Raw genomic sequence first — 283,716 nt, 5'->3', positions numbered from 1 at the left:
GTACAGTGAGATTGGGAAAATATCTTGATGAAATTGGTGCAGCCACTCTGGAAAACAATATGGAGGTTCCTTAAAAGTTAAAAATAGACCCAGCCTATGACCCAGCAATTGCACTACTAAGTATTTACCCAAAGAACATAAAAGTACTGATTCGAAGGGATACACGCACCCTGATACTTACAGCAGAATTATCAACAAAAACATATATATCAATATATATCATATCTTCTTTATCCGTTCATCAGTCGATGGACACTTGGGCTCTTTCCATAGTTTGGCTATTGTTGATATTTCAGAGTCATGAGATAAAGCCCCCAGTGGGGGCTCCCTGCACAGTGCAGAGTCAGTTTGAGACTCTCTCTCCCTGCCCCTCTGCCCGTCCCCACCACGCACTCTCCACTCTCCCTCTCTCTCTCTCTCTCAAATAAATAAATAAATAAATCTTTTTTTAAAAAAAGAAATTTGAAATGTAGTTTCATTATATATATATATAATGGAATATTACTCAGCCATAAAAAAGAATGAAATCTTGCTATTTGCAATGACATGGATGGAGCTAGGAACTAGAGAGTATTATACTAAGCAAAATAAGTCAGCCAGAGAAAGATAAATACCATACGATTTCATTCATATGTGGAATTTAAGAAATAAAACAAATGAGCCAAGGGGAAAAGAGAGAGAGAAACAAACCAGGAAACAGACTCTTACTATAGAGATCACACTGATGGTTACCAGGGGGGAGGTGGGAGGGGGGATGGGTGAAATAGGTGGTGGGGTTTAAGGAGTGCACTTGCTGAGATGAGCAAAAATACTGTGTAGGTTATACAGTGACGTGGCAAGATGGCAGAATAGGAAGCTCCAGACCTTGTTCCCCTATGAAGACTCTGACGTAAGGGCACCTGGGTGGCTCAGTCAGTTAAGGTTTGATTCAGGTCATGATCCTAGAGTCCCGGAGTCTGCTTCTCCCTCTCCTTCTGCCCCTTCCCCTGCTTGTGCTCTTTCTTTCTCTCTCTCTCTCCAATAAATAAATAAAATCTTAAAAAGAGAGGGAGAGAGAGAGAGAGAGAGAGAGAGACACTGACTTAACCACAACATGGTCAAAAGTTCTTTATAAGAACTCCAAAAATCAGTTTGGAAGTCATGGTACCCAAGGCAAGTTCAAAGCCAAGAACAGACACATTGAAATGAGCAAGGAAAGCTGTTTCATTTGAACCAAATCAGCAGGTGTAGTGATGATGAACTCACTCAACTTTTGTTTATCTGGGGAACTTCCTTGTACATGATGAGTTGCTTTCTCAAGAAGACAAAACGTCCTACAAAAATGACAGGAGGGGTACAGTCGGTTGAGCATCCGACTCTTGGTTTTGGCTCAGGTCGTGATCTCATGGGTCATGGAATCAAGCCTTTGTCAGGCTCTGTGCTCAGCGGGGAGTCTGCTTGAAGATTCTCCCCCTCTGACCCTCCCCCAGCTCGTGCTCTCTCTCTCTCAAGTAAATACATAAATCTTTTTTTAAAAAATGAAGGGGAGGGGCACCTGAGTGGCTCAGTTGGTTAAGCATCCAACTCTTGATTTCAGCTCAGGTCATGATCTCAGGGTCGTGAGATGGAACCCTTCGATGGGCTCTGTGCTGGGCATGGAGCCTGCTTAGAATTCTCTCTCTCCCTCTGCCCCTCTTCCCCATCCCCCCCAAAATGAAGGGGATATAAAGACTTTCCCAGAGAAACAAAAGCTGAAGGGATTCATCATCACTAGACTAGCTCTTGCAAGAATTGCTAAAAGGAGCCCTTCAAGTTGAAACAAAAGGAAGCTAGACAACAACACAAATGCGTAGGAAAATATAAAGCTATAAATCTCTCTGGTAAAGGTGAGTACACGGACAAAGAATATTATAATACCTTAATGGTGGGCCATAAATCACTTTTAATTCAGGGATGGAATTTAAAAGATAAAAGCATATAAATAACTATACCCATAAAACAATGTTAATTGATACAAATTATAAAAAGATGGTCAGTTTGCACTATCGTTGGTGATTCACTGTTCATTTGTCTTGTGTCGGAGATAAGGTGAGTTAATGCAGGTAAAGAACAGAGCAGCAGCAGCCAAGGCTCTATAAGGGACAAATGTTATGATGATGATAATTCTTTTGAAGGCTTCCCTGGGTGAAGTTCCCCTCTTCTTCCCTTTCATGACTCTGGTATAGGCTCTTTAGGAGGACTACCCATAATCTTGTGGTTGCATATGTCAAAGTCCCTAGTTTTTAGCCTACCCATGTCCCAAGATGCTCTGAATCATTCTGGTAACAAGAGAATAAGATATCTGAGCTATCTTTGCAGTTGGTCTGACCACTTGGCTATGGGAATAATTGACCTGGCAAATGCCATGGGTTACCTGGATGCTGACTGAGTTTTTACATGAAGCAATCAGTCTTTCTTAACCATGAAAATTTAGAATCAAAGACCTCATCAGGGCTAGGTTAGGAGATTTCTTCATCCCCTCAATCAGCAAATGTATATCAAGAACCAGCTAAATGCTGGCACGAGGATGACAGTCCCTACCCTCAGGGGCTGTCAGTCTCCTGAAGGAGACAGACTTCTCACATGTCCCTCCCAGCGGAGCACAAGGGCCCCCGCAGCTCATGCGCGGGAGTGAGGGACACAGGCAGGGGCTGGTCAGCGAGCCCCCACCCCTCCCAGGCTCAGCACTGGGCTCATATTTGTCCTTACATTCCCTCTCTAAGGTGATTCCCTTAAATAGGGAATAGACTTAAATAAATAAGATACAAATGAAGACCTCTCATGGGGATAAAAGAGTCCAGTTATGGAAGTGTCAGTAGGGGGACGGGGAGGAAGAGCCTAGACCTTGAAGTCAGAACTGTCTGGTGTACTGCTCACTTAATCTTTCCGTGCTCCAGTTCCCTCATCTGTAAAACGAGGCAGCACCAGGACAACTCTCACAGGCTTGTCAGGAGGTTACACGAGATACTATGAGAAAGCACCTCTAGCAAGCATTAACTGTTATTTTTATTATTGGGGTCTCTGCATGGTCCTTTATCGAAACTATAAATAATTTAAAATCGTAAGGCTCTGGGGGTGCCCGGGTGGTTCAGTCGGTTAAGCATCTGACTTCAGCTCAGGTCATGATCTTGGGGTCCTGGGATTGAGCCCTGACTTAGGCTCTACACTCAGCAGGGAGTCTGCTCTCCCTCTGCCCCTCCCCTCTGCTCGTGCTCTCTCTGTCTCTCTCTCAAATAAATAGATAAACGGGGTGGCTCAGTCGTTAAGCATCTGCCTTTGGCTCAGGATGTGATCCTGGAGTCCTGGGATTGAGCCTGATATTGGGCTCCCTGCTCCGCTGGGAGCCTGCTTCTTCCTCTCCCACTCTCCCTGCTTGTGTTCCCTCTCTCGCTGGCTGTCTCTATCTCTGTCAAATAAATAAACAAAATCTTAAAAAAAAAAAAAAAAAGCTTAAAAAAATAGTAAGGCTCTGGCTTCCCTTGGAGACATGTAGAGAATTTCTCATGCTAAAATGCAGAGCTGGCCAGTGCCTGTTTAAAGAGCCATGGCTCATTCCTTCCCCAGCGGCAGAACTGGGATCTTTTTATTTCTGATTCATGGGTGATTTGGGCCTAATTTTCTGGCCCTTATTATCCCCTGCAGTTGAAGACAAAGCTGCTCTCCCCACAGCCCCCAGAAGCTCAGCTCGGTGGCTTTATCCTTTCCTGGAGCAATGCTTATAAAAATAGCACCGCCACACCTTTCTGTTTCTGTCCAGATTTCCTTCCGGTACTGAAATTTTGCTTTATCAAATTGTGCTTGAAATAAGTAGGTATGCACTGGAACTTGGATATCCTGTAGCCATTTGATTGTTTTGGTAATGAAACCTGACCAACAAAGAACTTGTTAGACCACATTTAAAAATCAAGTCATACGAAGTGATGAGAAAACAATAAGATGACTGAAACAGACTATCTAGTATTTTATCTATCGTTGTTTTACAAAGGGTAACAGGAATAAATGGAAGATAGTAACTTTCAGAGAAAATCATACAGGTTAAAGAAAAATATAGGGCGAAAAGAAACGTTTAAGGATACATATTTCATATGTAAATATGAAATAATTATTAAAGTGTTTGATAAATACGTGAGGTAAAAGGAATTAAAACTGCATTGGAGAATTTAAGAATACTGGGGAAAAAAGAAAAATTTAAGAATATTGGAAAACTAGGTAAATAGATTTATAGAAATAAATTGTTTTATTAAAACAAAAACTTCCTATAAAAATAAATTGTTATTAAAGCAAAAACTTCCTACGTTAAATCCAATACCACCGAGGAATGACTTCTTTTCACAGAATTCCAGGAGGAAATAAATAACAAATATTTTTGAATTACAATTGCAGAAGATTATATTTCTATTTTGGATACAAGTATGATGTTTTCAAAATTAGGAAGATAGTCAAAGTTTGGATTACTCAGCTAAAAGACTGTGTAATATTTTTTAAATCTAAAATTAAGGGGGAGCATCTGGGTGGCTCAGTTGGTTAAGCATCTGCCTTCGGCTCAGGTCATGAACCCAGAGTCCTGGGATCGAGTCCTGCATCAGACTCCCTGCTCAACAGGGAGTCTGCTTCTTCCTTTCCCTCTTCCTCTGTGCACTCTCTCTTTCTCTCAAATAAATAAATCTTTAAAAAATAAAATAGAATAAAATCTAAATTAGGAATGAACTCTGAAAACAAGAAAAATGCATTAAAATAAATACTGGCTTAAGAAAAATCTCACTATGTTAAAATGGAACAATTAAAAAACAAAAAAAATATTTTAATAAAAATCAAGTAATAAATCTGAGAAGGCACTTAAAATTATATCAAGTCCATCACATTATCTAAATAGTGCTCTAACCTTTCAGAAATAATAGAACCAGAAAATTTGATAAATTGGACTTCATCAAAATTAAGAATTTCTGCTCTTTATAAGAACTGTTAAGAGAATGAAAAGACAAGATACAGACTGACAGGAAATATTTACATAGTAGATCTGATGGAAGACTTATATCCAGACTACATAAAGTACTTTTTTTTTTTTTAAGATTTTATTTTCAGTAATCTCTACACCCAACAAGGGGCTTGAACTCACAACCCTGAGATCAAGAGCCACATGTTCCACTGCCTGAGCCAGCCAAGCACCTTTTTAAAGTACTTTCAAAACAAAAATAAGAAAACAAACATCCTAATTTAAAAATGACAAAAGATTTAAACAGACATTTTACAAAAAGATATACAAATGGCAAACACAGGAAAAGATGCCCATCATCATGAGTCACCGGGAAAACGCAAACTATAACCACAATGTAATACTACTACGTATCTACCAGAATGTCCAAAATTAAAAAGACTGACCAGACCAACTATCGGTGAGGATGTGGAAGAACTGGAACCCTCATCTACTGCTGGTGGGAATGTAGAATATTGCAACCCCTCTGGAAAGGAGTCTGGCAGTTTCTTTAAAAGTGAAATGTACTCATACCATACGACCCAGCCATTTTATTCCTAGGTATTTACTCAAGATAAATTAAAGTATATACCCATATGCAGATATGTATGTAAATGTTCATAGTAGCTCTATTTGTTTTTTCAGAAGATTTTATTAGTTTATTTGAGAAAGAGAGAGAGCATGAGCAGGGGAAAGGGGCAGAGGGAGAAGCAGACCCCCCCCCCCCCGAAGCAGGGAGCCTGACTTGGGGCTCAATCCCAGGACTCTGGGACCATGACCCAAGCCAAAGGCAGACACAACCGACTGAGCCACTCAGGTGCCCCAGTAACTTTATTTATAATAATCTGAAACTGGAAACAACCAGATGTCTATCAACAGACAATGTGACCGATTGTGGTGTAGCCACAAATGGGATACTAGTCACCAATAAAAAGAATGAACTACTGATAAAACAACATGAATAATATGCTGAGAAAGAACTCAGATTTTAAAAAGAGCATATAATGTGTGATTCCACTTATGTAAAACTCTAGGAAGTCCGAAATAATCTTTAGTGACAGAAAGCAGATGAGGTCACCTGGGGGTGGGGAACAGGGCGTGTGGAAGGGCCAGTCATGGAAAGGGGGGCTTCCAGAGAGAAAGCTTTTTGCAGGTGATGACCCTGATTGTGGTGATGGATATGACAAAATTATCAAATTGCACACTGTAACCACGTGCAGTTTATGTCCCTTCTACCTCAATAAGGCTGGTCTCTAAAAAGAAAAATTATCAGAGGGTTTATACTATTTCTGTTGGAGAATGGGCTTCACTATGTTTTCCTTAATACTCAACATTTTTGCCTAATACATAATGTACTATGTACCCTAAGCGGAAATCAACCACTCCCCTTTTTCTCTTCTTGCTGTGCTGATATTGCCCTCGGTAGTTAGCAACCAGACTGGGAGAGATCCACTCCCACTCTCAGAATACATCTCAACAGCTGCCCGTGGGTGGAGACCACTTGAGCCCTTGAGCAACTGCTCAGACAGCTGAGGGAAGCTGGAGGCCGGGGGTGGTGCAGGAGTTAGGGAGCGTGGGGGCGAGGAGAGGGGCACACACCTGCCACAGGATCCTGGGCCAAAACTCAGCCCCCACTTGTGGTCAGTTAGGGATGACTTACGTAGCACACTAAGGAGCCCGAAACCCATCTTTGATAGCGTTTCAGCTTCTCTTTCGGGTCTGATTGACCTCTTGGACTTTATAACCTTTTGGGGGGAAGCCCGTTGTATTTATGTCTGCCCTTCTCTAAAACTTGCTCACAGACAAGGGCTGGTTAGCAAGCCTGTCCCTTTGTTCCTTCAAGTCAGGGAAAGAGGATCTTTGACCTCTGTTTCTTCGCACTGTAAACAAAGACCTTCTTGGCTGCCAGTAAGCTCAAAGTGCTCATTAAGCAAGAAGTTTTCTGGCCAGTGGTTGAAATGACATCATGCTTCCTCCTGGAATCCAACCAGAGATAAAAATCAGGTCATTCAATTTACAACGAGAAAATGCTCCCTTCTCCTGCCAGCATTCAGGGGTTGCTGACTTTTAAAGAGATCAAGGAAGAGAAGAGCCTATTTGAACTCAGGCTTTGAGAATGTCTCCTGAACTACCTGCGCTTAATTCCTGATAATATGCAAAAGTTTTCCACTCTAAATTGCCTGGTGTCAGAGAGCAGAGGGTGCTCTTCACTGATCTTTTCAGAGTTTTCAAATTGAGTGTTGAACCGGACTCCGCAGTGGGCAAGTGGGTTTCATTAGCTGATAATGGGACAATCCTTCAGGGCTCTCTAACAAAGTACAGTGGGAGGCAGAAATTCATTATTTTCATCTTTTTACATCATTGATCACAATTTCACATGGGGAAGAGGAATATATTGTGATCTTAAAGAAATCCAATCAGATTCCTTTAAGATTAATCCAAAAAAAGCAAAATTTTCAGAGGATGCTGATAGATGTCCTGTGATATTTCTTTAGTTTTTAGACCATTATGAAGATCTTATTGGCTTTATTCAACTTATGAATCAAATTGCACCCAATCTAGCAGATAGAAATTCAAAATGGTATATGCATCCCCATGTGTATTTTGGCATTACTTGCAACAGCAAAGATACGAAAGCAGCCCAAGTTTCCACTGATAGTTGAATGGATAAGGAAGATGTGGTATCCATATATAACATAATATTACTTAGCCATAAAAAAGAAGTTTGTTTGGGCAAAAACTGATTTGAATTGGGCAGCACCAAACCAGAAGTGGTTAGGAGTACTCCACAGATGGGAGCTTGGGGAAAGACTTTTATAGAGAAGAGGCAGAAGCCAAGAGAAGGAATTATTTGATTGGCTATAACTTAAGCAGTTGCATTATTTGGGAAAGCCTAGTTGGCTCTTTGTGATTGGTTGTCTTTAGTTTTGTATTCTTAGGCTTGAAGCATTGCAGGCTTAGGTTTTGGTTTGTTTACATGGGCCAATAAAGTGTTAGAACCTTGTCTAGGGGCACCTGGGTGGCTCGGTCGGTTAAGCGTCTGCCTTTGGCTCAGGTCATGATCCCAGGGTCCTGGCATGGAACCCCGCGTCAGGCTCCCTGCTGGAGGGGGTCTGCTTCTCCCTCTCCCTCTGCCCCTCATCCCTGTTTGTGTTCTCTCTAATAAATAAATAAAATCCAAAAAAAAAAAAAAAAGAAGAAGAAGAAGAAGACCCTCAGTCTAATGGCCTCCTTGTTTAACTAGAGTTAATCATTAACTCTACTACCATTGCAAGTGATGTTGGAGTTTAATTCCATAAGGAAACTGCAAGAAGCATTATAAAATACACATGTCAGAATTATACCACCCAAGGAGGGTCAAGCTTGGGTGTTTACACACCACTTCCTATCAGTCGTTTACTAAGGACTATTCCTGTGTAGTATTAATTCTCCAGGACGTCCGGCCTGCTAAATGGCAGTTTGCCTCAGTTCTGGAGAAAGTTCTCAGGCATGAAGAGACAGATACAGGCAGTTGGAAATCTCGGAGTTCACTGCCATGGTAGAATCCAAGGTCTTGGGCAGGGCACACAAGGACTTTTTCTTATTTTTTTGTAAAGCATTTCCACTTATCAAAAGAAATAATTTCATCCTCAAGGTAATAGAAAACAAGATAAATGCACCAACTTCCTCATAAAACAAAGGAGCTTTTATTCTATGGCAAAATATCCAGATTTGAATCTCTTCATCAAAGGAATTTTCCTCGAGATTAGTCAGATTCAAAGTATTCAGAGCACAATACAGTTGATTTTCTAAAAGAAACATCTATTCCCAAACCACTGAGGATTTTCATGTAGTGCATTTGCCATCAGAAGTAAATTCAACTACATAAGATGGTAGATGATCTTTTTGTACCATGAATGGAAATTTTCGATCAAATATTTCATTATCAGCTTTTACAGAGTATATTTAGAATTTCCCATAATTAAAAAAAAAGACCTTTAGAAAGTATTGTCCCAAATTACTTTTTAAAATTATTAATATAGTGTGGCTTTTTAAAAAATCTAATAAATATCATTCGTCTTAAAAAAGGGCGTCTGGATACTACTTCTACTTTTATAAAAAGAAACCTCCTATCTTCTGATTGGTAGAAAATGCCCTTCTGAGCCTGTGGGAACCGTACTGTGGTCCAGCTGAGCTGTGCTACTCTGAGGCTTTTGGAAAATCCACAATGAAGCCAACTGGCAACGTAACCTGTCCCATGGACCCAGAGAGTTAGCAAAACAAAACAACAACAACAAAAAAAACCACTCAAGTGACATGAAAACAATATAATAAATACTTAAATCCTTGCCCAGTATGTTTTTGTTTGTTTCCTTAACACCAGATTGTCTGGTTCAAACACCAGGCCTCCAGCCTATAGCGAGGAAATGAGATTTCTTTACAGTTCTGCCCAAATTACAAGGGCACACATGAACGGCCACCCCACCCCCACAGACGCACAGACATAGACACATAGACACACAGAAGCAGGAAGTCAGCCCTTCCCCTGAAGTCCCTCCCCTCTCTCCCAGGTATTCCTAAAAGGGGGTCCCACGTGGTCCATGAAACACTCTATCAGCTGTATCACCACAGCAGCCACCACAAGCGTTTCCTGCTTGAATCCCACACTATTTCCTGTGAACAGCTGTCCTCTGACCTCCACTCTCTTCCCAAGTCTCACAGAGACTTGCTGGAAAATACTTATTTCTATTTCTTTCAACCAAAGAGACCACTTGGGAAGGAGATCTCAACCGTCCATCCAGCTTTCTTCCTCCTTCACTTCCCCCTCTCCCTTCTTCCCCTCCTCATCCTCTTCTTCTCTTCTTATCCAATTGCCTGTTCACTGCTCTGTACCCTTCATCAAAGTTGTAGCCTCCTTAAAGGCTCATTGTTACCCTATTCCAGACAGAGCGTTTGATATGTCGTGGGTATTCAAAACCTGGTTTTTGAATCATGGTAATAGCTGTACTTACTGTATACTGTATACCCTAAGAGATGATTACTGTTTTATGCCCATTTTAGAGATCAGAAGATTAAGGTGCAGAAAAGTTACGTTACTAGCCCAAGATCACACAGGTAGTAACAGTCAACCCAGAAGTCAAGTCTGTACAATCTGGCTCCAGGGACCATGCTGTCCATCATTGGGTCCAAGGCCTTACCATGGTTACCAGAAATAAGGCAGGAAGGAGATGGAACACAGCCCCTGTTCTTCAGTAGCTTACAGAATTATTTTCAGTCTTCCCTGTGGTTTTTCATGTTTTAGGTGATACCCATTTGGTACTTTATCTTATACAGTCACATCTGATATCTCTTATATTCCTCTCCTATATTGTTCTATTTATCCTATAAATGTCTCATCTCCCCGATCATATTGGAAGCCCTTTGAGGGCAGGGACTGAGACTTATACTTCTTATCAGTATCCTTCCTTTGATCAAGACACTTTTATTTGCAAATAAGAAAAAAACCAACTAAAACTGGCTTACACCATCAAGGGATTTTGTTGATTCATAGCACTGAAGACCCACAGGTAGGTCTGACTTCAAGTAAGTCTTGATTCAAGACAACAATGTCACCAAGGTCCCTGTGTCTTTCCTTTCCTCATGTCAGCCTTTTTCTTAAAGATGAATTTTACAGTGGTCCCAAATATCTGCCAGTAGCAACTAGGACTTCTTGCTTCCTTAGTTAGTTGTAGCAGAGAAGAGAAAAGTATTTGTTTTAAACGCCCTAGAAAATTCTTGTCATTTAATGTACAGGGACATGCCCAGTAAAGACTGAATTAATCATAGGGGTATGTGTGTGTGTGTGTGTGTGTGTGTGTGAGAGAGAGAGAGAGAGAGAGAGAGATGAGCTAACTAGTGTAGCCCAGGTCTCCCACTGGCTCGCAAAGAATGCACTCCCAGAATCATACAGGGTGTCCAAACCACACGGGGGGGGGGGGGCTGTTGAGAAGAGAAAGGAAGGGCACGGAGCCATGGCACCTCTCTCCTTTGCTCTTTACTTGAAAGGGACTTTGAAAGTCGATCAATACGACCTCTCCTGTGATTGCTTCTACTTCCTTTTCTTTGACAAGTCGGCATTTAGAATGCGGATATCTGATTCTAGGTGATGGTGGCAGATCTACCCCCTGGTCCAAGTTCACTTGGAACAAACCTAATCTCTTTTCTTCAAAACAACACTTTCCATATTTGAAGACCACTGTTCTGCTTTCCTTCAGCTGTTCCACGTGGCAGAGTTTTATGTTCCTTCCACACCTGCTCGCTCTGCTCCTTAAGAAGCCCTTGTGCTGGGAACACTGGAGCCTCCATCGGAAAGAGCTTCGTCTGCCCTCCCCGCCCCCAGCTCTGGGCCCTGCTCCTGCTGGACGCAGGGAAAGTTCTTTCTCACTGCTGTGGCCCATGAGGTTCTCCCCGGGGTTGTTGCTATACCGACTAAAACATGTCAGGGCTGGCAAGTGTCAAGCTTTCAGAAGCCTATCTGTGGCTATTTTCCCTCTAACTCATTTTTTTGCTCTCTGGAGGAAAGGGAAAATGTGACCACAATTCTGTCTTTAGTTGGTGTCTGGAACGAACAGAAATGCCTAGCTGTTAGAGAGAGGCTCCGAGGAAAGAAACCCATTTGTGGCTTTAGGAGCCACCTGCAGAGGACATGAGGGTAAACACACACTCCTTAGGTTCATAAGCCAAGCCAGGTCCTCAGTTTTTCTCAAAACTGCTTCCCTCACACGAGCTTTCCCCTGGTTGCCGTCAGAGAGACAGGGGGCAAGTGAACATACAGATGTGAGCGAAGAGTAGTGCAGGGAAAGCAACAGGTCGCCTGGAGGGGGTGGACAGCTGTGTTTTGTGCCCGGGGCCACAGATTCTGCTGCTGGATGCTGAAATTCTTCTGGATTCCAAAGTGGGCAAGAAGGGAGAATGGGGCCTTTATGAGATGAAAGGAGATAGCCGAGGAGGTTTGTTTTATTTGAAGCATCCTCATTCCTTCCTTGCTTTTTAAAAACTGACATATAACTGTTGAAGACAAGAGCCAGGTTGTAGCTTCAAAACTGGGTGACAGCAGGCAGAATTCCTCCCATTTTTACAGCCTGGAAAGCAGTGGAATATATAGCCTTGCTACTTGGTCCAAACCTAATCTGCTTACACTGGCTTTTCGAAGGGGACACCAGAGAATAGTGTACCAGTCAGCCCGCCGCGTAGGACTCAGAGGACTCATAACCCAAATTGTTCCATCTTGAAGCAAATGATGACAGGCTCTGGATGGAGTCCTGCTGTCTGGGAAGGACTAGTGCCCAAACTTAGGCCCCTCTCTCACTGAAGAGTAGAAAACTGGATGGATTTCTGGATTTAGGGTTGATTCCTTCTCATCAGCTCCACCTTACTTTGTTAAGATCCCCCTCCTCCTTCACTCACCGTTCTAGAAACTCCTTTTTCTCTCTGCCTTTGATTCTATTTAGCATCTTGGCATTTGAACCATCTTTTCTAATGACTTCTCTTTACAAAACCTATAAACTCACTGACAGGAAGGGGCTAATAGTTATTGAGCACAGACCAGGCACAGGGCTTGGTACTGTTACCTCCATTGTCTGTCTTTAACAACACCTCTGTGAGATATGTCCTGTAATCCTGATTTCACAGAAGAGGAAATTTTAAGTTGTTCACAGGATTTTTACCCAGTCCTCAGGGCCTTTCTCTCCACTCTACCAGCAGAATGATCTCATATTCTTAATATTCTCTTCAGCATGTCTTAGGTATGGAGTAATACTCACGCATTGTTTATTAACTACACATTTACCATGCCCATTTGAAAATTCTGAGTTGTGGTTAAGAGTCTTTATACATGGAAGAGGGTAAGAAATAATCTTTGTAACATCTAAGCATGTCTTAGAACTCATTTCACGTTATTTACTTGCCTATGTAAGTTTTTGTTTGTACCCATGAGTTCTACCAACTTAGTCTATTTCCGATACCGTAGAGGAAGATAACAAACCTGGACGACTTCCATCCCTGATCCCCGCATTTTCTTATGCCTTTATTCTAGTTGTTCCTGGGAGTGATAGAAATGGCTCTCAACTATCCTACGCTAAAGATGAAGGAAGGACAGTAACTTCACCACGATGCCAACAAACTACAACAGACTCTGTGTGTGTGTGTGTGTGTGTGTGTGTGTGTGTGTGTGTGCATGCTTATGTAGCTACAATTCAGAAAGCAGTTACTATCGGCCATGCAGGGGTCTTCACCTTGCCCTTTACCTGTGAGGTAGGTCCTATTGCCCGATGTAACCGTCGTAGAACCTGATGCTCAGAAGATTTTCATTTATTTAAGGTCCCATAGCTAGGAAGAGGCCATGCTGACTCAGACCCAGGCCTGCCTGGCTTCAAAGGCATGTCTTAACTGCTGTTTATATGGCTACCTCATTTCCCACAAGTAGTGGTCATCCATCCCTTCAGATGAAAGACATTGAGAAGAGTCAAAGATAAAGCAAAATATAACAAATAGAAGAGGTTGACAGATAGCATATTTAAAACTAAGAGCGTAGGAAAACATTTCCCCTGTGTAAAAATATAAAATTACTTTCTGAATATTAAGCCTTATACAAATAGTTTTGTGAAACCAGTGACTGATAGAAAACACATTAACATGGAGAACAGGCAGCAGGTTGATAATCTGCATTTTAAAGAGGCACTTTTTTTGACAGATCAGACTGTTTTATAAATTTTTAAGAAATGTTAATAGGTGTCTGACACGAACGATTAAAGGGGAACTATTTAGGATTGCAAAATGAATTAAAGCTTTAAAATGTCTCTACACAATTATGAGTAGAAGCAAAACTGCTAAAATTGGAATAATGAATTGGGAAATTGCCACTTCAAAAAAGAAAAAGAAAGATCTGACAGCTCTCCCTCTGCAAATAAAACACTCTTAAGTGGGATGAGCCTGGAAGGTGTGGAGTTTTAACTTTAACACAAGGCATTGATAGAAAATGGAGCCCCAGCCTTCTAACAGGCACCATGGTTTGTGCAAAGGATCAGGGACAGCATCTTGACCTGCTACCATGGCCTCCTCTTTCCCCTTCTCTTTCTCTTCTCCTGGCTCCTCAGCCTTTCTCTTCCCTCTAGAAGTACACTTTCTGTTGAGAGCATTCACTGCTTTTCACAGGCACGATGACGCCATCATATACATAATACTGTTTTCCAAAATTGCCACCTCATAAATGAAGTGCTTTTGGAATCATAGTTCTCCACGGAAAAGTACTCGTGCTGGTACTTTATAACAACTTCATTCTTCAGAGAACATGAAGTGAGCTTGGGAAAATGGTTTTAACACTCGGTGTCTCTTCTCTTCATTTTCTTCATCTGTAGCTAATTGTACAAGGTAGAAACATCGCTGACACCAGGAATTTCATTCTGGAATCTAGAACAGGATAAAAAAAAAAAAAAAACCCAACCCCCAACACTCCGTGTTTCTTAGGAAAACATCTTAGAATCGTTCACTCTCTCCTTTGGAAGGAATACTGGAGTTCATCCACAACTCTGAACTCCTGAGGAGGAGCAAAAATGGCAGCTATTCACTAAATGTCACTATTTTTCTTTCCCTGAGTGGTTATTTTTCATGGAGATGAATTTAATAAAATAATTGATAGAAAAAGAAACTGAGGTACTCACAGGACCCATAGTCTTAAGGAGCCTTTGGGAACTGAAGAGTTTTGGATTTCGTTCTAGTAAAAGCAGCGTGGCAGTGACGGGGAGAGTGAAAACTCTCCCAACTGATGACTTCTTGTTGTCCTTTCCCAGACACGTCTCTGAAGATAGACCTTGTCTGATTTTGGGCGGAGAGTTTGACAAAGTGTGGCCCGTCTGTAGACTATGAAGTCATTAAACATGAAGATATGGAGCAATCGTTTTCACGTCTTTTTAAAGCAGCTCTGTGCACCCCACTCAAAATCTCACGTAGAACCCTAAATGCTAGCGGAAATTAAAGGGAACAGCTCTGGTGCAATCCAAGTGGGGGACCTGGGACACTGTCCATGCATTCTCTGGGGTGCTGTGAACTAGACACGTCCATATTCCCAAGAGCTCTCTCCGGCGATTTGACAAGCATATGATACATCATAGTGTTAACGGTTATCTATGGAAAGTGAGATGAAAGGTGATTTTATTTATTTCATTTTTTTCTCTATATCTTTTCTTTAAATTTTCACAAAATGTATTTTTATTTAAAAAATAACACTTAATTTTCAAAAACACATGTATAAGGAAACAGAAAAGTATAGAACTCAGGTTTTTGACTCTTCGTGGGGGACAAGGAAGTGACAAAATAAAGGTCTCATTTTTTTTTCAGTATTCTTTTTTTTTTTTTTTTAAGATTTTATTTATTTATTTGACAGAGATAGAGACAGCCAGCGAGAGAGGGAACACAAGCAGGGGGAGTGGGAGAGGAAGAAGCAGGCTCCCAGCGGAGGAGCCTGATGTGGGGCTCGATCCCACAACGCCGGGATCACGACCCGAGCCGAAGGCAGACGCTTAATGACTGCGCCACCCAGGCGCCCCTAAAGGTCTCGTTTTGATCACTTCTGAGCCACTTGAGAACGAGGAATGCTCGAGAGAGACGCTGGGTCTTCCCGTGTTCAAAGGCTCACGCGTTCTCCTCCTGCGCCTGCCGGTGCCAGGGGCAAACAGACGGCGTCACGCGGGCCCCTGGATGCCGCGCGACGGCCGGTCGCTGTCCTGCTCTTCAGCAGCCACGCGTCAGTCTGCCTTCACGCTGCCGACTCCGGAGCTTTTGTTCCCTAGCCTGACAGGCACCGACGCTGGCCACGCTGGGGACGGGGGTGTGAACCGCCTGCAGCGTTTCCCACCCGAACCTACCCTTTCTTTTGTGAAGACGCCACCTCTGACTGTGCCAAGCCCTTTGTTCAGTCAGCACTATCTCGTCTCGGCGCCGTTCCGGGGCAGTGTCGCCTCGGCCCGATTTCCAGCCGCCCGGCCGGACCACATTTATCGTGTGGTGCGGGTGAGCCCGACAGCAAGCCCCAAGAGTCGGTTGAATGATGGGGTCATCCCACCAGCAAATAACCCAGTGGTTCTGAAAGTACCAGCTCTGGAGTCAAGCAGTCAGACCCAAATCCCCGCTCTGCTGTTTCCCTGAGGCATGACTTCTGCCGGTACCGTGAGCTCTGTAAGATTCAGATTTCTCATTTTGAGATGAGGACAGTAAGTAATACCTGCCTCACAGTGTTGCTTCTCAGGCTTGCGGTAAGGATTAAATGAGCTCATTTCTGTAGAACACTTAGCATGATGTTTGGCATATAAGAAAAATTCGAATGATATTATTATTATATGTTTAATATTTAGATTCTAGGGGTGCCTCACTGGCTCAGTGGGTAGGACGCATGGCTCTTGAACTGGGGATTGTGGGTTCAAGCCCCATGTTGGGTATAGATTGCTGACAAATTCTTTAAAAAAAATAGATTCTAGATTCTAGAACAAGGGTGGTGATGACAGTGGGGGTGGAAAGGGCACTGGACTAGTCCAGGAGACCTGGGTTCTAGCTTCTGTGAGGTGAAGACACGGTACTGGAAGAAGATCTCATCACACAAGGTCCCAGCAAGAGAGATGGTGCCCTCAAAGGGTGACTTATAGAGAGTTTAATCAGGGAATTATTTATAGAAGTGTGGGCAAGGTGAACTGTACCAGCAAGAGACAAGAGGCATCCAGGGACTCCCAGCAGCAGGAAGCCGTTACCCCCCCCCCCCCCCCCCGCCGAGCCTGAAAGGGACAAGGATAGGGCATGATGTTACTAGAATCGGGTGAAAGCTGGAGCCCTGGAAGAGAGGCCAGCCCACAGGAAGTGTGGGATAGAGGAATTTAGGCGCTACCAGAATCCCAGCCCAACAGGACAGAGCCAAGGAACACGTTCCAGACTTCTCTCTCCTCCCAACCTCCAATCTCCTTTCAGTGCCTCATATTCATTAAATCCAACAGGAACCCACAAGGCGTGGAAGCCAATGGGACGCACAGAGCGGGACAGAGAAGGGTAAGAGTGCGTGTACAGGAGCAAACAGAACAAGCAGCCCAGCAGGTTTGTAATTCCACGAGTCTCAGAAGGTCGTCCGCTGCACTGGCAGGTCAACCAGGCCTGGAGGGCCGAGTTCAGTAGATGCAGCGGCCTGGGCAGAGATGCTGTCACCCCCCTCCCAGGAAAAGGGAAAGTCCAATTGCGGGTCTGTAGTCAGGAAATGAGGACCCCGCATCCTTGGATGTGAACTATGACTGACAATAATCTGAGAGGCAGGTCTGACAAGGCAAAACCCAGATTACAAACCAGGCAGATCATCCCACAACGACGTCAGCCTGAAGGAGAGCTGCACAGAGAGTCAGAACCCTGGGAAGAGAAACAAGAAGAGCCCTTCGGCAGCTGGATTGATGACCAAGTTTGAATGGAGGTATGCGCTGGGACTGGGGACTTTCTGAGATGCTGAAATGCAATCTTCAGGGCGCTTCTCAGGCTCCTGTAGTTCAGATATAGATGGCATGGGATTCATTTGCTCCCTCATCGATCCATTCCGTCCACAAGTGTGTATTGATGACCTTGCCTGTGCTAGGCAGAGTGCCAGGTGCTGGGGAGAGACGAGGAGTAAGTAAACCTGTCCCGGAGAGCTCAAGTCTAATGGGGTCAACAGCCGATCAAAACCCAGTCTGTACGATAAGTGGTCTTGAGGGATCGCAGGAGAGAGTTACCCACCTAGGCTGGGGGTGTGAGGAAGCTTCCCTGGGCGGGGACATCGAGGCTGACCCTAAAGACCGATTTAGCAGAAAGAGCAGGGTGAGAAGAGAGGTGGGAACAGCTAGAGGAAGCATCTATGTATTTAGGGGATCGCTACTAGTTCAGTGTGGACACGTGGGGAGTGACGAAAGATGAAGCTGGAGGGACAGCCAGAGGGCACTGCTAGTCAGGGTGGAGACACTGAAGACAAGGGGCAGCCAAGAGGAGTTGTGGGCAGGGAGTGGTACGATCAGAAAACAATTTCCACAACATCAGTCTGGTTTCGGTGTAAAGAGCAGATCAGAGGAGCGTGGGCCCAGCAAGGGCAGAGAGACCAGCAAAGAGGGTTTCAGCAATCTGAGAGAGACGGTGGTATTCAGGTAGAGCCAGTGGACAGGGGTAGACAGACCCCAACACATTTAGGGGACGGTCTGGCAGGACCCAATGACTATCTGAGGTCATTGGGTAGCGGCTAATGCTGGTGCCTGAGACTGGAGCCACAGTGAGACACAGCTGGGCATAGGGCAACGCAGGGAAATAACTCTGCTAAGATATGTCTCTCTTTTTGGTGACTCTGTATGCCTCATAAGACTAACAGTTCGATTATGCTTTATACACGCGTAATAGAGCTGCCGGGGTGGGGAGAAGCATCTCCATCCTGTAAGATTGGAAAACCATGAATTAAATAAAATGAAACCGGGGCACCTGGCTGACTCAGTCGGTAGAGCATATGACTCTCAGTCTCAGGGTTGTGAGTTCTAGCCCCAGGGTGGGCATGGAGCCTACTTTAAAAATAAATTAATTAATTTTAAAAAATGAAACAATGTTTGTTACCTCAGAACTTCTCAGAGTCCTTAATAGTCTAGGGCCCTTGATGTCCTAAACTAGAAGTCTAGTCTACCATATTTATCAAATCTATTTGATTCCGTCTCCCACATACAACATCTGTCTATAGTTCCCGTAATGGTGTTTCTGGAACATTGTTTTTCAAAGTGTGGCTCACAGACCAGCACTGGTTCCCAAGCTGTTAACAGTCCATAAGTACAGAAATCAAGACAATTTAGAAACTTAACAGCAATTTTTTGACTTGCAATCTAATAATTAAAATATCTGGGCTTATTATTTTATGTCTGCTTTTTAAATCTCATTTTCTAGTTATGTGGTTTTTGTTTTGTTTTGTTAAGTAGGTAGGCTCCATGCCCAGCATGGAATCCAACATGGGACTTGAAATCACAACCCCGAGACTGAGACTTCAGCTGAGACCAAGAGTTGGAGGTTTATCCGACTGAGCCACCCAGGTGCCCCTCTAGTGATGCATTTTTATAGTATTTTACAAAATCATCAGCAAAGAATGAAAAGTTCAAAACAAAACCAAACCACAAAACTGGTCTTCACCACAGACAGCTGAGAAGACCTGGGAAACACTAAAGCTCAGTGGGGTCAAACCCAGCTGCCCACTCTAATCTCCTGAGGAGCTTTCAAAAACACAGACCCCGGATCCCGTCCCCAGAGATCATGATGTAATTCACCTGGGGAGCGGCCTGGGCAATGGGATTTTAGAAAGATCCCTAGGTGATTCGGATGTGTGTCAAGATAGAGAACCACTGTGCTGAGGGAAAGTGTATGCTCCCTGGTGCTCCCTGGCGTTCCTGGTGTCATCCTCACACACCTGGACAAGGAGCAGTGGTGGGGATGGTGGGTCTCAGCCCTGGCCGCCCCAGGAACCTTTCGAACGGACTTGTGCTTGAACCCCACTTGAACCAATTAAATCAAAATCGTTGGTGGTGGTTCCTGGACCCTGGGATTTTAATAAAAATGATTCAGGCAGCCAGAGTTGAGAACCATTGGGTTGGGAAATCTGGTTGCAAATGAGACAGTTAAAAGTGGGGAGGTCAGTTCATTGTTTTCCCTGGAGCCTGGAGTCAGAAGTAGCCCTCAGGATTTCTAATCCTTTACCTTTCCTGGGTTTACATGGCCAGGCAGCCATGGCTGTAGCAGGGGACACTGGGGTGGGTAGGGGATTGGAGTGGGGTTCACCACAGAGACCAGCAAGAGGCTGAGGGGTCCTGACACCAGAGCACCCTGAGTTCTTGCACTCAGCCCCCCTCCCGCTCTCGCTGGGAGGCAGTGCCACTTCTGTTCCTTTTCCACTGAACCAGAGTGACCCGAGAGGCAGATTTTCTGAGAGAGGGAAGCAAGTAAGGCTCTTTGTGCCCAAAGTTGTAGCCCTTTGTGCTGAGCAGCCGTGTCCAGCCCTTGCAACAGCTGTGTTTCCGCCTGTTCCCTCACTTCCTGACATGGCCTCCGAGAGAGTCCAGCTGTTGCTTTCCATCAGTCACTGAAAAGGACGTCTGTTCTCTGGGAAAGCACAAGTGCATTAGGACTTCGTGGCTGAGAGGAAACACAGAGGGGAGGAGGGAGGTACTATAGAGTTAAGACTGTCCTTGACATTGGCTGGCAAAAGCTGGGGACAAATAATTACAGTTATTTTTTAAAATGCTTGAAGGAGAATGATGGGACAGGCCTGGCATAAAGGAATACGCCCCTTATGTTGGCACAATGCTAGCTACGATAGCAGTTATTTCTCACAACGAAATTCTGGAAGACTCCATTGTCTTGCCTATGCTGCCAACATCAATTCAACCAAATGCTGTAGGACAATGAATTTTGGAATTGTCTTATAATACAACTTTGCATTGAAATGCTTGTTTAAAAAATCTGTTTGAAATAACAGACTCCAAAACCAAAGAAATGTTTAATAACAATAAAGTCTCAGTAAATGAGATCTCTTTGCCCTGGGGCACTCAGCCTCAGAGAAAACTCTAAAAAGCAAATTTATTTAAGGTGTCAATAGTTTGGTTTCTAGTTGAAAAAGGTCACAGATGAGTTGGTCTATGTAGACACCGGTAAGTAACTGTTTAGATGGGAGACCCTTGGTTGTGTTATAAACTGTTCAATAGTTAAAATTGTGTTCCTATTGCTTTACATGATTTAATCATTTATTTTAAAATATGTTAAGGGCCTACTGTGTGCTAGGCAATGTGCTAGGCCTTGGGGGATTCAATCCACAGTAAGCAAGGCACCCATGGTCATTGTCTCCGTGGAGTTTAAATTTTAATAGACAAAATAATGTTTAAACAGTTAATTACAATGGTGGTAAAGAGGAGAAGTCCATTAAAAATGTACATGACTGTCTTTTCCTCTTTCCTTTCTCTTCCTTCCCTTAAAAAATAAATCCCTGCGGGCACCTTTCTTTTTTCCTTTCTCCCCCAAAAAGCAATTAAGGAGGAGCAAACAGGGTAGGCAGGCCAAGTGGAGGAGGCAGGCGTGAGCAGGGATGGTGGTCTGCACAAAATGGGGAGCGCACTATAGCGGGGTCAGGAGACAAACTACATACAGGAAGATCGAGCAAATAAACCACATAGATTGAGGGTGACTCTGAGTCTGCATTCTCACAAAGGCATCAGAAATATGCAAAAAAGAAAACCTAAAATGAATCCCGTGGTGGTAAATTAGAATTGTAGTCATCATTACGAACTCTCGGTTTTCACTACACACAGATAGAAATAGAGAAATGTAAATGTGTATTTCCTAGCTCTGCCGCCAGAAAGGAGCTGGAAGCAGTGCTAGCCCGGTAGCAATGAGCACACGTACTGCCCAGGTCTTGGTTTCTGAGCATCTCTCTCCACTAGAAGGAACCAGGGCTCCTTGGAGAAATGGCTGATTCCAGGGTTGGAGCAAGGAAATGACAAGATGAGCCTGGACTATCTTTTAACAGAAAGTAAGGAAGAGCTCAAAGAATGTTAAAAGGACATAAAATGCAACTTCAAAAGGCTCCCACTGGCCAAATCCGGGACAATTCCAGCAACAGAATAAATACCAACAATAATGGGTCCTAATCTATGAAACAAAATAAGGAACCTAAGAGGCCCACACTGATATAAGTAGGTGAATGAATGAATGAATAAATACATGGAGAGAAGAGAAAGCCTCCTCTTACAGTAGAAAGTCAACTAATAAATGTGGAAAGAATGATAGAATTAGAAAATTGCCATTTGATATCAGTAATAACTATAGTAATAATTAATCAGGCAAGAAACATCAGTGGATGCTTAAACTCAAGGGTGAAAGTGGGATATGTAACAGAAGTTTCCACAGTTTCAAAATATCTCTCCATGAAATACTTATTAATTACCATGGTAGGCAGCGTAACAGCCCCTCAAAGACATTCACATACTATCCCAGAACCTGTGAGCGTGGTGGAAGGTACTTAGCAGATGTGATTAAGTTAATGATCTTGACGTGGGGAGTTTATCCAGGTGGTCCCAGTGGAATCACAAGTGCCCTTATAAATGAAAAGGAGGCGGGAGCCTGCGAGAGAGGCGAGAGAGAGGCGAGGGAGGCGAGGGAGGCGAGAGAAGCGAGAAAAGGAGCAGGGGTTGGAGTCAGGAAGATTTGAAGATGGGAGGAAGGCCCGTGAGCCAAGGAATGCTATAGAAGTTGGAGAAAGCCAGGAAACAGATCTTCTCCTCAAGCCTCCATTGGTAATACAGCCCTGCTGACACTCAGATTTTAGATCCGGGACACCCATCAGATGTGTGACCTCCAGAACGGTAAGCTAACAGATTTGTGGTAATTTGTTACAGAAGCAATAGGAAACTAATGCAATTATAAAAAAGAGTAACTTCACAGTAGAGAAATCTGACAGATACTAATGAAAATGATCAAAACTAACACCATCAGAAACCGATGAATAGACAGTGTGTACCAGCAGATAGGATACATTGAAAAGACATAGCATGTGTCATATCTTAGTCGCAAATGCATAAACTGGGTTTTATCCTTAGACGATATCAGAGAAACGCCAAATTGAAGGACAGTCTACAAAAATGACTGGCATGTAATTTATTAAAAAATGCCAAGGTTATGGAAGTCATAATAGACCTTCAGGGAAAAAATGAAGAACATTCCAGATCGAATGATACTGGAAAAACATGACAAATGGAGCAACATGTGATTCTGGTTAACTCCTTTGCTAAAAAGGAGCTACTGAAACAATTGGGAAAACTTGAGTGGGGCCTCTAGGAGAAGGATATAGGGGACTTCTTTTACTACTCTGATAACCTTTCCAGTGGAATTGTTGACCAAAAAAAAAAAAAAAATTCATAGATGATTGTGTTGGTAATCGGAGTCTTGTGCAAGTCATTAGTGTGGATGAAAGAATGTCAGGGAGGTTGGTGGGGGATGGGGGGAGGGGGAGGGGTGACTTTAGTAACTGGCCCCAGACACGCCGGCACAGCTGTAGGATGGGAGGAAGATTTGTTGAGGGATAATGGTTTGAGAGGCCTCCTGCCTTCGCCTGTGAGGTGAAATGAAAATTCACCTCTGCGTTCCTGAAAGGGAATCAGCCGCCAGCCATGTTTGCCTGAGCTCTTTAGCTGGAGCTGAGGCCCGCTCGGTCTGGGGTCGCCCCGGGCTGGTCCGTCGGCTCACACTGCCTCTGGGGCGGCCCCTGAAGACGCCTCAGGAGGCAGCGCTGAGAAACAGCTGAAGCTTCCTTCGGAAACTCGGGGAACATCAACGTGTCATTCTAACTTAATTTGACCAGCAGATGGCAGCAGGCAATTCAGGGAAAAAAGACCGAGAGCCCTCTGGAACCCGGAGGTCCGCCGCGGCTGCTTCGAAGTCAGCCAGGAGAGGGCAAAGGCCTGGCTGGCTCGTTGAGCTGTTGGCGGTCTTTGAATTAAAGGGCTCCTGCCAGACAAAACCTCAGGCAGTCCAACCTCACTCTCTGGAAATAATGGGGGAAGGAGGAGGAGGACCAGAGAAAGTCTTCATTGTGTTTTAAAGAAAGAAGCTTTTATTTTTTCCTCATAATGCAAAAGAGAAAAAAAGAGAAGCCCTCATTGAACAGACCCTGAATTAGATGCCTCGAGGGTCCCAAACCTTAAAAAGAAAAGAAAGAGCTGGACTCACAAGTCTTGGGGCCTAAAGCAGCATCATGTATTTAGACAATAAAAATAGGGCTGCAATTCATTTGGGCTGTGAAATAGGGAAGGGGGAGGGTTGAGCATTAGGTGAACGAATATACAGAGAGTGTTTAGAACAGTGATAGATACATGGTAATAGAAATTAGCCGCAATAGAAATTAGCCGCAAATATTATTTACTGAGCACTTACTATGGGCCAGGCATTGAGCTAAGCGTCTTACATGTATTGTACCCTTCATTCCCTGTAATAGTCTTGTATATTATCTCAGGGGGGGTTTTGTTTTGTTTTGTTTTGTTAATTCAGGCTTAGAAAACTTAAGTCATTTGCTGGGGCGCCTGGGTGGCTTAGTTGGTTGAGCGTCGGACTCTTGATTTCGGCTCAGGTCATGATCTCAGGGGTCATGGGATAGAGCCCTGTGCAGGGAGTCGGCTTGAAGATTCTCTCCCTCTGCCCCTCCCCTCACTTGTGCACACACGTGTTCTCTCTCATAAATAGTTTTTTTAAAAAAAAAAAGCAAACTTAAGTAATTTTTTTTTAATAATTTTTTTATGTTAGTCACCATACAGTACACTCCCAGTTTTTGATGTAAAGTTCCATGATTCACTAAGTAATTTTCTTAAATTCATTCAAGCATTTACTAACTGCCTCCTAGGGCCATTGTAGGTTCAGCGGGGATGAGGACAGGCATGGTCCCTGCCATCCTGAAACTTACTGCATAGCTGGGGTCATGTAGCTGCTTTAGGTGCAGAGTCAGGATTTGAATCCGCTTCTGTCTGATTCAAAAGCCTTGCTTCTATGACCTTCCATAATAAAGAGCTAACATTTACTGAATGCCTGTTCTGTGTCAGGAACTTGCCATGTTAGTGTTCTCATACTGACACAACAAGGTGGGAATTATGGGCATCAACATTTCACGAATGAGGAAATATTACGTGACTCGCCCAAGGGCCGTACTGTTAAGGAGTAGTCAAGTGCCTTATGTATTTGAAGCCCATGTTTTTTTCCATGACAACGTACTCTAGATGTTTCCTAGGATCAGAAGACATCTGTACCAGCATCACCTCATTCTGTCCAAAGGTTACATTAGTTACAATACTAATAGATTATGAAACCAGAGTGGCATCTTTGTGGTTGAGAATAATTTGAGGTCTTCAGATTTAGCACTTTGTGCATGTTGGTGAGACAGCCTTGGTATTAGCATCATGGATTCAGAATGAAAGATCCAAGATGGAGGCTTTGCTCTCTTTCATGAGCTGCATAACTTTAAACAAGTCATTTAACCTTCCTGGCACTCCATTTCCTTGTTCATGAATTGTGAATAATATGTATTGCATGGGGTAACTAAAGATGCAATGAGATAATTTGTGTGAAAGTGCTTCGTACACCCTGAAGGAAAACCTAAGAATTATGTCAATCCTTGTAAAAATTCTTGCTATTGAATCTAGTCCAAAACCTGGTATTCAAAGTCTTTTGTACTCTGGTTTCAAACTCTCTTTCCAGTCTTATCACTCTCTTTTCTTCTACACATAGACCTAAAAATCCCAATTAAAACTGGCTTAGGAAATAAAGGGATTGTATTGATAAATATAATTGGTTGGTTAATGGAATACGCAAGGATTACTTCGGCTTCAGCAGTACCAGAGACCAGTTTCACTTGCTCGCTCACGCTCTCAAAGATGTCGTTCCTCTGTGCTGGCTTCATTCTTAGATAGTCCCCTCATTGTCACAAGCTGGCTGCAGTAGCTCCTGCCTCTACGTCCTCTTAACTTCAAACCCAGTGGAAAGAGGACTCTCAAAGTTGAACTCTCACTAGATCTCTGCCACATTCAAATAGAAGTCCAGCATCTGACTCTCATTGGTTCAGTGACAGGTATGTAAGCCAATTTAGACCAATCACTTTGGCCCATGAGCTAGACGTGCTGATTAACTGAGACCAAGCGAGGCCCACCCTTGAAACTGAAGGTTATCTGTCTCACACCCTGTCTCCCATCTAATCAGATAACACTAGGGAGGGTTATTCTTGAAGTACAGTATGTAGTATCATTCCATACTAGAAGAAGAACCACAACTCGATGAATAGTTGTGGCTGTTGAGTGGTAAAAATAATAGATGTCTCCCACATGGGCATTATAGTCGAATAGAGCTATTTATAGTGTCTGAAGCACATTCTGTAACCTCCTGCTAGTGAGTTTATGGTCCTGCTCTTCTCTTGATCTGGAACACTTCTCTCCCTCTTTCAAGCTCTATCAACCAATCCTCCCCGGCCCTACGATTCAAATATTATCTCCTTACTGTCCTTCTTTCTCTGAGCATAATGCTTCTCACAGTTCTCCTGTTTCATTATTTTTACATTATTTTAAATTCCTTATGTATTTTCGTCTTAATCTGACAAACCCTAAAATTTTATACTGAATTCCTCATTTAATGAAAAAGGCTCTGATAATCTGCAGAGGAAGGAATTACCATATTTAGAAATTCCAATCAGTTGTGAAGATGAATATGTTAATGAATTAAAATCTAAGTCAGTAGATTCCAAATGAATGAGAATTCATTTTAGAAACCTATTATATTTTAACAGTAAAATTTATTTTCAGAGTAACTAAAGTTAACCAGACACATTTTCATTGCAATCCTTCTTGAAAGATTGATTCTGAGCCGTCTTTGATGCTGCAGGTTATCTCTGCAAGTCTGAAAGTGAATCATGAATACGATGGGTGAATTTACTTGTCTTTTCCTCATGGGGTCTGTAAAATCCTTGACGTTTGTGCTGAGCCTACCTCCAGAGCCGATCCAAATGCCTGGAGTACAGCTACTCCGCAGTGTCTGTTCAAGGAAGGAGTAAAGAAATGAAATAAAAGCAATAACAATTGGGAAAAGTATGTGGTTACTCTTCTCGGTATTTGGAAAGAAATCCCCCAGATGTCAGTTTATTTTTCTATCTTTTGCCTGGTTTTGTTTTTTAAAAAAAATTTTGATAAAGGGTTTTGAGTCAAAGGCTGAAAGAATGGTAGAGCTAAAGAAACTATCCACTGTCAAGTGTACCTGGCATTTAGCAGACATGTAAGTGGTGTGGGAATGGACGTGGGGTAGGTGAACCTAAGTTTACTATGCATAGAATCATAGATTAGATTATACAGTCAAGGTTCTGATGGCCCATTCAAAATGGACAAGGGAGGAATATTTATAGAAGGGACCGTTTACAAACGTATGGACATAGACACCTCTTCATTGCGATAAGTTTCCCAAGGATGGTGATGTACCCCAGGACTAGCAACAGCAGTGAGCCGTCACCATCTCTAGACCAGATGGGGCCATAGAATGACACGCTCACTCAAACCAGAAGAGGACCAGCCGACAGGAGCTGTAGTCTTTGAACTTAGCCACTGAGAATTAATACCCCAACTTCTATTTCCTACCATTCTTTGTATTTCTGGTACTCTCTTTTATTGGCCAAACCCAGTAGGAAGCCAGAGGACAGGAAACTGTTGATGTAGTCTGTACAGGTGAGCCTCCCAGGACATAGCAGGGTGGAGAAAAACAAAGAGGGGTTTTGCAAGAATAAGCAGAGAATCATTGGCAGAGATCTTGGAGATCTACTGGTCTCATGGTTTGTTTTTTTGTTTGTGTTTTCAGTAGAAACCGTTATTCTTTGTATATTAAACTTAAGAACAAGCCTGATAGGAAGCAATGGAAATGATGTTATGGAAGGAGTATGGTGGGAGCAATTGTTGGCCTTCCCCTCACCCGCCATGGCAGACTTGGAGGCACCGCCGCACAAGCCCTTCTGCTCTGTAGACCTTCGTTCTGTGTAGTTTGGGTAGTTGAAGCTGTTCATGGCAGATGAGAAAACGGAGGTTCCGAAACCTCAGTAAGTAACTTATTAAGTCTCCGAGTGACTTAGTGGCAGAGCTGTTCACTAGAACGCAGGCCTCCCGGTCCCCAGTGCCGTACTCAAGTATTACTCGGGCACTGAGGGTGTGGTAGGGGTTTGGCAGAAATGTGCGGCTCTCCCAGGCTGGGGAGGGAAGTCAGCGCCACTCAAGTTCAGAGTCTGATAGATCTAGGTTCCAATTCTGCTACTGGGAATTTTAGGACACGTTGTGATTAAGCCTCTCCTCCTTAGTTGCTTCATTAGTAAAATGGAAATAAAAAGACCTAATTTTTAAAAGCTCTTGGGAAGATAAATAAGATAACGTTTATTAAGTGCTCGGAATAGTGTCTGGCTCTGGAACCTCATCAGTAACAACTGGTTGTTATTACCACTAATTCCTTAAGTGTCTATGAAATCACATAAAGGTCTCGTTGACAGGCCCTGAGAAATGTCCAGGATCAGAATGTGCCCGACCATGAATTGGAGGGAGAAGTTTTATAACAGGCATTTGTAGGTTTTGCCTTCCTAGCATCCTGCCCCTTGGAGAGCCTCTCCCTTGTTTTCAGTCCCTGTGGCTTGGACCTAGCTGACCCAACCTCGGCAGCAGGGCTGATGGTGTGACCTAGGCCTAAGCCAATCGGTGTAACTCCATCCTCTCAGCCAAGGGCATCAATCCAAGGGTGGGAAGCTCCCCAGGCTGCCAGCTGAGAGTAAATCCTAGGATTTTTGCAAAAGTTACTGGGGTTGTTGGGGACACATATGAAGCTCAAAAGTGAAACCATTCCAGACAACTGTCATAGCCAAGAGATAGAGAATCCTAATGACATGATTTGAGCCCCAAGGCCAGAGGCTGGCAAACTTTTCCTAGAAAGGGCTCCATAATAAATATTTTAGGTTTTGCAGGCTATCACGTCCTCAGTGCTGCTGTGGTAGCTTGAAAGCAGCCATAGAAAATATGTCTGAGAACAAGCATGGCTGTATGTCAGCAAAACTTATTTACAAAAGCAGACAATGGGCTGTAGTTTCCCAACTCCTGCCCTACAGCCAAGCTTAAAGTCAGACAACACTGGGGCTTCTCAGTTAGGTTTGCCACTGAATTCCCTTTTTGGCTTAGGCCAGTTTGAGTCAGATTTCTAGCAATCCAATGGAAAGAATCCTGATAAAAGCTTCCATTTGATCAAATATGACCTTAAGTAATCTTGTACGTCACAGATTGATTGCCTAATGATAGAGAAATTGGTCATTTCTGTCATTGAGTGGAAACTTCTGGGGGGAAAAATTCCCTAAGTCCATTCTGCAGTTGCTAGTGGTTTAAGGTCATGTGTCAGCTGCCTCCAAAGTTGGATTTTTAACTGGTGTTTGTCTCCTTGTCACGAAAGAGGAACAAGTACCCCTGTGGCTTTGCCTTAGAGCAAGCGTCCACAAGAGACCAAAATACTCCTCTGAAAGATCCCAGAGGGTGGCCCCCACAAATGCTAATACCCCCATTGAAGGGCTCTTAATCAGTTGCGTGAAAACCGAGCGAGGGGGTGTTGCGAGGCGGGGAAGAATTGGATCTTTAGAAAAGACCTGAATATTCCTGTCAAGGAAATTTCTCACACTTCCTAGGAAAGGACTCTCGTATAAGGAGGATCTTATGTTCTTTGGACCAGGACTGCCTGTTCTGTTCTTTCTGACCATTTCTTGCCGTTACTCAGACTTTGCTGGAATGAAGCTGACTTCCTTGACAGCTGAACTGCCGTCTTGTTCCTCTAACATGAGTGCAGCTCCTCCTGGCAAGTTGCAGGTATTATGACCATCCACTTAGCAAGTTCCAGTGTTCTCTGAGCAACCTGATGTGTGAGGAGCAGCAAAAAACTTAACAACAGGCCCCATCTTTACCTGCAAATTGAAGGGACATCCCCAGGGTGGGATTCATTCAAACACGGAGTTGTCCAGAGCAGACGGGGAACCCGTCCCCCTACAGAGACTGGGACGAGCTTAGGTCAGCCGGCTGCTATCACAAAGTACCGTAGACTGGGGGGCTTCATAAATAACAGACATATGGTTCTCACGGTTCTGGAGCCTCGGAAGGTCAAGATCAAGGTAGCAGCAGATTCGGGGTCTGGTGAGGGCTTGCCTCTTCATTCAGAGATCACCATCTTCTTGCTGTGTCCTCACAGAGTTGAAGGGGTAAGAGGGTGCTCGGGGCCCTTTTATAGGGGCGCTAATTTCACTCATGAGGGTTCCACTTCTATGACCTAACCGTCCCCCAGAGGCTTCACATCCTAATACCATTACATTGAGGGCTAGGATTTCAACATAGGAATATTTTTGGAGAGGAGAGGAGGACACAGACCTCCCATCTATGACAGAGAAGAATGTGGGCTTGAGAATTCAGAGATGAAGAGTGAAGACATTCCAGATAGAATTACCAGGACAAAGACCTGGAGCTACGAATGAACATTCCATTTGCTTTGACAGGTGTTTCAGAAGCCCCTCCTCTGTGCCTGATGCTGGACGCAGCCCTGTGAATGCAGCGCTAGTAAGAGGAACAGGTGCTGCTTAGACTCTAGCAGGGTGTGCAGGCAACACCAGCGTCAGGGAGAGAATTCGTATCCGTTGTTGGAGGCAAAGCTGGAGAGCAAGGGCAAGCAGGGGAGCCGGACAAGGATGGTCATGGAAGAACTGCTTCAAGAAAGGGTTGATGAAAAGGCATGGTATTTTAGTCTCTGGTGTGCAGAAGGGATTAATAGAGGACACAGGGCTGGTGGCCAGGCTAGCATGGGAGTGTGGGGGAAGCCTGAACTTCGCCCTTACGCTTCTTCCTCTTTTCTTGTCTCCTACCTTTTAACTTGGGTCTTTTATTTCAAATTAAGGTTCACTGGGACGCCTGGGTAGCTCTGGTGGTTAAGCGTCTGCTTCAGCTCAGGTCATGATCCCAGGGTCCTGGGATCGAGTCCCGCATCAGGCTCCCTGTTCAGCAGGAAGCCTGCTTCTCAGCTCTCCAGCTCTCCCTGCTTGTGTTCCCTCTCTTGCTATCTCTCTTTGGCAAATAGATAAATCTTTAAAAAAAACAAAACTAAGGTTCACTTGTTTGGAACCTTGAAAACTGAGGACCAGTGGTTCTTGGGCCAAACTGCACTGGCCCTGCCGAGCTGGTGACGACATCTCATGGAAAAGCTGCATATCTTTTTATTCTCTGGTCTCTAGAGTAATTCCTCTGGTGTGCATGCAGCAGTGGCAGCAAACATGAACAATATGTGAGGCTGCATCATTTCCAGAACTCTCAAAATATTCTGTTTTTTCAAATGTCTCGTTTGTATCAGAGAAAGCACCTTCAGAGGTAGGATTTTCATTCAGATTCTTCTTTGAAATAAATTTTCTCCTAGAACATCGAACTTCAGGGAGCAAAGATGTTAAACACGTATTTGTAACACCAAGCCCAGAGGAATAGAATCTTCCAACACTGCACAGGCAGAGCATAAAAATGTCCTATTTCTGGGGGCACCTGGCTGGCTCAGTCGTTAAGCGTCCACTTTCGGCTCAGGGCGTGATCCCGGCATTCTGGGATCGAGCCCCACATCAGGCTCCTCCGCTAGGAGCCTGCTCCTTCCTCTCCCACTCCCCCTGCTTGTGTTCCCTCTCTTGCTGGCTGTCTCTGTCAAATAAATAAATAAAATCTTAAAAAAAAAAGTCCTATTTCTGGTAGAGAAGGTGAATTTTTCCCTTGTTATGAACTATGATGTTCCCTCCCGAGTTCCGCCCAAGTGACACACATATGGTGTAAGTGAACTCTGGGTGGGTGACACAGATGACAGGACCTCAGGATACACGGAGGTGACACTTCCATGTTACAGAAATAGAAAGGGCCCTTTGGAAAACTTTTAAGACCTAAATGATGTCACTGCCACTTAGTAAAATGTTCTCGTGACATCAAACAAATACAAGTGAGTCTTTAGGGAAGTGGATTTTATAGACTAAAAGTAAATCCATTTGGGCAACTTACCCAAAGCCCCGAAACTCAAAGTCAGGAATGATTATTGTTTAATTTTGCAGGGGTTACGTGGTCTACAAAACACCCTATAAATGGGTCCTATGCTCAAAATCCTGGACAGGAACACTGGGGTCCTGAGGACAGCCCCTGCTAGAACAGCTGTATGATCTAATGCACTCCATGAAAGGGCTTTTGGCCAAGATGGTGTTTAAGAAACTTTCAGTTGTGGGTGCCCTTCTATGAAGTATGCATTTTGTCTTTACCAGAATTCTCATCACTCCCTATTCGTTATATCTGACCTGCGTGTTGCCTGCCTGGCCCGGCCCCTGCTGACATTTGAATTTCTGACACCTGCCAGAGGGTGGGCAATGGAAGGTTACCTGTGGGGTAGGCAGAGGAGAATAACCAAGGAAGGATAGAGGAGAACTTGGAAAAGTGTGGTGAAAGCAAAAGGTGTTCCAAGACAGAAGTGAAACTGGCATAGAAAGATCGAGTAGGATGAGAACAGAGATTAGCAGTTAGGAATTACTGTTAAAGGTGGGACCTAGACTAGGTTATAACCGGGTTAATCAAGGCAAGGAATTGAACTCTTTCTAATAGCTAGTGGAGCTTTGACTAAAACTAATAATGAATCAGACTTGGATTCCAACCTTCTCAACGATAGGCAGCAGTCAGCACCTGGCTTATACGTTTCTGGAACAAAATAAATTCTCATTGATGAATCTTAGCTACAATGTCATACTGACTCTGAGGCTGATGGGAGGACCTTAACTAAGGTCACTGGAGAATATAAAAGAGCTGCCAAGTAGAAAACAGGTTAATTTCTTAGCACAAGGAAGCATGAGGTCTTTTAGAAGCCACTAATGCATTTTACATGATTGCTTAATTTCAGGAAATCCTGACTCACTGCCCCTATAGAGTAAGTAGCAAAGGCTGGTCTCAATTTACAATGTTATAAACCAGCTTTGAGTAGAGCAGAGATTATTCTTGGCAGAAATATGTCTGTTCCATGCCTATTTTAATTTGAAAATGTTTTGGTATGTGTAGGTTTTATTTTCTTTGAGAAAAGGCAGGCTTTACTTGGGATGTTCTGGATATTGTTAAGACTCCATGGGCAGGGTAACCCCTCCAGGCTTAACTTCTGAATGGAAAATGGGAACACCATTATCAAATCTGTATAATCAGACAAGTGAGCGCCCGATAAATGGCCCAGGTGAAGCTTGAATAAAGAAAACGGAGACGTTAGAACTAGTTAGCAAACCAGGGTAGTACTAGTGCTGAATAATACAAGAAACAGAACGCTACTAATGTCACTGAAAATTAAACCATTTTCTTATTTAACCCTCACAGTAATGCAGTGTTCACAGTAGCTATCATTAACCCTATTTCACAGATGAGAATAACACGAAAAATAATTAGATAATGTAGCCAAACTCACATAGTAGGTTAGTGAAGATAGAGGGTTAGACTCCAAACAGAAAAATCAGTGCAACTCTAAATTGGTCTTCCATCTGCTATTTCTTCTACTTTCCTCAGCAACTATTCCAAACCCTTTGAACATACCCATTACATGTTTTGGTCTTCTTTCTCAAATCCTGATGAATGCCCTTGGCCTCCTATGTCACTGAGAAAGCAAAGGTCCCTAATCTTTCCATATTGTCTTCCTACCATGTTGTCTATGCTCTTGCTTGTTCTTCTCACTTGTTGTCTAAGCTTTCCCTTCTGGTCGAAGCCAAGCCTCTCCACACATTCTCTCATTTTCTCCTTCACAGACATCTTCCCCTCTGCTTATAAATATGCTCAGGTTTCTCTCACAGTAAAATAGAACAAAATAAATCCTCCTTTAAAGCTCCAATCCAATCTAGTTCTTTCCTGTCTCATTTCGAGTTTCTCCAAACTGTTCTTTCTACTTCCCACCTCCCAATTTCTCAACTCGCTTCTTTCCTTACCTCCCTTGGAAACAGGTTGCTGACAGTGTTATGGGCTGAATTGTGTTCTCCCTTCCTAATTTATACGTTGAAATCTTAATCCTCAGTACCTCAAAATGTCATGAGAGCATGGAAGAGACAAAGCTCTCATGCACCCAGCAATCGAGAAAAATCCATATGAGGCCAAATATTAAAAGAAAGGGCAAAGAGGGCACTTTCATAGATGACTCACACCAAGGAGTGTGGGACTGAAGCAGATTTGTAGTCGAGGCCAAGGGAGGTCACAGGGAGGGCAAACAAAAGTCAAATTCCAATGGAAAAATAAGGAGCAAGGGAATCTCCAGTTGTCTGTACTGTTCATTTTATTTAATTTATAAATGTAAATATAATAAATAAAAATATAAAAACACATACTTATAAAATTTTATTTATTTTTTATTTATTTATTTTTATTTTTTTTTAAAGATTTTATTTTTATTTATTCGACAGGATAGAGACAGCCAGCGAGAGAGGGAACACAAGCAGGGGGAGTGGGAGAGGAAGAAGCAGGCTCATAGTGGAGGAGCCTGATGTGGGACTCGATCCCGGAACGCCAGGATCACGCCCTGAACTGAAGGCAGACGCTTAACCGCTGTGCCACCCAGGCGCCCCTATTTTTTAAAAATTAAATTCAGTTTAGTTAACATAGACCGTATTATTAGTTTCAGGGGTAGAATTTAGTAATTCATCAGTTGCATAGAACACCCAGTGCTCATTATATCAAGTGCCCTCCTTAATTCCCATCACCCAGTTACCCCTTCCCGCGCCCATCTCCCCTCTAGCAACCCTCAGCTTGTTTTCTATGATTAAGATAGTTTCTCTCTCTGATTTCGTCTTGTTTTATTTTCCCCTCCCTTCCCCTATACTCCTCTGTTTTGTTTCTGAAATTCCACATATGAGTGAAATCATATGATAATTGTCTTTCTCTGACTGATTTATTTTGTTTAGTATAATACCCTCTAGTTCCATTCATGTCGGTGCAAATGGTAAAATTTCATTTTTTTGATGGCCGAGTACTATTCCATTGTGTGTATTTATACATACCACATCTTTATCCGTTCATCTGTCGATGGACATCCGGGCTCTTACCATAGTTTGGCTATTGCTGCTATAAACATTGGGGTTCAGGTGCCCCTTTGGGTCACTACATTTGTATCTTTGGGATAAATACCCAGTAGAGCAATTGCTGGGTCATAGGGCTATTTTTAACTTTTTGAGGAACCTCCGTATTTTCCAGAGTGGCTGTACCAGTTTGCATTCCCACCAACAGTGTAAGAGGGTTCCCATTTCTCCGCATCCTCGCCAACATCTGTCATTTCCTGACTTGTTCATTTTAGCCATTCTGACCGGTGTGAGGTGGTATCTCATTGTGGTTTTGATTTTTATTTCCTTGATGCCGAGTGATATTGAACATTTTTTCATGTGCTATTGGTCATTTGTATGTGTTCTTAGGAGAAACATCTGTTCATGTCTTCTGCCCATTTTTTGACTGGGTTGTTCTTGGGGTGTTGAGTTTGATAAGTTCTTTATAGATTTTGGATACTAGCCCTTTACCTGATAAGACATTTGCAAATATCTTCTCTCATTCTGTTGGTTGTCTTTTGGTTTTGTCAACTGTTTCCTTTGCTGTGCAAAAGCTTCTTATCTTGATGAAGTCCCAATAGTTCATTTTTGCTTTTGTTTCCCTTGCCTTTGGAGACATGTCTAGCAAGAGCTGCTGTGGCCGAGGTCACAGAAATTGCTGCCTGTGTTCTCCTTTAGGATTTTGGTGGATTCCTGTCTCATACTTAGGTCTTTCATCTATTTTGAGTCTATTTTTGTGTATGGTGTGAGAAACTGGTGCAATTTCATCCTTCTCCATGTGGCTGTCCAATTTTTCCCCACACCATTTGTTGAAGAGACTGTCTTTTTTCTATTGGATTTTCTTTCCTGCTTTGTTGAGGACTAGTTGACCACAGAGTTGAGGGTCCATTTCTGGGTTCTCTATTCTGTTCCATCGATCTATGTGTCTGTTTTTGTGCCAGTACCATTTTGTCTTGATTACAGCTTTGGTATAGAGCTTGAAGTCTGGAATCTTGACGCCTTCAGTTTTGGTTTTCTTTTTCAACATTACTTTGGCTATTTGGGGTCTTTTCTGGTTCCATACAAATTTTAGGATTGTTTGTTCCAGCTCTGTGAAAAATGCGGGAGGTGTTTTGCTAGGGACTGCACTGAATGTGTAGGCTGCCTTGAGTGGCATAGGAACTTGAACAATATTTGTTCCAGTCCATGAGCATGGAATGTTTTTCCCTTTCTTTGTGTTTTCCTCAATTTCTTTCAGAAGTGTTTTATAGTTTTCAGAGTACAAATCTTTTACCTCTTTGGTTAGATTTATTCCCAGGTATCGTATGGGTTTTGGTGCAGTTGTAAACTGGATGGATTCCTTGATTTCTCTTTATGCTGCTTCGTTGTTAGTGTACAGAAATGCCACAGATGTCTGTACACTGATTTTATATCCTGCGACTTTGCTGAATTATGTATTCCGTTCTAGCAATTCTTTGGTGGAGTCTTTTGGGTTTTCTACATAAAGTATGTCTGTGAAGAGTGAAAGTTTAACTTCTTTGCTGATTGGGATGCATTTTCTTTCTTTCTGTTGACTGATTGCTGAGGCTGGGACTTCTAGTACTATGTTGAACAGCAGTGGTGAGAGTGGACCTCCCTGCCATGTTCCTGACCTTAGGCGAAAAGCTCTCGGGTTTTCCCCTGTTGAGGATGATAATAACTATGGGGTTTTTGTACACGGCTTTTATGATGTTGAGGTATGCTCCCTCTATCCTTACACTGTGGAGGGTTTTTATCAAGAGAGGATGCCGTATTTTGTCAAATGCTGTTTCTGCATCTATTGAGAGGATCATCTGGTTCTTATCCTTTCTTTATTAATGTGTGTATCACGTTGATTGATTTGTGGACGTTGATCCAGCCCAGCAGCCCAGGAGTAAATCCCACTTGGTCATGGTTAGTAATCCTTTGAATGTTCTGTTGGATCCTGTTAGCTAGTATCTTGTTGAAAATTTTTGCAACTATGTTCATCAGGGATAGTGGTCTGTTATTCTACTTTTTGGTGGGGTCTTTGTCTGGTTTTGGGATCAAGGTAATGCTGGCCTCACAGATTGAGTTTGGAAGTTTTCCTTCCATTTCTATTTTTTGGAACAGTTTCAGGAGACTAGGTGTTAATTCTTCTTTAAATGTTTGGTAGAATTCCCCTGGGAAGCCATCCAGCTCCGGGATCTTGTTGGGAGATTTTTGATTACTGCTGCAATTTCTTTGCTAGTTATGTGTCTGTTCAGGTTTTCTATTTCTTCCTATTTCTCTTTTGGTAGTTTATATGTTTCTAGGAATTTATCCATTTCTTCCAGATTGCCTAATTAGTTGGCATATAATTGCTCATAATATTCTAATTGTTTGTATTTCTTTGGTGTTGGTTGTGATCTCTCCTTTTTAATTCATGGTTTTATTTATTTGGGTGCTTTTTCTTTTTGCTAAGTCTGGCTAGGGGTTTAATCAATCTTGTTAATTCTTTCAAAGAACTAGCTCCTAGTTTTGTTGATCTGTTCTGTTTTTCTGATTTCTGTATCATTGATTTCTGCTCTACTCTTTACTATTTCTCTTCTCCTGCTGGATTTAGACTTTACTTGCTGTTTTTTTCCCAGCTCCTTTAGGTGTAAGTTTAGGTTGGTATTTGAGACTTTTTTTGTGTCTTGAGGAAGGCCTGTATTGCTATATATTTCCCTCTTAAGACCGCCTTTGCTACATCCCAAAGGTTTTGAACTGTCATGTTTTTATTTTCATTTGCTTCCATGTATTTTTTGAACTCTTCTTTAATTTACTGGTTGACCCATTCATTTTTCAGTAGGATGTTCTTTAACCTCCATGTATTTGTAGTCCTTCCAAATTTTTTCCTGTGGTTGGCTTCAAGTTTTAAAGCATTGTGGTCTGAAAATATGCCTGGTATGACCTCAATCTTTTTTACCAGTTGAGTCCTGATTTGTGACCTGGTATGTGATCTATTCTGGAGAATGTTCCACGTGCACTCAAAGAATGTGTATTCACTGTGTTAGGATGAAATGCTCTGAATATATTGTAAGTTCATCTGTTCCAGTGTGTCATTTAAAGCCCTTGTTTCTCTGTTGATCTTCTGCTTAGATGATCTGTCCATTGCTGTGAGTGGCGTGTTAAAGTCCCCTACTATTATTGTGTAATCAATGAGTTTCTTTAATTTTGTTATTAATTGACTTATATATTTGGCTGCTCCCAAGTTAGGGGCATAAGTATTTACAATTGTTAGATTGTCTTGTTAGCTAGACCACTTTATTATGATATACTGTCCTTCTTCATCTCTTATTACAGTCCTTGGTTTAAAATCTAGTGTCTGATATAAGGATGGCAACTCCAGGTTTCTTTTGATGTCCATTAGCATGATAAATGGTTTCTGCCCCCTTTCAATCTGGAAGTATCTTTGGGTCTAAAACGAATCTCTTGTAAGCAGCATATCCACGGGTCTTATCTTTTTATCCATTATGATACCCTATGTCTTTTGATTGGAGCATTTAGTCCATTTACATTTAGGGTGATTATTGAAAGATATGAATATAGTGCCATTGTGTTACCTATAAAGTCACTGTTCCATTCTGGTCTTTGTTACTTTTGGCTTCTCTTTCCACTGAAAGGGTCCCCTTTAATGTTTCTTGCAGGACTGGTTTAATGTTCATAAATTCCTTTAGTTTTTGTTCATCTTGGAAACTTTTTTTTTAAAAGATTTTATTTATTTATTTGACGCAGACACAGTGAGAGAGGGAACACAAGCAGGGGGAGTGAGAGGGAGAAACAGCCTTCCTGCTGAGCAGGGAGCCCAACATGGGGCTTGCGCCCAGGACTCTGGGATCATGACCTGAGCCGAAGGCAAAAGCTTAATGACTGAGCTATCCAGGTGCCCCTGTCTTAGAAACTCTTTATCTCTCCTTTATTCTGAATGACAGCCTTGCTGGAAAAAGTATTCTTGCCTATATATTTTTCCCATTTAGCATGTTGAATATATCATGCCAGTCCTTTCTGGCCTGCCAGGTCTCTGGACAGGTCTGCTGCCAGCCTTATGTGTCTACTCTTGTAGATTAAGGAGCTCTTGTCCTGATCTGCTTTCAGGATTTTCTCTTTTTCTTTGTAGTTCATAAGTTTCACTATAACATATCCAAGTGTTGACCTATTTTTGTTGATTTTTTTTGAGGGGAGTTCTCTGTGCTTCTTGGACTTGAATGCCTGTTTCCATCCCCAGATTAAGGAAGTTCTCAGCAATAATTTGTTCAAATACACCTTCTGTCTCTTTTTCTCCCTTTCTTCTTTGCTTTATGGAATTGCTGAGTTCCCTAAGTCTACCTTTGTGATCTAATAGTTTTCTTTCCCTTTTCAGCTACATTATTTTCCATAATTTTATCTTCTGTATCACTTCTGCTCTTCTGCTTTGTTTATCCTCATTTTTATGGCCTTGGGACTGCATCTTGGTTATAGCATTTTTAGTTTTGGCTTAACTAGATTTTAGTTCTCTTATGTCTATGGTGAGAGATTCTCTAGTGTCTTCTACACTGTTTTTAAGCCCAGCTAGTGTCTTTATAGCCATTGTTTTAAATTCTTATTCAGACGTCTTACTTATATCTGTATTGATTAAATCCCTGGCTACGAGTACTACCTCCTGTTCTTTCTTTTGGGGTGAATTTCTCCATCTCCTTATTTTGTCCAGTAAAGAAAAGAAAAAGAAAAACAACAACAACAAAACAAAATCCCCTGGATTCTGGGTGTGTTAAAAGAAATTAGATTCCAAAATAAATAAATAAATAAATAAATATTACATATATACATTATATATTTATATATAAATTTATATATTCATATGTATGTATAAAATATACATGTATTAATATATAAAATATATTTATAATAAAATATGAAAGGAAACAAAAAATTTACAAAGTATATATAAAAAATTTTAAAAATAAAGAATTGAAAAAAATCACTGAAAACAATAACAATAAAGACTAAAGAATAGAAATACAAAGAGTGCTATATATGGTTTTCCCCAAGAGCTGAAGCTTTAAAGAACTCTGTGATCAGTAAACGTGGTGTGAGCGAGTTCTTTGTGCTGGTCTTCTGGGGGAGGGACCTGTTGCGTTGATTCTCAGGTGGAACTGCCCTAGTGGAAATGCAGTTCCAGTGCACACGGGAGGCAGGGCTTGGTGTAAGTGGCTCCAGACTCCACAAGGTGGCGCTGTTTTGCTCTCTGAAGTCTTCCAGCACTGATGGGTGGGGTATGGTGGCGGAGCACTCTAGCTCTGGAGCTGAAAATTTGTGCCCCCCCCCCCCCCCCTTGGTGAGCCCTTACAGAGGAGCAATCACTCCTGTCTCCCTGGTTTTGGTCAGAGCTCTGTTCACCCTGCCTGTGTCCCAGCGTTTTTATCCCAATTACATGACTGACTTTCAAAACTCTAGATTTTAGGGAGCCTCTGGGCTATGTGACTGCTTGACCCATGGGATATGGTGGAAGTGACATCATGTGCTATTTGGGCCCAGGCCTTAAGAAATGGGTAGTTTTCACTTCCTGCTTCTTAGAAGGATGCTTGTTTTTGAGCCCAGTCACGACACTGTGAGGAAGCTGAAGCCGCCTAATGGAAGAATAGACAGCCAGTGCCAGTTCGCCAGCTGTATGAGTGACCCATCTTGGAAGTGGGTCCTCTTGACCCAGCTGATGCCTGGTGGAGCAGGCATCAGCTGGCCTCACTGAGCCCTGCCCAAAGTATATATTTGCGAGCAAAATAGTTACGGTTTTAACCCATTAAGTTTTGGAAAGGTTTGTTATGCAGTAAAAGAAACTAGACTAGATGTTTGGCTGGGATCTGGGCTGGGCCCATGGGGTAAGATCTAGCTAAGACCAAGTGGATAGGCAAGGGGTAGAGATGGACAGAGATTTCATTCCATACAGAAACGGAGAGTTCTGTATTGTTGGACTAAGATGCCGAGAGAAAATATGTAGATGAGTTAGGAAAGACAGAAATCAGATCAGAAAGTCTGGGCTAGAGGTGCCTGGGTGGCTGTCGGTTAAGCATCTGACTCTTGGTTTTGGCTCAGGTTGTGATCCCAGGGTTGTGAGACTGAGCCCCATGTTGGGCTCCATGCTAGGCATGGAGCCTGCTTGAAGTTCTCCCTCTCTCTCTCTCTCCCTCTGCCCTTCTCCCTACTCAGGTGCGTATGTTTTCTCTCTAAAATTAATAAATCTTTAGCCAAAGATTTTTTTTTTTTTAATAGATGAGTATCCAGATGTTCAAGCCAGGGAAGAAGAATGGAAACACAATTCAGGTCCATAGAATTAATTTCAAAATCTTGAATGGCAAACAGAATAGTTTAGTTGCACATTCATGATGTGTAAGATTAGGCAACAGGAACCAGGGACTTAGGTCAAAAGTCTGAGTATAGGAGGAGATCAAACCAGTCCCACGAACTCTGGTACTAGTTACTATGGAGGTGGTGACAGAAAGGACTATCTTATATGTTGAGTCAAATGGTTTCAAGACTGGAGCTCCACAATCTTTCAAGGGAATTAGAATTGAGATTGACGCTTAAAGATGGCAAGGAAGAGTGCTTGAGTGTGGTGTCAACAGTCACTTCCTATTCACATAACCAGCCAACACTTAAAGAATCCACTTTGTATGTATACAAATGAATACTGGACTCAGAAAATTTAACATTTATGCTTACGCTTGTCTTTTTTGTCTTAAAAGCAAGTTGAAGAGTAGTTAAAAAAAAAAACACAAACTTTTTTTGGGGGGTGAGGGGCAGAGGGAGAGAGAGAATCTTAAGCAGGCTCCATGCCCTCACACAGGGCTTGATTTCACAATCCTGAGATCACAACCTGAGCCAAAATCAAGAGGCGGATGCTTAACTGACTGAGCCCCCAGGCACTGTGGAGGAATAGTTTTAAAAAGCACATTGGGGCGCCTGGGTGGCGCAGTCGTTAAGCGTCTGCCTTCGGCTCAGGGCGTGATCCTGGCGTTCTGGGATCGAGCCCCACATCAGGCTCCTCCGCTAAGAGCCTGCTTCTTCCTCTCCCTCTCCCCCTGCTTGTGTTCCCTCTCTCGCTGGCTGTCTCTCTCTGTAAAATAAATAAATAAAATCTTTAAAAAAAAAAAAAAAGCACATAATATGCTAGAGGTTCCTGAAGAGATTATTAGTCCTTAGTGAAAGCACAGATAGGGTATTTGTTTACATAGGCATAAATGAATATTTGATTTTCATGACCTTTAGAGTTGACCATACTGGATTTTGTCTTTCCCCTGCTCAAGGTTTTGTTCTGAAAGCAACTTAGAATACAGCTGAATTCTTAGGATGACATGTATTAGATCTTCCCAGCCTACCCTCACAACTTCATTTCCTACTACCCTTTTCCCTGGGTCACTAGTTTCCAGACACCCTGGCCTTCTTTCAGGTATGTGAAGTTTCCAGACTTTCTACTCAGTCAGGATCTTTGTACATGCTCTCCCTTCCCACTGGAAGGCATTTTAATTTACTCTATACCTGGATAGCTTCTGTTCATATTTTAGGCCTGTTTAAATATCATATTCTTTGGAGATCCCCAAGCTCATTAGTTTCCTTTATATTTCTCTTCTGGTAACTTGTTCATTACCTTTACCGTAATTGCTATATTTGTACTTTAATTGTTGATTTTCACTAGACTCTAGTAGACATGGGGACATCAGACATTAATTTTTTGAGAGAAAGAATGTGTGTGCGTGAGTGAGCAGGGGTGGGGTGGGGTGGGTGGGATAGAAGGAGAGGGAGAGAATCTGAAGCAGGCTCCAGGCTCAGTGCAGAGCCCGACTTGGGGCTCAATCTCATGACCTGAGCCAAAATCGAGAGTGGGACACTTAACGGACTGAGCCATTCAGGTGCCCTGGGGACATTAGCTTTTTTAAGAACTGAGGTTGGGGAAAAGAAAAATGAAATCCAGTTAAGTGACAGTAGGCAGAAGACAGAGGTAAAATTGAGAGACTAAAACATATCATATAAAGAACTAAATATTTACAGTCTGAGGACCAGTTAATAGAGGGCAAAGTATTTGACACATCTCAGTAGCCCCTGATGAACACTCTGAGAGATGAAGAATTTTAGGATATACAGAAACTGGAAGGTACTGGTGGGAATGTAAAATGGCGTAGCCACTTCAGAAGTTTGGGTGTGCCTCCAAGAGTTAAAATAGATAGTATGACTCAGCGGTTTCCTTCCGAGTAATAAATCTAAGAGAAATGAAAATATTTCTACAGACTTGTACATAAATATATATAGCTGCATTATTCGTAACAGCCCCAAAGTGGAAACAACCCGAATGACTACCAAATAATGGATAAAATGTGGTACAGTCATACAAAAGAAAATTAGCCATAAAAAGTAATGAAGTACATACTAAATGAAAGACCCCAGATAAATGGCCATGTATTGTACGATCCCATTTATATGAAATATCCAGAATACGCAAACCCGTTGGGACAGAAGGCAAAACCAGTGGTGGTCAGCGCTGGGGGTAGGTGGCTGTGGGAGTCCCTGCTAACGGTATAGACAGGATTTCTGTTTGAGGTGATGAGCGTGTTCTAAATTTAGATAGTGGTGATGGCTGCATGGCTCCGAAAATACTAAAATAAATAAATAAATAAAAAATTGCATACTTTAAGTGGGTTTTAAATGTGAATTGTATCTTGATAAAAAAAAAATGTAAAAAGTTATAGTCCATTCTCAGTACTCACGGTAGCTCTATGAAGTTGCTGCCAACACTGAACTTACAACAGACCGCTGCTCTCAGGGGACATACACGCTGGGTATTTTTAAAAGGCTAAATCACCAAAAACACAAAAAACTAATAGACTATGAAAGGATATTTGTTTACAGCACGAGAGCTGAAAAAGGTAGTGCCCCCTTGTTTGACTTCAGCTGGGAATGTCTGCACCAAGAGACTCCAATCTTTCTGTGCCCATTCGTCAATGACTTCAAAAGTACCCTGGGTATTATGATTGTGGGGTTACAGATAATTTTAATGAGTAGGTGTATTTGTAAATATGGAATTCACGAATAATAAGGATCAACTGTAGCTTAGCTTAGTTTGTCTACCGATTTTTTTTTTTTTTTTTAGGGCTAAACTTCAATCTTTTCATAATGCTGGATAAAATGGCTGTATTTGTAAAAGACGTTTAATGAGTGGCTGACAGGAAAGGACTAGTTATAGAGGCTGCACACAATTATTCTTATTTAGAAATGCAGAGGAAATAAAACTAACCATGTCTCATGTTACTGATTTCTGGCAAAGGGGCAGTTTGAAGGTAAGACCTGCAGTAAGTCTACTCTGAATTTTTGATCACAAATGCAGGCCTTTCCCAGGGCAAGTCCTCTGTCACCACAGAATGTAGTTAAAAGGCATTTTAATTTTCAAGTAAAAGAAATACTTACCTCGTTGTGCTCATATCTGGAATCTGTACTCCTCCTTCCCGTGTATTTGCTTTCACATATAAGGGAAGGCAAATTTTAATTTCCAAAGTTTTGCAGTATTTGCTTTCACAAGTTTTTTTTTTTTTTTTTTGCATTTTATCTTTAATTTTAGATTAGGTTTTAAGCCTCAAATCCTCTTAAAACAGGAAATGTCAGTTTTTGTTCATAGTTCCTTTTAGAAGAGGCTTTTGCCAAATTCAGGAATTTAGAGATAAATTAACTGTTTTAGGTTTATAAGTAACATTTTGGCAGGGGGAACAAATTTATAAATACCAAGCATTACATATCCATATTTGTGAACCAGAAGCAGCTTAATCAAGTTTCAGAACTGGGCTATAAAATGGCACTTTTTGGATCAGAAGTTCTCTCTCCTGGTAATCATTTGTCTTTTTTTTTTTAAAAAAAGAGCTTTTAGCTGTTCTTTGATTGGAATTGGTGAAAAATAGTTGGAACTAATTTGAACCTCCCAATTAAAATAGTAGAGCTTGGTGGGTACACGGTTATTCATCAGCTCAGGAACTTCAAGCTCTAAGATACTATGGGGTTCTTCAGCCTCTTTTGATCTCTTATAACAACTTGAATATAGTTTTTAAGCGTCTCTTCACTTTTCTTTTTAAACTGATGCCAGCACTCATTTAACTGGCTCTTCCTGCCCAGATAGCAGTCCAATTAGGTTCCCGTGCCAATCCCAGAAGTTTTGAAGTTTCATCCCTTCTGTCCTACTGTTCATCTGCGTGTGGTGGCACCATCTCATGCTACTTCTCCTACTGTCCTGACTGGCTGCACATCCCTCTTGTTCTGAAGTAATAACAGCCATGGGATTTGTGCCACACCGTCCAGGGTGTCGTACTATCAAAACCATGGCTCTCCCCACTACTCTAAATGATCAAAAATAAATAGAACTTAGTCTGTTTGCCAAGACTCTCATAGTATTTTATTTTGATTAACCAACTTGCCTAGGGTTTATTCTCTTCATGGCTTTACAAATATACTTAATTTAAAATATGACATAATACAAAATGCTAGTAATAATAACCAATCTCTTAAAAATATTCCATTAGCATTTCCTGGTAGCGTCTCTAAAGACTTCCAAATATCCTTCATTAACATGGTTTAATTCTTAATTTTTTATTTTTAAAGTTTCTAGAATATAAGAATTTACCCTGAGATTAAGCTGACACAAGATTAGACCAATTTGATAAGAGGTTTAAATGACCTAAATTCATTGGATGAATGTTGTTCTTAGTGAACCACCAGACAGAAGATCAAGCAAGAAAAATCATTTTTAATGGCTCATAAAAATTCTGCATTTTAGGAGCTATTCCTTAAAGGAGATATCAATAAAAAAATGTATTCACAGCTAAAAGCACTTTGAGAAACTGCTAGACAAGTATAAAGCAATGTTACCCACAACAACTTTGAAACACTGTAGCCATTTTAACATTTTGGATGAAATAGGGCTTCTATGAAAAAATAAAAATGCACTAAGAAATGTGATATTTTTAAACATGAGAGGACAAATCAGAAGGATTTCAAATTCTCGATTTTTTTTGAAACTTTATTTATATTTTGGTCTTAAACAAATGATCAGTTTTTGTTTTTCTGTAAGGGTGTGAAGCACAAAAATTTGCTAAATATCAGATCCACACAAATCCTCCTGAAGGTTTTCTGTGTAGTCTTCATTAATGCGAATCTCTGTGAATGTTTCACTCTTACTGTAGATCTTGAATCTGTTTTACAATAACGAAGCCATAAAGTTTTAATGCAACACATTCATTATGAACTATAACATTTCTAGTAAAAGGAAAGCTGGGAGAATGAGAAGCAGGCAATCTGTTGAGGCTCCGCGGCTCTTGTTTGCTTTGTAGTTCTGCTGTTGCTTTCAAAGAGCACACGGCACATGCATGAGGCGCAGTAGGCATCTCCGCTATTAACCTCCCTCATCTAAAAATCTGCTGTTCGTAAAACTGGACCAATTATTACACACTATCATTTGCATAATTAGCCAACTCTATTACAAAGCATTTTGGTAGTGGTATCAACAAATGTGGAAGGATGGAAATTTATGAAAACTGGGTTGTGTTAAGCTTGCCAACTCCTTAGATACCATGGGCTGTGCTGCCCCTTCAATTGTTAATGAGATGTTTAATGCCTCACAGAGAGTGATCAAAGGAAGGAAGCAAAACTAGAATATTCTCTAGGTACTGGAGTATTTCATTTGATAAAGTAACAAAAGGATAGGACAAAATTGAAGCAAGATTTATATGCGTTCCAACTTTTCACTCAGGAATTCTTCTACACTGTCTGTGTTCCATTTGAGGATGCTTAATTCTTCAGCAATGTTCCCGTTGTCATCCAAAAGCTTTAATACAGGATCTGAACCACGAACATACTACAAAAAGAAAAGCACATCATTTTTATCTGCTTAGAAGAGCCTTCTCAGCCTCAACCAAAACCCAAATAATTCAATCCAGCTTTATCCAATTTAATAGTAACAAAAAAGGCTTGTAGATAGAACATCATAATAGGTCCTACAGGATTTCAAAAAACTAAATAATTACGTTTACCTCTGAAAAGAAAAATACCTGTTGGTATCAAGATTGTCAATTAATATCCCCACCAATAGGCTAAATAAGAAAAATATTATATCAAGAGATGGAGAAAAAGCATGCCGCCCGCCACGTGCTTCAAGGTGGATGAACCCTGGCAACCTCATGCTAAGTGAAATAAGCCAGCCATGAAAGGACGAATACTGTAGGATTCAACTCCTATGAAGAATCTAAAATAATGAGTCACAGAAACAAAGCAGAAGGGTAGCTGGTCAAAGGGCTGCAAGGTGGGGAGAGGGGGAATTAGTGTTTAATAGGTATAGGGTTTCAGTTTTGGAAGATGAAGAAATTCCAGAGATCCACTGCCCAACAGTGAATATATTTAACAGCACTGAACTGTATGTTTAAAAAGATGGTAAATTTAATATTATGTATTTATCACAATTAAAAACTTAAAAAGTGGGCTAAAGAGCTGAACAGATACCCAAAAGAAGATCCACAGATGGCAAAGAGGCTTATGAAAAGATGCTCAATTAGGGAATTGCAAAATAAAACAATGAGATAATACCATGTACTTCTTCGAATGGCTAAAATGCCAGGCACGGACAGTACTTAGTGCTAGTGAAGATGGGGAACCACAGACACTCTCATAACTGGTGGGAATGCAACACAATACAGCCAATTTAGAAGCCCGATTGGGAATTTCTTACAAAGCTAAACAATCTTACTATATGATCTAGCAATTGTGCTTCTAGGTAATACGTTGAAAACTTATGCCTACACAAAAACGTGTACGGCAGCTTTACTCATAAATGCCCAGAACTGGAAACACTCAAGATGTCCTTCCAAAGGTGAATATAAAAACCATGGTACAACAGACTATTCATACTATTTAGTGTTAAGAAATGAGCTATCTAGGGGCGCCTGGGTGGCACAGCGGTTAGGCGTCTGCCTTCGACTCAGGGCGTGATCCTGGCATTATGGGATCGAGCCCCACATCAGGCTCCTCTGCTATGAGCCTGCTTCTTCCTCTCCCACTCCCTCTGCTTGTGTTCCCTCTCTCGCTGGCTGTCTCTATCTCTGTCAAATAAATAAATAAAATCTTAAAAAAAAAAAAAAAAAAGAAATGAGCTATCTAGCTATAAGGAAGATATGGGAAGAAACTTAATTGCATATCTCTCAGTCCAAGAAGCCATACATACTGTATGATTTCAACCATATGACCTTCTGCAAAAGGTAAACTACAGACAGTAAGATCTAGTGGTTGCCAGGGGTTTGGGGGAGGAAGAGGTATGAATAGGTAGCACAGGAGATTTTTAGGGCAAGTAAGATCCCGTAAGGGTGTATACACGGTATTATATACATTTGTCAAACCTAGACTACACAATACAAAAAAATCCTAAAGCAAACTAGGGAATTTAGTTAATGTATCAATATTGGTTCATCAATTGTACCACATAAATACAAGATGTTAATAAGGGAAACTGGGTGGGAGGATACGAAGAGGGAGGAGGTAGATATGGGAACAGTGTACTTCTGAATCAATTTTTCTGCATATCTAAAATGACTCTAAGGTATTAAAAAAACTTAAAATATTTTAATTAAAAAAATACTGGAAAAAGGAATTCCATTAAAATCCTCTTACCTTGATTTGTAGTCCTCTGAATAGTTTGGGTTTATCACTCCTGACAAAAGCTTAAGAAAAAAAAATTCCAATTATTCACTTCAAAACTCTAGCTACAAAGATTAATACAAAAAGTACAAATACACTCAATAAAACATTAGATCCTATAGAATAAAACTAAGGAAATTCAAACATAAATAAACGGAAAGGCATATCATACATACTATTCAATGAGAAGAATAAATATTTTAAGATGTTAATTGTTTCAAACGTAATCAAAATCCCAAATCCTAATGGCATTCTGAGGGCTTGGTAGTAAAGCTCTGTGATAAAAGTAAATGTGTAAGAAGTCTGGGTGTTTAGAAAAAGTGAAATATGGGAGGACAACTTGTTCCATTGTTAATAGATGATGTGATACCGATACCAGAATAGATAAAACAGATTAGGAAATCTTTATAGATTCAAATATCTCCATACATTGTTCAATATGGTAAAACTATCAAATCAGAGAGGGAAGGAGAATATGATTATGTGTGTGCGTCTGGGGGCTGTAGGTGTGAATTTTTTAACACGTTGGAGAAAACTTGTCAAACTATTTGGGGAAAAATAGGATATAGGTACCTGTTTTTCTATCTTGTATCAAAATGAATTCCTGATGGATTTAGATTTTCAATTCAATTCAACAAATACTTATTGCAGACCTATCCGTATGCCAGGCGACAGCGATAAAGCTACACAAAACATGATTCCTGCTCTTACGGAACTTACAGTCTGGTGAGGAAGAAAGATGCTAACCCAGTGATCACACTAATGATTTCAGCTGTGGTTAAGTATCACACGGAAGTTAACATACACAACTTCAATACAGAATACAAACTCCTCTTCCTAACTATGACCATAGAGGAAATGCTTTATTGATATGCCTATACAATAAATGAAAACTTCAGGACAGTTAAACACCACTAGAGACAAAATTAAAAGTAAAAATGATATACTGGGGAAAATCTCTAACAATGTATAAAAGTTCTCATAAATTATTAAATATATGCTAGGTGGACAAATGGACTAAGGACAGGAGCATATAATGTATAAATATACAAATGGTCAAAAAACATTTGAAATAAATGTTCATCCTCCCTAAAAATCAAATGTCAAAACAATGACGTACCCTCAGAGTGCCAAAAGCTAAAAGAATTTTTAAGGTTAGAGGGGGTGGAAAGAGGGATTTTCCTGGGGGTTACTTGAGGGAGAAATATAAATAGAGACGTATTTCCAGAGAGGTATTTAGCAAAATGAACCCAAAGTCTTAAAATGTACATGTTCTTTAAATCTGAAAGTCCCCTGCTGGGCCTTTCTTTATTCTGAGGAAATTATATAAGGTCCTGCTAACCACAGCTAGAAATTTGGAAAAAATTTAAATGTGTAAGAAGCATAAAACCAGTTAATGGGGTAAAAATCTATTTGTAGTCAAAATGCCTGGATGTTTTTATATATTTTCAGAAGCAGTTTTACTAAGTATAGTAGATTAATTATAGTTTGGAAAATATTCACTCTTCCATTCTCTATCCATTGACTTTCCCACTCCGTTGACCTTGGGCTTGGTCAAAAGTCTTCCATTGGCAGATTCAATATGGTAGAAGTGACAGCATGCCAGTTACAAGTACAAGTTAAGAGATGTCATGATTTCTGTTTTTCCCTTTGTGCTCCTACCATCTTCCATGTTCTATGTAATCATTGGCCATTTAGCCCAAATTCTAGAAGGAGAAGATATGTGAAGCACAACTGATCCCAGCCCTTAGCCTGGAGCCATGTCCAGCTAACTTAGCCAAATGTAATTGAACCAGAACTGACCTGTAGACCTGAGAGTAAAATATAAATGTTGATTATTAAAAGCCAAAATAAAAGAAGCTACAGGTTAAATAAATTAATGTGGACCACACCACAGAATGCATCCAATCATTAAAAATTAATCTATTTAGTGACATAGAAGCAAACTCACATATAAAAAGCAAGTTTGAGATCAGTTTGTTTCCTCTGGTTTTTACAAAAAAATACTTTAATATATTTATTCAAAATCTTAAAAAAATTGAGCTAGCAAATACAAAATGCCTGGCACAAATACACATAACCTTTAAAAAATGTTAACTATTATTTCAATAGGGGGTTATATCTGGAGCACAGGGTTTGGGGGAGTTTTATTTAAAAAAAATTTTTTTTTAAAAGATTTTATTTATTTGACAGAGAAAGAGTGAGAGAGAGAGCACAAGCAGGGGGAGCAGCAGAGGGAAAGGGAGAAGCAGGCTGTCCTCTGAGCAGGGAGCCCAATGGGGGCTTGATCCTAGGACTCTGGGATCATGACCTGAGCCGAAGGCAGACACTTTACCAACTGAGCCACCGAGGTACCCCTTGGGGAAGTTTTAAATCAATGTTTTTCCTTTTTTGGATTGTTGATCTAACATTTTACCAATTTTTTAGTAATGATAATATAAAACTGTTCAAGTTAAATTTAGAACACATTTTTCTAAAATACAAGTAGATATTTCATATATATACTTGATAGTTCTTAGATTTTATGGTGACATACATGCTTCTGAGAACTTATTTCTTAAACTTACAATTAACTAGCAATAGCATTATAGACATTTCATTACGAAGGTCTTTATTTAAAGATTAAGAACTTGTTGGAAGAGACGCAGATATCCTATCTACACTTCCCCTACAAAATTTAGTTCAAAATAAAGCTGATTGTTAGTCTATTAGAATTTCTTCTCTATTAACTCCTTCCTTTAGGATTTGATACTCTGCAGCCTCCTGAACCCCAAACAAGCTCATGATACCCTGTCGCATTTTATACCATCCTTTCTGCAAATGCTATATGTACACCTGTGCAAAACATGACCTACACTACGTGTGTTGTCTACTGTGTAAGAAACTTCTCTAGGGGAAAAGAACTGTTCTTATGTCTTTTTTGCATCCATTAATAGAGCCTAGCACATTTAATAACTTTCATTTATTCAAAAGATTTTTAATAGGCTGAAATGAATAAATTAAAAGGAGTCACTAATGACTATTTTCATCAGTTCTTTGCTCTGCTAAGCACAGATCTACAATACCTCCTAATGTTGAATGAGGGGAATATCCGTTAAACACCCTGTGGTAGCCACTCACATTTTACAAGCCGTGAATTAATCTTTTAATACTTGAGTGCTTTTATGTACACGTGGCACTAGGATAGGCTATATGAGAGTATAAAACTTGTAGAAAGACTCACAGGAACTTCTTTTCTAGTTTACTTTCTGCTATTTTAAAAATAGCTCAATAACATCAGTTTGAAGATTCCTAAAGAAATCCAGTCATTGTGATGCCTGGTGGCTGTTGGTTAAGCATCTGCTTTTGGCTCAGGTCATGATCCCTGGGTCCTGGGATGGAGTCCCACAATGGGCTCCTTGCTCAGCAGGGAGCCTGCTGCTCTCTCTGCTTGCTCTGACAAGTAAATAAATTAAATCTAAAAAAAAAAAAAAAAAAAAACAAAACAAAACAAAAAAAAAAAAACAAAACACCAAAAAAACCAAAACGGTTATTGCATTTCCAGAAAATGTTCTTATGCCAACTAATAAAGGCCGTTTTGTGAGTAGTACTTTAAAGTGATCAAATATACAGAAGTGATTAGAAAAACACATGAAATGTTTCAGCTTTTCATTCTGGATTCTTACCAGCAGGTCATTTGCACAGCTCCCCTGAAGAGGAGCTTAGTTTTGCTCTACGTATTACTGAGAAACTTGTAGAACTCTTCTAATTCAGACTCTTCAGAGGTAGCTATAAACAATATTAAAAAAAAAAAAAAAAAACAACAAAAAACTATCCTCCTCGTTCCAAAAAGAGGATAAAATTAGGGATGATGAGATAATTGGAAGGATATGTCTTGAGGTTAAAGAAAAATGTCTGAATTAATTTACTTTCAAAATAAGTGAAAATATAAATAAAAAAGATGAAATACTTGGCTAGATGTAATGATATACCTTTGATCACATTACAAGTAGTTAATACAATGCACTCTACTGGTTTTAAGATTTAATTTGATTTTAAGGGCTTATAGAAAGTATGGTTAAGACTTGTGAACTATCACATAAAATTATAAGGAATGACAGATGTTTTTCCGTTGAGAAAAATAACCAGTTGAATCAGAATATGTTCTAAAAAAAAATGTCAAATGAGAATGGCCAACAACAAACAATAGAAATGAATTCTCAACTATGCTCAAGGAAGCTTCTGGGTGCCTAAAAGAGTATCTCTAAAATAAGAAAATTTACTATTGTATACAAACCATCTGGAGTATAGAATTATGAGTCATTTGGGTCTTCCCAACAAGACAATTTAGAAGCACATGAAAACATTCACAGAAGAGCAACTTAAATAACTGAAAGAATCTGAGGAGACTGGAGGCACAACAACGAAGACAAGACAAACTAAAGATACGATTACTTAGTATGGAAAGATAGTCAGAAGAAGAATGTTTGAAGATTATAAATTCATCAGGGATATATTAACCAATGTAAACACAGGCTTTTCACCTAATTCCCATTTGTCGAAAGTGGGGGCACCCTTGAATTAGATAAATTTTGTAAATCCATTCATCCATTCAATAAATACTTGAATCCTTCTTAATGTGAGGAGCAGTGTTAGATAGATTCTGGGTATATTAATGACAAAAAAAAATAATAATGGGCTTTAAGAGTTCCTAATTTGGTAGAGGCAAAAGTCAAGTCAAATAAATACATTATAATATTACGTGGCAACTGTGGAATATAAAAGCTAAAGTGAAAAATTCTAAAGGCCACAAAAAATGTTTGGACTGAGTTTTGAATAGCAGTCTGCCACAAGAACTGAAAGGGGCATAAGTCAGGAGGAACATGCAGTGTATGCGAAGCCTTAGAGGTCAGCATTCAGAGAAATGCAGATAGTTGTGCATGTGAACTACAGGTGTGAACGACAGTCAAGAAAAGCATGTTGTGATGGGTCTTGAATTGTGAAGTTACTGAGTTTGACATTCTGTATGTGATGGGGAACTATAGAGGGCCACATAAATCAAATCTGTCTACTGGAAAAGGTCTTTTTGGTAGTTGTGTAGAGGACACAACTAAAGTAAGAAAAGGGAACAGAGATACCTAGACCAGATAACAAGTAAGTAATCCTTCTGGAGAAAGATGCCAAAGGCTTGATTAAAATCACAGAGAAGGCCAAAGGAGTAGGATTTGAAAGTTCTTAAGGAGGGGAAGAGATACCATTTGGTGACTAACTGGGTATAAAGTGTGAAATAAAGGTTAGTCACGATTCTTGTGTTTTATGCTTTTGCTTGGTGATATTGCCATTTGTGGAAACAGGAAAAGAAGATGGTATACTTTTATAAGAGAAGAGTATTAATTCAGTTTTTGGATATGTTGGGTTTAAGGCCTCTCTACCAAAAATGTGGGCCACAGCCTGGAGGATTACTAGAAATGCAGAATCTCAGGATCCAGCCCAAATTTACAGAATTTACTCTACATTGAACAAGATTTTCAGATGATTCATATGTACATAGGCTTAAGGTATCTATCAGATCATACAAACGAAAATGTCCGCTTGCAGTCAGAAATATGATTTCTAACAGGTGTGACCTAGAAATATAGATTAGGAGTCATCAGGTAAATACTATAATTGGAACTGAGGGAGTGGGACATTCAAGAGAGTAAGAAGAGAAGAAAATATAAAGATAGACCCTGACTACAACTAACATTTGAAAGGTGGGTGGCAGATGAGATGCGAGGAAAGGATAAGCGAAAGCTTGTTAGATGGAGGAAAAACTAGGAGGTATCAAATTCACAGAAGTGAAGGGAAGAGAGTTTCAAATGCTAGAGTCAAGTAAGATTTAACCACCAGGAGGTAAAATGGTAGAAACAGAAATCAGAATGTCATAGGCAGAAGAACAGCTGGCAGCAAATAAACGAACCCCTGCATATTATGAGAAGTCAGGCTGCAGCTATAACTGATATACTGATTTGAGCGGCTTTTATTTTTTTAAAGATGGCAAATAAAGGAGTAAAGAAATGCCTGATGGTTACTGATGGAAATTTATTACCTAAAAAGAGTATGTTACAAAAATAATACCCACCATTTAATATCCTCCGTACTGAAATAGTGCTTGACATACAGTAAAGCATTCAAGTATTCATAGAACTAGTGAATGGTCTACTCTGTATTTGTTGGTGCCACACACAAACTAAGTGATTTAGATGTGTTATTTAATCCTCAAAACAGTCTTATAAGGTGGGTTTTTACTAATTTCAAACCGCTACCTATTTTATAAATGAGAAAAACTGATGAAGTGAATACTAATGAATGATACTACCTCTAGTAAAACTTTAATGTAGCCTCATAATCCTAGGCATTACTGGCATGAGAAGTTGGTATGAGAAGTGCAATCATAGTTGGTTTGAGAAGTAAGAAGTAAAAACCTATTTGCTATCTAAGTTCTACACTATTTTAAAATTTGTCTACCTTCAAAGGTATATGATCCTAATAAGGAACTGGCAAACTATAGTCTGAGGTCCACAGTTTAGGCTGCTGCTTTAGTAAGTACAGTTTTACTGGCACGAAGCCACACTTATTTAAATATTGTTTATGGCTGCTTCTATACTACAAAAGTAGAGTTCAATAGTTGTAGCATAGACCTTTGCTACCTGTCAAGCTGAAAAATTTTATAATTAGGGAAACTTTTTTTTGAGACACACAAATATGCTTAACATTATAAGACTCATGCTTAAGAAGGAATTGTCATCATTACTTTTCATGCTACTACGAACGATAAAACATTAGGCCCACAGGGCCACTCAGAGTGACTCCTGCCCTGGGGAGGGGAAGAGATAACCCCTCACCCCAGCATGACTGCACTTCATGAAGCTGAGCCTCTTAGCTGGTTGAACAGGGAGGAAGCCCTGTGTGGCTGCAGCTGTGGCAGAGAGGCTAACTGTGGACAGCTAGGATGACTGCTGGCTCCACCTGCCAATGAGCCCCCATCAGCCACAGGTGGGCCTCTCAACAGCATGGGGAGCAAACCCTGCCCCCACAGGAGGCAGAGTGGGTGACTGCAATCAGCTAAGCTGAGGGCAATCACAGCTCAACCATAAAAGGAGGGCACACGCAGTCCACAGAGGGGATAACCCTGGAGCACTTGGTTCTGGTGAAAAGAATGGACTGTGATTCTAGAGCACCAAAGACCACTTCTTCACAAGGTAACTACTTTTTTTATTTTTAAAGATTTTATTTGTCAGAGCACGTGCACACAATTGGGGGGAAGGAGAAGCAGGCTCCCTTGCTGAGTAGGCAGCCTGATGCGGGACTCAATCCCAGGACCCTAGGATCATGACCTGAGGCAAAGGCAGCTGCTTAAATGAGCCACCCAGGCAGCCCACAAGGAAACTACTTTCAAGACCAAAAGGTATAGCTGACCTAACACACACACACACACACACACACACACACACACACAAAGACAAAATGAGGAGACAGAGGCATATGTCCCAAATGAAAGAATAGGACGAAAATCACAGTGAAAGAGCTAAATGAAACAGATAAGCAATATGCCTGAAGAAACTTTAATAATCATAAAGCTGCTCAGTGGACTTGAGAAGAGTAGACGAACAGTGACAACTTTAACAAAGAGACAAGATATAAAAAAGAACCAGGAAGAGTTGAAGAATTCAATAACTAAAATGAAAACTACACTAGAAGGAATCAACAGCACATGACCATGCAGAATGGATCAGCAATCTAGAAGACAAGGTAATGGAAAGTAACCAAGCCAAACATCAAAAAGAATAAAAAATGACAACAGGTTATGGGAAATATGCAATATCATCCAGTGTAACACATTCACATTATAGGGATACCAGAAAGAAAAGAGAAAAACAAGGGGTCAGAAAACTCATTTAAAAAATTATTAAAATATAAAATATTAAATAGTTGAAAACTTCCTTAATCTGGGAAAAGAAACCCTAACAAAATAAACCAAAGGAGGTCCACACCAAGACACATAATAATGAAAATATCAAAGATTAAAGACAAAGGGAGAATCTTAAAAGCAAAGCAAGAGAAAAGTTACTATCAGGGAAACCCCATTTTTCACTAGAAATTTTGACGCCAGAAGGGAACGGCATGATAAATTCAAAGTGCTGAAAGGAAAAAACCTTCAACCAAGAATACTCAGTGAGGTTATCATTAAGAACAGAAGGAGAAAAAAAAGTTTCCCAGAAAAACAAAAGTTAAAGTCATTCATCACCCCTTAACTAGCGTTACAAGAAATGATAAAGGGAATTCTTAAGTAGAAAGAAAAGGCCATAATGAGAAGAAAATTAGGAAAAAGAAAAATTCTCAAAGGTAAAAGCAAACATAGTAAAGGTGGTAGATTAAGCCAATGTGGAGATTAAAACAATAGTAAAATCAATTACATCTACAAAAATTAGTCAAGGGATACACAAAGAGGTAAAATATGAAATCACACATAAAATGTAAGAGGCCATCAATTTTATACAGACTGCTATACACACAGAATGTTATATATGAACCCAGCGATACCCAAAAATAAATCTGTGATACACACAAAAAACAAAAAGGGATCCAAGCACAATGTTAAAGCCATCAAACCAAAAGAGAACAAAAGACAGAGAACTACAAAAAACCCCACAAAAAACAAAAAGCCCCCAAACCACAAAGCAATTAACAAAAATGACAATAAGGACACACCCATGAATACTTAATTTAAATGTAAATGGAATATGGGGGCACCTAGCTCAGTGGGTTAAGTGTCTGACTCTTGATTTCAGGATCCTGAGATAGCGCCCTGCTTAAGATTCTCTCTCCCTCTGAGGCTGCCTGCCTGTGCGTGCGCCTGGTTCGCTCATTCTCTCTCTCAAAAAAAAGGTAAATGAACTATACGCTCCAATCAAAAGACACAGAGTGACTGGGTAAACAACAACAGAGAAGACCCATCTACTATAACTTGTTTACAAGAGATTTGCTTCAGACTTAAAGACACATACAGAGTGAAAAGTGAAGGTATGGATAAAGATATTCCATGCAAATGGAAGAGAGAGAAGAGTTCGTAGGAATACTTTTATCAAAGACTGTAGCAAGAGACAAAGGGCATTACAGAATGATAAAGTGATGACTTTGACAAGAGGATTTCACAATTATAAATATCTCTGCACCCAAAATAGTATCACCTAAATACATAAAGCAGTAATAAAAGTCATAAAGTAAGAAATTAGCAGTAATACAATAGTAGGTGACTTAAACACTCCACTTACAGTGGATACATATTGTGGACAGAAAATCAACAAGGAAAAAGTTGCTTTGAATGACACATTAGACCAGACAGAACAGATACACACAGAATATTCAATCCAAAAACTGAATACACATTCAAATGCACATGGTACATTCTCCAGGACAGATCCTATCTTAGGTCACAAGTCTAAATAATTGTAAAAGTCTGAAATCATATCATGTATCTTTTCTGACCATAAAGGTATGAAACACGAAGTAAATTACAAGAAAAAACTCAAGCAAAAACATATGAAGGTTAAAAAAACACACTACTAAACACCAATGGGTCAACAACAACAAAAAAATCAAAGAGGAAATAAAAAAATACATGGAGAGAAATAAAACGCACTGGTCCAAAATCTTTGGGACATAGCTAAAGCAGTTCTAAGAGGGAAATTTATTGAGATACAGGCCTACTCAAGAAATAAGAAAAACCTCAAAAAACCTAACCTTACACCTAAAGGAACTAGAAAAAGAACAAAGCCAGTGGAAAGGAGGGGAATAATAAAAGACTAGAGCAGAAATAAATGAAATAGCAACTAAAAAAAAAAACAAAAACACAATAGAAAAGTTCAATGAAACCAAGAGCTGGTTCTCTGAAAAGATAAATAAAATTGATAAGCCTTTAGCTAGACTCATCAAGAAAAAGAGGACTTGGGGTGCCTGGGTGGCTCAGTTGGTTGTCTGCCTTCGGCTTAGGTCATAGTCCTGAGACCGAGCCCCACATCGGCCTCCCTGTTCAGCGGGGAGCCTGTTTCTCCCTCTGCCTGCTGCTCCTCATACTTGCTCTCTCTCTCTTACTGTTGAATAAATAAAATCTTAAAGTCAAATAAAATCAGAAATAGAGAATAACTGACATTACAGAATAAAATGAATTGTAAGAAAATATTACGAAAAATGAGTAACTTCCCACAACAATCTTCCAAAACAGAATCAGAAAGAAACAGAATATCTGAACTGACCAATCATGTGTAATGAGATTGAATCAATAATTTAAAACCACCCAATGAACAAAATAAAGTCCAGGACCAGATGGATTCACGGGTGAATTCTATCAAACATGTAAGGAAGATGTAACTTATCAAACTATTCCAAAAAATAGAAGAGAAGAGAAAGGAAATCTTCCAAATACACTCTATGAGGCCAGCATACCCACACGTGAAACACGAAAACTACAGGCCCATATCCCTGATGAACACAGACACAAATATCCTCAACAAAATATTAACATGCAGCAAGACATTAAAAGGATCACTCACCATGATCAAGTGGGATTTGTTCCAAGGATGCAAGAGTGGTTCAATATTCGCAAATCAATGTGATACACATAAATAAGACGAAGGATACAAACCATATGATCATCTCAATGGATGCAGAAAAGGCATCTGACAAAATTCTACCTCTGCTTATGATACAAACTCAAAATGAGGTGGGTTAGGAGGGAATATACCTCAACATAACAAAGGCCATATATGAAAAAGCCACAGCTAACAACACGTTCAATGGTGAAAACTGAAAGCTTTTCCTCTGAGATCAGGAGCAAGACGGCTGCCCACACTTACCACTTCTACTCAACATAGTACTGGAAGTCCTAGCTGCAGCAGAGAAGAAAAAGAAAGGCAACCAAATTTGTAAAGAAGTAAAACTGTTAAATTTGCAGATGACAAGATACTTTATACAGAAAACACAACCCGTATCCATTGCAGCTTTCACTGTCCTCTCAGGGCACGCTGGGCACAGAGAGCTCCAGGACCACCTTGCCCATGCCCACTTTGGCTACAGATGTTCTACCAAAATGCCCCCTACAGAGAGTATCCTAGGATGCCCAGGCCCATGCCCCATCTTGAATCAAGCGACCCTATCACAGGGTGCCCTCCAGATGGAGAGCCCCAGGACACCCTAGCATGCACAAAACCATTCCTCCAAGTTTAGAAGTAGCTGTTCTGCCTAATTCATAGAAACAAGCACAGAAAGTAAAGTAGACTGGACAGACAGAAGAATATGCTACCAAAGAAAGAGTTAAGACAGAACTGCAGGAAAAGAACTAAATGAAACATAGATGAGCAATGGTCTGATAAAGAATTTAAAAGTAATGATTATAAAGATGCTCAGTGGACTGGAGATAAGAGTGGAATAACTAAGTGAGAACTTCAACAAAGAGAAAATACAAAAAAAGAACCAATCAGAGTTGAAGAATACAATAACTGAAATGCAAAATAAACCGGGGGAATCAATAGTAGGTTAGTGGATGCAGAACAATGGATCATCGATCTTGAAGACAGGCTATGGAATGCAACCAAGCTGAACAGCAAAATGAAAAAAAGCATTTTTACAAGTGAGTAGAGAGGTGCCGGGTGGGCTCAGTCTGGATCGTGTGACTTTTGATTTTGGGGTCATGAGTTCAAACCCCATGCTGGGTGTAGAGATTACTTAAATAAATAAAACTTGAAAAAAGAAAAAAAAAAAAAGATAAGTAGAGGGGCTCAGTTGCTGGAGCTTGCAACTCTTGATTTCAGGACCAGGAGTTTAAGCCCCATGTTGGACATGGAGCCTACTTAATTAAAAAAAAAATGAGTAGAGATTAAGGAATCTCTTTGACAATATCAACTGAGCAAGCATTTGCATTTAGGGGTCTCAGGCGGAGAGAAAAAGGGGCAGAAAACTTATCTGAAGAAACAAGAGCTGAAAACTTCCCTAACCTGGGGAAGGAAACAGACATCCAGGTTCAGAAAGCAGAGTTCAAAAGAAGATGAACCTAAGGAGAGCCACACCACTACATAAAATAATTAAAATGTCAAGGGTTTAAGATAAGGGAAAAATTTTAAAGCGGCAAGAAAAGCAAAAAGTTGTATACAAGGGAAACTCCATAAAGCTATCGGCTGAATTTTCAGCAAAAATGCTGCAGGCCAGAAAGCAGTGGCATGATATATTCAAAGTCCTGAAAAGGAAAATGAACCCCCCTGCAACCCTACAACCTACCACCAAGAGTACTCTAAGGTAAGATTATCATTCAGTATTGAAGCAGAGACAAAGAGCTTCCCAGATAAAATTAAAGGACTTCATCACCACTACACCAGCCTTATAAGACATGCTTCTAAACAACCAATGGGGTCAACAAAGAAATCAAAGAGGAAATAAAAATACATGAAGACGAATGAAAATGGAAACGCCAGTGGTTCAAAATCTATGGGCTGCAGCAAAAGCAATTCTAAGAGGGAAATTTATAGCAATACAGGCTGACCTGTAAATAAGGCAAGAAAAATCTCAAACAATCTTACACTTAAACTGAACAAGAATAACAAAACCCGCGGTTAGTCGAAGAAAAAAAAAAAAGTATTAGAGCAGGAATAAAGAGAGACTAAAAATACAGCACAAAAGATCCAACCAAGAGTTGGATCTCTGGAAAGATAATCAAAATTGAGAAAGCTTAGCCATACTCATCAAGAAAAAGAGAGGACTTCAAATCAGAATTGAGAGAAGTAACAACAGAAAGAAACAACAAAGAACAACAAAGAAACAGAAACAACAAAGAAAAACAAAAGATTTTAAGAGAAGACTATGAAAAATTATATGCCAACAAACAGAACAACCTAGAAGAAATGGATAATATTCTAGAAACATATATCTTTCAAAACTGAATCAGGAAAAAAAAACAGAAAACCTGAACAGACGAATTAACTCTTAAAGGAATTGAACTGGTCATCAAAAAACTTCCAACAAACAAGATTCAAGGAGCAGATGGCTTCACAGGTGAATTCTAAAACTATTCCAAAAAAATACAGGAAGAAGAAAACCTTCCAAATACATTCCACTAGGCCAGTATGACCCTGATACCGCAAAAAAGTAAATTATAGGCCAATATCTCTTATTAACATAGATGCAAAAATCCTCAACAAATTATTCAGTCAATCAACAATACATTAAAGGGATCATTCACCACAGTCAAGTGGGGTTTATTTTAGGGATGTAAGGAAGGTTCAATATTCACCTATCAGTCACTTTGATACACTACATTACTGCGAGAAAGGATAAAAACCAAATGATCATCTCAATGGATACAGAAAAAGCCTCTGACAAAATACAACATTATTCATGATAAAAGCTCTCAACAAAGTGGGTTTAGAGGGAACACACCTCAGCATAATAAAGGCCATATATAAAAAAAACCCCCAAACCAACATCATACACAATCGTAAAACAGTGAGAGCTTTTCCTCTAAGATCCAAAACAAGACAAGGATGTACACTGCTGTCTTGCCACTTTTATTCCACATACTACTGGAGGTCCTAGTTGTAGCAAGAACAAGAGATAAAAGACATAGAAATTGTTAAGAAGTAAAACTGCCACTATTTGCAGATGAGATATTATATATAGAAAAACCTAAAGACTCCACCAAAAAACTATTAGAATTGATAAGTGACGTCAGTAAAATTTCAGGATATACAATATACAGAAATTGATTATAGTTTTAAACATTAACAATGAAGTAGCAGAAAGAGAAATAAAGAAAACAATCCCATTTACCACTGCACCAAAAAGAATGAAATACTTAGGAATAAACTTAACCAAGGACACGAAAGACCTGTACTCTGGAAAGTATAAAACATTTGTAATAGAAATTGAAGATGACATTTAAAAAAATGGAAAGTCATACCATGCTAATGGACTGGGAGAACTGCTATTGTGAAATATCCATACTACCCAAAGCTATCTACAGAGTTGACAAAACCCTATCAAAACACCAATAGCATTTTCACTGAACTAGAACAAATCATCCTAAAATCTGTATGGAACCACAGAAGACCCTGAACAGCCAAAGCAATCTTGAGAACAAAGCTGGCTGTATCAAAATCCTAGATTTCAAAATATAAGCTATACTAACCAAGAGTATGGTGCTGGCATAAAAACAGACACATAGATCAATAGACCAGAAGAGAAAGTTAAGAAAAAAAACCCCATGCTTATATGGTCAATTAATCTATAACAAAGGAGGCAAAATATACAATGAAGACAGTCTCTTCAACAAATAGTACTGGGAAAACTAGACAGCTACACATAGAAGAATAAAACTAGGCCACTTTCTTACACCACATAGAAAAATAAACTCAAAATGACTCAAAACCTAAATGGGATACCCGAAACCATTAAAGTCCTAGAAGAACACACAGGAAGCAATCTGTTTGACATCAGTCTTAGCAAGGTGTCTTCTCAGGCAAGGGAAACAAAAGCAAAAATAAACTATTGGGACTATACCAAAACAAAAAGCTTATGTACAGCAAAGGAAACCATCAACAAAATGAGAAGGCAACCTACTGAATGGGAGAAGATATTTGCAAATGATATGTCTGATAAGGAGTTAATATCTAAAATATATAAAGAACTTATAAAGAACTCAATACCAAATAAACAATCCGATTATAAACTGGGTAGAGGGCCTAAAAAGACATTTTTACAAAACAACAAACAGACGGCAAACAGACATACGAAATGATGATGAACATCACAAATCATTAGGGAAATGGAAATCAAAATCACAATGATGAATCACCTTATCCTATCAGGATGGTTAGAATCAAAAGGAAATAAAAAGCGATGGTGAGGATGTAGATAAAAAGAAACTCTCATGCACTGCTGGTGAGAATGTAAATTGGTGCAGCCATTGTGAAAACAGCATGGAGGTTCCTCAAAAAATTAAAAACAAATACCATTTTTCCAATAATTTCACTATTGGGTATTTACCCAAAGAAAACAAAAACACTAATATATGTTTACTGCAGTATTATTTGCAATAGCCAAGATAGGGAAGCAACCCAAGTGTCCACTGATAAATGAATGGATAAAGAAGATGTGTATATACACACACACACACACACACACACACACACACACAATGAAATATTACTCAGCCATAAAAATGGATGAGACATTGCCATTGGCACAACATGAATGGACCTGAGGGTATTATGGTAAGTAAAATAAGTCAGAGAAAACAATCATATGATTTCACTTATAAGGGGAATCTAAAAAACAAAACAAATTAATAAATCCATGCAGAAACAGACAATAGAGAATTGATGGTTGCTAGAAGAGGTATGGTGGGGGGATGGGCAAAATGGATGAATGGGAATGGAAGATATGAGTTTCCAGTTACGGAAAGAGTAAGTCATGGGGAAGGTTAATCAATGGTATTGTAATAGCACTGTAATGACAACTCACCCACGGTGAGTATAGCAGAAGGTACAGACTTGTCAAATTACTATGTTGTATACCTGAAACTAACATAAAATTCTGTCAGCTATATTTTAATTAAAAAAAAAAGTGTGGGATACACAATGGAATATTATTCAGCTGTAGAAAAGAATGAGACCTTTCCATCTGTGACAACATGGATGGATCTAGAGGGATTAAGCTAAGTGAGATAAGCTAGACAGAGACAGACAAATACCATATCATTTCACATATATGTGGAATCTAAAAAAATAAGTGAAATGACTGAAAAACGAACAGATTCTTAAATACATAGAGCCGGTGGTTGCCACAGAGGAAGTGGATGGAGGGGTTGGGTGATTAAGGGGATTAACAGATACCAGCTTCCACTTATAAAATAAATATTAAGTCATAGAGACATTGTATGGCGTCACATGATGACTACACACTTAATATGGTTAGCACTGTTAACATAAATTATCGAATCAGCATACTGTACACGGGAAACACTGTATGTCAATTACACTTCAGTAATTAAAAATATTAAGGATTATAAGAAAGTATTCATACTTATACAACCAAAACATGGAAATTAGAAGAATCTTAGAAGCTGGACCTGGAACTGGTTTTGGAATATAATCTGGGACTTTTTTCCCCACAAACACTGAGTGGTTTAAGTTCAATAAAATGTTTCGAAATTTGGTTCTCTCTTCTGGAATTATTTAACATTAATTTCCTTTTCTGTTTTATGACATGGGTATTTTAAATTAAGTGAATTAAAAAAATTACAATTATTTTAAGATAATGTATAATGAAAGTTATGATAATCCCAGAGGCTACTGGATGTTGATGACAAAGACTGTAATGCAATGATGACATAAAAATTGGCTTGGTATTTGTAATCACTATAAAAATTGACAATTGTCCTTCATGCCCTATTCCAGAATATCTTTAAGATAGTGAGTCTGAAAGGAGGAACATAATAATGGTTATATTAAAATATACCAGCTTCTCATGGACTCAGAAAACATTGGCATTATATATAATTATATCGAATATGGTTATGCATTACAGAAATAATCACTTGCATTTAAAAAAAAACCCTGTGTATTAAATATTTATACACAAAATTAAAATCCATTGTTTTCAAAAAGAAAAGACAGTATGACTACATGTACTCAGAGTATGATAATTTAACTATAAGAAATATACAGAATTAAGTTCCACTACAAGGACTGATAAACTCCACTTAAATTTTTAAAGACTGAACTTCCAACTATAGAAATTATTACCAAAGACATAATAAAATCTGATATCACAAATAAGGCTAATTGTGGTATCAAAGCTACTCCTAACCTCATGAAAATCTAAATCACAAAAGATTATTTATAAAACAAGTCAGTAAATATGAGTAATATAATTAAAAAGCAATTTCTAGGAATAAGGGTGATCAAACTATCATTTAGAGAAGTGATATAAAAACCAAAACCAACTGTGGTACAATTCTGAGTGTGAAGGCAAAAAAAATCAGCATAAGGAATTTTTTCCCTAACAGAAGTAGATATATTCTGTGCTATATTAGAATGTGTTTATTCTGACAAAGAATGTATTTACTTAGATGTGTATCTGCTTTGGGCCTCATATAAACTGTCCCCAAGCCAAACTATTATTCTATTACATTTCTGTGCCAAAAAGAACAATATGTTATTATAAATAATTCTAGGTCAGCAATAAAGGGCATGTGTGAATACAGGTAATTTAAAAGATAGTTAAGTCCAAAAAATTCTCTTGCCATTAAGTAAACAAGGTGAGAAGGCATGAGACAGTCAGCAGAAATAAAAACAAGGTATATAAAACAAGCACTCATGTATTTCAGTTACAAAAAACAAAACAGAACAAAATAAAAAACCCCACTTCTTTACCTTTATACAGTTTCAGTTTTATAAAACTGATTTTCAAATGACATGCCAGGACAGAATAGAAAAGTGTTAGTTCAAGTCCTCTGGAGATACAAAGCTCCATTCTTATTTGATGTCAACCAAAAGAATACATTTTCACAATTATCCTTTCATGTATTTATCCTTAAAATTTCCTGTGAGGACGTACATGGATGACTGCCTCTCCTCCACACCTCAAGTCCTACGGTAATTAATTCTCTTAACGATCTGTCGCTTGCACAGATCTATGCTCACTTACTCCAACTGTTCCTTATAAGCATTTTATATAAATCAATTTACATTTAAGATATATTAGAAAGGTATGTTATTTAAAGGGATTACATTTGTATCTGGTAAAACAAAGGCTCTTGTATAATTTATACTTAAGGAAAGGAAAGGCTCTCCTAAGAAAATAACTACTTCATCATGTGCTGTATCATACATTATGCTTACTTAAAGTAACCTTGTATTCAACAATTACTATAAAACTCTATCTCCATGAAAACAAAATGTGGAAAAAAAATACACTGTTGAGAAAGTATAATTCTAAAAATTCTTATTCTTGGGAATATTTAATGAAAGTATTCTTGTAAAATGTTGATTTTAAATTAAAGTGAAAATTTACTAGAGATAATTTTACATACCTTGGACTTGAGGGAACCTCCCCAATTTTCATCCACAAACTTCAAGAATAGCACCTGCATAAAGCTGCAAAAAGAAAAACAAGAATTTAAAAAAACTGGTACAGTTTTTAAGATTTTATTTATTTTGGAAAGAGAGAAAGAGAGACAGCACGAGTGGGGGTGGGAGGGCAGAGAGGGAGGGTGAGAGTCTTTCAAGCAGACTCCGCACTGGGAGCCTCATGCGGGCTCAATCTCACGACTCCGCGATCATGACCTGAGCTGAAATCACGAGTTGGAAGCTTAACCAACTGAGCCACTCAGGCGCCCCCTGTTACAATTTTTAGAATGTAGCTATTTCAGTTAAAATAAATATGACAGTTAAACAGATAAAGAGAATCGAATGTTCAGAGCTGGGAGAGCTATGTAGTTCTGATGGTTCTATGGAGTCTGACAGAAGAGGAAATAGAGGCCCATGGACATTAACTGATTGAGGCATTTAAGCCCAACTTGGATAAAGATTGAAGGAGATGTGGAGAATTGACAATGAATTTGAATAGGTAAGATGTCCTCGTAAGTTCTTCACAAAATTCTAAAGATTTCCTAGTTTTTTAGAATGCTAAATTGAACATAGGTTTGTATTCATCTATCCAACATAGATAATTAAGGAGAATTCTTTTCGGTTGGTTACAATTAAGCAATCAATGTTTTAAATTAAAACAAAACCTCAACACCTTTAAAATTTAATTATAGTATATACTATGTAAAGATATTATTAGAAAACCAGTAAAATATCATTAGAAAGAATTTTTGTTAAAGATTTATTTATTTGAGAGAGAGCGATTGTGCACACATCTGTGGGGGGGGGGGCAGAGGGAGCCTGAGGTGGGTGGGGCTCTCTCTCACGAACCATGAGATCATGACATCACAACCTGAGCCAAGACCAAGAATGGACACTTAACTGACTGAGGCCCTCAGGAATCCCTCATTAGAAACAACTTAAATGCAAGTATTTTCCCTTAATGAAATTCACTTGAATTAAATGGTAAATACTGCTTTTCTAGCTATACAGAACCTGCACAATTTCTTTATAGTAAAAGCTTGTTATAAAAAAACTCTAATGCAAAAATTTTATTGCAATGAATTCAGCTGAAATGGATTCGATGGATTCACTTTTTTTTCAGCTGTAGAGCCTGCCCATTTTTTGTCGGGACATGGGGACGCTAGGGCTCTAGGAGAAGGCAGGCAATTGTAAAAACATACCATAGCCATTTTATTTCTTGTTAGCTTTTACACTTTACTGTAGGTCTAAGAACTAAAGATGGGTTTTACTTTTTAAGTTCTAAAATAGAACTTCTAGGCAGAAGTTAGAAGGAACCCAAATGACTACTGACAAATGAATGGATAAACAAAATGTGGTATATACATATAATGAAATATTATCTTAAAAAGAGAAAATTAAGACACATGCTATAATATGTATGAGTCTTGCAGATAGTAAGCTAAGTTAAAGCAATTACAAAAGGATAAACACTGTATGATTCCACTTTTATGAGGAACTTAGAGCAGTCAAGCTGAGAGACAGAAAGTAGAATAGTGATTGCCAGGGGCTGGGGGAGGGATGACTAGGAGCTACTGTATATTGAGAATGGAGTTCCAGTTTCGGAAGATGAGAGAGTTCTAGAGATACATGTACACTTAAAGACAGCTAAAATGGTGAAGTTTATTTTATCTATCTATCTCACCAGAATTAATAAAGTTAAAAAGTCGTTAAGGCCATATTAAAATTTGGTTATTAGATTTAGCTTTTATTTGTAAGTTTGTGATCCCTTGGAAACTCTAGTGGAGATTCCATTACCTTACATAATGGCATTTCTCTACACCACTGTTTCCCAACATCCTCCATATCATGACACGTGGAAAATGGTTAACAACTTCATGGAGCACTGGGGTAAGAGGAGGCTGCTTATAACTGGAGATAACTAGCTTGGTGGGCCCTGTGCACCCCAGTCCCCATTTGGCTGTTGCAAGGACTGAAGGATTCCGTATCCCAGCAGACTTGTAAGGCATTCATGGAAAGCACTTCTCTGTACCACAAAACAACTGGTTAAAAATACCAGAAACATGTTCTTTAATGTACAGGTAGTCAGATGTGACTTTGTCCAGGAAAACTTTTGTTGATCTCCTATCCTGCAGGCACTTTCGGCAGGTTTTTTTTTTTTTTTTTTTAAAGATTTTATTTGACAGAGAGAAAGCACACGCATGCACCCTCAAGCTGGGGGAGTGGCAGAGGGAGAGGGCTCTCCGCTAAGCAGGGAGCCCGATGTGGGGCTCGATCCCAGGACCCCAGGATCATGACCTTAGCCAAAGGCAGATGCTTAACTGACTGAGCCACCCAGGCACCACAGAATTCTGTTCTTATAATGTACTATCAATATTCTATAACTTAACTGTGGAAAGGAAATGTCTTATTTATCATAACTACCCCCAGAACTAGACACAAAGCTTCTCAATGTATGTGTGTTGAATGGAGAGAATTATTCATTTAACAGAATTAAATACCTTTATTTTCATTACATAACTAAAAATATTTAGGGTTCCTTTGACATACTTGTAGAGTACATTGTGCCTAGTTTCAGTTTAGGGCAAACAAAAAGAAAATTTATCTCAGAGTTGCCTAACACTATTAATATCAAATTCTAAAAGCATGAAATTAAAAAAAAATTATATCTGATAGAGCAAGAGCATGCGTGCACACACAAGCAGGGGAGCAGCAGGCAGAGGGAGAGGGAGAAGCAGGCTCCCCGCCAAGCAAGGAGCCCTGATGCGGGACTGGATCCCAGGACCCTGGGATCGTGACCTGAGCTGAAGGCAGATACTCAACAGACTGAGCCACCCAGCTTCCCCCAAAAGCAATGATTTGTCATGCTAGTTGGCATTTTACTTATGAATTTGTGGTATTCATAGAATAAGACTGGTTTTTCATGATGAATAAGTAATTTAAATCAACTACAAATTATGATAAAATTTTCAGTGACATAATCATCAACATCTTTGGCATCACACAAATTCACGTAAGAAAATGTGTGCTACTTATAAGAGGAATTGTCTAGGGCATAAAGTATGAAAGGATTTAGAAAGGTTAAACCTGTAATTCCTTTACTTTCCCCCTTAGCATCTGGACTTTTTAAAGTAACATCACTGGCATAGAAAAAATGCTGACCTTCAACATTTGTGGAAAACTACCCAATGAAGGGGAAATCAAAAAGTTATGTAACTTTTATACAGCAAACTTATTTTTTATGTACAAGTTGGTAGGCCTCTTTTTTGTATGCCTCAAGAAGCTCATTTGTATAGACAATCTCTCTCTAGACACTAGTAGTTCCTTATTCCATTATATGATACTAACCCAAATAATTAAATGGAAACACATGGACACCCTTAGAAAAATATAAAAATGATATGCAAAACTGCATTTTTTCCCTTGGGAGTCCACACCTATTTCCATACAAGTTATGATTAACAGGTTTTCCTAAACTTTCTAAACCATCCTCCTGATGGAAAGCAAAAATATCAAACTATTTCAGCTTCATAACTGATTTACCTTATTAGTAACATGACTTTTCAATCCCCTATTTCCACCTCATTTAAAAATAAGTGGTTTTTAAAACAAAAGTATAATTAACATAGTGTTGTATTAGTTTCAGGTGTTCAATTCTATACATTAGTGCTCATCAAGATAAGTGTACTGTTAATCCCCTTTATCTATTTCAGCCAACCCCCTACCCACCTCCATCCTCTGACAACCACCAGTCTGTTCTCTGTATTTGGGTCTGTTTTTTTTTTCTTTGTTCATTCATTTTCTTTCTTAAATTCCACATGAGTGAAATAATATGGTATTTGTGTTTCTCTAACTTATTTCACTTAGTATTATATCCTCTAGATCCATCCATGTTGCAGTGAGTGGCCAGATTTCATTTTTTATGGTTGAGTAATATTGCACTGTGTGTGCGTGTGCAAGTATGTGTGTGTATACATACACCACATCTTTATCCATTCACCTATCGACGGACACTTGGCTTCCATATCTGGGCTATTGTAGATAATGCTGCAATAAACACAGGGGTGCATATATCTCTTTGAGTTAGTGTTTTCATTTTCTTTGGGTAAATACCCAGTAGTGGAATTACTGGATCATATGGTGATTCTATTTTTAAAGTTTGGAGAAAACTTCATATTGTTTTCCGCAGTGGCTACACCAATTTGCATTCCTACAAACAGTGCATGAGGGTTCCTTTTTCTCCATATATTTGTCAACACTTGTTATTTCCAACAAGAGGATATAAAAATTGTAAATATCTATGCACCCAACATAGGAGCACCTAAGTCCATAAAGCAATTATTAACATAAAGGAAGAAATTTACAGTAATACAATAGTAAAGGACTTTAACCCTCCACTTACATCAATGTACAGATCATCCAGACAGAAAATCAATGAGGAATCAGTGGCTACAAATGATACATTAGACCACATGGGCCTAACAGATGTATTCAGAACATTCCATCCAAACAGAGAAATATGCTTTTTTTTTAGTTACAGATTTTATTTGAGCGAAAGCATGAGCAAGGGGGAGGGGCAGAGGGAGAAGGAGAGAATTCCAAGCAGATTCCGTGCTAAGTGCTGACCCCTATGTGGGGCTGATTACCATGAACTCAAGATCACTACCTGAGTCAAAATCAAGAGTCAGACGCTTAACCAACTGAGCCATCCAGGAGCCCCTACACATTCTTTTCATGTGCACATGGAGCATTCTCCAGAAAAGATCACGTTAGGCCACAAACAAGTCCAAATGAATTCGAAAAGACTGAAATCATATCACGCATCTTTTCTGACCACAACTGTATGAAAATCACTCAAGAAAAAATCTGGAAAGAACACAAATACATGGAGGCAAATAACATGCTACTAAAAACTAACGGGTCCACTAAGAATCAAAGAAGATATCGAAAGATACATGGAGACAAGTGAAAATGAAAACACAATGATTCAAAATTTTAGGGATATGGCAAAAATTGTTTTAAGAGGGAGGACTACAGCAATATAGGCCTACCTCAAGAAACAAGAAAAATCTCAAACAACCTAACCTTAAACCTAAAGGAGACAGGAAAAGAAGAAACAAAGCCCAAAGACAGTAGGAGGGAGGAAATAATACAGATTAGAGCAGAAATAAATACATGGAGACTAAAAACCCAATAGGACAGATCACTGAAACCAGGAGCTTGTTCTTTGAAAACATGAACAAAATTGATAAAACTTTAGCCAGACTCATTAAAAAAAAAAAAGAGAGAGAACTCAAAATCAGAAATGAAGGAGAAGTTAACACCATACACATACAAAGGATTATAGGAGATTATTATGAAAAATTATATGCCAACAAATTGGACAATCACGAAATGGCTAAGTTTCTAGAAACATACAACCTTTCAAAACTGATCAATAAGAAATAGAAAATTTGAACAGACCAATTGCTAGTAATGAACTTGAATCAGTATTCAAAAAACTCCCAACAAACAAGTCCAGGACCAGATGGCTTTACAGATGTATTCTACCAAACATTTAAAGAATTAATACCTATTCCTCTCAAACTATTCCAAAAAATAGAAGAGGAAGGAAACCTTCCAAATTTGTTCAACGAGACTAGCATTACCCTGATACCAAAAACCAGATAAAGACAAAAAAGGAAAACTACAGGCCAATATCTCTGATGACCATGGATGCAAAAATCCTCAAGATATTAGCAAACTGAATCCAACAGTACCTTAAAAAAATTATTCACCATGATCAAGAGGGATGTATTCCAGGAACGCAAAGGTGATTTGATATTCAAAAATCAATGTGATCCGCCACATTCACAAAATGAAGGATAAAAACCAAATTATTTTCTCAATATGCAAAAACAGCATTTGACAAAGTACAACATCCATTTGTGATAAAAACTCTAACAATCAGATTCAGAGGAAACATACCTTAGGCCATGTATAATAATTTTTTCTCCTCTCACACAAATCTGACCAACCTCTTGTTTTAAAATTTTAGGGCTAATAATGAGGTTTTTATATATAGTCAACAGCCAAAAATCTTAATATTGTGGTGTTAACTTTGCTGTAATTAAAGTAAAATCATGTGGCTACAAAATGGTTCCGATTAACAGGTAAGACAAAACAAAACAGGTCTATGCAGTTTCTTACCAGATAACCAGATTACAAAATAGGTTAATTTAGAACATTGAACAAAGGTGACACTTCTTTTTTTTTTTTAAAGATTTTATTTATTTATTTGACAGAGATAGAGACAGCCAGCGAGAGAGGGAACACAAGCAGGGGGAGTGGGAGAGGAAGAAGCAGGCTCACAGCGGAGGAGCCTGATGTGGGGCTCGATCCCATAACGCCGGGATCACGCCCTGAGCTGAAGGCAGACGCCCAACCGCTATGCCACCCAGGCGCCCCAAAGGTGACACTTCTGAGTTACATAAATTTTCTGAAATAAAAAAAAAAAAAAAAGGCATTGCATTTAACTTTTACTGCTTTCATACCACCACCACAAATCTGTAAACTTGCTCCATGTCAGACCAATTAAATTAGGATACTTGGGGATAAGATGCAGTATCAGTACTTTAATTACTATTACTACTTTTAAAGGTACCCAAGTGATTGTAATGAACAGGCAGGGGTGAGAATCACTGCCTTGGACTATACTCGAGTATTAATAAGGCAAAAATTGCAAAATGAACAAACAGTACATAGGCTTTTTGCTCAAGAGACTAACCAATTCTAAAAGATAAACCAAGTAAGCATTGACCAGAGCGAGACAAATGCTGTAATATTGTTTACTTCCCTTATGAAACACTGCTTACAAACCACACACTCTTATTTTTGAAATCCTCTTTTATTTAAAGGCAAAACTTGAGCATTAATAAACTGTACTACTATCAGAAAAAATTGAAAAAACTTTGAATATTAAGTAGCAATATGAGGATAATGCTCTAATGTTAGGTGAACAAAGGAAAAATTTTAACTGCTGAAGAGAATTCAGATATGGGGAGTAACTATTTTCTAGGTCTACTGACGGCTTGCCCTTAAATGCAGGGATTTTAAAAATAAGGAAGTACGGCTAGAACACGACAAAAGCAGAGTATTACAGTATTTAGAGCTCTTAAACAAAAACAATTATGCACTCAAATATATAAGTGAGCCATTCTTCCAACCATTAATTGCATCCAGTATACTTTCTTAAAACCCAATTTTATTCCCTTTTATAGTGAAAAAATAAATCACACGGAAGCTATTTTTAGCAAAATTTGGCCAGTTAATTCTTAGGGAAATGTTTTCAACCAAAACTATATGTTTGGTAATCTGCTGATGTCTTAAAATTTTAATTCATTATTAATCATCAAATCATTCCCATGTTTTTTGGGGCGGCTGGGTGGCTCAGTTGGTTAACCGTCTGCCTTCAGCTCAGGTCATGATCTTAGGGTTCTGGGATCTAGTCCTGCGTCAGGCTCCCTGATCAGGCGGTAACCTGGTTCTCCCTCTCCAGCTCCCCCCAACTTGTGTTCCTTCTCTCGCTGTCTCTGTCAAATAAATAAATAAAATCTTTAAAAAAATCATTCCCATATTTTAAGATATTTTTCAAAATGCACAGAGTGCTAGAAGCAGCAAGCCACAACTACACATGGACAATTAGTGCACTAAATTTTTTGAGATCTAGTAGTAAAGATTCTGTCAAGATTTCATTTCAAGTCACTGAAGTAGCAGATGTGTAAGACAGTTGGTTTATCTGTTGACACTTGCATACACTTTGACTAATGGCATTCTTACAAAGGAACAATGAATGAAATATGGAGGATTAGGGAAGTTTAGCTTTCCAATTTTAGCAAATGAAGTTGGTTAATACAATTCTCTAATATTATATCCTTGAGATTACACTATTTTTAGGTGCTTTCTAATGAACTCTGAAAAAACAAAGCAATGACTATGTCTAAGGAAGCTAAGTTTAAAGCTTATTGTACTACACTATTAAAGTGCTATTTATTTTTGTATCTTTAGTTTCTGCCTTGAGATTGAGAAAGGTTCGAAACAAGCAAGGTAACATCTACCTTAATTTAAGTTCTGAGAAAGTAAGAATACACTGGAGGAATCTTTCATTAAGATACGATCACGTTCCATTAAAAAGCTCATTGAAAATGTATTAAAGTACAATAAAAGGAAACAAAAACCAAGAAATAAAATGTTTCTTTGACATCACCACATTCTAAATTAGACCATTCCAACTATGAAATGTGAGGGAGAACAGAAGGTTTATTCCAATATTGTGATAACAGAATTTGTTCATGTACCTAAAACAAAGAGAATTTCATAACGAAGAGTTAGGACTGTAATGATTAGACTTTCACCTGAAAACAAATACACCCACAGATACACCCCCCTCCCCATCTAGAGTTACTGGTATGAATAATCCAGGGTCATTACCTGGGAACAATGCATACAATTCTAATATTTAGGAAATATCATAGAATGAAGGGAAATAACCTGACATACCACCACTGTACTTCCTGAGGTCAAAACATCCAAAGAACTGGTAAAAATGACCCCGAGCTTGAATATCTTTTTTTTTCCCCTGAAGATTTTATCTATTTCACGGAGTGAGAGTGAGAGGGAGAGAAAGAGAGAGAGAAATCACAAGTAGGCATAGTGGTAGGCAGAAGCTCCCCACTGAGCAAGGAGCGCGATGCTGGCTCGATCCCAGGACCCTGAGATCATGACCTGAGCCGAAGGGAGACGCTCAACTGACTGAGCCACCCAGGCATCCCGAGCTTGAGTATCTTAGTAAGTAGTTTAAAAATAAAACCAACTAGCCCCTTGGTAATAAGTAAAAATATTTTAGAAAATGGCAAAGTATTTAGTATACAGTACTCAATAAAAATTCAATGCTTTTTGCTCCTAAATGTTTGAAAAATACAACCCATTTTCCTCTTAATTTGAAAAACTGAGATCCAGACAAAATATGGGTCAACACCCAAATACTCAATAGCTTCAAAAACAGACCACAGGGGTGCTATCATATGGCAGCAAAAGCTGCTTTTCAAAAGAGAATTCAATTCTGTTAGTGTTATTACCATACCAATATTGAACATCATTATTTGTCACAAAATGGGCAATTGTGATCATCTTTAAGAAAGGCGCAAATATCTGAAACAAAGCAACTGGCACAAATTACATTATGGTTGCTCTCTATAAAACTAAAGAGGGGAATCACCTAATAAATACTAAGATGCAAAAATAAAGCTATAATAATCCAAAAGCTTAAATATTAAGAGTGTCAATATGAAAGTAGAACAAAAGACACTAGGCTGTTCCACACATTTTTATTTTTTGCCCACTTTTTGACAAGCACACTAATCAATTTTAGAATTCATTACCGTACCCAGATAAGCTTTTAACACTTATTTCTCCAACAAGAAGACTGAAAAGGCAGTTTGTACTTAAGGGGTATGCTTTTATGAAGAGTTATTCTCCTTACTGTCCCTTCTCCCATCCCCCACATTGCATTAAGGGGCTACCTTGTAACTAGTTGAAGTCTTCTGTAGCCTTCTTTTGTTGAGACTACCAGTTTCTCAAGTATCTTTACTCACCCCTTCCAATCCAGTAAATTGATAAATCCTGAAGGTTTCATTGCCCAAATCTGTTTCAGATCTGTCCCTTCTCCATTTTTACTACCAATATGTTGGCTTAAGCCCTTTTACCTTGCCTCTGGAAAACGGCAATATAAGTTTTTCTTCCGGCAACAGAAAAATACAATTAACCGTCCTATCACTATTCTTCACACAGACAACAAAATTCATTGAAATACAAATCTGATGCCAGTTCACTGTTTATATCTTTTAATTTTGTTCCCTGACTACAGGACAGAGTCCAAACTTCTTATCAAAACACAAAGGCCCTACCTTCCTAACCAGCATCATCTCTTATAACCAAGCTATCTTGATTTATCTAACACAGCCATCTTTTTCATGACTTTGCCTTTTCACTAACTTTTTCGTCTGAGAGGACTTTCTCCTAATTATTTTCCAAGTTAGCATATAACAGCAACTTCTGTATAAGCAAGTGGTACTATTTACCTCAACGGTCAAAAGGTTGTATGTCCCTCCTTCTGTGTGCTTTCATAGCACCTGAGTATATTTTGTTTACAGCATACTTCTCACTGAATTTTTAAAAGAAACCAATGCATCTGGAAATAATAAAGAAACTGTACAGAAGGGTATAAAAGAAGTAGTAAACAATTTTCCTCTTGCCTCCCACCTGCCAGTCAATAACTTTTGAACAGTTTTTAGTTCTTCTGTTGATCACTTCCATAGTGATTAACGTGGCTATAAATAGAGTTCTGAATATATCAACTTTACAAAATTTATTGATTCTATCCTCTTTCCAACTTTTATTTCTAATTCTTTTAGTGGTTACCTAACACTGGATATTATGTCTTAGCCTAAAAAAATATCCTGCCAACTGCATTCTATTTCCATGCCTATTTCTTCTACTTGACTCCTTGAGGACAGTGACTATTGTCTTACTTTCACATTCTCGAAGACTACACCAAGAAGAAATATTTAATGTATAAACAAAGTTTATTTTGACTCTGAGGTAGGTATGTCTAGGAAATGTAGTTGCAAGGCAGCCTGGACACAGATCATGAATTACTTTAAGGGTTTATTTCCTTTTTAAATATTGTAATCTGCAAATGTGATAAAATGTTTTAATATGCTTAGATAGAACCTTGATCCTAATCTGTAAATACCTAAAAAAACTGACATTTTTAAATTAAAGATAGATGAAATGTCACATTTAGAGAATACCAAAAATTAAATATTTTCAGTTCAGTTAAATTACACAAAATATTTTAAGATTTCTGTTACATAGATATGATACATATATTTATAACCATATACTAGCTGAATAACTTTAGGTAAGATCTCTATGCCTTAGGCTCAACTATGAAATGGGGATAATAATGGTACTTACCTCAGAGCTGTTGTGAAGATTATATAAATTAATTCAGATAAAGGACGTGGAACAGCACCCTCATATAATAACTTAACAAATGTTAGTGGCCATTATTAAGTAAGTATTTGTGTTGCTATGCAGGAGTCTTAGTGATTCTTTCAGTGAACTAGAACTGCTGCCAAACATTATTCACATCTTTAAAAAAAGCTTCTTAGTGAATAATGTTTTTATATTCTAATTAGAATAATCTGTTGAAGACTTCTATTTGTTTCCTTTGAAGAATCAGTTCATGTATTGATGCTACATACACACTACAAAAGTGAAGCTATTTTAAGCAACTGTGAAATTCCTTTAGTGACTACAATTTCACGCACAGTTAGCTTCACCTCCATTTCATCCTTCTATGTTTTACACACCAGTAGCATCTCTACCAGTAGTAGATAGGCTAAAGCTTAATACATGCCATTTTCTTGAATAATGCTGCTTAAGCTGCCTTCAAAATTACTCTGAAACTGGCTACAGATTTTCCATGTAAATTGAATAGAACTAAATGTTTTGATGTTCTTTTACCTGAATTATGAAATACTATGTGATTTATTTAAAATGTTTGTTTGGGCCTTAAATAAGCCAAACTTGTTAATATATCCTCGAAAAACACCGAGTAATGGGAGTCATTAAAGTCTATGGTATACTGAAAAATAAAGATTTAATAATTTTTTTTTTAAAAGATTTTATTTATTTATTTGACAGAGAGAGCGAGAGAGCACAAGCAGGGGGAAGAGCAGAGGGAGAGGGAGAAGCCGCCCCCCTGCTGAGCAGGGAGCCCTGATGCCTGGCTGGATTCCAGGACCCTGGGATCACGATCTGAGCCGAAGACCTGAGCCGAAGACAGACGCTTAAGCATCTGAGCCACACAGGTGCCCCAAGATTTATTAATTTAAAATAAAAACTAGTGATGGAATTGTGTTAACTATAAATTCAAAAGGGACCTTCAAGAAGTCAGTCTGCTGTTTTATATTTAACTCATTCATTTTCTTCCAGTAAGTCTGTGAAGCAGGTATTCACATTTTCAAGAAGAGAGACAAAATAGAATAGAGGTTTAAAAACTTGGGGCTCTAGGGTGCTTGGGTTGGCTCAGTTGGTTACGCATCTGCCTTTGGCTCAGCTCATGATCCCAGGGTCCTGGGATTGAGCCCTGCTTTTGGCTCCCTGCTCAGTGTGTGTGTGGGGGGGGAGCTGCTTCTCCTTCTCCCTCTGCCCATCCCACTTACTGTGCTCTCTCTCAAATAAATAAAATCTTTAAAAAAATAAAATAAAAATAAAAACTTGGGAATCTGGAGCCAAACAGACTTGAGATGAAGCCAGGTTATGGCACCTAATTGCTTGGGTAACTCTGGATAGATAACACCCTCGTTTCCTTTTCTGTAAATATGGATAGTAGTATTACATTATATACAGTTGTGAGAATTAAATAATGTAGGAAGACACTTTAGCATATAATCAAGGTACAAGAAATACTTAAAGGTGAGCCAGTGTAATTACTACAACAAAACTGAAGATTTCAGGGTAATGTGCTAACTCAAAGTCACAAAACTAGTAGCTAAGATAATAATTTAACTCTCGCACAAAATTTTACAAACACAGAAAAGAGGATAAACTTCTAATAAACTATACATATATTCATATTTCCTCTCTATGGTCTCTGACTTGCTGGGAGTGCATATAAATGTGAAGGAAGGGTATTATACACAGAAAATGGGCATGCTACTATATGTTATGTAAAGTGGGTCAATTAGCATTGGTAATGGAGTGAGAAGTAGAAGGGATCTAACTATATTCTTAAAATTATTTTATGCACTACTTACATCCATTTATTCAAATCTAGTATAATACAATCATTACCAAAGATCAATATTTTTAATTTTTTAATATTATCTTAGTATATTTTTAAGTGAAAATAAAAGCCCCTTATCAAATACCTCACCTGTTGAGCTATTTAACAGAACCAGTAATGGTGTAATTTGGTGATCTGTAGCCTAGGCTTCTACTTGCATTCTGTGAATGAGACCAAGATGTTTCAAAATTCAAATAAAAAAAATCTGTAGAGTTAAAAAAAAAATCACTTTTAAGCTTTTCTCTTTCAAAATTTTCTTAAACCTCTGAAATCTGTTATGTATTAGATTCAAAAGATAAGCAGCAGAGGAATGTTAGTAGGAAAAGAATTGTAATTAGTCTAACTTGCTTTTTTCACAAAGTGATCATTTTTATATTACAAACATATAGTTTAATTTACTTTGTTATTTCTGCTTTTAAAGAATATCATTGCTTCCAACTGATTTGTCATCCGAAAAAATCTGAAAACCAATTATACGTTTTATTCTAAATTGACATTTTATTCTAAATTGACCACCCAGTTACCCCCTAAACTGACTTTAAAAAAGGGTCTCATTCAATTTCTGGAATAGGTTTGTCCTAAGAAGCAGCTCCACTTTATCAATTTTTTTTTTGAGAGCCAGTGAGCATGTGGGAGGGGGGTGGGGGGGTGGTTGGGAGGGGGTAGAGGGAGAGAGAATTTTAAAGGCTCCATGCCCAGCACGAATCCAATGAGGGGCTCAATCTCACAACCCTAATATCAAGATCTGAGCCGAAATCAAGAGTTGGATGCTTAACTGACCGAGCCACCCAGGCACTCTGGTTTTGAAATTTTTTTTAGTAAAATCCCTTCTCTCCAAATGTAATTTTCATACGCATTTAAAAATGATCAGAATGGTCATATTTTTAAAATTCATTATCGGGGCGCCTGGGTGGCACAGCGGTTAAGCGTCTGCCTTCGGCTCAGGGCGTGATCCCGGCATTATGGGATCGAGCCCCACGTCAGGCTCCTCCGCTGTGAGCCTGCTTCTTCCTCTCCCACTCCCCCTGCTTGTGTTCCCTCTCTCGCTGGCTGTCTCTCTCTCTGTCGAATAAATAAATAAAAATCTTTTAAAAAAAAAAAAAAAATTCATTGTCATATTTTTTTATTAAAATATGTCAATCAGGAGGACTCAAAAATTTGAAATCGGGTTATGTCTGGCATAATTAATTTCTGTATTTTGTTCCACATAAATAAGTAGTTGCGAATGGTGAAAAGTTTCCATACTACTAATTCTGTTGTCACATTTCTTCTTATTTTTCTTGATTCACCTAATTCAGAAGCTCGAAAGTGGAGTAACAGAACATTTTTTGTTCCAAATTTTTAAGACTGGCAAGTGTAATACTTCATGTTGTATCTCTTATCTATTTTTTTTAATTCTACTTTGCCAACAGCAATTATTGTTATTCTGAGTCCTCCAAATATTTTGTGCTTTTAATTAGCAAATCAGATACCACCACCAGCCCCAACTATTTGCCTAGGATTTATTATACATCAGGGACTATTCTAAGTAGTGTACATATATATTAGCTTGTTTAATCCTCATAACCACCCTATGAGATAGTAACTATTATTATTGCCAATTCATAAATAAGGAAATAGACATGGAGTGATCAAGTAATACGTCCAAGACTGTCAGCTGAGTACAAGCTTTTTTTTTTTTTTTTTTTTTTTTTAAGATTTCTTCATTTAACAGAAAGAGAGCGCAAGCACATTAGTGAGGGGGGAGAGGCACAGGGAGAAGCCGACTCCCCACTGAGCATGGAGCCCAACGTGGGGCTTGATCCCAGGACCATGACTTGCGCCAAAGGAAGTCACTTAACCATTTGAGCCACCGAGGTGCCCCAAGACTTTCTGACCCTAGTTTGGTTCCAGAGCCTGTGCTCTTAACCACTACTCTAAATTTACTCCTGATACAATCAAGACTGAATGAGCAGCAAATTAAGTTGAAATCATTTGTTTATTGGTTCATATTTTTGACTAATTCAGCTAAGTCAATTCTTTTCCTCTCTGAAGGTACTCTGGTTTCATCACTAGCCAAACCTTCAGAATGACAGCTCACAGATAAGGTAGGTATAAATGCGAAAGAAGAAGTACTAAAAACCAACTAAATAATTGATAATTATTTAATTAAATAATTAAATAAAAATATTTCAAAAGGAAAGCAGTGGCACTACAAGGATCTTGATGAACCAAGATCTTAAAGAGAACAGGTGCTAGCTAAGGAAACAGGGGCATACAGTTAAGGAAAAATATAAAAGTCTGATACTAACTATGTCCGGAAGAAGCTGAAATCATTAAGATATGAAAACCTTAAATGAATGAGGAGACAGGAGAAAAGGACCAAGCTGCCTTAATCAAGTTCGAATTCACAGAACTGGAAAAATTATAAAAAAGATGAGAAAAATAACCCATCTATTGAAATACTACATTTAATCTTATAAATCTTAGATAATAGAAGTTAAAATTCTTAATAGAAAAAATATTTGATTTATGCTTATCCCCAGGAAAATCCCAGGAAACCTTTAATCTGATAGTCGTGTACTGTTTGAAAAAATACATATTAAGGTTAACAGTCAGACTGCAATTTCAAAATCTGTGTTAGAAAATTAACTTCTCTTTTTATATTTATTTGGGATGCTTGCAATATCTTTATAAATAAAATATACAAATGAGAGATCTACATTTAGGTGAACAGTTATAATGAAAATGTTATTAATCGATAACTTTCAATATAAAGACAAATCTTATTTTTTATATTCAGCATAAATATATGAAAAAAGTCTTTCACAAGTGTCTACAAAGTTCAAGTATATTTTCAACATATATAAATATATATTTTTAAATCACCTTTTCTATGTCTACCAGTAGTTGATCAAGTTACTCCCTGGTCTACAAACTTCCACTGGCTCCCACTCCCTCAAGATAAAGTCCAGACCTCCTAGCATGGCTTGTGAGACTCATGATGTCCTGGTTCCTGCTTGTATCTCTGGACTCATCACTTGCCACCCTGTACTCTGGGTCCCAGTCTCCTGTATCCAGAAGATGCCATTTTGATTCCCTTTTCCTCTGCTCACCGGGTACATTTTCTGTCAATTTTCAACTTAGATCTTACCTCTTCCAAGTTTTGTTCCCTTTTCCCCTAGCACACCACACCATTAACTTGCCTGCTTACTGGTCTATCTCCCCTCTAGACTGTAAGCTCCTTGAGGGTAGGGACTGCCCTTCAAATTTTTAAAAAGATTTTAATTAATTAACTAATTTAGAGTGAGCAGGGAGAGGGGGAGAGGCAGAGTGAGGATCTCAAGCCAACTCTGCACTGAGCATGGAGCCCAATGCAGGGCTCGATCTCACAACCCTGACATCATGAGCCACCCAGGTGCCCAATGCCCTTCAATTTTTGTATCAGCAATGCCTAGGTTGGTGCCTGGTATATAGAAAGGACTTAATAAATGTTTAATGAAAAAAAAAAGATCATCTTTCCCAACTTCTTCTTAGTAAAAACAGCCTCATTCACAGACAAAAACTTATGAAATACTATATGCTAGAGGCCAGGGATTCAGCAAGAAACTGTCCTAGACTTCAAAGACCATAATTTTATGGGAAGAGAAAGAAAAGCAAAACAATAGATACAGTATAGTGAAGGTAAGTGCATATCAAGATATCCTCAGTGCTTTGGGAATACAGAGGTGTAGCTAACATAACCTGGGAGTGCTAGTGGTGGAGAGGTTAAGGGAGTTGAAATGAGGGAAGCCTTAGCTCAAGTCAGTAGACACTTGAGCTAAATCTTTAAAGACAGCTCAAGTAGAAGCTGTTTCCTTTAGTCATTGAGGGGGAATAAAGTAACCTTGCTTGCCTAATACCTGCTCTTTAGTGCTTCATCTCTCTGTACCCCAGTGCAACATTTCACATGGCTGCTGTGGCAGCCAATTGGTCTTACATTATTCTCTACTTAGCTAACAACTGGTTAGTGATCTAACTTGAGCTAGTAACAATCCCTGCCTAAAATATTTAAAGAATAGCCAATGAGGAAGAATTAATCCTTCTCTTGTGGGAAAAGCTAAAAGAACAACACTCAGCAACTGGCAGTTACTATGCTGTCCCACCACAAAGAAAAAGTTAGTCAGTAGTGGGGGGGAAAAAAGGTCCCTTCCCTTCCATCTTAAGAGTCTATATATTAAGCGGAAGTTACTCATGCTAACTGTATAAAATACTAACTGTATAAATATAGCACCATGATTTAAATATTTAAATTTAAATATTTTCTTTCATTAGTTTACATTTTTTCTTCAAACTAAAAATTAGTATGCTCTTTACAATTAAGCCAACATCCTAATATTTATAAATGGTACCTAGATACATAGTTATGAGCAAAACTAGCAGTAAAATAACTTATCAAAAAATATCATTCTAGCTAGTATTTGTGATGCTTACTAGTAGGTCCTTTATGATCAGAATGGATGGGAGAGAATGAGACCCAATAAAACTGATAGAGTACCTACTTACAGAATAAGAGATTTCAAAGATATTTTCTGCTACTTTTTTTTAAAGCAAATTTTATGCTTCTGGCTATCAAAGACTAAATTCAGCCTGTTGAATGAGTAAGCATTACTAAAAGTGATTAGCCTCATCTCTGGAAAAGGCTATAAACCATATGACCAAGGAAGACCCAAAATGAGTGATTCTGGTTACACTTCTTTATTATATATAAATTGCTAAAACATTCCTGTAATTTTCTCTTCTGAAGAATTTACATTCACAATGATCTAAACACACACATACACACACACAGACATGTTAAAGTATTTTTAATGTTAGGCACTAGTCTACATATTGCAGATTTTCACTTTTATTAAACTAAGACTAAATTAAACTATGATTTCAAAATTAAGTCTTAACCCAGGGCTGAGACAGAAAAAAATATTGTATATAATGTTACATATGATCATGTACCAACAACCTAGAGAGCAGTACTGGACACATTAAATCAAGTATTACTTCTATACTTCAATGTGGTTTGCATCTAAATGGAGGCTTGTCCAACATGCCATACTTTGTATGTCCAGCAATATTTCTAAGTGTTCCTGACATGTTTTGATTCCACCATTCACTGATTTTGTACAACAGTGTGCTAGCAAATGCTTAACGAGAAATAAGTACATTGTAGAGATGAGGGGCAAGGAGTAAAGAAAAAACAGTGGGTACAGCATAAAGTTATATTAGGATACAGACTCACTTGTATTTATAATTATTTCAGTTTATAATTAGTTAGGTGTATATTAACTGGTAGACTACTTGCTGCTGGGTATTGCTGAACTGTAAGTGCTGAGAAGTGTCAAGATACACACAGAGCTTAATTAAAAGTGAACGGGAATATAATCTGAGAAGTGTGTGATTCAAGATTGGTTCTAGTAAAAGTATCACAAAAATGGTATGCTATGAAGGATTACTGAGAATGGGCAGTAAGTAAAAAAAGCTTTTATATGTATTTGGTTTGCAATTAGGAATATTTGATACCACTTAAAGGACAGAACCCCTCAATTTATCCTAATTACAAGACACTGCGTGTGATAAACATCGTTTATTATAAAACACCCCTTGTTATTCAATTCTTTTAAGTTTGAATAAACTTAAAAGTTTAAGTTTATTCAGGAAATAATTATTGTTGGCTAAGTAGTAGTATGGACCATAGAATAATAGCGTTATGATTAGAGGATGATATACAGATTCAATCCTTTGGCAATTTGTCTCAGACGAATATCTCAAAAAAAAAAAAAAAAATCAAAAACAAACCCCAAAAATCAAGAGGGAAGGGTCTTACTAAACAAGTTAAGTCCTACATCTTTAATCTATTTAAAATCAAGTTTTTATTTTATTTTTTTTAAAGATTTTATTTATTTATTTGATAGAGAGCCAGCCAGCAAGAGAGGGAACACAAGCAGGGGGAGCAGGAGAGGAAGAAGCAGGCTCCCAGCACAGAAGCCTGATTTGGGGCTCGATCCCAGAATGCTAGGATCACGCCCTGAGCCAAACGCAGACGCTTAACCGCTGTGCCACCCATGCGCCCCTAAAATCAAGTTTTTAAAACTTGTTTAGATATGACCTTACATGCAATGAAGACTCATAGGTATAGAAATCTTTTAAGATTTTATTTATTTCTTTGACAGAGACTGAGAGAACACAAGCAGAGGGAGAGGGAGAGGGAGAAGCAGGCTCCCTGCTAAGCAGGGAGCCCGACATGGGGCTCGATCCTAGGACCCTGGGATCATGACCTGAGCCGAAGGCAGATGCTCAACTGACTGGCCACCCAGATGCCCCTGGAAATCTTCTAAACATGAAAATATAACAATGGTATATAGGAACCAGGAAAATGAAAACACAGACTTGCAAGCTACTTTGGGGACAGCAGGAATTTCAGGTTCACAACTGAGAAATCAAATATTAAATTCTGTTAAATATTAACATTTTTAGGGGTGCCTGGGGGGCTCAGTCGTGACGCGTCTGCCTTCGGCTCAGGTCATGATCCCAGGGTCCTGGGATCGAGTTCTGCATCAGGCTCCCTGCTCAGCAGGAAGCCTGCTTCTCCCTCTCCCACTCCACCTGCTGTGTTCCCTCTCTCACTGTACCTCTCTCTGTCAAATAAATAAAATCTAAAAAAAAAAAAAAATAACATATTTAAAATTTTGCTTATTTTTCTTTTAGAATGATAAAAGTATACTTGGTGTTAGAAATAAACCTTTACTACCTAGTAACATACAATTATGTAAAGCTTTACAAACTGTAACACTCCAAAACAGAATTCAGTATGTTCAGTATGAAAAGGAAGCATAACAGAGATGCTTTTTTTGGTCTCACTCCAAACACAGGGAACTCACTGATTTAGTTTTATTTGCCTTATATAAATGATCTTTCCATCTTTTCTTCTTAATTTTAAAAAGTATAGGGGCTTTTATGAAAAGATTTAAAAATTGGGCAACTATTAATTTGAACGGGACAAAACAGATTTTATTGGATAGTTAGAACTACTTATCCTTGGCTGTTTTCAGGTGTTAAAGATGAGGTTAGGTGTCTGTAAATATTAGTAACAGCCATGTAAATTAACAGACCATATTCTTTGTTAACCAGATAAAAAGTTTATCACCTACAATTATGTGCCAGGTAGTAGGTGCTACACTTTTTTTTTTTTTAAAGAATTTATTTATTTGAGAGAGAGCAAAAAAGCACAAGTGGGATGAGGGGCATAGGGAGAAGCACACTCCTTGCTGATGCAGGGCTTGATCCCAGAACCCTAGGATCATGACCTGAGCTGAAGGCAGCCACTTAACCAACTGAGCCACCCAGGCGCCCTAGGTGCTGCTATACTTTCATATCGAATTTCATTGTAAGACTGAGTTCTTACTGCAAATGAATATAAGCATCTTCATGTGGCCAGAAGTTAGGAAGACTGGAGAACTTCAGGATCCAAGCATGCTATAATAATTTTGCAACCCCTCTGCTAAACAACCATGGTAGAATGGGGTCCTGGTATATAAACCTTGACTGTCCTCCTAGTTGCTTCAATTGATCTAGTGGGCCAGAAAGAAATCAGTTGACTTTCTAAAACTACAAAATGTAAAAGCTAGAGATTTTATATTTAAGTTGATGAGGCAATTTAACATTTCACCTTATCTCAACTACACCAACTAATGGAAGAGAGATACTAGAAAACAATACCTTTTTTGTTTCAAATTGTGCTTCTTCCTGACAGCATCCTCTACAGTCAGGATCCAGCTGAAGCAGGTTAAACTGTCCAAGAAGATCACAAGAGCTGCAGAGCAAGTTGCTGGAGAAGCCTAACTCTCTGCAAGCCTCTGATGAAAACTCGGCCCCAAATGCAGACACCTGAAAATAAACAAATTGGGAAATAAAACACTATTCCATATTTATATTGGAAAGCTTCCAAGAAAGGAAAACCTAGGGTCATCAAAATCTAACACAGTGGAGATGAATTACTGAAATGCCTCATCTGGGGACAAATTCTTAATTATTTTTAAGCGAGTCTTTGGTTCTTCCCAATTCCCTGACAATCTTTTTTCTGAAAAATTTGCCTTCTTTCAGCTTAGCTGAAATATGATTAACAAAAAAACAATATATATTGTTTCTTTTGGCATATATATATATTACATATAAAAACCTTTTTTAAACATTCGGAAGTTAAACAAAAAATTTTTTTAAAGATTTTATTTATTTGAGAGAGCGCACAAGTGCTCCCGCATGAGCCAGAGGAAGGGCAGAGGGAGAGAGAAGCAGACTCCCCACCGAGCTGGGAGCCTAACATGGGGCTCAATCCCAGAACCCTGGGTTCAGGACTTGAGCCAAAGCCAGACACTTAACTGACTGAGCCACCCAGGTGGCCCCCATAAGTTTTTTAAAAAGGAATTTCCTTAGAAGAAAAACCAAATTCCCTCTTCATTTTAAGAACTTAGCGCTTGTTGACATGGGTCTATGAAGTAACATTAACTTCTAGGTCTCTACCACACCGTACAAACTTATCTTCATTCACATCTAGCAGGGGAAGGGGAAGGAAGAAGATGGAGTGAGGAGAGCAGGAACCGAAATAAAGCTTTGGGGTTTAGGTACCAGCTCCATCACTTATAAGCTGCGTGATCCTGGACAAGATAACCTCCCTCAGCTTTAACTTCTTCACCAATAAAGGAGCAATAGTTCTTACATAAAATAGATTGAGATAAGATGAATGAAATGACTTATGCAACCAATCAGAACAACCAGCAAAAGCAGGCTTTCAAAAATATCTGTTCTCTTCCCTTATCCATTCTCTCATGCATGTCTCAGTGAATATGGTATACCTTCATCTAAGGTCAATCCCTCTGCCCGTGCTATGGAGCCTATCTTCTGCCATTTCCACAGGGATTTAATTTAATTGGTAACTCAATTCTTCAGTGTATTCAAACCTTAAGGTTCTAATTGCTCTCCCCACATTCTGTCATTTCTGAATTGTTACTACAGTCTAGCTTCTGATCCTACCATTCAACTAAACTTGCCAAAAATCACTAAATGCAAAGGCATTCAAAACTGTTCTGGCTCCAGCTGTTCTTTCTATGGGCTTGTCCTCCTTCTTAAGTGCTGCTCTTTTTCATATTCTATTTCTGGTTCTCTCTTTGCTTTACATATTTTCTGTAGATGACTGCATCTTTCCCAAGGCTTCAAATACCCATTACTGAAAACTCCTGAGTCTTTTACTTGAGTTCAAACCTCCAAAGCCAACAGCCTAACTGACCTCATTTATATGTTCCACTGACATCGCAAATTCAAAATCTCCAACAGTGAAACTTCCCTTTTCTGCTTAAATCTATTCCTCTCACTGTGCCCAACATATTAGTAAAATGGCACCATTTTCCCTGACCAGTGGTTGCTCAGGTCAGTCACCCTAGATTCTACATTCTCTGCCATTCTTACAAGCAATTAATTAACAAGTTTTGACAATTCTGTTTCTCAAAGAGCTTTCAAATCATTTCTTGCATCAGTGGCTTAAATGGTCACTCCCAGTACTACCCTTCTTCACTTCTTCAATCCCTTTCTATTTTTCAGCTATAATGAATTCCTGGAAGAATAAAATTCCTACTTATACATTTGCTCATATTTTTCCTACATCTAAGGCTCCCTTTTCACCTTTTTAATCTCAACTTAATTCCAAAAACCTGATCAGTATCAGTCTTTCAGGAAACCTTCTATGGGGTAAGGGGGGGGGGAATCAGATACTAATCTTTAGCCATAGTGCTTTTCAGAGAAATAAATTTGTGCACAGTTCTAAGACAGCACCACTCCTGACACTGTACTCCGTAAATGTAGAGTTGTCTGATTCCCTAGTACTGTGAACTCTTTTGAGGGCAAGCATTAAACTATTATTACTCTGTGTTTAAAGCTAGTTCTTATCTGTGAACAAATGAATTGGTGAAAACTACAGCCTCAAGTAGGGGGAATTTCAGATTGTTTGACTGCAACTGGTTGATCTTCTAGACCAAGGGTATGCAAACTTTTGTAGAGGGCCAGATAGTAACTGTGTTAGGCTTTGGTGGCTAAATAGTTTCTGTTTCAACTACCCAACTCAGGTATGGCAGCACAAAAGCAGCACAGACAAAAATAAATGAGTGGGTGTCTTCCAATAAAACTTCATATAAACAGGGCCAGCTGGATTTGGCCCACCAGCTATAGTTTGTCAAACCTTCTTCTAGACAAATCAGGTAGGTAAAAACCCAAGGGCATTTGCCAATGTAAAAAACGAAGGAGTGCTGGCATACTCGCCCAAAATGTTGATCATCCAACTGGTCTTCTGCCAGTCAATACCCTAATTTGATACCTTACACATCTTTCATCTTACCTCAGTAATAATGTGGAATGTATGTAATATTCAAAATAGATCCCAGTCTTGTGGGAGGCACCTAAGACACGTGCTGCTGTACTGGTACTTGGGAGTAATTTCTTGATTAGTAAAGTGATATGCTTGATCTATTTCACAGGTTAATTTGTATTTTCCAAAGATGGCCACACCAGTATGTACACATCATCCCACGTGGTAGTCTTACAATGTGACTGGCAGTCCTCTACTGAGAAATAGGAGTCTATTTTCCCTCCCCTTGAATCTGGGCAGGGGCTTGTGACTGATTCTGACCAACAGAGTACAAAAGAAGGGATACTATGTGGTTTTGAGGGTAGGTCATAAAAAAGGAAACAGCATCTTAGTGGCTAGTGCTCCTACATGCTGTGTCTTTGCCTCTCTCAGAACACTCTACTTTGGAACTTAGCCACCATGCTGTAAGGTAACCTAAATTAGGGGTACAATATGGACAGTCCCATATAGAGAGCCACTGAAGCCCCCAGCTGACAACCATCATCAATTAATAGACATATAAATAAAGAACTTCATATTTCAGACCTGTCTTTCAGCTGAGACCCCATGGAACACACAGCTCACCCTGCTGTATGACCTGTCTGAATTGCTGACCCACATATCTAAAAGCAAAATGGTGATTTGTTTTGCAGCCATGGTAACTAAAATAGGTAATAAAAGTGAAATCACTTTGAAAACATGAACTGCTTAACAAATATAAGAAACTGTTATTGCCAAAGCATGTTTTACAAAACAAAAATTTCAAATGAATGACCATGCAATCATATTATTTGATTTTATTCTGGCATTTATTAAGCACCTACTGACAGGTGGCATAAATATGCAAAACACGTGCTTTGGAGTCTGATGACATCTTGATTCCAATGCCAGCACAGAGCAACCTTACTTCTGAATTTCTGAATAGGAGTAATTACCATTTATCTCACAGAGTTTTTTTTTTTTTTTTTTTTTTAAAGATTTTATTTATTTATTCAACAGAGATAGAGACAGCCAGCGAGAGAGGGAACACAAGCAGGGGGAGTGGGAGAGGAAGAAGCAGGCTCATAGCGGAAGAGCCTGATGTGGGGCTCGATCCCAGATCGCTGGGATCACGCCCTGAGACGAAGGCAGGCGCTTAACCGCTGTGCCACCCAGGCGCCCCTATCTCACAGAGTTTTGAGGATTAAAGGAGAAAAAGTACAGGAAGCATCTAGTTTTCTACCCAGGACACAGTGGGTACCTGATAGATGTCTGCATTATTCACTTTCCAGTACTCTTAAAAACCTCTTAAATACAAAACACTACTTATGTTTTAATTATTAGGAATGGGATAGAGGATAAGTGTAGTGGAGATGCAAGGTTAACTTGAGTTTCATGAATGAACTACTTCTTTCTAGCTCTTCTATCATTAGTTTTGCAGACTCAAGGCTTTGTTTTTTGGGGGGGAGGGGTGGAGGGGCAGAGAGAGAGGGAGCCAGAGAAACTTAAGCAGCCTCCGTGCCCAGCACAAGCCCAATGTGGGGCTCCATCTCACAACCCTGAGATCATGACCTGAGCCGAAATTAAGAGTAGGATGCTTAATCGACTGAGCCACCCAGGTGTCCCTTAAGGCTTTGAATCTAAGGATATCAGAACATATTTTAAAGTACTTCACTAATAAACATCATATGTTAAATAATATAGGAGTTCAAAGTTATAAGTTATGCCTGTTCATTATTACTAAAAATCGAAGAACATTTAAATGTGCACATTAGCGGCGCCTGGGTGGCACAGCAATTAAGCGTCTGCCTTCGGCTCAGGGCGTGATCCCGGCGATCTGGGATCAAGCCCCACATCAGGCTCCTCTGCTATGAGCCTGCTTCTTCCTCTCCCACTCCCCCTGCTTGTGTTCCCTCTCTCGCTGGCTGTCTCTATCTCTGTCGAATAAATAAATAAAATCTTTAAAAAAAATGTGCACATTAAGGTTAAACATTAAAATTTAAAATACAGCTACACTTGTAAGAAAGACACAGAGTCTAGGGACAGGGTGTGATAACCCTGACTGGGATAACCATTTAAGTTTAATTTCCCCAGTTCAAAGTAGGAGTGACAAGCTAAGAGACTCCAATTCTTTTCTCCATGCATTACTCACTGATTTACTTGAGAGGGTTGTTGGCAGGGAAACTGGATTAACCATATTGTAACATTACCTTTTCAGGCAAACGTCTGGTATAGATATACATTTTATTATACATACATATGATTAGTTTTCTCTTAACTGGTCTTTAATCTCAGAAAACGCATAGATTTCTCATGTAATTGTGAACAGATTTCAAATCTGAGACTAAACCAAATAGATGGGTTTACAGATGAACTCCATGAAAAATGAATACCAGAAACATTGCCATGACAGCAGGCTCTCACAAAGCACCAGATATTTCACTAAGCACTTTATATCATCATTCCATTTAATCATAACAACTCTAAAATAGGTTTTATTCCCATTTTACAGAGAGGGAAAGAGGCTTAATTAGGATAATTAAGGTAATCTAAGACAACACAGCATAATAGATGGCAGTATCAAGATTCTAATCCTGACCAGTCCTCAAAACCCTTATTAACTACTATATCTCACAGAATCCTTGATGCACCACTATCATACGTACTACTTAGAGTAATAAAAATGACAGCAATTGTAACTGTGCAGCCCATTGTAATAAGATGGATGGAGGTTAACCTGTGAAGAAGAGGAGAATAAGGTGTTATGTCTCAGATACATAGTTTCATTCTATACCGCTTTCAGTACAGTGCCTCTTTTTTTTCTAAGATTTTATTTGTCAGAGAGTGAGAGCACAAGCAGGGGGAGCAGCAGGCAGAGGGAGAAGCAGGCTCCCTTGTGAGCAAGGAGCCCGACGAGGGACTAGATCCTAGGACCCTGGGCAGACACTTATCTGACTGGGCCACCCAGGTGTCCCAGTATAGTGTTTTGAATGAAGAAATATTATGTATGAGCTGAATGAAGCCTTGAATACCACTTAGTTCTGGGGTGCTCCAGAGAAAGCTCCCATAGGCCATACTAAAATATTACTTTTCTAATGCTAAAGCATACTCAGAATGTATTTTCAGATTAAATTACTTTATATCCTCCCAGCTGTCACCTCATTGGAATTCTGAGAACTATGCATTGCTATTAACTTTAAATTAGGGCTACACAGTAGCACAGTGATAAAAACTTGTCTAGTCTAAGGACTCAGAGGTGTAAATTAACAAAGTAGGAACTAAGTCCTCTATTCATCTTGGTAGCTCAACCTCAAGGTGCCAAGAAGTTCTTCCCTCATTCCCTTTTTATTCATCTGTCAGGTTCCAAAGATTTGGCTTTTTTTTTTTTTTTTTTTTTAAACCACTGCCAACAACTTCTTCCACCTGGTCACTACCCCCCCTTCAGACTATGAAATGCAGTTTTCTAACTCTTTAGTGTTTTTCCAACAATCCTCCATACTTCCCCTTTCATTCTCAAAGAATTTATTGCCTTATTTTCTTCAAAACACTACTCATTACCCAAGAGATAGAAATAAACGTTGGGGAAGTTAAAATAGTTCAACAAGAGTGAACTGCTCAGGACTGTCTATTTTTGGAGTCATTTTGTATTTGTGAGAGCGAGTGGGGTTCATCACCAATTTACACAAACTACAGATATCCTGAGGATTCTGATAGCAAGAACAAACATGTGAACTAGGTGGCCATTCACACCTCTGAGGGATTTTATTTTTTAAAGATTTTATTTATTTTTGTGCACATGCATGAGCACAAGCTTGGGGGGGGGGTGCAGAGAGAGAAGCAGACTCCCTTTCAAACAGGGAGCTGGATGTAGGACTCCATCCCAGGACCCTGGGATCATGACCTGAACCGAAGGCAGACACTTAACTGGCTGAGCCACCCAGGTGCCCTCCTCTGAGGGATTTCAATGAACAAATACATATGAGCCACAATAAAAAACAAACAAAAAACCAAACCCAAAATAAGGTCTCTGTATTCCCTTTACCTACATTCTTGACACAGGAGTTGGGGGGGGGTGGAGGGTTACATACACAGAGGTATGGTGCAGTTAAGACTGTGGATCTGTGTAATACAGTGTAAGATATGATGATAGAATATGAAAGGGAGACAGTATATCTGACTTTGCATATCTGGAGATGGTATTAAATTAAGCTTTGCATTTTATCTAAACATTTTACATTAGGCCTGGTGAGGGAGAACATGGTATGTGAGAGATATGCTAGAACAAATGACCCCAATTCTTCACCTTACCTTCTGGCTCTTGCAGTAGAGGTAAGTTCTGGGAATTAAGCCTGGCTAAACAAATAAGTATCAGGTGAAACAGGCCTTGTTAAGGAATGTTCAGGAAAATAGACTTCACCTTAAAAACAACAGGGAACCACTGAAAAATTTCAATAATAAAGTTTTAAAAAGATGACTGTGGATGCATTGTAGAGATTGGATTAGAAAGAGAGAAAATGAGATATGGAACCCAGTTTAAGGAAGCTGTTGTGGGAATTCCAGGCAAGCAAAAATGGTGGCCTGAATTTAGGTACTGCCTGTGGACACAGAATTAAGTGGACTGGCTTGGAGATTTTCAAGGGTTTAACGACTAAGTGGATTCAGAGAGTGAAAAAAATTTTAAAATGACTACCTGCTGGCTTGGGCAATTGGGACGCTGACAAAGCCAAGCATTTAGGTTCTGACAGAAGAGTGAACCAGGAGGCTATCAGTGCTAATGACAGAGATGCTGATGGTCTGAGCGAGGGATTAACATTAAGTGCATGGATCTGAGAGATATTTAGGTACTAAAATCAACAAGACTTCGCAATTGCCTGATATGAGGTATGTAAAAGTCGAAGATGATACCCAACTTTCCGACTTATGTAGATGGTCATGGTGGTAGATTATTTAATAGCCAGAAATTCCTCCTATCCTGGTATGTACATTTCTTTGTCAAGTTTGTCACTCCTCCCATGCAGAGATGGAGTCTGTTTCTCCATCCCTGATGTCTAGACTGGTCTATGATTTGCTTTGACAAATATCATGAGGTGGAAGTGATATAGGAGATTTCCAAGGCTAGGCTTCAGGAGGCACTGCAGCTTTTGCTTTTTAAAAAGGAGTGCTGCTCCAAGACTGCCATGAGAAGAAGTTGGGCTGGCCTATTGGAGGATGAGAGGTCACAAGGAGGAGAACCAAGTCAACCTTGCTGACAGCACCAACTAAGAAAGAAGCCATCTTGGACTTTTCAGTTCAGCTGACCTAGTAGCTCAAAACAGCTACATTCATGAGCCAGAGGAAATCAACAGAGGAGCTGCACAGCGGACCCACAAAATTATGAGAAATTGTTATTTTAAGCCGCCAAATTTTGGGGTGGTTACACAACATTGATAATTAGAGAAATTAGGAGAAGTCAATGTGAAATGTTATTCCTTATCTTTGCACGGTAGTGGACTCTAATTATCTAAGATTGGCACACACAAAAAAATCTCCAGTCGAAAATTTACAGAGGGGTCTTTCAGTAATTTCTAAGGGGCACCAAATGCCTGAATAACAGAGTACTATGATACTAATTAGAGAAGTTAAAAATCCACCTTTGAGGTATGATTGCAAAAACAAACAGGCAGGAACTTCAAACTCTTTGAGGAAAGAAAAGCAGGGGCTGTTTATGGAAGTCTTCGGGATAGGCCCTAACTCCCCCAAACCCTGCCTAAGTCAATGATACCAGGTCTCCTAGGAGAAAACTTTTCAGCAGGCTCAGTAATGAAAATACCTCAAGAATTAAGCTGATTAATGAAACGTGTAAAAGTTCCCGCAGTGCCCGGAAATAAAGAAGTTATTCACATAGCAAAATATGGATCGCAAGCTTCTTAGAAGGAATCAACCAATATTAAGTTGCACATGAATGAATAGAAAAATAAGACAAAATTACCCCTTCTCTATTCAAAGATTAAGAACGCGTCTGTTAAGAACTTATTTAAAAAGCTGATTAACACTGCCCGATTTTAAACGAGATGAAGGCTATCATTTTAGAAAATCGATTTCAAAAATAAATTATGCTTTAGTATAGAGTAGCTCCTTTCATCCCAACAACGTTGTTTAAAACCACAAGGCACTGAAATGCACCCAGCAACATGTGAATAACAGAGATCAGAGATAAAAGGCTAATAGTGAATTAGAGACCACTAACAATTGAGAGAAAAAGTAAACAGGAAGTGTACCCTCGACCAGACTTGGGGGCTTTCTTCTAAGATTTAGGGAGCCTTATCACAAAGAACGGTAGTCCCTCGTATTCTGCCCGTTTAAAAACAATCTTCATTCCTTTCTAAGATTCATTGTCTTCCCCCCCCCCCCAACGTGTCGTTTACAGGTTGTTTTTAGCTGGAACTCTGCAAAAGAAGATAACTGCTACTCAAGATATTCTGAAGTCAGGAGAAAGAACCGCTAGAAATCCGGGGCGGGAAAGGAAAAGCATCAGACGAGGAATGAAGCCACGTAGCATTCCGGGCGCAGCGGTCGCTAAGGAAGCCCAGTCCTCCCACACTCTCCAAGTGTGGCTACCACACAGGACCGACTGTTTAGTATCCCTCATCGCAACATTCCCTACTCGCCCTGGGCTTCCGCGGACATGATCTTCACTTACCGCTTGAAGTACAGCAGCCAAGAGCAACCGCAACCCAAACGCCGGCCGGAGCAATCCATCCGGCCCAGCCGCCATAGCTACCATTTTCCGTAGGTTTCCGACTGTCCGAAGGACCCCTTAGCTAGGGGCGTCCACTCCGGAGCCTGATCCAAAACTGGCTGCTAAAGGCCTTTGCCATCAAGCCTCTTACTCTGCAGAGACAGGTATTACCTAAGGTTATACTGGAACCTAAAGGTGGTCAAATATCTTTATATTTGATATAAATATGAAGTCGCTGGGTCCTTTCGAAAACCCCTATCAGGCATTTTCCTAAACTCCCCAAATCTGTGCAGCTCCGAGCTCCTTCCTTTTATTCACGACATTTAGTCAAGCAGCCAAGAAGCCCCGCCTTCGCCGGTTTCAGCCTGCCTCCTTCTCCAAGTTTACCCAATCGAATGCCGCTTTTGTTGACACCCACGGCAAAGGAAACCAACCGTAACACGAACCAAGAGTGAGGCTCCGGGTTTCTTCGGTCCAATAGGCACAACTGAACGGGAGCAGAGGGTGGAGCCTCTGGTTGCCGAGCAGCGTACGTGGATGCGTGCGCGTGGTGGCGGAGAAGGATGGGCAGGGGGCGGAGCCGAGGGCGGCGCAGCCGCAGCCGCAGCGCTGGCGGAGGAGCGCGCGGCCGCGGGCAAAGGAGGGAGGGAAGGAAGGAAGAGAAGGAGGCGGGCAGGCAGGCGGGCGCGGGGGTCGAGTATTGAGGCTGTAGAGAGGCGAGAGCCCGGCAGCCGCTTCGCGCTGTTTGCTGCGCGGGCTTTTGGAGGGGGCGACGGTTGAGTCGGTCCCGGAGAAGCGGGCACCGGCGGCGTTGGTGCTGGCGCCTGGGGGCGGGGGACTGGGGAGGCGAGAAGGGGGGTCGCTGCGGTGGTTCTCTCGCTGTCGCGCTCTCCTTGCCTTTCTCCCGGCTCGGTGGGCTCCCCCCGGCGTCTCACTCGCCTCCGGGGCCCCGCTCCCCGCCCCCCGCGGTATGTCTTGATCCCGAGCAGCGGGTTTCATGGGGCTCCTTAGGATTATGATGCCGCCCAAGTTGCAGCTGCTGGCGGTGGTGGCCTTCGCAGTGGCGATGCTCTTCTTGGAGAACCAAATCCAGAAACTGGAGGAGTCCCGATCGAAGCTAGGTAAGGAGCAGAGCCACTCCGGGGTGAGTGGTGTGGAAGGGGCCGGGCCAGGGAGGCATTGCGACCAGAGTAAGTGGGCTTTCGTCTAACCTGCGGTCTGGCTCGGGGGCAAGAGGGTGAAAGAGCTTGCAACGAGAGCTGGGACTGGGGGCATCGAAAACACAAGCTCCAAGCATGGTGTGAATTAAGCTTGAGTGGTGTGCTGGGCTGGCGAGGTCACGGGGCAGAGGTTGCTAAGGTGGGCTTTCCCGTGCCTGAGGGTTACCAGAAGTAGGCATTCCACGGAGGACACGGCAAGGGAAGACCGAACTCAGTAGGAAGCGGGAACTGCTGGAGGAGGCAGGAACGCTCAGCCTTACGTGTTTTCTTGAGTCTCCTGAAAGCCCCGGCAGTGTCAATCGAGGGGTATTCTAATTTGAGGTGTGGGCACCTGGATACAGATCTTTTGGGGACGGGGAGGTTCACGAAGGGATAGATGCCCGGAAATGGAGGGAGATACTGGGAATGATGGTGAGTAAAAGAAACACACTGTAGTGAGTTGCACTCTTGTGCTGGTGGCAGCAAGGGACCACACAACTGACGGGAGAAATAGGCTGCCAAGGTAGGACAGGAAAGCAAATAAAAAGCTTCGTGGTACTGAAAGGAGGCATCCAAGTGCTTTTTTTTAGTGGAGCTAAATTTTATTAATATTTTGGGTTTAAGAATGTTTATGTATGTGGCCCCCGGCAATGTTGATGTAGTGCATTTAGGAGAGAAGAGAACGCTGAAGGGGACATAACAGTGAGATTTAAGTTGGTGAAAGGAAAAGTAAGATTATGCAATAAATAAACCGTATGCTTAAGTACCTTAAGGAATTCACAGTGCTTACTTTAATGAGAGAAGGGGTCTGAAGTATATATAATGTTGGAGTATGAAGTTGTAAGAGACCGGAAAAATGCACAGGTAATAGGTACTTTCAGATTAGTAGGGAACTTTGGCGTTTGGGAGTTTGGGATGGGGAAGGGAGTGTTAATGCGATACATTTTGATTTAAAAATGTACATGGCATTTAAAAATCAGCTCAAGAGGCTGTATTTTGAATATGGAAAAGTAATGTGAAGTGTTTTTCAGCATTGTTGTAAATACTTTTGAGAAGCAAGCAATAAAATACCAGCAGCAAAATCATTTAGACTAACAGCTAGGTGCTGCTGTGGGTGATTAACATCAAGGAAAAATGTATTAGTAAATAATTGTAATATTAGAAGAGTAGCTGTCTATTTGCAGTTTTGGCAGACTTTGCGAAAAACCTTGGAAACATGTTAAAGAGCAGTCTGTCAAAGAGTATCAAATAAATCTGATTGAAGTGCAACTAAAGTTGGAGGAGCTAAGGATAATTCCATTCCTCAGCTCTAGGGTAAAACTCACCCTGTATAGTTTTGAATTTATTTACCATGATTTTATTAATTATGTGTCTTGTGTGATGGAAAAATTATTCACCTTAAACATTGAATGTTAGCCAATACACTTTTCCTTTTTGTTTGGATCCACTTAGCTTTCCGGGTCATTTTCTGGCCTCTTTAATGATCCAGCTTTACAGAAAAAAATGACTCCTCTTAGAGAAATTTGAAAGTTATATTAAAATTAAGACTTGTATTTTTCTTTGTTGTATTGCTATTTATATTTCTTGAGCACATTACAGTAGCTAGGATAACTTCAATTTTTTATTTTCTTTTTTTTGCTTCAGATTTTTTTTTTCATAACTCTGGAAAGTGGTTTCCATGGACACAACTTAATTGATTTTAAAAAGAGGATTATCTTAACATGTAGAAAGCCACAGGTAGAAAATAATGTGCTTTTTTTGCCCATGATTTTTTTACAAAAAACCTTTAAATTCCACCAGAAATAGTAAATATAGATCAAATCGCATACTCGAAAATGAGCCAGGGAAAGGAGCTCAAATAGAAAACACTTGAAGGAACTAATAATGCTCTGGAGCTGCAAAAATATGGAAAGTAAAATGTATAACTTTATGTCAGCAGTCTTGATTTCTTAAAAAGAAAAGTCTTACAAAAGACAGTACTAAAACAGATGTTACCAGTTTGTGATCTTCCTTAGGGAAGGAAGGCAGAAGAACGCATAGTTCGACAATCAGACTCTGTTCTAGGCACTTCCATATGTGATATTCTTATGTAATCATCCAAGAACACCATAGAAAGCTATTTTTACAAATGCAGGAATAGGCTCAAAGGTTACATAACTTGACCACATAACTAATAGTGGCTCAGTCAGCATTGGAACCCAGGTACGTGTGATTCCAAATCCAGTGCTTCTTTAATTATACCGGGCTGCTTGGGACTTTATATTGACATTACACTAAGATTTAGCAGTTTGAATAGAATTTTTAAACGGTAATATCAATGTTTAATTGCATTTATTGCTAAGAATGAATATAATTCTGGGAAAATCTAATTTCTGACACAAAGAAATTGGTTTAGTGTAATGTCTGCTCCTTGTTTATATCCAAATAATGAACATAATTATATTACCCAATGAAACGACTGAAATAGGTTATTTCTGTTGTAGGAAAAAAAAAAGTCTGCAGTTTTCTGAAAGTGTAAAGCTTTCTGTAAGCTTATGCATAAGTTACAAAATTTACACAGTCAAATCTATCAATTTAGGCAAGTAGGTTTCTTCTGTTACTTGAGAAGACTGTCCCCAACCAAGATTATGTACATTCTCTATATTTTGTTATAGTATCTTATAATTTTTATTTTTTACATTTAGTTCAGTAAAGTGTTCATATATTTATAAAGATTTATAATTTCTCTCAATGAATAGCAACTTATGGTAAATAATACACTAATAAATAATTCATATTCCACTGTATGTTACAGTTCTTTTTTTCATATATTACAATTCATTTTTTCATGTATCAAATTGTCCTATGTTTTTGGATTGATTTTCGACTCCATTTTTTCTACTAATTACAGATTCTCTAAACTTGCAGGATCTATATATAGGCTTCACGGCATCCATGAATTCCCTGAAATTATATGCATAGCTTTCATCAGATTTGCAAAGACATATGTGATCCCTTTAATAGTAGGAAACACTGACTTGCAGTAGATGGTTTGTATTTAATGAAGCATGTTTTTTGTTTGTTTGTTTTTAATACTAATATAACATGCAGCTTATGAGTTACATTTAGGATACAAACACATTAATTAAAAAGTTCTCTGGGGTGTTATGTTGAAAAACTTCATTTTATTAAAATGTATGCTTAATTTTTCTAATGAGATATGGAAGATGACATGGAGTCAATGAAAACTGTTACTTAGCTTACTACTTACTTAGCTGTTGGAATTGTATATCAGAACTTGTTGCTTTTACAAAGTAGTTTTTTTCTGAATCTCAGGAGACACCTGTTGCTAATGTTGTCTGATGGAGTAGTGCAATGAAACCTTTGTTACATAAATGTTAGAATTAATATGCTTATTTTATTTTGTATAGGGTCTAAGGATTTAAAATAATATTTGCTGTTCAAATGCTTCTAACACCACTACGTGAGTTTGTGAATACCTTAGGACATACTCTTTTAAATGAGGACAGTAACTCAGAGTGGACTATTTAGTTCCCTTCACTGGTGAAAATTATGTTACTTTCTGCGTTCTTAAAATACTCCTAAACTAATGAACTAACTCCAGGACTAAGGTTGAGACTGCTGTTTGGAATTTAGTAGTATTTAAAGTGCCTGAAGTAAGATGCAACAGTATCTGTAATGTTGCCAAGAATGGTAGATTTCTCTACTTCTGAAATTGTTTGAAAAATTCACAGGAGCTACTGCTTGGAAGACTTTGGATTAATTGGAATGCAGGTATTCTAGAATTACTAATTAGTGCCTCACTTATGAGTCCTGAATAGGATGTCTAATGCCATGGAGTAATCACTAGAAAGAATTGGTCTCAATTAAGGTAATCCCAGGATGTCTGTCTACCACTCTGTTAAGACTTCTAATAGCTTTTTGGCACCTAGTGGAGTTGGAATAAGAACGATTATTCAAACACTGCTCTCCAGAAGACCACTTTTGAGGGATGTTCTAGCTACCTGGACTTGACAGTCATGGTTCACTATAGCCTAATTGTTTATAATTATCTACCCACCTACTAGTAACTGTGTTTATGTACTCCACCTTTCTGCCTGTTAACTATAGATTATCAGGCTGTTGGACCACTTGTGTACCTGATCCAATTTCCTAACCTACAAGGTTCCAGAAGTTTTCCTTCATTCTCCTATAATCATTCCTTCTCTTTCTGCTTGAATGTTCTCATCAGCATATGAACATGCTATTATTTCTCCCACCCAAAAATCAAAGCAATACTTTCTCTTGACGACCCTTTACTCAGCCAACCTCTGTTCCATATTTTTTTAAATTTTTTTAATTTTTACATTTTTTTAAAGATTTTATTTATTTATTTGACAGAGATAGAGACAGCCAGCAAGAGAGGGAACACAAGCAGGGGGAGTGGGAGAGGAAGAAGCAGGCTCATAGCAGAGGAGCCTGATGTGGGGCTCGATCCCATAACGCAGGGATCACGCCCTGAGCCGAAGGCAGACGCTTAACCTTAACTGCTGTGCCAGCCAGGCGCCCCTCTGTTCCATATTTTGGCTTTCCTTTGCAGTAAACTAAAAACTTGTCCTGTCTTATTGACTCTAATTGTGAGACTCAACAGTAATTTCCCTACATCCTATGGTCAGCTTTTTGTCTTTATTTTACTTGACCTATCAGCGGAATTTGACACAATTGATCACTTCCTCTTTTTTTGGTAGGTTTTCTTTACCTTGCTTCCAAGATAACCATGCTCTTGGTTTTCTTACCACCTCATTGGTGGTTACTTCTCCAAATCCCGCGTTAGGTTCTCCTTTTCTCCTCAACCTCTTAGCATAAGCATAACCCAGGGCTCAGTTTTTGGAACTCTTCTCAGTTTACTCTTCTTAGTGGGTGACTTATATGCTCACCGCTTCCAAATATGTATTTCTAATTCAGGCCTATTTCCTGGGAATTTGGCTGCCCACTTGAGTGTGTCTTTGAGTAATTAATAGACATCTCAAGCTCATGGTGTCCAAATGGATCTTCTGATATCTTTGTCCACTGCCTCATCCATCCTGAATGCATTTTATCTTTGACCTTCCCTATTTCAGTTGATGGCAGCTCTATCCTTTCAGTAGCCAGGGTTTTACTTGACTTTTCTTTTTTCACACTCTGCATCTAATCTGTCAGAAAAATCTTGTTAGCTTTGCCTTCAAATATTTCTTCAATATGACTACTACTCAACACTTGCACTGTTATCACCCTAATTCAAGATACCGTCATCTTTTCCCTGGATTACTGCCATGTCTTAACTAGTCTGTCTGCTTCCACATTTGCCTTTCTACAGACTATTCTTAATATAACAGCTAGAGTGATCCTTTTAAGATGTAAATCAAATCATGTCACTCTGCAAAAACTCTAGAAGCTTCCTGAGTTAGGGCCCCAATTTTATTGGCTAAACATGGCAAATGACTTTTTTTTTCCATTCACTTACTGGGTGATCATTTTGGTGGATGGTTTTCTTTACATGGGTGATTGATTCAGGGTCTTGGGTACCTTCTGCCATCTAGGACATTAAAGGGTGAGGAGGCCCCCCTTTCTAAACTTTTTTGGCCTCTTATCCTCAGTATTGATGAAGACTGTTCACTATATGCAAGGTGGGAGGTTGGTAAATAGGATTTTTAGCTGGCTGTTACTTATCAGTTACAACTGTGTATTATGGAAGGGGGCAGCATACATTTGAATTTTTTGAATCTCTTTGCATAAATCATAAAATTTATTTAGATTTGTTTTATGCCTCAGCATATAAACTGTTTCAGTAAGTGTTCTGTGTGAACATGAAAAATGTATATTCTGTTGTTATAGGATGGAGTATGCAGTACATGTCAATTAGGTCTAGTTGGTTGGTATAGCTGTTCTTCTATATCCTTGATTTTCTTCCTGCCTACTTGTTCCATCAATTATAGAGAGGGGGTTTTGAAATCTCTGATAATAATTGTGACTTTGTCTATATTTGCTTGATGCTCTGTTACTTTTTGCTTCATGTATTTTGAAGTACTATGATTAGGTGCATAAATGTGTAGGAATGTCATGTCTACTTGACTAATTAACCCCTTTTTCATTATGAAATGACCTTTTTTATCCTTGGTAATATTCTTTGCTCTGAAACCTACTTGTCTGATTAGCCACTTCAGTTTTCTTTTGATTAGTGTTAGCATGATAGATCTTTTCCCACTTTTTGATGTTAACCTGTTTGCCTTTTTATTTAAAGTGGATTTCTTGTAGGCAGCAAACAGTTGGGGCTTGCATCCAATTTCATAATCCCTCTTGTAAATGGTGGTGTTTGAAACATTTACTGTTAATGTAATTATTGATATGGTTGGGTTTAAATATGTGCATTACTACTTGTTTTCTATTTGTTCCATCTGGTCCTTGTTTCCCCTTTTCTCTCTTTCTGGCTTCTTTAGGATTAAGTATTTTGTTATTCTGTTTTATCTCATTTGTTGACTTAATAGGGGTGCACTTTTTTGTGATTATTTTAGTGATTGCTTTAGGGTTAATGGTATACATTATACTATGTCCTGTGTAAGAACCTTAATTATACATCACCATTTCCTCTTGCCTGGCTTTTTGCTATTATTATATATCTTATTTTTACATATAGGTTCTATAACACAGTGTTATTTTAAACAATCAGTTATCTTTTAAAGAGATTAAAAATGCCTGTTTTATATTTACTCATCCATTTTACATTCCCAGTGCTCTTCATACCTTTGTGTAGATGCAGGTTTTCATCTGGTACTATTTTCCTTAATCCTGAACGATTCCTTTTAAAATTAGTTATACTGGGGTACCCGGGTGGCTCAGTCTGTTAAGCATCTGCCTTCAGCTCAAGGCATGATCCCAGGGTCTTGGGATGGAGCCCTGTATTGGGCTCCCAGCCCAATGGGGATCCTGCTTCTTCTTCCTCTGCCTTTTCCCACTGCTCGTTGTTTCTCTCTCAAATAAATAGAATCATTAAAAAAATAAAATTAGCTATACTGAATGTTTACTGGTGATGATTCTTTTTTTCCACTATTGCATGTTTGAAAAAGTCCCTGGTTACCTTAGATATTTTTGCTGGGTATAGAATTCTAGGTTAATGTATATATTTTTTCTTTCAGTGCTTTACAGATGTTGCTCCATTGTCTTTTGGCTTATGTTTTTTCTTATGAGGCTGCATCATTATTATCTTTGTTCAGCTGTACTTAATGCCCTTTTTTCTTTTGACTGCTTTTAAGATTTTCACTAGGTTTTAAGTTAATTAAAATGGGCCTTGCTATAGTTTTCTTCATGTTTTAGTGTGTATGTTATTTTAGTTAATATTATTGATACAGTATATGTGTTATTTTGATTACTAGTAACTTTTAAAAAAATATGAATTAAAAAAATTTAGTGGCACAGTGTAAACACAGTGTAAACATTTCAGTGTAACTGAAGTCCTGCAAAAAATAATTTTTATTTGGTCTTCAATAAAGAGAGTTGTAAACTCGACCCTATTTTCGTCAGAAAAGAGCTTAGTGATTAATGAGGGCTGTCTATGTTTCTTTCATTTTCTAAGGTGTGATGTAAAAGGACAATATCTTAAGTAGTCAGTGATAAATATAATATTTTGAATATAGGGAAGAATGTTGGAACTTTGAGTAAATTGAGTTGTTGAATTAAAATCGATAATCCTCCTTCAGCCTTGTGTTTGACTTAGTTCTTTTAGCTTTGTCCATATCATACTGAAACTAGTTCAGCAGTCGGTTTTGACGTGGAGATTGATGATCAAATACAACTGAGAAGTTTGTGATTATTTTGTATTTAGATTTTAGGAAGCTGCCTCTAATTGCCAGCATTTTTTATTTCACCATAGTACTTTTTTAAATAAAATACAATCGTCTCCAATAAAGTGTTGCATGTTCCCTGTGTGTTATACACCGGTGGCAGAAAGCTAGTTTAGCTCAATTGTTTCCTCCATAGAAGAGCTGATTAGAAAAACTGGCTTGACATGATCTTAAGGTATATTTTAGTGGACAGCTTTTTTTTTTGTTGTTTTTTGTTTTGTTAAATGGGATAGGATAAAAACCATTCACCATTGTCCTTTAGAACATAAACTTCTTATCTCCCCTTCATGTTTTGAAGATTAAAACAAAAGAAACACACTTCTGATGGTATTTTAGTGTCTCAAAATAGATTTCTGAGCAAGGAAAATTAGGGGTATGTGTGAGTTTTTTGCTTCTGAACCTGGGAATTGTTAGTGATAGTCCCTTTGATTTGGAATGAACCCATCCAGGAATGTCTGATTGTTGAGGTGCCATTACGCTTCCTTTCTGTTTTGTCCCAGGTTAGAACTCTGACTAATTAAGCCTGTGACTAGCTACAGCTAGTCTTCCTCATGACCACTCTGACCACTCTGACTTCCTTTTGATCTTTTATTTTTTTCTTACTTGATTTGAATCTCTTCCTTCTTTGCCACTGGGCCCATGTTTCTTCAGTGGTTTTCTGCTTTTTCCACCAGTGGCAAGCCATCATGACTCCTGAACCTTCATCTATAACAGACAATAATAACTAACATTTGTTGAATACTTACTGTAAACTAGGCATATTTTAAGTGTTATATATTTATAACTTCATTTAATATAAATGTTGCTTATTTCTGCTGTCCTCAGAGAGTGGGAAGATAAAATGATCCTCAAATGATGTAATGAATGTGAAAATGTTTGTAAACTATAAAAACTACAATAAAAAAACCTACATTTATAAGTTATTATTAATAGTGATGATAATATATTTATTGTCTTTTTGTTGCTGTTGTCTTTTTAGTTTAATGTAGTGTTGAGTTTATGTGTTTTTTTGCTGCCGTAGGCTTTGCCCAATGCCCTACGTCATAAGATTACACTTGTCTTACGACTGTTCAGATAAATCAAATGATGATGTTACATGAGTTAAAGGTTTGACATTCAGATTAACTATTTCTTTCCTCTCTTAGGAAGGAGTAAAAATCACTGGCAGTTCATATTATTATTTGCTCCTAAAGATAAACATCTGTTTACTTTCATAAAAATTACAGAAAAGTCCTGGCTCTTTACCATGACTGAAGTTCCTTCACTCTTGCCTACTAATCTTTGCTAACTTGGCAGTTTAAGGATAGATTTTTATAAAATGCACATTAAATTTGAATTATGAACAAGGGAATTTCTGTGTGTGTGTGTGTGTGTAAAATAATTCCTTAGCTTCTAAGTAATTTTTTTAATGGGTTGATAGTCAAATTAGTGGAGGAAGAAAGAACCCAGCCTATTTCTCCATTATGGAAAAAGCTTTATGTGATAGTTCCTTTATTGTCAGTTTTCCCACAGTGATTCATTGTCATATTCTCAAATACAGGGGAAAAAAATGTGTTCTGTATCCTTTATTTTAATTGAGGAATTTCAACGTTTTCTTACTTTTTTATTTGAATATGGAATAGGTTGTATTATAGGTTTAATGCTGAGATTATGAGAATCCTAAAGAACAGAATTCTTGAATCTTACACAGCATCAGAGACTTTTCAACTTTCAACTACAATTAAATATGATGCTTACTTCAGTCTCTGAGGTAATTTTGGAGAAATAGCATCATTGCTGCCTTTTAGCTAAGGAGTCAGTAAACATTCCATACTTGCATTTGGTTTACACAATAAAAGTGAAGTGAAAAGGTCTTATTATTTAGTAATAACAGTTTGGGAAAATCAGGCATCTAATTATAAGAATTGACATTATCTAACGTAGCATAAATGCTTTATGATACTGCTCTTCTTGCTGTGATACTACAGGCTCTGACTGTGATTTAAGGTTTTCACTGTAAAACCCATTAAGCATAGAGCCTTTTATTTTGGTTATTAAGTGCATTTTGACAGGGAATTTAAGACCACATTGTTGATTATTTAGAAAAAAAAATTATGGTATGTAAATAATCTATTTGGTGTTTAATTTAAGAAAATCTGATAAAAATAGTTTATAACTTATTCATATAGCCATGATAGCTAAGAAAAATTGGACTAAGTTGACATTTCTAAGCTACAGTTTTCAAATATGATTTAAAATAAGTATTGTTAGATTAACATTAAAGGCTAAAAATAAATTGCCAAAGCTTAAATTAAAGATAGTTTTGAGGAGAGCTGTTGCCTTAATTTAAATTTTTTTTTTAACCATTCCTCTGGTTGTTCATAGTATAGTACACACAGTTTCACATAATTGATGTAATATTCTGATTCATTTTATACTCCAAGCAGTAGCAACCTAATTATCTTGTCTGGGGATGCAAATATTCCTGAATAAATAAAGTGATGCACAAAAGTCCTATAATGTTTTGTTTTAGGCTCGGGTCATGATCAAATATATTAACTTATGATTTATAAAATTAAAATTACTGATACAATAAGTAGTAATGTCTAATGGTGATAGTCTGCTTTCTATATTAGAACAGTATTAATAATAGGAGATAAATAAGATCTGCTTACTAAAAGCACATGCACTATCAGACATAAGAAGTGGGAGCTCTTTTCAAGGGAGGAGGGAGAAGAAGACAGGAAAAGTGCAACAATCTATGTTAAGTTAGTGTGGTGAACCTGTCTTCCTTAAAAGCTTCTGAGCACGCTTCTGAAGAAAGTAATGCAGTTATGGTATGCTTATAAGATAATAGGACACAAAATAATACTATTTTTCAAAATAGTCACCTTGAGAAAGTTGTACATTAAAAATAATGTAATTGCTAAAAATATCTTGGTTTCTTTCACGTAGTAGATAAAAGTGATTATAATATTTTATCTTTTCATTTAACATCAGATCATAAACATGCTCCTAGGTTGTTATCACAATCGCTAACATAGCAGTTGGCATAATAAGCCCCTTTTTTGGTGTGGGGAAATAGTGTTTTAATAGGGTTTCAGCCTTTCATTATGGTAAACTATAAAGTAACCACTTGTACTGATTTTGTTTCATTTAGCTGTAAATATTCTAAATATAATAACATATGAGTTTCAGAATCTCCTTAATTGGATTGAAATTTAAAATCCCAATCTAGAATGCATTTGACTTTATTCTACTTTCCCTTGTGGATTTCATCCAGGGCTGATCCACGTGTTGTGAAGACTTTAGCTTTTACAATTTCGAGGGTCCTTTTTAAGGAAAAAAAAAAAAGGTACAAAATTATGAATGTAAAATCATGCCTATGCTTTTTGGAAGGGGCCCACGCCAAGTGTATGAACCGAAAGTTTAAACTGTATTCGCTGTGCAGTGTAAATCCATCCTTCTGATGCCTCATGATACTCAAAGTCCAAGAAGGAAAGTGCTGTCTGATATACTAAAGAACTGGTTTTTTTTAAAGCAAATTATGTATCTTTCCATCTGTGTATTTCTGTCTTTATACCTTGTAAATAACTTGGTTTGTGAAACATTTAGATGAAGTTACATAACATGGTTGATGTGGAGATAACTGCGGGTCTGGGGAGCAGATAATTAATCCACCAACCTCCCCATTGGAATTTTGTACCAGTTGAGCAAATACATAAGGGAATCAGATGGAGATCAGAAATTTGTGGGTGGAGATCAGAATTTTGGTTGGATAAAGCTGGATTGGAAGGTTTGGCTTAGAAGTGTCACCAGAGTGGCCTTCTCATTACTCTTCATCTCTGATTACGATTATCCAGCCTTTTACTGCACTAAACAATTGTAGGCCTCTTGACAGGGGCCAAAATGTAGGCTTTCCTTAAGTCTACAGCATAGAACAGCAAAAACTGTGCACGTCTTCGGATAAAGACTGGCTCTAAATGAAAAAGAACTTATGCGACACTGCACAAAGGATGCCTAGTTCCATCTCCCAAATTCACCAGAGAAGTCCATCTTTTACTCTTTCCCTCCTCACACTATGAATGCTTTTTTTTTTTTTTTTAAGGTATTAAGACTATTAACTTCACAATTTTCCCTAGATAGTAGTTGGCCTTTCAGTTTGGTTCATGGTATTTTTATGTATACCATAGATTTTGATTTTGATATAATTAAAATTATTCATCCTTTAGGGTTTTTGCCTTTGGCTTTTTAATATATATATATATATATGTATATGTATATATGTGTGTATATATATGTATTTAAGTAAGGATGTAATTATATATGATTTTTAATTGAGTATGTGCTTAATGGTATTCTGGTTTAATCTTCATTTATTTAAGTGTTTTCATTTCTTTATATAAACTTAGTTTTTAACATCTATAATTTTTTATTTGTGAAGAACTTTTCTTGCAGGCAAGTCTACTGGTAACAAATTCCCTCAATTTTTGTTTCTCTTAGAAAATCTTGATAATGTCCTTTACCTTTGAAGAATCATTTTGCTGGATGCAGAATTCTAGCTTGATGTGTTTGTTTTTTTTTTCCTTTCAACACTTTAAAACATTTTACTTCAGTCTTTGCTTGCATGGTTTCTGAAGAGAATTCTGATATAATTCTTAATGTTGTTCCTCTTAGATAAGGTGTTATTTCTTCTGGCTTCCTTCAGGATTTTCTCTGTCTTTGCTTTTCTGTAGTTTGAATATGATGTGCCTAAGTGTAGATTTCTTCAGTATTCTGTTTGATGGTCTCTGAGCTTTATGGTGTGTGATTTGGTATCTGTCATCTATTTTAGAAAATTTTCAACCATTATTCAGATTTCATCTGGTTTTTTTTCTCTTCTGATATTTCTATTGTGCATATGTTACACATTTTGTAATTGTCCCATAGTTCTTGGATATTCTGGTTTTTTTTTTTTTTTTTCCTCTTAGTTTTTCAGTTTGGGAATTCATATTGATACATCTTCAAGCTTACTGATTGCTTTCTTGGCTGTGTCCTGTTAACCCATGAAAGGCATTCATTTCTGTTACAATGTTAACTGATTTCTGTTATTTCCTTTTGATTCTTTCTTAGGGTTCCATAGCTCTGCTTACATTGCTTGCATTATCTACGTGTTCCTTCATGGTGTCCACTTTTTCCACTGAAGCCCTTAGTCTGTTAGTCATAGATATTAAATTCTTAGATGTGGTAATTCTAAAAATACCTGTTATATCCAAGTCTGATTCTGATGCTTGTTTTGCCTCTTCACATGTTTTTTTGTCTTTTAGCATGCCTTGTGATTTCTTGATAGCTGGACATGATCTATTGAGTAAAAGGAACTTAGGTATAATAGGCCTCAGTGTGAGGTTTTCTGTTATCTGGCTAGGAGGCTGTATTTACTGATTATTTTAATCAATGGTGTCAGAGGTTAAAATTTCCTCTAATGCCCTTGTTGTCTTTGGGTTTTTCTAGTAACTCCTGAGGCTTGTTTTTCTTTCGGCTATTAGAGATCTTAAGATAGGAGCCTTATTGTTGGTAGGTAAGTATGGGGGGAAGGGAACTGTTCTATTATTATATAATTAGGTCTAAGTCTTTTTTAATTTATACATTTATTGTTTAATCCACAAGCTTTATATAGCTTTAGTTAAAAACAAAAGCAGTGAAAACAAGACACTATTTCAAAGTCTGGGCCCTTTCAGCCTTCCAAATATGAGAATTCTGTAAGTTAAATATATATACTGATTGGAAGAACAAGACAAAATTATGGAGTCATGACATTTCATAAAACAAACTTTTATATAACTGAAGGATCCTTCCTGGTCTGAGTCTTTTAGTGAGCCTGGCCTCTTGGTAGTGACTTTGTGGAGTGCTTGTTAGTTCCCCTCCCCTTCTCCCCTCAACGCTTAGGTGAGACAAGTCTAGAGAGGATTGAAGTTAGGTAATTCCTTTACTCAGGGTTAGTTAGGCTTTGGTAAAGTAGTTTTTGAGGGCCGGACTTTGTTATGGAGAACAGAGAGCCCTGGGCTATTTCAAATGGCTGCTTCTCCCCAACCCTCTTTGGACGTATGAGGGAGTTTTTCTCAGATCTTCATAATGCGAACCTGCTGGTGCACCTGGAAGCACCACTTAGGAAAGTCCTCCTCCCCAAGTCTGCCCATTCCCTGATTTGTTGTTGTTGTTGTTCTCAAGTTAGTCCACACTGAACTTTCAGTAATTCATCAATTGTAGTTTTTGTTCCCAGGGATACTGACCCCACCTGTGGGCTTCACAGTTTCTGTAAGCTGGGATTCTCTGTATTCACCTCTCTCTCCAATTTTCAGGGCAGCAATTTGCTCTGGTCCTCAGTTCTTTGATGGATCTAACAAGGGTTGTTGATTTTCAGTTTGTTCAGCTTTTTTCTTACTGTGAGGATGGTAGTAATGACTTCTAAGCTCTTTTCATATCTAACCAAAAACACCCTTGGTGGTATTTTGTAAGTAGTCGTGCAGTTTTATTCTGTTACTTTTATTTTTTGACTTTTATGTTTTTAGTCCATCTAGAATTTAGGTTTGTAGGGATATAGGGAATAGGGTATGTATCTGGGCCATTTGTGCGTAGCACTTTGCTTAACAATTCTTGGGTATTAGGGTTTTCTGCTTTCAATTCTTATAGCCTAATTATTTTCTTTAGTACCTGGTAGGGATAATCTTTCCGACATGATTTTTGCTTTACTTGTTCATTATTCCAGTTGAACCTCAGAATCATTTTGTTAAAAAAGAAAAAAGACATTAGGATTATTATGGCAGAATCATTTTGTTTAAAAAAAAAAGGCATAGGATAATTGAAATGCTTCAGATAAATAATATGATTAGAACGATAGTGTTATGTTTGGACTTCCCCATCTGGAAATATTTATCTTTGTTTATTTAGGTTTTCTTTTACATATGGAAGTTTATAATTTGTTTTCAGTTATACAAGTTTCTTGTGAGATGTATTTTGTGCATTTTTAAAAACTTCTTGTTTCGAAATAATTTTAGATGCATATGGAAGTTGCACAAATAAGAGTACACAGAATTCCTGTGTACTGTTTAATGTTATATCGCTCCCCCAATGATGGCATCTTATAAAACTATAGTTATCAAAGCCAGGAAATTGACATTGGTATGATACTATTAACTATGGACTTTATTTGGATTTCATAATTTTATACATGCATTCTTAAATATATATGTATGTACATATATGTATACATATATACACATACAAAAGTATGTATGCACGTATATATATCTGCTGTTTTTGAAATGACCTTTTACTACACACCTCCTCCTTGCCCTCTCATCCTTCCTTAACCCCTCCTCCCCCTCCCTCTCTATTGGAGAGTGAGAATGATAATAATTTTCAGGAAGCTGCTTTGCTAACAGATTTGAAATTCTAAAAGCTTTTCAGTTGCTTTCATTGAGGTTTTTAGGAATATAATCTTCTCATTTGCTAATAGTGTTATTTTTGTTTCTGTATCCTGTCATATTGCACTGGCTAGATTTCTAAGTTATACTTATTTTGTTCTGATTTTTATGCAGTTGTCCTTGGGTTTCACTTTTTAAAAAAATTTTTTTTTAAAGATTTTATTTATTTATTTGACAGAGAAGACAGCCAGTGAGAGAGAGAACACAAGCAGGGGGAGTGGGAGAGGAAGAAGCAGACTCCTAGTGGAGAAGCCTGATGTGGGGCTCGATCCCAGAACGCCAGGATCACGCCCCAGGATCACGCCCTGAGCTGAAGGCAGATGCTTAATGACTGAGCCACCCAGGCGCCCCTTGGGTTTCACATTTAAGAGGAAAATTAGCTATAGATGTATATTATTAGTTGATTTCTCTAGTATTTGGTATTAAAATTAATCATTGACATGTAATAAGTACTTTGCCATGTTTCTGGAATTCTAATCCCATTATGTGAATTATCTCATTTAATCTTCACAACCTCCTAAAACAGGTGTCAGTATTGTTTCTTTACAGGTGAGTAGTAAATTGGTTTAGGTTAAATAATTAAAGTTACATAGTTTGGCTCAAGTTTTAAAAATTTTTATTCAGTTTGTGTTTAACATTTTTCTTTGTTATCTCCTATAGCGATACAAAAGATGCATTTTAAGTTATTCAGATGAATTTGATTCTGGGGCATGTGTTTATTCCATGGAAGTGGTATTCTAGAATTAAATTAGTTTTATAAAACTCAGAGTAAACACTTTGCAAACTGCTATTCCAGTATTTAATTATACTTACAAAAAAGCATGTTCTTTAAAGGATAGACGTACTAAGCCTGTTCCTCCCTCCCTTTCTTCTGCAGGTATTCGTTTAGAGGTGTAGCCATTTTGAGTATTTAAATATGTCAAGATTACTTTAGGTGGATGGATATGGAATTAATTGTGGGAGTACAAAGAAATTAATATTTTATACTTAATTATAGAGAGCATAATCTTTTTCAGGAACATCAAATGTTAACTCCCCTGCAGTTTAAGTTTAGTATGCATTTTTATTTCCGATGACTTTAAGATGATGTCAGAGTTTTACTGTGACTTAGCATTAATGAATCACAAAATAATGGACTGTCTTATTTCAAATGAGCCTTGAAGGACATTTTACTCAGTTTCCTTCCCATCGTAGGAATGCTTTTTTCTCTGACTTTAGTATGTTATTTGTGGGGAAAGGGTTAATTTTTTATTCTAGCTGCAGTCTTTAATAATTTTTAAAATCCTCTGCCTTTCCTCCTATCTTGTGTGTATATATATCTCTTTCAAATTTGAGCCAGTTTTAGTGTATCTATATTGTTTTCTTTAGGCATCTTTAAATTTTGCATGGACATTCATTGGTTCCTTCTCTTCCACCTGTCTTATACTTATTTCAGTAACTTAGTGAGGTAAAAACTATAAAACCATACTTGTGCTTATATATCATAATGATGTAATAAATTAATCCTTTAAAATGAATTTTATTTTGTCATTGACTTTGGTTACACGTGTACTCAACAGTTTTTCGCTAATCTCTAACAGATCACTTGTTAGATGTTCTTAGCTTGCATTCCTTTGGCTGAGCTGTTACTGTAACATGAATTCTCTGAAATCCTCTGGAAGAAAAGGTAAAGATTGTTGATTTCTTCTGGTCAAAGGAAAGCTGCATTGATAGAACAGGGTGTATAAAGTTAATGAGAAGGTGGGTGGGCTTATTAGGGGTAAACAGCTTGAAATTTTGAAATTAAAGTGTACATAGACTTTTCTGTTTGGCATTAGGGGTATTTTCTAGCACCTTTGCTTAATTTTTTTTAAATTAAAATCTTCTTTCCTAATACAGGTATCAATCACTTTCAGTTAGGTTGCTGTGAATAATTCCTCCTGGCCATTTCTCTTTTAAGCTTTTTCATTCTCTTCCCAGTTGAGTTCTTTATACTCAGTCTTTTAGACAGCAGTTTTGTGTTTTGGTTTTTGGTTTTTTTGGAAGGCAGGGACTCCCTACGTAGCTTTTGTGATAGCCCAGTTATGAAAAACAGTGGGATAAATGTTCACATTATAACTTCCTTTTATTGGCTGAGTTGGTGCGGATTAGTAGAAAAGCAAAAACAAAAAATAGTGAATGTTGGCAAGTGTTCAGGTATTTCTTCTTTTGTATCATTCACCTTTGGCTCAGATCAGTAACTGCTTATGAGTAAGTTTTTCTCAGCCTTAGAAATAAGGAGTTGGAAAAAAAAATGAGTTGAGAATAATGTCTGGAAAACTGATTAGTATCCACCTCAGAGAGGTGTTGGGTGGATTAATTGATTCTTAGCCTAAGAAATGTCAAAGCAGTATAAATGCAAACTACTATTATGGTACAGTAAAAGCTGTTTTGAAAAAAAAAAGTAATTGAACTGGTGGAAGAATCTTTAAGGGAGAGATTGGATTTGAGTTTCTGTATGGTCTTTCATTCTGAATACTAATTAGTCCTTGAGCATATGTAAAACTGAAGTGTTGTTTTTTTTTAAAAAGTTGTTAAGTGTTTATGCAAATAGGTTCAATTTAAATTTCTTGCCATATAAAGTGTGTGGGAGGGCTCCTTGAGGTTTGCTTTCAGACTGGGTGATTTCTCATCGATAGGGCTAAGCCATTTTCATCATTAACCTTTTGGACTCTCATTTTTGTTAAGAACAAGAGTTAAATGTAAGTCCTTAGGAAAGATAAATGTTTCATCTCACACCTATTTCAGGGTACAGACTAATTGCAGCCCTGTGTAATAATCAGTTGTAAAAGGTGTTTCCATTCCTCCCAGATCTGTGGATTATCTCTTATCTGACCCATTGCTGAGTTTATTTTTGTGATGGAAAATTAATTCGTTTGTATGTCAGGATCACTTAGAAAAAAGTTACTGTGTTGTACCACAGATAAAGACTACTTAGTTTTTTTACTTCATATCATATATGTGTGTGCATTTTCCATTTGTGGAGTAGTGAATCAAGTTTATACTGTTAGAATCCTAGAGTGGTGGCTCTCAGTTTCAGTCACTTGTTGGAGTCACCCCAGAAGCTTGAACAAACAAAGCAACAGACAAACAAAGGGTGCTGGCTGGGTCTCACTCTCCAAAGATTGATTTGATTTGATTGGTTTGGGGTGTGGCCTGATTCTCACGTGCTGCTAAGGTTGAAAGCCTGTGTTCTAGAGACTCAGACTGAATCAACTCATTTAGAGCACACTCTGTGTTTTTTAGAATTAGCTCCTAAAAATTTTTGTCATAGTTACAAGGCTATTATGAATATTTTAAATAATGTTTTTGAATTTACCATGGTTACCTTAAAAAGAGCATGGTTGATGCTACCTGTATTTTGCAGGTTTACCAGATTTGGCCAAAAGATTAAAAGGCTTAACAGTTAAACTGCCTTTCATAGTGAGCTATTATTTCCTTCAAAATGTAAGAAAAAGAAAAGTAGAGAAATACTGTTTTTTTGGTTGTTTCATAACTTACATAATTCAGGGGGATGAATAAAATCCCAGTTAGTACATTTCCTGTTAGCCGTATGTTTTCACAAGGTGTTTTATAAATCCACCATGTGCGTTTTAGTCCTTTTTCTCTCGTTTTCAAATTTGGAACAGATTGTTGAAGTTGTATATGCGAACGTTATTAAAATAGATTCATCGTTCTAGTAATGGTTAATTACTGTTTATACTAAAACTGCAAGTTTAAGAGCTTGTTTAGGTGACTTCATATAGGTTTTCCAAATTCTATAGGCTATAGTAAGAAGTCCAATTAGATTTAAACTGATATTTAATGTTCTTGTTCAGAGTAGCTGACGTCACTTGGGGAAAGGTGACCATCTTATTTCAGCATGCTTGGGTATGGGAAAATTAATTAAACCAGCATTCTCATATGACTTTGGGAAATGATGACTGTTAACACATTGGGAGGTAGATAAGCTGTTCACACACCCGTCAAAGGTGTGTGACCCAAACATCTGTAATCTGCTGTAGAACTGGAAAAAGAAGATGTTAAGGATAATTTTAGAAATATCTCCATGGACAGTTACAGATAGAGGCTGATTGATTCTTGGCAAAATTATATCATCGTTCGTATTTGGTGCTTGCCTGTTTTCTGGAGTCTTTTCTACTCTGTCTCTTGTGTTTTGATACTATTCTTCTCAGTTACTTTTTATAAACTGTCTGGATTTGTCTTCCTTTGAAATGTATAATAGTCCCCAAATTTCTTCTCTCCTTTTGACCAAAATTTCTCTTAACTGTAGAGTTTTTACTGGAGGTGGGGAATGGGAATGGTGGGTTGAGAGACAGAAAAAGCAGTGCATAAAATTTTCCTCCCGACCATGCGCTTATCGTATAGCCTGTGTACCCACCACTTGGCTTTATTAAGTATTAATATATTTTCCACATTTATACTAAAATATTACAGATATGTCAAAGTCTCCGGTACTTCTAACTGAACCCATTTCCCTCTTTTCCTCTGCACAGGTAACCACTGTGTGGAGTTTATGTTTTTCAGAAGTATTTTCATAAACCAAATCAGTGTCTTAGGTAATAAATCAAAATGAGTGAAATTTGGGAGGGAGATGTTTATGAGCAAAAATCACCCCACATAGAGGTAATTAATAGTGTTAGAACCAATTCTACATCTAGATTTTTTTTCATCCTGAATCTCAGTGTTCTATACTGATTGTTCAAAGACTTTCCTGTTAAAAACTTGTAAAAGCTTGTGAACTTAGTCTATAAGGGGACACAAAGGATTAATTCTACTTTGTTAAAGTCTAGTAGTGTGTGTCAAAATGTGATTATGGCTTGTTGACAAGGAACCATTGGATGAACAGAATCAGTGTTTATGGGACTGGGTTGTTGGCAGGCACAATTAACAGTGCTAGCATCACCAAAACCAGCCAACTCTTTTATCTCTGTCATATAAGAGATCAATGCCTTTAAATTTTAGATAGTGAATAGAATTCATTCAGACTGTAATTTACAGTGCATTGCTGAAACAGGTTATTGTTGATTAGATTATCCTGATTCTTTATGCTCTTCTGTTTGGTTCACATGAAAAGGGCTGAAGTAATTCAGAAGAGAGTAAAACAAAAGTTATAAACCTTTTTAGACTTCTAAAATGTAAGTAAAATTATTTCAGAAATAATGGAAATATTTTGTATTATTTCTAAGAAAATCAACTTTTTGGAGGACTTTTCCTGGGGCACTAATTTAGCTATTTGTGGGAAATGAAAAAGGATCTATGTATGTGTTAGAGACAGATTTTCTTCTCTACCCTCTGCCCCCATCCATCTCTCTATAAAGAAATATACTTCTCTTCATTGATAAGGTTAGTGTCGTACTCCGTTAATTTAAAACAACCTTTCTTGCATTCCGCTCCTCCTGCCCCAATTAGTTTCCCTTTTGATTCTGCCTTGGTTAGTGATTCCTTAATATTTCTATATCTCTTAGACTTGAAAACCAGGAGTGATTCTTGACTCTCTTTTACCAAACTTCCTGGACTCTATTCTTTTCTTCTAGGCTTACTATAAGGTTTTCATTTCATAACAAGCATGAGATGTTTGAGGTTTCTTCCAGCTTTAACATACTATGATGACCTTTACAATGTAAAATTAAACGTTAGAATGTCATATTAAAGGCTTGTTGAAGGAATATTAATAATAAATTTTGAACAAAAAGTACTGATTTTAGATCAGATTGATCTAACTAAAAGGATCCTAGAAATTGAGAATAAGACATTTAGAACTTTGTACTTAGTGTGAAGTCTTAGTATTATTACAAAGGAATCATTGAATATTAATAAGGCTTAAATGTCTGATACTGAGCTTTGTATCTAACTTTTTATGAAGAAAAAACTTTGAGTGCTTGTTGAAGAAAGGAGAGTAATTTTACTCTAATCTTGTATTTATCAGCATCTGGGCAAGTGGGAGAACCTGGTCCCCAAAGAAAAAGTTTTAATTCAAAAGTTTTATTTCTGAAGTCTTCTTACAAAGGATTTCAGAATCACTTTGAAAGAATTAGTGTATTGTGCATTTCCTTCGGGGATCATACATTGTGAAAAGAGGCTATTGGTTGATCTTATGAAAATACTAAAAAATTATGAAAAAATTTATTTGATAGTGGAAGATGTCTGCGAAAGTGGATAGGAAGCCTAAACAAAGTTTTGAGGACAGGTAGCTGCTTTTGAGGATTTGACTTTTGAGGTAGAATGGGAAGTAAATTTGAGTATAATCAGAAAATGTTAAGTGTCAGACGACATAAAATTTTTTGAACTTAAGGATTGAAAAAATGAAGCATTAGTGAAAATTGACATTTTCCTCAGTGGTATCTTGATATTTAGGATTTTTTTTTAAATGGTAGAAAGCATATTTGCTTAAAGGCTATAATGACTGTGGTGGGCCCTTTCTCTAACATAGGTATCCTAGTTCCTGAATCTGCAGAGTAGTGTGAAAAATAATATTTTAATTTTCCAGGCTTTTCCCCTTATGTTCATTAACTCAAATAGTTGTGAAGCAACTCCTGTGTATACTGGACATTCTGCTGTCTTTGCCCCACTTTTGCTGTAAGTTTAGCTTCAAAGTGATCTATTCCTTCGGCTTATTTCTAATGTTCAGGCTGCTAGTTTCTTCCTTCTACAAAGCCAGCACCTGTTATCTCTTAGAGCCTTCTAAATTTTCTTGGGGATTAATAATTTGTTTCCCTTTGAGCACCAGCTGCAAGCACTAGCATTCTGACTGACTTTCTGAAAGGAGTAGGTATTTGAAGTTCCTTTGAAGGAGAATGGAATTTGATCAAGGATTTTAAGAATGGATAAGAATTTGACAGGAAAATGCAGGCAGAGAGTATAGCATGATCAAAGGTATGAAAATGGGAAAAAAAGGTATGAAAATGGAGGAACGTACAGTATATTCAACATATGAGATGTGATGTGGTATAGTAAAAATATACGGTATTGTTAGGTTATAGGAGGGGAGACCGTTGGGAAGATAGGTAAAAGATCGTGGAACTCAGTGAATTCCAGGTCATTTATTAATATTATCTATCAATTATTTACCACCTACTATGTATCCAAGTCTCTGTTAAGCCCTTTATGAAATAATCTCATTTAATTTTTACAAACAACATTCCTATGTAGCTCATAATATCCTCTGAAGAAACTGGGACTTAGAGAGGTTGAATAGGTTGATAAGACTCAAAGAGCTAAGTTACATTTGAATCCACATCTCTCTTAAGATATGTGGCCATCATAGGCCTCTCTAGCTAATTAAAATTGCTTTGTACTGACCTGTAGATTTTACACAAGAAATTTGTAGTGGTCTTGAACTTTGTTCCCATAGACTAGTAAATTACTGTCATATTGGACTGAGTGAGGAGCCATGATTATTTGCGTGCCAAGCTATGTTCTGAAAGAACTTCAAATATAAATCCGCTAGTACAGGATCATGAACTGATGGCCCCAAAAAGAATACTGTGTTTATTTTGCATAACAAAGTAACCTCTCAATATCCAAGGCTCTTTAAAATGATAGAAGGTCTCTGGGACAGATGCTTCAACCTGTACATTCATGGAGACACTCATCACTCTAAGTATTTGACAGTTTAGGTCTGGGCCAGAAAGCATCTGGTTTTACTAATAATGTGGCTACTTACCGTTTGACTCCTTGAATCTAGAAGCTGATTCATATGTGTTTAATTTTTTTCTGACCCAGAAGTGGCATTCTTTATATTTTAAAGGAATGCCAAACAGAAGTATTTTTGTTATTGTTGTAGTAGGCGAATGTCTTCCATTAAACCACAGTAATTTTCTTAACTGATAGCATGAGAATTAGAGAACTTTGGAGTTGAAGGGATCTAGTAATTGTCCACTCAAGTCTGCTCGTACAGGTAAGGCGGATGAAGCAAGGAATTAATTAGATGATGTGGCTACAGCTACTTACTTATTTAAGGCTGTTAGAGCTAGAACTCTTTTCACCAAATGACACTACCCCAGTGCAGCTACCGTCTTAATATATGTAGACCACTGCTGTAACTGTTAGTCTCTTCATGGTTATGAGGCAGGACTCCTAGAGCGGTGGTCTTAGCTGGATGAGATATATGTGGTTTCTGGGAATCTTTCACAAAATACATGTACTGACCCCTCTTTAAAAACCACTTGGCAAAAGAGCCCATCATATTGAGGGCATCTTTAATCAGGAAGCATAGGCCCTTTGTCTAGAAAGCATGCAAAATATTCTTGTTTTGGAAATAGGTGTCTGAAAACATGTAGCTTAATAATCTAGTGATACCATAAAGTTACCCTTTCCAGCGTTCACAAAAGATATCCCTATATGTTCTGAAAAACTATAAGTAAAAAAATAAGATTTGTGAGACCTCTGATTCTTCCATATGATTACTTTTATGGATATGTAAATTCTGAGATTTTGTTTTAAACTGGTAAATTAGACTGCCATAGTTTCATGGATGCTGGTAAGAAGACTTGAGGATCAGCGTTTTGTACCAGTTTCCTGAGTGGCACTTAGCATATGATGGGCCAAGAAGCCCTGTGAAGTGGGCTGGATGACAGCTGCACACCCAGTGAGGTGCATTACTGGAGAGCATCCCTGAGTTGAGGGAGCCCAGATTTTTGCTCCAGGAGACATTATCCTCATCTTCTAAGGCTATTTCCTTACAGCCACCTTTGAAAAAGCATTCTGGACCGAAGAGCAATCCCTGCGTCTGCTCACAGAGCATGCAGACATATGATAGAGCAGTGGAAAACTGTCTCCCAATAGGCATCGTATTATTTTAGACAAACTAGGCCATTGTTTATTCTCAATCTGAATGAAATATGTTAAAAAATAGGGTGTCAGGAGTGTGACCTCTGCACACTTTTTTATTTCGAGAAAAAGTTCTATTTGCATATTACATACCCCTGCAAGTATAGTAACGTGAAAATTAACTTGCTTAGTTTTGTTGAAGGGTGTTCGAACTGAATTTTCTCTTAAGAGATTCAAATTCCTGTGTGCTGAAAGAGCATACCCTATCCCTTTAATTCCCTTTGCTCTTTTTACCTCAACACATTTGCCCTCTGTGTTGTTTTATTTCAGCAGATCGAGTGTGCCTGTCATGGACTAGGTACTGTGTGCTAGCTGTATGTATAGATAGGAAAGATTGCCCTGTATTCAGAGTTGATATATGCCGGACATTTTAATTTTTATTTAATCCCCCTACACCAATATATGCAAATTAAGGGAAGGAGAGAGGGTAGGCTAAAGGTTAAAAGGGTATTCCTGGGAGAGTGAACAGCATATACACAGAGTTTGGAGAAGATAGGGGATCACTCCGCAAAGGGCGTCCCAAGAAGCAGAGCACTCACTATATGTTGAAGGTCCAGAAGAGAGAAAGAATATAAAATTGTGAGTACTTTATGGTACTGATATTAAACAGTTTGTTAAGCTGAAGTTCCAAATGTAAGCTGTTGAGGTTTTTGCAAATTGTACTCTATCAGGGACTGAAGTTCTGATTTTATGGATCTCTGTGGTTGCCTTTATCATATATGGAACCTTCCAAGCAGACTTCTCACATCTCTTTTTGGAGGGGGGAAGGGGACAGGGGAAATATTTCACTATATATCTTAAAGGTATAAAAGTCATCAGTGTTGGGAAGAGACCGCTTGTGATTTTGCTGTTTAAAGCATAGTTTTCTTTCCTCTGTCAGTAATGAAATTTTCAAAATAGCTTCCTTTAACCAGACCTCTGTATTTGCTTATTGACTGGATCGTGGGTTTGTTTTATATGTGAAAAACGTATCAGTTCCTCCAGGCACAATATGGTTCATATTCTTAAGCTATCTATGACATTAGAAATAAATTTTCCCCTCTGCCATTTTTTTAACATCAGAATAGTAAAGGTGTTGTTTTTTAAAAAGTCTAGCAATTAGAGTTGATTTCCTCCAACTAATGATTTTATTGTTGTATTAAAATTTTTAGCATATTAAAATACAGATCCAATTAACAGTTTAACGGACCCTAGACTTACTAAATGCATTTTGTTCGAGAGAACCATGCTCTAATTATATGGATAATTTCATTATGAAACATTTCTCAAAATGGTATACTCTTTTTTTTTTTTTTAGTCAAAATGGTGTAGTCTTGATTAGAGGGTCATAATGAGGATTAAATGAGAATACCTGTAAAGCACCTTATGTAAAATGTGGCATTTAGAAAGTTCTCAAATAATAGTTACTCCTCCTCCTACCATGTTATTATTTTTTAAAGCTGCTTTTTTATGTTATGTATATTTGCATTTAAGTGGTAAGTTATGCCAGAAAATGATACAGATTTTAAAGTGGAGTTTCTCTAAGCCTGTGTTGTTCAATACAGTAGCACTAAGCCACATGTAGTTAGTTAAATTTAAATTAAAAATTCTCTTCCTTGGTCTTACCAGCCACATTTCAAGTGCTCAGTGGTTGCATGTGCAGTAGCCACTGTAGATGGTGTAGGACATTTTCATCACTGCAGAAAGTTGAATTGGACGGTGCTATTCTAAGTTTGTGGTTTTTAGTATTTTTCTCCCGATTAGTAGAACCTTTTAATCATGAAAATTTAAACAAAATCCCATATAAAAGGTTGTAAGATGCAGAAATGCTCTTCAGGAGCCCCCAAAATCACTTCATTTAACCCCCCCCTTGGCTGTCAGAACACAAGACCTTTAGGTCCATAGTTGGAAAGTGGCCATTTGGTCTTTTTTTAAACCAACCACTAAATGTAGAAAGAATTACAGAAATAGAAAAATTTGTAAGTAGAATAAGCACCACAGAAATATTTGGTTGTGATAAAATGCTGGAAGGATTAATGGGACAGGGTATGGAGAAATCTTGGTAGTTTTTATATAGGTGATCAAACAACATTATAGGATGAACTGATACTAAATGTTTATTGATGTGATACACCAAGAATGCAACTTCACTTATGTAGTACTTATGCTGTCTTTTTAAAATTATAATTTAATGAAAAAACGTCAAATATAAACAGGAGATCTATAAAAATTGGTTTACACTCTTCAGAAATATTGGTATCATGAAAGACGAAACAGGGAAATTAAAGGAGACTACAGAGACATGACAATTAACTGTGTGCTGGATCCTTCATTGGGTCTTGGATTAGAGGGTCAAACACATATAAAGGACATTTTTGGAGTGATTAGAGAAATCTGAGAATGAATAGTAAATCATCATCATCATCATCGATTTTTCTGAGTGTGATAATTATATTGATTTTAGAGGAAAATACTCATGTTCTGAGGGTACATACTGACATATTTAGGAGTGAAATGTCATGATGCTGCAGGTAACTTTCAAATGGTTCAACCAAAAAAAAAAAATGTGTGTGTGTGCATAAAGAGAGAAAGCAAATGTGGCAAAATTTAACAATTGGTCAGTCTAGGTTTCACAACCTTCTTGTCTGAGATTTTTTTATCCTCCTCAGGAACCAGTTTTGCCCCCATTAGAACTTTATCAGATAAAGAACATAAGGGTGTTCATTGTACTTTCTTACAACTTATTTTAGGTTTGAATTTTTCTTTTTTCTTTTTTCTTTTTTTTTTAAAGATTATTTTTTATTTGAGAGAGAGTGAGCCAGCGAGTGAGAGCACAAGCAGTGGGGAGAGGCAGAGGGAGAAGCAGACTCCTGCAGAGCAGGGAGCCCAACGCGGGGCTGGATCCCAGGACCCTGGGATCATGACTTGAGCCGAAGGCAGATGCTTAACTGACTGAGCCACCCAGGCGTCCAGTTTGAATTTTTTCAAATTAATAAGTCGGAGTAAGCGAAAGCCTTCTTGTTTTGTTTGCTTAGCAGACAAATCCAGGAAATGCCCCTCCATCTTTCCTGCTATATGATTGCAATGAAATAGATCTGTCAAGTTTGTATAGTCTTTTCAAGAGAAAAGGTGCAACATGCAAGCGATAAATAGGAGGAGGTATTGAGCTGAACCTCTGATCAAGAGTTGTTAGTTGGTTCAACCATGTAATAGGAAGATAGGCATTTCAGGCAAGGAAACAACACAAGTTAAAGCATTTTTTAGAAGTTTATATGTTTCTTTTTCTTTTTTTAAAGATTTTATTTTTAAGTAATCTCTGCATGCAACATGGGGCTCAAACTCACAATCCTGAGATCAAGAGTTGCATGCTGCACAGACCGAGCCAGCCAGGCACCCCAGTAGTTTATATGTTTCAGTATTTGTTTCAGCTAGAATTTATTGACAGATTATTCAGATTTGTTCTTTCCTTTTATGGCAAATTGGAATGCATATGAGAAGTATTTGCATCTAAATCCTCTCTTTAAATATTTATTTATTTATTTATTTACTTACTTACTTGTTTGTTTAGAGAGGGCAGGGGCAGGGGCGGGAGGGGGGTGGGGAGAGAGAGAATCCCAAGCAGACACTGCCTTGAGTTTGGAGCCCGATGTGGGGCTCGATTTCACAACCCTGAGATCCTGATCTGAGCTGAAATCAAGAGTTGGTCGTTTAACCGCTTGAGCCACCCAGGCACCTCCTGCATGTAAATTCTCTTAATAGCACTTATTGCTAACATGCTGTTGGTGTCTCAACTTTTTAGCATTGTCCACCTCGATTCAGATATTTCATATAAATAATACCTGCTTGAGATTCTTGGATTTGGATTTTAAGATAAAAAAACATTTATTTGAGAATAACATGATATTAATAGATTTAATATGTAATGTTAATAGATTTACCAAATTGTTTAATTATACACTATTGAACTAATTATAAATAGCCTGTATGTTATAAGCAATCAGTATGAATTTTATTCCTCTTCTCTTGGAGATTGATAATTCACTGGTCAGGCCTGGCTGTGTCACAGCTCCAGTCTGTTCTGTTCTGCTTTCTTCTCATGTAAGTTGTAGGACCTTTCCAGGTTACCTCTGTATCAGTGGAAAATGAAATTAATGGAAAAGGAATAAAGTTTTAGGATCAGGGTAAAATATAAATTAGAATAGAAAGTCAAAACTACAGGAACAGTTAGAACACATATGTGGTCTTAGAGTCCTTAATCATTTCTTAGTTTGATGTGAAAAAAATTTGGGGGGTTATAATTTATAGTATAATGTATAAATCTAAGTGTATGGCTTAATGAATTTGATCTGAGAATTTGGTTCTGAGAGTTTCTTCTCCTGTCTAAAGTCAAAACTAAAACATACTACTTGGAGGGGGCAAAAACTTTCCTAGTGCATATTTCTAAAAGAAAGTTCTTGAATGGGGGTTTATGTAAGGAGTATTGAATGATGTAGTGGGTTTCACGAAGCTGTTTTCCTACAGTGTCCTAAGTGAAAGTTGACGTCATGATGCTGAGGTGTAATTTTTATTGGAGGTGGGGGTGGGGAATCTAAATAAGTAATCTTTATCCAAAAAATAAAACCCAGATTATATCAAGGTTAATGAGTATATCCTTCAGATAAAAGTACTCTCTTTCTCTCTTTCTCTGTGTATGTATGTATATACACACACATTTATAAATTATATATATATATGTTTGTATACATATCCATATGTAAATGTATTATATAATTAAATCTCTCATGTTGATAAGAATTGGGCAAGGAAAGGGCTTGAATGACAGTTGTTTTGGGTTATCAACTAGGTGTGTATATATTGCTTTAAGGAATAAATTTGCAAGTAATGATTTATGTAAAGGAAAATCTCACTTTCCACCTTCTGTGTAGAGAAAAAACTCAGGTCTTCCCTACCAGGTCTTTCTTCCCTCTGAGTCTTTTTACTACTTACACGGAATTCATACTTCTGGTCACCAAACGTGTGGAGGTTTTTTCCCCCACAACAGGAAATTCTCTGTGACACCAGCTGGATCTCCTACAATTTAACTCAGTTCTGACACTATCTGCCTGGAGATAGCATCCAGGGCAATCCCTCAAGAATGCCCCTGTTGCCTTCAGAGGACAGTCACAAGCCCAGTTACATCTGTGTTTTATCCAGCAGCCCACCCACAGCCACCTCATTAGAACAAAAGACGCTTTTATCACCCAGGAAGTTATAAGGAATTTAGGAGCTCTGTGCCAGGAACTAGGGGCAGAGACAGGTATATATTTTCTGTTATCTCACAATTTCCTTTTCTGAAAATTCAGGATTTAAAAAAATTTCTTTTTGACTCCAAGGTTGTCCCACATTCAGAGGAAAGTAGGCCAATAGAGAACCTGCAGGTAAAGCCAGGATTTTTCTGAAGGAATAATTCTATGTCTGATACAGTGCTGAAAGGAATCAGTCAAGTCCTTAAAATTCTTTCAAACATAGCATGGCCTAGATACTTTTAGCTGGAAGATAGCTTCTAACAGTATTCCCACTTGGCCACCACAGAAAATGTCAATAGTACTCCCATGAAAATCTGGTTTTGGGCAATGTGAACCTGCCCAGAAGGAACTAATGGTAGAAGAAACTTTTTTTTTTTTTCTTTTTCTTCAGATTATCTCATTGTGATGCATTTACTTCCAATTTGTAAGATGTGACTTTTTGCTCTGCTGTCTTGACTTGTGATTTCTTACAGGAAAACCTACAGTCTGTGTAGGAAGGATTGGCTTCTTATAGGGTGCCACTAAAAAAATTTCCCCTGCAGGAAAAATACCACCTTACTCTATGGTTTTTGATACATCTCTATTGTAAATTATCCTGCATTTAGAGAGGTTTATATTGCTGCATGATTTTCTCTGTTTAGACTTTGAGTATCATTGTCTTATTAGTTTCATACAGATTCTTGCTAGTTGAATTTAAGGAATTAGGGAATATATTCAGTAACTGTAAAATAGGGCTCCTCATCCCTGAATCTTTGGACTATAAAAATGCATTTTATTTAACATTGAAATGTCTAAAAAGTCATCTCCAAACCCATGGTCATCTAGATTTTCTCCTATGTTATCTTCTAGGAGTTTTATAGTTTTGTATGTGTATGTGTGTTTTAAGTTTTATTTATTCAGATAATCTCTACACCCAAGGTGGGGCTTGAACTCATGACCCCGAGATCAAGAGTGCCATGCTTTTCTGACTCAGCCAGCCAGGCACCCTGAGTTTTATAAGTTTGTGTTTTACATTTAGGTCTGTGATCAACTTTAAGGTAATTTTTGTAAAAGATATAAAAATCTGTGTTTAAATTCCTTTTTTTTTTTTTTTTTTTTTTTTTATGAAAATATCCTGTTGTTCCAGCACCATTTGTTGAAAAGACTATGCTTTTCCCATTGTGGCTCCTTTATCAGAGATCAGTTGACTGTATTTATGTGGGACTATTTCTGGGCTATTTTGTTTCATTGATCTCCTTGTCTGTTCTTTTACCAGTACCATACTGACTTGATTACTGTAGCTTTATCTGGAAGTCCAGTACTGTCTATCCTCCAATCCCCTTGTAATCTTGAATCTGATTTTTGTCTCCATGCATTTGCCCATACTGAATATGTGAAGAAATCATACAGTATGTGACCTTTTTTGTCTCACTTCTTTCACTTAGCATAATGTTTTTGAGATTTATCCAAATTGTGGTATGTATAATAATATTCCATTATATGTATATATCATGACTTGTTCATTTATTTGTCCTTTGAGGAACATCTGGGTTTCTACCATTTGGGAATTATTAATAATTCTGCTATAATTATTCTGTACGTTTAGTTTCATGCAGTATAATGTATGTAAGATATATATGTAATAATGAAAAAGTAAGAGAAGGAAAAGATCTCATTGGGACCCTATTTACTGTTATCAGTAGCATTGTGCTAAATATTGAGAGGAACAAAGATGAATTAAGCGTGGTCCTTATTCCCAAGAAATTTAAACATAATTCAGCATGTGTAATTGTACTCTGTCACTTAAAAGCAGTAAATGAACAGTACACATTTTAAAGAGCCACAGCATAGAGCTGAGGCTACCCATGAAGTAATTTAAGATAATATAGATTGAGTTAATATAATTATAAAATATGAAATTTGCACACAGATGATTGGTTAGGATATTAAGCTCATCTGGATGCTGTGGTCAGCTAAGCATTTGTGATTACAAGTGAAAATCGATAACTGATTTTTCTTCCAAGGTTACGATTCTCCTCTGCTCCCCAGCCCCTGGCTAATGATGGCAGTATAGGAACCAGTGGTTTTGCTGTATTTATTTTTGAATAAAGGGTAGAGAGGCCAAAGTTTTAGCTTAAAGAGCCCCAAGAAATTTCGAATACCTTGCTGTCTTATTTTCTGTCAAAAGGTGAGAAAAACTCAAAAATTTAAACCTTAAAGCTAAAATACCTTTCAAAATACTCTTCACTAATTTTATTTGTATTTTTAAAATAATGAACAAGTAACGGTTCAGTGCCAGTCTTTGAATGTTACAGGCATAATTCTTTAGTTCAATTTATTGTGTTTAGTAGGCAGGGATATTGGTAGCAGTAGATACATTGTCTTCATTTATAAAGAATGACAATCTCCCCTATGCTTAGGGCAGTTTTTCTGATTGTCAAGATGAATTTATACTGGTGAACTCACACCTGGACTCCTTCTGAGTATCATATATTTGTAGTATTCCTGACAGTGCTTATAAAGTGCGAAGTGATCCAATAGCAAATGTTACATGAGTCTGGATCAGATTTCAATTGATTCCCTTCATTTCAGGCTCATTTCAAAAAGGATTGTATTCATTTTTCACCGATACAATAAGATAGAGTAAATAGCTAAGGAAATGAGGATGACCAGAAAGTGAGCACCAGGAAGATAATAGTTCTAAGGATAATGCTAATACCCAAAAATGTATGCCAGAACGTGCAACCTTAAAAGACTCAGAGAAAAGGTTCTTAAAAGCTCTGAGTTTCCTAATGGCCAATGAAAAGAAAGATTAGTTTGTAAAATAAGAGATGTGGTTTTTTTCTTTTGCCAAAATAGATTCAGGTTATAAATAGTTGTAGGTAAGTGTCTGAATTGGAACATCTAGTTTTTGGCTTTTTTCCCCCCAAGCATCCTATAGAAGAGGGATATGAAGTCTTATACTCAGTGCTAAAGGTTCTGTAGTTTCGATTTTAAAATGAGTGTATGTTCTTTATTATGGAATACACCGACATCTCATATTAGTCCTTTATATTATGTTGTCCAAGATTTTTAAAAGCTACCTGTTTTATGCTAAAGTTATTTTACTTTTGTGAATTCCAAAACGACCTCTCAAGAGTCACACTATTTTTCTAGTTTATCTCGGACTGTTATTGTTGAAGATGGAGGCTTCAAAAAACTGTTCTAGCCTCTGTCTTCTTATTTTGGAGAATTATCTTCTGCTTTCTAGTGAATCTAAACTTTTACTCTCCATCCATCAAGTGGTCTTTTTTGTGTCAGGCATTTGTTTGACATTTCTTGTGCCTTCAGCTCCTTCTGTTTGCTGGCTTGCCTCTTGGTTCCTTACCATTCCTTAGTTCCCAGTTGAGGTGTGGCATTCTCCCAAAGCACTTGAATTTCCATGTAGTCTTTCCCTGAGGACAGCTGCTTACTTAGTACCTTATTTTTCCTGGTGTGACTTTCCATAATAGCTCCTTGCTGCCCTCTTCTGGCTGTGACAGTAGGGTGCCCTTGAGTATATTTTGGTTTTTGATCCTTAGAATTTTAGCAATATCTTGTATAGCCTAGTGGTTCTCAAGTCTAGCTGCACATTAAAATCACTTTAGGAAGTTTTAAAGAAACTGCCAGTGTCTGGGCTCCACTTTTGGAGATTCTGATCTAATTGGTCTGGGGACAAGTTTGGCGGGGGTGGGGGGTTGGGGGGGTTGGCATTTTAGTTTTGTTTTTTAACTACTTGGGTGATTAAGATATCAAGCCAGTGATTGAAATCTAACTACTGGGGTGGATGACCCTTGAAATACTGTAGGGCTTGAACTACTTAGAAATAATCCTTGGGATTTTTAGAAATCATAATGAATTTTTAAAAATAACATTAAAGTGAGGCATATAGGACTATTTTTCTATCCTCTTTAGGAGAAGGTGTAGTTTAGACAAGGACATGATATGAATAAGTGATAAAATGTAAGGTCTGTATGATATCTACTAATACCAGAAGAGATTTTTGGGTGTATTTTGTGTTATCATTTGCCTTTTAGCTTTTAGATTTCTGAATTTTCCCTTCTATCTCAGGGGCTGATCCCATAGGTTTCTGCCCAGATTTAGCCACTGGGAGATAATTCATACTAATGAGTATAGGGGGAAAATTCTTACTAATGTTATTTCTCAGTTGGATTAGAAACTTGATGGGAAGTATATCTTTAAAATGGACTTTTTAAATAAAACTTATTGTTAAATACATTTGTAATCATCTTTTAAGTAATACTTCCTGCCCATTAACTGTTTTGTTAAGAATACTGTTGGTACTGCTTTTGTTTTTTACATTTTAACCCATGGTATAAATCTCTCTTACTAAACTTTAATTTGGATTATTTTAAAAAAATAATAGAATGTATTCCATTTTTTAGGGATTTAAGAGCAGCACTCTAGTGTACAAGGGAGTTATTTCAACAAGGACCTTTATTTTCTTTCTGAAAGGAAGAGTGTAGTAAATTATATTGCCGTATTTGTTAGAGCATATTACTGAGAATTTGTCTAATTGATTCTCTTGATTTTTTTTTTTTTAAGCCATTAGGGATCTTGGGAACACAATATAAAAGCAGCTAACACTTGAGATACGTGCTAAGTTTATCAATATAATTCTTTATGTAGTGTTTGAACAAGTTTTAGGATATTTAGTTTAAGTGTCCTATTAACTAGTTCACTAATAGGTGGCCACTTCACTGTATTTCTTTCTCTGGAGATTTATTTATTCAGATATAGGCTTTGCATGATATCCAAAGCGTATATGTGTATTTGGTGGCAATGTTCCTGAAGTCCTGGCAAAAACGTAATGAATGGTTTTGGCTTAGGTCACCTTTGGATTACTTACCTCTTTAATCTTTGAAACATAAGTGGTTCCTCTAACCTTTATTTCTGTGGATTGTTTAAGTATCTTTGGTTTGCTTAAAAAACAAAACAAAACTTCATGCTGCTAGATTTTAAGATTTAAGATGTTAAAAATCATATATTTGGAAATTTAATTTCAACTCTGTTGAAAATAAGAGTTATAAACTAATTTTATTCTCTTTTATGTTGAGACAGAAACATGAAATCATTAGTACCATTCAGCTGAGTAGTGTAGAAAATCGGATTTTTTTGCTGAAAGGGTGGAATAAAGACACTTTCATCAAATTCTTTGTACTAATTTCATGTAAGTAAGATTGTTCCAAAAATATGATTTTTTTTTTTGACATGTGTATCCTTTAGGTAGGAACATGTATTTCTCACTTCATTTTGGAAAAACCATACAACTTACTTTCTCAACTTTTCCTCCTCATTTACCCCATGACCTCATCATTTCACTCCCCTTCATGATTGTAGACTTCTGTTCTCCAACTGCTTAATTATGTCTTATTCCAAAAGCAGGAAACACTTCCTGGGTACTACCAGTACCTACCAGTACCATTCTATCCCCATTCCCTAGACCGGGTGTTAGGGTTTCTGATGCTATATAAGCATGTGAGATAAGGAAAAGGAGAAAAAATACTGTCTTGGTACCTGACAACTGAGGAAAAGGTTTTCTGACCGAAATTCTCAAACATTTTCTCTTAGACTTAAAAAAAAAAAAAAAAAGACTATGTCATTGTCATTGCAGCCTATAATTCTCATGCAAAGTGTGTTTTTTATGAATTGCCTGGGATTCCGATTGGTAAAATGTGTTTTAAGATCTAAACAAGTTTCCAGATGAACTTTTAAAATGTTTTCTTTGAAGATGAATTATGTTTGTTTTCAGATTTTTATCAAAAATACTGTGGTGCTAGGGTTGAGGGTGAAGATTTAGGGACCATAGGTCCATAGATCCTTGTACCATATCTTATGTGTTTTGGGGGGTTTGGTTTAATTTGGGATTTTTAATTCTTTTTTCTTTCTTACGTAATTGTCTTGAATCAAGATGATGGAACTTAAGATTTTTTTCATTTCTAGAAACGATACAGATTTCTCTACTTACCCCTAATCTCCCCTCCCCTCCCTTCTTTTCTTCTCTTTCTTTTCTGCATTCGTATACCCCAGCCTGATTTCTTTGCATTCCATAGATGCCCCAGGACTGTCCATTTTTATTTGGTCTTACTTTCTACTTTTACTACTTCTGGGGTATTTTTTTCTTTTGCCTGAAAAAATCTTTTACTTTTTTTCTTAAATGTATGTCTTTTATTTTGCTTTCTAATTTATTGGGCTCCTGGGATATGTGGAATGATTTCTTATTACTTATGGAGTATACATAGCCATGATCTCTTCAAATACTGTCTCTGCCACATATTTTCTTTTTATTCCTCTGAACTCCTCTTAAATGTATATTATTAGACTATCTCATTGTTTTCTCTGTATCTTTTCTGTACTTTGTTACTTTCTCTCTCTGCTTCTTTAAGGATAATTTCTTTTGACCTTTTAGTTCAGTAAAGCTCTTCAAATGTATCTAATTTTCTGTTCAATTCATCTGTTGACTTCTTTATTTACTCTTTTTTTCCACTGTAGAATTTTTGGTTGTTTCTTTTTGAAATCTGCTTAGTTGCTCTTTAGAGTTTTCTAGTTCCCTGCCAAGTTTTTCTACTCTTTTTAAAAAACTCCTTGAACATAAGCATAGTTGGTTCGTAATCATTGACAGACAGTTCTATCTGGAGTCCTGGTAGGTTGTGTTTTGGTGCTAATTTTCATCCCCTATTGGCTCTTATAGCGTGGTCTCATCTCTATGTTGGGCTTTGTACTTAAGAAATTATTTATAGAGATAATTTGAAGCCTTCGACGTTGTTACTTTCCTCCAGGGAGGATTTTCCTGTGTTTACCTGGGTCAGGTACCTTGGGCATATTAGCAATCAGAATCACCTTCAGTCTGGGGACTTGAGATTTTCTAGGCCAGGGAGATGACTTGAAGTCAGGGTGCTGCATGCTGTACAAGGGCTGTTTTATTTCTCATTCACATGATTGCTCCTCAGGTGCGGCCTTTTAGAGTCCTAGCCCAAAGCAGTGCCCCCTTTTCTAAAGCTTTCTTTCACATAATTTGAGTTTTTCTTACGTCAGGCTGAGGGGCATTACGCTTTTACATTGCTACCAGTGATCCGCCAGTATCTCAAAAAGGAACCCTGGCATCTCACCTTGCCCTTATCCACAGGGTAGAGCATCTATCATTGACTTCGGAAGTAGTTGCTTCATGGACCTTCCTTTTTTTAGCTCCTTTTAATCTCATGGCCTTGGTTAGTTCTGATTCTTGATTCCAGAGGTGGTTTTTTTTTTGGTTTTCGTTTTTTGTTTTGGCTTTTTTGACCAGTGTTTCCTTTATCTAATGTTTGCCAGTGTGATTCTTGATTGTTGATAGGAACTGCTGAAAACTCATGTAAATATCTCCTCCCCTCAAGACACTATTTAAAGCTGTGGATCTCAACCTTGTCTCCACCAAGAATTACTGAGGAATTAGAAAAAAACATTATGCTTGAGCCCCATTCTCAGAGATTCTGATTTAATTGGACCATGATAAGGGTGACTCTTAAACTAGAAGTCTGGTGGTGGGACCTGGGTATTGGTATGTTTTCAAAATGTCCAAATGATTTTCAATATTTAGCCAAGATTAAGAGCCACTGACTTAAAGATTGTTAAACCTTTATCGGCCATATCAAAGTTCTGTGAAAAACATCTGTATACTCTCTTTCTTTGCTTTGAGTGAACATTTGGAATAGGTATAAAGCAGAGATTAAAAACAAAACAAAAGCTCTCCACAGGTACAGTTGACCCTTGAGCAACACATGTTTGAATTGCATGGGTCCACTTACGTACAGATTTTTTTCTGATAAGTATAGTACAGTAAATGTATTTTCTCTTCCATATGATTTTCTTAATAACATTTTCTTTTCTCTTGCTTTATTGTAAGAATACAATATATGACACATATACAATATATGTGGTGATCAGCTGTTGTTATAGATAAGGCTTCTGGTCAACAGTAGGCTATTTGTAGTTAAGTTTTAGGCTGACCTAACTATAGTTAAGTTATATGCGGATGTTTGTGTGGTGGGGGAGGAGGACTGGGGGCTATGTCACCACCCTTAACCCCTCTGTTGTTCAGGGATCATCTGTACTGAACATATAGCCCAATCCGATCAAGATAGTAACCTAAGTTTTTGCAATGTTAGTTTCATAGCCCATGGTTAGGAGCATTGGTATTGGAACTGCATGGGCTTAAGTCTTCGTCTCTAGTCATTTGATTTAGGGTAGGATATTTTATCATTTCATCCCTAAAATGTAGGGAAAAAAATCTATCTTATAGAGTTGTGGATTAAGTGTATTCGTATATGCTAAGCACTTAGAACGGTGCCTGGAATTTAGTAAATAAAGCATTATGAAAATTGTTAGCCGTGGTGGTGATATTCATTTGTGTTGATTATTATTTTAACTGGTCCTCTATTATTAGACATTTGTATTTCTAGTTTTCCAATGTTACAAGTAATGCTATGACAAAGAACCATTTACATAAATTTTTATAAATCTCTTCAATTACTAGAATTAGTTCATGGATCTTATTTGAAAAATTTAGGGTGGGATTAAGTGTTAAAAGGAGCTTCTTAGAACCATCCCTCATGAGAATTATTTTGTTAGGTTGGTGTGGTTAATCCAAGGTTGAGCTTTAAATGAGAACAACTAATTGGTCCTTAGAAAAATGCCACAACAGTGTCTTTATGTGATGTAAAAAATTTCCCTTACTTTATCTAATGGTTTTCTGAAAATTATTAGCCTATATTGAGCTCTCTGTGCCAAACACAGTTCCAGGTGTTTTGCGTGTAATACTGCATTGATATTTATAAACCTATGAGGTGTTTACAAGTCAGGAAATTGAAACATAGAGAAGGTAAAGAATTTACGCTAAGTTATACAGCTGATACAAGGTCAACCAGGATCGAAGGTAATCTGATTTCACACGTTGTGGTCCAAGATCCTAAGTATACTTTTCTTACTTGACTTACAGCACCTTTACTTTGATCTGCCTATAGAGATTCTTTCTTAAAAGCCTTTTCATAAGCAAAGTTACATTAATCTTTCAGGTTTAAAATTGCCTTTCAGGTTTAAAATTCTCTTCCCAGTTACAAATATCTAGTTAGGTTCTTCAAAACCTCAATTAGGTTTTCTTTTAAGGATAAATTTGCCTTCTGTGCCTTCTCTTTCTGAAGCAAACATTTTAATTTGTCTAATGGAGCCCATTTCGCTAATTCTAACTTGCTGAAGTAGCTTTATGAACAATCGTGCATGCGTACGAAATGTTGAGGGGTGGAGGGGTTGCAGCTGCAAGTCATTCTTTCTAGCTAATTTCAGATAATTCTTCTCAATTTGAAGGTTGGAGTGATTTAATGGTCTTCTTTCCAAAGGCTAGACTTTATAATAATGTTACATTTTAAAACACATATTATAAACAAATAGGTATTTGTATAGGTACTCTGAAATTTAGAATTATGATCATATGAAGTGGAGGAGGTAATATTATAAATTTATAAATACGATTTGATAATCTTTGTTCAGTTGGCTTTTGCTTTTGAGCTATAACAATTAGATTAAACCTGTTTACTGACAAGACTGAGTCACATAAAAATCTTTTTAAAAATGTTTTTTAAATTAAGAGTATTCAGTAAAAGAGATAACTTTAACATTTCATAACAGAATGATTAAACCTTGTTTAGGTTATTCATTCTACCAGTGCACATTTTACAAATAATAATATATTAATGTAAATAAACATGATTAAGATAATTTTCTGTGTTAGTAATTTAACAGTACTGAGAAGAATCTGAAAGAAATATAGATCAGTTATGAATCAAAAACGGAATGAATAAATCTGCTTAATGAATCCAAGTTAAAAAACTTTAAGCCTAATTTTAACATTTGTGCTTTTTACTCAGTTTGCCAGTGGCGTGGGTGATTGTCCATGTTTAAAGTTTGATTCGCACATTGTTTTTGAGAAAAAACATAAGAAAATTAAGGAGTGATGCAAATCTAGAGGCCTTTAAATGTACATAAAAATGCTTTTCTCTGATGTGATAGAATAATTTACAGTCTATGTTTTAACATTTATATATCTAATAGGTACCCATTGGCATCATTTATAAGTGTCTCATTTATGGAAAAGGCCCCAAAATGGCATCACCTTATCTAAGATCAAGGGGTAGATTCCAGAAATAAACTGGGCCAATGGCATTTTCTTACCCAGGAATTACTTTGGCTAATTTTGTCAGTTCATTCAGCAAATGTTGGTGAGGGGCTGTTAAATGACAGATATTGTTTTAATTGCTAGAGATACAGTGGTGGAAAAGACAGATAAAATTCTTTCCCTCCTGGGGGGCGCCTGGGTGGCTCAGTTGTTAAGCGTCTGCCTTCGGCTCAGGTCGTGATCCCAGCATTCTGGGATCGAGCCCCGCATCGGGCTCCCTGCTTGGCGGGAAGCCTGCTTCTCCTTCTCCCATTCCCCCTGCTTGTGTTCTCTCTCTCTGTCAAATAAATAAATAAGATCTTTTTTTTTTTTTTTTTTAAATTCTTTCCCTCCTGAAACAGGTTAAATTGTGGCTTGACATAGAAATGGTGGCATTCAAGGGGAAGGCCCATAAATAAATACTATTAAGGTCTGCAGAACTCCCCTGGTTCTGTGATCCTGATGATTTCTTCTTCAGTTCTGTCAGCTAACCCCAGTATTCTTCCAGTCTTTCCAATTAAGCTGACTGCTTCCCTTTCTTATGTATAATTTCTTCAATTTGTTTTAAACCAAAAGAGCGTAACTAAAATATAATTGGACCATAATTTTATGATGGACTCTGCTTAGGTCAGATGTCTACTGCGAGATTGGACAGACAGCTTGCCCATGAAGGTGTGGGATTTGCATATAAATGGTAGCGTCTTAACGATTTCAATCTTAAGAATAGGAAAATGAGCATTTTACAGTAGAAGTTTGTTCCGTTTTGTTCACTGCATATGAAAGAATGTCCCTACGGCATATACCTATCATATATATTGTGTTTTGTTAGGATTTTCAAGTTATGTACTATAGTATCTCATGTTTTTGTTAAGAATGTATAGGAATTTTCTGGAAGTTAGAATCTAGTACTTATCTTTAATAGTCTGTCTGAAGTTGAATATTCCAGTCTCAGAAGATATGAAAACTATTACTTTTCAGAATAAGTGGTTTTGTGTTTTGGACTAATGCTTTCAAGATTTTGACCTTCAACATTTTGTATTTCTCTTTTTTTAAAACAATTTATTTATTTGAGAGAAAGAGAGAGCAGAAATGAGGGGCAGGGACAGAGGGAGAGGGAGAGGGAAAAGCAGACTCACTCCTGAGCAAGGAGCCCAACCCGGGGCTTGATCCCAGGACCTGAGATCATGACCTGAGCCAAAGGCAGATGCTTAACCAACTGAGCCACCCATGAGCCCCTCTCATAGGTTACTTATTAAATCATAAGTGGCTTGAAGGCAGTCGCCATCTCACTACATTCTATACCATCTTACATAGAGATGATGTTCAATAAATTTTGGCATATTTTGAATTTATCAAAAATTGACCATACATAGTTTTATCACAGGTTTGGTTTAAATGCATTCATTATTATAAGATTATGAAGTATTTTTAGGTTGCAGAAAAATATTCAAGGTCCTCCCTTTTCTTAACTTTTCATTTTGAGGTAACTTCAGACTTTACAGAAAGGTTGTAAAAATAGGACCGAGTTTCTGTATATCCCTTACCAGCTTCTTCTAATGTTAATGTCTTGCGTAGCCATTGGACAGTTATCATAACTAGGAGATTAACATTGGTGCAATACTATTAAGTAAACGGTAGACTTTATTTGAATTTTACCTGTTTTTCCACTAATGCTCTTTTTCTGGTCAGGATCCAATCCAGGATCCACATTGGATTTAGTTGTTATTTCATCTCTTTATTCTTCTGTAGTTTGTAATAGTTCTTCAGACTTTCTTTGTCTTTCATGACCTCAGTTCAGTTGTTCAGTGTTTTCTCATGATTATATTGTTGGATCATTGTGCACTACAGTCAAGAAAGAATTCCTGGGGCGCCTGGGTGGCTCAGTTACATGTCGGACTCTTGATTTCGGCTCAGATCATGATCTCAGAGTCATGAGATTGAGCCCTGAGTTGGGCTCCATGCTCAGCGCAGAGTCAGCTCGTTGCTCTCCCTCTACTCCTCCTTGCACTCACTTGCTTTCTCTCTCTCTCTCAAATGAATAAAAATCTTAAAAAAAAAAATTCTTGAGGTGTTTCATGGCTCAACTTAGTAAATTTATTCAAATAGCATGGGGACAGGACCCTTAAGTAGAAAGAGCTGCACTTCTGCTGTGTGAAGCTGGTGGTTATATGCTTAGTGCTTAAGGGGTGGGAATGTGCAGGCAGTCTTAGATAATAAATGTTTTCCTCTAATTTCTACTCATAAAACTACTTCCCCAAGATTTCTCTGGTGCTTATCATTCAGCATGATACTATTGGTGAGAGGTATAGGCAGTCACAAGACCTTTAAGAATATAGAAACCAGCACTTATTTGATTCTCATGGAAACTATACAGGCTATAAGTCAGCCTTCTGGGCTAAAGGTGAGCATTTTTCTGCTTCTGTCCCTCATCAATTAGACTAAAGCTATACAGGTTTGACAAAAATATCACAGAAATGATATGGGTTCATGAAGTCAGTATGTTTTATTTACTAGTGATGTTGATTTCGTTCACTTGGTTAACGTGGTTTCTGTTGGTTTCTCTACTGTAAAGCTACTATCATTCCCTTTGTAGTTAATAAATTTCTTGGGGGTTACTTTGAGACTTTGCAAATAATAGTCAGGGACACTTTATCTTTCTTTTTTCCCTTTCCCAGGACCTCTGATTTATCATTCAAAATGGATCTTTCTTTTCCTTGGGTCCCACCCAGTTCAGGTCCGTTCCTTAAATTCAGTTCTTTGTTCAAAGGGTCAGGTATGCAAAATGCTAAGAATGTAAAAATGAACAAGACCCGAATCCTGTAGTATCACTTAATAGTATGCTTTGGCATCAGAGGCACCTGATTTCACATCCTCATTTTGACTCTTGGAATTGTGTGAAATCATGCAGTTTGCTTAATTTCACTGAGTCAAACATTAATCTCACAGAATTATTAATGAGGAATAAATATGAAATTCTAGAAAAGGCAAAACTAATCTGTAATGATACTGCATCATTAGTTGTCTGGGGCCAGGGATGGGAAGTTGAGTTCAAAGGGGGCTGAGGAAGCTTTTTGAGATGAAGGAAATTCCTAAATCTTAATTATTTTCCCAAAACTTATCATACCGTACATTTGAAGTTAGCATATTTTATTGTGTGTAAATTGTATGTCAATGAAGTTAATTTAAAAAACAAAGCTGTTCTTTTTGAACATAGTTTTCCATTTAACAATGCAAGATATGAGTACTTGGAATCCATAAAGGTCTTCGGTTTTCAAAATCATCTAGCTCTCACCGAGTTCAGAGGAGCCTTGTGACTCCTAGGCATTTGCAGAGTAATGTAAGAGTTCATTCAGGTCTATAGTCTTTGTATTTTAGTATGCCTTAGATCTAAGACTCTTAAGTCACTTTTAAGTGGATTCCAAACCCTTAGGACCTTTGGTGTGCTTAAAATCCAGAGCCTTTAGTCTTCTTAGAACTTTTTAAATGAATTATCTCGGAGGGGTTTAGGTTAATTATCCAGGAGGTCTAGTTGATTAAAATCAACTTCAGACACTTCGAGTACAGAATTTTGTCTTTCCTTTGCAACTCCAGAACTTGCAGGGCCCTGACGAGCCTCTAGAAGTTTTTACTTGGTAATCTGTAGTTTTTAAGATTGATTTTTGTCAGTGTACTCATGTGTGCATATACATATGAGCCTTAAATTTAATTTATTCTTAAGTGCTTAAGGACTTTGTTAGAGAAATAACTTTTATATGTGTATTTCATATTTTTTAAAGATTTATTTGTTTTATTTTATTTTTTTAAGATTTTATTTATTTGTCAGAGAGAGAGAGACAGAGGCAGACAGAGGGAGAAGCAGGCTCCTTGCCGAGCAAAGGAGCCTGATGCAGGACTCCGTCCCAGAACCCTGAGTTGAAGGCAGACGCTTAAGTGACTGAGCCACCCAGGTGTCCCTATTTATCTGTTTTAGAGAGAGAGTGCACGCGTGCATGTGAGAGTGAGGGAAGGGACAGAGGGAGAGGGAGAAGGAGAGAGAGAATCTCAAGCAGACTCCCCACTGAGTAGAGAGCCTAACGCAGGGCTCAATCTCAAGACCCTGAGATCATGACCTGAGCTGAAATCATGAGTCTGAGGCTTAACCACCTGAGCCACCCAGGTGCCCCTTACATGTGTATTTTCAAATCTTGTTCCTTTCTGTGTAATTTAAGAGTCATATTCTATAGAAAGTAGATCAGTATTTTACAATTCTGGCTTCTCTTATTTTGATGTTAGGCAAAGGCAGCCATGCATTTGGAACTTGTAGTGCTCCAAATGCTAATTGGCAGCGTATCAAAGGCCGTTTAATTTTGTTTTTCTCTGAAGTAAATTCATTTGGTGGCTCTCCCCCTGGAAGGATCAAAGGCCAAAAGGATTAAGTACAAACAATGACGTATAGTTTTTTTTTTAGATAGTAATATATTTAAATAGAAATTCTGAATCTACAGAGAAACTACTAAATGATAGGCTGTGTAAAGGCAAAGGCAGAGCTTTTAACTCATGTAGTTGGTGCTTAATATAATTTTGTTGGTGGTATCAAGACAACTTTGAACTGTGCTGATGAATTACAATTACATGTTGTATTTACATCTGAAGTAAAAAATCAGGGTTGGATTTTTACCTCAAATTTAGGTTCATTTTAAGATACTGTATATTTTATACCTTCTGCCAAATTTATGTTGTTTTAAATGTAACTGATGGCATTTGTTAATCTTTATATGTGTCATATTAATACTATATATGTTATATAGATAAGCATGATTAATACTATATATGTTATATAAGCATTATTAATAGAGAAATTTAATAAGTTTTATTTTCACTTTATATTCCCGTGAGAACCTATTTTAGGGTGTGGTACAAGGGCTAATAACTAAGAATATTGTCTTTCTACTAGCTATTTCTATAGGCTATACATTTTGACAAATACTTTGGAAGATTTAAATAGCTCTCGTGAGATCCAGTTTTACAACCCCCAACTTAAAAAACCACGGCAAATGTGTATTTGGGATATTTATTTGTCTTAATTTTCTAGAATAAAACCAAAGAACACTTTTATTAAACACATGATTAAGATTAGTCTCAAATGCTGCAATTTAGATATCTATAGTTGAAACATAGTTTGGAATGATACATTTTAAGCTTCTGTATCTGTTCAGTAGTGGATATTGTTACACATCCTAAGTTGGAAACTCTCATGGTAATAGATTTTGATTGAGAACTTGTCAGTCACTGTAGCAGCTGCTTTAGATTGCATTTATATTTAAATAGGAGAAAGTGATCTGTTTAGAATTTTAAAAGTTGTTGCCATGGCAAAGTAACTTGCTATCTCATCTTTTATCTTTGCCATTGAAGTGATCTATCTGGCTGCTTATTCCCATGAGTAGGAAGGATGAACTGTTCTGTTAGAAAGCTTTCATTGGGACAATGCTGAATGCTTCCTAATGGGATGTAAGTTAGAAAGACTAAAGCTTAACAAAACCGTTGGCTTTGGTTAGATATGATTAGAATGGATTCTGTTCTCAATTAAAAGCAGGCAAGATAAAGCTAGACATTTTTAAAGAAGAAAAATAGGAACCTAATATAATATTACTTTTGACTAATTCAATGAAACATATCCAAATTGTATGTTATGAAAGGGTTTACTTTTGAGTATTATTTCCAGACCATGAGACAAGTGCAAATTGATCTTTTCTTTGTAAAATTGTATATCCATGTTTTTAAAAGAAAGTAACATCACAGCACCTCTTGTTCCCCATGGCCCCTCATTTTTCCACTTGTTCTTTTGAAAACCATGACATTTTAATCTGGTTGGTATAAGTGATTTTTGAAGACTAACTGAATATTTTGTTTTACATTACCTTATTTATAGAAGAATGGTAGTTCAACTCTTGCCAGACTGATAATTATCTGTGTAATGGGTATTAACCCTCAACTAAAAATCTAGTCTTTTTCTTTATGCATTTTTTGTCATCAGACAATGTAGAAATACTGGAGAGAATCTTCTCACTCCATTGTGTGTATCTTGAAAAATCATGTTTTTTTTATTTGGGAGAGAGGCCTTTATCGGTAAATGACTATTTCTGTTTGCATTACCCTCAATTTCTGTGATTTTGGTTCTTAATATACACACTGAGCTATGTGCAGTGTCTTAGTGTATTGTAAGACTAACAAACGTGTCTTTGATTAATTTGATGTATTTTTGTATCATATTGGATTGGCAGCTTTAAGGCACATTACATATATGTAATGTCACGTCCTGAGATAGTGCAGCTGTTGTGGTGACATTTACTGAATATACTGATTTACTACAGAATTATGATTCTTTGGTCTGAGCATGTGAAAGACCATCTAATAAAGTACTTAAAGTTTTGTATTTAAATGAGGGTGCCACCTAATATTTAACCTTTCAAATAGGAAAGGCTTTTAATCTGAAGCACAAAATAAAGCAAGACAGTGTCACCAATTTATTGGAGTCTTGTTTTTCTGTTCTTTTGGCTATTTGGTAGTGTTTTTAAGGCTAAGTTCTTGAGGGAATGAATATAATCGCTAAAGGCAACACCTGTTGTTTTTGCTCTTGAGATATACGGAAATATAAACGTGGACGTCATGGAAATTTAAAAGTAAAAAGAAAAGGTCAGAGCATTGTTTTATGTGTTGTTCATATACATATAAAATTTAATAAAAATCTTAGAGAACTATTTTTTAGAATTTTAAGAATTTATCAACTATTATGTACCTTGCATGTTTTAATCAATAATATTGGGTAGCATCAAAAGGTGGAGCAAATTCAAATGTATCTGTACTAGACAAGTTTTACTCTAAAAGGTAGGAATATGTAATATTAAAAGGTGGTTTTCTATCCTGTTTTTAAGGTGTAGAATATCAATTTAAAATTCCTTGAGAAGTGTTCTTTTTTTTTTTTTTAAGAAGATTTTATTTATTCGACAGAGAGAGAGGAGCGAGCAAGAGAGAGAGCACAAGCAGGGGGAGCAGCAGAGGGAGAGGGAGAAGCAGGTTCCCCGCTGAGCAGGGAGCCTGATGCAGGGCTCGATCCCAGGACCTTGGAATCATCACCTGAGCTGAAGGCAGATGCTTAACCAGCTGACCCACCCAGGCGCCCCAGAAAAATGTTCTTTTTCTTGTACCCTATATTCATATGACCAAGGGGTCAGACTGAATATTTAAATAATAGCAACTAAATCATCAGGTGATATTATAGTTGAATGTTTAATAACTCTCTGGTTGTATAATTTGGCATGTTGCAGGAGATCTGAACATTGAGAATATGTAATTCATCATAATTACATTCCTAATTGAACAATTATACATGCGTAATAATAGAGATGGAATTATTTGTGATTGAGAATATACTGATAATGGTAAAATATAATATTTAATAAGTTAATATTGTATGTTTCAGGTTTATAAAAACAACATGCACTGGTTTTTATCTCTGTGAATTTGTCTATTTCAGGTATCTCATTGAAATGGAATCATGCAGTATTTACCTTTTTATGCTTTTTTTTTTTTTTTAAAGATTTTATTTATTTATTTGACAGAGATAGACAGCCAGCAAGAGAGGGAACACAAGCAGGGGGAGTGGGAGAGGAAGAAGCAGGCTCATAGCGGATGAGCCTGATGTGGGGCTAGGTCCCACAATGCCGGGATCACGCCCTGAGCCGAAGGCAGACACTTAACAACTGCGCCACCCAGGCGCCCCAGTATTTACCTTTTTATGCTTAACTTCACTTAACATAATGTCTTCAAGGTTCATCCTTATGTGTCAGAATTTCATTGCTTTTTAAGGCTAAATAATACTGCATTGTATATGTATATTGCATTTGGTTTTTCCATTCATCAGTGGATACTTGGATTGCTTCCACCTTTTGGGTATTGTAAATACTGCTGCTATGAACACGGTGTACAAATATATCTGTTGGATTCCCTGCTTTCACTTCTTTTGGGTGTGCACCCATACGTGGGCTTGCTGGATCATACTGTAATTCTGTGTGGAACTTTTGAGAAATCACCAGACCATTTTTCCACAGCAGCTGCACCATTTTACATCCCACTAGCAATGCACAAGGCTTACAGTTTTTCTACATCCTGCTAATACCTGCTTTTTTGTTTTGTGTTTTGTTTTGTTCGATCCATCCTAATGTGAGTGAAGTGTATCTTCTTTGTTTTTACTTCTACTTAGGATTATCCCTCTCTTCACTGGATTTATTATGTTTTCCTTAGAAAATGTCAATCCGTATAAAAGATCACTATGCTGCATAAGCTGTTGCTTTAAGGGCAAAGAATTATTTCACAGTAAGAGAATGGCTAAGTGCGCTCCTCATTCATTTATTCACAAATATGTATCAAACACCTGCTTCATGCCTGGCACTGTACTAAGCAGTGAGCATGCAGTGATGAATAAGAAAATCAGAGCCCTAACCTGAGGTGACTTGTGATTCAATGGGAGAGACGGACAATAAACTCAAAAGTAAAACATACTAACTGTTGTGGAATTTGTTTATAAAACATTGTGGCTTCAAAGACGATGTATACAATATTAAGGGAAAATGGTTAACATATAGAATCATACGTATTTCAGTGTTTTATGTTGTATATATTCCAATTACAATCTCATTTTTAAAAATGCTTGTGAAAAGAGACTGTTAGATAATATCAAGAAATGCTAACAGTCGTTCTAGAATGATGAGCCGCTTCATTTTTTTTCTAAATTACCTGAAATTTCTACAGTGTGCACATATTATTGCTTTAGAAATTACAAATAATTACATATACAATAAAGGAAAGGAATTTAGGGATGCTGTTTAATTCTACTTTCTCTTATGTTGCTCAGTATTAATGAACATTTTTGTCTACCTTGAATTCATGCCAAGTAAATCCAGAGTTTATCATGATCAAAGAAGAATGTTAATTTTAGCTAGGAAGGTACTTTTTAGTTTTGGTCTATTTCTATCCAGCAGTATCCAAGTATCCTAGCATGAATAAGGAGTATTACTTAAAAAACACCTTAATTTTTATTAAGGGGAACTTGTCATTTTAATCAAAAAGAAGAAATAGTGGAAAATTCACTATAGTACATTCTTTATGGCTAAAAGAAATACGCACTGGTAATATATAAGACCATAAAATATTACTGAATTTTGAATAACTTTCTTATACTAAATTGATGTCACATTCTGATTTGAAGAGTACCCCTCAGCATAGCAAGCACCGTATATTACCTAGTAATAGAACAGTGTTTCAGAAAAGGGCTCTGGGGAGGAAGCTGTGTGTTGCTATGGCAGAGGGGCAGAGATGGAAGCTATGGCAGGAATTGAAGCTTCAGATGCCTTTGAAGGAGGAAAGAAAGAGAGCCCGTCAGTCGGCCTTGACCCTTGACTTCTCACTTCCTTTAATCCTGGACTCTGGCGTTCTGACTGTTGAAGACCACCAGTGCTAGAGAACTGTTCAGTGAACCCTTCCTCTTGCCTGTTCCTGACCAGTACAGAAAATACCCCTTCTAAAGAAATAAAGAAATTTCAAATGAGTAATAGGCACTTACTAGATGCCTGATATTTACCAGGCCTTATGCAGAGCATGCAATGTCTCTAACCCTATTAAAATAGACATTATAGAAGAGAAAGTTGGGGCCTAGCAATGTTACTTAATTTTTCCAAAGTCATAAGTTAATATTGTATGTTTCAGGTTTATAAAAACAATAACTAAGAAACTAGATAACATGTCCAATAAGGCCTAGAAATGGATGTATTCATAGATTTCTGATGTCTGATTCAAAATTCTAGCTACATATTGTAGCTGCCTAGTTCACATGATATCTAGCTTTGAATCCATTTTGTCATCTCAGCTCTCTAGGAAGAAGTTTTTCTCGAAAGTCTTTGTCACCCTGTTGTCATTCCCAGCCTCCACCCCGCCTTGAAATTAGAGAAAATGGAGGTAAGGTGATTAATTAGGATTTGAAAAGGAAGGAAAATGAGAGATTTAAGATATACTCAGCTTAATCCTATTTTCTTGTGGGATTTTCAAAGCTTCATTTGAGTTAAATGTTTAAAAGAAATAAGTTATGCAACTTCTTACAGATAACAGTTTAATCCAGTTGAATACAATAAACTATTAAGTATCCTGTTAGCGTTTGCAAGAAATAATGAGACATATAAATCTCCCTCAATTCCCTAGGTGTTGATATCCATTTATTCTGTTTTATTCCTTAATCATCAATATTCATTAATTACTAATTAAATATATATATATATTTGTATGGAGATGCTTATTGAATGGCTATTGACAAAAAGGGATAGAGACTCCCATGTCTTAGTTTTGTCTCTTAATTAATACTATAAATTGGCATTTTGGTTTATAAATCAAAGTCTTTTTGAATGTGAATTAGTTCCTCAAAGTTATTTATGAGTTTTTATAAAGTCAGTTCTTGGCTAATTTTAAGCCAGTTTGTTTTGATCCAATGCTCTTTAGGTAAAGGTGTTGGAAGTTGTTAATTTAAACCTATTCTACAGTGTGGTTTCTGGAATTTGTGGTCAAATAGTTTTTAAAAGTATATACCTTTCTAACAGAATAATCCCATTTCCAATCTTGGTACACATCTACAATTGATTTTTTGAAAGTGTTTGAGTTTAAATTTCCTCCAAAAAAAAAATCCTACATTGTTTACTTGACAAAATATCTGACACCCTAAGTCTTGTTAGTTTTGGGAGATTTTATCGGTAAAAAGAACATATTTTCAAAGGCCAGAGCTTCCAGTCTTTTACAGTATTTTACTGCATGCTTGTCCTCCTTACTTCTACCTTAATTCATACTACTACTAATTTTTTTTAACATCCCTTACCACACATGATGATACATTGTTTTTTCTTGTGATAACTTCTAATCTATTGTTTTAGCAACTTTCAAATATAAAATACAGTATTACTGTATCCACATGCTGTGCGTTACATATCCAGGGCTTATTTATTTTATGACTGCAAGTTTGTACCTTTAGACTACTTCTACCCATTTTGCTTACCCCCCGCCTAATAATTTTGATCTCTAGCAACTATATGAAGGAAATCAACCGTTTCTATTAACCTAGAAAATAGGAATTGGCACCTGGTTTTTAGAAAGTAACACAAATTATTTTCCTTTTAAAAAATCCTCTTAAGTTTATGGACTTTGCATGTTTATGGTATGTTAGTTAAGATGTTCATTATGTTTGTAATGAATTAATGAGCTTGGCTTTAATTCTTCAGAAATTGAAAAAGCCTCCCAGATTTTCAGAATAGCCCTAATTTCATACAATTAAGGATTATTTTCTCTGACACATTTGGTAAATATTGTTTTACTTCTAAAGTTATTAAAAGTGATTGATTAAATATGTGGTTTAAGGTTTGTATCATGTAGTGAGTTTTTAAAATAACTTTTTATGTAAATATTTATATATGTAAATCCACAAAGCAAAAACCCTTTCCTGGCCCATGTTTGTTACAGTTACCTTGGCTACGTACTTGTCAACTTCAGGGTTGAATTAGTTCCACTAGGTTGGTCTCTTACTGCTAAACAGTTTTTCCATCCTGAGGACCCTATTACCCAGCCAGTCTTTTGATTCTCTTGCCTATGGTAGGTATGATAATGGGCCACCATGACATCTATGTCCTAATATCTGGAATTTATGAATATATTTCTTTACATGGTAAAGGAGAATTAAGGTGGCAGATGAAATTAAGGTTGGTATCAGCTGACTTTAAAAATAAAGATTGTCCCGGATCATCCAGCTGTTCCCAGTGTAAACACAAGGATCCTTAAATGTGGAAGAAGAAAGCAAGAGTGTCACTGTCAGAATGATGCCATGTAAGAAAGACTTGACTGGCATTGTTGGCTGTGAAGATGAAAGGGGCAGAAACCAGGGAATAAGGATTCTAGAAAGTGGAAAAGAAAGGGAAACAGATTCTCCCCTAGAGACTCTGGGAAGAAATGCAGTCCTGTTGACGCCTTGAGTTTTGCCTAGTGAGATCTATCTGGGACTTATCTCCAGAATTTAAGAAAATAAATTTGTGTTGTTTTGAGCCACTAAACATATGGTATTTTGTTATGGTGTTCATAGAAATAACACACTACCTAACTCCTATGACCTCTGCTTTTTGTTAGTCACTCTATAGACCTAGATGATGCTCCCTGATCGGCCTGGGAGGGCTTTTTCCCTTGCTGACTTCAGAGCTACAGTCATTAGGCTCTCCTTTATCACGGGTGGATTTGACAGGATACTTAGTCACAGGTAAAGGGGCGCCTGGGTAGCGCAGTCGTTAAAGAGTCTGCCTTCGGCTCAGGGCGTGATCCCGGCGTTCCGGGATCGAGTCCCACATCAGGCTCCTCCGCTATGAGCCTGCTTCTTCCTCTCCCACTCCCCCTGCTGTGTTCCCTCTCTCGCTGGCTGTCTCTCTGTCGAATAAATAAATAAAATCTTTAAAAAAAAAAAAATGCACTGTAGCTAAGTTTTAACACGGATTTTTAAAAAGTTTTATATGATAGGTGATTGTTGGGAGGACTTAGAGGAACAGGTTGAGCTTCCAGGAAGGGCTCTCAAAACTGTACTGCGAAAGTGGATAGACTAAAGTTGCTACTCCTTTGCTTTGCTCTGGAACCACTGAATCTGGAGCCCGCTACCACAGCTGCTTGCTCCAGGTCATTTTGCCTCGGCCATGACCTAAGTCTTACTGTGGTCCACATTGCCATGAACTATCTGACCCTATCATTACCTTTCTGACCGAATCTCCTATTCCTTTATCCCATTCACTTTAGTCTAGGAACATTGTCTTCTTGCTCTTTCTAGACTGTATCATGCTTATGCTACAGGGCATTTGCATTTGCTTTGCTATTCTTTCCACCTGGCACCCTTGCCTCTGAAACCTGCATGATTTATTTCCTCACCTTTAGCTTTTCCATTAAATACACCATTGCAGTAAGACTTTCCCTGCCTATTCTGTTTAAAATTACAGTTCTAACCCATCTCACTGTAGCTAATCCTTCTAGCTTTATTTTTCTCCTTACTATTTATCACCTTTTAATATGCTATGTAATCTCATTTTTTTTTTTGTATTTTTAAAGATTATTTATTTGACAGAGAGAGAGACAGCCAGCAAGAGAGGGAACACAAACAGGGGGAGTGGGAGAGGAAGAAGCAGGCTCCCAGCGGTGCAGGGAGCCGCATGCGGGGCTTGATCCCAGCACTACAGGATCATGCCCCGAGCCAAAGGCAGACGCTTAACAACTGAGCCACTCAGGCACCCCTACTCATTTGGTTTTTTTAAAAAATTAATGTTTCATTCCACTAGAGTAATTATTTTTCTTTGTTGATATATCTCTGGTACCTATAACAGTGCCAAAATATTATGGGTTTTCAGTAAATATTTCTTGAAGAATTAAATGCACATTTCTGAAAGTTGTTTTGGTTTTTTCAAGAATTGGAAAGGCTATACAACCCATTATATATTTTTCAGTCTCTTCAGATTTTTTTTTTTTTTTTAAAGATTTTATTTATTTATTTGACAGAGATAGAGAAAGCCAGGGAGAGAGGGAACACAAGCAGGGGGAGTGGGAGAGGAAGAAGCAGGCTCATAGCGGAGGAGCCTGATGTGGGGCTCGATCCCAGAACGCCGTGATCACGCCCTGAGCCGAAGGCAGACGCTTAACCGCTGTGCCACCCAGGCGCCCCTCTTCAGATTTTTGATTCGACTTTCATTGAATGTGGCTTTATCATTTAATCTCCAGATTAAATGATTATTGTGAAATGTAAGTACCTTACTAGAGGAATTATTTTTAATTTCATTTCTACTACTGTATTTACTGCCATATGCATGTGTCATGCACATCTAAATCTTTAACAGACTGGGATCACTTCTCAGTCTTTCCTCACAGCTCTTCACTAGTATTGTGTAAATTCTAGTGTTCATCTATGGTAGAGTAAGAAACTTTTTACTGACACAATTTATCCAAAAATAATATGGTAGAGCATTTGAACATAAATTTCAAAAGGTATCTTGGAGGAAAAAATAGGAAAAAATAGATAATACTGACACTCATTTCAGAGTAGACATATGAAGTGAACTCACTGTTCATTCAAAGAGTGGTTATCCAAATTATAGATTTTTTTTTCAACAGAACCTCTCATTTCTATTACCTGTCTTTATATGTTCTTTAGCATTTCAGAGGTTAGCAGTGAATGATAGTAAAGGTTGAATCAGTCTCATGACTTCTTAGCAACTTAGCAAAAGAAAAGTTTTTGATTGCTAAGTTAGACGATAATGGTCAGAATTAGAGGGTTTTGTTTATCTGTATTTTAATTTGTCAATTATATTTACCCTATTATGGATAACTGAGTAGGTTGCAAGAAATCCGTATTATGTTCTCTCCTTAGCTATGTATTAAAATTCTCTCAGTTCTTTGCCCTTTATGTGTTCTCTAGTAGGAGGAACACTGCTTTTTCCTATTCGTTTTGGTAAATGTTGCTTGCCCTGTAAGTGATCTTGATCTGTATAAACTAGAGAAATTAATGATAAGGAGCAGGTTCATTTCAGATCTCCCTAAACCATCCACATGGATCAAATAATTAAGCATTCAACATGAAAAGCTATTTATTTTCCAAACTAGTCGGAAGAGGAAAGAGCACCGACTATTCTTCCCTTGTTTCCATCAGTTTTCAAGGCTAGATAATATCAACTTCAAGATTATTACCGTTCAAAGATGTGACTGACGGTGGATACGGTGTCAAGAAAGCTTGCACCATGATTTGACTGTATCAAGGCTCCTGTGAGGGATCGTGGTGGATCTCAGGCATTACTCATACAATAAATGTTCAAAATTAATAGAACTACTTCACATTATTTGCAGTCCATACTCTGACCATACTCTCCTTACTTTATTTTCCCAGAAAAATTTCCCAGAATCCTCAAACAGAATTCTGAGAAATTCCATAGTACAGCTGTTATTATTTTTTAAGAACAGACGTTGTTTACACTTAACTTCTGCGTGTACCTGTTGGCATCTATCTATAGTCTTTCCTCTTCTCCTCTGAGACTGTACAGGTCATTCTTACTCTCTGGAATATTTTCATGCTACTCAGATTACTCTTCTGCTTAAGTCTTAAGATTGTGCTTAAGAGTATATGCACATCTCTGCTGCATAGGAACAACCCATTTGCTCAGCGTATAAGAGAAGTTACCCTTAGCCAAGCACACACACCTTCTTCCTTTAAATTTATAGCATTATTCCTCTCCATTTGCTAATTTCTACCATCTCCATTTTTGCCTTTTGAGTCTGTGGCCACTGGGTTGCCATCCTCCCCTTCCCCAATTACAATTCAAATTTCCAGGATGAGAGACTCACTTCTCCTGCTGATCCAAATAAGAGTTGCTGGTCTCTTTCACTTCTGCTTATTTGCAATGGGGATGAAGGCCTGGGTGAAGATCAAAGGCTGTCGGTCCTTCTGAGGTCACATCAAGAAGATGGAAATAAGATGAAAAAAAAAATAGTCTCCTAAATCTTCTAATGACGTGATTAGAAGCAAAGGTGATGAGGATGGTGGCAGGATTGGTAAGAGATGTCACTATGACTGTCGTTCAGGACTTTTTCCTGCCTTACCCACTCCTGTGGGAAGAGGAAACTGCAGGTCACAATAGGACATTGCAGAACACAAATGCCAGTATAACAGATCTCAACAAGTATTTAGACTCTGGTCTCCTCGCTATGTTGTATTTACTCTACAGTATCTCTATTGCCTAAACTTCCCAGGTGTTTATTTCCTGTAGTAAGAGCCTCCCTGTCCTATGTTATTTGTGTTTTTTTTTTTTTTAAATAGCACTTCCAAAGTCATCTTTTTAAGAAATACAATTCATTTTGCTACTCCTTTGATTTTTTCCATCTCTTTTTACTTTTATCTCTGAATTTGTTTTCCCCTCCTATCTCTTCACCCCAGTCTACCTAAATATGCATTATTCTTAGTTTTTCATTTTGTTCTTTAAGTCAGTTAATAGATCGATCCCAATCCTCTTGGGGTGAGGGATTCAGAAGGATGTGGGCCCATTGTCTTAAAGACACTTGCAGTTTAATTTATATTACAAATATATTTTACCTTTTGTTTAAGAAATGTAAGGAAATAGAATATAACATAACCTGTATTTTCCACATTTTTCGAGATTTTGGCTCTTAATATATAGTATGCCTACCTTTGCTATTGAAGCTGTATTTATGTCAGATTAAAAAAATAATGAAGATCTGTGTATATTCATGTCAGGTAAAAATTATGGTGATAGTTTTTTTTAATTGGGCGAACAGCGAGAGAGGGAACACAAGCAGAGGGAGTGGGATAGGGAGAAGCAGGCTTCCCACTGAGCAGGGAGCCCGATGAGGGGCTCAATCCCAGGACCCTGGGATTATGACCTGAGCCGAAGGCAGATGCTTAACGACTGAGCCACCCAGGCACCCTGAACGCTTATTTTGAAAAGAGCTTGTATGTGGAGTAAAAAAACAAAAACAAAAAACATGCTTAAAGGCAAATCCCAAGCATGCCATTTCCTCCGACAAGAAATGTTTCCAAGGCTTTATTTTCTCATCTGCAAAATGGAAATAAGACTTGTCTCATGGAGCTGTTTTATGGATTAAATGAGAAAATGTATAAAAATGTCCAGCATAGTTTGGCCCTTTGATACCCACATTAATGTATTGTAGGCTAGGAAAAATAATTTAACTTCTATCCATGGGAGTTCTCAGTTGAGGCCTGTAATAAAAGATGGATTAATAAGAGAAGAACAAACAGAAGTTTATTCACATGTATGCCTCATGTATATATGAGATACCCGGAGAAAAAGGAGTAACTCCCTGAAGTGTTTTAGACTTAGTTACCATCTTAATAGGGGAAGGGGCATGGAGGCATTTTAGGGGAGAGTAAAGGGCTTTTAGGAAAGCTAAGTGGGTCCCTGCAGAATAGATGTGAGGTATGTTAACTTGTGACATAGTTTGTCAGGCTGTGGTATTGGCTTCTAGTCTCCTCCCCTGTGATAGGAATCCATACTCTGGTTGATGAAGCTGGGGAGGGGATTCGTGACAGTGGAGTTCCTTTTAGAGGATCTGTCTTCAGGCAGATAAAGCTTCTCCCTGCGTTTGCTGTTTCTCAAGTTCTTACAGCTCAAAATAATCAATAACCAAGGCAGCATATATTAGGGTGGCATGTCCTAAGGTTCTAGTCCTATTTTGGCGTGGCATATTCTGCTAACCGTCAGTGTCAAGAGGGTGAAGTACATCCGGAACACTCTAAGAAGGAAGATACGTTTTAGTAACCAAAATTATTAAATATTCTTTGAGTCTCAAGGAGATTAGATTTCAGCTATCTGGAAAACTATTCCATTTTGAGTAACTGATACTCAAAGTTAGTTGGAGATTTGTAATACTTTAATTTTCTGTTGCTTTATATATACTGGCTTTCATTTCAAAAGCTTTTGAATCCTCTGTGATTAAAAAGTCCTGCTGGTAATTTGTACAACCATACTTAGAGATCTAAAACCTCATAAGGGTATGGGGAGGTGGTGCCCCTAATTCTACACGTGCTTATCTGGTACTTAGATCAAAATTGTTTTCTCTTTGCAAAAATACAGCAGTATTTTTTGTCTCCTGTTTTCATGTCTGCAAGAACATGGTATTTTAAAGTTTTGTTGTCTTGGGGCACCTGGGTGGCTCAGTTGGTTAAGCCTCTGCCTTCCACTCAGGTCATGACCTCGGGGTCCTGGGGTCCTGGGATTGAGCCCCAGGTCAGTCTCCTTGCTCAGTGGGGACTCTGCTTCTCCCTCTCCCTTTGCCCCTCCCCCTGATTGTGCTCTCCCTCCCTCTCTGAAGTAAATAGTTTTGTTGTCATTATTTCTAGATAATTTAAATCTGATTACATACTATACAACTATATTGATACTTAGAGTTTATAAATGTAGTGTTTTAAGAAGTATGTGAAAGAGGGACCTTAGTCCCATTTTTGTATGAATTATATTACATATAAATTATCATTGCACATTTACATAAATTAACATTTGCCAAATTACACCGAGGGAAAACTTAATATAATCATTTCATAATCATATAATCTATTCAATATGATTGCATTCTCTCTTGATGCAATTTGATATACTGGTGTTTGTACAGATACAAACTAATGTTCCACAGAATATGCAGTTTTATACATTTTGCTTTTCAGTGCTCTTCAGTGGATGTGTTGATGTGGTGTGTAGAGAAATTGTATGGGGTACATGTTTTCTCTTAATTATGGACAGCAAAAGTGTTTTGTTACAGCTTACTAGGTCTCATAGTGAAAACAACTCTAAGTTGACTGTTAGTTAATTCTAGAATACAAAAATATTTGTGATAAGAGCTGTAATGTGAGATTGGAATTTTTAACACAAAGATGCCCTTCCCTGCTTTTGGAAGATCCAGTTTCTTTAAAAAAAATTTTTTTTATAATACTGGTGGTTTCAGAAGGAGAGTGTGAGAATGTCCTGTAATCTTTGGAAGATGTGAGACTTTGTAGTGGGATTGCAGTGGTTGAACCTAATGATGGATAAGTGGAACTAATGCTTTAGGCTCTTTTAGTCCAAAATGGAAGCTGTATTGTTTCTTGAGGAATTAGTAGACTAAAAATGCATGCTTTATTGCTTAAAACTCTAATTTGCAGTATCTTGCCCGCAGACCTTCAGACAATAGAAAGTACATATTTGTAGTTTTCTGGGGTTCTGTTAACTGAATAAAGGTACTTTAGAATAGGAATGTGAATATTTCAAGTTTCTAGTTCTTTTCCATTGACAAAACTTTTTATGTAGCATTAATTATACTAACTCAGAATAAAGAATAAAGTTGGTTATTGTTTAAAATATTTTTAATATGAAAGGTGCTATATATGTTAAAAATTAGAAATTCTCAGGGGCGCCTGGGTGGCTCAGTTGGTTAAGCATCCCACTCTTGATTTCAGCTCAGGTCATGCATGATCTCCAGTCCTGAGGTTGGGTCCTGCATTGGTCTCTGTGCTCAGTGGGGAGTCTGCTTGGGATTTTCTTTCCCTCTGCCCCCTCCCTTGCCCCCCATTCATGCATTCTTGTGTTTTCCCTTTCTCTCCCTCTCTCCCTCAAATAAATGAATCTTTAAAACAATTAGAAAATTTCAACTTAGGAAGTTTCTCTCCCTTACCTAACTCTCATCTTATTAATACACTTGGAGATGAAAGAGTCCAAACCTGTATGGTTATTTAACTGTTGGATTTCTTGTTTCTCAATTGGGAAATTAAAACAAACATTTACAGTTAGTTTTATGATTGACCTGTTTGTTTTCAGAATTATATATTTAAATGTAAAAATTTAAATCTGTTGTAAACAGTTTACCCTAAGCATTAACATCTCTATGTAAAACTAGCTACTGGTAATGCATGTTATGATTACCTTAGTGTTTAAGAGTTCTGATGAGTATTAATCTGTCTACCAGGATATGATCCACAGTCATTTTCACAGTCTGATACTTGAAAGCTCTTAAAAACACCAAGATTATATTTTTCTTCTTTCTTTACTAGCAGTTCCTTGGCAACATAGAAATGTGATGAAGAGTTAGATAGAAGGGATTAGATTTGGTCACTTGGGACTGAGCTGTTAGAAACTGGAGGTTTGTCTAAAGAGAGAAATGAAATGAAAGGTATTCTCCACCCCGTCCCCTGCCTTGTCTCCCTTGGCCTTACTACTTTATCTGGAAATTTCAGATTTGTAACCTAGTTTATTGTTTTAACATATTCCTTTAATATGTATTGGAACAACTATACCGTGTCAGTAACTGTGCTAGGTAAATTCTGGGGATATGTTTTTATACAGGATATACGATAGACTTCCTGCTTCACTGGAGCTTATGTTGTACTCAGGGATAACAAAAAATAAGTAAACAAGATAATTTCATAGAGCTGTAAGTGCCACGAAGGAAACAATAGAGGATAGAGTGATAAAGAGTGATTGGGGGAGCTATTTTAGATTCAGTGCTCACGGAAGGTCTCTCTGAAAGGGTGATAATTAAGATGATGAGAGAGTACCAGTGGTGTCTGGTTTCTTAAAATGGTAAGCTAAATTATTCAGATCAGCTTTTTCACTGAGAGTAAATATACTGGATAAAATATATTTTTAAATGCTTTAAAAATACTGAAGCTCTGAAAAAAATAGCCACTCTTTACATAACAGCCTGTAACCAGATAGGAATATTTGAATGCTGAGCAGAATAGAGAATTAAATGGAAAGATATTTTTAAAAGAAATAACTGGGAAGTATGGCCACCAACTGCCTTTCATACATATTTTTGTTGCAGATTTATATAGCCCAACTTGGCTGGAGCTGGTCTGATCTGGTAGTGTCTCCCAAAAGCAAATGTAAACTTCTGTAGATGAAATACAAATACACTTTTGAGCAGGTGGTCAAAGATCACAAGGCAATTGAACTAATCAGAACCAGTCGGAATGAACAGAATCAAAACTGCATGCACTTCAGATGCTGAAATTATTAGATGCAGATTTAAAATAACTGCTGGGGCACCCGGCTGGCCCAGTCAGTGGAGTGTCCGATTTGTCATTTTGGCTCAGGTCCTGATCTTATGGGTCATGGGCTCTGTAGGGCCTTGCATGGGGAGGGGGGTCTGCATGAAGAGTTTGTCCCTCTGCCCCTCCCCCTACTCTCTCTCTGTCTCTGATAAATAAATCTTTTTCTAAAACCTGTGCTTACAAATTGTGACACACATGAAAATATCTGTAAGGAAACCATAAAAAGCAACATAGATTCGAAAAGAAACCAGACTTGGAAATGAAAAACACAGTAAGTGATGAGCCTCCTAGTTCAGGCTGTGTTGGTTAGCTTATATCAGATGAACGCTCCCACTGAAAGCAGTTTTAACATTTGGGCCATGTATGTAAAACAACTAGTTGAACGCCTTGGACAGCAACCACCGTAAGCTGAACTTGGGGGACTATGCTTCTTTGGAAAAGGAAAGCTCATGAATGATCTCCATATTTATTCTGGTTTTTCCTTTGAGGAAATTTTCCACTTCTCAGTACCCAATAGAGCTCAGGCAGAAAGAAACATTTTTTTTTGGGTGAAGGGTCCAAAGAAATGGAACTGAGGCCAAATCCCTGAGGCAAGAAAACTGTAGGGAATTGAATATTCTACATATAATACCTGCATGTAAACTCTTCCTCAAATGTGGTAGATTAATAACTACCAGACCCACAGCAGGACTTTGAAAACCCATCAGACAACATTCACCCTGAGGATAAAGAGCTGAACAAAAATTTCAGCAACCCCGGGGATACAGATTAGAGTTCAAGTCCATCAAAACTAGTAAGTGGTGCACTTAAGCCATTATCTAAAAAATATACACCTGCAGGGGTATATTCACCTGTGTATAGTCACTGTTTTTAAGAGCTAAAGATGAAAGAGAATTTCTTTAAAGAAATAAAATAGACCAGACATTGTGATCTTTTGTCTTATAAAATAGAGAAGAGTTAGGCTATGTCCCAGATGCAATTATTGCTTGAGTTTTTAGAGGTTAAAATATGAAATTAATACATATTTGGGTCATAACTGCACATTTTCTGAAAAGGCAGTATATGATTCTTACTTTACATTTGCTGCACCTGATTGTTACAGGAGGTAAGTACTTAGAGGTCATGAATATTCTTGTGTTGGTCTCTATGTAATTCTTTAAGTCATTTTTTTGTTTGTTTTTATTTTGCTAAAAGTTTACAATTTGTCTTTGCTCTCCTATACAACCAACTTTTAAATGGTTCGGGAAACTTGATGTAAGTGCTAAAGTGTCCTCAGGATTGACCAACACACTTAATGCATGACCAGATGCGTTCAGCATCCACAGGAGCTGCACTCAGGAGCACGTTTTCTTACAGGTCCATGAATTTTCTACAGGGCTATTGCTGAGAATTATTTTAAAACTACCTTCTCAATGCTTGTCTAAGGCAGTAAGTCTAGTGCACTAGAAAGTTTTCAAGCAATACGTAAAGAAAAACACTAAACAAATTTGTTCTCTCAAGCGACATAATTTTTCTATTAATGTTCCTAGTGGTTATACTACAAAAGTACAAAAGTCATTCCTGTTTTCTCCTTAATGGGAATTATTAATTTGCTGGGTTTTTTGTTTTTTAGATTGATTTGTTAGGTCTTGAGGAGGTCTTCAGTTCTCTTAGGTTTCTTTTCCTATACATGTATGCACGCACATACACACAACACAGCTTTTTAAAAAGTTAGTGTTCTTTTGATCACAATGTATGTTTGTTGTTGCCATGTGTCAAGCATCTTCAATTGAACTTTTCAATAAAGTTCACAGGTGTGTGAGATATTGTTACTTCTTTCCCAAAATCTAATCTCCTGGCCCATTTTTAGAAATTCATGTAAAACCTTGCTACTCAAACTTTGGTCCTTGGAATCAAATTCTATGGCCATCACCTGGGAGCTTATTAGAAACAGAGAATCTTGGGTTGCATTCCAGATTTATTGAATCATAATCTGCATTTTATTTTATTTATTTATTTAAAGATTTTATTTATTTGACAGAGAGCCTGGGGGTGGGGTGGGGAAGAGCAGAGGGAAAGAATAAGTAGGCTCCCCACTGAGGAGGGAGCCAGATGATGCTGATTCCTGGCTAGATCCCAGGACTCTGGGATTATGACCTGCACCGAAGACAGACCCTTAACTGACTGAGCCTTACAGGCGCCCCAATAATCTGCATTTTAATATGCTCCAGTGATATTTATACACATTAAAGTTTGAGGAGCACTGATCTAACAGCTTGTTTCCTAGCGTTCCTATTAAATCTATTTAACCCTTAAAGGGAAAGGGCCCCGTACTTTAAAAAATATTCAAAGCACAAAGGTCAGCATTTTTTAAAAGCTTTCAAGGAATATCTCAGAGACTGATGAAATCTGTACTTTTAAGAAAATATGTAAAATACTTACTTTGTTCCTCGTGGTTTTACCATGCGTATTGTTATATCCCCTTCCTTTCTTTTTGCTAATCTAATCCAGTCACATCTTTAGTTCTCAGGTCTTTGCTGTAGACTTTTTAAACCATTATCAGCCTTAAGTTCCCCGTCTTGGTTCTTATCTTACATTTCTGACATTCACGGTGACCCAGATAGAATAAATTACCATCCTTTTCAAACAGTGCCTTCATTCCTAACTTCCTTTAATTATGTATCTGTTGTTGGCTTAGTAAAGCCTCAAATTCTCTGAATCTTTTTACAACTTTTCTTGTATACAGATATTTCCCCTTTCTTTAGTTCTGTAACCTCCTTTCATCCCTTCTGGAAGATATAGAATTGGAATTCATGTCTTCAACACAACCTCCTATTTTCATTTTACTTCTATAAATAAAGTTTCTGACAGAAAACGGTCTTTGAAATGCATCTTTTTAAGTTAAAAAATTACTGTAAATCATTAAGTTGAAAACAGTATGCCAGCAAGTACACTTCGCCAATTGGTTGATTATGCATATTGATTTTTAAGTTTGTGTTTTACGGTGAATGCGGTTTCCATGTTATGCGGTAACCAACGCTTACCAAATTTGACTTGTCCAAAACTAAATGAAAATCTCCAACAATAGAGTGGTTCTTATAGAGCAGATATACATCAATGCATTCACCCTTAGGTACCTAAAAAGAGGACTTAATATTTCCATTTGACTACTTAGTATAAAATGGACAGGTAGTTATTTCTTAAGGGTAAATTAAATCATACAAATGGAAACTAATTAACACTAACTTAAACACAATTTTAGAATGGAAGAACATTAAAGATCATAGCCACCTTATTTTATAGTAAAGGAAACAGCAAATGTTTATTTCTATTTCATGCCAGAAAATATGCAGGACACATCTCTCATCTTTTGATTTTTAGCCTCAAGTCCAGAAGCTTGAAGGTGTAAAATTTCCAAATTATGTGTGCTTCTAATTTGGAATAAAAGGTTAGCACTTGGATTAAATGACAACATTTGGCATCAGACTGTGCATGTGAGTAGTTTTAAACACAAAAACTTCATGTCTAAAAAAAGATCGAAAGAGTAGGATGTGCTTTGGTAAGTTTGTGGTTAATGGATTGTTGGGGACATCTCCAATTGTGTGTTTAAAAGCCTATAAGATTTTGCCAAGTTTCATTCTTTGCATTTTGTTTTTCCAACGGTCTTTTTCTTTATAAGGCGTGGCAAGCATTTTCTAGCTTTTCTAGCTTTTGTATGCTTCAGCTATGTAGCACAGTGGGAATGCATTTAGTTTTACGCTTAGGAAAATAACTCCCTTGTTTTCTGGGTTATAACTGCTGAAAGAGTTTTAACAATTTTGCTCTCAGTTTTTTTTGAAGAGTAGCTAAATATTCCTACTATTTTAAAGATATTTAAGATACCAGTCAATCAGAATCAGAATGAATGTCTGCAGTATATTGGTTTCCAGAGTTTATTTCCTTTTTGATGTTGTTTTGACGAGGTGGGTCAGTCTTTATTGGTGAGTGCTTTGGTGGGTGTGTTGAGGTTTCCCAGATAAGCCTGGGACTCTGTGAAGAGTAAGAGAAGCCTCATCCCCAGTTGGGGAGGGGTTTTCTGCAGTTGGCATGAGTACACATGTGAAATGGGCCAGAGTCACAGTAACTTCTGCTCACCGATGGTTACCTAGACAATCACCCCCTTACCCAGGTGTGGGGAGGGCTGGGCGGTGAGGGGTACCCCTCGGCTCAAGTATAATGGGGGAAGATTTTTATGTTTATTGAAGTGAGCATATCCCTGATAATTTCACTGTATTAGTTTGGAGAATTGGAAAAAGAGACAGATGAATAGCTAGAGCAAAAATATTCTTTAAAAATATTTTCCTAAAATGCTTAAATGTCTGGTGAGGATGGTCAGGGTAGAGAGGCACTGTAGGTTTACTGTACTCATAATCTGTTGTTTATCTTTTTTTTTAAGATTTTATTTATTTATTTGACAGAGAGAGAGACAGCCAGCGAGAGAGGGAACACAAGCAGGGGGAGTGGGAGAGGAAGAAGCAGGCTCCCAGTGGAGCAGGGAGCCTGATGTGGGGGTCGATCCCAGGACTCTGGGATCGTGCTCTGAGCAGAAGGCAGACGCTTAACGACTGAGCTACCCAGGCGCCTCTGTTTATCTTTTTGAACCAAGTTCCTGTCTCCAAAATATACCCATATAGTTTCTGGGTTAAATTTTGTTGGTATCAAAGATTCAAATCTTTATTGCTGTTCGAAAAGTAAAGTCTGTTTTAGTGGTTGTTTTAGAAATCTTCCTTGCCCCATCCTTTTCTTTATGGGCTGTCTGCAAAGAGGATATTTGAGATCTAAATTTAATGTAGCTTTAAATATTTACTTTTAAGTGATTTTTAAAGATTCACAACAGTTATGCTCTGAAATTTAAGTGAAAGAGCCTTTCAGAACTTTAGAGCTTAGAATAAAGAACTTTAAAGTATAATTTTAAAAAGACTAAGAGAAGCTTTTATTGTAGCCAGTTTCTGTTGTATTTTTTTTACTAAAAAAATCTTCTAAATCTTTGTTTGGTAGATGACAACTTTGTATGTTGCCACTATTTAGACTTAAATGGTAAGCCTGTGTATCTCGCTTTTCTCAGTGTAGTTTTTAGATTATTATTATTATACAAAATTCTTATTCTTTTACATGCTTTTTCAACAAAATACCGATTTCTTCTCTTTTTTCCACTGAATACTTTGTATGGTCCACTTTTTGGTCACTAACAATTCTGAAAATCCTTGTTTTACCACTACTTGGACCTTTTGGGGATCATTGGAGGCTTTTTGGGAATCATCGATCAGTCTAGTCTATAGACTAGGGCAATTGTTCCTCAAACTTTTTAGCAGTGGAACTCTTTAAAATCTTTCATAGAAGCTTAACATGTGTAAATGTAAGACACATTAATGTATTGTTGTTCTTTTGAAGCAGTATGTGCAGAGGTGGGGTTTGAACTCCATGTACTGTGTGAGCTAGGGAACCCTGAGGGTCCCAGGATCCCAGTCCAGACTAAGAATAGGTCTTTAATAAGTGATGGGCCAGATGAAGAAGGATCTTTCAAAGGAGAAAGCAGAGTGTCTTGTCTCAAACATTTGAGTAACAGTTGGTTGGTTATGGTTGATTTCCTTGAAGTAGGTCATAGGATTAAATCAACAGCTGTTTAAGATGCTTTACATCTGTTTTGTGTTAGATATGAAATTAGTCGAGCCTAAGGTTCAGGAGAAAAAAAAATAATGTTTACACAGTCTTAGGGTTGGGTAGGAAATTATCATGCTATATGGGATTTTATATACAGTTAACCAAAGTTAAAAAATAAACTTTGGGTGCATAGTGTTCACAAACAAAAAAAGCTGTTAAGGTGTTCTTTCTTTTTTTTTCTTTTTCTCTTTTCATGAAGTGGCATTATAGAGTTAAATGTTTACATTACCATTGACCCATTAAATTACATGTGCTTAGGGGTGTGTATTCTGGGTTTGTGTTAGAACAAAAAGAGTCACTTTTATAATTTTGTGCTTGTCTTGAATTTTGGTTGATGCTGTTGCCTTTATAGGCACTGTCAGATATGTAATTGTGTGGGTTTTAGCCAGCAGCTCAGTGTATTTTATGTTTCTTAGCAGTAGGATTCTTAGTATGTGGCTAAGGAAAATGTTTGCTTATGGCACCAAACATAGTTTCCAAATACTTTTTATTATTTACTTACTGATTCAAAAAATATTGACTGCTAGCCATACATCTCAAACATTTAACTTCATTAATCAAACTGTTCTTATATGTCATTATGTACTAAGGAGATGCTTCTCTACCAGAGGAGTGCATCATATAGCAAATATTGTTTATAAGCTTTTATAAAATAAATATTTACTTCTGTATTGAGTCACTGTCATCTGAAGAATGGCCAAATAAAAATTTATGCACCAATTTGATGTGTCCCCTGAACTCATTGGTACGTAGTTTGATATGAGACTATAAAAGAAAAATATCCTATCTTAGCAATATTGACAGTGGATTCATGGTGAGCACTAAGCTAAAAAGCTTCATGTATTTCAAAGAATATTAAGCATAGAATGAGAGAAGCTACATAGTTCACTCTCTCAATCAATATAGAAATCTCCATATTATTTTTGATAGGCCAGCATAAGTCATCTACTTAAAATTTCTAGAAACAGTAACATTAGTAAAGGATGATCAGTTTCATTTTTAAGTAGCTGTCATTATTGGAAAATTACTTGTTAGTTAAAGGTGCCTCTTATTTTCCATTCTGTGGTCGCAGTTTTGACTGGAGTTAATAGGTTTGTTGTTGTTGTTGTTTGGAGTGAATGGTTTAAGCCTAATCATATCTAGAGTTCCACATGATGGCAGTTTACCTGTTTTAAGATACTTATGTTCCTCCAGTAATTTTTTAAAAATACCTAGTGTATATCTTTTGCTATAACATTCAAATTCAGAAAGATCCTTTATCACATATCAATTCCCTTTTGCCCACTTACAGGCAGAGTCTCTTCTATGTATGTTGGCTTTGTCATTTTTCTTGAACCTTTCGTGTTTTATGCCTTGATAGTTGGAGAAACTTTGCTGAGGGAGGGCACCTGATCCTGTAATTTTCTAGCTGTTTAGATGAATCCCAGTAACTTCTTAGGCAAAGAAAATATTTTAATCTTGTTTCATGTATTTAAAAAATTGACTCTTAAGAATCACTGTATTTAATGATACAGTGAATAGTAATATATAGTCTTTAAAAAACTACGATAAAAACCAAAATTGAGTGATATTAAAAGTTTTGTGTTTAAATAGATGTCAGTGATTTACACCAGTTGAAAGAATAGTTAACACTTATACATGATTTCCTGTAAGCAGTCTTGGTTTCAATAATTAAAGGTTAAATGAATGTGTGTTTTAGTTAGCCTCCACTAATGGAGAAAACTAGGGAGAAAAAAATTTTTAGGAAGATGCAGAGTAGCTATAAAGAGAAGACTCTTAAGAAAATTATAGAAACAATTAAGCAGAGACATTAATGGCAAAATTCTATACATTTGCCTTTTATGTTTTTTCAGCCCACTCAGTCATGGAATGTACAACAGGAATGGAATAAATATTTTTAAAACTCTTCCATTACAAATCATTACTTGTTGGATAGGAGTATATAGATTGCTTTTGTGGTGTGTTTAAGGGATTCTCTGTTATTAGAAGAACTGAGATGCTTCTGAAATGAAATTAGTGAAAGACATCACATGCCAATCTTTGTTCTCTTCCAATCACATTACCAAAACTTAGTGTATTTGGAAGAATTCTCTTCTAGTGAAATAACCTTTCAGTCCAGTTTTTAAGGATGGGTATACTTGCAGAGAAGAGTGGATTTCTATTAGCAGTTTTGCAAGCAGTGGAAGATTACATTACCTTTGCCTCTACTTTCATGTAAAGAAAATATTGATAGAGCCATATTATTTTTGTATAAAAGTAGGGGTTTTCATAATATTTTAAATACCAGATAGAACAGGAAAAATTCTTTTCTGTTATGAAAACAAAAATTTAGATGAATATTTTTATGAAATTCTTAAAACATGCTGGCAAGTTTTGTAATAGGCATCCCCGTGAGATTTGAGAGAGAGAGAGATTTTGTAATAGCATCCCCGTGAGATTTGAGAAGTACTTACTGTTTTCCTTGTAATGTTTTCCATTACCTTAAAATGCACCACTAATGCCTAAGGACAGTAGTGAATTAATGACAATTTTAGCATTGACATTACCCACTCAGCTTAGTTTTTTGTTGTCAAACTATCCAGGAGAAGACATTCAGTAATGCCAGGAGCCATAGGAGTTGTTGAGTTAGTTCGCTGTTACAGCACTACCGAAATATGCAGGGACTCCTTAAATAAAGGGTATCAAAGTAAATAATGCACACAGAGCACTTCGCAGTCAGCAGGGGCTGGTTTGCATATATAAGCAATGCCTGCCTACTGATTGATGAGGCCTATTACCATGAGATTGTATTTATTAAAGGTAACAATTCAGTAATTCTGTGCACAAATGATTCATAGCCAAATGATTATAGATTTTAATTAATTAAAATGGTCAAGGTGAAAATTCTGATTGGAACAGATTGAATCATTTTATTATATTGACTCATTCTACTTGAAATTATTGAAGTTTAAAATTGCTACTTAAAGGTCACTCATGCTGTGAGTATTTTGGGTAAAGTTTGAATGATTTTAGTTAATTTTTCTAATGTTAACATATTATGATCTGAAATAAATCTTCAAATATTTGCTAAAGTAAGATGTTGGCTTAATCCCTTTATTAGCAATAATTTTTGTTCACTAGCAGCTGCTGAGTTAGCGTTAAAAACAAATCATTATTAACATTCTGTTGTATAATTTTTCTAGTCCCTTCATTATGTGGTTAATAGTATTTTTTTTTAAAGATTTTTATTTTTTGAAGTAATCTCTAGTGTAGGGCTCAAACTCACAACCCCCGACTCACAAGAGCCAGTTGCATCCTCCACTCACTGAGCCACCCAGGTGACCTGGTTTTATTTATTTATTTTTTAAAGTAATCTCTGCACCCAACATGGGGCTTGAACTCACAACCTTGAGATCAAGAGTTGTATGCTCAACCGACTGAACCAGTGAGGCGCCCCTGTGGTTACTGGTATTATTTTTAACTTGAAACTTTTTTTCCCTCTGTTATGTAGATTGATTGAAAAAGCAATCTTGTGAAAGGGAAAGCTTTTTAAAATGGTGCTATTCAACTAGGTGGATAAGGATATCCATTGCATAGGAAGAAGGTTAAATTCTTTTCTAACAATACCATAAAAGTTTGTTGGTTAACAATTTCTGTATGGATTGTACCTAAATATCCCCTTCCTCTTCTTCAGGCCTATGGCCACACACTGATGGATCTCAGCCATTTAGGAACTCCAGTTCATCAGAGGTTATGAGACTATTTGCTATAGCATAAAAAAAAAAAAAGTTATATTCTCAAATACACTTTCATATACATACCCTCACATACATACATTCATATAAAATCCTAAGAGATACACATATATGTACTGCATCTTTCTCCTTTAGCTTTGTGGTCCTTGACTTCCTAGCACACGAATACAAATGTTTAATTTGTAGATCCTGCCAAGATTCCCACAGTGATTGGCACAGGCCTCTGGGTATCAGAGAACACACAGAAGGATTGGGAACTGAAGCACTATGAGACAGTTACACTGGTACCCATGCACTGCAGCGTTGGTTAAAATGTGGTAGAGGAGCCATCTCTTCTGTTTAACTTCTCATCTGTTATTCTCCATTTAGAGGGTGGTGGTTGTTGTTGTTGTTGTTTTTCCACTTCAAAATATGTGACACTCCTCTGACATCTCCAGTGTTACACACAGCTGATAGAGTATTTTTTTAATTCTGAGCTTACTCCACGATACATAGCTTCTCAGTATTTTTTAAGTAGTATGTTACTATCTCTATCACTTAAACACAGTGGCATAGAAATCTCCTTTACATGCTATACTTAGGATTTTCTTGTGTACTTCTGTGCATCCAGTTTTAAAACTGTCCATCTCAATTATGTTATCTTTATTTTCAGTAAAATAAAATGGTACAAATCCTTCTTCTAACGTTATTTGCAAAATTAATCTGAAAGTAAAAATCCTTCTTTAAATCATAGCCTGTAATGGCTAAAAGAGGTGTTCATACTTCTGAATTGTGGAGAAAAGAAAACAATACTGTATCAGAAAATTACTTAAATCAAGCATTCTTGATCACTGTTTTAGGTCTAGGCTTCCTGACAAGTGGTTTAAATCAAATAGCTCCTGTATTAAATCTCAGAGGCAACTTAATATACAACCTTCCCTAAATAGTCAGCGTATATGGGGGGACTAATTATAAGACAAGTTCAACAAGTCTTACATGGAAATCTGTCTCATTTTTCTTTCCACAACTCATGTTCTCAGAGTAAAATAATGTATGAAACGTTGAAGGACGTATATACCATTAGTTAATGGTTCATATTTGACATTTGATAATTAAATTATATCGAGCACTCAAGCAAAAATGAAGACTGATTGCTTGTGCCATGTTTTGACAAAGCATTTATATACCGTGGTATTTTGAAATATAATTGCTGAGCAAAAATGACATGTGAATGCCTTATTCAGTATCATTTATTCCACTATCAGTTATCTAAAAGCTTCAACACATTTCTCCAGTGAACTTTCTAAACTCAGCAGTATGTAACCTTTTAGCCCAGCACATGAATTAATGTTTTGACAAGCCTTTTAAAATGCCAAGTAGGTGAATTTATTACGAAACGATGCACAATAGAATTAAAAAGACTTTGAATAGATGTAATGACTGTTTATATTTGGCTAGCTGTATCCTAAGAAGGTTAGGTAAGCCCAGTTATATTCAAAGTCCCTCACACTAATATTAAATAGCTAATTCTGTAGCTACCCAAATGCAAAATTGAGAAGGAGTTTGAAATCAGAAAATTCCTGTGTCCATGATTGTTAATGTCTAACTGGTTGCTACCACCTCTTTATGTCCAATATACATTATGTTTTTGCCTTTCCCCATGTCTTTACCCTGTGTGTAGTATAAGAAGTGTGATTATTGACCTTCCATAATCTTTGGAGAGTGGTAGAAAGAAAAGTTAAGTAGGCTCAAATTAAATGCAATCACAGACATCAGAGGGGGACACCCAAGAAAGTGGGAACAGCTGGCCTTGTTATGCAGTCTCCTGACATTTAACTAGGCTTGTACTTAGGAATACAGAAATGGGCTTTCTATTGAATGGTTGTCATGGATGTGTACCATTTGATGCTTAACGTCGGTGTTTATAACATTGGGTACCTCTGTCACTTGCCATGGATAACGGTGTATTATTGAGCTTTTGCTATGTTGCGATACTACACAACTCGAAAGCTCTGAGGCTGACTTATTCTCGTGTAATGTATACTTTGTGGATCTGCTGTGGCTCTCTGCTAGATGCCCTCCGCATTCTGAGACCTGAAGGAGAAGGAAGAAGTGATGGAACCTTATGATGGGTCTTAAACTGGTGCTTGTCACTTTCACATTTCATTGATAAAAGCAGGTCAAACAGAAGCAGGAAATATAACTCTCCTATAGAGATAGACCCAGGAAAGAGGGGCAGCTAATATTAGGACAGTAATAAAATCTATGATGTAGGTCTTAAAATTTCTATCTCCCCACCCTTACCAACCAGCCCTTACCCCTACTGTTTATTATAGAGAAGTACAGACATTTTTTTAGCTTTTATATGATTCTTGACTTTTTTCTTAATTACTATTTACATATTACTAAACAGGAATTAGGAAGTAACAGTAAAATCATTGACACTGGTGAGTATAGAGAGATTAGTTTACAGAGCATGTGGTGTCATTTATATCCATACTGGTGACCTCCTCTGAGTTATTATTAAGAAAAAGTTGTCAGTAATGTAGAAAAAAAAAAGATCTTTTCCTCCTCTTATATTTTTGATAGTGTACCTTTTAGGGAATTAAGGAACCAATAGAGAAATTTAGAATAACAAATTACTTTGTATTATACATTATTATATCTCATATTAGGAATTTTCATAAGTAGACCAAAGTAGATGTTCTGCTCTTGTATTCATATGGATATAAATTAGAGATATTATAAAGTACCAATGCTTTTAAAGTAAGGTTTCTTACTATTTAAAATTCAATAAAAGCACATAAAAATCAAAATATACTTCTTTGCTTTCACTTTGATAAAAGCAATATACATTTTCTAATTTTTACTGTTAGGTATTTGTTTATTGCATTGCCTTCCGTAAGCCAACCTGGATTCTGCTTAGTACTTAGTTATTACGGTAGAAATGTTATTGTGGTAATATGAACTGACTTCTGTGTATTGTGTGCATATCTTAATGAAATATTCTGCCTGGTTCTGATCAGAAAGGGGGTATATTTACATAATGTTAATCATGCATTTGTTGTTAGCATTTGGAAAAGAGAAGTACTGTAATTTTAGTGGGTTGCAAGGATCTGTCACACAAATTTAGCAACCAACTCCTTAAAACACATATCACTCCACCCTGAAAATTGTCAAAGTTAATTATAAGCTGTATTGTCTTTTTTAAAAAGCATACTTTTTGGTGTATCTCAATATATTTTGGGTATTACTTCATTTGTAGATTGTGGAGTTTGTTTTTACTATACCAGAATAGTTCTCTGCATACTTTGTTCCATCATTTGCTGCTTCTGATTGGGATACCTAGACTTTACTTTTAATTAAAAAATTATTTTAAAATTTTGCTTGGTTTGTATTTATTTGACTTAAAACCAACTAGTATATTTTAGAAGGTAGACTCTTTCAAAGTGCCTTAAAAAGCAAAACATTCGTTTAGCAAACTAGTGACTGATTATAATCTTTTAGGTCCTGGGTGTTCTGAGAAAGACTGATAATAAACATACAATATAAATGCTGTAATGAAGGTTTGCCCTAGGGGTTTTATTTTGTTTTTTTTTAATTTAATTTAATTTCTTAAATTTTACTTAAATTATCCTACTGATTTTATATATTATAAAGCTGTGTTCCATTTCGGTTATTAAACTGTTTTGAGGTTTTGGTAACGTTATAGTTATAATGATCTTACACTTCTGCATAAGCTGCTTAAGACCCACTCCTTAAAAAGCAACCAACCAACCAACCACTCCTTAGAGACTACCTCATTAGGAATTTAACCAACACCAGATCTGAAATAGTATTCTCAAGTTTTCAGTTTATTTCTCTCCCGTGGTAAATGGAAAAAGTGCTCCTCTAATCCAGTCAGATTAATGGGATTGTTGAGCTGAAGTCATCCCATTCGAACCAAGTCCAACAAAACTTGAAGGGTGCTCCTTGATTATGTTTCTTAGTCTTTAAGGCAGCTTCCTAGGATTACAGAAGAAAATTAGTCTTAAGATAGTTAAGTATAGACAAAGTTGGAGTAGTCAGAATAAACTTTAATAAGCCACGTTTAAAATAGCTTTTTTCCCCCTTTTTTTCCCTCAAATCCTTGATGGTTTTGGTTAAAAACTTGTCTACACATTTCAGATATTATGATTGTAATAATAAATGCTGTGTTTAGTTGCTAGAGTAATTGAAACAGAATTCTTGGTTTACTTGATGCAATCCTCTCTAAAATTAAATCACTAAATTCTAACTGTAATTCTGCATCATTGCAGAATATCATCCATTCAACCCAAAATATTTGTGGAAATAAAAAAAAAAGTTTCTGAGCAATTGCATTTGTTTTACTTTTAAGTGTTATTTTTAAACATTTTTAAAATAACTTTTATGAATACACAGAGAATTTGAGGCAACTTATGGGGAAGGGAGAAGCAATCCAGACTAGAAAAAATAGGAGATAAAGATGAAAGGAAAAGACTAAATGTGTATATAAGCCTTCAAGTCTACACTGTCTATTATAAATAGTTTTTAAGAGAATAAAAAGGAGTCTAGATTTTTAAAAAATGGCTTTTGTGTTAACATGTTAAGTGTTAATGTATGATATTGTTAACAGTGCTGGATTTTCTGCTTAGAATTAGAAACATCGTTAAATAAACGTTTGCCACTTAATGCAAGGGACTTTGGATTTTAGGATATGGAGTTGTGATACTAGATAATGACAGAATTTTTTAGTGCCCATCTGCTGTCATATGCCTAGTGTTAGCAACTTTGTGTGAGGAGGATTGGTACAGAAGATTGGCTATGTAAGGAAAAGTAATAAAATGCTAGATAAAATAAATAAAATAAAAGTAATATTTTAATAAAAATGTTATTTCAGCTAGAACATAATATACCAAACACTGGTTAAGTTTCACCTTTATGATTACGTAAACAGAAAATAACTATAATTGAATTAATATTTTTTTGTGTGATACTAAAGCTATCCAGATGCCTGCAATTATCTGTATCATGAAATAATGTAGCTAATAGATCATACTAGAAATTAGCAATATATAAATATTGCTATGTATTACTAAACTGTTAATATGTAACTATATAAACCTATATAATTATAAATAACACATCCAACTTTATAGTTTACCACTGCACTTTTATATGCATTGTCTTATTTAAGAGAATTTTGGATTTAGGGTGGGGTTTGATAGTTTCTGTATGGTCCCAAATTATTTTTTTCTCTTAATGAGAACCCGTGCCAGTGCTTAAGAGTTGATACCCTCAAGCTTGATATGATAGGTTTCACTGCTCTCAATAAATCAAATTCCTTAGTAATTCTTGGCTTAGATGCTGAAGTAATGTTTGTTTCTAAGAATTCCGTTGAGGACTTTGACTCTTCTCACTTAAATACCATCCAGAATCTGGAATATCAGTTCTCATCTCCTGCCTCCTACCCTCCCCTCACCCCTATGTTATGTGCATGCGTGCGTGCCTGTGTGTGTTCATAAAGATTTATTTATTTATTTTAAAGAGGGAAAGTGAGAGAGGGAGGGAGAGGGAAAGAGAGTGGAGGAGAGGAAGGAGAGAACATGCACACAGGAGTGGATGGGGGAGAGAGATTCCCAAGAAGACTGAACTGAGCATGGAGCCAGACGCGGGTTTGATCTTACAACCCTGAGGTCACGGCCTGAGTTGAAACCAAGAGTCAGACACACTCAGCCCACTGCACCACCCAGATGCCACGTCCCCTTTTTAAAAATTTATGGTTACCACACAGCGAAAGTGATCCCCAGGCTCCTCTCAAGGGTACAACCCTATCCGTCAGAATAGATTTGCCTTCCCAGTTTCTTTCTGTTCAGATTTAGGTATGCTTCCTTGTGTTTACGTATCCTAATTTACGCTTATTAGTAACTTGACACGGTCTCCATTCTGATTAGTATTGCCACTTAGAAAGTTGTGTCTGCTTAAAATTTTTCTCTTTGTAAAATTACATATTTCAGTCCTAGCAACCTGAACCACGCGTTACTGGCCGACCTTTATAACAAGCTCTTTGCTCTTTACCAACATAGTCTGTAATACTCCCAAAGACATGTCATCAACATTGTAGTGCTTTCGTTTTTTGTTTGTTTGGGTTTTTTTGGTGATAAAAAGCACAAACACATAACATGAGAACTACTCTCTTAACAAACTTTTAAGTATAAAGTACAGCACTTACAACTATAAAGCACAGTGTTGTAGAGCAGCTCGTTAGAACTTTTTCATCTAGTATAACTGAAACTATAGCCAGTTGCACAGCAACTCCTCATTTCCTCCCACCACCCCCATCCTCTGGCCACCACCATTCTACTTTCTGATTCTGTGAGTTTGACTACTTTGGATACACAGAAGTGGAATCGTGCAGCATTTGACCTTCTGTGACTAGCTTATTTAGCAGAACGTCCTCCAAGTTACATATATTTTGTTACATATGACAGGATTTCCTTCTTTTTTAAAAAATTTTTATTTTAAAGATTTTTATTTATTTGGCAGAGAGAGAGAGAGCACAGGCAGGGGGAGCAGGAGAGGGAGAAGCAGGCTTCCCGTTGAGCAGGGAGCGCGATGTGGGTCTTGATCCCACGATCCTGGGATCACGACCTGAGTCAAAGGCAGGTGCCTCTCCTTTTTTTTTTTTTTTTTTAAAGACTAAATAATATTCCATTGTATGTATTCCATTTTCTTTTTTCATACGTCGAGGGGCCTTTAAGTTGTTTCCATCTCTTGGCTATTATGAATCATGCTGTAATGAACATGGGAGTGCAAGTATCTCTTCAAGATCCTGATTTAAATTCTTTTGGATAAAAACCCAGAAGTAGAATTGCTAGATCATATGGTACTTCTATATTTAATTTTCTAAGGAACCTTAGTACTGTTTTCCACACAACATTTTACATTCTTACCAGCAGTGTACCAGGGTTCCAATTTCTTCATATTTTTGCCAGCATTTTGGGGGGGGGGGGTTAATAGCCATCCTAACAAGTATGAGGTAATACATTGTTGTGGTTTTGATTCACATTTCTCTGATGATGAGTGGTGTCTTTTCCAATATACAGATGTATTTCGTATGCCATTTGTATGTCTTTTTAGAGAAGTGTGTATTTAATCAAGTCCTTTGCCCTTTTTTTAAAATTCAGATGTATTTTTGCTGTTGAGTTATAGGAGACCCTTATGTATTTTGGATATTAATTCTTTATCAGATATATGGTTTGCAAGTATTTTCTTCTATTCCGTAGGTTGCCTTTTCGTTTTGTTAATTGATTCATTAACAGGAAGAGTTATTAACAGAAGATTTTAGTTTGATGTAGTCCTGCTTGTCTATTTTTGCCTTTTGTTGCCCGTGCTTTTGGTATCCTGTCCAAGAAATCATTTCCAAGACCAATATCATGAAATGTTGCCCCAATGTGATTTCTAAGAGCTTTATAGTTTCAGGTCTCACATTTAAGTCTTTAATCCATTTTCAGTTGATTTTTATGTATGGTTTAAGATAAGGGTCTGGTTTCATTCTTTTGCCTGTGGATATCCAGTTTCCCAGCATGATTTGTTAGAGACCATCCTTTCCCCATTGTATAGTCCTGGAACCTTTGTAGAGGATGATTTGGCTGTGTATATGTGGGTTTGTTTCTGGGCTCTGTTGTGTTTTATTGGTGTATGGTATGCCAATACCATACTCTTCTAATTACTGTAGTTTTGTAATATATTTTGAAATCAGGAAGTGTGAGGCCTTCAGCTTTGTTCTTTATTCTCAGGACTGTTTTGGCTCTTTAGGGTCCTTTGTAGTTCCATGTGAATTTTAGGATTTTTTTTTTCTATATCTAAAAAAAAGTCATTGGGATTATGATAGGGATTGCATTGAAATCTACAGATCATTTTCAGTAGTATGGATGTTTTAACAATATTAGGGTTTCTAATTGATGAACATGGGATGTCTTTCGATTTATTTGTGCTGTCTTTAATTTCTTGCAACAGTGGTTTGAAGTTTTCACTGTGCAAGTGTTTTGTTTCTTTGGTTAAGAGTTGGGTGTGACAGAAACTAGTTCCTCAGGTGTTCCTTCCAAAAATCCAGAATCTTGAATGCATACTGTATTTTTCTCTCCCTCGACCCCCAGGGAGAAGTTCCAAGCCAGGGCTGTCACCCAGTGCTGCTCTGTCCCGGCTTGGTGAAGGGATTGATGTGGGGATAGTGAGGTTTTCTTTTTACCCATTTCAGCACAGCTCTTTTGGGCCTTGTGCTTGCCTGGGGTACTGCAAGTTTTTAACGGGACTCTGGAAATCCTGTAAAGTATTTTGGTCTTTACATTGTTAAATTGATGTTTCCATGGGGAAATAAGGGCTGGGACTTCTTATTCTATAGTCTTGCTAGTGTCACTCCAATATGGTACTCTTAATTACTTGAATAATGAACACTAATCAAGTACCTACTGTATGCCAGGCTTTGGATTAGAAGTTTGGGTTATAAAGATGAACTAGACATCTGGGGTGGAAGACAGACATACTATTTGTATGAATAACTATAAATGAATAGTGAATAACTATAAAATGTGTTCTTGCTGTATTCTATTTTTTTTTAAGATTTATTTTATTTATTTGACAGAGAGAGAGACAGCCAGCGAGAGAGGGAACACAAGCAGGGGGAGTGAGAGAGGAAGAAGCAGGCTCCCAGCAGAAGAGCCTGACGTGAGGCTTGATTCCAGAACTCCGGGATCATGCCCTGAGCCGAAGGCAGATGCTTAACGACTGAGCCACCCAGGCGCCCCTCTTGCTGTATTCTAGATGGAAGCAAATTATTGTTACTTAATGTCTGGAGTCCTTCCTCTGATGTTTTCAAGGAAAATGGGATTTTAGCTGGGCCTTTTAGACTGAGTAGGAGGTTTAGAGTGACATCCCTGGGAGAACGAACAGTAGATAGAGTGAAGGAACTGTACAAGACTGTGTTAAACAGAGAATAGGGAGAAATCCACCGTGGAGAAGGAAATGGGGATAGATAGAGTGCAAGTGCTTGTTTGGGGCTTGATTACTGCAAGTTTGGTTTGCCAGCCGAAGGAGTTTGGATTTATGGTATCAAGAATTTTGTTTTACATAGGATAAAATAATAACCTCCCTCCAATCATAAAATCCTATCTCCTTTGTGGAACATGAATAACAATGAAGAATTACTGCATTTGGGGGAATCAGTTGTTAACATTCATGGTAGAGATTTTAAAAAGTAAGTCTGACAGTGGCCTTGTAGATGGAAAAGATAGGATTTGACAAAGATTTCTGGGATAAAGCCAAGAATTACAAACCAAATAAAAGTAGGAGGCAAGAGAAATGTTAAAAAAAAAAAAGTACCCTGTAGGGCTATAGGAGTTACTCGAGGCAGGAAAATGGAGGATAAAGTAACAAATGGCGATTTTAACACCTCAGACACAGAAACATTAGACAAAACTCCCATTTGTGTTTTACTCTAATTCTTGAGTTTTGTGAAGTCTTCAAAATAAAACAGGTTGAAGGGATGGCCTGGGTGGCTCAGTCGGTTAAGCCTCTGCCTTCAGCTCAGGTCATGATTCTGGGGTTCCAGCCCCATGGCGGGCTCCCTGCTCCGCGGGGAGTCTGCTTCTTCTTCTCTCTCTGTCCCCAGTCGTTCTCTCTTTCTCTCTCTCAAATAAATAAAATCTTAAAACAAAACAGGATGAACTCTGAATTCGTATTTCAATCCAACTGGGTTGAACTATATGCTTGCTAAGCTCAAAAGCTGGTGTTATTCTGTAATGCCACCCCGCCTGGCTCTGCCCTTCCAGGCTCCTGCCAGGCACCGACGCATGCTTTACTTCCCCACAGCACTATTGCCTCCCAGCTGCTAGGGCTGATAAAATACAGGAAGAGGTCCCAAGTTACAGAAAAGGTCTTTTCTGTAACGCTCGTTCTTTATTTGTAACTCAATTTGGTTTCCCTGTGGAAATTGCATTTAACTAACAATACCAAGTCACCTAGCAAACTATCAGGAAAGTGGGAGGGATGGAAACCAGAAACTTTTCTCTTCTCTTAGGCTTTCCGTCTCAGCTCTGTTCCTTACCAGCTTTGCCACCTTGAACAAGTTCCTAAATCTCTCCACGGTACAACTTCTCATCTATAAGAATAGTACCTATCTTGTAGCATTGTTAAGATTTTTGAGGAAATTTTTAGGCAGAATAGTGTCCTGGTAATAACCAAGTGAGATTAAAAAAAAAAAAAAAAGATTACCCTGAATAAAAATATATTAGGGTGTGTAGGAATAGTGGCAGTCCTGTAACCTAAGTTATTTTTGAGGCCTCTTCACATCTGTTACAGAGAAATTCTCTTATTAATGAACAGCAAATCATGCCGAACATAAAATAGGGATTCTGAACTTTTTTCTACACCGGTTTCATTATGTTTTTGTTCGGTAGTTCTTAACTTTTTGCCAAAATTGTATCCCCAGTTTTCTTCAGTCTAACGTCCTCCCAAATGAGCTATTTCCCCAGTACTCTTAATACCATTTGAAAGGTTTAATTCTATAAACTTATTCTCTTTCCTTTTCATTCCTCAATTCACTCATTAATAATAGAATTAGGGCGTTGTGTGTTGTTACTTTATAGGACAGCCATCTGTCTTACCTAGCAAAATCAGCATAATTTAAATCTTAATATCATATTGAGCACCTCTATCAGGGGCAAGAATTTTTCTTATTTGGTAGCAGTACAGTCCAAAGCTAAAGGTAATTTGTCAAAATGACAGATTTAGGTCTCAGGTATGTACTTTGAGGAATCGATGCTGTAACTTTCTTCTTTATACATGATTTTGGAGATGCAAGTAGAATACCTAGCACATATTAATTTATTTATTTTTAATGGCTAGGAAGGTTAACTTGAATTCTTGCTCAGTTCATTTCTTTGTATCTGGGTAGTAACATAATCATCCAAGTTTTCCTTCAGTATATGGGCAATGCATTTATTCATAACTCATTCATTCACACCTCTCCATAATACTGTCTTGCAGTGCTTTCAGAGAATAGAAACCGCCAGTAATGTTTGGAAGTTGTCCACATTTTTTTTTTCTTCGCCTGAGAATTACTTCTCCATCAGTATTTTTACCTTTTTATAGGTACTTGTATCCAAATCATAGATATTTTTTTTAATATTATTTATTTATTTATTTATTTGACAGAGATAGAGACAGCCAGCGAAAGAGGGAACACAAGCAGGGGGAGTGGGAGAGGAAGAAGCAGGCTCATAGCAGAGGAGCCTGATGTGGGGCTCGATCCCTTAACGCCGGGATCACGCCCTGAGCCGAAGGCAGACGCTTAACCGCTGTGCCACCCAGGCGCCCCCAAATCATAGATATTTCTATCACTGTCAACATTCATTTGACAAACTGAAATTTCAAAATGCCTATGGTATATGCCTGTTCTCAGCAGCACCTTTCTTTGGTATCAAGTTTTAGGTTAGGTGTTTTCTAGAAGGGCATTTGGAAGGAAATACCTTAAGATGGCCTATTCTACTCTAGGTTAAACTTCATGGTTTGGAGTGATACGGTTTTGGATTTATATCACAGAGTTGAAAATTACCACCAATGAAAAATAATTTAGCTCTTTTTCTCAAGGCAAATGAAGGCTTTTCTAGGTATTATACTTCATTTTTTTTTAAAGATTTTATTTATTTATTCGACAGAGATAGAGACAGCCAGCGAGAGAGGGAACACAAGCAGGGGGAGTGGGAGAGGAAGAAGCAGGCTCCCAGTGGAGGAGCCTGATGCGGGGCTCGATCCCAGAACGCTGGGATCACGCCCTGAGCCGAAGGCAGATGCTTAACAACTGAGCCACCCAGGCGCCCCGTATTATGTACTTCATTTAACTCAGATTTTAAAGCCAAATGTGTCAACCCACTCTGCATAGACCCAGTTAAAAACAGAGTAGCATAGCTTCTGGAAATCTTCGTGTATCATCAGTGACATTTAATCTTCAGGTCATTCATTACCTCTTCACCTCCCATTAGAAACCTGGATGGGAGAAGCCAGTTTTAGGAAAGATAATGTAGTACTGTGGTTTTCCAAATTAGTAAATTAATTACTCCCTCTGTTTTTCCCCTTTCCTCTCTCTCCTTTCCTTTTTCTTTCTCTGCTCCTCCCTTACTTCCCTCTTCCCTTCTCTCAGTATAATTCTTTTTCAGATAAAATGTTGGACAAATGCAGTGTAGTCCGTTGTGTTACTCTTTCATTTGGTGTGTGCACGGTTGGTACAGAGGGAACGGTGTCAGTGTCATACGGAAGTAGGCTTGGTTTATGGCGGTTGTTTCTCAGCATCTCCAAGTTGTAGCAGTTGAATGAAAACTTCTTAAACTGAATCCTGAAACTGCCCGCAGCTCATTCACCCCACATTCTACCTTTTGATTTTGTTTGACGACATGCTGTATCTTAAAAGATTTGTTCTCTGTGCTCCACAGTTTTCATTCATTTTGTCCTTTCTCATAATTCAACTGTTTCTTACATCCTCTTCTGTCAAGATCTCTTCAATTTTATTTTTAGAGTAATGCCCTATATTTACTATAGTAATTATTTATAATTATTCATTAGGCCCTTACCATGTCTTTTTATTTGAGTAGTGATTATGCCTTTTAGTTCTCTGGTTCGAATTGCACAGCATTTGAATGGCTTTTACTAACACTGTTTTTCCTTCTAAGGCCAACTATCAATAGTGTGTGACTTTGTAGAAGACAAAGGTTTTTTCCTAGGACTCAGATAATACCTTATGGCTTGGATGCCTGTATACAGACATAGAAGTAGAGTGGCACTGATTCACTACCTGACTTACTACACCTTGTTCTCTCTACTTTGTGCCCTGGATCAGCCTGCCCTTTTTGGGATTCTCGTGGAACTACTTGGGATCTAAAGAATAAGATGTAGCAACATTTTGTCCAAAGAACAGGCAATCCATCCTTTCCTTAGGCACTCTAAATCATTTCCTTGGATCCATTGGGTTCCTAGGAGAATGTGCACTTGGACCAAATACCCTGGTGTTCTGTGAAATTATTGAGCTGTACCTCAGTTTTATACTTTCCTTTTTTTTTTTTTTTTAAGTCTTTAGAAAAACCAGCTTTGTGAATTCTCTTTCTTTACTGGAAAACTATTGTTGAAGACACTGTTCATTGTATTATATAATTTCACACATGACAAGTTTCTTTCTTTCTTTTCTTTTCTTTTTTCTTTTTTTTTTTTAAGATTTTATCCATTTATTTGACAGAGTACAAGCAGTGGGAGCGGCAGGGAGAGGCAGAGGGATAAGCAGTCTCCCCCACTGAGCAGAGAGCCTGACATGGGGCTCGATCGCAGGACCCTGGGAGCATGACCTGAGCTGAAGGCAGATGCTTAACCAATTGAGCCACCCAGGCGCCCCCCCCCCCATGACAAATTTCTAAGAGAGCTTATTTTGGGGTAAATCTTATAGGAAAGGGCATGTTGCCTCATTTTTGGTAATGAAGATTTCTGTGAAAGATTGGATTTTCTTTTTTGCCTTGAGTGCTTGCAAGCTTCACAGTTAATGGCATGTATGTTGACCCTTAAGGTTGACATAGTTGTTTTCTTTTTCTCAGCTCTTTTTTTTTTTTCCTTTTTATCAATCATGTTGCAGATGTCTTTTTAAAATAAGCTTTCTGTTTTGGAAGAGAGCATGTATATAAAAACATTCAGTACCTAACAGTAAAGGAGCTGGAGGCAGAGAGACTCACTAGTAGACTCTTAATAATCTGGGCATGAGATGGTGAGGGTCTGTCTGGGGGCAAAGAATCAAGTAGAGTTGTTGTATTTCTATTTTAGTAACCAAGGTGCTCTGGAGGTATGATCAGGAGGAATTCTGGGGATGTAATGTATAGCATGGTGACTACAGTTACTGTATTGTATATTTGAAAGTTGCTATGTCAGTAAATCTTAAGTTCTCATCACCAGGAAAAAAGAATTTTAACTATGTGAGTGACAGATGTGTTAACTTGAACTTATTGTAGTGATTTCACAATATATCCATACATCAATTCATGCTGTATACCTTAAACTAATATAATGTCATATGTCTGCCAGTTACATCTCAGTAAAACTGGAAAAAGGCTAAGAATGGCTTATCCTAGAAATGATAGGATGGTTTATTAATTGAAAAACTCAGTATAACTTATTATGTTAATAAATTAATGGAAAAATTACCGTTTCAGTGCATACCTTGGTTTTATGTAAAACCAAAATTAGTAGCTTTGGCTTTAATTGTATTCTTCCTTCTGTGTTGTAGGTAATCAGATATACACATGTGAACTTTCATATAGTTCTTTGTGTACTTTTCCCTCTTCCTCTCTCTTCTCTCATCCAGTTCCTCTTGTACCTTATAAGGTGCATGTTTTTGTTTTTTCACAAGTGTGTTTTTCCCCCCTGGCTTAGCCTGAGTTTCAGAGGCAAAACAGGCCCCAAATAAGAATCTTCAGTTCTATATTTTATCAATCTATCCCCCTCGAAAGAGTCTTAAATGTGAATGAATGTTATTTTGTTAGTAAATTAGGGATTCAAGGAATGAATTTTATCTAAGATTCTTTTGTCCTTGACTCATGCACTTATATCTTTTTAGTTTTGAAGGTAAAATAGCAGTTTAGAATTCTAGCTGAGTGTCCCACTCATCAACTTATTTCCTCTCACCTCCAGATTCACCTTTCCCTGGCGGCTCTGGAAAAGCTGAGGCGAACCTTTTAAATGTTTTTCCGTTTCCAGTCGGCACAGCGTCAGGTTTGTCAGTTGAGGGTGCTGGCACGGTCCCACTGAAAGAGGAAGGGAGCTGCGCTTAGGGTTCTGGAGGGCTCGCAGCTTCCTTGGCTCCTGCAGTGCACAGTGGTCAGCAGCCCGCACCAACCCGTAGCTTCCTCCGCGGAGTCCGTGAGCACCTGCACCCACCACGCAGTCTTGTAGCGGAGGACTCCTGTTGCCCGTAGTGCCTGCAGCCACAGTGCCCACCTCCACAGTTTCTGGGTGGTTTCACAAACCGTGGATGGTTTCCTTTAACGTTCTCAAGGATAGATTTCCAGTAGGTCCTGCTGGTGCAGGACCACAGTCATGTCTCTACCATCCAGTGAACTGTAGCTGTGACCTTTCCAGCAATACCTGCATCTGAGCCAGGCATGGGATGTGGGATTCTGTCTTGTTCCCTCTTTCAGCCCTGTGGGTAGTGGTTGCTACTTTTATATCTACTGTTTTTACTCTTCAGAGTTCTCGTCTTGGTAGCTAATCTTTTATTACTCCAATACCCTGCTTAGTTAATTCTTTATATTAAACTTTCTTTTGGAGCGCCTGAGTGGCTCGGTTGGTTAAGCGTCTGACTCTTGATTTCAGCCCAGGTCTTGATCTCAGGGTCGTGAGTTCAAGCCCCATCTTGGGCTCTACACTGGGTGTGGAGCCTACTTTAAAACAAAAACAAACAAAAAAACGAAAACACGTGCTCTGTTCAAATTGCTGGGTGGTTTTTAATTCCTAGTTGGACCTTGACTGAAATATTGTATGTTTGTAAAATGCATGAAGTCTAATACATATAAATTTCTCACTAAGATGTTTCTTTAGATTGCTGTTCTTGAGCAGGAGACTGGAATGTATTTCATCATAATGTTAATTTTGATGACTGTTGTTTTTTTTTAAACTGTAAGTTCGGAACTCAGAATTTTAGATATATGCATCAGCAATATGACCTTATGTCACATGGTGAATAGATTAGACATCATATACTGAGTTTAAAAAAAAAACCCTCTATGCAGTTTATAGTATGCTATATAAATTTATTAGTTTCCTTAGTAATTTTATGAACTAGGTTGCAAGTATCATCACCCCATTTTCTTTTTTTTTTTTTCCTTTTATTTATTTTTTTATTAATAATGATTTTTTATTATATTATGTTAGTCACCATACAGTACATCCCCGGTTTTCGATGTAAGGCTCGATGATTCATTAGTTGTGTATAACACCCAGTGCACCATGCAATATGTGCCCTCCTTACTACCCATCACCGGTCTATCCCATTCCCCCACCCCTCTCCCCTCTGTAGCCCTCAGTTTGTTTCTCATAGTCCATAGTCTCTCATGTTTCATTCCCCCTTCTGATTACCCCCCCTTTCTTTATCCCTTTCTTCCCCTACTGATCATTCTAGTTCTTATGTTCCATAGATGAGAGAAATCATATGATAGTTGTCTTTCTCTGCTTGACTTATTTCACTTAGCATTATCTCCTCCAGTGCCGTCCATGTTGTAGCAAATGTTGAGCATCACCCCATTTTCTGTAAAAAGAAGTTAAGACTCTGAAGTTCAAAGGGTATTCCCTTATTACTCTTGGATATTTCTTAACCATCAAATGGTAAGTTCACTGGAACATGTATTGCTTTGCAGTTAAAACTATTATGCACAATGCCAGGCAAGTCTATTGTAGATATCTTACATATTGCCCCTTCCCCACCTCTGCCCCCACAAATCACCATCTTGACTAACTTCATGAGGTATCATTTTAGTATTTTCTTTTCCCCGGATGCTACAGTACATTAAATTGAAGGCATTTATATTCCTGTGTCACATTAGCATCACTTTAGCTTACTAGATAGTATTTTGCTTTTAGTTGATTGCAAATGTTGATTTCTCCTTTTTCAGTTTGCAAAACTATATGACAGGAAATCTGTAGCTAAATATCACTTTATGATTTCCATCTGTTCAAGTACAATAGTGTTTATGGCATAGTCCAGATTGTAGGGTGATGGAAATGTCCTATTGCAGCAGATAGAATTTAAAATGATCATTGTACATTCTAATGAGAAAACATTTTTAAACAAGTACTTCACTTAATTTCAAAGCAGAGTAACTGAATACTACGATTTGATGACAGCATCTGCTCTGCAGTGTGTTTGTGCTGTCAACAATAAAAACTTTTTCTGACTTCCGTAGAAATTGATCAGTTTGCTCATATGTATACTAATAATGGAAGCCGGGCAGGCAGGGAGAATAGTGTAAGTCAATTTGAATATCCTTGAGAAATACTTTTTTCTATTACCACAGAGAATATCTTCCATTATTTTGTGTGGTTTAACTACAGGAGTGGGTGGGGTGTTGAGTTTTTAATTACGTGCTGGTATAATTTTTGCTAAATTTTATTTTGGGAATGTTTTCGCATGTACTGAATAAAAGCAGTTCCTCATCATATGGAACTCTAACCATTTCACATCTCTTTGGCTCTATAGTTGAGAGGAGAAGAAAGGAGATAAAAATGATGGTCCCTGGAGTACATGAAGTGTTGAGTAATTCCAACTGATTTTAGTTCCCACGGTGTCTGCTGCCTCTGTTACACTACTGCACGTGTACCTCTCACTCTGAGGTCTCATGCACTGCTCTCCAGTCATTTTCTTATCTGTTTTCTGTGCCAGCAGATGCAGTGCTTCAGCAAGTGAGGAAAACTCTACTTCCGGCCCTCGATGCTCCACTGCACTCTTTCTTTTTCTTTTTTTTCCTTTTTTTTGGATTATTTATTTATTTATTTGAGACAGAGAAAGAGAGAGCTCACATGAGCATGAGTTGGGGGGGCGGGGGAGGAACAGAGGGAGAGGGAGAAGCAGACTCCCCGTTGAGCAGGGAGCCCAATGCAGGGCTCGATCCCAGGACTCTGGGATCATGACCTGAGCCGAAGGCAGACACCTAACGACTGAGCCCCCCAGGTGCCCCTCCACTGCACTCTTAATTATCAAGTAGCACTATGTTTCCTGAGCTTCAAACACAGTTTAGTGACTCTTCTTACTTGGATTAATCGTTTTCATTGTCCCTTTTCTTTAAGTCCGTATTAGTTTGTTAGGGCTGCCATTGTAAATTACCTCGGACTCGGTGGTTTAAACAACAGCAGTTTATTTTCTTACAGTCCTGTGTGCTAGAAGTCAGATCAAGGTGTGTTAGCAGGGTTGATTTTTTTTTCCCCCCTGAGGCTACTCTTCTTTAGTCACACAAACATAAAGCAATCCAATAAAAATTTTAACACAGTGTTCTACGCGTTAAATGGTTAGACTGTAATAAATATGGCTTTTTACCCTGAAAAAGACCTGAAGTTTTCTTGTGGACATGGATGTTGGAAGAGTAGCACCTTGTGAGTTATTGTGAAGTGGCAGAAGGAAGGTTATCTGAAATGGGTTGGAAACTTGTAATATCAGATGTGAACGGGTGTGGCTCATGACACAAGCAGTAAACTGAGGTAGTATGTGTGACTTGTGTTTTCCTACGCTGCTCGATTCTGCTGGGTGCATTTTTCTGCATTTATCAAGAGCTTCATAGGGATCAAATCAGTCCACAAACAAACACAAAATGTGTGTTGTGCTCACGTTGTACACCAGTATATCAGTTGTGTTGGGACAAATTCACATCTCAAAGTGAGTGTTACAGCAGAATTCATGAAATTGGCATAACTTTTATAGATAGTAATTTGGGAGTATGTATCAAAATTTGAATGTATATACCCATTTACCCACAAATTCTCATTATCCTAGAGATAATAAATACTTATGCAAAATTACATATTTACACAGATATTATCACAATAGTTGTTTGTAACAAAAGATATTACAAACATTTTAAATGTCTATGAACAGATCAGTGGTTAAGTAAGTTATGGTTCATGCAGTCTGAGGAATACTGGGCCTCTGTTAAGGATAACCACTTACACAAGCTGGTATGTAATGTTCCTCAAGATACGTTTAAAAACCAGAGTTTAGGGGCGCCTGGGTGGCACAGCGGTTAAGCGTCTGCCTTCGGCTCAGGGCGTGATCCCGGCGTTATGGGATCGAGCCCCACATCAGGCTCCTCCTCTATGAGCCTGCTTCTTCCTCTCCCACTCCCCCTGCTTGTGTTCCCTCTCTCGCTGGCTGTCTCTATCTCTGTCGAATAAATAAATAAAAAATCTTAAAAAAAAAAAACCCAGAGTTTAGAACAGTATGTATAATATACTATCACTGGCATAAAAAGTATTATTATTTTTTGTTTATACGAACAGAATAAAACTGAGGCCCATGCTAATATCTTGATAATACCAGACTTTGAGTTCCTTCAAGACAGGAACTATGTTCAGTAGTTTCTTTCCTCAACTGGGTGCATAGTACCTAGCTCTTACCAGTCACACAAATAAGGATATGTTGAACAAGAAAACGGACATGTCTCTTAACATTCATATCTGTAAGAAAATTTGATACACAGGATACGGGATGTAAAACAGACTGATGATGATTGAGTTACTAAGGTATTCATTTATCTTACTGGGTATTGTTTTGTTTTGTTTTGTTTTCAAGCAGTGAGCTTTTCCCTATTCTTAGAACATGATTCTGCTCTCAAGATTTTGGTTTAAATGTATGTTTTAGGATCATGCTACTGCAACATAATCCATTGTAGAGAAACTAAGTGATGAAAAGCCATTGAAGAAATTGGAGGAAGAGGAAAACAGGTTGAAGGGCACGCATGTTAAGTTTTTAATGTTTGAAGAGCTGTCATCAGGAAGCTTTATTTAAGTTAGTTCTGTGTTTTCCAAAGGCCAAAAACAGGGCTATAAAAGATATGGAAAGTACAGGGAGAGGACTTTCAGTCTAATGTGAGAGCGTGCTAACAGCTATTAACAATTGAAAGAGCATTTTTACAAAGCCTTTTGGTAGCAATTGTTTGTACAGAGATTCCTGTCAGGATTACTGGTAAAATGGAGAGATTTGTAGTCCTTTTTTAGAACCAAGCATATTAGGGTTTGAATGCTGTGCCACTTAGGAACTATTGTGACCTTGGGCAAGAAACTTAGCTTTTTATATTTCCTTAACTATGAGATAAGTACAATAAAATGTATCTCATGCGATTGCTGTCAGGATTAAGAAAAGGCAAAGTACCCAATACCATGTTATATTATGCCCTCAATAAGTGGTAACTGTTGCTGTTGAAATAGGAATGCTTTTGGGTACAAGGTAATATTGTTTGGTTTCTAGGGTCCATTCTAAAGCTGATATTTTCAAAAGTTTTATTTTATGTACTTTGTGATTGAATTTGTATATGTCTGTGAATGAATTTTCATAGCAAAGATAAAATTTTGAACTGGGAGAATTTAGTAAATGCCCCTATAGTGTGCTAACCATGCTTAATGTATATTTTAATAATTATAAGATACGTTTTGCAGTTAAGGTGACACCTAAGGTTACATAGGTACAAGTATCGCTGTAGAGACTGTATCAGTCAGGGTTTAAAACAGAAATGCACTATGCATTTCCATAGAGGTAACTTCATACAGGGAACTGGTTAAGTAAGTGTTGGGGGGTTAAATGAGCGTAAGTTCACACATCGCTAACTCCAGGATCACTTAGCAGAGTATAGAAGAATAAATTTGGAATTAAGAGACAATAGGTGTTAAGAATGGCTGAGAGAGGGACACCTGGGTGGCTCAGTCGGTTAAGCGTCTATCTTCAGCTCAGGTTATGATCCCGGAGTCTTGGGATCGAGCCCCATTTTGGGCTCCCTGCTGGGCAGGGAGTCTGCTTCTCCCTCTGCCCCTCACCCCACTCGTGCTCTTTCTCTCTGTGTCTCTTAAATAAATAAATAAAATCTTAAAAAAAAAAAAAAGTGGCTCAGAGACCTCTCAGTGGAATATCTCTGTTATCATATTTTTAATACCACATTTGTGTATTTTTTCATGTTGAAAACTTGCATTTTGAAATCCTTTTTTCTCTAGAAGGGACTTACCTGTACACACACTTTTCATCAACGATTTGAAATGTGTTCATTCCAGAAAGGATGACTAAGTTCACCAAGAATTCCAAACAAATTACTTCCCCCTCAACTCTTTGTTAAGAATTTGGTCTAAAATTTCCTGAGTCTCTAGAAAACCTTTCCCTTCTTTATTGTATGTGATTCTTCCAGGAAATAAGATTGCAGGATGTAACATGAAAATTATAAAATTATAACCTAAGGTATGACTTCATTTTTGCAGTCACAGATTTTATCATTTGAGTAAAATTACTAGTGTGGGGTTTTTGTTGTTGTTGTTTGCTTCTTTCAGTTAGAGCAGGGTGGGCTTACAGGGATAAGGCTGATGAGGCTGTCTCTATGATTTGGAGCATATGTTCTTTGCGAAAGTGAACCAGTAGATCACAGTTATATTTTGTATTAAGAATAGTTTGGTATTTTTGAAGAAAGTAAATTTTTTCCCTAGATGCTGGAATCCATAGCAGACGTGCTGATACAATGAAGACATGTTTCAACTAGACACGTCCACTACATTTCAGTTAGCTATACAGTCCCCAGTGAGGCCACAGTTGTCTGTTGACCCTTGCTGTCACTGAGCTATGGTCCTGTTGTCTAATGAGCAGTCTCATAGTTGCTGTGAAGCATGCTTTAGCATGCATCTCTTGTAAAAATATGGTGTGACCATACTTTTGAAACACCTTTTCTTTTGCCTGAGGGAACGCTTTGGGTAAATTGTGTGACTATGTCACACACGACATTGTAGTGACTTATATAAGTTACATAAATGTTATTAGTTAATAGTCTTCCTGCCTTTAAAATACCTCTGTACCTTTATTTGAGGAAGGTAGGTTTTAATATTTACAAATATTCTAAGCATTTAACAAAATTATTCAAAATTTATAGTTTGGTTGAAATTGTTAAGTAAGGAATATCTGATTAAGTGAAAAGCAGAAAACAAATTGGCAAAGTTTCTTAGAAGTTCTTTTTGATGTCTTCTTTCCATGTCATCAATTATGAGCTTTAAATAGTACGCCTAACTTTTATGGCATTCTGGGGGGAGTTTAGGGGCTATTGGCAGCTTTAGATGTGTGAAGCCTGTACCACAGCCTCTGGATGAATGGCAGCATAAAACTAGACTCTTCAATTACCAGCTTAGAAGAAAAGAAAAGATATTAGGTACAGAGATCAGGGAATTCTGGATTAAAGTAATCCTAAAATTTAATGGAAACTATTATTAGTAAGTTGATTTTAATAGTGAGATTTAAAATCAATTTGTTTTTCTGATTTAATCAAAACCCTCCACAGCACTGTTATCTATGTTGTTAATAGTCTAAAACAGACTGAAAAGTTTTTACCAGCCATGAAGATGAGGAAGGTCAATTAGTTAATACTAGTTAAGTGGCATCTGAGTGATGCAGTCGGTTAAGCATCTGACTTCGGTTCAGGTCTGATCTCAGGGTCATGACATCGAGTCCAGGGCTTGGTTTCTCTCTCCTCCTGCTGCCCCTTCCCCCCCCTCAAATAAATAAGTAGATATTTAAAAAAAATACTAGTTGAGAACAGTGCAGATTTTTGATGATGGAATACCATTAGAATGCCAGTGTCAATTTTCAGTACTGTATGCAGCTCCATGTGTTAGCCCTTTTCCTCCAACTGGAATTCTGTCTAACCGGTATTCTCGTGAGCTGCTTCCACAGCCTTTCTTAGGGTCCACTTTCTTTTATCAAATAAGGACAATTATTGTGGTTTTTTTTCTTTTTAAGATTTTATTTATTTATTTGACAGAGAGACAGCCAGGAAGAGAGGGAACACAAGCAGGGGAGTGGGAGAGGAAGAAGCAGGCTCCCAGCGGAGAAGCCTGATGCGGGGCTCGATCCCAGAACGCCGGGATCATGCCCTGAGCCGAAGGCAGACACTTAACAACTGAGCCACCCAGGTGCCCCTAAATTATTGTGGTTTTATGCCCTGAATTACTCCATGTCTTGGGGATTTGTAAAATAAGCACTGTAATTAAATCACTTTACTACTGATCAGTGGAAGAGAAGCATACAGTAGACAGCATGTTTGAAAATTGTTGGAAAGAGGCATGATTTTAAAAAGAAGAAGTCAGCATATAGCACTTAGAGAAAGAAATTAGTCTTTCTCAGCTAGAATCATATCCTAGTGCATATGCATCTAAGTTCATGCAACACTTAAAAGAATGAATCGTTCTTTCTCAACTAGAATCATATGCTAGAGATAGATCAGAATAGGTGGTGATACGGCTTGAAAAGCATATTTAATATGATAGCATGATTTTATGCTAGGAAAATGGAAATTAAGAATTTAGTGTTTTATGATACAACCCACAGGAGTAAAATTCAGTAGCTGGTGGGGATGAAAAGTTACAGATCCTCAACTGAGAAGAATGGGGAAAAAAATCTTGTTATCAGAATGGGACAGAAATTTTGAAAATATTAAGAAATACTGCCTTAGATTTTATCTGGGTGTCTTCTGGCGTTAACGTACCTCCCTCCTACTTCCGCCGGGTCTAATAAGATTCCTTTGAAGGGCCAAACAATACAGGATAACACTAGAGAATAACCAAAACTTTAAGTAGACCGTTCAGATATCTCTACCTGTCAGGTGATTTTCATGTCAGAAGTCCAAATTGAAACTCTCAGCTGAGATAAATCTGAGCAGTGATTTCTAGGTCATGTACCAGGTAACCTCACGGTCCTACAAATGTCTCTCCTCCAGCCCTGAGAGCCGGGGTGGAAGCCTGTTGGGCTTTGAGTCACCCTTCAAATCAGAGCACTTCCACATTTTCCTGTTTTTTATTTATTTGGTTTACTTGCAAAAGACTTTACTTAGAAGTATGAAAATAATTTAGTGGAATTCTAAAAAGAAAATTTGCATAACCATGGAAGAGCCTTCCCACAAATAACACCATTTACCCTTTGTGGTTGGAACACTCAGTTTGGGGAATTTTTCTAAAAAGATTTTGCTCTCTGTTCTTAAACATGAAACTGACAACGTTGTTTTGTTTACCACCCTATAAATAAATGGTGGAAAGATGAGAAGGTGAATTAAAACTTCCCTTTTGGATATTTTTAACAGTGGGAAATACACTATATATTGGATACATATATATGCTCTGCCCCTTGCAGAGCCTAATTTTGGGAGGATAGCAACATATTTTAAGGGATTTCCTAAAGAGCATATACTGTATTTGAGTGGACCATTCTACAGACTGAAATATTGTTGCTCTTTCCAGGGCTAAAGGTAATATTGGCCCATCATTTTTAAGACTCCATGGTTGAAAAGGATTATATGAAAAGAAAAACTGTAAAAACAGGAAAGCTTATATTTCTGAAGTTTACTGCCACCATTCTTTTATTATTTTTCTACTAAAAAATAAGTTTCAGCTAAAAAGCATAGTTGGTGGGGTTTTTGGGGTTTTTTTTAACCTCTACAGAAATAAGAAGCTGTTTTCCACAAAGGTAACAAAACAAAATTTGCTCTAGTGTTCTATTTCTGGTTGAAATAACTGGGTTATCCTCCCTTCGGACATGAGAACAACCTTTCCAAGTGTTTTCTTTTATATTAAATTCATTGTGATGGTGGGCGGGGTACTTGGTTGTTTTTTTTGTTTTTTTTGTTTTCTTTTGATGGTGATAGGATGAGGATGATGATGTTTGAGAGAAGTCAATCAAAAACAGTGATTGTGAAACAAAGAAATATCCAAGGAGTCCTTATCCAGATTTTCAACTTTGAGGTTGTTCTATAACTTACTTAATATCTGATACAAAATTACAGGTTACAGTGTGTTTTACATTTCAATTCATACCTATCCCTGGGCCACCTCAACTCCTGAGTCTCTAGGGCCCCTGTGTACTGAGTTAACTATGGGCACATGTTGGTTTAAAGTTGTTTGGGGTATTTTTTGTAACTCTTACTGCAAGCCAAGCTTCAGTTTTGCCATGCTAGTCTTAAAATGTTTTCCTTTTGTCACTGCTTTGCTCTGTAATATTTGATGTCTCCTTATTTCTAGCATAGTCAAATCTTAAGCTAGCTTTCTAGATCTTCTATAATCTGATCCCGTTCTTTATATCCCTTGAATTTTTTGGAATTTATTCTATCCTAAGGTTCACTGGATCTAAAAGAATCAGGCCTCTGCCTCATTCCATTAACATGCGGTATTCATTATCTCCTCATTTCTTTCACTAGTGTTATTCTTCTCTGATGGAATACTATGCTATGGACTGAATTGTGCCCCTCCAAAATTCGTATTCTGAAGCCCTAACCCCCTGAGTGATTATATGTAGAGATGGGGCCTTTGGGAGATGATTAGTTTTATATGAGGTCATGAGGGTAAGCCCTCATGATAGGATTTAGTGCCCTCTTAAAAGTAGAAAAATACACCAGAGAACTATTTCTACCAGCAAGAAGATGGCCATCTTCAAGCCAGAAAAAGAGCTCTCACCAGGAACCAAATCAACAGCACCTTGAACTTGGACTTCCCAGCTGCCAGAACCATCAGAAATAAATGGATGTTGTTAAAGCCACACAGTCTGGTATTTTGTTATAGCAGTCCTAGCAGACTAATACTCCTTGCTCCATTGCTTTCCTCCATATTAAAATTCTACCCATTTTTCAAAGCCCAGGTCAGAACCCATCTCAAGTACAAAGCAGTCCTAGTTCTTGTTTGTTCCTCTTTCTTCTGAAATGTGTAGCATTTACTCTCTGAACCATACAGTTGAATACTTGGTTATATACTACCTTATATTCTTTAAGGGTTCCATGTAGCCTTATTAGAATGAGATAGCTGTCTGCATATTGGAGGCTAAAATAAAAAAGAGAGAGGTACCCAGTTAATCTAGGGCAGAAAGATGATGTTAGGAAAAGTGGCTAGAAGATTTATCCAGATTAGGAAGCTGAAGCTCTGAAAGGTGAAGAAACATTTTTGAAGGACACTTGCAGATAGATAAAGACCAGGTTTAAATATACTGATCTTATAAGTAGAATTCTGTTTCATTTATAATATATACACTACTTTTTGGTTTCATGCCCCAAAAGAAAAGTAGTTCAGTAAAAATGAAAACAAATCAGTGTACAGTTTTATTTTCAAATGCAGAGGAAACAAAGCATTCCAGCAGTTACAAATGTTTGTTCTAGCTTGCTCCCATGTATGCTTTTGCTGGTTTTTATAGGCCCTATAGAAAGAGTTACAAAGCCCTGGGGTCCTTATTTAAAGCATCCTCATCAGTAACCAGAATGAGCTGGTTGGCTCTTCACAGTGAGCATTAAATCAGGAGAGAAAGAAAAAAAGTCCATTTGCCTTTGATGCTCGTAGGATCTTTTCAAATTAGAAAAAAATGTATGTCTTTCCACTTGACATTAAAACAAGTTAATTTTCTAATAGCTTTTTGCTCAAAAATTAATGTCAGTATTTTAAAGAAAAGCCTAGAGTAATTAATTTAGTAGTACCCCCTTTTGGATTTTTCTCTGCTAACAGAAATTTATTTGTGTCTTAAAGTAGATAATCCAAATTTAACTTAAATTTAGATAGCCTAAATTTAACCCCGTTATGCTTCCCTTATACTTTATTATCCCTTATTTCAATAGTAAGAAAAAAAAATTCACAAACGTTACCATTCTTACAAAATCCTGAATGTAAAATGGTGTTATAATAATTGTAACTAATCTTATGTTTGGGATGTAGTGGAAAGTATATTGTAATGAATGTTAGTTCTTTGTTTCTCAGGTCTCATGAACTGGGAATAAGTCGTTTGGTTTTCTAAGCCTCAGTGTTCTCATGTGCAGAATGGGATGAGCCTAGACCAGCAAAAATAATAATGCCCCGGGCAATACCAATTATATCAGAATCTCTGCAACAAAGCCCAGATGTTCATATTTTCTAGCACTTCCTGGTTGGTTCTCCTGCGGGTTCAGGATGGAGAACCACTGAAGAGATGATCCCTAAGACAGTGCAACTCAGTTTGGTCCACGGATTGCCAGCCAGTCTACAAATGTTTATTACCAGTCCACGAGGACGTGTGGGACTTGTGCCAGAATGTAAATCAGCTAGAGCACTAGTGCACTATTGAATTAGGCTGAAAAAAAAAATTTTTTTTGGTAGTGAGTTTGTTGATTAGGAAATAGCGAATTTAATTTACCCTCAGGCACAGAGTTCTTCTCTGCCCTCCTTATCTGCTCCCAAATGAGCTCTTAAGTAGCACTTTCTCGATGATCGATCTTTCCTAGTTCTTAAATTGTGGCTGAATATTCACTATATAGTTGTCTAAAATTTGCTGATTAAATTGCTGTTGCAACATTAATTAAAATCTTAATAAACAGAAGAATGTTATTTAGATAATGGAAATGGTAAAGTTTGAAAGGTTAAAAATTTGGGGTGACAGTTTTTTAAAGGACAAATGAAAAAGTTTAGTTGTCCTCTAAAGTGAAAAATGTTCCACTGTGCAACCATGATATTATAATTCTAATATTTTATGGCATAATCTGCTTCAATGCACCATTCTTTCTTCATTGTCACAAGAGATAATTGAATTACACATGGTTAATTATTAAAAATGATTGCAGGTCAGTTTTAAAATGTAAAAAATTCTGTGATCTATTGAATAGGACTCCAGTAATGATCACTGAAGAGAATTAAGAAAATAGTTGCTCTTAAATGTATTAGTTAATCAGTAAACATTATTCTGCAAATAACTCATACCAAAAGGGTTGTTCATGAGTGGACTGAGAATACCAGGCTCATGAGACAATTTTGAGCATTACAGAAAAACTGAAATTGATTTATGACATGAAACTTATAAATGTGTAAACTTCTTTATATTTGAGTAAGATATTAGTACTATAAACAGTATTGGAAAAAATTCATCTATTTTAGAGTAACTGTGGTATGTTAGTTCTCTTTCCCAACTCTGCATAATTTTATATGTTAAAGGTCAAAAATGGAGCTGAATATTAAAGTGCTAATTTAATTGAAGCTCTTATTTGAACTACTTCTTTTTTTTTTTTTGAGATTTTATTTATTTATTTGACAGAGAGAGGGAGCATGAGCAGCGAGCACAAGCAGGGGGAGCGTCAGGCAGAGGGAGAGAGAGAAATAGGCTCCCAGCTGAGCAGGGAGCCCCATGGAGGGCTTGATCCCAGGACCCTGGAATCATGAGCTGAGCTGAAGGCAGACGCTTAACGAACTGAGCCACCCAAGCGCCTCTGAACTACTAACTTCTAAGACACAGAGTGAAGGTCATCTCTATTTCTGTTACTGATAATTTGAAACCTTGTTACTTTGATTCACTTATACATATTTATGGGAAATTATTTGCTTTATCTCAGAGCAAATATAGATTGTTGTAGGTTATTCTAGATTGGCTAGGATAGCTCTCTACTATCAGGGGTTAATTTCCAAAGTAGTCAGGATTCTTTTTATTTGTGGTCCTGCTTACTGTGTATCTATTCTGAGTTCTTATTTTGAAGAATGCATTTTCCTTTTCCTTTCCTTTCGTTGCTTTTTTTTTCCCGATTATTTTGATAACAAAGGTAGTCCCAATAACACATATTCTTGGCCTAAAAAGCTATGAAATGTATATATTGGAAGACCAGTGTAATTAAAAGTTTTGAATAGGCTCCAGATTAACTCCCACAGATTTCATGGATGAGCAGCTGCTTCCATTTGACCATCTGTGATGACTGCCCTTTATAAAAATAATTTTCTCCCTTTCATCTGACTCATTCTCAGTCTTTGGTTTTCCTAATCCATTTAGTGTATTGTAAACCCAGTCTTCTAATTATGATAAGCCTCTAGATTGAAAAATAATAATGATAAATGCCATTGTTTAAATGTTTTTAATAAATTATGAAAGCTGAGATTATATTTTTGAATCATTTTCAAGATACATAACTAGAATAGTAAAATGAATCCCTTCGTACTTATCATCAAGCTATAGCAATATGAGCTCACGTACAATCTTACTTCATTTATACCTCCCCCCGTAGCATATCTCATGGTGTCATTTTATTCATAAATATTCCTCAAGGGGGTTATTGACACATATTTGGCAAACCAGAATGAATGAACTACAAGAACCCCATCAGGTGTTCAGAAGTAATAAGTAATGAAGAATCTTTGCTAAGGGGGAATATGAATTTTCTGCTGGAGTTAGATGACTGAGTCATATGGTAACTACAGTACTAAGACCCTGCAGTATGAGTATGAAGTAACCTTATGTACTCATTGCCATGGCGTCAGTTGTTTTCTAGTTGTTTTTGTAGTTCTCCATTTCTTTTTTCTTCTCTTGCTCTCCTCCCGCTTTGATTTGGTGACTTATCCTTGATGTTTGTATTCCATTCTCTTTATTTTTTGTGGATCTGTTACAGGTGTTTGATTTGTGGTTACCAAGAGGTTCATATATAACATCCTGTGTATTTAGCAGTCTGTTTTAAGTTGGTAGTCTCTTAATTTCAAGCACATTCTCAAAGCATTACATTTTTACTCCCCTTCCCTTCCATTTTATGTTTTTGGTATCATATTTTACATCTTATTTTCTGTATTCCTTGACTAATTACTGTAGTTGTAGAAATTTTTGCTACTTTTGTCTTATAACCTCCATACTAGCGATATAGGTGGTTAATCTACCTTTACTATATGTTTACCTTTGTCAGTGAGACATTTTCTTTCATAATTTTTCCATTTTTATTTATAGCCCCCCACCCACATTTAAAAAAGTCCCTGTAACATTTTTGTAAGGCTAGTTGGATGTTGAATTCTTTTAGCTTTTGCTTGTCTGGGAAACTCCTTATCTCTCCTTCAATTCTTAGTGATAACATTGCTGGGTTGAGTATTCTTGGTTGTGTTTTTTCTTTCAGCATTTTGAATATATTTTGCCCCTTGCTTCTGGCCTGTGAAGTTTCTGCTGAAGGATCAGCTACTAGTGTTATGGGGATTTCCTTGTTCGTAAGTGGTTGTTTTTCTCTTGCTCCTTTTAAGAGGGAAGTCGTTCTTAATCTTGATTAAATCTAAAAAATGGGTAGACCATGTACCTTTTAATTTGCTTCAAGGTGTTAACAATGGGATTTGTTGTAAGAGTGGCTTAATGAGATACCAGTGAAGACAGTCCTAGTAAGTTATTATTCCATGACAAATGAATATGTAAACTCTTTGAGATTGGAAATATTAGTATTACAGGAAAATAACCAGTATATATTATACACTTGGAAAATCATTATTCTAGAATATTTAGGGTTTTTTTTTTTTTCCTTTAATTTCTGTGATCTGTGGCTTTCAGGGCAACTATTATGTATGGTTTTCTCAGCTTCCAAGGGGGAGAAAATAAATTAATAATGGATTGATAATTTTATTCTTCAAGCAACTGTAATTCTTTTCATTACGGGATTTTAAATTATTCACTAAAATTATCCTCAAGTTGTAAATGTGCCAGTAAGTGTGACCACTTAATGAACTACATTTCAAAAATGCAAATGTAGTGTGTCAGGCTAGTAGAGTAAGGCTTTAAGAAATCAAAATCCTTTGTAAGAATCTTGAACTTTCAAAAACCTTTTGAATTCTATCAGTTGAGAAACTATTACAGTTTTACCAAGTATTTGTAGTAAGCTTTTCCTTTTAAAAGATTATTTAAAATTGGATCAAAGAATTAAAGTGTCAGTAATCTTTATAAAAATAAAGAGATAAAAATATCCATTGTGGTAGGTTGAATAATAGGCCCCAGAACCTGTGACTATGTTACTTTACATGACAAAAGAGACCTACAGGCATGATTAAATCAAGCATTTTGAGATCTGGAGATTATCCTGGATTATCTAGGTGATCCCTGTAATTTCAAGGATCCTTTTAAGAGGGAGGCAGGAGTGTCATAGAAAAGGAGATGAGAAGATAGAATCAGGGGTCATAATCAGATATTTGAAGATGCCATGATGCTAGCTTGGAAGGTAGAGATAGAGGCAGAAGCCATGAGCCTAGGAATGAATAGAGAGAGCTCTTAGAAGCTGGAAGAAGCTTCTAGGGAGTGGATTTTACCTTAGGGCCTCCAGAAGGAATATAACCTTGCTAACACCTTGATTTTAGGACTTCTTATGTCCAGAATTATAAGATACTAAATTTCTGTTCTTCTGAGCCACTAAATTTGTGGTAATTTGTTACAGCAGCAAGAGGAACAATGTTCAACAGCAGCACAGACCTATTTGTATTTTAAGCATTACTTCTAAACATTTTTTAAAAATAAGCTTTTTTCTTGAAAAACTTATTCTCCTTTAGTATTCAGACTTTCCATGTACTCAGATAAATGAGTGAGCCCCTGTTGCAAATTACTTTTTTCTCTTAGCCATATCACATAATGGAGTTCCATGGCTTAGATTTTCTAATGGTCCTACATGCCTATGAAAGAATGATATTGTCATGATAATTTGGCAAGTAGTTTCTCAACTTGGTTTTCCATTTGTGGTGTAGATTATATTTATCAATTTTTCATGCATCTGTTATATAACCATCATTGCTATAGAGACTATATATATATATATATATTACAGGTTCTATAATAACTTTTCAAGTTTGACATTATATATATTTTATAAGTGAGGACCTGAGTGTGACCCGGTGACTAATTAGTTTGAAAGAAGTTAATATTTGTTGTATAAATCTTTTTTCCCAGAAAAATTTAAAATTCAACTTTCCAGGGCACTTGGGTGGCTCAGTCGGTTAAGTGTCTCTTGATTTTGGTTCAGGTCATGATCTCAGAGTTGTGAGATGGAACCTATGTTCGGCTTGTGCTGGGTGTGGAGCCTGCTTAAGATTCTCTTTCTCTCTCTCCATCCCCTCCCTCTCTCCTTCTCTCCCTCTCTCCCTCTCCGCCCCTCCTCCCCTCTAAAAAAGTAAAATAATAAATACAATTCAACTTCCAGTACTGTTATTTAGGAAGTAAAACAAGTTGTTGAGGAAAGTGAGTATCTTCGATTTTTAGCACTGTTGATTTAATTGGGAAAATCAGAAATACCATCATAGTATAATTGGAATTTGAGATGGGCTTTGAAGGATGAGTAGGTTCTTGACAGCAGTTGGTGGGACAATATTCCAAGTGGAGTGAATATTGAGCAAAGGCTCAAAGATATGAAAACATGAACTAGGTTATGGGGACGTAACAATTTGGCTAGAAGGGAAAGAGTGGGAATACTGAATACTCTTTAGGGAAAGAGTGGAATACTGAAATGAAGTGAACGTGCTTAAAAATTTCTATTTTGTAGAATTTTATTTTTAATTAAGTTGATCAATAATAAAATTACCTTAATCAGACTATTTAATATCAAGATGAGAGTATCTAGAATGCAAGCTCTATGAAGACAGATCTAATTTACTAAATGAGTGAATGAATGAATGCTGACCTGTAGTTTTCAAGGAAAACTTTGGTTATGTTCAATATATGTGTTTTAAACCACAGAGAGGAATGTAATTTTTGAATGGTTTAATTGAAAGGTTTTGATTTAAAAGGATGAGTTCTAGTTATCTGGAAAATTCACTCGTGTATGTCCCATCATTTCCCAACAATATTTGTTAAATGACGCATGATACGTTTTGGCAATTGAAGTGGGTTTTTTCCTCTTCTAATGAAAGGAATAATATAAATTGACTTAATTCTTTGATTATTTAATTTATCACATTGACAGATACTGACATTTTCTTTATCTGTTCACAACTTCTGCTTTTTTTGTCATTTGAATGTGCTCATTTTCTGGTAGAAGAGGTACCTGAATGTTTACTAATTATATAATATTTAGAATATGGTAATAGTTTGCTTTTGGTCCCAAAGCGAAAAATGTCTCCCTGTGATGTGAGACAGCCATTGGAGGTTGCTAAGGTGGTTTGTGAGTTGGATAACTGTTGTGATTATTCAACATATCTTGCTGTTGAAAATCACGTTAAAATGTTTTCTAGTCATTCTATTTGTTCTGCATGTTTGTAATTGTAAAATAAAATTATCTGGCCTAATAAATCTGTATGTAAGTTGTACTCAATTTTTCTTTTAAAAACATTTTAAAAATTAAAAGAATACAGAAAAGTATGAATTAATATATTCATTAATGTATCCTATTCTCTCAGAATTCTGAAATATTAACACTTTGACATACTTACTTCCAGACTTTTAGCCATAGCTACATTTTTAAAATTACATAAATTATTTCTTAAATATAGAAATTTCAGATAAAGTTCCTTTTGATGACCATCTCTAAATCTGATCCCCGTCTCTCTTTTAGAAGTAATTATATATTGGATGTGTATTTATCTACTGTTTTTTGGTGAATATGTTCACTTACATGTATGTAACCATAGAAAAACTGTTTTTTATTTGCAGAGGTGTTTATCATACTTTATGCATCATTCCGTAAACCGCTTGCATTTTTACTCCATTCTGATAGCTAGCTGTGTTGATATTTCTAAATCTAATTCTGTTAGCTATGATGTAGCTTATATGTACTGTCTTACATTTATTCTTTTGCTGCTGGACTTTAGGTTATATCTTTTTTTTCCTTATACCAGTTATAAGCAATTCAGCTGTCAGCATTATTGTTCGTGTTTTTTTTGTACACACGAGCAAATGCTTTTCTAGTCGATGCCTAGAAATAAAATTGCTCGGCACAGGAGGTACATCTTTATATTGCGAAGTTGCCCTCAGTGTGATTTGTACCAGTTTGTACTCACGATGTATTGTGTGTGTGTTTGTGTGTATAAAAATTGAGATTCTACTGTCTATATATTTTTGTGGCCTCTTTTCTCATTTAACATTTTATTGGGAGCTTGTTTCTTGGTCAGTGTTCAATTCATCTAGTAGAATTTGATTTTAGATGCCCTTATGGGAGAAGAATGATAGGCAAAAAGCTTTGTAGCTTTAGTGATCAATATACTTTATTTTAACCAATGGTGTTTTAGTTATAAATAGACATAAACTTTATTCTCTCTTAATAGTATGGTTTAAAAAGTTATCAAATTATGTTTGGTTTTGTCCTGATCGTTCTTTTGATCAGGGTGTCCTTGGTCTGTTCTATGACAATATGCTGTGCTGTTAACACCCAGCAATTATTAATAAGTCTTTTATGACTGAGGGAAATAGTGAAATGTATTGAATATACAGATGTGTATATCCATCACTACCACTAAAATAATTATCTTAAGCACATACCATAATTAATAGTCCATGCATTTTATTTTGGGTTTGGACATGCCATCCTGGAAACTCAATCTACATGTAAGTAATTGAACTACTCTTGTGTATTATTCTAACATTTACTTTTAAGGTTATTGTCATGAAAAAATTCAAAATTAAGTGTCAAATGAAAACATAAGTTCAAGAAAATTAATTGAAGTTTATAAAACTAAAGCTAGAAATACTATATGTGACAGATGTTATGTAAAGTCCGGTAAAAATTATAGAGACCATAGAGCTATAATGCAGCCCCAACCCTCCATTTTATAGATAAGAGAAAAAAATGTATTGAAGGGTTGTCAGCCAAACCTGTTGAAAAAAGGGTTTCTGTACCCAAAGCTTTCGACACTCTTACTATTGTTCTTAAGGGTCTGAAAAGTTCCATAACTTGAAGTATATGCCAGATTATACCAAGATATTTTTATTATAACTAAAGAACAGAAACCAGCCAAACGCCCATCAGTAGGATTGGTTGAATAAATTATGGTGCATCTACATAGTGAAGTGCTGTGCTGCTTTCCAATTAAAAAGGGGGGGGCACCTAGGTGGCTCAGTCGTTGAGCGTCTGCCTTCGGCTCAGGTCACGATCCCTAGGGTCATGGGATCGAGCCCCACGTTGGGCTCCCTGCTCAGTGGGAAGCCTGCTTTTCCCTCTCCCGCTCCCCCTGCTTGTGTTCCCTCGCTCGCTGTCTCTCTCTGTGTCGAATAAATAAAATCTTTAAAAAAAAAATTTATTAAAAAAAAAAAGAACAAGGAAGGTCTTTATGTTTTGATATGGAAAAATCCTTGATATGTATTTAAGTTAAAAAGAAATAAAGGCAAGGTGAAGTATATATTATCCTAATATTTGTGTCAAAAAGAGGTATTTGTTTTTGCGTCGTATTTATATAAAATGATCTCTGGAGGGATAACTAGTAATAGTGCTTACATATTGTCAAGAATGGAAATTAGGCAGATGGAACAAGACCACTCAAGACTTGTTGTTGCATATCCTTTTAAAAATACTTCTTAATATTTGAACCCTGTGAATAAATAGCTTTTTTTCCCGTAAAAGTAATCTAATTTTAATAAAATTCCTTTTGTACACAATTGTAAATTGTTTTTAAATTTCCAATGGAAAAACTAAATTGGCCAAAATAATCATGAGCCTTTTTTTTAACCCTCATAACAAACTTTTGGGTGTATGGTACATTATTGTTATCTGTAAGCATGATTATTGTGTACCTGATCTCTAGAACATTTTTTATCTTGCATAACTGAACCTGTGTAACCACTGAACAAAAACGACCCATTTTCCCATCTCCCAGCCCCAGGCAGCCACCATTCTACTTTGTGTTTTTGACAGTTTGGCCACTTAGATACTTGATGTAAGTGGGAATCATGCAGTATTTGTCCTTCTGTGACAGGTTCATTTCATTCAGCATAACATCCTCCAGGGTCATCCATATTGTTGTGTGTGACAGGATTTCCTTCTTTCATCAAGACTAAATAGTATTCCATTGTATGTATATACCACATTTTCTTTATTCATTCATCCACTGATGGATATGTAGGTTGTTTCTACCTCTTGGCTGTTATGAACCATGGTATAGTGAACACGTGAATACAGTACCTCTTTAAGAGCTTGATTTCAGTTCTTTTGGATAAATACCCAAAAGCAGGATTGCTGGATCATGTGGTACTTCTCTGTTCAATTTTCCGAGGAACCTCAGTACTGTTTTTACACCATTGTATATTCCCACCAACAGTGTATAAAAATTCCAATTTCTCCACACTCTCATTAACACTAATTATTTTCTGGGTTTTTTTTTTTTAATTGTCTTCACTCTAACAGGTGCGAGGTGATACGTCTCTGTGGTTTTGACTCGCATTTCCCTGTTGATGAGTGATGTTGAGCATCTCTTCCTATATCTCTGGTCTTTTTGTATGTTTTTGGAGAAGTGTTTATTCAAATCTTTCGTCCATTTTTTAATTGGGCTTTTACATTTTTGCTACTGAGTTATAGGAGTTCCTTCAGATATATGGTGTGCCAAGTAATCTCTTCCATTCCATAGGTTGCCTTTTTGCTCTGTTGTTTCCTTGGCTGTGCAGAAGAATTTTAGTTGATGTAGTCCGGCTTGTCTGTTTTTGCTTTTCTTCTTCTTCTTCTTCTTCTTCTTCTTCTTCTTCTTCTTCTTCTTCGTCTTCGTCTTCTTCTTCTCCTCCTCCTCCTCCTCCTCCTCCTCCTCCTCCCCCTCCCCCTCCTCCTCCCCCTCCCCCTCCCCCTCCCCCTCCCCCTCCTCCTCCTCTCCCCCTCCCCCTCCTCCTCCTTTTACAGAGAGAGCACGAGCTCGCACGTGTGCGAACGGTGGGGGGAGAGGCACAGGGAAAAGGAGAGAGAGAATCTCAAGTCGGCTTCATGCCCATCACTGAGCCCAGTGTGGGGCTCAGTCTCACAACCCTGAAATCATGACCTGAGCTGAAGTCAAGAGTCAGACACTTAACCGACTGAGCCACCAAGGTGCCCCCGTATTTTTGTTCTTATTGCCTGTGCTTTCGATATTGTAGCTAAGAAATCATTGCCAAGACCAGTGTCATGGAGCTTTTCCCCCGTGTTTTCTTCTTATAGTTTCAAGTCTTACATTTAAGTCTTTAATCTATTTTGAGTTGCATTTGCTTTTTACAGCAGTTACTATTTTTAAAATAAGAACGTAAAGCCCATTTTCTTTTTATCTGTGCCTCTTTTTAGTATTTTTGGACAGATAGGCATTAGCTGTGTTAAATAGAGAAAAAGTGCTCTCTTGCATTGCCCACCAAACATGCCTAAACATATAAGCCTTTTTCCTTCAAAACAGATTAACTTCCTGATGAAGAGAGCTTATGTATTTACTTAGTTCTCCTAGAGCATCAACGTGATACATACAGCATTCGTTGGACATTATGTGTTTCCATAGTCATCGTTTAATAGATTATAATTGGCTGTATTTTATAATAGCGTATGTTAGGGAATATGTTAAATGAAATACTGTGTGAAAAAGTCTATGATTTATAGGCATTTCCTTACCAGACTTTTTTTTCAGCTTTATGCCACAAGAAAGAAATTAAATGAGTGCATCCTTGCTAATAGTATGTCTAAAACCCAGCTATTTTCATGGTGGCCATTTAAAATGAAAGTGAAAAGGAGCCATGTTACTGTTTATTCGCCCTTTTTTTCACCCTTCAAGATTAGATTTTGTGTGTGGAAAACAACATATTTGTGTAAGTGGATGTGTATAACAGATCCTTCCATAGAGAGAACAGTTCTGTTAATTGTGCCTTCTAACTCAAGATGCTGCGAGGCAAAGAAATTATACTAGGGAGGACTTCATGATAATTTAAACACGGTTTTCTGTGGAGCGGGACCGATGGGAAGGGATAATAACCTAGATCTATATCCTTAGAATTAATCCTATTTCTGGATATAATGTAAAAATTTTTTAAATTCAAGACCTGTTAAACTTGTAAGATGAGCATTCTAAAGACTAAGTCTTTAGTGTTACTTTATCTGGGCTGGCTGTAAGTTAAGCCTGTAGATTGGATCATTTTACGAAGGCCAAGTAAACCTCTTTAAAGTGCCTTTTACTTTAAGTAACCGTTTTAGTAATCAACAACAAAAAAATTTATTCTAAATTTATTGTAAAGCGAAACTGTTACTGGATTTTTTTTTTCCTTTCTTGAAACAGGTGATGGGGATTTGTTGTTTATTACATTCTAATGTAGTCAGAAGTGAAAGTAAAGATTTTATTGTTACAGTCCTGCCTTATATTCTGCATGGTTAGTCCGTGCCCTGCTGTGAGTATGCTCATTTGGAAGTAAAAGACATCTTTCTTACTGAAAACGTAGGGATGTTTATGTTCTGAAGTACATAAAAATGCTTCTAAAATAGGACTTTACTAAGTGCATCGTCTCTGATTCTATATATCAGCTTTAGTGTTTATCAACAAAAGTGTATATGTGGCCACAAAATGCATGTGTAGAAATACATAGTAGTTTGTATCTTAGCTGAGTGACTCTATTTGTGCCATAATATATTCTATGAGAATACATTTTCTTTGGATTCCAAAAGTAATGCTTATTTTAGACAATTTGGGAAATAACAGGAAAATACTCTTCCTTGTATTTTAAGTCTCAGAGCAGTTAAACTTTGAAATTTATGTAGCATCATGAAAGTCGAGCTTAGAACAAATTTTTGGTAATCAACAGGCTAAACCACTTGGTAGGAGAAGGGTTTTGTGGTATTGAATACTAGCATTATTCAGTCATATAATTTTGAAATGTGGCATTACTCTTGTTACATGGAACTAGAACATAAGAAAATGAAGGCCATTAAATAAATAGCAATTACGGGCAGTACCCACATTTTTGGACATTTCAGCTGTACTTGTTCTTTGCTTCCTAGTTGACATCATGAACCATTCCTGTCATCTTTATCATATTTATTTCATTGATTCCCTGGAATGCAAACATAGGAAAGTGGCACTTAGACATCAGGCATGAGATGTCAGAATATATTTCTGTCTTGACACATAAATGAGAGTGTTTTAGAAACTCCACATAGGTAATTGTTTTTACTGTTCCCCTTTGAAGTGGTAAGTGCTTTGATAATGCCACAGGTGGTTATTTGAATCAGCAGCGATTTTCTGGTTGTCTCAGTCTGAGAAGCTGCTTTTTTAGATTTAAATAAACTGAGATAATAAATGAGAATAAAGGGGAGAAGTAATAGGGCAGGCCTTATTTTTAAAGTAGCAATTAATCATTGCCTAGGATGTCTGTTTCAGGAATCTAGTTTTTAGCTTTTCTTAATCCATGTTATCTTTAATTTCTAATTTTCAATTCAGGAAGAGAAATGAATGGCTCTCTTTGTACCTCAGTATAGATAGACATTAGTGTGTACATGTGTGGCTTCTGTAATTTTAAAAGCCTGGGCCAGATGCAAATCTTTGAAATAGCAATTTTTTCCCAGTGATATGGGAAAACTAACATGTTCGTAAAGTTAAGGAGAAGAGGCAGATACAAAAGTGTTTATGTGTTATGACTACTGTTTAATAAAGGCATAGGGAAAAAAAAACAGTGAAGAAATGTTCCTAGATATTTACAAGGGTTATATTTGGATGGCGAGCTCGTATGTTAGTTTCTTCTTCTTTCTGGTTTTGTGAATCCATCTTTTTCAGGAGTGTATCAGCTTTTACAGTAGGAAACAAGTAAACTCAAAAGACCCTAGAAACCCTTCTTATTCAGTGGGGCTAAGCGCCTCTTTTGTTGTTTGATGCATCTGGGAATTGTACCTTAAATATTTTAAGTCAGAATATATATATATTCATTCATGCACATATAAAAAATATAAAAAAATTTTTTCTTTGACTATGAATCTACTTAGGGGAGTTCCACATTAGTTTTGTTTTATAAAGCACACTTACAATACTTAGTCTTTTTCCACTTCGGGCTGCTTTTAATATGTAACCAAAAAACTGTAATACCTTTGCAAAGCAGCCTAGATCTCCAGATTTTTTTCTTAAGTTTTTTGCAGTTGTCTTGTCAATACCTGATTCAAGAGCAGTTTTTACTTGGTCTTCCCAAAGTGTTCAATTTGATTTTCATGGAAGCAACAGCCCTCTTACTTTTTGCACTCATGTAGCATTGATTTATACAATTACAATATTAAATATAACTGGTTGTAAACTAGTTTGGGGATGAACAGTTGACCAAAAAGTGAACTTAATGAAACTAGCAACCTTGTTCTTCGTAGTATGTATTCTTTTGGGAGGAGGTGGGGGTCTGGCTTCTTTAACTTAGCATAATATTTTGAGATTTCATTCATGGTGCATATATCAGTAGGTCTTTCCTTTTAATGAATAGTAATTCATTGTATGGATATACTACCATTTGTTGAGTCATTTATTTGATGAACATATTGATGTTTTCTGTTTGCAACTATTAAAAATAAAGGTGAACATTTGGTCACAAGACTTTGGATATATGTTTTCATTTTTCTTGGGTAAATACCTAGGTATGGAATGTCTGGGTTCTATGGTCAGAAGTATGTTTGACTTTGTAAGAAACTCTCAAACTGTTTTCCAGAGTAGTTGTCCAGTTTTATATTCCTACCACTTGTTCACGAGAATTCCAGTTTCCTCACATTCTTGTGAAGACTTGGTATGGTATGGTCATTCTTTAGTTTTAGCCATTTTAATAAGTAATGTGTGGTATCTCATTGTGCTTTTAATTTTCTTTTCCCTAATGAGTAGGAATTTTGAACATCTCTTCACATTCTTATCTGTTATCTGTATCTCCTTTGGGGAAGTGTCCAAATCTTTGTCCATTCAGAAAACTTAGGTTGGTTGTTTTCTGCATATACTAGATGCAGATCTTTTGTTAGTTATATATTTTGTTAATATTACCTCCTCTTCTGTGGCTTTCCTTTTAATTTTCATGTCTTTTCATTTCAGTGAAATTGAATATATTGATTTTTGCTTTTGTAGTTCTTGCTTGTGATATATTTAAGAAATATTTGCAAACCCAAAGTTACTAGGATTGTATTTTTTCTAGAAGTTTTTATAATTTTAGTTCCTGTGTTTAGGTCTATGATCCATTTTGATTTTAGTTTTCTATGTAGTGTGTAGTAAGAATTCTGTGTAGTGTGAAGTATGTTTTTAAACATATGGCTGTCCAGTTGTTCCTATATCATTTATTGAAAAAGTGATCAGTTTTCCCACTGAACTGCCTTGCTAACTTTGTCAAAAATCATGGATCATATATGTCTGGTTATATTTTTAGATTAATTTTCTCTTCCTTTGATCTCAATCTGTCCTTACACCAATACCACACTGTCTTGATTACTGTAACTTGATAATATTCTTGAGATAAAGTAGTGTAAATTCTCTAATTCTGATCTTTTTCAAAATTGTTTTAGCTATTCTAGGTCCTTTGCATTTCCATATAAGTTTTAGAATTGTATTATACCAAATATTTATACCAAAAAGCCTGCTAGAATTTTGATTAGAAGTACATGGCATCTATATATAAATTTGGGAGAGAATTGACAATAGTCTTTCAACCATGAACGTGGTATATCTCTCTGTTTAGGTCTTAATTTTTCTCAGCAGTGTTTTATCATTTTTACTGTATGTCTTATATAACTTTTTGAAAATTTATCCATATTCCTATGCTATTTTAAATGGTAGTTTTGAAATTTTCGATATTTGATTGTTATTGGTATATAGAAATAAATTGACATGTGTTACTGATTTTTGTATCCCGTAACCTTGCTAAAAAACTCATGAACTCTCCCAGGTCTTTTATAGGTTCCCTAGGAATTTCTGCAGAGACCACTGTGCTTTCTGCAACAAAATGCAGTTTTACTTTTTGCTCTTTAATTTGTGTGCCTTTATTTCATTTTCTTACCTTACTGCACTGACTAGAGCCTCTAGGACAGTGTTGCATCAAAGTGGTGAGAATGAACATTCTTGCTATATTACTAATCTTAGGGTAAAAACATCCAGTATTTCAATAATGATGTTAGCTATAGTATCCTTCTATCATTTTGAGGAAATTTCCCTCTATTCCTGCTGTGCTGAGATTTTTATCATGAATGGATGTTAAATTTTGTCAAATGCTTTCTCTGCATGTATTAAGATGATCATATGGTTTTTCTTTTTTAGCTTGTTAATATGATGAATTGCACTGACTTTTCAATGTTAAACCAACTTTGAATTCCCACATGGGTTTGATGATTATCCTTTTATGTATTGTACTCACTTAACTAAATTTGTTAATTTTTGCCTCTGTGTTCCTGTGGGATTTGGTCTGTAGTGGTTTTTTTGGTGGGAAGGGGGTATATGATCTTTATTGAGCTTATCCACTGGATTGGAAATAATATTTGTATGGAACCAAACGTTTGTTACTATAACTTCTGCCTCACAATTAAAATCCAAACAATTTTTTAAAAACAGTCAACTCAATCAAAATGCACTACTTAATAATCAGTAGCTTCTTTGAAGCCACAGTAACACTTAAACATGGTTGAAGTGCGAATGCAGAAATTTGGTTGGTTGGAAAGCTAAACTTCCAGCTTGCTCAAATAGAATTACAAAAAGGCAAAATTGTGTTTTTCACAGCGATACAGTCCCCTGGAATCACAACACTGGACAGCTGTTAAGAGTATTTAGAGTCCTGAGATAATAAGGAATCCAGGCATCCTTTCAACAGGTTGCCACCGGAGCTTCTTAAGTCTAAGGGTTTTTATGGGCTTCTTGGTGGGCTGTTTTAATCTGATTAACCCTCCATGCACCTGTCACCCACCCAGATTTTTGTCTACTGGCTCATCTACATATCAGGTAGTTGTTTGTGTGGGAAAGGGTGGAGGGCTCCTTCCATGGTGGTGTAAAATCCTTTTAAGGGTGGTTTCCTCTTAGGGCGGGGTCCCTGCCAGCCTTTCTTCCTACTGTCCTTCATTATTAATATGGACACTCCAGCTTTCTTTTGATTTATGTTAACATGATAAATGTTTCATTCTGTCCTTTTCCTTCTAAATCATTTGTTTCTTTTATTTAGGGTGGGTTGCTTGTAGGGAATATGGTTGAATCTTGCTTTTTTATCCAGTTTGACAATCTCTGCCTTTTCATTGCAGTTTATTTATTATTAACTCTTAGTATGCAAATATCAACTTTCCAAAGATATGAAACTATAAAATATAAAAATTAATACCAAAACTCTTTATTAAAATATGAAAATTAATGACAATAGGTAATATCTATTTTGCGTCTAAGACTGGAAACTATAATCTGATTAGAATTTCTTCATTTTTAGGGGCACCTGGGTGGCTCAGTTGGTTAAGCATCTGCCTTCAACTCAGGTCATGATTTCAGGGTTCTGGGATCCAGCCCTGTGTTGGGCTCCCTGCTCAGGAGGGAGCCTGCTTCTCCCTCTCCCTTTGCCCCTCCCCCCTGCTTGTGTGCTCTTTCTCTCTCTCAAATAAATAAAATATTAAAAAAAAAAGAATTTCTTCATATATAATAGAATCCTGCAAAATGAAGAATACCTTTAACATGGTTCTTGAATTAGCGGTTATATCCAAAAATTATTATTTCAGACTAAAAGGATGGGAACAGCAAAGGTCAGTTAGAATGTATAAATAATCCATTTAAATGGGTTTGTTAACAGTTGACCATTTTAAGTATTTCATGTATGCCTCCCATAATGATGGTTATAGAATCCTTGAAGGAGGAATTGCCTAGCCTTTGGAGACCTACTGGTTGGTGGGGAGCAGGGAGAGAGATGGGGCACACACCTATCTCAGAAGAATCAGTACCATAAATGGATGTCTCGACTAGAACACCCTTTCAACTGGTTTATACCATGAAGTTGAATAGTGTTATTTTTCACAGATTTAAACTGTTTCAAAAATTACTGTGAATTCCAAATTAATGGGAATACCAATGAACTATTTACATACAAGAGAGACTATTCTACAACTGTCCTCTTAATAAACCAAAAGAAATACTCTATACAACTTGAATTCTCAGTTCCTAGACCATCATTTCAGCATCACCTGGGAACTTGATAAAAATATAAATTCCTTGGGCCCTGAATTAGTTAGCTGGAGAAGGTGGGAAGGCAGGAATCTGTATTTTACAAATCCTGCAAGTCATTCTGTTACATGTTCAAATTGAAAACCTTTGCTTTACAGAATGATATATATCAAGCTCTAGTGAAATAATGGCAAGTTTTCAGCATCACAAATTCTAATTCTCAAACAGCTGTTGAATTAGGTTTTAGTTAATGATCTCCAAACCCAGCTGGAGTTGAGTCCTAGTTACTCCTTCTTTTTACTTACTAGTCAATGGAGCATCAGGTGCAGTTGTTGGAAGTGTGAAAATAATTCAGCTTTGTAGGCAGTATTGGCATTTCTGTCTTGATTTTGAAAATGCTTTGATTTTCTTGGTATGGTATTTATTTCAATAATCAGAGCACATCTATTATAATGGCAGTTTGGGGGGGCGCCTGGGGGGCGCAGTCATTGGGCGTCTGCCTTCAGCTCAGGGCGTGATCCCGGCGTTATGGGATCGAGCCCCACATCAGGCTTCTCCGCTATGAGCCTGCTTCTTCCTCTCCCACTCCCCCTGCTGCTTCCTCTCCCACTCCCCCCACTTCCCTCTCTCGCTGGCTGTCTCTGTCAAATAAATAAATAAAATCTTTAAAAAAAAAAATAATGGCAGTTTGGACTTAACACTAAAATTTGAGGAAATTTCTGAATCTTCTTGCTAGTTTAATATTAAAATTTATGTTTTAGGTGGATTACAAAGCTTACATATAATTGAGTCCCTCCTATTGTATTTTTCCTCCAGTGTTTACATTTATGCTTTAGGAACAATTTTTGTCTTCCCCAAATAACTTACTTTCTACCTTCAAATCTTTCATTTTATCGCGTCTTTATTTTACTTTAAAAAAGAATGCTAGAGATGTATTTTAATAACATGCATTCTATAGTAATAAGGCCCAAATGTATGCTTTCTGAATTAGAAAACTCATCAGGCCCTCAAAAAGCATTCCAAAGGTGTATCAGTAAGATGTGAAGCCAAGGGTATAGGTCTTAGCAACCACTTTACTTGTTGAAGTGCACCAAATATGGGTATTTAAAAGTGGACAGTGTGGCCAGAAACACTTAAAGTGTTTATGAGTAGGTAAACACATGATCGTGCAGTAATACTCTAAGGTTGGTTTTGGTTGTATTGCACATACAGGTAGTGTTAGTGATTGGAATCTTTAGATTGAAGGCTGGTGGTCTTATATTCTATTTTGATGTTTTTTATTTTTAACTTCTCTACTTTTCCTTCATGATCCCATTCACTCCCTTGACATCAGTATCTGCCTTTGGTTGTGACTCCTAAAGTTCTGTCTCTAATTCAGAAATTTCTCCTGAGTTTTATGTCTTCAGCAGCCTACACATTATTGCCTGGATGTTCCATAGGCACCTAAAACTGACTGTGTCTAAAACTGGTAATCCAGGTTTTCCTCACACTAGCCCTGTGAATGTTTATGGAATCAGTTACGTAATAGCCTATTTTTCACAGGTTTTGACTGCAGGTGTTTGTGCAGGACCTTATTCTCCATTAAAAGGTCATTCTGATACTTCTGGAAATCTTCCAGAGGTGTCTCAATTGTGTTTAAAAAAAAAAAAAAAAAAGTAGCATTCCCTCTACCTCCAAGCATCTGCCCTATCTCCTTTTTGTCAGCTGAGCCATCTCCGATCAGGCATCATTGTCTCTGCTGCTTCCCCAAGAGAAAATGTCAGAAAGTACTAGAGGCTCGTGGTGCTGAGGTTGATACTAAGTTCCATGTAGAAACAGAGAAATTTCTTATATCCGCCCCCATCTGTGTCATACTTTATCACTTGTGAATCTGATTTGTGTGCCCATGTAGGGAAAGGGCTAACTATATAACAACTATTCATGCTTTCCCTCTCATGGTATATCTTTATTGCTAAAAAGCAACTGCCCACCCAAGGCTAAATTTTTTTTACCACCACCCCTGCAGCTAGGTGTAGCCTAGCTATGACTAATGTTTGCCAAGATAGTTGAGATGTAATAGTGTTTTCTCCGCCCTGTCTTGCCACATCTGCTAACTGGCTGCAAAATACTTCGAGTTCCTGGAGGAATGTCAAAGTTATAAGAAGGAAGAAAGCTGATTCCTGAATCATTGTATTAAAGGCCATCTACCAGTCTGGAACACTCACATTGGTACTTGAATAAGAACTAAAATTCTGTTATGGTAAATGATCGGAATTGTATGTGTTCTAGTACTTGATGTTTCCCTAACTAGAATAGTACCCCTGTGTATTACAGAGCCCTTCATTAAAAACAGCTCCTTTATCATTGTCCTGCATTTCCTTTCTCCAACAGCTCAAACACATGGGTATATGGCTATCCATGGGGCTGGGAGAAAACAGATGCTGTATTTTACCCTGCAGTCCAGAGCTTTTCTGCTGTTGTGCTTTCTCTACCCTGTCTTCCAGACCTCTTGGACTTGGTGGTAGTGTTCTTATACAAGCTCAGAAAGCCCTTGTGAAATAGACTCTTCAACATACCACCTCCATATTTCTCAGTTGGAACTTCAGTGTAGATTCCCAAATGCATTGAATTCCTTTTTTTCTCCTACCCCAGTTGCTTTTCTTCCTGTTCCTAATGCTCAAACTCGGGGAATGGCACCATGCTCCTTCTCAGCACAGAAGCTTAGAGAAACGCCTTAACCTCTTCCAGCTTCCCATCTACTTTTTTCACCTAAGCTTTTAGTAACCTGTCTCCTACCAGTTCCCAAACTTCATCCTTATTGCAACTACCTTCCTTCAGGTCTTTATCTCCATTATGTCTTCAGAAGATTTATAGTCAGTTCCAGGGGTATCAGTCTATAAAGTGATGCCTCATGGAACCCTGTATTGTGGAGGTCTTGTATGGGCTGTTAACTTAAAACTCTTCAAGAATGTGTCTACATTGCTTACAAAGAAGTTGTTCTCAGAGTATGGTCCATGGATATCAGGGGTTCTCAAGATCCTTCCAGGATGTTCAGAGTACTCCACAACTATTTCCATAATAATTCTGAGTTGTTGCCTTTTTCACTAGTTACCATTTGTACTCATGGTACAAAGGAATTGTGTTGTCAGATTGTACCAGTAATCTTTGTATTCTTTACCACATTGATTCATACTTACCAAACGAGGCCATTTTCAGTAAGAATGTCCTTTATAAAGCAGTCAAAACCATTGACTTTATTAAATCTTGACAATTTAGTATATGTCTTTGTAATATTCTGTGACGAAATGGAAAGTACACCAAGCACTTCTGCATACCAAAGTACAATTGTCGTCTTGAGGGAAAGTACTTGTGTTGATTGTTTGAGTTGTAAGTTCAACTTTTCCATAGAATACTGTTTTTACTTGAAAGAAAAATCAACAGATAAACAATGTTTATTCAGATTTGGATAGACATTTTCTCGGAAACAAAGTGAACTTGTCAGTTCAAGGAAAACCAACTGACTGACAGTATTTATTGCTGTAATAAAATTTGACAAACTTGTGGCTGCCACTACAAACATTACAGCTTCCCAATACGTAAGGACTTTTCTCATGAGAATGGTGGTGATATAATGCTTGTGATTTTTTTTTTGGGTGGAGGGTGGGATTGTATCGTTAAATGTGTTAACATTTGGAGGATCTGTATAACACCATGAACCAGTATTTTTCAAGTGGCAGTATAAGGTAGATCAATATAACAGTGTATGAAAAGTTTATTAATATGGCTTTATATCCTGTTGTAATTAACCTCTAAGAAACTAACACTTGTTAGTTTTGCAGTTGTTTGCCAAAGCTATTAAAATATTCCTTTTCAGCTGTGTATTTGTATGAGTCTGATTTTCTTCATAGACTCCAATCCAAGGAATATATGTTTTCATTTTGAATGGAGAAACAGGTATGAGAATCTAGTTTTCTTTCATTAAGTTTTCTTTCATTAAAAAGATATGTAAAAACTCTCTACTAAAATTTTTTTTTGGAAAAACAAAAATATGTCATTAATTCTAACATGTTTTATTATTTTCAAATGAATTAATATTTTTTAAGTTTTACAGTTTTTATCTCTACTAGGATAATGGTAGATATAATCCACATGAACAAAAACTCTTTGAAGTCCTCAATTTTTAGGCATATAAAGAGGTCCCAAGATTAGTTAAGGTTGAGAACTACTGACTTAAAGTTCATATTCCCAGAATGGTGATTAAGACGCTGTGATCTGGCCTCTGCCCACTTGTTTGTCTCAGGTTTTACCTTGCCCTTACCCCTTCTCCCATATTCTAAGCTTATCAGGAACCACCTTTAGGGCCTTACACACACCATTCAGTATGGTGCCTCTAAACCCTTTTCCATTGTCACACCATTTTACATTCCCACTAGCAGTGCGTGAAGTTTCCAGTTCCTCCACATCCTTATTGTTTGTTTGGTTTGGTGTGGTTTGGTTTAATTATAGCCTAATAGGTGTGACTGGTTTTGATTTATATTTTCCTAATGACTAATGATGTTGAGCATTTTTTCATATGTTTGTTGGTCATTTATGTATCATCTGTGGAGAAATACCTATTCAGGTGCTTTGCCCGTGTGAGTATTTTCTTCACAATCAGTATGTGTCCATATGAGTAAGTTTAAATTTCCCCTTGCATGTATAAGAGAACAGAAATTTTAAACTTAGGGGAAAAAAATACCTCTTTGGAGGTTAAAAGTTAAAGTGAGGGCTTAGATAGAAAATTTACATATAAACATTCCTCTTAAGTTTTCACTGTCAGCTCATTTTTTGGGTATGGATGAATATTTGTTGCTGTGGCATTGCAATACTGCATAATGAAATATCCAGAAGAGGTAAATCCGTGGAGACGGATACCAGTTGGTAGTTGCCAGGGGTCAGGGGAGGAGGAAATGGGGGGGGGAGCACTTGCTTCCTGGGTATCGAATTTCCTTCAGGGTGAAGAAAGTGTTCAGAACTAGATAGAAATGGTGGTTGCCCACATTGTGAATGTGCTAACTGCCACTGAATTGTTTACTTTAAAATGATTAATTTTATGAGAACTTTACTTCTAAAAATTATCAAAAATAAAAAAGTACTCACAAGATCTTATTATATGAGTTCGTTAATATTAAAAACAAAAGCATTTATGAAATGCTCAACAGTGTATAAAGCACTCATTTATTTTTAATTTAACAAATACTTATTGAGTGCCTCTACATGCAGTGACTTCTAGGCTGTGTAATACGTGTTTTACATATGCATTATGCTTATGCATTAATTGTACATTAATTCTTAACATTAATGAAAGTACATTATAAAAATCAAATTTTCTTTCCAAACTGCATCTCACTGATGAACTGCCACTAAAAATATATTGGTTAATGCTCTTGAGATGATTAGATAAGAATATTAAAGTAGCTGTTAAATATCTCATCAATCCAGTAACCACCAAAATAATTCTTTTTGTTGTTAGGTTACTAAGTTAAAGGCATATGAGTTATAGTTTACTTAATATACTTGCTAAGCTTGATTATAGTTTTTTACAGTTATTACGCAAATTAAAAAATGTGAAATTCTTCTAAGTTACAACCTTCTTTCATTATCAATCTAAGAAATACACTAATCACCTGTATGAAATAATAACATTGGTAGCAGCTAACATGGAGTTCTCACGATGTATTTTAAATTTATATGCATCATCTGTTACATGCATGCTTGATGGTAAGTTTTTATATGCAGTCTCATGTTTTGATTTTTTAGAACAGCCCAAAGAGGCACCGTTGTTATCGCCATCTAGGTCAGGAAAGTGATCCCCCTTGAATACTGATGTCAGGATACCGTTTCCATGTTAATCTGACTCCAGAGCCTGAGCTCCACATTTAACTGGTTGTCTAAGATTTAGTCTGTTTCTATGTCAGGATACAGTTGAACCACACAGTTCAATACAGAATGATAATATTATAGAAGTACTTTCGGGGGGGTACCTGTTTTTTAAGTATAAAATATTATAGTTAAAAATCATAGGTAAACCAACTTCCAGACTGCATTCTTTATGCATCTCAATCACTTGGAAAGAATACTTTGATAGAAAATGGGGACTCAGTCTATTCCTATTTTTGATTTCCATCAGTGAACAGAAAGAACATTTAAAATTATAGTCAGAGGAGTGAAAAGAAAAACGAGTGAGGAAAGGGAACAGAGCCTTAGGAAGCTAGGGGACATGATCAAGTGGACCAACACATACTGTTAATCTTACTGCAGATCCTTTGTATGTAATCAGTGGCGCTTTTTTTTTTTTTTTTCTGCTTTCAAGATTCTTGCTTTGGCCTTGGCTTTTAGCATTTAAGTTGTCACTGTGGATCTCTTTGAGTTTATCCTTCTTATAGTTCATTGAGCCTGAATGTGTAGATTCATGTCTTATAACAAGTTTTGGAGGTTTTCAACCTCTTTTTCTGCCCTTAAATCCTGCATATGTTTTGTTAGATTTACAAGTGGGTATTTTGTGTGTGTGTGATTGTAAATGATATTGTAATATTCATTTTTCCATCTATGTGTTTATTTTTAGTATAGAAATATAGTTGTATTTTGTATTTTTTAAATTTTTTTTCTTTTGAGAGAGAGATAGAGTGTGTGGCGGGGAGAGGGGCAGAGGGAAAAGGAGAAAGAGAATCTTAAGCAGGCTCCATGCCCAGCCTGATGCAGGGCTTGAACTCATGACGCTGAGATCATGACCTGAGCTGAAATTAAGAGTTGGACACTTAACCTACTGAGTCACCCAGGCACCCCTGGATTTTGTTTTTTTTTTTTTTTTAAAGATTTTATTTATTTATTTGACAGAGATAGAGACAGCCAGCGAGAAAGGGAACACAAGCAGGGGGAGTGGGAGAGGAAGAAGCAGGCTCCTAGCGGAAGAGCCTGATGTGGGGCTCGATCCCATAACGCCAGGATCACGCCCTGAGTCGAAGGCAGGCGCTTAACCACTGTGCCACCCAGGCGCCCCTGGATTTTGTATTTTTATTTTATATCCTGGAACTTTGCTGAACTGACTTATTCTAGGATTCTTTTGTTTTTGTAGATTCCTTGTGATTTTCTTTGTAGAAAATTGTATCATCTTCAAATAGAGTTATTTTATTTCTTTTTCTGTCTGTATGCTGCTGCTTCTGTCGCTGTTGTTTTTATTATTACTTTGCTTTAATGCACTAGCTAGAATTTTCCAACACTATGTTAAATAAGAGCAATGAAACTGTACAGTAGCCCTTGTTCCTGATCTTAGAAGGAAAGCATTCAATTTCAGTTTTTCACTATTAAATATAATGGTAGCTGTAGGACTTTGTAGAGGAACTTTTTCTGTATTCCTATTTTTCTGAGAGTTGTTACCATGAACAAATTCAGTTTTGCCAAATCCCTGGATATTTCATTTTCAGGAGTTTCAAAATTATGAATTCAATTTCCTTAATAGTTATAGAACAGTTCAAATTATAAATTTCATACTGAATGAGTTCTCACAGTTTGTTTTTCAAGGAAGTTGTCCATTGTATCAGGCTGTCAAATTTATATGTGTAAAGTTGTTTGTAGTATTCTTCTATCCTTTTGATGTCCACAGAATCTCTAGTTGATGTCTTGTTTGTTCCTAATATTAAGAATTTGTTTTTGCTTATATTCATCTTGCTACAATTTTATCAATTTAATTGATTTTTTTCAAAGAACCAGCTATTTTATGCATTCTTTCCCTCCATATTATTGTTCTGTTTTCAGTTTCATTGGTTTTTATTCTTTATTATTCCATTCCTTCTTGCTTTGAGTTTATCTAGCTCTTTTTCTGGTTTTTGAGGTAGGAGCTTAGGTGATTGGTTGGAGACTATTCTTTTTTGATGGATGCAGGTAGTGTTGTAAATTTCCCCCTCGGTTCTGCATTAGCTGTATCCCACAAATTTTCTTTTAATTCGCTTCAATGTCTTCTTAAAATTTCCCTTGATACTTTTATTTTTTGTTTGTTGTCTCTGGTTTTGTTGTTTCTGTTTTCTTCTTTCTGCATTCCTGTAGGTTTTATATTTTTTTTAGAATTGTGATTTATCTAGTGTTTTTGAGTTTAAAGTCTTCATACAGCTTTTTTCATGGTTGCTTTATCTATTATATATAAATATCACTTGTCACAGTCTACTGGTGTCATAATTTTACCAATTCAAGTGAAGTATAGAAACCTTACTGCCATTTACATCCCTTTACTATCTGCCATTTACAATATAATTGTCCTCTATATATTCAGATCCACGTCACACAATGTTTAGATAACTTTCTTTAGCCAACCTTTAAGGTAGATCTACTGGTGGTAAATTTGCTTAGTTTTCTTTCAGGTGAGAATATCTCATTTATCTTTGTCATTCCTGAAGATTATTTTCTCTGAGTATAGGATTTTTTTTTTGTTTCAGCACTTGAGAGAAATTGCGCCACTTCATGCTGTTATTATCCTGTTATTCCAGTTTTCTCCTGTAGTTAAGGCTTCATGTGCTCTGGCTACTTTGCAGATTTTTTTCTTCGTCTTTATTTTTCAAAAGTTTAATTATGATGTGTCCTATTATGGATATCTTTGGTTTATCTTGTTTGGAGTTTGTTCAGAATTTTGTGGGGTTTTTGTTTGTTTGTTTTTGAAAGATTTTATTTTATTTATTTGACAGAGACAGCCAGCGAGAGAGGGAACACAAGCAGGGGGGAGTGGGAGAGGAAGAAGCAGGCTCCCAGCATAGGAGCCTGATGTGGGACTCGATCCCAGAACGCCGGGATCACGCCCTGAGCCGAAGGCAGACGCCTAACGACTACGCCACCCAGGCGCCCCTGTTCAGTATTTTGAACCTTTATGTTTAGGTCTCTTGTCAGAATGCTGTGAATTCTTTCAGTACTCTTATAGCCCTGCCTTCTTTCTCCTCTCCTTTCAAGACTCGGTGACAGGGGGGCACCTGGGTGACTCAGTTGGTTAAGTATCTAACTCTTGGTTTCAGCTCAGGTCATGATCTCAGGGTTGTGAGATCATGCTCCACATCAGGCCCCATGCTTAGCATGGAGTCTGCTTGGGATTCTCTCTCTCCCTCTGCCCCATCCGTCCACTTGCATGTGCATACTCTTTCTCTTTCTCTTTCTCTCTCTCAAATACATAGGTCTTTTGTTATATCCCACAGTACCCTGAGTCTCTATTATTGTTGTTGTTTGCAATATATCTTCTCAGTTACTGCTACTGGGTAATTTCTTTTGTTCTGTCTTCCAGTTTATGAAACTTTTCTCCTTTCCTACCTACCATTCTGCTATTGATCCTATTCACAGTTTTTTATTTTGATTATTTTAATTTTGAGTTCTGAAATTTCCATCTAAGTCTTTTTTATATATTCTTTTTTATGACTGAGCCTATAGCTGAGGCTTTCTGTTCATTCATTTGGTTCAAGCTTGTTCACAATTGTTCATGAAAGCATTTTTATCATGACCAGTTTAAATCTTTAATAATTCTAACATCTCTCTCATCTGGATGTTATCATTTCTTGTTTGTCTCTGTTCATTGGGTTCGAGGTCTTCCTGGTTTTTGATACATTGAGTAGTATCTGATTGAAACTTGGACATTTTTGTATTCTGATGTGAGAGTCTGGCTCTTATGTAAATCTGTTTCAGTTGACTTTTTTTTTTTTTAATATTTTATTATGTTATGTTAGTCACCATACAGTACATCATTAGTTTTCGATGTGTAGTGTTCCATGATTCATTGTTTGTGTCAGTTGACTTTTTTTGATGCTGCTTTGGGAAGGGAAGGGGTGCTCCTTTTTTACTTCCAAGTGTAAGTGGAAGTCCACGTCCTTTGTCAGCCACTGTCAGCAGCTGGTGGGCTCGATCTTACTGCCGGGCAGAGGTGGGAGTGGCTTTATCACACTGGAGGAGGGTGCAAGTCCTGACTCTCCACCTGTCTCCTCCAGCACTACCAAGAAGGTACACTGCCATGTGGAAGCAGGTGTGTTTGCATGGTCTCCCTGACACTGTAGAGGGGGCTTGATACCTGCTGCCTGTGATGAAAGTCCTGGCTCCCTGCTTCGTCTTCTCTGACCCCACCCTATCAGGGACATTGAGTACCTCATTATTGCCTTGTGAGGGTAGAAGTCTGGGCTGCCTACCTGCCCTGTGAGGGTGGAGATGAGACTAGTTTTTTCTTTAGGGTTTGACTAAAGTAGAGTAGTTATGTCTGAGAGTTTTCAGTCTTGCTTTGCTGTCCCTCCCTTGGTCCTTTGGCTAGAGAAAATAGGCTATTGTTTGGGTTCTTCTGTGTGGGCCCATTTCTGGGCTGCCGGCCTCTGCTGCTCCAAACCTGGGCTGTATGAAGGGAACTCGCCACTTTGTCATTCCTAAGTCCCAAGAACCCTAACTAGTGTGCTGCCTTCTCTCTCTACCTTTTAGAGTCTTGTGCTTGTCTTATATATTACGTCCAGGGTTTTTAGTTGTACGTAGTGGAAAGAAGAGCAAAAAATAGGTCTACTCCATCTCCCTTAAAGTGAAAGGTGCTATCAGCTCTTTTTTTTTTTTTTTTTTGTAGGATGATCCACTTAAACGTATAACTTTTAATGATATCTCAAGCATCCCTTGTTGACTGCCTGGAACCACACAAGAAAGCACTGGCAGTGTTCAGCATCCAGACTTCAGCCTCTTTATAGAAATTTATTTTGTCAGTCCCCTTGGTGATTGAGTTCAAGGAGACTGATCCAGGCTAAAAATATTCTTAAGAAAATGACGTATACAATGAGACAACCAATTTATTTAATTTATAGTGATTGCCAAGTACTATGTCCATGAGGATGGGTGGTGTTTGGTTAGATAGTAACATTCACAGCGAGTGGTGCTGAAGAAAGGATCAGTTAAATAGCTTCATAGTAATTTTCTTTGGGCGCAACTTTGTCGGTTCCTACTTTACATAGTGTATGCATATTTTGGGGAACAAATTAGACTTCATAACAAGGTTGGGGGTTTATACAATACAGGGTTTTGTCCCTAGAGAATGCTGAGGATCCACTTTAATTCAGGTATTTGATAGCACGCAACTGTTAGAACCCAGTTTATCTAGCTGTGCAACAGGCTTACTTGCCGTGGGGTCTGGACAGGTCAAGTTTTGTGCCAGGGCATCCTTACCCATAGACATTTCTCAGATGGACACTGCCAATTTCCTCAGTGATTTCTCTTCGCCTACAGTCTTTACTTAGGAGTAACCTATTTTTTTTTCTATATATATACTACTGCCTTAAGGCAGTTTACTATTAGGCTTGCTGTCCTTGGAGGTTGGTTTGTTTGCTTGCTTGTTTGTTTGTTTGTTTGTTTGTTTTAAGTAGTTAATCTGGGGTCTTAGAGCCCCCTTCCTGAAATGCACAAGTCAGTTTTTCTGGAGAGAGGGTCCATAGTTTTCATCATGTTCTTAAAGGATTCTGTGACCCAGAAAGTCATAATGCCACTAATACTTTTGCTCTGCCCTGTCATGCATACATGGTTTAAATCTCTTATAAGCTACCTTAGCTTATTATCTCCTGAAGTATTAATAGTGTCATTGCTCATTTCTGTGTTTTTTCTTAAAATTGTAAATATTAAAATTTGGTAATTTTTTCTTAGTATTCTTTGCCTTTTGATTTATTAGTTATTTACTTGTATTCTAACTATATATTTTTTTACTTTAAGATGCAGAAGTTTCAGTATTTGAAGACAAGGCAATGTATTGCTCCTTCCTTCTGTTATTTCTTTTCTCCCTCAAGTCCTAATCTGTTATCCACAATACAGAGATACTACACATTTTGGACATTTGTGAAGTATTTATTTCCTGCTGAGACCATTTTAAAATTGAGCTGTGGCAGGGGGAGAGAATTATATATATGCATAGGTCCTTTAATTTGTATAAAACACAAAACTTATCTCTCTAATTTCTCTTATTTCTCTATAAATATATTAGTTGAATTATTTAGTACATCGAACATTTAATAACATGTTCAAAGAGAAAAGGTGTTCCCCAAAACAACAATCGTAATGTTAAAAAAAAAAATTGTCATTGAAAGATGTGTTGCGATTTAAAAAAAACAATTCACTTCTGTTTTCTTCTGTTTTCCTGTAGTCATATACATACATCTTTGTGACTTTAATGCTGTGTAGGATCTGGTTTGGTGTATTTAGTGCAGTGTTTTACATTTAGCTTGATCATTACATTCTTGCACTTAAGTAAGGCCTTTAATGCCCTGCCAGTGCAGAAGTAGGTAATTCTTGCTGTTATGAATGGTCTTTTAAAAGACTTGAGTTTGTTGATAATCTGCTGCAAGGAAAGGTTCCTTGAGCTGAGATACATGCCACCTTGCACAGGAGCCTAGAAGAACCAGACCCGCCACGGAGTTCAGTGTCTGTCTTCGGTGTTGGGCACATTAGTGCCAGTGGTGCCTGGCTGTAATTTCATGACTCTCGGATTGCACCGCATGCTGTTTGCAGGCTATACATTTTGTGGTGGTTCTGAAATAGCTTGTGTAGCAGATTCTTTATAATTCATTACTCAAACATGAAAAAAAAAAACATTACTTCAGAAAGCATCATAAGTAGTTTAAATTACTGCCTACATTCTCTAAGTGCACTACAAATGTGCTGCAACTAATAAAGCTTCCCCATTGATTTAAGAGAGTCTGGGAAGAAGCTGTACTAACTCGATGCAGAGCATCATTGATAAAAAAGACCTGGAACTGTCGAGTACCTAGTGAGTGAAGAATGGCTATATTGCAAACACCCGTTCTGATTTTACATTGATCATGGGTAGAAAGAGAGAGTATTTTACCATCAACAGTTATTACCATTATTCATCTCAGTGAGATTTGATTTTTTTAAAAAGATTGATTGATTGATTGAAGAGAAAGAGAAAGCATGAGCAGGGGGAGGGGCAGAGCGAGAGGGAGAGAGAGAGAATCTCAAACAGACTCCCCGCTGAACATGGAGCCCAATGCGGGGCTCCACCTCAGGACCCTGAGATCATGACCCAAGCCGAAATCAAGAGTTGGACGCTTAACCGACTGAGCCACCCAGGTGCCCCCAGATTTGACTTTATAAACAAATATTACTAAAAAAAATGCTCTTGATGTTCCATACTATTTTTATCTTTTTATGTAGTTTTAAGCATAACACTATGTTAATAATGATCCTGTTTGTTAAAGCAAAGTAAAAACACTTGAAAAATAGAAGATACATATAAATATGTTATTTGAATGAGGAAAGTAGTGACTCCTATATTTGCACCTTTGCATAGAAGTCTTTTTAAATTGTATTAATATACAGTGCATATAATTTAATACACATGATGAACCAAAAACAATGATTAATTTTACAACATGTGACATGGTCTGGCTAGAGTTTTATCACTTTTAAAAAATAAAAAAAAAATCCACAGACTAAATGATCACTTTGTTTTAAAAATATTTTTAAGGGGTGCCTGGGTGGCTCAGTTGGTTAAGCATCTGCCTTCGGCTCAGGTCATGATCCCAGGGTCCTGGGATCGAGCCAAGCATCAGACTCCCTGCTCAACGGAGAGCCTGCTGCTCCCCCTGCTTATTCTCTCTCTCTCTGTCAAATAAATAAATAAAATCTTTAAAAAATAAAATAAAAATATTTTTAATTTAGTAGCTAATTTTCCCAACAGTTGTTGGGCATGTAAAATTTATTAAGTAGATGGAGTAATTATAAAAACTATTAATATTGCAGATTTTCTTTAGTCATTAAGTATTCTGTAGGTAAAATGGGCACCCGTATATGAAATAACACATAAAATCTTCTGTTCCAAGTACTTGATTTCAGAAAAACCAGTTAAAGTAAATTCAGCATTGTTGCTTGTAGGTGAATCTTTTAAAGGCAATTTTATGCATGTCTGGGCTGCTAAAGGAGACCTCTCTCGCTTGTGTAGGCACTTGAATGACAGCAGCACTGTTTTATTTACCTTTGTGGAAAGAGGACAGAGGGTGTATGTAACAGTATCATAATAGTTTTGATCTGATGACAGTTTGAGGTTGTTTGGGAGATAAGAGTCCTTAAAAATTATTGAATAATAATGTGTGTTGGTTCTCAATAAATACTTGTTGAATTTTACCTGAGATAGCTTCCAAATCTTATGTAGATGCTTGTAGCCTCATATATTATCTTGATTTATACGTCCATTTGGAAAGCACTGTCAATTTGAAAAGTATTATGCTTTCTATCATGTGGCATGTGATTCTTTAAAGTCTGCCCTGCTTCCTTTTTCTTTAGAAAGGAAGACTTTTTTCTTTGGAAAGGAAGACTTTCCTTTTTTCTTAGCCTCCTTCTATAGATTGTCTCTACTTTCTCCTTAAGTGTTGGTATTTCCTAAGATTCTGTCCTAGAGTCTCTTTCCCATGCTGTGTATTCTAGATTATCTAGGCAGTTGCATTCATTCCCATGGTTTTCCCAGATGTCTTCTACTTGAATGTTTATTCTCAACTCTTGACCTGTGTACCCAATTATCCACGTAACATCTCCTGGATGTCCCAGGCAATCTAACAGTGTGTTCAGCATTAAGCTCATTTCCTTCTCTGCACATTCCCGTCCAACTCTCCCAAGGGGGACGAAAAAAAAAAAAAAGGAAACATACATGCATATACATATAGAATATATGCACTTCTCCTCCTGTTTTGGAAAGCCCACAGCTAATAAGTAGCAGGCCTGGAACTTGTATTCAAGTCTTGTGAATGTGAATCCTCAGCTCAGAGTATACTTCCTATAATGCGGTGACCGTATCTTCTGAGCCAAAATATAAGATGAATGGTTTGACAGTATTTGAAGCCTGCACTTGTTACTGTAATTGTACCTCATTGCTTTTTTCATGTCACTGTATTAAGTCATGCTTTATGGTAGACAGATACCAATAACAGAATATTTAAAAATTGCTATTATGAAACATGTGGTATGTGAGACATACGTATGCATTGTGTGTGTGATTGTAGCTAGTTAGGGAGATTGGATAATACTTCCCCTTTGAGCAATGATGACATTCCATGAAGAGGTTGAGGAATTCACCAGGCAGCATTAGGGCACAGGGGAAATGGAAGAGGGTTCCAAGCAGGTGAGACAGCTTGCACAAAGATCTGGTGGTAGGAGGGTGCATGGTATGTGTGGGCAGCTATCTCTGTGCAAGGTAACTTGTGATCTTGTTAAAGGTTTTTATCCCCTCATTTCTCTCTTCCCCTCACTTGCTTCCTTATTCTAAAAAACGTTCAAAGCTGAAGTTTATATTAAACAGAGAATAATAGTAAAAGGATGCAAAATGCTAACTGCTTTTCAAACTGTATGGTAGTGATTTGAATTAGATGAACCATAGAATTTAAGGAGTAAACATAACCAGGACTGGGACACCTGGGTGGCTCAGCTGGTTAAGTGTCTGCCTTCGGCTCAGGTCATGATCCTACAGTCCTGGAATCGAGTCCCGCATCGGGACTCTCCCTCTGCCTGCCACTCCCCCTGCTTGTGCTCTTTCTCTCTCTGACAAATAAATAAAATACTAAAAACAAAACAAAACAAAACATAGCCAGGACTTAGAATATAATGCAACACCAAAAAGAAAAAGGATTTGTAATGGTATAGTTTCTACTCGTTACCTAAAATCACTGCAGCATTTATAACCATTGCTCTGCTACCTTTTGATAAACCAGGAAATAATTAAATCCTAAGTATAAATTTCAAAATCTTTGCTTAAATGCTGAGTGACTTATTTTCTAAGCCATGATCTCTAGGTCCTGGCATTGAGCCCCACGTCAGGCTCTCTGCTCCTCGGGGAGTCTGCTTCTCCCTCTCCCTCTGCCTGCTGCTCTTCCTGCTTATGCTCTCTCTCTCTGTCAAATAAATAATAAAATAAAATCTTTAAAAAAATCTTTGGGGGAAAAAAAAAAAGCATAGTGTGACTTTTGAACTACACCGGTCTCGGATCCGTGGTATTCTAAACTTGATGACTGTTTATTCTGTATACGCATGTGTATTATCATTGGAAGAAGTCTGAATGTTCGGTCTCCAGAACATCTCTTCAAGTGCCCTTACTCCTTTCTTGAATAGGAAAATTATGTTCGAGGATTGGGAGACTATTTTCATTATTTTTAAAAAGTGAGCTCACAACTGTTTTTCTTTTCAGAACGGGCTATTGCAAGACATGAAGTTCGAGAAATTGAGCAGCGACATACGATGGATGGCCCTCGGCAAGAGGCGGTGCTGGATGAGGAAGAGGACATGGTGATCATTTATAACAGAGTCCCCAAAACTGCAAGCACCTCTTTTACCAATATTGCCTATGACCTGTGTGCAAAGAATAAATACCACGTTCTTCACATCAACACTACCAAAAATAATCCAGTGATGTCACTACAAGACCAGGTAAACACATAGGGGATGAGTAAATGTTTTCTGACACTTCCTCACTCATATTTTGTATCTCAAGAGGAAAAAGCATTTTATGGGGTATGTGTACTGACCCCAGTGAATTGTCAGTCTCTTGGGGGACAGGACCAAGAGTGCGAGCATGAGTGGGGGGAGGGGCAGAGGGAGAAGCAGACTCCCCCTCGAGCAGGAAGCCAGATGTGGGGCTCGATTCCAGGGCCCTGGGATCACGACCTGAGCCACCCAGGTACCCCCCCAACAAACTTTTCTTTAATTTTACATTTTTCACAGTATTTGGTATATTTCCTTGCATATTTTTTGTATTTAAATATCTGTAAAATTAATGAATTTATTAAAATCTTGAATTTTTGAAAACAAAATGATGCTGTTTAGTATGGTATTCTTTTAAAAATATGAAATATTTTTAGCAAGATACCTTGCAATAAAAATCATTGTTGTCTCATTTTATGATAGAGAAATCTTTAATGAATACCTGTGTTGTGTATCACTCAGCTTTGTGACTAGCCTCCTAAACTTCTTCTTATCTTTACTAATAATTTATATAATATTAGCTACAAACTCCTGGATAATGGGCTTTGTTGCTTATATTTTTAACATAACCTTGCCTTTTAAATTGTCGAGAAACTTTAGATAAACAAATGGATAGATTCGAAATAGTCTTGAGAAAAGTGGAGGAAATTATCTCATGAAATAAAATCACTTATCTCTTTAACAATAGTAGCACACATTTTCTCCACACCTGGAGTTCTGACTATAATTATAAATAAGTAGAATTCTCTATAAATATTGAAGGGAATGGGAATTGGGCCCTATGAGGAGAAAAGATAATATTTGAAAATACTAAGATTAAATACCATGTTAAGATAGCCTTATTACAAAGGTTTTGTGATAGTCATACAGTTAAGAATGTATTTATCTGTTTTGAAAACAGCTGAATTGTTTGTTACAGAATTGACTCTTACCCTACTCTTAAGCATACTTACAATCCTTACACTGAAGCAAGAGAGTAACACTGATACTTAAGGTTTGCTTTCTTAGAGAGCTGTTTGTAAAGGCTAATAGTATAGGGTGTATCATCTGCCCATATAATTCCTGGCTCTCTGTGGTATCCTCAGTTACTTTTTTATAAAACCAAAAATCTACATCCATCAGCCAAATTAAATACCTCTTCTGTAAATGAGAAGAAACATGAGCTTGTTTAGCTAAGTGCGTCATAAAAACTATTCATTATGTAATATTGTGTATCTCAAGGGCAAGTATCCTAAATAATCCATTTTTATATAGTGTGTGGTAGATGTTAAATTTCTTTGCTTGATTGCTTTTTTAAATACATCTTGGTTTAAAGGGAACATCTCTTAATACTCACATATGAATTTTAGATTTATTCAGTAGTATTTTTTAGAAAAATAAAGTTACCTTGCTTATTTTGTGTCCAGCACTACAAAGTGTATGGCAGCTATAAGATGTCTTACAGTGATACTGACCATTTTTTGCATGAAATAAGGATCTCTGGAAGCTCTCCACATATGACATTTACAGGCATCATGTAGTGATAGATTTTTCCGATTGCATTTGGATGAGATAAAACTTCTGTTTTTCTTTCAATAGCTTGTTAGTTATATATGGGGGGGGGGGGAACATTGGAAGAGAAGCATAAACACTATCCTAAAAGCAGCTGGATTATATAATGAGCAGCACTTAAAACATGTTGGTGTGGGGCAGAGTAGAGAAATAGTCTTTAGCTCCAGCTCTTTCCTGGCTGTCTTTTGTACAGACTGTACTAGGCACTGTGCTAAACTGTTCACATGCTTAATTATTTCTCAGATTTTAGAGGCAAAGTCCAAATATTTTGAGTCAGGTATGAAACTGTTGAGTGGGTTACCAATAGCTATCTCTGCGTATTCTGCCATCCTTAGAAACAGTTGTCAACTCTGCTCTCAAGTTTTCCTTTATTTATTATGTAATGTATACAGAGATGGTGCTAGATTCTTGAATAAAAAGCAAAGCCACATCTTTCAAGAAGCTTATTTGTAATTTACTTGGAATGTAAAACATAGATACAGGAACTATGAAGATTATTTAAAGAACCCATCATTTTATGATATTCTCACCAAATTATTTAACCCAAAATGTTTCTCACCAGAATGTCTAACCCAGACCTACTCTTGTACAAACAGGCAAATCCATCTTGTTAGAACATCCTCCAGCATAATTGTCCTGAACTCTTGTAAAGTATCAACATCATGACAACTGAACAAGGTGTGGTTGGGGGTGAGGCGGGACAGTCCTCTCTAGGGGTGAGGAGACTAAGACATATGAAAACTAAACGTAATGTGTGATTTGTAATTGGATCCTTGATCAAAAATGTCTACTACTTGTTTTCAAATGGTTCAGAAAAAATTAAGCATGTATGTGCATATGGAGAGAACAAAGAGAGAAGCAAAAATGGCAAATGTGAAGTTAGTGAATCTTAGTGAATGAGTATACAGATGTTGACCATATTATTCTTTCAACTTTTCTGTAGTTCAGTGATCTTTCACAATTAAGAAATTGGAATAAAATAAGAGGGAAAGTTAGAACGAGGAAATGAAAAGACAAACATTTGAGAATATGAGGCATGGGAAGAGTAAGCAATAGGAGGGAGACGGACTCAGTCATGGGAGTTATATCTGTGAGGCGTGCTTTACTCAGTGAATAGGCAGGGATTGGCGGGAGACAGGTGATTAGTTAGCTCTTGTAGTTAGAAAATGAAGTTTACTCTGCTATCATGACAATATCTGTGCTTTAGAGAACATCTTTAAAGTAGCTGTCAGGTGTTAAGTGGCAGCATCTTTTAGGGTCTTTCTTAATTCTTTTCTGCTCTCATCTGTTTAGGTTTGTGATCATATTTAACCCCTTTCTAACCATTGGAAATATCCAGAATTTGTATTCTCTGTAGGATAACATAGTGATTTTTTTCTTTTAATTCATTATTCGGGCGCCTTCTGGTCTTCTGCATTAGAGCCCATGATTTGATGTTAGTTGCAGATCCTGATATTTCAGAGCATCACTTTAGATGAGTGCTTCTTAACTTGTCATGTGTGTATCAATCACCAGTTAAAATATAGATTCTGATTCAGAAGGATTAAGATGGAACCTGATGCCAAAACTGATTCTTCTGGTCCTTGAACTACAGTGTGAGTAGCAAAGATCTAGAACATAGTTCTCAGTGGGTTATGAGAAGATGCATATTGTAGTCTTCCCAGGATGGTGAAATACTTTGTCTTTAAGTTCGCTTTCCAACCTCCCCATCAAAATCCATATTCCTTACCTTGGCTAACGGGCCCTTTTAAATCTAGCCCTTTTCCATTACTCCATCCTCTTGTTTACTAGCCACACTGGCCTTTTGGTTCATTGACGGTACCAAGCCTTTCCCATTTCAAGGCCTCTGCACTTAACATTCTGTCTTAGAATACACTTCTCCTGGTTTCTCACCATTGACTTCATGTTATCCTTTTAACATCCTGTAAATGACATCCTCTCAGAAAAACCTTACTTGGCCATCCTATATATTAAATACTTCTTCCAAGTTACTTCTTACAAGTTCTTCCAAGTTGCACGATCATCTTTCTTTCTGTATCTTTCCTATTATTTATTCATTTGTTTCCAATTGGTCTTTTCCTCTTGTATAAGCTCCTAAAACACAGGAACCTTGTTCATCTTATTCCCACTATATTCCTTGTGTTTAGAATGGTGTCTGAGGCAGTACATATGCTCCATAAAATTTTTGTTAAATGAATGAATGAGAGAACAAATGAATAGACTTAGGTTCTGAAAGTAGTTCTTAGTTGAGCACAGCACCTGCGATGATAATTACTGGCAGAATGAGCCCCTCTGATTGATGGTAATATGTTCTCCCCTTACCTCAGTGATTTGGGACACACCCACCCTTCTCCTGCAGAAAGGACTGAAAATACATTTCTGGACTTTGGCGAAATATTATGTTCTATTGCTGCTGAACCTTTCTTATATTTTATCCAGTTATTATTCAATTTTCCTTTTTGTGTAGAAAACTTCCTCTCTAGTTTAGTCTCATAAAACTACCCACAGCTGTACAGTGGATGTTTAAGTATGGGCATGAGTAGGAGTTTGGTATATAGTAATTACCCAAGTTAATGGTAGTATTCATTCACTAGGTAGTAATTACAAAGTTGGAATTTGGCCAGGATTGTCAGGATGACATTCCTACTTACAGATAGTGAAAACAAGTTCTTTCAGATAATTAATGTTGAGATGAATCTTATTAAGAAGTAGGTCTAGATATACTGTTATGAGATGGTGCTTTCTTAGCTTTTTCCTGTTGCACTGGTTCAGGTCTGAGTCCACTAGCAGATAAATCACAGCACCACTCCCTATGTCGCTTGTGTTTTCCCTAAAGGTCTCCTCTGATGACTTGCTAGCCTGACTCTGCTTGAGTTATAAAATCTGACAGAAATCACAGTTTCGGATCTGCTCCAGGCTGGCTATAAAAACATCTCTATTCATGTAGTATATCTAACAACTACTTCTGAAACTTCCTTCTCGATAGCCTCTTTCAGTCAGACTGTGGAAATAACTCTTTGAATAAATTCACTATGGTGACTTCATTTCTTCTCCCCAAGCCACTGTGTACAGTCTCTTCACTCTTCTGTCTCCTTAAATCCATTTGCCACTATTATGCTTTGCTCCTCTCACCTACCACTTTCCCTTTCACTAGTGCCAGATGGAGTCGGCGAGAGTCCATACAGTGAAGCGCGTGGAAGTTTGCTCACCTAACCTCCACTTCCACTCATTCCTCTCTGTTCCAGAGCCTTATCTCCAGGTCTTGCGCAGGATGCCCCGCTACAGAGGAAAACCAGAAGAAAAACTCAAGGACTAGGCAAGTGGTGCAGGAGAGGTTGAGAGAGCAGAAAATGGTAGAGCGGGAACTTCAGTGAGGCTGACTGATGAAAGGGCGATGGCAGGAGGAGAGGCAGGGAAAATTCTGCAGGGGGCACTTTGGGGAGAACCAGCTAACATGGCTAAAAGGAAAAGTGGCTAAATTCAGACTTTGAAAAGGAAACTTTTTTTTTTTTTTTAAGATTTATTTATTTTACGGGGGGTGTGGCAGAGGGAGGGGGAGGGGAAACAGACTGCCTGCCTGCTGAGCATGGAGCCAGACCCGGGGCTTCAACTCCCGACCCTGAGATCATGACCCTGAGATTGTGACCTGAGCTGAAATCAAGAGTCAGCCGCTTAACCAACTAAGCAACCCAGGCACCCTGAAAAGGAAACTTCTTAAAAAGGTTGCTCTTCAAAGGGCCGGAGTGGGGAGGGGGGGCAGTCCAAGGATGGTTATAGAATTTCAGCAATATGTAAATGACACTTCTAAATGCTCTGCCTATTCTCCAGATTAGTCTGAACCACCCCTTGAACCTTATTGACATCATTTGTTTGCTTAGCACTTTTTTCTTTTCTGTAAAGGGAAGGTCAGTCTCAGCTCAGCATCTTTTGATTTATTGCAAATTGTAAATGAGCCACAGCTTTATTAATGAGACTTTAACACATTGCCTTAAATGTTGATGAAAGAAAAAAACATATGCACATATGTATTAAATATGGAACCTTCAGTATTCTCATAGTTGGAGATTAAAGGATTCTGTGTGTTTTGCTAGACTTTAATGTGATAATGTAGAGATTTTGGTTTTTTTTATTTTTTTTAAAGATTTTATTTATTTGACAGAGAGAGAGAGACAGCCAGCAAGAGAGGGAACACAAGCAGGGGGAGTGGGAGAGGAAGAAGCAGGCTCCCAGTGGAGTAGGGAGCCTTATGCGGGGCTCTATCCCAGGACCCTGGGGTCACTCCCTGGGCTGAAGGCAGACGCTTAACGACTGAGCCACCCAGGCACCCCTATAGTGTAGAGATTTTAAAAGCAATAATAACCCATGTGAATTTACCTAGAATGAATTCAGAAAATAAAATGCAAAGTCCTATATAGACATTTAAGCCAGGTTTCTTAGTTTTGACTAGCAGTGTTCAGCAACCCCTGAGGTTACCCAAGACAGTAAAACGACAAGAATAAGTCAGCGGTCATCGTTGCAAAAATGGTTGTTCAACATGAGAGTAGTGACCAGGATGGATTGGACATGGAGGTTATAATGAATGTGATGAGGAAAATAAATAGTTTTGAGAGCTGTATGAACAGAGCTTTGAGATCTTTGGGTTGAGGAGTTCTGAATGACTGAATCTGAGGGGTTTCCTCAGCAGTGGATAAAACCTAAAATTCTCAGTGCCCAAGGTTGTTGATCAAAATCATGATACAAATGCTACTCGCTTCTTTTCACATCCTTCTGGGTTTTTTCCTCTTTGCTTAAATTGAACAATAATAAATTAAGGGAAATTAGTTTGTGGTATAGAAGGATGATTGGACCAAAATCTAAGGTGTGTGGTTCTTGAACTTCTGTATTTTAATCTATACATTAAAGAGTACAGGATATCCTAAGTCCCTTCCAACTCAACAATGCTGATTCTGGAAACAAGAGAGTTTGAGGTTGGTGACAACAGTGGAAGATTCATGCCTCGTTCTGTTCTCCATCATCACTCAACTCTTGCCTGAGTCCTAACTGGAAGCACAACCTTCTTTCTCATTTCATTCGTTTTTAAACTGTGTTTCTTGGCATGCTTTGGTTCCAGTATGCTTCAGGCATCACTGTGTGCGGGGAGAAGGAGACTGAGTAGGCAGGGTTCATTCTGCTCCTTTCCTCACTTCTGTTTTATATATTGTGGTGGCTTACAAGGTAATCTTTAAAAATCTGTTCTATTTCAGTACACTTTTTTTTCTTTATCATAAAAGCAGTGAATATGAGAGTATATCTTTGCTAAAGAACTTTTATAGACCTCAGGACCTCCTTTGCAAGCACTACAAAAACAAGCTTCACGTAAATCACGCCCAGCAGTAGCTCCTGGGCCTACCAATGCAGAAGCCTTGCTCCTCCGTGTGGTCCACTCACCTGCCATCCTGTGGAGACTTGTTGGAAGTGCAGAATCTTGGGCCCCACTCCAGACCTACTGACTCAAAATCTGCATTTGGACCAGAATCCCAGATGATTCATTTGCACATTGAGTTTGAGAAGCCCTGCAGCAGTCCAGACATTATCCCGCTTCCTGGGCTCTACACCTGACATTGAAGGACACATGTTGCATGAAGTATGTCCTTAGGAGGGTTCAGTTTAATCCTGACTCTCCTTAGTAAAGGTGGAAGAAAGAAGGATCCTTGTAGTTTATATTCATACCTAACTCCTATTTCCACCTGAGTCTTTCCCACAGTGTACTCTAAGTTGGTCCTATTGATCCTCTCTAACATGTGGTTCTCGAACACCGTTTTCCCAGATTTCAATCTGCCATCTCCTTTCATTTCTCTCCCACACCATCACATCCACATTAAATCTGGGCTTCTGGAAAACAGAGCTGAGTCGCTAATATGCCTGAAGTACCCTTAAACCACCACCTCCCATTCTTATTCTCTTTTCCTTCTCTCTCCCTCTCATTTTCGGCTGAAATAATGGAACTGATTTTCACAGAACTAAATTATATGAAATAATTTACCAGTAAGTGGCAGTTTATAAGGACTTTTCATATTCAACATGTGAAATTTTTTAAGGATTCGGTTTTTGGGTTATTAATTTTAATTTTTCTGTTTCTTTTTCATTTGCCATTTGATATTTTCATTCTGTTTGGAACCTTCCTTAAAGAACAGATAGGAAAGAACATGAGAACCTCAAATCATACATTCATTTGGCTCTTTTTTTTGGTGGGGAAAAATCGTAAATATCTGCTGAAATATAATTGTTTATTTTCTAATGCAACATAATTTTATCATCTATGTTCAATTTTCCGATTTAAGTGTGTGTGTGTGTAAGATAATAAGGTTATAACTTCCCTTCTAAGAACTTCATTATTTCCCTTAGTGTATGAATTAGTAATGCTTCCCCTAAAAAATAAATTTCGCCAGAACCTTCTATTTTTCCCTAGTTCACATTCTCTGACATGTGGCTGCTTCTGCACTGTTTTGTACTCTGCGCTACAATAGGCCTTTTCTAGGAGGCAGCCATCATCATTCATTGCCATATTTATCGACTAATCTGATAGAAGTGGTCCAGAATATCTCCATGTGACTAACTCTATAATAAAATGTAAATGCTAGATTGATAAATTGTCAGAAGTGTGCAGTCGACAGGCAGCAGGCCTGTGCTCTAGAGGCTGAGGTCACAGCTTGCAGAAGCTTTCAGTGCACTTTAGGGTGGTGGGCCCCCTACCCTTTTAGCCCTTCTCCACCACTGTATCGAGTCCCCAGAGGGCATTCTTAACCACTTGCTGTTTATCATGCGGAAATTTGCTAGTCAAAAATATATAACATTTTTCTTTGAGAAATAGAGTATCACTGCTTTGCCACTACTGATACTTGGGCTTATCAAATGCTATATTAGTCAGCTCTTAAAAATTTTTTTAAGCATATTTACACTAAAAGAATTTTTCCATTAACTGATCTTTTGAGTACTTTTAATTCCAGCAAATTAAGATAGTAATAGCTATTCAAATTTTTAAAAATTCTACCTATATTACCTCTGTAATTTTATTTGTTTTTTTTTGACAAGCTTACGATAACCTGCTCTTTGTTCTTTAAAGTCTTCTGATAATCATAATCTTTTCTTTAATCATTTTGGTTTAAGGATTACTTTTTGTTTTATTTGTTGAACTGTTAATGAGTTTTTATGAATAACGAGTCTCTGGGAGTAAAAAACAGACTTGGGCGTGTGTTGGTACCCACCCTCCCCTCACCCATGTGAATTACTCACCGTGCAGCATTGTAAATGATTGCACTGTGTGGGTTTTTCCTTCAGGATTCTCTCTCACTCTTTTCTGAGTGTGGTGATAATAGCTCTCTCTGTGATGAATTGGTAATTACAGATCACACTGTGCTCTCCTTAGTTGAAACCTGTGTTTCAAGCTCTGTAATTGTCAAACTGGTGTGATTTGTCTTAAATGTCTAAATGGAAAGTATTTTGCTATCATCAGATTTCATTTTCCTTTATATTGAACTTCAGTAATGAATGTGTTCTCCTGTTTTAGGTACGCTTTGTAAAGAATATAACTTCCTGGAAAGAGATGAAACCAGGGTTTTATCATGGACATGTTTCTTATTTGGATTTTGCAAAGTAAGTTGTACCAAAATGACACACTAAAGAATGCTTTGTGGTTTGGCAACCTAAAAAGAAACACATTTATTAAATTGTTACGATTTTGATTAAAAAAAAAACGTACTGGCTTGCCTTTGCCACTTTTAAAGATATAATTTAAATGCACCTTCTGGTGTTTTACTGCCCTCTAGTGTTCATAAGCTGATTATTGTCACATTAATTTTAGAAATTCAAAGTAGACTGAATGCAGGTAATACTCTAAAGTTATTTATCATTATTCTGTTTATGTGTTTGTATAAGCAAGTAATGCTATTTTAGGAGAGCGCCACGTTTTAACCTAGAGGCCAGTCAGATTCGGACTTACCGCATCATTGACAGAGGACTGAGAAAGCCAAGAACCCCATCACCTAGTTATTGGTTACCCAATGCCTCTGCTTTTCAGCCAAGAGACAGTGAAGTGTACACTTTCTTTTGGGCTACCTTGTTTTCACTTTATAGTTGTGATATATTCAAAAGAGACTTCTTAAAAAATAGCGATTTTTCTTTATAGTGATTTGCCTGAAACTGGAAATAAATAACTCTGATTTTCCATATTTTGGGGGGGTGAAGTGGGTTCTATCATAATTCTCTCAAGAAAAGTTCATAAAACTGCAGGCCACGCCTGGTATCCAAACACTGTGTGGCTCCCCCTAGAGACTGTGCCACATTAAAGTGCTATTCAGAAAACTGGGCAAAAGGAATATTCTAAACATAGGTTATTTTGTGAATCCATTTGAATGTTTTTTTTGTAGCACGTAGAGTAGCCTTATGGTGAAACCTCAAATCCAAATCTTTCCCCCAATAACCTGTACTACTAACTTCAAAGACATATTTAAAATGTATTTTTAAAATGATTTAAGCTCAGACATGTTCCCTCGGTCATTTCATTAGCAGTCATGACTTCAAAGTGATATACTCTCATGTTTTTGTCAACTCTGGAGAGTATTCTGTGTCAAATTTGAAAATTAAATTGATATCCCCAGTCATTTTAACTTCCTAAATTTGAAAAGAAAAAGTTGAATGAATTATAACTGATTTAGATACTAACCCTTAACTTTTTGAAGAGCATGTAATTAAAAGGGAATCTCCCTGATATTACATACATGAAATAATGTATTTTTATTTCTAGTTCCACAGTACTCAAGATGTTTCAGTAAAGTGGTAGCTTTAAAGTTAGATGTACATTTTTCTGTAAATAATTCATACTGCAATATTGAAAACATTTTATAGGCAGCTTTAAAATAAACTAATTATTTTTTCCTTGCAGAGGCAGTGAACCAATTTCATAAACTCCATTCATATGCATATTTTCCCTCAGGGCTGCATTATCCTTCAATTGAATGTTTGTTACCCTTTCACCTAAATGATTTCTTTTTTCCACACGCAGCTTGGTTTCTAAGACTTGAGGTTTCCATTATTAAAATAATATATTGAGTGCTTTTGCTTTTGGCAAAAGTCTTGTACTCAAAGCTCTGGTGTACGCTGGGGTTCTTGCAGTTGAAAAAGTATAAAGTTTCTTGAAAAGATTAATCTCATTAATTAAATACTAACATGAACGTTTAAGGTTTTGAATATTTTCATAATGTGTCTCATGTTATTGGAAGTGAAAAGTATTGTGAAAAATTTCAATAGACTTTTACAAGATTTTAAACAAACGCCTGAAAGAAATCACCTAGAGGGAATGTATTTTGATGTATGTAGTCAAGAACTATTATAGATGTAACTAGTATATTTTAAAATAAATTTTAGCTTGACAGGCATACTGACCGTGAATGAGTAAGGAAGAGGAAAGAAACCTCACCTTACCAATTTTTAGGATATTTTTATTCTTCAAAACATTTTCTTGACTGCCATAGTACCTTGTGGAGTCCATTAAAATACTTGCCTTCAGGAGAAAACAGTCGAATTTAGTGGTAGAGATGTTTAATCACTTAGCTTTTCAGTTGCCTTAAAAGAGTCCCTAAAAAGCATATAAACTCAGTATATCCCGGGAAAACCAGGAAGCAAGATAAAGAAAAAGAAAATGAGAAGTGATTTCTGGTTTAGACCGATCACTAAGCAGCACGCATTTTATTTGTCAGCCTGTATATGTTCAAGCCATGTTTTGGCTGTATTTTTCTGGTTTTATTCAGAACTTTAGCATAATAACAAAAACATCTCCTTGTTCCAAGTTTGTATTCCTGTCCTGTCTTGCTTTTTGTCTTAGTCTTATTCTCAATTTTTTTTAGGACATTTCCTAGTTCCTTTTTCCATTTTTCTCTTTAGTGTTCAGTTACTTCTTGTTTTCGTTTCAGTTGGTGGACAGCACAATTTTTAAAATAATATAGATATGATCATTAATGTCATAAATTCTAGGACATTCTCAAAATGTCCTGGAGTGCAGGCTATAATATAAAGTTGAATAAATAAGTTATAGTTGTTGTCCTCAGTGAGTTCACTGAAACCCCATTTTTTCCTCCAATTATCAGTTCTTATGTTTCATTATAAACAGTGAAAATTTTACAGATCATCCTCCCTTTTAAATTCATACTTCTTCTTTACCAGCAGCATCTATTACCTCTGCTTTGATTTTCTTCAAGTTTTACAAAATAAAAACATTAGAACACCTCTTTCATTTATTTCAGTGACATTTTCCTTTATCGTGAATAATACTCAGCTGAAAGAAAACTGTGTGAATGCTGGTTTCGATCAGAGTCTGCTGAGATTTTCTGTGGTCTAGCTACCTATGGGTGGCATGGCGCATCTGTCTTAGATATTTGGAAATTACTTTTGATACAGCAGTCTTATGCAGGCGTATGTCAGGTGTGTACCTTTGTGGTTGTCCCCAGAAATGAGTAATGGGTCTTTGTCTCTGTCATTCTGGTTTCTCCGTATCACCCCTGTTGTCTTTCTCAGAACGATTGAGATAAATCAGGAAAGAGCAGATATGTCAGGACAGGAAACACATAATTGAATGCTTCACTAGGTCTGAAATATCCTAGAGAGTAATAAAGCGACAATATTTTAGGCCTAATATAGTTTCTTAGTCCATAGATTATGTGAGATTGTCCCTTTTACCTTGTACTTCTCTGCTGAACCAGTTGAAAGTTGCACCGTTTTCTCTTGCTTTCAGCAAATATGTCACAACATTAGAGAAACGTTTCTTAAGTTATTGTAATCATTAGAGGCAATATGCAAGAGTTGCCTTTGTATTGACCTTGTACCCCCAGCCCTTTCTACAGCACTGATCCTGTAGACTGCTTAGGAGCAGTCTCCCAAGCCAGACGCACCTGCAGTTGAGTCCTCCCCATTCCTTACGGGCTCTGCGGTTTCAGCCACATCACTTCAGATCTGCGTTTTCCCCATTTGCGAAGTGAAGATAATTAAAGTAACTACTTCTGGTGGTTGTGAGGATTGTGAAGCAGTAGGCTCCATGTCTCACCCAAAGCAGTGTTATGTTCTTTTATAATTCTGTCTTCTCTCAGTTACTACGTTGTCTTACTGGTGTTTTTCTTCCCCCTGTCTCAATCCATGCTGGCCCTTCTTATTCCCAACTCTTAATAAGGCATTGCTCAAGACTGTCTTTGCCTCCATTATTCCCTTTGGGGAAGTTTGCCCATTTTTTCTTTATCAAGACATCAAAGCCACAGGGTGCCTGGGTGGCTCAGTCAGTTAGGCATCTTCCTTCGGCTCAGGTCATGATCCCGGGGTCCTTGGATCCAGTCCCACATTGGGCTCCCTGCTCAGCGGGGAGCCTGCTTCTCCCTCTCCCTGTGCTGCTCCCCCTGCTTGTGCTCACTCACTCTCTCTCTTTCCATCAAATAAATAAATAAAATCTTAAAAAAAAAAAAAAAAGACATCAAAGCCAGAAACTAGAGTCATCTTGGACAACCCCTTTCTTCACCGCATACATTTAATCAGTCACCAGGTCTTTTGCGTTTGGCGTCTTTCACTTAGCATAAGGCTTTTGACGTTCATCCAATGTATGCATCTATCAGTAGTTAGTTCTTGGATGAGTAGTAGTCCATTGTGTGGATACACCACAGTCTTCGTCCATTCACCACTTTCTGGATACTTGGATTGTTTCCAGCTTCTGATTATGAGTAAAGCTCCTAAAACATTTGCATGTAGATTTTATGTGGACATGTGTCTTCATTTCTCTTGGCTAAATAAGAGCGGGATTGCTGGATTGTATAGTAACTCTATAAGACACCGCAAAACTGTTTTCAGAAAGTGGCTGTGTTATTTGCAGTCTCCCAGCAGTGTATGAGAGTTCCAGGTGCTCTGCATTCTTGCCAGCATTTGGTATTGTTAGACGTTTCTCTTTTTTTAAAATTTGGGCCATTCTAATAGATGCATAGAGATTGAATGCCCTTTTTAAGAGGTAAATAATTACTACAAAAATCATAACATCACCAGTGGGACCAACAAATACCAACAGGTCATTCTCTATTTTTGAAACAAGACCATGGCAATCTACCACATGGGAAAGGATTTAAAAGTTTCTATGAACCCTTTAGGGCTAAGAGAGTCCAGAATAAATATATATAAGGTATCAGTGTCCCCAGTGAGACCGCTGCTTCCCTAGAGAGGTTAAATCTGGTATGAAGAGGAAATTACAAAGCATCGTGCTTACCGATGGCTAGTCAGCCCTCTTGCAGCTTCATCATGTTCCAGCTAGACGACAAGGTTCCTTTCAGATGTTCTGGGTATGCACTTGTTCTTTTAACCATTCTTGACGTTTACTTGTTTATCCAAACTATATAAAGTGTAGTTGTAAAGACATCAGCCTAGTTCGTGTTCCTTGCTTTGTCATACCACATATGCTGATGTAGCAAGAATAAGGTTTCTAAAATGTCTTCTTACCAACCTGCTGCTCAGATTGTATTTTTTGCCTTTTGATCTTTATAGAACATCACAGATTCCTACCAGTTATGCTGTTCTCTTCCAAGGAAGATCGTATTCTAATAGGTCAATAATAGTTTATATTTCTGGAATGAAGATGGGTTGTCTTTTCTTCACCTGAGCCCTCCTGAGGAACAGCTCAGATGCCCAGCCAGGGTTAAAGGTGGAGTTCGCGACCATAGAACACATTTTCCCCCTGTATAAAACTACCTGGTTGGCAAAAGAATTCAACCTACAAACCGAAAAGGATAAGTGTTTCCCAATCAGCTGAGCTGAATGGCCCAGGTGCTGTTTCTATCATGCCCGTTTTCTGTTAGAATCTCTTACCTCCATGTCGATATAACCATACCTTAATGTATAAATAATAGTCTTATCCATCGTCAGAATGAATTCATACATGTTATCTTATTAAAATCACACTTCATACATGTAAATGCCACCAGAGCCATGCCCCAGAAAGTCGTTTTCCAGACAGCAAGAAGAATTGTGTAAAGTGCCCTATCCCCTTTTCAGTGCCACTTGGTAAGAATTGCTGTCTGTCCCACATGTGAGGGACTTGGGGAGGGGAGAAAGGAAGCAGCGGTGGGAGGTGAGATGGGAAGGAGGTAATTCCCGAGCGAATGACTCAGGGTGGTCACTGGCTAATAATGGAGATGGTAAGGTGGTTCCCAGGGAATCCCACAGTTTTAAGATTGAAGTCATTGCCCCATCATCCTGTGCTTTCCCCTCCTTGTAGCCTCCTGTTACAGATTCTCCACTCTGTCAGTTAAGGTAGCGATTGTGTTTTTCCTTTCCTTTCCTTTCCTTTCCTTTCCTTTCCTTTCCTTTCCTTTCCTTTTCTTTTTTCTTTTTCCTTTCCTCTTTTCCTTTTTCTTTTCCTTTCCTTTCCAAGATTGATTGATTGATTTGAGAGAGAGAGAGCATGAGTGGGAAGGGCAGAGGGAGAGGGAGACAGAGAATCTGAAGCAGACTCCACACTGAGCACGGAGCCTGACTCAGCACTTGATCTCATGACCCCGAGATCACAACGCAACCTGAAACCAAGAGTCCAACACTCAGTGGACTGAGCCACCCGCACCTGTGTATTTCTGATGCCTCCCCCAAGCTCTTCTCCTTGCCGAGTTCACTGTCCCACAGGAAGGCTTCCCGAGTGGTTCCTTCGCAGCAGTCTGTTCAAGCTAATTCTATAATATTTGACCCTGTGTGTCTGGCACTGTGCTGAACACTAGTGGTAAAGCCATGACCAAGAGCAAACAGTGGCTGCCTCATGGAGCTTCTGCTTAATGCCTGATGTGACATGCCATATATTTGGCAATGATACTGTTTCCTTTTTTTAATACCTGTGAAAAAATTGTTTACTGTATTATTGGTTTTATGGTTTTATGAGTTGAGTGAGAAAAATGCATACCAATTCTGATCAACCAACTCACAACTCTGATGTTATGATAATGTTTGCCAAAAGGATTCTCTGTAGTTTGCAGTATTTCAGTATGTACACAGCATTTTAGTGACTTTGAGTCACTTAATGGTGAGAAAAGAACTCGAAGTCAAGATAGCTGACCCCTTCTCACACACAAAGTGGTTCTTGGAGAATACAACCTGTTTGTAAATTAAGAACTTCCTGGTTTGTTAATTTTCAATAATTCAAAGGCTGAAAGAATCGAATTATCCAGGCACCTTGCTTTTTTTCCTCTTCTATAGTCTCTTTTCACTACCCATTTGCTTAAGAACTAAGTAGAAAGCATTTATAGAATGTCTGCTGAGCCTAAGACATTGATTGCAATAGGCAGAAGTAACAGGGAAATGTGAAATTGGTTATTTTAGCTATATGCTTTTTAATGCCTTTGGAAAAAGATTTTAGTAAGAAGGGAAATTTAAGTTACAAGCTATGAACTAAAATTGAAGGTTTCTGTAGACAGATGAGTGAATATATCAAGAGTGGTTAAAAGAATAAGCAACTTTCACTGTCTCTTATCAGAGTCACACAACCTAAGCTTAGGCCTATCATTTCTCATTGTGATTTGTATTTTAGGAAAGATTGCTATTAATCTTTCAAATTAGTACTAATCAGTGGGCAAGTATTTATGTATACTCGGCCCTGTGAAATATATATAAGAAATGTACAGTACTATGCCTATCTCAAGTGGCTTATAATGGTTCTGGGGAGAGAAGACTTAGAAGAAGAACACTAGTAGGACAACCAGTGAGTGGAATGGCCTGAGAGCAGTAGCTCCTGGGTGCAGGTGTCCGTGAAAACAGGTAACACCTTGTGCCCTTGGCTTTCTAGGCTTTACAGGATTGCTTTATTTCCCCTCTGCATTGTATTCCCAAACAGCAGCCAATGGTTGTTTTTTTCCTCTCCTGCTTTAATGAGATATATTGACATATACATTGTGTAAGTTTAAGGTGTACAATGTGATGATTTGATACACATGTATTGTAAAGTGTTTACCACAATAAAGCTAGTTAACACATTCTTCACCTCACACAGTTACCATCTTACTGTTGCTGTCCTTTTGGTGAGGACATTTAAAATCTCTCCATAGCAACTTCAAGTTTACAATACAGTGTTGGCAGCTGTAGTCACCCTTTTGTACATTACAACCCATATCATGACACTTCTCTGCTGACTCAGGCTTCCCTCCTATTGCTTATAAAGCTACTGTGTAGGGCTCATCTCATCTGCACTCCCTCCACCCCACCCCCTGCTCTGTACTCACTTTATGATTCTGTTGCGGCCACGCAGATCTCCTTGCTGTTCCTTGAAAATGCCTGGCACTTAGCTGCTTGGGAAAACTACTCCTGGAGTTTCCTCTTCCTGGAACATTTTCCTCCAGAGGCCTGCCTGGAAATCCCTATTTTGAATTGTACTCTCCCCACTTCTGGCAGTCCCTATTCTCTTTCACTGCTTTGTTTTTTTCCTTTTTACCATCTCACATATTTACTTAATTTGTTTATATTCTGTCTCCCCCAAATAGAACGTTGGCTCTACTAGGACGAGGAATTTTGTCTTTTTTTCTCTCACCACTGCACTCCTAGTATTAGAATAGTGCCAGCATGTATTGAGTACACAAAAAAGTATTTTTAAATGAATTATTGTAGTAGAAAGAATAGAAAAATGAGAATGACATTCTAGTTAAGGAAGACAGAATGAGCAGAGGCACGTAAGGAGAAATAGGAACAAGTGTTATACGCTGGGGGAGGTAGAAGAGGTGGGCCTAACTGGAACAGATGGTTTCTTCTTTGAGGACAGTTAAAAATAAAGTTAGGTCAATAAGGTGGTACTTGAGACCTGTGAGACATAGGCCAGCAGGCATTAGCAACCAGGCAAAGGAGCTTGGGTTTGATGTCAACATAAAGAGTAGAGTTATTCCAGGTTCCTAAGAAGAAGGATCTGATAAATGGTGTTTTAGTAATATCAGTTGGGAATTGGTCTGGAAGGTAGATTGAAAAGGAGAGACACCGATGCAAGAAAACCAGCGAGGTTATTGCAGTGATGCAAACAAGAGGCCTTGGGAGAGGGCAGGGGTGCAAAGGAAGGGGGTGCATGAGAGCAGGTCAGATCTGTGGGGAAGCCAACAGCAGAAGATTCAAAAGGACTTGGTAACTGTACTACATGAAGAATGAGGGAAGGTGGAGGTGAAGATCACACGAAAGTTTCAGGACTGGGACAAGTGAGGGTATTAGAACAGGAGCCAGCTAGATGATGCTAGGGGCTGCACGCATTGCTAAAGTAAAAGCCTTCTCTGTCTCCTCTATTCCTTCAGCTCCTTCTCATTCCCCAAAGAAACAGTGCGGGAAACCATGTCTTTCACTCTTGTCTTTAAAATCAGCAACAGCAGAAGGTAGACTCCAGTGGTCACACTTGCTTGGATTTAACGGTGTATCTGTTGATAACGTGTGTCTGGTTTGGTGGGCCAGAAATAAGAAATCATGGCTACATAAAATTAAAATGTTTTATGTAATTCTTTCCAGTGAAATTTAAAATTGTCTTTCATTCGAATTTCCCTTCTCTTCTTTACTTCAGCAGTAATTTTTAAATTCTAATTTCCTGTTTACTGTATTGTAACATAAATAATCAAACTATTTCCTAATCTCCACATACTCTATTTTATTTAAATAAACTCATGTTCTTCTTTCCATATAGAATTTATACCTCAAACTTACAATTTCAGGACACCCCGAAACAGAATGCAAATACAGATTTCACCTTTTACGTTTCGTTCTTTTTCAGATTTGGTGTGAAGAAGAAGCCAATTTACATTAACGTCATAAGGGATCCTATCGAGAGGCTAGTTTCTTACTATTACTTCCTGAGATTCGGAGATGATTATAGACCAGGGTTAAGAAGACGAAAACAAGGAGACAAAAAGGTAATACTTTAGTTTTAAGATGTTTATAAAGATAATTGTTTATCAACTGCAATGAACAGTGTGCTTTTAAAACTGTTTATTAATTATAAATGTACTACTTGCTTATTGTGGAAATTTTGAAAAGAACCCAAAAGTATAAAGAGGCAAAAGTAAAACTTATAGTTGATATTTTGGTGTACACATAATTTTTTGTTATTTAAAAAAGATATTTTACTTTAGTTCCAGGGCCGAATATTTCTCTTATTATGGTCCTAACAGTTTGCTGTGAGACCATTATAATTATTCATTCATATGATGGTTTTGTGTATGTACTTTGGTTCTTTTAGTCTCAATGGTGGCAGTTTATATTGATTTGTGATCATCGGTTTGGGAACACTGTTTTGCTACAGCAGCTGTTTTTTTCAGACAAGACAAGAATAGTAACAGAGTTCTTACTTACTTACTAGCAGGTTCAGATTTGGGTTGTCTTCTATTTAAGGGCATCCTCCGGAATAGCACCAGTGTTATTTTTCTGAGAAACCAAACTGATTTGTCACTTTTCTGGTGGGACACCTTTACTGGGACCCCCGTTGCTCACGAGTTTGCCCAAGGCACAAGAGACACAATCTGACGTAATCTGAGACTTACTTCTCCTGCCTCATTTTCCCTCAGGTGCCCAGTGCTTCAGCCACGTGAAGTGTTACTCTCCTCTAGACTTACTATCGCCTCGTACTTTGGGCATGTGTGTTGTTCCCCATGTTGGAATGTCTCTCCTTCACTCCGGAAAACTGTCCACTTTGTAGGTCCAGCTCAAATGGTAGCTCTTCGATGAAGTCTTTTCTGGTGCCCCATAGGCAGTTAGTTATGTCACTTTTAAGGCTCCCAGAGCACTCCATTCAACCCCCCTTTTTTCAGCATTTATTTGTGGTATTTGAGTTGTTTCCATATATGTCTTCTCCAAAAGGTCGTGAACTTTCTGAAGGGGGCGCTATATTTCATTCTTCCTTGTTTCCCTAGTGTTTAGCGCAGCTGCCTAGTTCATCTGTTAAGTGCTTAGCAAATGAGTTGAATGAGTAATTCTGCACCTTTTGAACCTGAAGTGTTGTGTAATCATGATGCTAGATACCTGCTATAATAATTAACATACAACAATTAATTTTCCACTTAAGTTACATGTGCCTTCTGTGTCACATGAGGAGGTGATTTTTTTTTGTTTACTTTTTTTCTCTTTTCTAGAAATTGCTGTTTCTTTCCTTAGTCTTAAAGCTTTAGGCAGAAGGTACTGATCCAAACACAGATAACAGACCAGACCTTTTTCTTTTTAATGTCCACTGAGCTCTTAGTATTAGTTAATCTTCTTAAAATATATATACTTAGGTTATTATGGTGATTCTATGACATTTTATAAAATCTAATAATATAACTCTTTTGTGACCTAGTACTTTAGAATTTGTTGATAGTTATTTCTAAATTCACTCCAAAACTTCTTCCTCCCTCCCTTCCTTCTTTCCTTCCTTCCTTTTTAAAAAAATTTTAGTCCTTTCATTTACACTGTTTTTACTCAGTAAATATTAATATCCATCTCCCTTCTTCGAGCAAAGGAATATTAATGTGGGAAAGGAAAAGACTTGCAGTCACATCGGTTCCTACGTGCACCATCTGTCACTGTCAGCCCTGGATACCATGGTTTAGTGGTTGCTGCCCTATGTAGTTTGGGGAATTAGGTAATAATAATTCTTAATATAACACTAATAGTTCATATCTATTGAGTGCTTTTTGTGTACCAAGCACTGTTTTAAGATATATATATCTGTATTTTTTTCAGGTAGTCTACACAATAGTTCTACAGGGTAGCTACTGTTCTTGTCTCTATTTTACAGATAAGGAAACTGAGGCACAGAAAGTGCTTGCCTAGTGTTAAGTACCTTGCCTAGTGTTATACTACCAGTAAATGGTAGAGCTAGAATTTAAACCCAAGTACTCTGATTCCAGAGCTCACTGTCTTAAGCCCTGTATTCCCTTTAAAAAGGAGGGAGGGAATGCAACATGCTACCCAACATTTGTATATGAGAGAGGTTCCCCAGTTGCATTCTCAATACCCACAGAAAAATTCAGGCAGATATTTTAACATCATTTTCCTTTCATATTTGAAAGATTTAGGTAGATATGCCCTCCAAGCCTGAAGACTTAACCATTCTTCACCCTGATAATGATAGGGCTTGGTTTGTTTTTGGTTTTGTCTTTTTATGTCATTATAAAATACATATTAATACACCTGGTAATTTAGATGTAATATTAGTAACATCAACAGAATATTTTTGTATTACCTTAATTCTCATGAAGACAGCGCCATCTACAAATGCTTTATTAAAATGAATAATTGCTTTATGATTAGCAAAATGGACCTTTTGGTCTTGAAACTTATTGAAACATACACATTTTTAATAATTTGGCTTGTTTGTCATGACACGAGTATTGGCAACATTCTGGGACCTAATTAGTTAAATGATGTCGTTGTATTGCAAATAACTCCATATCTTTAACTGGAAAGAGCTTTCATTCATTAATAAGCTCATATCTATTGAGTTGATAAGACTGCGTGGCATATAACATTTTTTGAATGGCAGGGTATTTGAAGATAAGGGGGATTGAAAGGTGGCTATGATGACGTAGGAAATACCTGGCAAAGTTGGAAATACCTTGCATTGGTCTCGTTTCCATTAAATTGTATATTGATTACACCTCAAGTGATACTTGGAAGCATATTAGATAATATTCAGTTCAGCACTCATGGCAACTATTGTGTTTTAAACTGCAGTACCTCATAATGCAAACTGCTTCCTCCTAACATTGCCAAACAGTAATTTCAAACACATTTCAGGTATATGTATACCTATGATAGCTTTCAGTTGATTTTGCAAGGAACAAAAGATTTGTTTTATTTGGGAGATTTCAAATACTCTGTTCTTTATATTTGTAATTGGACGTTTACTTAGTATAATCTCTGCCCAGAACCTGGAAAATAGGGATATTAAATAATACGGAGGACAGCATTAAAGAACTATATAGAGAAATCAGTGATTCTCAGGCTTGATAGTCTTAGAACTCCGTTTACTCTTAAGTTATTGAGGACCCCCAACGAGCTTTTGTTTGTGTGATAATTACCAATATCAAGAAATATACCAATTTACTGGGAACCTTTAAAAATACTAATTTAAAAGTAACAGTAGGAAACCCACCATTTGGTAACATAAATAATATATTTTAGTGCAAATGACCACTTTTCAAAAAAGTATAAAGAATTGCTTTTTATATTTTTGCAATTTTTAAAAAATATCTGGCTTAATAGAGATGGTTGGATTTTCATATCTGCTATTGAATTCATCTGTTCAATATGTTCTTTCGGTTGAAGTGTATAAAAAAAAATCCATGTTTACACAGATATGTAATTAGAAAAGGGAGGATTTTAAGAGTCTTTTTAGAAGATTGTGGATGTTCTTCTTTAATATTACACTAAAACTTGACAAGTAGTAGTTTCTGTAGAATCTGAAACCACAGCAGTGAACTTTTTAATGCTGTGCTACATTAAAATCCATTCATGTATTTTACACTTTGAATGGATTTTTTAACTGAGCTTAGTTGTATAACATCATGTATTGGTCATTGGAAACATACTCATACATTAAGTTATGTGGACCTTCCAAATGTTGACACCTTTTATTATACAGTATCAGAAATTCACATTCACTAATATCACCACTGATCTCATTAGAGAAGTCTTTGAGTATTGGGAAACTGCCACACTTAAGGTGGCAGATCGAGTTTTCCAAAATTTTATATTTTTGCTTGAAAGCTTAACTTTTGTCACTGGCTGCCGCAGGATTTCTCAGCCTCAACACTGTTGTTGTTTGGGGCCAGAAAACTCCTTGTCATGAGGGGCTGCCTATACACGTAGGATGTTAACCAGTATCTCTGACCTCTAACTAGTAGCATCCCCCCAAGACCCCCAGTTCTGAGAACCAAAAATGTCTGTAGACATTGCCAGATGTCACCTGCTGGGTCAAAAGAGCTCCATTTGGGAACCACTGGGCTACTAACAGTGTTAGTTGTTTTCTGCCGTGGGGCAGGTACACTGTTCATTTTGAGAAAATAATCTACCAAATACTCAAGTTTGAATAACCATAGTTTGTCTCTCAGTCCCTTCAATATAGGGCTTCTTATGGCTTCTAAGTAATAGTAACTGCACCTATAATTCTCATCACTCACATTTTCTAGATATTATAAATACTTTGGCTTTGAACTGCCCTATAGATTATTAAACATTTTTTATTAACTGTTGTTTTGTTAGCAGAACACCAAAGGGGGGTCATATTTCTAGAAAGTGTAAATCGTTACATGCTCTAAATAACAATCTAAAGGAGAATCAGTTTGTGTTTGTTAAGAAGTACTCATTGGTCCCAGGGATTATAATTCCTGCCCCAGATTGTATTCTTTTTATTTCTTGCTCTAAATTAACTAGACTTACAGCTATAAGTATTTTAGTGAGTTTAGAATATTCTACCTAAAAATATATATTAGTTTATGAAAGGTAGTAATGAGATTAGAAGAAATCCATACTCAGTGCTGCCTGATTCTGTCATTAACTTACAAAATACTGCCTCCACACTTCTTAGCAATTCACAGTCCCCTGACCCTGGTTTGTTTATGGAACATGAATTTTACAGTTCTGTCTCACAAAGGCATGTGAAAAAATTCTTGTCTGCATAGCTAGTATTTTATATGTAAAAAGCAAAGCATCGCAGGAAAGCAGTATAATTCTTTACAGTTCATATTTATTTGAAAGCTTCATATAGACCAGTATTCTCGATCTCAGTAAAAGGTGCACAACCCAGAGTCAGCCTTGACTTGTCTTCTTCCCAGGTTTCTGATGGGACCATAGGTGTTTCCTTTCATCAAAAGAGAGAAAACAGCAGAGTCAGTTATCATGGAGTTGAAGAAAGAGAGGATGAATTCAAAGTGGATATTATTTTTTAATCATGTGTAAATAAGTGGAGGTATCCACTAGAAATTGTATTTGTATCTCAAGAAATAGTTCTGAACTAAATTATGGATTTGGGAGTCATCAACATCAGGTGGGAGTTGAAACAGGGGATTGAATGAAATTGCACTTGGAAGACCTAGAATATGGAAAGAAGACCAAATGAAAAAGGAAGAAGAAAAAGAAGGGGAGCCAATGTGTAGCTCTGGGGCGTACTAGCATTTCAGGAGTAAGCAGAGAAAGAGGGGCATGGCAAGGAAGCCTGAGGTCAGAGAATCAGAAGGCAAACCCGATGAGTCCAAATAGATGGGAAAATAATTTCAATTGCAAAGGAGTTAGCGAATTGAGGATTTAAAACTGTCCCTTAGATTTGTCACTGGGGAGGTCATTAGGGATGATTTAGAAAGTAATATAAGTAGAATCCAGAGGGTCGAGGAATAACTGAGAAATGAAGTTAAGACCCAGAGAAAAGACCACTCTCAAGATAGAAGTTTGGCTTTAGAAGGAGCAAAAAACATCAGGAAATGTTTCTTTAAGATGATAGACACTTGGGCATATTATATATCTAAAGAGATCAGGGGTGGTGGCTGATACAAGAGACTAGAGAAAAATTGATGGAGCAGGGTCTCAGAAGGGGGGAGGATGGTATTCAAAGATAGGAGAAGGAAATACGTCTTTAAAGATGAGGGCAGCAGGGGGCTACAGATACAGGTAAGCTTTTGTCTAAGCAGGAAGTCCAAGGAGCTTTCTCGTAGCTTCGGTTTTCTGTATAAAGTGTGAAGCAAGTTCCTTTGCAGAAAAGGATTTGCATGTAAATATAATTGCCTCACTATCAAGCATCACAAATTTTGATTACTTTTTTTAAACTTCAGTTTTAGGAATTAAATATCTAAACTAATAATCTAAGTAGTCTAAAGAACATTTCGATATTTCATGCTTTTAAAAATATCTGTATCTTGCTCACAATGAGTTGTTCTTTCTAAACATAGATGATTTTTAAGTGAAAAAACTGGTCATAATTTTTTGTTTCTGTGGTGTACTGAACTGGGTTTTGTGGGAGAGGAAGAGAGTCTGGAGTGTTTTTATTTGTTTTTGCCTTGTATTTGGAGGACTTCAAATTTTAGAAGAGAAAAATATTTACTTATAGAAAATCCTATTTCTGAAATATGACCAAAATGTGTAGGAGAAGGCTAATAGAAGGTGGCACATCAGCAGGAGACTGTTGATGACCGTGCGTCTGTGCGACAGTCTTCAGTGTTCTGGGTACAGAAGCCCCAGTGCTGATGTCGCTGTCGGGGAGCCCGTGCAGCAGCTCTTGATTAAAATCTTAGTGGACTGAGTCATCAAGGTGTGTGTGGTAAAGATGGTATTGAGTTGCCTTCATCTGGCTTCTCTCACTAGGAACTACTTGGTTTACTTTATTCAGCAAGTATTTATGTAGAAATGGGAGAGTTTCTGTTATGCTAAGCTCTGGCACATTCGTGTATCTTCACCAGTGTTTGATTTTTCATGGTCTGTTGTTTTCTCCATGTCTTCCTTACTCCTGGCCATGTTCGGATTGTTCTTTTAGTTGATAGGGACAAAATTCCTTCCCCAAATGATAAAGGAAGCAAAACCCAATCTATTTTTCTACTTTTATATTGTCTAATAAAATATTTGTTAGGTGAATTAAAGTAGATGCTAAACTTCTAAAAGAAGCCCAAATAATTTAAATAAGATTATTTTTTTAAAAGATTTTATTTACTTGAAAGAGGGTCAGAAGGAGAGGGAGTGGGAGAAGCAGACTCCCCGCCGAGCGTGGAGTGCGAGGGACACAGGGCTCCACATGGGGCTCCATCCCAGAACCCTGAGATCATTACCGGAGCTGGAGTCAGTGGCTTAACCTACTGAGCCACCCGGGCGCCCCTAAGTAAGATGATTTTTATCATACTTAAAAGCCTAAAAGTGAGAGGTCCAGACTCTTAGAGCAACTTTGCTTCACGCTGTTACTCAGGGACCTAATTTCCTTCCATATTCTTATTCTGCTGTTCTTTAGGAAGTTGTCCTTAGGTGGTTGGTTGAATTTAGGTCACAACTACTTCTGCCTTCTGGCCTGAACTTAGTCACGTGGCTATACCTAACTGCAAGAGACTCTGAAAGAATGGAAGAGTGAATTTTGTACACTGCCAGAGTGGGCTAGCAGATTTAAAACTACTGGCCAGAAGTAGACTTGAAGGTTAGCTACACATTGTTTTATTTGAAATACTAAAATACTCCAGGAACACAGGAATTAGGAGCTGGCTAACTTGAGAATTTAATGCATGCTTAGTCATTAATCAGTTTTTATTCCAGTAGTGGATATTTAAATTCCCAAAGTTGACTAACTGTATGGAAATTTTTAATACTGCAGCATTTTAATATCCTAGTTTCTTATATTTAAGCAAAAGCTTTTCGGTGTCTTTGACTCTTACACAAAGTGGTAGCAGAGATCGTGCATTCACCCACAGTCACCGTAATAATTCATTTATTTTCTGTCGGGACTCTAATCAGATAGAGGCGTAAGGAAGCAGAGCACTTCTGAGCTTCAGAGGCACCTCGCTATGACCTGGGATCATTCTTAAATTGGATAGGCATGGAATCAGAAACCTTCCAGTATATCATCACTCAGGTCACTGAGCCAAAGGTTTCTTAGAAATTGGAACATGGTAGAGATAGATACATACATCGGTTGTTTTATTTTTATGAGCTACAAGTTGGCGTAAATGATAATAAAACTTCTTTTTAGAGAGTGACTTAGGCCAGCACATCGAAGTCAGACCATCTCGTAAAATTCAGAAATAATGTCATGGCCACTGAAACGGGGTTTATTGAGTCTTAAGAGTAAACTGAGGTGTTTTCACTTTACGTGTGTGTGTGTGTGTGTGTGTAGAATTTGTGTATGTGTATCTAGCTGCAGAGAGAGCCTAAGAGAATTTGAGAGAACTCTAAGGCTGTCAAAATGCTTCCTGAAAAAATGTTCCTGCCCCTCTCTTCTTCATCTTCGCTGGAACTGTGCCTTTACTTAAATTCCTGTAAATCCCTGAAATGCAGCCTTCCCAGTTACTTTCAACTACCGATTGTGCAGACAGTTTGTATGGCAATAGACTGTGTGCTGTGGAGGACACAAACGCACACTGCACGATCCCTCAAAGAAGCTTGCATTGCAGCTGAGAGAGAACATAATACACATTTTTTAAAAAATGTACATGAAGCACGTTCTTCAGATAAAGATGTACATACAGATATACATGCCTGGGTCCTAAGAGCTGGCTATTACAGGGCAGTATACAATTAATTTATACGAATCCAAAGAAGAAGTAACTTTGGGCAGGAGTCATTGGAAAGATAGTCTTCATGTAAATAAGACTGGTAGAAGGAAGGTACTTTTAGAGGAAGAAAATGTAATCAGCAAAGGTATATAGATTTGAGGTACATACCACATGCTTGAGAAACTTATACAACAGGCTAATCTGATAAACATGGAAGTTGCACATAGAGATAAGGCTAGCCTAGGGTTTTGAGGTCAGAGTATGAAGCATTTCTTAAAGCCAGGATAAAAAGTTTGAATTCTTTTTCTTGAGACATTGGAAACCATTGATGGTTTCTGAGTAGAGGATGTTAGAAGTGACTCCTTAGACGAATCTGGTAACTGTACAGAGCGGGTTGAAGGAATTGAAGGAAGGAGGGAAGGGAGCCCATTAGAAAGTGATTATAAGAATGGAGACATGGCGTTGTGGGACCCTGATAGAAGCGAGATTGACAAAAGAAAAGATGGATTGGAAAGACATTACCTCAACGATGTTAGGTGAGGGAGAAGAAAAATTCGGAAATGTTCTGAGATCTTCAGTTTGAATTACACGGGCAATGTAATCCTTTTGCCAGAAGTATTGAGCATGAGGTAATATTGGAAATTCAAACGAAAATGCACACTAGGTATTGGAAGATGAGAAGCGATGGATCTGGAGGTCCAGATTTAAAAGTCTTTTGCCTAGAAATTATAAATGAAGCCAAGGAGGTTGGAAGTGTGAAAAAGCTAAGGAAGGGAGCAGGCAAAGAGAAGATCACGGAGATGAATTTCCATACCTGGTGGAAGGACCAAACATGCTTCAAAGAAGATAATGATAGTACATTCAGAAAGGCCCAGAGAACCAACAAAGCCAGAAAGGGGAGTGTCCAAAGAAATAGACAAGGATCCATTAGGGGCAGAGAGACCAAGAGCTTTTCAGAAAGGAGAGGGTGGTCAAATGCTGTGAAGGTCAAGGAGAACAAGAACCAACAAAACATTGTATTTGACTCTTGGGGAGTTGGGGTGGGGAGAGAGACAGGCACAGACATAGACAAATTCCCTTTATCGAATGCCTACAGTGGATAGTCACTGTGATAGATTCTCTTACATCCATGATTTTATTTCTTCCTCAAAATAAGATCATGTCCTCCTTTTTTAGGTAAGGAAACAAACACAAAAACAAAACAAAAGGAAAAAAATTTTTCTGGATTCAGGATTCAAACCCAAGTCATAGACGTTTTTGCTATATCATGGAGAAGGTCATCTGTAAAAGGAATGGGTAACTTATGGGCTGTGGTCTGCTGTTGTCTGTTGAATGTTGCCAGAGTAAAGAGAATCATTCCACTCTAGCTCCGCCCAACACCAGGTGTAAGGATTTTTTGGCTCCATTCTCATAGATTTTTGGTTGAAACGGCCCTTTGAATCTATCTAATTGTATAGATTAGAAACTGAGGTTTGGAGTCCTTAGAGACTTACTTAAAATAAGGTCAAACCTGGTTCCAGAAACTCAAGAGCCTTGACTCAGCTCTCATGCTCTTTCTATTCTTTCACACTTTCTCTTCTCAGAAATAATAGGTGGCATTTGTAGATGTCTTACCACGACAACCAGAGCTCCCAAGTTTGTTCTCTGGGATCTCAGTATCATATCGAATAGATAGTGCCTACTGTTAAAATGCCTGTGACAGACAATAAGTACTCAAGGAAGTGAAGCGGATTAATTTTAGATTCATAACCTGTCAGTCTCTTTCCCTTTTAAATAATTCAGTCAGGTGCCTTGGACAGGAGGGCACACAAGTCATCAGTATCTGAGGTCATTTCTGCTTTGTACAATGAGTTGTTTGTTTTATCGAGGAAAGGAGAGAAGACTTAAGTGTAGTCCTCCTTTATATTCTTTTCAAATAATTATTTCACATAGAGTATCTTTAGCCTTGTTTTTATTTAATTTCCTTTGGAAGGGGGCTAGAAAGTACAAAGACACAAATTCAACATAAACCAGTACTTACTCTCAAGGACAAATTATTATCTGAGTGGGGGAGGGTTTAATTCGTACAGGAAAAAACAAAACAACTCCTGTATACATCGGCATTAAACAAAGACGGGAGAAAAATCTGTTTAACTTTCTTTAATATCTCAAGTATGTTTTCCTAACCTGCCTATCTTTTTAATTTGCTAGCTCATCGCACCTGCTGCTGCCTGTGTGTTTAATAACTTACCTGTTAAGGTATTTGATAGGTGAGACCTGCGTTTATGGCTCACACCTGCTGCTTTGTGTCTGTTCCAGACCTTTGATGAATGTGTAGCCGAGGGCGGCTCAGACTGTGCTCCGGAGAAGCTCTGGCTTCAAATCCCATTCTTCTGTGGCCACAGCTCGGAATGCTGGTAGGGACACAAAGCTTAAATTGATAATCTTCTTTATAATCTGTTTCATAAGTGTGAACCTACTAGTCAAGGGCTAGGTATAGGGAAATTAATGAAAGACCAGACTAAAAATAATATATAATTAAGTAATATCTAGTTTTATAGTTACATTTAAGTGCATTGAAAAGATTCTTCATACATCATATCCTTGCAATGTTTTCTCAGATGCTGGTTTTTAATTTTGGGGGTTTTTTTGTTGTTGTTGTTTTTTGTTTTTTTATTTTATTTGAGAGAGTGAGCGAGAGCACAAGCAAGGGGGAGGGGCAGAGGCAGAGGAAAAGGCAGGCACTTAACCAACTGAGCCACCCAGGAGCCCCATAATTTTTTGGTTTTGGTGTTAACAGGTTTTGCTGTATTCCAGCAGAGCTCTTAAATAGAGGCCAGGAATCATTTCATAAACCTCATTTTCTCCTAAGCTTATCGTTTTAGCCATTCATTTTAGATCAAGAACAGGCTTAGTTAGTAAATTATTCACCTGGTTTTACTGTTAACTGATTTTTTTTACTTTGAGAGAAGCCAAGGTTATGATTGCAGTTTAGTCTGTTAATAAATGTGAGGTGGAAAATAAAGATATTTTATCTTCAGTAAAGAGTTATTTCCTCAGAATGTGCGGAGTTTTCAGTTTTTAAAAAGGTACATTTTTATACGTATTTAGTCTAATTGTTTTAATAGGAAAAGTAGAAACAAGAACACATTCAAAGTTTGCGTCTTCCTAAAAAAATGATGAGAAATGCAAGGAACGCCTTCATTCTTTTTCTCATTGTGTGAGACATGTTGTTGGATCACTGTGAACCTTAAGGGTCCTACTCAGTAGATTATAACAAAGCATAATAACAGCATAAGAACTAGAAGCTTAGGAAGAACATCTCGATTTTTAATCATATCCTTAGAACAGGGATTGGCAAATTACAACCTGCAGACCAAACCTGGCCCATCACCTGTTTTTATAAATAACGTTTTTTTTTTTTTAAAGATTTTATTTATTTATTTGACAGAGATAGAGACAGCCAGCGAGAGAGGGAACACAAGCAGGGGGAGTGGGAGAGGAAGAAGCAGGCTCATAGCGGAGGAGCCTGATGTGGGGCTCGATCCCATAACGCCGGGATCACGCCCTGAGCCGAAGGCAGGCGCTTAACCGCTGTGCCACCCAGGCGCCCTATAAATAAAGTTTTATTGGAACACAGCCATCTCCATTTATTTACTTACTGTCTATGACTGTTTTCATGCTGCAAGAGCAAAGTTAAGTATTTGTAACCAAGAACATATGGCCTGCAAAGCCCAAGATATTTACTCCCTGGCACTTTACAGAAGAAGTTTGCCAACCCCTGCCTTAGAACAATAAAAGGGTATTGCTCTTTTGAGCTTTAGTGAGGAGATTTTAATTGAACTTCAGTATGTTTCATAGATTTGTAGAACTGGGAGGGAACTTCGACATCAAGTGATTTACCCTCCTCCCCACTGAAGACATTAATAAAAGGGTATTAATGCTTTGGATGGACGCGTGTTTATTTTCTCCATAATATACAGTGTCAGAGCCATCAAAACCTGGCAGATTTCACAGCCAGGTTTTTAATTCCTTTTCTTTGGTTTTAGGAATGTGGGAAGCAGGTGGGCTATGGATCAAGCCAAGTATAACCTAATTAATGAATACTTTCTGGTGGGAGTTACTGAAGAGCTTGAAGATTTTATCATGTTGCTGGAGGCAGCTTTGCCCCGGTTCTTCAGGGGCGCTACAGAACTCTACCGTACAGGTATATAAAGGACGGGTTTCTTTTTAAAGCTGTCCTTAACTTTATTTGCAACTTGAAAAATATGTGTGATTTGAGTAAAGCACAAGAAATAACTCCAGAAAGGCGGGTGTATTGCTTGTTTCCTCTTACATTTTCATTACAAAAACAGGGCCTGGCACACAGCTGGTGTTCGTTCAGTATTTTTTGAGCACATAAACATGCATTAGATGATAATTAGAAGGCATTGTAGGGATAGTGGAAAGACACGATCTGCAGAACCAGCCTTCGTTAGAAATGTGTAATATTAACTAATGCCAGACACCAAACACTATGACCGTATTGCACCTGAGACCTGCCTAATGCTGTTTAGAGTAGGGGTGGGATGGTGAGACTGAGTCCCAGCCGTGATAATCAGCGTGTGCCGTGTCTGTCATGGTCAAGTGTGCTTCAGCAGCCTGGACTGTATGACATTGAAAAGCTGAGAGTGACGGGGCTCTGGTCCAATCTAATGCGGAGTTTCCCCCTGTTCTTCGGTAAGATACAACATTGCGACTCTTCCTAGAGTATGCATGTGCCCTAGCTTCTCACAGGTAGAGAATGTGGGTTATGGTAAATTTGTATTAAGTTTGCAAATAGATATTTTATCATGTTTAAAAAATAGAGCACCAAGCATTTGAGATTAGAACAGCATGTAAGGCAACAGCCTACACTTTACCGAGTGCTGATCCATACTTTCCTATTTGACATCTCATTAAGTCTTTAACAGATTAAGGATTTACATTATAAAGGAATAAATGACAGTTCTAGTATGATTAGGGCACGAGCTATGCCTGAATGATACAGTGTTGTGAATGCACAAGTTAGGTTACCGTCCTTCAACGTGCCGCATTAACTTAAGCCATCTCTCCACGTAAGAAGCATAGCTCTTTTGTGTGTTCTCAGAATTATTCACCTTTTCTTTTTCTCCTTCGTAAGTAGGAAAGAAATCTCATCTTAGGAAAACCACGGAGAAGAAACTCCCCACTAAACAAACCATTGCAAAGCTGCAGCAGTCTGACATTTGGAAAATGGAGAATGAGTTCTATGAATTTGCTCTGGAGCAGTTCCAGTTCATCAGAGCCCACGCCGTACGGGAAAAAGACGGAGACCTCTACATCCTCGCACAGAACTTTTTCTATGAAAAGATTTACCCGAAATCGAACTGAGTACAGGTGTGACTGTTAGGTTTTTGAACTAAAACTTTGACCCTGTCTTCACCTTAGTTCTCGGCCCCACAAGTCGGGCTGCTGGTCGGTGTGAAAGGCAGTGTGTCTCGAGCCAAGTTAGGGAACAGTAACACCGAGGAAGTAGATGCTGGCTGGTAAGTTTCAGTGGCCTGAGAGGCTTCAGTTTCAGCCTTTTCTTCTTTTTCTTTTTCTTTTTTTTTTTTTTTTCCCTCTTTTCCTGGTTAAATTTTGGTGGGAGTTATAGCCTCCTGCCTGGAAAAAGCCTACATCTCACCTACAATAAACACATAGCGGGTCTAATTGGAGGCTAAATACAAACACAAGTTCTGATACTGTCTTTTTGATAAAGCGTTTTTTTTCCAGCTGACCACGAATGAAGAGGAATCCATTTGCTAGCCCCGCCTTCACCTGGAGGTTTATACACCTCTACTGAGTAGTGTTAGCTGTTGGGCGGTGTGTGCTTTGTTTTTGTGAATCATGTCTCATGAAATTTATTGGAATGTTTGATCCTGTTTGCTAAGAATGTTTCTGCTATAGTTGGAATTGCCCACATTTATGTAGGTCGTTTTAATATTCTTTAAAAAAAACTGATCATTAGTGTTAAAAACCAATTTTAAAAGAGTGAGCAGTATTTCTCATTCCTGTCTCCCCAGTATCTAAGATTGGGGAGACACTTCAAAGAATGTTGATGTTGTCTGGAGTTTTAGTTAAGGCTTCCACACATTAATATCAAAAAAATAAGTTTAGTATTTGTTCCTCCATGGTTATCTGTAGAGCGGTACACTGACATTGGTGATTCCATATTATAACTCCATTAGTGGGCTGTGGTGTGGGTAGGATTTTCCTACTTCTTCTGTACTTTTACTTGTAGACTATTTTTACTAAGGTGCTTTATAATGTGTTTTAAAGCATTGCATTTACAAAAAAAAGAAAGGAAAATGCTGTAAATATTGCATATTTTATGTATTTGGACCAAAAGGTTATAAGTAATTAGGTAAAAGTGGTTTTGCACCAGTTTTATTATGTCAAGTAAAATCATCAGACCTCCTGTTCTTGTAGTTCTCAAGTAACTTTACTGTTAATACATCACTGAAATGAACTTCGGTAACCTTTCAATTTTGATACACAGAACATTGTTCATAATTGGGGGCAGTAATTAGAGTGGAAAGAGTACTGGCCAAGGAGTCAGAAAATCTGATTTCTGGCTCTGCCACTCATCAGCTGTGTGATCTTGGGCAAGTCACTTAACCTCTCTTTGCCTCAATTTCCTCGTCTTGAAATGAGACTAATACCTGCTGTACCTACCTCACAGGGGTGTTGTGAGGAATAAACGAGACGGCACGTGAAAGCACTTTGGAAACTGTTAATGCGCTGTGGAGACATAAGGGGTGATGGAAACATCTTTCACGTACAGTTCCGTACCTTTCATTTTTTAACAAAGGGAAAAGTCCACTTCTAAGCTGGTTGAAAAAAAAGGTTAATCTTGATATAAATTTGTGTTTGATAAATATCTTCTCTGTTTTATCTTCCCTGTTTCAACAACTATGGAAATAGGAAACACCTGTGAACTCTTAAAGATTCATGAACCGCTGCTCGAGTTCAGGAAGTTCCCTGTGTGAGACAGACTCATTAGCCGGCTCGGGGCAGGGGAAAATGTGCTCTTCAAATTTGGGAGATTTGTCTGTTGTTATTTTACGTTACCATTCAGAAATGGTAGCTATTTTGTACCTCTGATTGTTAAGGTATATTTTGTAGAGTTTAATTTCCCTGTACCATCTTACCCTTCTTAGAGTACCAGACAGAGAGAATTTTAGGAACATTTTCTAAAAGAATAATCTTTACTATGTTTGGTTTAAATAAATACTATTCCTGAACAAGCCCTCACCAAACTAGGTAAATAAACATTTTAGGCAGGCTGCTTTAAAGGTTATTAACTGTATGGGAAGTGAGGAGGGTGCACGATTTATCAAAAAAAAAAAATTTTTTTTAAAGAAAAGCTGAAGGAAGTTGGCAGAAAGAATCATTTAATAATACCCACCCCCCCCCCCCCCAGTAATAGGAAAACATCAAGGAACATCGACAGGCATACTTTCCTTATTTGGCTTGCTTTCTTTTTCGTGTATTTATTAACTTTTACAGATATTTATTGAAAATCTACACAAATGATTCCCTTGCCCAAAAGGAAAGCAGCACCTCAAGGGCAGGGTGTTTGACATGTGTAATCTGCTAAGGACCCCCCAGTATGCAGGGTGTTCTTGGAGGACATGCTGAAATCTTGAGGTGCATTAACTCTTAGGAAACTAGGGTAGCACATGGTGCCCTACGTCATGGGTTCAGTAGACTCTTCCTACAAAGGTCCAGAGGGTAACTGTTTCAGGCTTTGCAGTCTCTACAGGCTCTGTCAAAACTACTCGGCTCTGTCAGGTGAACACAAAAGCAGCTACAGACAACACATACATGAGTGAGCATGGCTGTGTTCCAGTAATACTTTATTACCAAGACAGGTGACATGCCAGATAGGGACCATGGGCTGCAGTTTACCAACCCCGTAATAGGTCATTATTTATGGAGAAATCATTTTTAAAATCTGTATTCTAGTGACCTAAAAGAGTTTATATACTTCCAAAAGCTCCTAACTTATATCCAAAGAGTAGCTTTCTTATTCAGGCGGTCTCTCCCACAGATTCATGAACTTTTATGACTTAGATTGCTTCCAAGTGGGCATGTGTTCTTTCCCAGGTTAACAGTTCAGAAGAGAGGTATGTATTCTGTCCTCTTGTAAGATGGGTTAGGGAGTATCCTTCCTGGAGACAGAAAGGGTTAGATTGAATTCTGTCTGGTCCAGTACAGTCCTGGGAGTCTGACGAGTGCAGAGTCCTCGTAATACCTACCTTTATAATAAAAAAAAATAGAACCACTGAGACAATAATGTATTTTTTAAAAGTGGCAAATGTGGTTTTCTTTTTTCAGCCTTTGTGCTTTTTCAGTATTTTGACCATAGGGAATTTTTTTTTTTATAATACAAAAGCGAATTAACCACTCTGAATTTTAAAAGATGATGTTATGTGTGTATGTGTGTGTGTATATATATATATACATGTTTATTTCCTAAAAGAGGAAAAAGTACTTTTTTTGTTCAACTTGTATCAACTCCTGTTTTCTAATTGCTGTGAAATGGCAACTGTTGATAAATTATTGTGACTGTTTTAAAATGTAATGGGGAGGATATATTTTGATTTTACGGAGCTTTAATCTGTAAAGTATCACTCAAATATATCGGATAGCAACACTTAAAGTATTGCATGGGGATTACTTTTCTATCATCCATACCCATTTGTGAAACTTTGAACATATTGGGTGCTTCTGAATTCTTGATGATTGGGTTTAGATTATTGAAAATCGGAGAACTTAAACTTACTGACTTTTAAACTTTAAATTTTATTTTCTATTCTTAAAATTCCATTAATGCCTATAATTTGAAATCTGTTGTTGCTCTTTCTCAATATTATGTCCCATTGGAAATTCCTAAAATTGTTAGTGCCACCAGTGATTTACAAACAGTATTTTGATATTGCAGATGATTTGCTCATTGTGTTTGCATAGTTAGAAAGAAAATAGTTTGTAGACAATTATTCTCTTTTTCTAATAAAATGAAATAAAAATTCTTAAAAGCACTAGAGAATTTAACTAAAGGCTGGTTCCCAAGTGCATAGCTGGTATTTTAATTTATATTCCAATTCCACATAGAGAACATCTGTGTAAGCCCTCTATCTGGCTTTTCCCATTGATCATTCTCCAAACACACCTATGGTCCTAGAAGCCTTTATTAGGAGAAGTACCATGCTGTACGGTACTGTAACCTTTTGTGAAGTTTGTCTGTAAGAGGCCCAGGTGCTTCTACTTTATGATTTGAAAATTTGCCTCTTCATAAATTAGTGCCATTTACTTTGAGAGGAAGCAGGGCAATCGCTGTGAAATTTCTGCATCCATTTACCCTATGCAGAATTGCTGTACCATGCCAACTAAACTGCTGCTCAGGCAGCCTTTTGAGGGAAAAGCATCCCTGTTTCAAATGCACTGCCAATTCAGCTCCTCTGGAGTGGAGCTTACTTTCCGATTTCCTGCAGTGGGAATTTTAGAGATTGAAATGGGCGATCAGTTAGTCAGATTTATCCTATAATTTAAGTTCACGCAGCTTTGTGACCTTTGCAGTACTATTTATGGAAGGACCCTGATGGCGATGATCTCTTGCAAACACATTACTGGTGAGCCTATGATTTCGACCCACTGGTGCTGTCTATCTGGTTTTTGGACAGCTCCCCAGCTTTCTGTTGACAGCCAGGTGTGTGAGCACCTCTAAAGCAGTGTTGAATGTAAGTTTGAGAAACATGGGTTGTCTATTTTGACTTTTATTTTATGAATACTACAAACAGCTAAACAGTGCCTTGTTCCCCCTCACAATCCATGTTGGAAGATGCTCACTCCTTCCTCTGTCTCGGCTCTCCCCTCCTTCTCTCTCCTCCCCCATTCAGTTGATTCATTTATGCAATACTGTTTCCAACTTGAAACCATTTTGTCACATCTGTTGGAGAGATAATCACTCCTTTTCCTTAACATTCTGCCAGCTTTCTGTTGTCGAAGTGTTTCAGTTGATTACCTGATGCAAAAGCTATAAAATAAACACTCAGTGGGAAGGGGAGAAATGGTTTGGTGTCCTGTTTTAATATTTTCTTCCGTAGCCTTGACACTGATGGACACTTTCCAAGCGGACTCGGTGTTGAATGGCTCAGCTGTCACCACCACCAGAAACGTATGCAGCATCGTTGGTCCGTAATGATTTTCTGGCTTATTTGTGACATGCAGACAGACTGACATGCCCCTGCCGCTTTTTGCTTGGTACTTCATCGTTAGTATTGAAATTTCAGATGGAAAATTTACAAGGTATACTTGGGATATACACTTTAATTAGAAGAATAAAGGAAATAAGAGAAGGACTATCAACTTAGAATAAAAAGGAAATGGGGGCGTAGTTAACCTGATTAACACTTACTACGCAGTGCAGACATGCCCATGATGTTTTAACAGAATACACATTTTTAATAGTTGTTTTTTCATCCTTAACAGAGAAACTCCCGATTGCATAGATTGCCACTTCCCAGCCACTGGCTCACTGTTCTGAGCAAGTAATTGGTTCTTTTTATATTCTGTAGTATTGTGGTGAGTAACATACCAGTTCAGTGATGAACTTTCTTAACAGGGGATTTGGTCTGTACCCACACAGCATGGATTGAGAGTCAGAAGGGCCTGCTTTTGGCAGTGTGACTTTAGTAAATGGAGAGAGCAGTGTTATGAAGGTTGGACATCATGGATACAAAGTGCTGGCCTGGGGCAGACTAATGACTAATAGCTTTTCTACGCTCTGTTAGAATATTGTTGGGAAGCTGGCCTGCCCTTCTGACCCTGCAGAGCGCTAGTTATGTCCCTTTGTAGAAGATCTTTCTATAAATACTTTCAAATACCACTGAATTTTACTTCTTACCAACAAGTTATTATTGTAATGCCTCCTTGTGTGCCAATAACATAGATATTCTTGGTTCTGATACCTGCTCTTGTCTCCATCTACAGATTTCCTCTGAGAAAAGTGGGAGGTGGGAGGTGCTACTTGTGCTAAAGGAGACCAGCTTGCATATTCCAGAAGTGGCTGTGTCCACACACTCTGAACAGTGTGCGCTGCCGAGAAGTACTTGTATAAAGCTCAGGATACCTGGACTACAATGATTGGCCCTCTTTCAACCGGGGGGATAAAAAAAAGCTATACTCTGTAGGAAAAGAGAACGTTTGCCTAAGAGTTATGAACCAGGTGATCATGTTGGATTTCCAGGGCTTGAGGACATCTGAAAAACAAACTTACCATGAAATGATTGTGGCCTAAACCCGCACATTTTCACTGTACTCTCATCATTCCTATTTTTTTTTAAATAAAACAAGCCAGTGAGCTTTATTATTTTTTTTAAGTAATCTCTACACCTAAATTGGGGCTCGAACTCATGACCCCAAGGTCAAGAGTCCCATGGTCTGCCAACTGAGCCAGGCACCCTGTCACTAGCTATTTTTAAAAGCACAAACGTTAAGCTTTTGGAACCTTCTCTTGGTAGTAACAAGTACCGAAATGCACATCCCAAGCCACTGTTTTCTTCGAAGGCATCTCGCCACGCACTGCCTTACCTTGTCTGCCTTACGCCCTGTCTCAGCTGTGTTAGCACAGAGCACAGGTGTGCACCGCGTGAGCAGACAATGGCACCACCAACAAAATGGACCCAGTGTGCAAGTTTGCCCCCTTTCTGCTCCAGGAATGAGCAAACAAGGAAAAATTTTACAAAGGCTATTCTCTTTGTGGTTTGCTATATTTCTTCTAGTAGCATGAAACTAAACAGAAACTTTAAAAATACTCCGAGGGCATATATTGTAAGGTATAATGGACTTCTCAGTAATGTAGTTACCACTTAAGACCTGTGAAGGGAAACAACAGGAAAAATGTTGAGTTTGTTGTTGCTGCTGCTTTTATCTGTGTCATTTTAGGGGAGAGAATAAAGTCCCTTGAATAGATGATTTTTTGGTTTGAAAACGATGACTGTGGGTATTCACGAGAAGATAATCCCTAAGAGTTATCCCTTTCTTCCCACTTTTTGGCCCCTTTTTTTTTCAACACCACATGACGAGCCTGGTGAGATTACCATACCCCTTTTTTTGAAAAACTTGATATCCTTGCTATTCACCTTGAAAACAGGTTGCAGACTTCACTTGACCTCTCCTATTCCGGTAAGATCCAGCGCCTCCCTCCTTTCCCGCACAGCCCTTCACCATGCACACATTTCTGCAGATTCTCAGAGCTGGACGACTGAACGTCGCTTTTGAAAGACACAGTTACAAAATAGTTCTATGATTGGTCGAGAAAAAGAGGCCGTTTTACAGGAGTTAGAAAATGGGCTCTGCAGCACCGCCGCTTACTAGCGATCACATCTCGGACAGATCACAGTCCCTGAGGCTGTTTCCTCATCTGTAAAATGCATGGTTCGAAGATTGAGATAGTACGTGTGTGAACTTACTTAGTACTTACTAGTTCCTGTGACATAGCACGCACTGAAGAAGTGCTCACGTTATCTTCTGTGGCGAAGATGAAAGACGCGGAGGAATCATGTATTGGGCCATACTGTGTGGAGGTGTGTACGTGCTCATTCCTTAACATGTGCTGGGCGTGAGGAATAGGAAGGACGGACAAAAGAGGTATGGCCTCTCTCTGTTGAGAAGAAAGGAGGCCAAGAAGAAATACAGAGCCTGGAGCAAAAAATCTCTTTCTTACCTTCCTGGTAATCACCTATTTTGTTATTATTAAAGATTCCTAAACCCACCTCTCAGACCTTTTAATTTCATACACCTAACAGCTCATCTCTTTGTTTTAGCCTTGCAATAGCAGAAGCACCAACCTAGCCCAGGTAATCAAGTTCTAGATGCCAAGGACCCATTAGTTTGCTGAAAATGTAAACCTCCATATTCATCCATATGATAGGCTTAATTTCATGACAAATGAATCTGTCCTCCCACTTCTTTAGACACCTAATTGGGTTCATAGGTTAAAATGATAAGCTTTTACTGTGAGAGGCATTGCTAACATTCAGATGTAATTTTTAATATATTTCAATTCCAAAGTCAGTAAAACAATAAGAAACACAAATAAAGCGATACAACTCATCCCCATCTTATCATTGGGCTGTGGTCTCAGAATTCGTTAGAAACTGGTTGTTTGAAACCCACATAGAACCAATATACATGTGGGCTCAACCCACAAAAGTTCGTTGGATCTAAGCATTCAAGGATTTATCCCTTCATTAGAGCGGTGGATGCTAAGGGCTCTGTCCTTCCTCTTTTTCTGCTGTTTCCCCCAAGGAGATTTTTTTTTTTAGTATTGAATCCTAAAGCTGAGCAGTTTATATTTTAACCCGTGGGTGATGGGGGTTCTAAGTAGAGGATTGTCACGTTTGAGTTTTTAAAAGCTACATGCAGCGGCGTGGAGCGTGGGCTCTCAGGCTGAAAGGTGGGGGACACGAAAACCTGAGGTTTCTGCCGTAGTCACGGGAAGCAGTTGTATCTCAGCGTCACAGACCAACGTCTGGTGACAGGACGTGATCAGTAAATGGAGAGTGGGAAGCAATATTGGGGGTTGCAAAACACTGCATCTGTACAAATGTTCAACATCTCTTGCCTTTGCCCCAATTATGCAATGATGACTATTTTCCAAGTGAAAGTTTATAAAACAGGCTAGTGTTTGCCCAAAACACTAGGATCACAGAGACAGAATTCAGTCTTGCTCTCAAATATTTGACTCCTATGCCTGTTTTTGCTCACCCTGACCTGGGTGAGGGTGTGGCAAAAACCTCCCCCAAACTTTGCTACTGCCCTGTGGGCGTCCAGTGTAACACACCAGTCAATTTTAGCCTCTGCCTTATCTGTGATTTTCCTCAATTCAAAGCCTCAAAATTACAGTCATGCCTGGAAATGTTTCACATCATTAGTACTGAGAATTTAAAGGGAAAGAGAAAAAGCACAGTTGGATCAATTTTCATTTTAGAGCTGCAGTCAAACATTGGGCAACCGGATTACTAGACCTGTCCGCCTATCCATGACGCTGGGAAAGGAACACAGTGAGCTCCAGGTGTGGTAACTGACCCTGTGTTCAGGTTTTATTGCTAAACACTCCCGCCCTCCCAGCAAACAGGCAACATACAACAAGGATTTGGGATGTAAGAATGTTACAAAATTTCCTCCCGCTGTGCAATCCTCTATGAGGCTGAGAGTCAGGCAGAGCCACGGGTGATTATCCCGGGATTGGAGAATCGCAGTTTGGTTCTTTCTTTCTCCCCCTCCCTCTCTTCCTTCTTTCCAGTGTAAATCATTCAATCTCTTAGTAGAAACCTGACACGGAAGAAACTCTGACATTTGAACACTTAATCTGATTTTTTTCAAAAAAGATTGTGCCTTCTTAAAGTAGCAAATTAAAGCTTTAGCCTACATCTAATTGAGTGTTAATATCTGTCGAAGGGTAGACCTCCCGTCCCCAGGTGATCTGGCTTCTGAACTTTGGTTTTTCTCTCCCAAATGGGAACTCTTTTGACTTAAATCGGGGTGTTTCACAGCCTCCCTAGAGATTCACTTAAAATGTTTGTAGCAGTAACATTTAACTTGCATCCTCTTACTGATTCTGGGGGCCCCTTACTAACACAGCTGGGTTGAGAGGTAGAAACCTTGTAGAGAGAGTGTTGTGTGTTAGAAACTAGTGTTTTTTAAGCTTCTCTCAAACTGATTGTCTGAAGTTACACCTTTTCCGAGGAACACTCACCAGTAATGCCATTTGAAGTGGGGAGAGCCTTTCTGAAAATGGCTGACTGGAAGTAAGTGATATTTTATTCCACCAAGAGTAACCAGAGACTTTTTTCCCCCTTTAAAAGTAATTTAAATTCTCTGGTGGATCTGTAATTAGGTCTCTTGGCACAGCATGGTTATCTGATCAGACCGTCATGCCCATAAACAGTAAACATTCAGGATTTTGATTCATTCATTCATATGTGTTTTTAGAGGAGGCAATGGGCTTTAAACTCTCTTGCTCTTTCTAGCTCGTGCTGTTTCTGTCTTTGTCTCGTATGGGGGCTTTTCAAATAGAACCTTCGACAAGAACAATGTTTAAAACGTGGGCCAGTTCTATTTTGCTTCTGTTTCTACCATGCTAATGGCTCCCTTCTTGATCACTTAAACACTGATCCAAATCCAGATGGAATTAGAGGCCCCGTCCTGCCGTCAGACAGTCTGTAATGTTTGACACGGATCTTCCGAGTGGACAAGATGAGATTAGATTGGTCTCTCTGGGAGCCAGCACTATTCATTTTGTAAGAAAGTTATCCTGGAGGCCTGAGGACTGCCAAGAGCAAAGTGGAAACAGAGCCCAGCCTTTTCTTCTTATCAAGATCCATAGCTGGTTCCACATTAAGCGGTGGAGTGCTCTGTGGTAAAAGGATTTGAATAATGAATTGGATCAGAAGCCAAGAAGGAGGTCCCTGCCACCCACGATTGAAATATGAATTTCATGTGTTGTAACTTTATTACCATTTTTTTTGTTTTAATATATGACAGAGACCAAAATCTGTGGCATGGAGTCAGTGGCTATTTTTAGATGTTTTTTTTTCATTTAATTAATATTTAATGAGCCGTGCTATGTGCCAGGCGCTGCACAACAGACCCCCCTCTGCACTATAAACTTTAACCCTTAGGATAATCCCCATATTGAATCCAATCCTATAGGACGGGATACTTTACAAGGCACGGTCACATTCATCTCCTATATTGTCGCCCGAAGCGGGGCTGGCATTAGCCTCATTTACTGTTGAGGGAGGTGAACAGCTAGCAAGAGGGAGCTGGGCTAGCCAGCCCTCAGGATCCCCGGCCCGCCGAACTTTCCCGTCTCTCTGAGAGCGGAGGCTCTATTTCGGATGAGCTGTGGCGGTGGGGGTCTTGAAGTGCAGTCCCGTCTCTGCAATCAGTAGCAATCCCAGCAGCTGGGAACTTGTTGAAAAGCAGCTTCCTCAGGCCCCAGACCTTCTGAGTAGAGCCAGCAAGCTCTGTGGCAGCAAGCCTTCCATGAGGTTCTGACGCAGACAGGTTCACGAGCCATGAGGCGGGAGCACCAGTCTACCGAGGCAATGACAAAGGCCTCTCGGGACAAAGACGCTGTGAGCTAGGATTCGAACCCAGGTCCCCCAGCTCTCTCCGCCGTGTGTTTCCGTGTGGGCTCCTTGCTCTCATCTCTCAGATTTTCCACTTGGGTAAATTCCTTTCTGAACTATCCCTTGGGGAAGGGGAGAAAAGGTCAAGAAGAAAAACACATCTCTGTATATAAGGCACAAATTCTGCCCCATCTAGTGAGTTTCTGCTTTCTGGGTGAGAGGAACTTGGGGCCCCGGGGGGTGGGCCTCAAAATCACCACCAGAATCCCCAAGGCCAGGAAATCCAGCAGTTTAGCAGGGGTCCCAAATGGCTACCCAGAAGAAACACATTTCACCCAGAGCTTTCCAGGCCCAGTGTTGTTGTTCACTCCTGATACTTGACTGTGATGGGTTTAATAGCAGGAGGGCTCTTTGCTCCCTGCCTGACGGTACCTGTGGTGGTCTGGGTAGGGGCCGCATGGGAAATCCCTGGTGCTATCCTCACTGGCAGTATCTTCCCAGCACAGAGCCGTGGCCCGTGGTCGCATGTGAACCTGTCAGCTGGGTGATGTAAACAAGTGCCCACCTGGTTCTCATGAATTTCACCTCCGTTTTCTTTCTCCTTGAAGCAAGAGCCCAAACTGAGGCTTCATCCATAGCTCAAAGGATTTCCAGGGAAACCAGAACTGACCTCCCCTCCCTGCATGGCAAGGCCTTTCTTCCACGGGCTCTGGAGATCAGCAAAGGAGGGGACTGAGCCTTTCTTTTGGAAAGAGGAAAACTGTTGCCCATACAGAGAGCCGGTGTACGTGCTGGCACTGCGCGAGGTGCTTTGTTTTTCTTACCTCACTCAGCGCTCTGAGGAAGGTACTACCATTAGCCCCATTTTACAGATGAGTTTGAGGCTCACAGAGGTCCAGATACTTCCCCACAGTCACGCAGCTAGGAAGTGGTGGAGACAGAAAGCAAATCTATGTCTGACTGCAAATTTCCGGCTGTTACGCATGGTGTGACATAGACTGGGACAGCTGTGGCAGGCGGGGGAGAGGTTTTGTCCTCACAGTGTTGCCACATGGCCCCACAGGGCTTGGTAGCAGGAGACGTGGGACCCTGGAGCAGTGGTTCTCTCCCCTGTGGCCTACGGCGGTGGTTGGAACTCAGCAAAGGCCTCCAACAGGCTGACCTGCAGCTGGGAGTTGGGAAGGGCATGCTTAGGCCATTTTGCTTTGAAACTGCCTCCTCCTAGTCTTTATTTCTTCGTGTCATTCCCAGGTCAGTAAGTGGCAGTTTGTTGATGTTACTGTCTAAAGAGTAACCAGATTTCCCAATTCGGGGCCTTGGGTCTGCAGCTCAATGTGCCTGGTCGGGAGTGTAGACTGAGGGTGAGTCCTTGATTCCCCAGGGCCAGCTGCGGCATCTTGGAAATTCTGCCAGGGCTCCCTGGTGCTAGCAGGGTCTCCAGATGCAAACCGTGCCTTTGCACGCCAGCCACCAGGGCAGGAGATGGTCCAGGCTGCTAAACCTGGGGGGGGGGGGGGGGGAAGGGTGCTAAGCTGCCTCCTGGGTGCCACGTGAAGCAGACTTGGCCCAGACAAAGCCTGATTGTCTCCCGGTGGGGTCCTGCCCCTCCCAGTCAGCCCCTCACTCCTCTCTGCCGCTTTCTGCTCACGCACTCCCTCCCTCTACACGCCCGGGGACTTTCTGCAAAGAGGGGTTTGGAGATACCAGTGCCTCCATGCCTCGTCAGGCTAACCTTCCCAGGGTGGGACGGCAGAGCTGAAATCTTGCAGTGTGTACAATGTCTGAAGCCAAAGGTGTAATCTCCCTGCTTGTGGAAGTCCAGGACCCTTAACCAACGAGGGGTGGCACAGTAACAAGTGAGTAGGAGGGCCTCCTGCCCCCAGAGATGTCACTTCAAGGGCGGCACCTGCTCCGAACTCTCCAGAGCCCCCAGAGTCTGGTTACACCCGCTGTGGAACTCCCTGCCCCCCCAGCCCCACCCTTCCCTCTGTCTCCGCGAGGTTTCCCAGCACCATCCTGGCTGACAGACCAGACCCATCTGAGTCAGACTGAGCCTCTCATTTAGTCACTTAGGCCTCTGGTATCCGGGTGGCCCAGGCCTCCTGCCAAACCCACCACTGCTAATAGCAATATGTTCATAATCACTTTTATACTTAAATTTCCTTTCTTCCAGGAGCCCCAATTTCTTTAATAAATGCAAGACTCATGCTGCAGGACAAAAACCAGAAACTGAGGGGAAGTAGCCACAGTACTCCAATCCTACCCCTCCTTCACGGCCCGGCACGGTCGCTCGGAAAGGTGGATATTAGAGATTGGGAAACGAGGGTGGGTGGTTTGGATCTTCAAAGGAGACCTGAGGCTTCATGCTGCCCCACGCCCCCACAGCTTCCACCATCTTCTCTTTCTTGGTTTTGCAGCTCAAAGACCTTGGAACTCATTTAGGTGAATCTAATAAACTTGCATTTTAGAAGAAGAGATAAAGTTCAATGTGATTACATTTGCCTCTTGTGCCCCTGGAGGCGCTCACCAGGCCCCGCTTGGCTTGTTGTTTTGTGCCTTAGGACAGATGCCTTGAAGGAGAGAGTCAGCTTAAAGGGCAAGAGTCAGATTTGGGCCACACACCCGCGTTCTTCACCCCGTGAAGATCTCCGAGGGGGAAGAGAAGTAGAGACCATGGCCTACTCCTCTGCGCCTGCCCCGCGGGGTGCACAGGAACGGAGGTAAGCCAGTGGTGGCTTTGGCCAGGAAATGCCTCGCCCTTCTTTCTTTATTCAAAGGTCCAGCCATTTTGTTTGATAAGAGGAAAAAAGGATTAACTATCTAACTTTATCAAGATTTCATCTTCTGGCTCAAACTCCTTCTTCACACTGGTGACAAAATTGTCTTAAAGAGAGAATTTGCTTCCTCCCTCGAAAAAGTCTCAGTGGCTTCCCTCCGCTGTGGGAAGGAGTTTCAACTCCTTTAAGAAACCATTCAGACCTTCTCTGATATGTCCCTTATTCCCCTTTCAAGCTTGTTTACCTCTGTGGCCCCGTCTCATAACATGGGCACAACAGACCACTCATGTACACTTTCATGCCTCTGTCCATTTTTCTTCTCTCGATTGTCTGTGGAAATCCTTAACCATTCAAGGCCTGGTTCAAGGCCTGGTTCAAATAGCATCTTTCTGGGACGGTTTCTTTGATTCTGAGAGAATCTATTATTCCTGCCACTACACCCACAAAGCCCATTGTGTCTGTCTGTGCTCAGTAACAGTGACATGTGAAGTGCATGCTTTTGGCACGAAACAGACTTGGGTTTCGGTCTTGGCTCTGTCACTTATCTGCCATGTGACTTTTGGAAAATCACGAATCTCTAAGTTACTGTGTGCTACAAAAAGTAAAACCAAAGCCTACCTTACCGAATAGTGCTGTGAGGATTGAATGAGTTCATGTCTCTCAAACCCTTGGGAGAGGAAAATTGGGGGTAAGCTCAAGGTGTCTGTGTTTCCTAATGCTGCATTCTAGGTATGTCAACCTGCCTGTGTCCCCTGCTAGGTGGCCAGCTCTAGGTCAGGGCCACGCTGGCCATCTGGACACTTGCTCCCTGCCCCCACCCCCAACTCCGACACCACACCTCATACACAGTGGGCATTCGGTGAACATTTAAAACACTTGCAAGCACGTTATTTCTCTGTTCTTCAGTTTCTCTCTCTGGACGGTAGTGACAAAGAGTAGCAGAAAAGAACATTCTGGGGTCTAAAGAAAACCTTCCCAAGCACTCCTCCCAGGACAGAGAGCCCGTCGTTAATTGGAAAATCAATAGCTCTCAGCGGAGCATGCTTTCTCCTTTCATGGGGCCCCCTGCAAGCAGTGGCTGCTGGGGAGACAGTTACACCTCCTTTGAGGATAATAATGACTGCCCCAAACTCCTTTGGAAGAATGTGGAGAAGATAAATGAGATAATCTACCTGACAGCTCTTTGAGCTCTTATGAAAAAGATACCCTTGAAATATAGGATACAGGTGTGCCTTGTTTTGGTTTGTGAATTTGGGGGATTTTATGAAAATCTGCACCTACAAAACAGACAAATTAAGGGGTGAAAATTAGCATCACAAACAGCCTCTTGGCTTGACAAAAAGATTCACAGCAGGATGCCTTTAAATAGCCAGCTCCCCTAGTGCATTTAAAATATGACTCAATTTATAAAGAATTTGATTTACATACACCCGGTCAGGAACACGTCTACTACAGGAGGGGAGGCGCATATGGTTTTCATAATAAAGATGGATAACTGTGGGATTTTAAAATATAAAATATGTCTCTCTTCTCATGATCTTTAATCACGCAGTTAACACTTCCACTACTAGGAAGCAGCCCTGCAAACGCGCAGATGTGGCCGTGGAGCCCGACCCCCCTGAGCACAGGTCGGGGAGTGTGCAGGCAGGAAGGGGCTCGGCTCAGCTGAAGCCCGAGGGAAATAAGTAAGTCACTGCCTTGAGATCACATCCACCAGCCGCCCGCCGTTCCTAACTGGGTTAAAGCATTTCTAACTTAATGTCAGATTCAAAATCAGCAAGCAGTGAGTCTCTGATGTCTGGAAAAGTAAAAATCGGCCTCATGTAGAAGAGGGGGCATCTATCACAGATGCAGAAGCCGCCAGATACGAGAGACCTCCTTGTTCAGATTTGTTCTCTGGGAGAATGTAGGTATGTCGTGTGTGTGTGTGTGTGTGTGTGTGTGTGTGTGTGTGTGTGTGTGTATGCACCAGCCGATGCGCGGTAGGGTTCAGGGGAGTGCGTTGGTCAGAAGAATGACCTCCCAAAGATGTCCACATCCTAATTTCCAGAACCTGAGAACGTGCTACATTACAGAGCAAGGGAGAATTCAGGATGCAGATGGGATGGAGTGTGCTGGTCAGCTGACCTTACAGCAGGGACGGCATCCTGGCTTATCCAGCTGGACCCCGTGTTGTGTCCCGGGGCCCTTGGAAGTTGGAAGAGGAAGAGAAATCAGTGACAGGGGTGTGAAGTGTAAGGACTCAGCTGGTCATGGCTGGCGGTGAAGATGGAAGGGGTCCAAGAGCCAAGGAATAGGAGCAGCCTCTAGAAGATGGAAAAGGCGAGAAAGCAGATTCCAGAAAGGAACCCAGCTCTGACGACACCTTAGTTTTAGCCTAGTGAGACCCGTTTCGGACTTCTGACATCAAGACGTGTAAGAGAACAGGTCAGCGTGGCCCGCGCACTAAGTGGGCAGTGAGTCGCGCCCGCAGCCGTGCGCAGCTAATGAAGGGGCCGGCGGGCTGGCTCTTGCAGCTTTGCTGGGTCCTGCATGCTGGTGAGGCCCGGGGCCAATCTCCGGCGCTTGCATGAGCGCGGATGCGAGCTCACGTTCGACTGCTACAAGCCCGTATGTCTGGTGCCCCGTTCTGAGCAGGAGGCCACGGGCAGGGGGCAATAGGAACACTGTGGGCTGGCCTTCGAACCATCCTCTGTGCCACCGAAGCCAGGGAAAGACCTGGCATTTCCTCTAGGACAATGCGTCCTCTCTTTGGGCTAACTGCCCACTTGTAGGCCAGCCCCTCAGAGCCAATGGCACGTATCTATCTGAACAATTCCAAGCTGCTGCCTTCCCAAAGTTCCTGTGCCTCCAGGCCCCGCTGCGCTCAGCACCTTCCTCTCCAAGCAGAGCCCCGGTTCTAGCACACTAGCCGGTTATACCTCTCCCTTTGTCTCCCCAGCAGGTGGATGGGGCCGGTTGGCCTGACATGGAGCATGATTTCTTTCGGAGGGGCACTGGAACACCGTTCTGCCTTTGAGAGCGCCTCAAATGAGCCCCAGGGGATTTTGCGCCCTTTCTCCCCTCTCTGCAGGCCGCCCCCGTGGCCCGTGCGCTTGGGCAGGGCTACTCCCAGATGCGGGGCGTGGGCGGCAGGGGGTAAGGTCAACTCATCAGAACACGTGCCCTCCTTAATACCCATCACCCGAAGAGGTCAAGGATCTAGAAATTACAGAACACTTATGAAAGAAATGGAGCAGGAATTTTTTAAGTGAGAGAAAAAAAATTCTTTACATCATCTGTAATTTTTATTACTATTATTTGTGTTTCCTCTGCATGGAAACCAGCCTTCCGTCCTGTTCGGTGAAATACCGGGCACCCTCTTCCCTACGGAGGCACCCGCCTGGCCTCCTTGCTCCCTTGGCCCTGCGCCCCTGCCCAGTCTTAGCCCTGAGGGCCTCTGAAGGCAGGAGGATTCCAGCCCCACGGGAGTGACAGAACAGGAGAGGCTCTGCTTCCCAGTGAGGCCTGCTTTACTGCAGAATGTTCTCTGGGGTCTTCTGGGCCTTCTCTGGGTGGCAGAGGGTGGGAAGAGGTCATCTACGGATCCCACCTCCCTAATCAGTCCCTCAGAGGTTTGAGATTCCATGAGGAAACAATGAAAGGGGGTTGTCCACGCGCACCAGGTCCCTTCACGATCCCCTTGTTCCTTCCACTGCAATCTGTACCCTCCCCCAGCCCCTCCCAGCGCCTCAGCCCTTCCATGATGACCCAGATCAACTCTCCTTTCTTCCTTGGGCTGGAGTGAGGTGGGGAAGTTTTGACTGCCTCCTAGTGGTCAGGGTTCTAAAGGGCGTGCTGCCTCGGCCCAACTCTGTGACCTCATCCATGAGAGGGGGAGGCAAAAATCTCTGACCACAGCTCAAGGGGGCAAGAAAGGTTCCTTTTTGTTTCCATCAGTGTCATTTCCATTTCAAATCCCATTCTGCTTGGTGGCTGGCAATTCCAGTCACCGCTGGGTAGTCCTTCTGTCCGTGGGGATAGTGGCCCCATTCTGAAAGGCCCCATTCATGATTGCCACCGCAGCATGGAGAGCTGGGGGTGGTGGCGAGTGGAGAGAGGTGGCCTCTGACTGAGGTGCTCCGTCCATGCCCGTCTCCCAAGGCTGTCCCACCCTTTCCACCCTTGGTCATGCACCCTAACGACTTCCATGCCCCCTTTGAAGTGGGCCTGCAGGAAATTCTGCTGTTGTCCTACGCCTGCTCCTGGACTAAGGACACTCTGGGGCTGTCACAGTCCTCTCCACCTGGGCACACGTGCCAGCATGCTCCTGCCAGCTGGCTCTCGCAGCACAGAAAGAAGGGCAGAGGGGACCTTTCTCCAATTTTCCTGCCTCTTTGGTGGCCCCCCCTTCTCCTCCAGCCTCCCAGAGGCAGGGCAGAGCTGGGCTTTATCAGGGATCCCACCAGAGTCTTCTCTTTCCCTTCTGATTTCACTTTCTCCAAGCCAGCATGGGGCTTGACCTCCTGCCAGGGTAAGGTCTGCCATATCTTTTGTCTTCACTCTGGACTCTCAACACCTAAACATATGGGTGTCAGGTGCCCTATTTCCACCGGGACAACCTTCCTCTGAGACAGAAATGGTCATGGCCCGCTGCCAAATGTGGGCGACTCACCGTGCACAGAGACTCGCAGGAATGTATCACCATATTGTCCCCACACCGGGACACGTACCACCAGTCATGCAGAGACAGAAAGCGTGGGCCAGGGAAGAGCACAGCCAGGGCTCCGTGCATAGACAATTACAGGCTTCAAAGCTTAGAATATTTCATTTCGTTGCAAGTTTAAGCATGTAGGTGTATCTCCTTGGCCCGACGCAAAAGGTAGATGTTTCCTCCCTGTAAGAGCAGACACTTGGCAGTCTCAGCTTTCTCTGAACGCTCGTCTGGAAAGGAATCTCAGCTTGTTGTGAGTACTTAGGTTTATTCAACATATAAAGCTCTTAAAACCCATGCACTGAAATGCTTGTGGTTGTGTGGGATATTATCAGTGTCAGGCATGGGCAAAGTTGAAGGCATTTTGGGTCAGTCGACTTTCTTTAAATCTTCTCCAAACATTTTAGGTTTGGCAAAACCTGAATTGCATTTTGCCAAACCCCTGTGCCTGTAATTTGTAAACCCCTGTGTATTTTCAGGGAAATGTAGTCCATATGTTTCCGATTGATTTACACTTAACTCATCTAAACGTTGTTTCACTAGTGTTTGATGTCCAAAGGGCCTCAGAGCCTGTTTACGTCTGTCTAAGCTGCTCTCCCCCCACCCCTTCCCTGAGACTCGGGAAGATCTGCTTTGCCAAGAGTAGACTAAGTTGAACACCGCACTCCCCCTCCTTGCCCCCACTTCCCACGTTTGGATCAGACTTGGGTTAAGTCTAAACTGAAACACAGAAGAAGTTGTGTGGGGCTTTGAAGTTGACCGAACACTCTAGACCACCACACTTCACGAAGGGAAATCAGCCCAAAGCCTCCCACTGGGGACTGTGACCAATACCACTCACACAGAGACCAGGCCCCAGGCCAGGCCAACTTTCCAGCCTGGACTCGTCCCTAATGGTGCTGGCACTCAGCTGCCAGCAGCCAACAGCCCTACTTCGACCGTCCCTTCTGTTAGGACGCGTTCATCCACACTTATGAAGAGGAGTCGCGCGGACTTTGAGTGAAAGCAGCCAGCCCTCGTGCTGGGGCTGTGATAATGACCTTGTAGAGCAAGCCTGTGGTTTGAGAACAAAACAAACAAAAGAAATCCTCCGCTAGGGCCCCACTCACTGAACCTTAATTTTAGATAGTCTGCATTTGCCTTGCAAATGAGTCCAAAAATTACCAACCCACAAACATTTAAAGCAATCTTCCCCGCTGCCAGAAGGAGTGCGCCGGGCAGAAGGAGCGAGCCCGGCCCCCTTCTGCTCTGCTCAGTGGGATAAGGGTGTTGTTGGAACCTAGATGGTGCCCCGCAATTTTGGAAACACGATAACTAGAAATGGAGATGTGCTCATCGCAACTTTATGATTCATCCTTGAGAGAAATGGTGCTTTATTTTGGAGGAACCACTTTAATGGGCCCTCAGTCATGCTCAGCTGAAGTCCACTTGGAATGGAGATGCTTGAGACAGAGAGGAGCTAGGTGGCTTGTAAAGTAAGGTAATGCGTTGTCTTCTCTGTATGCAGAGCTGTGTTGACTTGGAGACCAGCCTGGATGCTTCTATCTCCTCTTGGACCCTGCAAGGAACGGACGGCCTAGGTTCTAGCAAAGGGACGAGGTCAAAGCACTTAATTGGGGGAAAGTAGGCCGGTCTCTGAAACGTGGGGCAAGTTAGAGGTTAAGAACAAAGATAGCTCAGACTCCCCATCTCTGGGGTTTAAGCTTTTTGTCTCTATGTTGTAATTCCCTTCTGCTATCTTGAAGCTTTCAGAAAATCTTGATATTATAGGCCGGTCTCGATTGTGTTGTGGGGGAGTAGGAGTTTTGGGGGAGACTGTGGGGACTGAGAGAGAGTGGAGCATTGTGACACATGACAAATAGGCCTGACCTCTGCAACATGGTCACATTCCTTGGGGATTTTCAAAAATACCTGGGCTGAGATGCATACACTGAAGACTGGCTTTCCTGAAGCTTCCTGGCGTGAGAGCTGAGTCAGGGAAGAGGTTTTAGTCTCGAGGGCTGGAGAACTTACGGACATTAGCGTCGTACCAGTGTGGACTCTGGTGGGTGGTCAGGTTCACACTGGGTACCGGCGGTGCCGTCACCAGCTCCCCCACAGCGGGGCCTGCGCAGGCTGCTGTCCCACAGCCCCATGAGCCATCAGTGTGCTTAGCTGGACTGCGTGCTGTCCCCCTTGCCCCACCTTACATACGGTTTCACTGGACTGCATCTTAGCGGCAAGCCATCAAGCTGCACCGAGGGCTGAGAAATGCGCGTACCGTAAGCATGTTGTGAGGCCCTAATTTACAACCTGGCAAAGTCTCTGGGTGGGGGGGGGTGTGCTCCAGGGAGAAACCCAGCCCCCTGCTCAGCGGCAGCGTGGCTTTGGGCCAGTCACTGCGCTTCTCTGAGAGGCCGTCTCCTCCTTTGCAAGCTGAGATGATAATCTCCTTTCTGGACCAGTGTCAGACGAAGGGGGTAGCCGCACGCTTAATAACATGTTGTTAGTACAGCAAGTCTCACAGAGAACAACCGATGATCACACGCTATCACCCAAACCCACGGCTGATGCCCAGTTCTTCGGCGCCAACTTCCTCTCTTGTCCTCATTTGTTAAATCTCAGAGAGTTAGGGCCAATCCTCGGCAGGGCATCTGGACCTCCGGTTCTCAGACCGGGTTGCACCTGAGTCGCCTGTAGAGCGTTACGGGGCATTTAAAGTGGACGCTAAGGATCTGTATTTCTAAGATGCTTTCCTAGTAGCTTGGCTTGGTCCACACACAGGGGACTGAGTTACCCCTTCCCTAGATCCTTTCTCTGCCACTAGGCAAGAATTCCGTTCTTTTTCTATTTCAGGCAGGTGGACACCTGCCCCGTGCTGGACTTTAACAAGCAGGGCTCCATACCCCGCTTCCACACCCCTGGGGGAGCACTTCCAGGGTCTGATATCCTTTCATGGCACCATTTTTCCTGTTACATTCTCTGCTTATTCCTCCAACGATCTTGAATGGCTTGTGGTTTACCATCCAGCCATTGTCTTTGTCTCCTCATCTGATTACTCTCCCTGTCCCCTCCTTGGGAGGTGGGTTCAGACATTTGTCTCTCCTTGTTATTTTCCGAGGCTAGAGTTTTGCTAGACCCTTAGCTCCAGCTCTTGGTTCCTTCCCCACACTTTCTCCCGTCTGGAGTTTGGGTTTATTTTTCTTCCTGCCTAACTACTTCTAATATACTAAGTCAATAAACAGATTCTCTGTGGTTACATATGGCAAACAGCTGAAATTTACAGTTGAGAGTAAAATTTCCCCATTTGGGAAAAAAAAATCATTTCACAGATTTAGAAAGTGGTCATTCTGATCTCCAGGGCAAATAAAAGTATTTTATAACCTTCCACAAAAGCTTATGCCTTGATTAAATTTTATTATGAATTATTAATTAAACCAAGAAAACACAGAGGCCTAAACCTTTGCTTAAATTTGCTCCAGATTGAGACACAAACCAAAGGCGACAAGAAACCCTGAAGGGGAGGTTTAATGATGAGCAACACATATAAAACTATCTGCACACTTTCACCTGCCAAAGGCTCCAAACCAGCCATGCAAATGAGCCCCGGTGCCAGGCCGGAATGGAGGCCGGCAACGAACCTGCAAGAAATGGGACCTCTTTAGCCTCTCTCTCTTGGGTCCTGTGGCTTGGGTTTCATGGGGCCCTGTGACTTTGGAGACAGATCAGCTATGTACTTCACAAGAGGCTGTGGTTAGGTGGGGAGTGGTAGGAAGCAGGGTAGGAAAGCAGCCTGATGTCTTGGAAGCTGAACCAGAGGTCAGGAGAAGTGGGCCACTATGCTCATGACCGAGTGACCGACTCAACCTGAGCCACCCAGGACAGTCGTGCAGGTTGCACAGAAATCCAGCTCATGCACTCCTGGCTAAGCCTTGCTGCTTGCTGTGGGCTGCAGCCACTAGGAGAAGAGAGCATCTTTTCCCGACTTGAACAAGAGAGTCATACACTGGTCAAGTCTTGCTTGGAGGCCGATTGTGTATGTATGGGGTGTGTAGGAGAAATGGGCCTGCATGCTTCCAGAAGGAACATCTTTTTCTTAGAATACAGACGGGTTGTTTGGGCAAACGGTAGCCTAGAATTCAATTTCATATGCAAATATGAAAAGACCCTGCCTTCAAAGAGCTCCCAGGGACTTGGGGGAGCAGACAGTTCAGCAGAGAACTACACCACAGTGGTGACAAATGAGATACAAGCTGTCTGTGCATCCGGGTGCCCACCCAGAAGGAATCGAACGGGAGAGAAGTAGGGATGCTTTCTTGAGGATGATGGCTACAGGAGTCACGAGGAGTGGAAGGGGGTCAGGAATGAGGGAGTAGAGAGTGGGAAGGTTCTGACAGCCAAGGAAACTGCATGATCAAGTAATGGAGGCCGAGAGAGGGTCTACCCGCCTAAAAGGAAGATGGTGCTCTTAGGGAAGACATGGAGACCCTGTGTTGGCTCCCCGCTATGTCTGATTGTGGTTCAAGCCATTGTCAAATATGTGCATTTATTTAGACATAAAAGAAGAGATGACCATTCCCTGTCCCCACTGGCCAAGATCGGAGGGCTTAAGCCCTCACCAACTTCCAAACACAGTGCTTGGCGCTTGACGTGCTCCAAGGCTCGCTCTTCTCCTTCCCCACTTCTTCTGCCCATTCATTCTCAATATGGAGACAGGGGTAAAAGACATATATCTATGCATCTTTTGCAACATCCAAAAAAATAACTAACAGAAATATGAAGGGAAGGGTAGGGACTTGGCCCTTTGTCCATGGGCAGCACCCAGAACTTTGCGTCTGCACTTCTGAGCTGGTTTGAAGAGCACACTGCAGTTGTCCTCCAGCAGGAAGCTGGCTTCCCTGGAGTAATCACTGGAGAAGAGGAAAGGGGAGCTCTTCAACTGCCCGGTAAGCAAAGTTTCCACTGTCTGATTATCTTTAGGGGTTCACCACCTCTCTCTGTGGACATCCAGGCTCCCCGTCCTGCCTAGAGAAGATTCTGCCTGGAGACAGTGTGGCATTTATTTGGCTCTCGTTTGTATTGAATTCAGTGCTCATGGAAAGTGGCATGTTGACAACACTGCTTCCTAGCATGACATCCCATAAATAAGTTTGAAGACACTGCTTAATAAGAACCCTGTGATGATAAGAGAAATGGTAGGAAGAATTGCAGGATGTTGTTTCCTCCCTAACATCTGCCATGAATCACTGCTCAGAGGGAAGGCTGAGAACAGAGGCACGGAGGGACAGCACTCTGGCCTGGCCGTCAGAAGAGGGCCTTCCTTACAGGGCAGATCTGACTTTTCTCCCCTTGCTTTGGTCTGAGGCTGGCAGAGACGGAAGTGGCCGCGGGGCTGTCCAATGAGCAGGAGGGAAAAGTCAGCCTTTGCTGGCACCTAGTTTTATCATCTGTTCTGCTGAAGAAATCCATCAGAACATGGCCTCCGCTCAATTTACCAGCACCCAGTAAAAGCTTCTGGTGGCCAGCTCTGAAAGAAGTAGACCATTCTGTTTTCACAAAGGATTTACCACAACCCTCTGGGACTTTCCTTTCCAGAAAAAGGCAGTTTTCTTTCCTTGCCCTCTTCTACAGTCGAAAGGAAAATAAGGTGCAAGATTCTTAGTTAATTTTGAGTTTCTCGAGAAACAAAAGGTTCTTGGAAAAACAATGCTTTATTCCTTTCTTTAAAAAATTCTTTCCTGGAATACAGCTCAATGATGAGGCCCCCAAAGGCCCCTGAAGTCTTCCTTCCTTCCTTCCTTCCTTCCTTCCTTCCTTTCCTTCCTTTCCTTCCTTTCCTTTCTTTCCTTTCTTTCTTTCTCTTTTTTAAAGAGATGGTGCCGGGCTGGGGCTTTGGGCAGTCGGAGCAGACTTCTGGGGGCTGCCCTCCTGAGCCCATTGCTCTCCTAATGGAGCTCCTTCTGGGGCGGAGTGTGAGGAGGGGTGGGGCTGA

General features: G+C 38.3%; 2 protein-coding genes across 3 annotated transcripts; one reads left to right on the top strand and one right to left on the bottom strand.

Annotated features, from left to right (window-relative positions):
- Positions 1-45,037: 45,037 nt before the first annotated feature.
- Positions 45,038-96,829, bottom strand: SELENOF (selenoprotein F). Its single transcript, XM_026497670.4, has 5 exons — positions 96,440-96,829; positions 87,108-87,275; positions 66,448-66,511; positions 48,321-48,370; positions 45,038-46,518 (listed from the first exon to the last, which is right to left on the bottom strand). Exons 1-5 carry the CDS (start codon positions 96,521-96,523, stop codon positions 46,387-46,389), a joined length of 498 nt encoding a protein of 165 aa, XP_026353455.1. The 5' UTR covers positions 96,524-96,829; the 3' UTR covers positions 45,038-46,386.
- A 233-nt stretch (positions 96,830-97,062) lies between these two features.
- HS2ST1 (heparan sulfate 2-O-sulfotransferase 1) lies at positions 97,063-264,206 on the top strand. Of its 2 annotated transcripts, none has more exons than XM_026497669.4 (7): positions 97,063-97,599; positions 227,055-227,293; positions 236,445-236,530; positions 245,670-245,808; positions 256,411-256,508; positions 258,141-258,298; positions 259,256-264,206. In XM_026497669.4, the coding sequence occupies exons 1-7, from the start codon at positions 97,476-97,478 to the stop codon at positions 259,480-259,482; spliced, it is 1,071 nt and encodes a 356-aa protein (XP_026353454.1). In that variant the 5' UTR covers positions 97,063-97,475; the 3' UTR covers positions 259,483-264,206. The 2 variants fall into 2 exon arrangements, with proteins under 2 accessions (XP_026353454.1, XP_026353453.1); XM_026497668.4 differs by having other exon boundaries at positions 259,253-264,206.
- The last annotated feature ends 19,510 nt before the right edge of the window (positions 264,207-283,716 follow it).

The sequence above is a fragment of the Ursus arctos genome, unplaced genomic scaffold, assembly GCF_023065955.2.
Source record: "Ursus arctos isolate Adak ecotype North America unplaced genomic scaffold, UrsArc2.0 scaffold_12, whole genome shotgun sequence".
Classification (NCBI taxonomy): Eukaryota; Metazoa; Chordata; class Mammalia; order Carnivora; family Ursidae; genus Ursus; species Ursus arctos.
The sequence above is the reverse complement of the archived record's forward strand: the minus strand, read 5'-3'. Positions and strand labels throughout refer to the sequence as shown.

Bases quoted from the DNA above. Each gene is read 5' to 3' on its own strand.
- HS2ST1 (XM_026497668.4), top strand. From the start codon at position 97,476: ATGGGGCTCCTTAGGATTATGATGCCGCCCAAGTTGCAGCTGCTGGCG. The intron at 236,531-245,669 runs GTAAGTTGTACC...GTTCTTTTTCAG, and splicing joins TCTTATTTGGATTTTGCAAA to ATTTGGTGTGAAGAAGAAGC. The intron at 256,509-258,140 runs GTAGGGACACAA...CTTTGGTTTTAG, and splicing joins GGCCACAGCTCGGAATGCTG to GAATGTGGGAAGCAGGTGGG.